The 288,358-nt window shown below is 41.3% G+C and overlaps 5 protein-coding genes across 11 annotated transcripts; 4 read left to right on the plus strand and 1 right to left on the minus strand.

Moving 5' to 3' along the window:
* Positions 1 to 4,913: 4,913 nt before the first annotated feature.
* On the minus strand, positions 4,914 to 205,167 carry DOCK8 (dedicator of cytokinesis 8). 5 transcript variants are annotated; one of them, XM_059656822.1, is made up of 48 exons: positions 204,767 to 205,165; positions 160,388 to 160,493; positions 145,096 to 145,271; positions 142,241 to 142,312; positions 128,781 to 128,904; positions 124,486 to 124,698; positions 119,274 to 119,359; positions 117,335 to 117,401; positions 115,245 to 115,394; positions 111,461 to 111,541; positions 110,064 to 110,223; positions 107,803 to 107,939; positions 106,189 to 106,282; positions 105,298 to 105,460; positions 86,130 to 86,247; positions 84,662 to 84,732; positions 83,498 to 83,636; positions 78,094 to 78,195; positions 73,878 to 73,973; positions 72,949 to 73,183; positions 70,447 to 70,611; positions 68,863 to 69,032; positions 65,476 to 65,571; positions 61,977 to 62,072; positions 57,218 to 57,367; positions 55,014 to 55,127; positions 53,641 to 53,796; positions 51,033 to 51,172; positions 49,933 to 50,102; positions 46,033 to 46,178; positions 44,024 to 44,206; positions 43,519 to 43,648; positions 42,448 to 42,535; positions 38,471 to 38,567; positions 37,069 to 37,203; positions 35,969 to 36,121; positions 34,777 to 34,935; positions 32,128 to 32,228; positions 30,597 to 30,789; positions 26,074 to 26,217; positions 24,196 to 24,327; positions 23,601 to 23,735; positions 22,093 to 22,182; positions 18,452 to 18,688; positions 15,045 to 15,188; positions 13,453 to 13,559; positions 7,218 to 7,388; positions 4,914 to 6,802 (listed from the first exon to the last, which is right to left on the minus strand). In XM_059656822.1, exons 1-48 carry the CDS (start codon positions 204,817 to 204,819, stop codon positions 6,742 to 6,744), a joined length of 6,306 nt encoding a protein of 2,101 aa, XP_059512805.1. In that variant the 5' UTR covers positions 204,820 to 205,165; the 3' UTR covers positions 4,914 to 6,741. The 5 variants fall into 5 exon arrangements, with proteins under 5 accessions (XP_059512805.1, XP_059512806.1, XP_059512808.1 ...); XM_059656823.1 differs by lacking the exon at positions 35,969 to 36,121 and having other exon boundaries at positions 204,767 to 205,167; XM_059656825.1 differs by lacking the exon at positions 160,388 to 160,493.
* LOC132211961 (angiopoietin-related protein 3-like) lies at positions 88,756 to 95,637 on the plus strand. The gene is made up of 3 exons (XM_059656821.1): positions 88,756 to 89,726; positions 91,775 to 91,885; positions 93,700 to 95,637. Exons 1-3 carry the CDS (start codon positions 89,250 to 89,252, stop codon positions 93,763 to 93,765), a joined length of 654 nt encoding a protein of 217 aa, XP_059512804.1. The 5' UTR covers positions 88,756 to 89,249; the 3' UTR covers positions 93,766 to 95,637.
* Positions 205,168 to 212,898: 7,731 nt separating the features above from the next.
* On the plus strand, positions 212,899 to 213,639 carry LOC132212770 (AN1-type zinc finger protein 5-like). Its single transcript, XM_059658759.1, has one exon. The coding sequence runs from the start codon at positions 212,914 to 212,916 to the stop codon at positions 213,553 to 213,555; it is 642 nt and encodes a 213-aa protein (XP_059514742.1). The 5' UTR covers positions 212,899 to 212,913; the 3' UTR covers positions 213,556 to 213,639.
* A 21,244-nt stretch (positions 213,640 to 234,883) lies between these two features.
* LOC132211964 (zinc-regulated GTPase metalloprotein activator 1A) lies at positions 234,884 to 280,892 on the plus strand. 3 transcript variants are annotated; one of them, XM_059656827.1, is made up of 15 exons: positions 234,885 to 235,144; positions 239,966 to 240,052; positions 243,553 to 243,649; positions 244,732 to 244,823; positions 252,244 to 252,303; positions 253,362 to 253,399; positions 260,032 to 260,078; positions 261,792 to 261,878; positions 264,815 to 264,859; positions 271,027 to 271,083; positions 274,718 to 274,769; positions 279,508 to 279,576; positions 279,681 to 279,746; positions 280,063 to 280,192; positions 280,577 to 280,892. In XM_059656827.1, exons 1-15 carry the CDS (start codon positions 234,991 to 234,993, stop codon positions 280,681 to 280,683), a joined length of 1,188 nt encoding a protein of 395 aa, XP_059512810.1. In that variant the 5' UTR covers positions 234,885 to 234,990; the 3' UTR covers positions 280,684 to 280,892. The 3 variants fall into 3 exon arrangements, with proteins under 3 accessions (XP_059512811.1, XP_059512810.1, XP_059512812.1); XM_059656828.1 differs by lacking the exons at positions 243,553 to 243,649; positions 244,732 to 244,823 and having other exon boundaries at positions 234,884 to 235,144; XM_059656829.1 differs by lacking the exons at positions 234,885 to 235,144; positions 243,553 to 243,649.
* Positions 280,893 to 286,137: 5,245 nt separating this feature from the next.
* LOC132212771 (forkhead box protein D4-like 1) lies at positions 286,138 to 287,941 on the plus strand. Its single transcript, XM_059658760.1, has one exon. The coding sequence runs from the start codon at positions 286,442 to 286,444 to the stop codon at positions 287,780 to 287,782; it is 1,341 nt and encodes a 446-aa protein (XP_059514743.1). The 5' UTR covers positions 286,138 to 286,441; the 3' UTR covers positions 287,783 to 287,941.
* Positions 287,942 to 288,358: the final 417 nt, after the last annotated feature.

Consider the following 288,358-nt stretch of genomic DNA (forward strand, 5'->3'; position numbering starts at 1 on the left):
GGCGAAGAACACGTTGGTGGAAAGTCTGTGTGGCCATCCCTCTCACCTCCATTATCATAAAACAACAATCTTGGCATTGTGTAGTTGAAGGAGAATTTTAAATTTTCCATTGTCTAGTTTATGCGACAAGAATCACCACATGAGTTTTGTCAACGACTGTCACCCCAGTACATTCAACAAAATAAATAAAGAAAAAAAGAATCGCCACATTAACTACTAAAGGTTCTGTCTTACCTACCCCGGATGCTGGTGTCTACTGAGATAAATCTCTTTGATAAAAACAGGGACCGTTCCTGGCCTCAAGGAACTTCTAATCAAGTGAAGAGGACAGTTCTATACACAGATAGAACTGAGGAATAACAGGCCACTGAGGGGTGGGTGGAAAAGAGAAGAAATTTTCAACTAAGCGTGGAGTGAGGGATTAGCCTGGGACTGCGTTCCAAGTTGGAGCTCAGGGAGGAGAGGAGTCTTCCACACCTCACAGCCCTGTGCACATATGCGGTCCGCTGCTGCTGTGGGGTGCTCTCTCCGGGCACAGACTGGCGCTTACTTCCTCATCTCTGCAGGAAGGGCACCCCGCTGCCCACTCAACGTGCTGGCTTGTGGGAAAGTGAGCCTTCAGGCGGGCGGAAACCAAGCCTGGGCGCAGGTGCAGGTTCCTCTCAGGGGACTTCACCACACCCCTCTCTCTCCCCGCTGCTGCTTCTCACCTTTTCATTCCAAGTGCACATTTAGCAGCGACCTCCAGGTTCATCCAGTCGGAGGGGCCCAGGAAGGAGATTTTAGGACTACGCCCATTTGCCATGACGTTACTCTACTTGATTCTCACTTCAATTCCTTTTTCTGCAGCTTTGCAACTCCTGAGGGAAAAGGCCCCGCGTCTCCGTGAAACCCTCAGCTGACGCCGCATAGCATCTCCCTTTCCCAATTTCCAGCCAGCCACTCGGGTGTCGCATAGGTGGACGTCTGCGCCCAAGCTGAAAACACCACGTGCACATGCGCATTAAGCCCCACGGCCCGGGTGGGGGTGGGGGTGGGGGTGGGGGTGGAGAGTGGAGAGGCGGGTGGAGGGGTGTGAGGCTTGGTTTCCTAAACTCCATCTAAACCAGTGGTTCTCAACCTTGGCTGCACATTAGAATCACCTGGGAATCTTGTTAAAATCCTGATTTCTGGGCCTCAACATTAGTAACAAAGAAACAGAATTTCCGGAGGATGAGGCCCAGAAATCAGGATTTTAACAAGATTCCCAGGTGATTCTCATGTGCAGCCAAGGTTGAGAACCACTGATCTAAACCGCTGCATTTCCTGGAGCACCCTTCGCTCAATCATCGGTGGATTAGGGCCAATGAGTCTCTTAATGGTTGGGCTCTGCACAATCCTTTTTTAGAAACTTTTTGCTTAATAGGCCCTAGAGACATTCTCGTCCTGGCTGCAAAGTTGGAGCCAATGGAGTGGGGCCTGGGAGGCCCCAGACAAACTCCGGGCTTCCAAAGGAGCAATGTCAGCTTATTGCTGCAAATCCGTCATGGCTGCTAAGTCCTTGCTTCCTTAGTGCTGCAGGAAACTTGCCGCTCAGTGCTTTGTTTCAGGTGGAAGGAAGTCAGTCGGCTCTGATCTCCTCAGAGAGCACCACCAGCACCAACAGCCTGGGGACGCAGCTGGGCTGGTGGAACCAGTGTATTTACTTCCCAGAGGAATGCACTGGGAACGTGGGCCGGTGAGAAGGGAAGCCGGGTGGGATTGGGTTTCCAGGCGCCTTGCGTACCCAGTCAGTTCCACTGATAGCCTTTCTTCCTTCCTGAAGGCCTTGCTGTTGGCCCTTGCCAGGCACACAGTGTATACACTGCCGCTGCAAGGTGAATAGACCAGGCTCTTGTTTTCTGGCGCCTCAGGCCTCTGTCCTGCCTGCACCTTTGGCCTGCTTTTACTTAAACATTGCCCGCGGCCTGGCGAAACTTTCTGGAGGTGTCCGTTGTACACAGTGCTGCCTGACATTTGGGACAGCACTTTTGATTTACAAAACACATTCCCAGGAATTCATCATCTCACGGGATTTCCGCAGCAGGTTGGAAGAAGATGGAGGCACTCTTATCCCTACTCATAGGGAAAAATCCTGAAGCTTAGACAGGTATAGGGGATTGGCCAGAGTCTGTGGTCCAGGGGCTTTTGGAAGTCACCATTTTTTTTCTTTTTTTAATCTAATAACCTGTTGGATGACAGAAAAATTTGTTCACCCATGCCTTGTTCTCTCATTGCATAAAGGAACCGATAAGAGGCAGGGGAGCTGGTTTCTCACCTGTATCCTTTAGGGCTATACCACCTTGAAAATCACGCCCTTATCCTTGCTACCGGTGATTTGCTGTCTTCCAGTGTGTGGGGAGAATAGTGAAGGTGGAAGCCATTCTGCTGTCAAGCTAATGTCACAAACAGGAACTGGGTTGGATTCAGTAACATCATTCCAGGGACAGCCCTGCTCCCCAGGATGTGTTCCAGCATCAAGGCCTTAGGGCTCAGGAATGTGATCCCACCCGAGGCTGTGCTGCATTTCCTCCAGTAATTCCAAAGCTGAAGACCTTAGTGACCGGCAGAGATTTGGCTTTTGAATCAGGCTCTGTGCGGTTGGGTTTAAGGTTATTAAGGATAAGGTCTAGGATGATTCAAAGGAAAGCACCAGAAAAGAGGGGGGAAAATCCTCTTAATTCTTGTTCACACATTGATAACAGGTAAAGTCAACAGGAACTGAACAGCTATTCCTCTGTGGCCAGTTGACCATCCTCCTCCTCTTTAAAGAGCAGTTTTAAACCCAGAACTACAGAAAAGCAACAGCCTTGCTGAAATCATCCCTGAGGGCCACCTCCATTCAATACCTTAATCTTTTGCACGCATCCATTGCGTGTCCACTCTGGACCAGGTACTGGGGATACAATGAAGAGCAAAAGACAATTTTGATATTTGACTCTTCCCACTCAAATCTAATCTTATTCCATTCCCCTAGTCCCCTCATTTGCCTCCCAGTCCCCCCCTTTCCTCCCTCACCTCTATAGTTCTGATTCCTGAACCATTTGCACTGTTTTGGCAAAATACTCCAGAGTATGAATTACTGGTTTGGGAAAACACCCTGCTCCATCTCTCCCAGTCCACACTCTTCTTCAGGATATGATAAGCCCTAGGGTTCTCCTTCATGTACTTCAGATCCCCTTTACACCCCTTCCAGGGGATGGTCCTACCAGGCCGGAGTTTGTGAACATGATATGAAATGACCTGTAATCCTTATGTCCACACAAGCTCCTTCTTCTGGATGTGTTTTCTTTAAAGCAAAATGTCCTTCAGAGAGCTCTCGTGGTTTGTTTTCCATCCTTTAGCCCAGTGGTTCTCAACCTTTCTAATGCCGCGACCCTTTAATACAGTTCCTCATGTTGTGGTGACCCCCAACCATAAAGTTATTTTCGTTGCTACTTCATAACTGTAATTTTGCTACTGTTATGAATCGTAATATAAATATCTGATACGCAGGATGTATTTTCATTGTTACAAATTGAACATAATTAAAGCATAGTGATTAATCACAAAAACAATATGTAATTATATATGTGTTTTCCGATGGTCTTAGGCGACCCCTGTGAAAGGGTCGTTCGACCCCAAAAGGGGTCGCGACCCACAGGTTGAGAACCACTGCTTTAGCCACTCTTCCTCATTCCCTGCGGAACTGCCAGTTCCTTAGCCATGTGGATTGAGTTGTTATTGATCCCACTTCTAGTGCAAGGAGAGAAGCTTGCTTATCATGAACCACTCCAATTAGAGTGAACCCAAGGAATTTTACTGGGAATTCTGGAATACAGAACTTTTCCTCTTTGTGGAAGTTGGTGGTATGAGGTTGTGAGACTCAGGACTGCATTTGGTATGATGAATGAGCCTGGAATTTCCAGGGACCACTGCTGAAAGCCTGGGGATGGAGCCAACTAAGAGGAAGCAGAGATGGAATGGATCAGGAGATGATGTGTGGGTCCCGAATCAAACTGGGCTGGTCATCTCTAGCGGCAAGTCGTTTTGTCTATTTATCCGAGTGAGACAACAAATGCAGAATTTAATGTACACTATTATGGTGATTTTAAAATATGTTAAAGTTATTTAACAGTCCTCTGTTCAAAATTCAGAGCCTAATTCTCCTCCTCTGGGATGTGGACTGATCTTGGTGGTTTGCTTCTGGCAGACATGAGGGACTGTGATTTCTGAGGCGAGGCCCTAAAAGATATTGCCACTCTTGTTTTGCTTCTCTTGAACGACTCACCCTGAGGGAAGTAAGTGGTCATGTCATGAAGGCTCCCTGTCTTTGACTACTGACTTGCAAGCATAAGGACCAATGCCAGCCCTAAAAGGTTTTTGTTAAAATAAATCTGTTGTCATGGATAGGACTGAATAGAATTATAGACTTTAAGACAATGTATGTCAGGAAAGTCCAATCAGGTCTAGGCAGTATATTCATGTTTCATTTTTCCGAGATTCTTAAGAGATAGTGACAATTGCACCCTTTACCTTGCTGAAGGACAGGAGGCATGAAATTAAAGCTTTGAAAACTGGACTGTCCAGTATAGTAGCCACCTGCCTCATGTGGCTCTTAAGCACTTGAAATGTGGCTAGCCTTAATTGATATTAAGTGTTAAATGTAAAATCTGTAAGTGTAAAATATATACATACATATTTCAAAGACTTGGTATGAAAGAATGTAAAATACTTCATCAATAATTTTTATATTGATTGCATTTTGAAATGACAATATTTTGCATATATGAGGTTAAATAGAACATAATACTAAAACTCATTTCACTTATTTCTTTTTATGATTATTTTTAATGTGGCTTGCACTATGTTTCATTGGACAGTGCTGTTATAGAAGCAGGCCTCCTTACACTCACTTATTCACTTAGTCACTCAACCAATATTTATTGAGGATCTTCTGTGTGATGAGCACTGGGCCAGGGAACAGCAATGCAGCAGTGAACACAGTTCCTGCACTTGGGCAGCAAGTGGCACCAACTGTGTAAAAAAAGATACCAACAGGTATCTAAAAGCAGGGGCATTTAGTCAGGAATATCCTAGGTTATTAGGATTATTAGGGCTTGCAGCATTAAAAGCCAGCCCCCTATAACTTAGCACCTAACCCTGTTGTTTGAGAGCAGAATAGAATAGGTGCTGATAATGATGGCCATCCGAGTCCCCCAGGAAACGTAATATTCCATAGGCCTGTTGTTGACTGCTGTGTGTTACGGCCATGCGCATACAGAGCCTCTTCCTCACTAAACGGAGACACTTGGGAGGGTAGTGACCATGGTATTTAACCTTCATCTCACTCAGGAGCTCCCACACAGAAGATACTAAACAATATATGGAATGATATGAAATATACATCAATGTATACTCATTTAAGAAAGCAATTAAGTATATAATATAGTTTAAAAAGAGTTCTGCCTTGAATGCTTAAAAAACAAAGTTTGTCACTTAAACTTAAGCTTTAGTAATTAAAAACAAAAAGTAGTCCCTCTCCGGATATAAATTCATGATGATATAAACAAGAAGTTCTGGCATATCCAAATTAAATTCTGTCTCAGGAGCACCAAGAATAAATATTGCAGAAGTGGTCCGACCCTGGACAGCACTGATTGGCCGAGGCCACAGTCACCCATGTTTCTTCTTCTCTGAAGTGCTGTACAAAGCATTACGAGTTGTCAGTACAAAAAGCACAAGTTGCAATGGGAAACTTTTTGTTTACAACTCTTAGTACATTTTTAGTACCAGTCAAGGTAATCAGTCATATTAAAAATATATAACTTAATTCTCAAATAATAATTTTGTTCATCTTTCTCCTAAAGTACATTGTCACAAGAAGTCAAAGAAGACTCTATGTGATATGCATATGCTAGCGTACAGCACAGTGTGCCGATATGAAAGCAGAGATATTACCCTTTTATAAAGATAAACTTGGCCCCACTGAGGAGGAGAGAAAGAATGAACAAGCTGTAGCATAAGAAAAAATGCAAAGCACCAGGAAAATGGTTTCAATTTAAGGGAACGCCGCTCAGAGTACCATGTATCTCCTAAATCAGTGCAAGTGTGTTCCTCTAGAAACACAGGTTAAATTAACTTACCAGTAACAATAAAGCAAAAACAACTGTATAACAATAGTTCACTGCGACCAAAAAGGGTAACGAGGTCACAAATAATTAATCTGTCCCCAAGTTTCCAACCATCATGGTTCTTAGATCCTTAAGGCCCTCACAGATTTGTAGAACATGGTTTGCACCCCTGAACGCTCACCCTCCTTTCCCATAAAGCGGGGATGAATGAGGTTCACTCTGAATAGGCTGGTGGGCAACCTTTCCATTTTCCCTTGGGAAATTTGATCCTGTAAATCCTAATACCGGCCAGAGGAAGTCACCTTCCAGGTAGACAGTAACTGACCACTCAGCAGGAGACGTGTTTATGTCTTGTTTTGTTCAACACTGTGGAAAACGATTCTTTAATAAATACACAGGAATTCTGATTAACCACCCTCGGCTACCCTCACCCCCCTCCTAAATGGACAAAATACCCCATGGGGTCACTTGGACCCCAAATCTTCTAGAGTGCTGTCTGGCCAGGGAGCATGAGTCTGTCCTGCGTGGCCAACGTCCAGTGGTTTCAGTACCGGTGAGTCCTTCTCTGGGGTCGCAGAGCCTCAGTCTCCGTGGGTGTAGACAGCTTTTCTTAGCTGCCTTGTGACAACTGGGTTTCACATTTCCTGAAACTAGATCTGTGGAAGGAGTCTCTGGAATTAAGGAGACAGAAAACGAAAACAGAGGTAAGAAAGATCAATTCGCTTTTGAAAGAGAGGGAAGGGGAAATCACCCACTAGAAAAGGACATCAATCACGGGGTACTCAGTAACTAATAAGAGAAGGTGTGAGATCCCTTCTCACTGTGCCAGAAAATAGACGGGCGGGCGGTAAGTCAGCCTGGGAAGACGGCTGGCCAACAGCCAGCAGGAGGGGTCCCGGTGAGCTTAGGAGAAGGGACAGGGAGGATGAGGATGGAAGCAGAACAGACTGAGCTCAGGCAGCTCCCCTGACTCTAGCCCACTCGCAGCCCTCCCTCTGAGCCCGTGTGCAGTGGAGCGTGCCCTGTTGCTGGGCCCCAAGCCCTTATCCTTTACCCCAGGAAGAGGCCTTCTCCGCCAGCTCTTACCTCTTTTGACTTTCAACTCTGAATATTGGCTTGTAGAGATCTGGAATTTTCCGCTCGATCATGGGCCTGAGGTTTTCTTTCAGCTTATTGTAGTTCTTTTTGAGTTCCTGCTGATATTCCCTCTGGTCAGCTGTGATGAGACGCTTGTTTTTCTCCACGGCCTCACCACATCTGAGATACACATATCAGGGTGGGGAGAAAATGAGGTTTCATTTCATAGGTGTTTGAAGCATTCAGAAATAAGGGATGACGATATGATTAACTTTTTTGTTGTTGTCGCTGTTAATTCTCACCTGAGGATATTTTTCCACTGATCTTTAGAGAGAGTGGAAGGGAGAGAGACAGAGAGAAACATCGATGTGAGAGAGACACATCGATTGGTTGCCTCCCATACATGTCCTGACCAGGGCCAGGGATCCAGCCTGCAACCAAGGTATGTGCCCTTAACTGGAATCAAACCCAGGACTCTTCAGTCCGCAGGCCGATGCTCTATCCACTGAGCCAAACCTGCTAGGGCTCAATTAACATTTCTTGAGTAACCTTCAGAGTGTTTGCAAATTTGACAGCCTATCAGGATCATCTGGGTAGCTTTTAAAAATGCAGATTTCCGGCCCCACCTCAGACTTGATGAATCAGAATCTCTCAGGGGCAGCACCCAGGAATCTGTATTTTTGGAAAGTTGGCCAGGCGATCCTGATGCTCAGATTCACTATGTGCTAGGCGCTATTCAAGGAACTTCACATCCATTATCTGGTTAATTTTTTTCAGCAAACCTGGGAAGTCTATGTTTATCTCTATGTTGTCCCTGAAGCTCAAAAATGTTAGGTTGCTTGCCGAAGATAACACTGTGAGGAAGCGGTGGATCCAAGATTCAAACTCAGGTCACTGAAGAACGGAACCTCTCACGCTCACAAAAACGTCCCTGATTTATGATGACAGGGCAGACACAGCAGGTGCCATTCAGCCCCCCCCCCGCCCCCCCTGCTACCTACACATGGAAATGCTGAGAAAGCACAGCAAAAATCTGTTGAAAGAGAAAGGGAAACCCCAGGTGCCAGAAAGGAAGAGAAAAAGCAAAATCAAAGTGACAGCAGAAGCTGGTGCCGTGGCAGACGCAAGGAGGACCGCCTGTTAGGATGCTAAGATTGCCTACAGGCCCTGGAGGCTGGAGCAGGAGGTGGGTTTCACTGCCCACACAAGGTAAGTGAGGAAGCCATGGCCAGGGCAAAGTGGGATTCTGCATATGCCGCCTGCATATAGTTCAGAGCCCTGAAAAGCTACCCCATCTGTGAGAAAGGGTCTAGAAAAAGGCTGCAAACTGTCCAGAGAGGTGGAATGGAAGTTTATTATCAGCTTGGGGCCATTAATAGGAAAGAAAGTCATCTAAAGAAACTGAAATTCTAGGCTTGCACCACATGTGGGTATGAGTTACTAATTTACATTCCTCTCTTGTGGGTGCTCCCATTAACTATAAAACCTGACCAAGATTATTAAAATCCATAAGGCTCAGATGGGAATAGATGTAAGGTTGCTTTGGAGGAACAGTTTCTTAATCAGGGCCCATGGGCTACCCTCGATAGAACAACCCTTACCAAAGATGAACTCACAATAAAAAATTACAAACCACCCAAGGAAACCAACTACCATGAGGGAGAACCAATAGATGCAACAAGGAGGAGAATTACCCCAGTAAGAATCAGAGACAACAGAATAATGTAGAAAAACCAAAGTTAATATAGATGTCTAAGAAGAGGTATAAAATCCATGATTTAAAAAGTGGAAGAGTATGAAAAAAGAGACCAGGAAAATTTCAGAAAAGAAAACCAAATAGAACTTCTAGAAATAAAAATGTAGTCACTAAAATAAAGAGAAAAATCTCAATGGACAGGTTAAACAATAAACTAGACACAACTGGAGAACTCATGAACTATGTGACAGATCTAAGGAAATCATCAAAGAGATTTAAAAAAATTTTAAATATGAAAAAAATGGTTGAAAAATCTGGAGATACCATGGAGATGCCCGACCTACATCTAAAAGAATGTTTAAAAGAATGCAAAATAAGAGGCAATATTCCGAGATAACAGCTGATAATTTTCCAGAATTGAAAAGAGACAGAAATTCTCTAATCAACAAAAACAGACTGATACCTAGCCCCACCATGGTGAACCTGCAGAGCATTAAAGAAAAAATATTAAAAACTTGTGTTTATTGCCTGGCCAGTATGGCTCAGTGGATTGAGCATCAATCCCATGCATCAAGAGGTCACCAGTTTGATTCCCAGTGAGGGCACATGCCCGAGTTGTAGGAGGTATGTGCAGGAGGGGGTGTGCAGGAGGCAGCTGATCAATTTTTCTGTCTCATTGATGTTTCTAGCTCTCTCTCCTTCTTCCTCTCTTTCTAAAAAAAATCAATAAAACACAAAAAACCCAAACTTGTGTTTATCAAACTTGTGGACAATCAAGCCTAGTTTTTTCATGGTTTCCCACAGTATGGTATATACCAAGGAAGAAACTCATATTATTTAAACATAATAAATCTTGCCCTTTATACTGTTCTACTCAAGGGAACTTACAAATCAACAAACCTTGAAGGGACAACATAATGGGTGAAATTTAGTCATCCTTCAGATGACTAGGATTCCAGTGATCAACGTGGTTTAAACTGTTTTCCTAACAGTGGTGCTAAACTTCACTTAAGTTATGGGGATACTCAGACCTGATTATCAAATTCTTCCTGTTACCACTGCACACATTTTCAGGATGACAGTGGGGCAGGGGAAAGCTATCTGGCTTAGGCAAAAATAAGTCTATGGCCATAGCTTCATCACAGAATTAGCCTGCTGTGGAACAGAGTTGATTTAACTCAGCCAGAAGCCAAAAGAACTCCCTTAACTGGATTTTTATTCATCTTTTAAGTTTGACATTAATTGAAGCAAATTGTAGGATATCTAAAGTTATAGATCAAAGAGTTCAAGGAAGGGGAAGGAAGGGCATGTAGCCTTAGAATCCCGAGAAATCAACATTGCCCTTGTTATTTTTTATGGCTTCTTAACGGACAGTTATGAACTCCTACATATGTAAAATACAGTCAGTTTCAGGGTGACTCTGAGGCCCAGGTTTGTAGCACAGGAGGACTACAAGAGGCCGGCGGGAGCTGACTGCTAACTTGGGGATGTCTACTCTAACGAAACGGGAGAATTAACTAAATCCTCGGTAGTCTGTGTTATCAAAAGGAACAATAGCTAGCTAACATATACTATGTACTGTCTGCCCTAGCCTGGGCTAAATGCTTTACATGCAGTCAGAGATGGGGTTGAAACCCAGTTGCTACTCCTCAGCCATTGGAATCCTGTTTTCTCATCTTTAAATGCTTAGTTTAAATCCTTAAACTAAGATATTGTATTTCCCAAAGTGCCAAAATCTCCTGTTTGATGAACTTTCTATAAATACATGGACAAAACTTCTCTCAGGCTGTTCACAGATCAAAAAAATTAATTTGCTATGGAAGAGCAAATCAAGGGAGGATTTAATGTGCGGAAAAATTAGCATTCACTTTAGGCTAAAGGCGAAATACAGTAAATGCATCAGAAAGGGTACATTTTGAAACTTAAAATTTAGCTCTTAGTAATTATGGAAGTTTATTTACCATATCCTCTTTTTACTGTAGGTATTGAAGGACAGACTTTTTATTTTTTTATTTTTAAATATATTTTATTGATTTTTTACAGAGAGGAAGGGAGAGGGATAGAGAGTTAGAAACATCAATGAGAGAGAAACATCAATTGGCTGCCTCCTGCACACTCCCTACTGGGGATGTGCCCACAACCAAGGTACATGCCCTTGACCGAAATCGAACCTGGGACCCTTGAGGCCACAGGCTGATGCTCTATCCACTGAGCCAAACCGGTTAGGGCAAGGGACAGACTTTATAAAAAATTCTTCATTGTTTAAAGTATTACATAAATCTCCTTTCCCCCCATTGACCTCTACCCAGCCACTCCCACCCTCCAGCACATGCCCTCACCCCCCTACTGTCTATGCCCATTGATTATGCTCATATGCATGCATACAAGTTCTTTGGTTGATCTCTTACCTCCCTCCCTCCCCCCCCCCCCGCACCCCGCTTCCCTCTTAGATTGGACAGTCTGATGCTTCTATGACTCTGGCTCTATTTTTGTTCATCAGTTTGTGTTGTTCATTATATTCCACAAATGAGTGAGATCATGTGATATTTGTCTTTCTGCAACTGGCTTATTTTGCTTAGCATAATGCTCTCCAGGTCCATCCATACTGTTACAAATGGTAAGAGTTCCTTCTTTTTTGCAGCAGCATAGTATTCCATTGTGTAGATATACCACAGTTTTCTAATGCACTCATGTGCTGATGGGCAGTTAAACTGTTTCCAAATCTTAGCTATTGTAAATTGTGCTGCTATGAACATAGGGGTGCATATATCCTTTCTGGGTCAAATGGGAGTTCCATTTTTAATTTTTTGAGGAAACTCCATACTGTTCTCCACAGTGGCTGCACCAGTCTGCATTCCCACCAGCAGTGCAAGAGGGATCCTTTTTCTTCACACCCTCACATTTTCAGAATTTTTCTTTTGGGTTTGAAAACTGCTAAATCTAGTCAGGATGGTTAAGTAACATTGCCAGTCAATTGTATGCTGTAAATTACAAGCCTTAGGGATGGGATGTTCTTTTTTCTAACTGGAAAAGGAAATGATGTAATACAACATGTTATTCTACTACTGAAAATCTTTAATGATTTTGCTGGTTTCTAAAACAGTGTAAGTTTATATATATCCTAGAGGCCCGGTGCACAAAATTTGTACATGGGGTGGGGGGAGTCCCTTAGCCCAGCCTGCACCCTCTCGCAATCCGGGACTGCTGGCTCCTAACTGCTTGCCTGCCTGCCTGCCTGATTGCCCCTAACCACTCGCTTGCCTGCCTGATCACCCCTAACCACTCTGCCTGCCTGCCTGATCACCCCTAACTGCTCACCTGCCTGCCTGATCACCCCTAACTGCGTCTGCCTTGGCCCTGCCGCCACGGCTTCATCTGGAAGGGCATCCGGAAGGTTGTTTGGCTGTCTGGTCTAATTAGCATATTATGCTTTTATTATTATAGATGAAAGAAGAATAAGCCATGAGGGTGAGATCCACATGATGGATGAATGGCCTTAGGAGAAGAAATGCCAGAGAGCTTTCTCCCTCTTCCTGTCTCCACCATGTGAGGATGCAGGGAGAAGGTGGCCATTTATAAGACGGCAAGAGGGTCCCCACCAGGTACTGAATCTGCCAACACCAGCCTCCCAGCCTCCAGCACTGTGAGAAATCAATGGCTATTGTTCAAGTCACTTGATCTATGGCATTTTGTTAGACCAGCCGGAGCTGACCAAGACAGAAATATAAGAAGAAAATTTAAACACAGATTGGCAGTGTCTAAAAGGGTTTTGGTGCTTTGGGGAGCAGAAGGGGCGGAAACAGAATGTTGTATCTCTCCATCTTGGGTCCTGAAACCCTGAGGTGGTTTTTTCTTATCGTAGGAAAAGGTAGGAGGGGATTGAAGTCCCAACTTGGCAGCCATCTGAAGAGCTGCCCAACGGGCTGCCGCAGTGGGCCTGCCAGCTTCTTTATGGCTGAGTCAGGAAGGCCAGGACCCGCTGCGGTGCGCCTGGCCTGCGTACATTCCCGCTATTAGCAGTCAGTGCTGGAAGGTGCACTTACGTTCACCCTGCCTATCTGGGCTTATCGACCTGCAGCCCAAGGCTGCGGAGAAGCTGGGGCTCACTCGAGGGAAAACCTGAGTGCTGTTCACGCCCCCAGACATTTTCCACTCCCGCTCACCTCTGCTGCCGGAAAGCAGAGCGGGGGAGAAATAACAAGATCCAAACCACTGGACAAAATCGTTACTCTATTCATTAAAAAGCTGTCTCGCGCAGATTGGACCTGAGAAGCAATAAAGCGATGAGGGGAAAGGAAGGCTCCACACCCACCACTAGTATTGAGGTTGCAACTGACAGATCATAACATTTACCAATTGTAAACGCACATGTTGATGAGTTTTACTGAATTGGGTGAGTTTTACTGGAGATTCTGATTCAGTAGGTCTGGCTGGTGCCTGAGAATTTGCCTTTGCAGCAAGTTCTCAGGTGCTGCTGACACTGCTGGCCTGGGGACCACACTTTGGGAACCTCTGCTCTACTGAACTCCTGGCCATTTCCCTTCTTACCGCATGATGAATTCCTTAAAGCATAATCTCAACTTGTTGTGATGTCGATAGAGTTTTGGGTCAGCTGGAATTTCGGCCAAAAACACTTGGGCTACTTCCAGTGGTCCCTGAAGGAGAAAGCAGGAAAATAATACTCACATTGGAAATAAAGCGACATTACTTGGAAGAAAATCTGGGCACGATTTCTTAATTTGAACATTTAATTTTGTAGTTGGTTTGATCAAAACAAATAAAAATATAAAGGGAGGTCTTAAACTCTTCAGGGATCTTTGATTCTCAAGGAGGAGTCTGGAGTTTTCAGAGAATTCTCAGAAGCATAAACGTATTTTCTTAATCAAATGCTACTAATAATAGGTTTCCTTGAATATATAAAGATAATGATGCTACATCGAAGGGTATGTGCTTTGAGTTGCTTTTATAAAAATGGGGATTGTCTTGCTCCTTCCATTCAGATTCATTTGCTCAGTTGCCCTAGAGGGGAATGTAGAGCACATATGTAGTTCACGGTTGTGGGCTGATACAGTCTTCTATTTTCATCAAAGGATTGGGACTTACAAAAGCAAAAGCTTCCTAATGTTTTCTGATCTTGGAAATATAATAGTCATTTCTCCTCTCTGCTATTTTTGTTCCCTTGACGTTATGTGGACACAGAATTTTGTAGGGGAGTCCAATTGTGCTGAGTGAGGAAAGAGTCACAGTGCTCAAGAGTTTCTGAGTGTGGAGGTGTGGACAAGAGCGGATTTAGATCCGAAATTAAAGTGGTCCATTGGACAGAGTACTAAGCTGGCATCTTCCTCTATCTGAGACTGGGTTAATTAATCCATGCTGAATTTGGGAGTCAGGATTCTAACGGGTCTGAGAAGATCCAGTCTGACCTAAAGTGGCCCAAGAAACCTGGTCCCAGGTCACTCCTGGTTAGCAAGGCTCCTGGCATGCTGGCTTCATCTGATGACTGACCCAGAAGTTGCATGTTCCAGACCCTTTCCTCATTCTCCTATAGGTTTCTTAGATTAGCCTCAAGCCCTGCAACAACTCTGGCTAAACTGGTCATGACTAAGCATTCTTCAATAGGACCCCAGGTCTCAATCATATTGCTGAGTCTGGTCCCAAGTCAGAAAGTGCTACTCCTTAGATAAGTGTTTCTCAACCTGTGGGTCGCGACCCCTTTGGGGGTCGAACGACCCTTTCACAGGGGTCACCTAAGACCATCGGAAAACACATATATAATTACATATTGTTTTTGTGATTAATCACTATGCTTAAATTATGTTCAATTTGTAACAATGAAATTGGGGGTCACCACAACATGAGGAACTGTATTAAAGGGTCGTGGCATTAGGAAGGTGAGACCCACTGCTCTAGGCCTTAGATGGTCCACTCAATCTCCAGGATTTCTTTTCTACCTTGGGTTGTTGCATAAGCAGAAGAGGTCACTCAAAGTGTTCTGAACCTCACAAGTCTACAGCCCAAATTGAGGAACATTATTTGTGTGCTGATCAGACTCCCCATGAACCTCAAGGAAGGAAGGTGCAAACATATGAAAATCAAAATAATAAGAACCAGAGGAACTGCCACTAGCTCGTTTTGCTGACCTGATTCACGGTAGCTCCGACGGAGCCCTGCAGCACCATCTGAAGCATCTTGGCGTCAGGGGGCTCTTGGTGAATGGCAACTGCCAGCTGCAGGGTCTTCTTCTTCATATCTTCAATGGCAACTTCGATTGGTGTCAAAACAAACTGAACGTAAGACAGAAATGTAGGAAAGTCACTTTCAGATCTTATAAGCCATGGAAAACCTGGAGCTATGACTGAGGGCACCTGGATTTGAAGAGAAACTAAGAGACTTTCAGAGTAATTTAAAATAATCTGAAAAAAAATAAAATAAAAAATAAAATAATCTGGAAAGGTTAAGAGGAAGGAAGGGCCTAACATTTTTTGAGTGATTATTATGTTCCAAGAACTTTGCATACGCTTATTATTTACTCCTTTAAACAACCTCCTTCTTTTCTCCATTTTATAGTCCAAGAGGGAGTTGTAAGGTGAAGACAGTGCCATAAAAATGACACAGGTAGTAAACGAGAAGGCCAGAATCTGATTGTAATAATGTCTACATTTAAAATCCATGCTATTAAAAATAGAGCACTCAAGATTTTCTTTCCCACTATAACGCAAGATTTTGGCATCAGGTGTGCCTTCTCCAACTACCCTGAAGGTGCATTCCTAGGAAACAGAATTCTCTCAAGGGTCAATCTGCTGGCTGCTAAGTTCCGCTGGTTTAAGATATGATCCTTCCTGAATGTTATGAGTGAATTCATGTCCCCCTAAGTTCGTATATCAAAGTCTTAAGCCCTAGTACTTCAGAATGTGGCCTTATTTGAGATAAGGTCTTTACAGAGGTAACCAAGTTAAAGGTGGTCATTAAGAAGGGCCCTAATCCAGTATGACCTAGGTCCCTATAAGAAGAGGACATCTGGACCCAGAGCCATGCATAGAGGGAAGACAATATGGAGACACAGGGAGAAGGTGGCCATCTACAAGTCAAGGAGAGAGGCCTCAAACAGATCCTTCCCTCACAGCCCTCACAAGGAACCAGCCCTGCCAATACTTTGAATTTTGACTTCTGGTGCCGGGGTCCAACCCCAGCGGGTCCAGGGGTCCCCAAAGGTGTGGACGGAGTCGGCGAAGAAGGAATGACACAGGGACTTCTCCAGCCAAGTTCTGGTCTGGATCTCCAGAGAGGTTCTGCTTCGGATCTCCAGCGAGGTTCTGTAGCCATGTTCCCTCGCTAGGTTCTCCAGCCAGGTTCTGTCCAGGCTCTCCAGTCAGGTTCAGTGTCCAGGTTCCAGTCAGGTTCTCCTGCCAATCTCTGTAGTCAGGTTCAGTCCAGGATCCCTTGCCATGTTCTCCCGCTAGGCTCTGTCTCTAGGCTCCGAGGCCAGTCCCTCTCCAGGATCCTCCGGCATGCTCTCTCCAGCGAAGTTCTTCTGTCTCTAGAGAACGTTCTGTGTAGGTTCTGTGCCTAGGCTCTGTCTCTCTTGGTCCTGTCTTCCAAGCCCTGTGTTCTGAGTTCTGTGTTCTGAGTTCTGAGTTCTTCTGTCTCTAGGCTCCGTGTGGGTTCTGTCTTCTTGATTCTGTTCTAAGTTCTGAGTGTTTCTGTCTTGTTACAACTGTATTTATACCAGTTGATTCAATCCTATCAATCTCTATTACAAAGGTTAGGGCGTTTCTTATCTCCATTCCAGGGAGAAAAGATTATGTAGTTTAAGCATGATTGTTCGTAGTTAAAGGGATTAATTACCCGCCTGGCACTTAGTTGAAGGGTTTTATTCCCTCCCTAACTTCAGGGGAAAATCCCTACCTGGGGATTCAACCTTTCTCGGAGAGGTGACTTTGGTTAAAACACAGCGCCAAGAAGGTGAGCAAACATATTAAGAACCGTATGCCATATATGCCAGGTCCCTTGAAACAGCAAGGATGGACCGGCTCCCGGCATTCTGGCCTTCAGAACTAGGAGGCAATAAACACAGCAGATGCCTTCTGTTATTTGAGCCACGCAATGTGGGACTTTGTTAAAACAGCCCTAACAAATAAATATATTGAAGTTTTCAGAGAACAAGAGATGGCCAAGAAAAATTATAAAGGCTCCTCTTGGGACCATGGGTTTATTTTTGTGCTATGCCTTTATGTTCTAGTGTCCCAAAGTCCAAAACAATAAGAAATACAGCAGATGCCTTCGAAACCATCCTCCTCTTAACGGAGTCACTAGTTCAGGCTTTCCTTGTCCTTGTGAAACCCACTATCTGATGTGCTTGCTGAACACCTGAGCATGTGGCCCACTCTCCAGTGAGCTCAGTCACTTCTGCTTTTGCCCGGAGAGGTGTGTAGTCATCACAATTCACCTGTGTTTATTAACCAACTTGATTATGCCTGTTATACTTGTTATTTGAATGACCTAATCTAATAATGCTCAAACTATGGGTGTGGAAAGGGAAAGAGTTGTTTCTATGAAAACCAAGCTGATTGCTTGGGCAAAGCGCTATGAAAAGTAGTTGCTATAAAGATTCCTGCCATATTAGGTGTGCACAAGACAACTATAAAAGGCTAGGGTTAAAAAAAATCATAAAAATCCAGGAGGATTCTGCCGGCAAGGATCTTTAAATTCTCACTCTGCTTTATATAAATAAAAACTGAAAGTTATAGACAGTGCATTATGGGTGGGGTTTACATAAGACAATGCTGAATTGTGATAGCCCAACCCAAAATCACAGAGAAGGTTTGGCCCTGTATAAAATAAATGACAAATAAGTGTACATGGATGTGTTTTAAAGTAAAACTAAAATGTTTAAAGTACGGTTAATTTTGAACGATCTGTGGCCTGAGATACTTTCGTGATCAGTCCCATGGATGAGACGTCTCCCGTATACAGAACCCCAGAAGAGAGAGGGGTCCTTCCTGTCAGTACAGATGAGGAAACTGAATGAAGACAGGGGCTGAGCAATGTCGCAGGAGGAAGCTGGGCCTGGGAGGCAGTGGCCTCCTTATCCACTTTGCATGGAGCCCTTCCTCCAGCTTCACCCCTTGTCCCTGGGGCTGCTTGCCTGCGTTCCTGTCTCTAATAACTAACCACCCGCCGGCGCCTAACTCACCTGTAAGCCTTTACAGATATAAAGACTTAATACAAAGTGTTTAAAATGTAAATATATACAGGTCATACGAATGTATCACTAAAATACACATCTAAAGTATAATTCTGTAAACATTTATATGAAAGATAGAACTTTAAAATAGAAACTACTTAAATATAAAGTAGTGCTATGAAATACGTAGCTGCCTCAATGGAATTCCCTGGCACCACAAGAATGAGAGAACAGCCACTAAAATGGTATTTCCAGTGTGTCCCTTTTTAGATTTCACTCCAGTCTGCCATGAAGGAGGCTTGTGTTGCCCACTCATTCAGTGGCAGCCTCAGTCCAGAGCCCGTCCCCAGCGGGGCCCATTACCTCCTCCTTCTGGATGACGCTGATGCGGGTCTTGATGTAGGGGAAGGCGTGCATGGTGGTCAGCACGGTATTCCGCCGGTACTGCTCGTGCAGCTCTCCCCGCGGCCGCCCCTCCAGGGTGAAGGGGGTGGTGTACATGAACCTCCGCAGGTTGAAATTCTTCTCAAAGTAGGTTACCCTGTCTTTCATCTCATACTCATCAAAGTAAGGCTCCACAAAAGTGATTTGTATGTAGGCCTGAGGGAGAAAAGGCAGGGGAAGGAGGAGATGAGCGATTCTGCAAACAGCCAGCCAGGACGCACTGGAGAGGCATGCTGGAACCAGCGCCGAGGCACCGCCCTCTGAGTTCCCTACGGCCACAGAAGCTGAGTGCATCGGGGAGGCTTCAGCAGTCAGCCAGGCCTCCTCTCCACCCCAGGGAGAGAGAGCACAGCGAGAAGGAGAGGGCAGTGTGTCTCTGTAAAGTCACATCCACAAGCCACCCCTCCTGACTGAGCCAACTGGAACTTGGCATGAGAGTTTGCAAACTGCTAGTCCAAAGAGACAAACGTTTCTTCCCAGAACAACCATGACTGCTGCACATTTGGTAGCATGGCCAAACGAAATGAAATGGACAACACCAAGTGCTGACAAAGATGGGGAGCAGCTGAAACTTTCATACACTGATGGTGGGACTGCAGAACGGTACAGTCACTTTACGAAACAGTTAGATTACACTGACCACAGGACCCAGCAATCCCACTGCACGTGCATCCCCAAGAGAAATGGAAACGTATGTTCAAGTAAACACCTGTACACAAATATCTGCAGCAGCATTATTCAGAATAGACAAAACTAAAAACATCCCAAATGTTCCTCAAGTGGGGAAAGGATAAACAAATGGTGGTACATCCAGGCAATGGGATACTACTCGGCAATACAAAGAATCAAACTACCACACCATGGATGAGTCTCAAGTGCGCTGTGCTAAGTGAAAGAAACCAGACTCAAAAGGCTATCGTGGGATTCCATGGATTTCCTGTAGAATGTCACTGACATGACGTTCTGGAAAAGGAACAATTGCAGAGACAGAATACAGATCAGTGACTGGCAGGGGCTTAAAGCAAAGGGAGGAAATGGCCACAGAGGTGCACAGGGAAATACTTTGGCGTGATGCAACTCTTACGTATCTTGATCATGGTGGTGGTTACATGTGTTTGTCAAAACTCACAAAACACCAAAAGAGCCAATTTTTATTGCATGTACCCCATTAAAACACACACACACACACACACACACACACACACACGCAGAGTGAATGAGGGCACTTAACTAAGAAAGAAGGTCTCTTTAAAAAACTAAAACAATGACAATGACCATAGCGATTACAACACCCGCCCACTGAAATGGATGGGTGAGGTCACTGATCTCAGAGCATAAATCACTATTTAGTGTGATGAAATCTGGTCATAATTCTGGGTTCAGTTTCTTATTTAAACTCTCACAACCTACTCGGGGTATTTTAAAAAAGGGAAGAAGAGCACCTTGTGTCAGAGATGTCACCAGTGACTCTCCAGAGCATGTGCTGTGCACAGATCATTGTGGGCACACGGCCAATTCCCACTTTCAAAGACCTCAAACATTTCTGTCTGAAGCTTAGCTCAGGTCTGACCAGTTAATCTTCAAACCTAGACTAGGGGATGTGTCTAAAATGAGCAAGTCTTCTGAAATATGCAGAAAAACAAACTATTACATTTGGCCCATTCCTCCCTACTTGCATCATCTTCTTAATATCCTGGAGGGCAGTACTGGGAAAAGAGTATGGACTCTTCATCGTGTAGCCCTGCCAGACTGCAGCTGCTCCTCTGTCCCCAACCCTTAATAATTCCTTGACCTTGCATTATTTCCAACAGTTTAGAACAGCCATGGGCAAACTACGGCCCGCGGGCCAGATCCTGCCTGTTTGATATGAATAAAATGATTGAAAAAAAAGACCGTACCCTTTTATGTAATGATGTTTACTTTGAATTTATATGAGTTCACACAAACACTCCATCCATGCTTTTGTTCTGGCCCTCTGGTCTAGTTTAAGAACCCATTGTGGCCCTCGAGTCAAAAAGTTTGCCCACCCCTGGTTTAGAATGTTCTCTCATGAACATATGTCTATGGGCTGGGAAAGAGGCATCCTTCTGTGGTGTAATCTTATATAATAAAAGCCCAATATGCAAATTGACCAAATGGCAGAACGACCAGTGGATCGACCGGTCGTTGTGATGCTGACTGACCACCAGGGGGAAGATGCTTAATGCAGGAACTGCCCCCAGCCCACAGGCCAGCCAAGGTGAGTGCCAGCGGGGGCCCCCCACCAATTGTCCCACCGGTCGCCCCACAGATCGGCCCTGATTGCCGGCCTGGCCTAGGGACCCTACCTGTGCATGAATTTTGTGCACTGGGCCTCTAGTGAAGAATATATCTGATCTTTGCATTTCTAGGCACAGTGTCGGTATAGTACTTTTCAGAGTTTTGTGCCATTCTAATGAATTATCTAATCCGAGGGGTGAACAGGAATGTCCAGGTTTGTAGCCATCTGGATAGAAGTGTGGGTAGCTCAGGGGCCCTACTTGAGGCTGGTGTCTCAAGTGAGAGCAGTCCTATGGAGGACTGAGCCTGTCACTGGTGGTGTGTGATGTGAACTCCTGTGGTGAGTGTCAGAGTGTACTGCAGTCCACCTAGTTAGGGGTGAGACAGGACACACCCTCATATGAGAAGTGAGGAAACTGAACTCCAAGCCCTTTGCATCATTCCCCAATAGCACATTCGCCTGCACTTGCCTGGAAGGACTACCTGCAGCCTGAAAAAGTTATCAGTGAGAAGGTTGCATCATTTTTTTAAATCCTTACCTGAGGACATGTTTATTGATTTTAAAGACAAGAAGAGAGAGAGAAGGGAGGAGGGGGTGAGGGGGAGGAGAAAAGAAGGGAATAAGGGAGGGAAGGAAGGAGGGAAGATAGAGAGGGGGTGAGGGAGGGAGGGAGGGACAGAGACAGAGAAACATCAATGTGAGAGAGAAATATTGATTGGTTGACTTCCATACATGCCCAGACCAGGAATCAAACCTGCAACCCATGTATGTGACCTGACCAGGAATCCAACCTGCAACCTTTTGGTATCCAGGATGATGCTCTAACCAACTGAGCCACCCAGCCAGAACGGGTGCACCTTTTTAACATGTTTTAAATTGAGGGTTCTATTAATAGTATGGTTTTGAGGATGAAGGGCTCTGAGTGTGAGTACTGGTTTCGGCACTTGAGTGACCACGGAGAGTTGCTTAACCACTTAACACCTCAGTTCTCTCACCTGTACAATAGGAATAACTACACCTACTTCAAAGGGCCATCGGAGAATGCAATGATGTATGTAAAGGGCCTAATGCAGTCCCAGGTACAGAGCTGGTGTTTAATGAGCAGTAGCTTTTATTGTGATTCCTACTTTTGAGTGTGGTTTCTTTAAGATCTAAACAAACAGCAGTTGAACCCTAGACAGAAAGACTTGGCTGCACTGAAATGACTTGGGGAGCCCACCAGAGGAGGTCATTTTATGTTCTTGGGGTAGAGCAAAGGGAATCAGAGCCTGGTGGCTATTTTTTGCAAATATCCCCATACCTTGTTAGGATCCAGCTTGGTTTTGTCTACAGGAGCAGAGTCTTTTATCACTTCCACAGATTCTGCACCAAAGCATTGACTATAAAATCCCTAGGTAAGAGAAACCGACAAATTAGAAAGGTTATTTTAATGTAACGCAAGTCTTCATCTCTCAGAAGTAGAATAAGGTTGGAACAAGTGTAAGGGACAACTTGCTTACTGGTCACTGAAAGTCCCTCTGATCTAATGAGGCAAGTTCAGCCTTTCCTGAGACAAAAGTAAAAACATAAGGAAGTGCAGCACTGCAAACCGATACATGCTTCCGTACAGTATGCATGCTTCACCTCAAATGCAACCAGCGCCGTCATATTTCCTGAAGCGGCTCCAGGGGTATGGCACTATTCACTTCTTGCCTGTTGTACCCTAGGAACTTGGAGGTCACTAGCCTTTCCATAATGTGACAAACCACAGCGCACAAGAAGACCAAATATATGCCTCTAGCCCTAAGTTGGGGGAACATTAAGAAGGCCAGTATCCTGGGGTCAATTGCTAGTTCTCCTCGTGAGCTCAATGACTTTGGGTAAGTCACCTAACTACTCTGGGCCATTGCTTCTTTGAGCCACGTGAGGATTAAAGCCCCTTGTCTTAGTTGGCATGAATAGATAGTATGAGAAGAAACTTGGCAACTAAGGTGTTCTAAGTTTTATAGTCATAGTGGAACCTAAATGCAAAGCAATAGCGAGGAGTGAGTCTCTGGTTAATGGCTGTCAGCATTTCAGGGGACCCCCGTTATTCACCCTGAGAGGGTTTTGTTTTGGGGGCACTCCTTGACTTTCCTCCTAAGTTCTTGGTGCTTGGCTGTTTCAATGTCTGCTGCCTTTTTACCCCTCACTGTTCTTTATGCTGTTTCCCTTTTTCTTCAGCCTTTCCTCCAGGAACATGCTGCTCCCTTCTACTACATGCTGGATCATATGTAGTACCAGCAGGTTGAACTTGGGGCTGCCAGCCCATGGGTTGTGATACTGACTCTTATTTTCCTTGGATCAGCAGGAAGACTTCGTTATGCCACAGTCCATGGTGTGGCTACTGTGAGCATCTGTGTGTCAGAAGTGGGATGTGTTGTCCAGTGACACCAAAAGGATGGCCACAGCATTTTCAAAGGGCAATTCAGTCATTTGGCCAGATTACTTTAAAGTCAAGGTAATAATCTTCAATCTGAAAGTCTCATACTGAAATTTGGCAAGGGTTACAAGAAAGTAGATGACTTTGAATTTTGGATAGTCTGGAAAATAAATATTCACCCTATAAATATACAAACATTGACAAGCATACATAGAACCTTAGGAGAAAACTATCCAAATCTTGCTTTACCTCATGAACTCACCTAATACCTTCATATTATAAATGCAATGTGGAAAAATGTATATAGAGATCAAAGATAAACCCATGACTGTCTTTTTTCATAATGACCAACTCTAACTTTTTTGGTAAAGTATACAAGGCCAAGCACACAGAGTCACTTTCCTTACCTCTAGTCTATGAGAGATCTCAGGAAGCTTGGTAATCGCAGGCTCTTTGTAAACAAATTCTTGCTCATCCAAATCCCCAAATTTGGATCCATAGAAACCAACTCGGAAGTAGGTTCCAAACATTCTCTTATGACCCTGATGAGCAAAATAAGAAAACCTCTCCTAAGTTATGTACTTCAAGAGGATTCATTGCATTGCAAAGGATGGGAGCCTTTCATTGTTGTGTTATAAAGCAGTTTGTTCCTATGGAAAGTATAAACAGAAACCATGCCTTAAAATTTTTAATGTTTATGAAATGAATTTTGGAAATAATAACAAAAGAAATCCCATGAAAAATTTCTAGGACTTCTTTTAAGTGAATCTAAAAGATTCTCACATTGTCGGCTTGTGCAGTAATTCGAGCAGCCTTCTTTCATACTCTGAATTGGGGTCAGTGCTCTTGTTTGTTCCCAGCCCTTTTCTGTTTGGAAGGTGAGAACTAGAGTCATGATGTGCTCAAGGTAGATCACTCCCTAGAGAGGAAGGAGGGCTAAGCAATCTCTAGGTCAGGGTCACCTGCTGCCAGGTAACTGTGTTGGCCAGGATCCCCAGCTACCTTGCTAATGATGCTGTCAAAGGCCTTCTGCAGCTTGTCATGAGTGCAGGTCAGCTTCCGGAAGTCTCGATGCGCTTCCAGGATGGGGATGACCAGTTTGTAGACCTCATTCACTGTCTCATACAATCCTCCCTTGGAAAGAGAAGAAAATCAAAGAGAGTTTAATCCTTGGAAACTTAAGAGAAACCAGAGTTCATTATGTACTGGAGAATTTTTTTCTTTGTTTTTCTTAATCCTCATTTGAGGATATTTTTTCCATTGATTTTTAGAGAAAGTAGAAGGGAGGGAGGGGGGAGAGAGAGAGAAACATTGATGTGAGAGAGACACATTGATTGGTTGCCTCCTGCATGTGCCCCTACTGGGACAGGGTTGGAGCCTGCAACTCAGGTACGTGCCCTTGACCCAGAATTGAACCCATGACCCTTTGGTGCGTGGGCCAATGCTCTAACCACTGAGTGACACCTTCCAGTGCTGGAGAATGGGTTTATTATGGGCACCAGGATATTTTACAGAGCAGAAGTGATGTCTGAGTATCTTTGGGATGGCTATATAGCACTCAAACTGAACTAGACACACGCTAAATAGTTTTTTATGCTGATGTTAAGCAAGGAAAGGGGTTTTCACTGAAAAAAAGAAAAAAGAACAGGAGATTTGGAGCAGAAAATAAGAGCAATTTAGGAAGGCAGATTTAGCATACTTAAATGTCATCAGGGGCCCCCTCATGACCAGATGTTCAATGTATGCCTGAAAGGAGTTAGTAGGATTCTAATAGTTTATTTTCTTAAATTTCAGAAAAAATAGGAGTACATTGGACTTTTTTTCTGAATCCTGAAAAAGAAGTCAGGAAAAAAGAAATAAGAATATAGTTAAAACAATAATTAAAACACATAGAAGTTGTTGGTTGGAAACTTGGGAATTGAAAAGTAGAAAAGAAAAAAACATAAGTATGAAATAAAAATTAATCACCTAGATATAGTGGAGTATTAAATATTTAAGGAAGAGGGAGATTATTACAATGAAAATGCCCTGAATCTCAGTGACTTAATCCCCAGAGACTTTCAACTGGTATGACACAAGAATTTTTAAAACATGCAGTACATGACTATCTGGTCAGGGGCACTGACCTCTTTTTCCTTAGATTGTCAAAAAACAAAAACAAAACAACAACACAAAAAAACAATCAACACAACAATAGCTGTCTGGTGTAAATGAATCAGAATTATATTTTTTGTCAGATCAGCAAAAAGTATACTTTTTGGTGTGCTGCAGAATTTTAGTAATTAGTTGATGTGCCATGAGATGAAAAAGGTTGAAAATCGCTGACTTAATCTACATATATTTTCTTTGTTAGGAGTGTTTAGACGCAGATGAGGTCAATGAGGGGAGCCGCAGTGGTTTCCGCTCCCACATTCTGCGAGCTGGACCTGGCCGTGAAGATCCTGAGGGCGACTCAGTTGTTAGGAAGGAAGATGCTGCCGATTTATTCTTTCCCTCTCCCCCAATATTCTCCTCTCTGAGAGGGAAGATGAGGCAGGGAGAACATGCCTCATCGTTTATTGTGTAGCCCTAGGCAAGCCATTTCACCTCTCTGTGGCTTCGCTTCCACCCCTATTAAAAGGAAATAATGCTGTGAAACTGCTGCCCAGCCAATGAGCACGCGGTGAAAGCAGACTGTGGCGGTGGTGAAAGGCTTTCTCACCTCCCTGGAGAGCTGGTGCAATTTGCAGCCATCAAGGTCGTCCTGGCCATCCCTTGTCCTGCACACCCCTGCATATGTCCTCATGAAGTGGCACTGGCTTGGCCATTAAGGCCACATTCACAGCACCAGGAATTCAGCCCAGTGTGAGGCCAGGCTCCAGGAACACTGTGTGCACTCACCGTGCTGAACAGCTCAGCCGCCTGCTCCAGGAGGCCCACCAGGCCGCTCTCGGTGAAGTAGCGGCCTGAGCACACGCCATCCTCATCAGGCGACAGGGTATCTTCAGAGACTGCAGATTCCTCCAGCACATTGGAAGAAATATTCTGAAAGAAATGAAAGTATAAGCTTGGAGAACAGGGAAACCCTGCTAACAAAAGGCACTACGGGGACCCAAAGTGTCGGGATGAGAGCCACACTCAAAGATCTGCAGCAAGCCTGTGATTGTCAGGTCCAGGCCTGTGATTCCCCTGGGAAGAGGCCCTGGCGATTCATCATTCGGAGAGAACATATGAGCAACAGGCCTTCAAAACTCACAATTTTCTTTTTTTTTTTTTTTTAATAACCATTAGGAGCTTTAGAAAGGATACCTACCTCAATATAACAACAGTTGAACAACATTTAGGGAAATGACCATAAGGGACATCCAGCTGGGGTCATGGTTTTTAAAAGGCAAGGGCCAAATAACAGGTGACCAGACTCCTCGTTTCACCAGCTGAGTGAACCTCTTACTTTTTGGGGGTGTTTTTCTGAACATTGCTCCTCCTGACTTGACTTTCAGATGAAGAACCACAATATTATACGACAGTAGCAAATTAGAATGTCTTCTCCATGGAAAATTTTATGGTAATGTAGCAGTTATCCTTTTTACCCCAAACATTTTGTTACTTTCTACATGCCTTTCCTTTACTTAAACTGTAGAGTTGGAAGTCTCTGGCAAAGAATGCAGTGGCTGAAGCCAGGTCTAGGGTGAACCCCCGAGAAACACAGGGCGGCACTTACTCTTGGGGCTGTGGAAGTGCTAACCCTGAAATTGCTTGACCCTGAGAGTATTACCTTAACCTCTGCCTTACTGCCGCAAATGCCTCTTTCCAGCTCTGGACCTGAGAGGTCAAGAGTCATTTTCTTCAACCTGTCTCCCAGCTGTGGAAGAAATGCATATGGAGCATGGAAGAAATGGGAAACCTTTCTAGCTTAAGGAATTGCAAACATCATACATGTCCCTTCCTATTCCTGCACTCATGGCAGGCATAACTAATCAATCATAGCACTCTTTCCCCTGAAGCTTAGATACAGTCTCAAAAGTCTTCTCAGCATCGTACTCTAGTCAGCCACTACCAATGGACCAGAGTTGGCTTTTGGAGTAATATATGTCTGCCTCCTGGCTTGGCTAGTAGGATCAAGTGAATCTACCTTAGCAATCTAGGAAAAGAGAGTTGTTATGGTCCTATGTCTTCACCTCCAATATTGTAATGCAGTTTTAGGAATATAGGAGGCTTTCAGAATCTTTTGTAACCAATCTTTCTTCCAAACCTGGTCTTTCTATTATGATGATTCTGGATTGGAGATAACAGAAGGTCCAAAAGATTCATTTGAAAGAATCTAATAACCCCCAAAGCAAATACTATTAGAACTGTATGCAATTTCCTACATGCAGAGGAACAGATTTGAAGTTATATAGCTTTATTAGCTGTAGTCATAGGAAAAAGATTCTGGGCAGACTTTCCTGGCTTCAGAATTAGGAGGTAAGAGTAACAGCAGTATCTGAGACTGCATCCATATCCACACTTGTGGAGTAAATATTGTACTCTGGGGCATAGCGTTTCAATGATCTCAGTTCTGTAGAATTCAGTGGTCTCAAAGTTATTTCTCTTTCACAGATTTATTTATCTCTAGTTTACAATTCTTTTCCAAAAATTCATTTTTTTAATCTTTTTTTTTATTGTCTAAAGTTTACATGTGTCCTTTTTTCCCGATCGACCCCCCCCCCCCTCCTTGGCCATTCCCACCCCCAAGGGCAAGCCACCAGGGGCCAGTGTCTGTGTCCATTGGTTATGCTAATATGCATGCATACAAGTCCTTTGGTTGATCTCTAACCGCCCCCACATCCCCCCAAATTCAATTTTATTGGAGCAGAACAAGGTTGAAAACTAAAGCACAAAGCATCTAAGAACTCAACACTGAACATCTGTTGTTAATGCTGCCAGAATTCCTTTATCCTTTGCACAGTAAAGCCTCCTGGAGAACCATCCATAACTTCAGGTGTGGACCTCAACTCTGGCCCAGCCAATTCCACTTCTCATTCCATTCCTCTGGCCATTCTGATTGGTTCAGGCAGGAGAACACGACCCCATCAGAACCAATAAGATGCACTGAGGCTTTCTCAGCAACTGCTAGGAATGAGGCATCTGTCTGTTCTCCTGGACTTGAACCTGGGAAGATGTAAGCCTAAGTGTTTCTCAGTGAGTGTGGGAAGCCTGTGAAGAATGAAGGTGACATAACAGAAAGCAGAGACAGGAAATGGTTTTGACACTGAGTTCTGATGACATTGTTTGGGTCCTTAGGTTCAGTTTGGCGGGTTCACCTCCCTCATGCTAGCTGATAAATTCCATTTTTTTCCTTCTGTCACTGTAGGTTAGGTGTTCCACCCCCTGGAAGTATATATTTCCAAATGGATGTGGTATGTCTCCTTTGAGAGAAAATTGGCTCAAAAGCATCAACATAATTTGGCTTTTCTTCTGTAGCTGAGAACACCTAATTTACCATGTTCTGTGTATCATGAAGACCTCTCACTTCTCAGTTCCTTCTGCCCTCCCCTTTGCCTTCCTTGTTCTTCTGAGTTATTCCTTTACCTCCAGGCTGGGTCATATTATAAACATTCATAGCAACTTTATTATTGCATTAACTATAATTATAAGTAAGGAATGAAATAGTTATATGATGTCATTTTCCCTGTTGAGAATGTAAAGTTCATGGGGACAAAACAGGTGCTTAATAAATATCATCTAAATGAATGAATGAATGGATAAAGAATATTAAAAAATACAGCTATATGCACCCCTCAATGCAGGAACAATGTGAAGTGTTCTGTTGGTTCTAGAATAACTATTCTATCTCACCTTGGCCTGACTTATTATAAGCAAATCAACCAAATTCTTGGTGAAATTAAAATGGTAAGGATTACCAATTATTAAAGTGATAAATATAAAATAGAATAACTGAGAAAAAGTATAAAAGAATAATAGTTCAGCTAATGAAACAAGAAAAGAGGACAATTCAATTCAAAACTAAGTGATAGACCTAAAGATTTCGGGGCACTGAAAGTCTATCACTTGTAATATTTACCCTTGATAAAAACAAGTGGCCAAAATAAATTGGAGGAAAGAAGTAGATACATCTAAAATGATTTTTATAACTTTCTTCACTTTTCTGTGATTCAAAAACCTAATGTGATTTTTTATGGGATGAGAATTAAATGTTTGGCTTTTATAACAAGTATTTCTGAATTGAGAATATAATTTATTTGCAGAGAATGAAAAAATAGAATATTTCTGCTATTGAAGACCATAAAAAAAGAGGAGTTACTAATATGAGGCAATACCCAGCTTAGCAGGTGGACAGTATTCTAGGAAACAGAAACTCCTGGCTCTACCAGCAACAGACTCAGCGACTTATTTTCTCTGCCTGTGTAAGCTACTTTCAATTGCCCCCTCTTTCTGGTTCACATGGCATCACAAAATTACCTTGAAAAACAATAATGAGAACAAAGCCTTTTATAAAACCAGTCATGTAAATTCAAACAAGAATAATGCAAACACTTGTAAATGACTTTGTGAGTCTGGCTTGCAAAGGGCTCAATTACTGTACTTGTTATATTGTTCATGGTTTTAGGGTTGGTCATTCCCACAGATTATGTTTCTTAAAAGAAAAGTACTCATAACACTTTTGTTTCCTCTAACTACTGTGTTAAACCATTTAGCAAAAGCAGTCCCAGTGGCCTCTTAGCATCCTAGCCTGAACCAATTTTCAGCCTGGCAGACAAGTTCCCTTTTCTGCCTATGGGCAATATTCAGCCTATCATGAGAAAATATTAATTCAGCCCCCCTTTTCCCTTAGCATGTCGATTTGGTTCTTCCTTGATTTTTGGGCCATGAGGGAAATCATTTCTACAATGTTTGGAAAATTCTCTCATGGTTGTCAGTATACTGTGCCAACTATGAGTCTTTGAGAAAGCGTTTAAATAACCTTAGAAAAAATGCTCTCTCAGTTTCTTTATCTGTCTGCCTGCTTCACTGGTTGGTGGGGAGGTCAAATGAAGTCACGGATGTGAAAGTGTTTGGTAATGTCTAAAGTGCCTCTGCACTTATTGTAATCAATAATTTAATAAACCAAACAAACCAAGATGGTACAGCAATGAGAAGAGGCAAATAGAATACACTAATGCAGGTTTTTCAGCTTTGGTACTATTGATATTTGGAGCAAGATACTTCTTCGTGGGGGGAGCTATCCTAAGCATTGTAGAGTGTTTAGCAGCATCCCTGCCTTATACCTATTAGATGCTAGTAGCACCTTCCCTCCTCTCCCCAAAGGTAATATCAAAAAATGTCTCTAGACATTGTCAAATGCCCTCTGAACTGGGGAAGGGGGGGGATTGCCCCCAGTTGAGAAGCACTACCCTGCAGGAAAAGCTGAACATGCCCCACACCTGAAAGCTGACGCTGCCCACGGGCAGGTAGCTGTGGTCCTCTAGCATGCTCAGATATTCCGCCACCAAGGCAGCCGCGTGCACCAGGCACATGGCGGCCTCCGTGTAGCACTTCTTCTTGGAGTGTTTCTCTGCCATGTTCTGGAGCCAGGTCAGCCGCAGGTCGGGAGATGTCTGGTAACTCTTGGCAATTCTGAGGACAGAGTGAGAAAGTTTCAAGGACAACTGGTTAATGACACTGTTTTTCTACTGTGTGTGGCCACTTTTTTTCCCCCCAAGAAATTCCCCTCCCAGAGTTTACCTACACATTCAGAATATGAGAGAAAAGGCCAACATTTATCAGTCCAGCTGTTTTCACTCCATGTCTAAGGTGTTTTAAACCCCAAGGAACAGCATTTAATTAAAGCTTTATGGGAAAAAAGAGACCTGATAAAATGGTATTTATGTTAATGGATCTCTAGCAGTTTTCTTCCTTTTCTTTCCTTTCTCTCAAAAAACAGAAGACGAAAGTACTGTCTTTTTTAAAAAAGAAATATTTTACTGATTTTCTACAGAGAGGAAGGGAGAGGGATAGAGAGCCAGAAACATTGATGAGAGAGAAACATTGATCAGCTGTCTCTCGCACACCCCCCACTGGGGATATGCCCGTAACCAAGGTACATGCCCTTGACCGAAATCGAACCCAGGACCCTTCAGTCCCCTGGCCGATGCTCTATCCACTGAGCCAAACCGGTCAGGGCAGTACTACCATTCTTATTTCATCATAGCAGAATGATTTTGTCTTTGTAAGTAGTTTCTCCCGAGGCAGTGCTGCGAAGCAAAATTTTAAGCTACAGAGTAAAATATGATTTTTTAAAATAAAACTGTACCTGTATGTCTGAATATAATAGTAAAAACACATAAGAAATAATTCATATAACAGTTGATAGTTCTTTTCTCTCACTCTATACTAAGTGGAAGATAGTGTTATAAAATGGGCATCTTACTTTAAATTAGGGAGATCTTCCTGATAACTTGTACCTGAATCAACTCTCTCTCTGAATAATTAATTTCTACCAGTTTCTATAAACAGTTTTGTATGTATCATCCAAAAGAGTATGCCCACATGGCCTGTGATAATAACATTAATAAGAACTCCACCGTGACAAACCTTAGAGCAGTGGTTCTCAACTTTCCTAATGCTGCGATCCTTTAATACAGTTCCTCATGTTGTGGTGACCCCCAACCATAAAATTATTATTATTTTTTTTTCATAAAATTATTTTCATTGCTACTTCATAACTGTAATTTTGTTACTGTTATGAATCGTAATGTAAATATCTGATATGCAGATGTATTTTCATTGTTACAAATTGAACATAATTAAAGCATAGTGATTAATCACAAAAACAATATGTAATTATATATTCAATATGTGTTTTCCGATGGTCTTAGGCGACCCCTGTGAAAGGGATGTTCGGCCCCAAAGGGTTGAGAACCACTGCCTTAGACCCTCAAGTGACACCCTTTTGATTTCATCAGAGAAGGTTACCTGTACATGAGATCCATAAGCATCTCAGGATCTTCCTGAAATTCCCTCATTTTCACTGTGTCATATAGGATGCTATTCAGATTGCAGAGAAGTTCCTCGACCTGCAAAAAAGTGTAGAAAAAGTAATCTTCACTTTGTAGCCCAGGGTAATGAGTTAGAATTGCACTGAAGTGCAAGGGCAGCAGGAGCAGGCTTCTCTAGGAGAGGAGAGATTGCGAGTGGAGGGGAGTCTAGACTGGATCCTCTGTGGCCTTCACCTTTGCAGGTGAAAAAGAATTTAGTGTGAACTAGTTCCAGTTATTTGCAACCTGAAGAGTCCTAAAGTATAATCCAGAACATCAGGGCTGTTTATACCAAGTAGGAGACAGCTTAGCACATCAGCTTAGGTTCTACATTATATATCTATATAGCTATATCTATATCATCTATCATCTATCTATCTATCTATAACATACAGAAACACTGCCATTAATCAGCACGCTTTATTCCAGAAACTTCCTTAGCAGAGGAAGACAGACTGGCAACTGTGATCCTTAATGTTCATTACCCACAGTAAATGAGACCGAGGCTACCTGAGCACTTCATATATATATACATACATATCCTATATAATAAAAGGTAAATTGTCCCCTCAACTGGGAGTTTGACCAGGAGTTCAACCTGGAGTTAGACCAGGGTGTTGGGCTAGCCCCCGCCCCCTGATCGGCCCCCCTCAACCCCGATGGGGCCGGCTGGCCGAACCCCACCTGTGCACGAATTTGTGCACTGGGCCTCTAATCCTATCTAATAAAAGAGAAACATGGTAATTAGCGTACGACCACTACCCTTCCCATTGGCTAATCAGGGCAATATGCAAATTAACTGCCAGCCAAGATGGCGGCCGGCAGCCAGGCAGCTTAAAGTGAACATGAGGCTTGCTTGCTTCAGTGATGGAGGACTCCAACGTTCCCCGCCTGCCGCTGCAGGCCTCTGAGCTGCAACTCTAAGCAACTATGTTACAAATATAGAAGCTAAACAAAGCCCCAGAAACCTGCTTTAGTCCGTCGGGCTTCAGCCAGCAGGATCGCAACATTGTTTCAAATACAGACGGTAAACAAAGGCCAGAAACCTGCTTTCAGCAGCGGAGGCCTAAGAGCTAGAGCCAAGCCTCAAAGCTAAAGCTGGCCCAGAGTAAAAAAAAAAGAAAAAAAGGAGCGGTTGGGAGCTTCAGTCACTCGCCCGCCTGAAAACAGCCCTTAGCCCCTCACCCAGACTGGCCAGGCACCCCAGTGGGGACCCCCACCCTGAAGGGTGTGTGACCAGCTGCAAACAGCCAGCATCCCCTCACCCAGGCTGGCCAGGCACCCCGGGGGAGACCCCTACCCTGATCCAGGACACCCTTCAGGGCAAACCAGCCGGCCCGCACCCGTGCACCAGGCCTCCATCCTATATAGTAAAAGGGTAATATGCCTCCCAGCACAGGGATCAGCGGAACCGAGAGGCCTCCCGGCACCGGGATCAGTGTGACAGGGGGCAGCGCCCAAACCTCCTGATCGCCCTGCGGCTCTGTGTGTGACAGGGGACGGGGCCACAACCTCCCTATCTGCCCTGCTCTGTTCGTGACAGGGGAAGGCACCCCAACCCCCTGATCACACACCCCCTGATCCGCCCTGCTCTGTGCCTGATAGGGGGAGCTCCCCAACCCCATGATCGCCCTGTGGCTCTGTGTGTGACAGGGTACAGCGCCCCAACCCCCTGATCGGCCCTGCTCTGTGGGTGATAGAAGGCAGAATCCCAACCCCCACCCCACAGGCCCTGCTCTGTGTGTGATGGGGTAGAGCCATAACCTCCCCATCGGCCCTGCCCTGAGTTTGAGAGTGGCGGTGCCCCAACACCCTGATCAGCCCTGCTCAGTGTGTGACAGGTGGCGGTGCCCCAACTCCCCTATCGGCCCTACTCTGTGAGTGACGGGGGGAGCTCCTCAACCCCCTGATCGGCCTTGCTCTGTGCGTGACGGGGGGAGCTCCCCAACCCCCTGATAGGCCCTGCTCTGTGCGTGATAGGGGGCAGCGCCCCAGCCCCCTGATTGGCCCTGCTCTGTGCGTGACAGGGAGTGGTGCTGCAACCTCCCCATCGACCCTGCCTTGAGTGTGACAGGGGGCGGTGCCCCAACCCCCCACTTGGCCCTACCCTGAGCGTGACTGAGGGTGGCATTGCAACCTCCCAATCCGCCCTGCTCTGTGCATGACAGGGGGCGGCGCCCCAACTCCCCAATCGGCCCTGCTCTGAGCCCGACCAGGGGCTGCACCTAGGGATTGGGCCTGCCCTCTGCCACCTGGGAGCAGGCCTAAGCCAGCAGGTTGTTATCTCCCGAGGGGTCCCAGACTGCGAGAGGGCACAGGCCAGGCTGAGGGACACCCCCCTGCCCCCCGGAGTGCACAAATTTTTGTGCACTGGGCCTCTAGTATATATATAATATGTAAAATAACATTATAGAACATTTATATATTACATATATAAGTATATAATGTATAACTATATACTTTATATATAATATATTGCAGTGTACATATATATGCATATACACACAGACATACACATATATATGAATTTATTATTATTGGCTGATCCCTAATTCATGCATGAGACAAGGCATGCTCTTCAGCCTACCTGGGTGGGAAAAAGGGTGGTCTGCATGGCTTTGTCCTCTTCGGCATAGGCCAAAATTGTCCTCAAGGATTTTCTCAGGTGCTCCTCGTTAAAGTCTTGTGCTTTGCCCACCAAAGATGCCAGAGACATGGTTACCTGCATCTTCACTCTTGCAAAGTTCTGCATCAGTTAAAAGAAAAGATGGAACAGTAAGAGGCACTCAGCTAGTAGATCATTGAAGGCAGTAGAGCCAGATACCAATAACTCTCATCATTGAAACTATCATCTCCTTTTCTCTCAATAAAATGTGAGGTGTCCTCTGCACAAGATTCATATTATTGTTTAAATGGCTTAAAAGGATGTTGCTCTGATATTAAATTTTCATGGAGGCCTGAGCAGCCTCCCTGCTGCCAGGCTGGCAGGTTCCTGTAAAGTGGGTCACAGGACGTCTCCTTTCGTGCCGAGATTCTTCTTCTTGGAACTTTATTTAAACTGCACAGAAGAACATGATCTCCAGCGCCAGGATTTCTGAGATTCTGGACCCTGGGTAGGCCGCCACTTTCTGTTTCTCCTTCCCTTCCAGGCCCATGGGAAAATATGACTATTCTAAGGGCCCCTGAGGAATGTTGTAATGGCTTTTAAATAGTTATGCCTAATGTAGTCTTAGGACCCTGCCTTTCTTCCATGGGCCAATTTATCTTTCAATATCACTTGAGCATGCTCATGAACATGACCACAAATGTAAATTCCAAAAGACCATATCAATATCTAGACCAGCTAAAGCAAAAGTTGACTCTTTTGCAATAAAATAGCACCAAAGGCTGCTAAGCTTCAATGAAAACTCAGGTGTAGTTTCAAATTCTCTTCCACAGGTCATTATGGAACCAGTCAACCAGAATTTATAAATAAAACAAACTCTTCAGAATCTCTATTCTGCCTGTTGTATTGCCCCCCCCCCCAGATGACAGCTTTGAATCTACATCTATTCATTTATTTTTTATTGAAACACCCACGTGGAAAACACTGCATTCATCAGTCTTGATGTTCATTTTTGGATGCAAATTTAAACAAAGGCTGCTCTCCCTCTGCATAGTCAATTGTTTTCTTTGCATAGGAAGAAGTAAATTGCAATCCTGCAAACATTTCCTCAACCAATGTTTTGCACTGACTTTCTCTATTGATTCTGGGTCACCCAGCTGGTCTGAGCTCTTACACTGATGGCTCCAAAACTGAATCTCATGAGGAGGTAGAGGGTGGCACAGGCTTGGCTCCGGGTGACGTCCATGCTGCTGCTGCAGTGATGCAGCACTCGCTGACACAGGTCCGCACACTGCTCCACCTCCTCCTCAAACAGCAAGTCGCCGAACTAGGAGAGACACAGGGGCTATTAGGCACTTTCATATGCTTTCTGGACTGGATGCTTGTTGGAAATATGCAAATATCTGCTTGGGCAAGCAAAAGCCCGGAAGAGTTCATGCATTGCTCCATAAAGATAATGAGCTACTTGAGTCAGAAGATGAAATGAAATGATGGAGTTGAGATTTAATTATGAACCGTACCACAAGGAATAGGGCTGTATAATTAATTGCATTGTTAGCCAGGTTGCATTCACTGGCCAAGTCACAACTCTGAAGGGATGATCCTGACTTACTGGGTTCCCTAAAAATTACTGGTGACTAAGAAAGAAAAATGACCCTGCTGGGGAGAGCAGAGTTCCACTTTCTAAATGGAAAAGATCCCATGTGGAAGGCACCAACTGAGATTCGCAGTAAAGCGGGAGAACGCCAACTGCCTTAGACCACCTTAAGGAACATCTATAGGCTTCAGGCTGCGAGAAAGAGAAATTTATTTCTAAACTTTCCGTTATTTTTTAAAATTCTTTATTGTTTAAAGTATTACATGTGTCTTCTTTTCCCCCTATTGACCTCTCTCCGGCTGAAACTTTCTGTTGTTTCATGGCATGACATTTTGAAAGGCTTACTGCTGGGTGTCATACACAGGACTTAAATCTCAGTCAGAGGCACTATTAAAGAAAAGGGGTGAAAGGCAACGTTGCTTAATGGACTTTTCCTCTGATGTCTCCAGTGAGTGGCCATTCCATATTTCTACAGTTCAGCCCACGTTTCAAATTTGAGAGCCCGTTTTTTTCCTCGCCATGGTGCATCTGCTTCCTTCCTGGGGAGACTTAAGACATTGACCGCGTCACTTAAGATAGGACGCTGTGGGGTTTGTGCACCTGAAGGGAGAAGTCTGACGCTAGACGAGAATCTTAACTCTTAATTAAGAGTAAGAAAACAAGCATTCTGTGTTTACCTTGGCAATGAGAGCACGGAGTGTTGCAAAGCAGTGAGTCAGGTAGGTGGTGCTCTGATCACAGCTCAGAGAATTCACCAGAACCCTTAGAACACCTCCCAGCAGGCTGTCTTTGCAGTCCAGAGCCGAGCTTGCCTGGGGGAACAGAACAGCATCACTGCATCCCTGAGTTGTGAACTGAGGGGTGAAGACACAAGTAGATGCTTCTGACAATCAGCACGGGGACCTGCAGTTCCGTTCCTCTTGATCTAAGAGCTTATGGGTTTGGTAAAGGACCACAAATATCATCTAAATAACTATTCCCAAACTCCCAGTTGATTTGGGGTTTATATCTGGGTTGTTAAACTAAGTTATAATCCCGGGCAATAGCTTTTGTAATGTTCTTTGTATGCAAGGTACAGCCTTCCTTTGAGCTTCAAAACACAGTTGTGGGCTTCCTAGTACAATAGGGGCTGAAGGAGCTTGTTTATCAGCTACAGTAAGATCAAAACCACCAAAGATAATGACAAGTTTCAGCTTTCTTTGAAAATTGCAAATACATTGTGAGGACGGGCATTAAGTATATAGCACTCAAAGTTGTGTTATGTAAGGATACAATCAATGTGATGCCAAGCATTTAAGTTATCAAAGATGCCATATACTTTTTGTTTTTATTTTTGTACAATGATTGCCTTGATTTTAGACAACTGAAGAGTTGGATATTTAAAGTGCCACTGTATTTCAACAAGTTTTCTTCTTCTGGCCTCCAAAAGGCAATACTAGTTCTACTCTAATGACTTCTCAATGGAAACATGTCAGGACTCATTTTTCAGGTTAACTAAAAACCCACTGTCACCTAGATGTCTTGGTAATTTGGGGAAACATTCACTTAGAAGATGAAGTGAGTGTGATGAATTGTATTACTGTTCACAGTGATGCTACACTTTTCTACAGCAGAAACGGCAAGTTTATGGCACAAATAAATTACTTTCCAATTTGTATGCAAAACACACACACTCTTTTTTACACCTAACCCAGTCATAATCTTAGCTCCTCTACCAGATATCAATAACTCAAGTGGACCCATCAAAAAACACCCCTAGCTACCATCCTTATTCTGGATACTGGATGATAAACCCAGCATTCACGTTATAAATTTGATACATTCCGGCAGATTTAACTACAAGGGTCAGCTTATAAAGCATCTAACTCCTCCAGGTGAACAGCAAGTTCAAAGAAGCCTGAAGAATTTTCATTATCTCTGGAATTTGTCAGTCGGACACTATTGTAAACTGCCTAACTTCATTTTTTCAAAAAAGGCATTTAGGGATCATGTTTATTTCTCTTACAAGTTTCTATAAAGAATTCTTTATTAAATTTCAGTATGTTCGCACTGAATAGAGCAGGTGTTTGTTGTCCTCACCTGGATAATGTTTTCCTGCATGTCCAGGATGATTAAATTTGCTTCTGTCGCTAGATTGCCACTGATTAAGGCTTCTTGATCTAACTCTGCCTTTGTTCTAAGAAATAAAAAAGAGGTCAAATTTGAGCACATGTCAAACCTGGCTGTATCGCAGCGATAGCAATCTATGCAACAAGGCATAAAGACATCTTCTGAAGAGTCGGATTGGAGTGAATACAGAGCAACGGCAACACGGGTAACGAAGGAGTGCCTTTTGTGGTTGGTGTCTGGTTAAAAAGGTTTTCTAGGTGGAGTTTCCAGGCCATCCTCATCCCCATTATTATAAGTAATGATGGCAATTACAGAAATAACAAGATGGGTAGAAAGGCAATTATTGGTTGCTACTAGCAATGAGGCTAACCAATCAGACTGCTGCATAAGGCCTTGGGGGCCATTCCTACATTTCATGCAGAAAAACCATCTCCAGATCTGAGCCAAGGGCAGCCTCTGCAAGGAACTGGAGGGAGTGAGGAGACTGGGTGTGATGTGAATTTGGCAATGCTGCTGCTGGATTAGGAAAGGGGTTCAGGGAAGAGGCTGTCTCTTGACCTCCCCTGAGGCTGCCTTGGGGTTGCATAGTCAAGTGCGGGCCTTTTATCCTTTTCCAATGGGAAGCAGGATTGCGTTCCTGTGGGGCGGGCCATCTAACATCCTCCCAGATGTTCGTTACTGGTTATTATCCATGAGGGCAGTGGTTCTCAACCTTGGCTGCACATTAGAATCACCTGGGAATCTTTTTAAAGTCCTGATTTCTGGGCCTCATCTCGGAGGATTTTAAAAAGATTCCCAGGTGATTCTAATGTGCAGCCAAGGTTGAGAACCACTGCACTAGGGAATGGGAAATTGCCTGGTGCTCCTTCTCTACTAGGTTTCATTTCAAGGACTCTGAGCATTGTACGCATTAGTTCATCCATTTTCATAAAATCCAAGTGAAGTTGGGAAAGGAGATTTTGCCTCATCTAAATTTAGTTGCTGGGAAAGGGAAGTGTAAAGAATGGATTTTCCCAAGGTGTCCCAGGGGGCCAAAATGTTGGCACAGGGGTGGGGTTGGGGGGAGGCAGGTCATGATGTGAGCCCAAAAGTCTTGCCCTGGATCCCCAGCTGCTCATCACTCAATAGGGGCAGTGCCGTTGTTCACATGCCATCAGGCCTCAGAATAAATATTTTCCTTGTTTTTTCACATTTAGGAGAGGCTCTTTGGTCCCAAGCTGCCCTACGTTGTTTTGTTTTTCTCATTCTCTGAGTGATAATATTTGTGTAAAATAAGTGAAATAGAAACACCACTTTTTACAAATTTACTCATAGGTTTAGATTTAGAGCAGCGCTATCCAACAGAAACATAACGGGGACCACATATGTCATTTTCTACTTTGCAGTAGCCACACACACAAAAAAGCAAGGTGAAATTAATTATAATATATTTTGTTTAACTCAGTATATCAAATAATATTGACACTGTATAATCACTAGAAATATTACTGATGAGATAGTTTACATCTTTTTGTACTGTCTTCAAAATCTAATATCAAGTTTACTAATGAGATATTTTACATTATTTTACTTGTACCAAATCTTCAAAATCTGGTACTTTTCCCTTACATTACTACTGTGGCTACTATATTGGACCTGCAGGTTTAGAGTATCCTAGTCCCTCTTCCCCAATTTTTTATTGTGGTAAAATACACATAACATAAAATTTATCATCTTAACCATTTTTAAGTGTACTGTTTGGTAGTATTAAATACATTCATATTGCTATGCAACCATCACCACCACAAATCTGTGGTTTTTTTTTTAAAGCCTATTAACTATTCCTTTAAAATGGTGTTTCTCAAATTTGACTGCACAATAGAATCACCTGGGAGTTTTACCAAATACTTATTTCTGGGCCCCACCACTGTAGATTCCGAATTAATTGGCCGTGGGTACATCTGGGCACTGGAAGCTTCAAAAGCTCCCTGGTGGTTCCAACATACAGCCCTGGCTGAAAATTACTGCTCTAAAAGGAACAGAGCCAAATAACTGAAAAGTGATCTGAAAGAAAATGGTGCAAGACACCACTATTCATAACTACAAAAAGTTTTCCAAAAAAGTTTTCTAAATCGGGCTGCTCAATTTTACTATGGTTTCTTAAAAGAAAAGAAAAAAAGATACCACCCCAATCTGCAGAGGTGAATCATTAGCTCTGACAATGAGCAAGCAGCCCACCAGGTAGCTCAGGGCTGAGAACTGACCTAGAGAAAATTGGAGGGCCCTGCACGGGAAGGCTCCATATGGTGTTGTTTCTGAAAGCAAGAGGGAAAGTTTCCCAAAACATCGATTTACACAGCCCAAGCAAAACATGCCTCATTAAGCTCTTCTTTTAATTGCATACAGTAGATGTCTTAACCACCTGTGCAGTCTGTATTGCATGCATGTTTAAAAAAACTATTTTTTGGTTTGTTCATTGCCTGAGCTAGAACTTAGGAACTCTCAGAACCAAATATCTTATAAACCAGTTCAGGGGACACAGAGCAAGAATAAAAATCCTAGAACAAATAGATGTTATTAATAAGACCAAATAAGTGGGCTTTCCAAGTAACATCTATAATAAAAATGTGTTCAATGTTTTAAAATAAATTAGGTCCCCAAACGTCCTATAAGTGGGCCAGAATGATACATTCTTGTGGCAACAATAAAGCTAGTAACTTATATTTGCTTTCAAAATAACCTTGCTACTCAAGTCTGCCCCACCCTCCTCTCCCTTATGTTGGGGGCTTCACACATCATGGGGTTACCCTTCCTAGGCCTTGTCAAGTGAGGGGTGTCTTTAGCTGTGCAATGTTTTGCTGAGTGAACCCTGGGATTCATTGGGCTACCTGCTGCTAAGAGGAATAGAAGACATGTGCTATATATTCAACATATTTAGTTTAATGTCCTCATATATCCAGATTATTGTGTGTGTGTGTGTGTGTGTGTGTGTTGCAATCTAAGCAGGATTTTTCTTCTTTCATTACTTTGTATTTTTTTCAATAATATATACTATAATACATCCATTGTAGGAAATACAGCAAAGCATAAAGAAGAAAACATCAATTATTTCTAAAAGAAAATCACCCAAAGAAAACCACTGTTAATAATTTGATAAATTCCCCCCCCTCAGATGTGTCTCATGTGGTTGAATATTGACTCATGAACCAAGAGGTCACTGGTTTGATTCCGGGTCAGAGCACTTGCCCAGGTTGTGGGCTCGATCCCCAGAAGGGGGCATGCAGAGGCAGCCAATTGATGATGTTTCTCTCTCATCAATGTTTCTATCTCTCTATCCCTATCCCTTCCTCTCTCTCTAAAAATCAATAAAAACATATTTAAAAATATTTTGATAAATTTCTTTCCAATATTTCAAAAATGTATTTACATGTAATTAAAGATTTAAGATTCTACTCTAATATCAAGTGTCTATCCTTCTTCTGTTTACTGAACTATATCATAAGCATTTCCTGTGTCATTAAAATGATTTCAAAACATTTTAATGCCAACCTAATATTTCCCTATTCTTGAGCATTTAGAGCGTTTCTCATTAAAAAATAAATTTATGTAATGCAGATATAAATATCCCTGAGTAGACATTTTTGTGCACATTTCTGGAGAGGAAATATAAATTGAAATTATGTGGTCTTGGGTACCCTGTGCTGTCCCCATCAGCAGCTTTTGTTAAGCTATCTGAGATTGCTAAATAATTGTTTTCTTTAAATGCTCATCAATGTGATAAATGTTTAAGAGCTGGAAATCATAACTCCTTATACCTTTGATTATACCGAGTCCCTGGATGAACTGAATTTACACCGATCATAATGATTTACTTTCTTACCCTTGGAAGGATGTAGTAATACAAGTAGCCTGGGAAAAATAGTTTGGAACTTTAGGTAAAAGTAGCACAAAGTTGCTGAGTGACTCACTTATCTAGCTTCTCATTAGCTTGCCGCCAATGTGTCTGCTCCTTCTTCCATCTCAAATTTTCATTTAGGCATGAAAATCGGTCATTCCCTAGGAGTTAAGAAATGCATGATAGGAATGTGATTAGCACGAAACCCTCCAAGATAACCAGAAGTTCTGTAACAAGGTCAACTAAGAGGACTCAGCGCCGCTTCTCGGTTAGAGTCCATGCTGAATGCTGGTAGGAGACAAAGGCCATGTTCATGTCTGGGCTGGCTTGCTCGTTGATTGACAAGCTAGAGCTACAGTAGAACCCCTGCCTTTCTGGAGTGTCGGTGAGCATGTTTCCAGGAACACAGGTGACCAGTGAAACTCCAGGGGTTCTCGCTAAGTTATTGAAAGGACAGGATGGGTGTCAAATGAAGGTAACCAACCACACATGTAAACGCTGAGCTTCCTTCAAGTTCCTGACCACTGTGTCCCGTTGCATCGTTGCATCGGATGAGCTGTTGCTCTGTTTTACTTTGAGCTCAGTAGAGCAGACGGAGGCTACCGGAGCACTTCACTCTATTCCACAGCGATGAGCTCAGCCTCTCTGAGACCATTCCTGGTATGGTGGGGTCTCTGGAGGACGAGGACACTCAGAGGCCCCTGAGAGGATTTGTTCCATTCTAACAGTGGCCTGAGTGACCTGGGAGATGATCTTGAAACCAGAACTACCCCGTGTACTGACCACGCTCCGAGGAGACAAGTCAAATATCCATCCCGTGGAGAGGCTTCAGCCTTGAGAGACACCATTTGTCTCAGACGATGACTCACATTCTTGAAGGTGATCTCTTACCACAGACAAGTTTTAGGCTGAAGATGCCATTTGGGGACATTTCTGGGGTTCCTGTGATCGCAGGAAAGCAACGTTCCCTCGAGAGACGCAGGGCTGACATGACACATCAGGCACAGAATCCCAGAACCTGCTTGTCTTTACTACCATAGTGTCTTACTAAAGTGATGGTGTCTACTCATGTTGGGAGGGCATTCCTCCCATAAAGGGTGCAGAAGTCTCTGACAGAAAACAGGGAAGGGCGGATCCAACACACCTGGGACCCGGCGCCGCATCATCTCCCCTCTGGCCCCTTCTCCGCGGAGCAAAGCCTCTTCCAGCCTGGCCTTGACATCCCTCGACTTCTGCAGGACTTGGGTACTGACTTTGTCAGAACTCGGCTTTCCCTGGACAGGACAGAGGAAGAAGGATGTTTCGTTTGGTGAGATCTCTGTCTACGGGGACACTCTTCACAACAAAACACTCCAAGGTGAGATCGGCCAGTATGGACATGAGCTCTACAGAGACACTGTTCTGGGGGATCCCATGGCTGAAAGCCTGTTAACAGGAATGGAGTTCTCTCTGCAGAAGGCAAGGACCCTTTCCCTGAGGAATTATCATATCCAGATAGGTGTTGCATATGCAAATAGGTTATGGATTTTAATACAGAAATAAGAAAAAGTACTGATGCTTCCATTGCCCAAACAAAGGGGAACAGTGACAAGACAGGATGGACCTTGAGAGATGAGAACTAGTTTAACACAGAGCCACCCCACACCTACCTTGTACTCAAAACACGAGACACAGATGAAAAGGAGATCTAAAATCCTGTTGAGCTGCATGGAGGGCAGGTCAGCAATCCACTTCCTAATGAGGCTCTGGTCTGCATTTTTCATGATCCAGAGAAAGCAGATCATGAGGTTTCGGGTTGTATCGGCATTCAGCACGTTGTACTGCTTGTAGGGCTGGAAGCAGGCAGATGGGGAGACAAATGCAGAGGAAGAAGTTAAGCAGCAGAAACACTGAAAGTCTTAAGGGACATTAATCTCTTAGAACACAGTAACTGTACTTCTAACTTGGGTGGGGTCTGTCTCCAGGAACTTGGCCTTTCACTGCCAGGTTCATCAGCCAACAGGCTCACCTGGGGCTGTATCTGAGCCAGGCTTTTAGCCACATAACTCTGGGCACTCTCTGTCTCAGGAGCATTGTGGTCTGGTGGTCTGCCCTGGACCTTGACCACCCCTCCCCCAATCTCAGTGATAACAGGGACTCCCATGCTAAGATATCCAAGTATTTCTCCTTCAATCTGGACACTAGGCAACTTAAAGCAGTCTTATAGCAGAGAACTAAAGCATAATATGCTCAACCAATTAATCAAATCCATAATTTAGTGGAGTCCTCTGCAATGTGACTTTAACCACAATTTATGTTTTTCTGGGTGTATGGGTGTGGGAACTCAGGCTACTTGCTTGAGTATATGGGCCATAAGAGTTCATTTTAGAGTGCTGAGCATACTTTCTGTCACTCATCAGATCAACAGAGAGAACAATATGTGGCTGCACCCTTGGTTCATGTGATGTAGCGAATATCCAATGGACTGTAGTGGTGAATTTGCAATGAGCTATTTGTAAGTATGGGAGGGAAATGTTGGTTTTGGATGGGAATGATAGGGCTCATGAAGTTACTTTAACTTTAGTTTTTCTGAGTACAGTGAAAAGAAGACATGAAGTCTTTAGATATAACCTCACAGGGAATATCTTCTAATAGATGAGCTTTGGGCATTTGAACTTTTGCCCTTAGATCAAATAACAATGTAAAAGGCATACACCACCTCAAGCACCTCACTTTGCTAAGATGGCTATTAGAAAGGTGGAGGAGGTCATAAAACACAATATTTATCAAACTGTAGGATGAGTAATGTCAACTCTCAAATGTCTATTTTCTTTCTTATCTCCCTGTCCTCCAAACCTCATGGAGGTTTACTGCAGATGGGGGTGGGGGGTGGGGAGGGGAAATGTGAGATTAAAAATGCTGGAGGGACGAGAAGAAAGTCATCGAGCATGGATGAGTTAGGTCTCAATACTGCCTTTCCAGGAGAGAACCTAGTTGAGTCCTTTACAGATGCACTCTACTCTGAAATGCTCAGTTCCATTAGCAGGATGATAGAGAGTCAACTTGACATAGGGGCATTCAGAGCTCATCAAGAAACAGAGAGGGATCACACCTCCATGAGTCAGAGGTTTTATTCCAGGGAGAGCCCCTCTTTAAACCCAAGTTTGTGCATAGGGACTGAGCCAGATAACTCTGCTGAGGCTCTCCGGGGACCTAGAAAAGCTGAAGTCTTTTGCTTAATAAGCACTCTATCAAGCGACCTTCAATCTTTTTTCGGAGGCAGACACAGTATGAATAATAAATATACAGAATAAACATAGCTCAAGCCTCCCACTGAGAGAGCCTTGGTTTGATCCTCTGCAATAATCTTAGGTTTCCCGTTTCACCTCTTTCCTGGTTTTCTGAGCCTTGAACTTGGCACCACTGAGATGGTCTGAACTGGACTTGTGATTCTCTTGCTGTTGCCAGCACCCCATCTGACTGTGTGTGTAGCCTCATCTGCACCATTTCCCTCCACAGCTGCCAGCCTCACAGTGACTCGTTCCAGCATCGAGCAGAGAGGCAGAAATCTCACTGCCTACTCTAGGGAGGGTTCTGGTAGGTGAATATAAGAATGAACCCATCAGAAGATGGGAAAAGACTCAAAACGAAAAACAAACTAGAGAAACGTGCAACATACCAAGGAAGACAGCATGGGTCCATTTGTCTTCAAATTAAAGTGATTCCCAGCTATGGCCAGTGCCACATTCTGGTTAATTCCACTGGTCCCATCTTGTTCTTCATCCGAACCACTGGCGCGGTTTTTTCCACTGCGGGCATCTGCAGCTGCAAGTCAAACATTATTGGTCTTATCAATGCAATTGTGCTCCTGGGTATTTACCCAAAGGAGTTGAAAACATGTCCACATCAAAACCTGCATGTAGGTGTTTTAGCAGCTTCATTAATAATTACCCAAACCTGAAAGCAGCCAAGATGCCCTTCAGTAGGTGAATGGATGAAAAAACTGGTACATCCATACAATGGAAAATTATTCAGTGCTAAAAAGAAATGAGCTAGCAAGCCATGAAAATATATGAAGGAACCTTAAATGCATATTGTTAAGGGAATGAAGCTGATTTATAAAGGCTACATACTATATGATTCTAACTATATGACATTGTGAAAAAGGCAAAACTATAGAGACAGTAAAACGTTCAATGGTGGTCAGGGATCAGGGAAAGGGAGGGATGAATAGGCAGAGTACAGAGGAGTTTCAGGGCAGAGAAACTACTTATAATACTACAGTGATGAATATATATTACACATTTATCCAAACCCTTAGAATGTGCAACACCAAGAGGGAACCCCAATGTGAACTATGAACTTTAGGTGATAATGATGTGTTGATGTAGTTCACCAACTGTAAGATGTGTACCATTCTAGTGGGGGATGCTGCTAATGGGGAGGCTATGTATGTGTTGGGGCAGAAGGTATATGGGAAATCTCTATACCCATCTCTCAATTGTGCTGTAAACTGAAAACTGCTCTAATAATTCGTCTTAAAAAAATCTTTGGTACAATAGCTAAGATTTGGAAACAGCCTAAGTGCCCATCAGCAGGTAAGTGGATTAAAAACTATGGTACATCTACACAATGGAATACTACGCTGCTATAAAAAAGAAAGAACTTTTACCATTCGCAACAGCATAGATGGAACTGGAGAGCATTATACTAAGAGAAATAAGCCAGTTGGAGAAAGATAAATATCACATGATCTCACTCATTTGTAGAATACAATGAACAACAGAAACTGATGAACAAAAATAGATCCAGAGACACAGAAGCATGAACAGACTGTCAAACCTCAGAGGGAAGGCAGGGGAGGATGGAAGGGGTATTAAGAGATCAACCAAAGGACTTGTATGCATCCATATAAGCATAACCAATGGACACAGATAGTGGGGGGGGGGGGTGAGGGCATGTGCTGGGGGGTGGGAGTGGCCGGGGAGAGGTCAACGGGGGAAAAAGGAGGCATATGTAATATTTTAAACAATAAAGAATTTAAATTTAAAAAAAGAAACCCAAAACACTAATTAAGAAAATATCTTTGGCAATGTCAAGTCAAAGATGGTGATTTCTTATGTCCTAAACCCAATATCCAATGTGTACCTGATCCTTATCAGTCACTAAAGTCATCACAGTAATTTTAAACCTGATGTTTACATTATTTATCTGCTACTGTCTATAGGGGAAAGGGGAGGGAGGCTTATAATAAAAAAGACAGAACGCCCAGTTCAAGATTATGCTAGAAATTAATTTTTCTAGTTGTTAAAATAAAAATTTTCAGAACTTTCGTAACACTTTTCTATAACATTTAAAAATGTATTCATATATTTTAAATAATAACTAAATAGAAAGGAGCCTATAATTACAGAATTAATACCTTATAGAATAACAAGCTATTATCACAAATTCAGTAATACTTTATTTTTAAATGTTTTGAAATGAATGTTAATTTATTGTATCTATGTAATATAGACATATCTATATTTATACATAGGTCTAGATATAGGCAAGTAAAAAAAGGTTGGTTTTTAAAAACACTACCAATCACACATATATAAAGTATTTAGAAAATTCTTAGAAAAGTGTATTAAAACACTTGCACCTAATTGATCCATCACAAACTCATTTTATTAGACCAGTCAATATTATCAGTATTGTACCTTCAATTTTTTTAAAGTACAGTGAGAACAGTATTTTCATCTGCTAACATTTTGAAAAAAGGATACAGTTTAAGAACTCAATTTTTAAAAATAATAATTCACTATTGTATTTTAAGGCAATTGGGTCTTTAAACAAATGGTAAAATGAATAGCACATGGAAATAATACAAGATCTGGTAATATAGGGATATTTGAGGATACATTCTTTCTCCCTCTAAATATGCACAGGGTCATAGTTATAAGACAAGGAAGGAAGGATCTAAATATTTGCTATACAAAATGTTCTCTCACTTCATCTATGATGTGGGCACCATTATAGTTTTTACATCTGAGAAAAGGTTGAGGATCTCATCAAAGATCACATATAGTAATAAATGGGCTGCAGTTTGAATTCAGTTGTATCTCTTTCTAAAGACTATATTCTTATTAGTTTATCAATTTAAAGATTACATATACAATAGATACTATACCATATTAATAATAGAATACTTGTTATTGTTTTCCCACTTGTCAGCTCATTATGACCATAAAGTTCAATGCATATGTAAAGAAATAGTCAAGACTTAAAAGGTTCAAAAGCGAATTGCTAAAAAGTTTTGATCCCAAATAACTAATTTGGAAAATTCTAATCAACAAGGAATCTCTGGAGAATGTGTGATAAAGTGGTTCCCTGCTCTGGAAACAAACCAATCATGGGTCTTCAAATGAAACTTTCTAGAAACTTTCACACAAAATTCTAGAAATGGTCTGCAAGACACCTGCCCTGCTCTGAGCCACATCTTCAAATTTTGAAGATGACTCTGTTTTCTATTTGCCCTCCAGTCAGGCACACCCAGAGGAAGCTCTACGTCCTCCTGCCGCCCACTCACCTGTGTGCCAAGCTTGCTTCTGTAATTTCCTTGCCCGTTATTTTTTTGCTCATTTTCTGAGCTAAATAATTATCACCACAATAATCTTAGAAATAATGAAATTACACACGATACTTTGCATTTAGAGGAAGCAAGAACTTTGGTGGTTCTAAGATTCCAAGGATGACTGCCCACAAGAATGCTGGGCTGATGTAAGAATTCCTCAGACCCCAGGATCCTTCATCAGTCAAGAGAGCAGCATGGTCATTTCTAAGAACTTCCTTTGAGTTGGGTGAAAAGCAAGCATCACTCTGAAGTGATCAGAAATGTGTGTGTGTGTGTGTGTGTGTGTGTGTGTGTGTGTGTGTGTGTGTGTTGTGGGGAGGGTAGGCAATGGGATTGCTTTTCTCAGGTACAGGGTAGTTTTGTTCACCTACATTCCGAATCCACACTGTAATATGCTCCAACCCCTTTGAGATAATTTATCCTTTCCCCCCTTCCTATATGAGAGATACTGACTTCTGACCTCAGAATCAACTTCTTAGTGCCAAAGGCAAAATTCCTCCCCCATGGCAGACTTTCCTAATCCTGAAAGACACCAGGATATTTTTTTTGCATGTAACAATTGTTTAGGTTCATTTGAGGCTGCTTCTTTGCTCAGAAGGTAAGGAACACCTTTATTTCAAGGCATTAAAGCAGGAATCTCCAAAGTTGGGTGATCTTGTTATTATCTCGTCCTTTGTGGTGTATGGTCTATAAAGGTTATTATACACCATCAGACCAATGAACGAATGAATGAATGAATGAATGAAGAAATAAATAATCTTTAAATAAAACCATAGACAGGGTTATGTACCTTAAGAAAATAAAACTTATTGGGGCCTTAAAAAGGTCTGGGGAGCACGGTGTGGAGACCTTGTTCCCTTAAGCATATCCGCCCTGGAGCCAATGACAGAAACCTCATTCTAGTGGAGCACTGGGCAGGGTCCCCGTCAATCCAGAGGAGGAAACAGAAGGAATTATTACCTGTAAAGTCATAGAGCTGCGGCAAAGCATCCAAGATGATGCCAACCAAAGGCAAGTAAAGGGCAGCGACTTTGACCTTCACTTCTGGTTTGACACAGCGTGGGTCAAGGTCGTGAGAACTTAACAGGCTGTGAATGGCGCTGACAGCTTTCCTTTGCACTTTGCTGATCCTGTTGGCACAACACAGAAGGCTAGAGGTTATGATGAAGGGAGATGGACTGAAATGCTCTTAAACAATAAGGAGTGACCAGCATGTTCCTAAACAATGGGGTGACAATGTGAAAATCAAGAAAAATTGGGTAGAAGTATTTACGGCTCAGACACAGACTACCTGTGTCCTAGTCCTGGGTCACTGTTAGCATGATATTTTAAAATTCATCATGGTGTAGCATCAAGTCTTTCATTCCTTTTTATTGTTGGATAATATTGTATGAATATATCACACTTTATTTTATTTATTTTAAAATGTATTTTTATTGATTTCAGAGAGGAAGGGAGAAGGAGAGAGAGATAAAAACACCAATGATGAGAGAGAATTATTGATTGGCTGCCTCTTGCATGGCCCACACTGGGGATCGAGCCCACAACTTGGGCATGTGCCCTGACCAAGAATTGAACTATGACCTACTGGTTCATAGATCGATGCTTACCTACTGAGCCACGATGGCCAGGATGAATATATTACATTTTATTCATCCACTCATCAACTGGTGGACATTTGGACTCTTTCCACTTTTTGACTATTATGAATTGTGAATGCTGCTATGAATATTTCTGTTTATGTTTTTGTGTGGTATAAGTTTTACTTCTCTTGAGTATATACCACAGAGTAGAATTACTGGGTCATATGGTAACTCTATGTTTAATGTTTAGGGGAACTGCCAAACTGTTTTCGACAGTGGCTACACCACTTTACATTCCTAGCAGGAGAGCATGAAGTTTCCATATTCCATTTGCCAACACTTGCTATTATCAGTCTTTTTTATTATAGTCATCCTAGTGGGTATAAAGGTGCTATGGACTGAATGTTGAACTGCAAACAGTAGCAGGTAGCATTTTTGTGTGTGCCTCGTATCCCATTATTAATGTCAGAAACATACCCTTCCCCTTCGGCATCCAGCGCAGCAGCCAGTTCTGTGAAGAGAAGGCCTGTGAGGAAGTGCTGCTGGCGGAACTCAGGAGTCAGGTCGAACATGTTGGCGATCTTCTGGTCCTGGAAACTGGAGCAGGAGCTCGAGTTCTACAGAAATGCAAGGAGCAGCTGTATGAGTAACAAGAACTTGGACTAAGACCACAAGAGCTGGTATTTATTGAGCATGAGTACGGCCAAGCGTGGTAAGCACGACCCGGTGAGGCAGATCATCACTACTCTCCTTATGGGACAGATGAGGAAACCGAGACTAGAGTGGTCACTTAGCTTTCCCATCCCCACAGGTGGAAAACTGCCCATTGGGAAAGATGAAAATAAAGCACTCAGGTTCTGTCACACGACACGGAACACTCCCTTCCTCACAAGCAATCAAAAGTTGAAGATGAAAATCCCAGGACAACACTTGGACAGGGAAATGGGAACGGGATCCAACACTGCAGGGGTGAGCAGGCAATTCCTCTCTAACAAACTGCCCCCCCCTTTATAGTGAACAGGGCTTGTACACTGCGCTGCGCTTCTACACATGGTTTACACACAGCGTCTGAATGTTGCTGGCCTGGAAACTAAAAGCAGTGTCAAGGCAGGGAAGTGTCAGATGGACCAGTCCCAGGTAATTCCTGTGCTCTTATCCTGCGGCACACTTTATATCTCACCAAGAGAATCTAAAATGTCTCTGGAATCCTTGATGTTAGGTGGGGCTGGGCCTGGCCCCTGGGTTTGCTGACTCCCCGGGGTAGTCACAGGGAATGTGGGGAAAGTGAGCACATGTGGAATTGCAGCTTGTAAGACCCCGTTCCCAGTTCTCACTCAGATGGTCGCATCGCCAATATCTAGATCATGTCTTTGGGCATGAATGGCCAAGATTATTATTTTTTAGTTAATAAGACAGACCTTCACCTTTGTGCTAGTATCCAGAAATATGCAACAAAAATAGAACCTAATGTTGAGAAATCTTACCTGCTTCTCTGAGCTACTGATTTTTTCCCTATAAATGAAATGTGACTATAAAAATAGCATTTCCTTAACGTTTTTCTAGAGGACACTAGCCCCTTGAGAAATCTATGGAGGAAAAACAAAAAGTTTCTGGAGTCAGATCATTTTGGGAATCACTGCTCATCATACACCTCCTTCCGATTGCCTCCTCCGCCCCTGGGGCATTTACAATTTACACCAAGTCAGAGACTCTTAGTTGGCCTTCTGCAAAGAAACCTGCTAACACAGGGGTTCCAAACTGATTAGACTTTGGAATCTTGTATTTGCATAATACCTCTCAACATCCTATAGAATCCGGGGCCCACTGAGCCTAACTTGAAAAATACTGTTCTACAAAAAATGATTGGTGGAACTCCCATGTATAAATATTAATACAAGTGTTCCTCTTTCTGACTGATCATGAACAAAACTTGTTAGAAATATATTCCCTATACAACAGGCCATTTGCTTAGTTTATGGTGTAATCTTTTCAGTGTTTCATGAGCCAAATGATCTGGAGTGTGATTCAAGGTGGACTCATCTTGTGCTGAATTCCATTTTATAATAGTACCAGCAAAAAGTTCTGAGAGAGATCAAGGATATAATATCCACATTAAAAACCACTACTATAGGCAGCTGATTGATGATTCTCTCTCATCATTGATGTTTCTCTCTCTCTCTCTCTCTCTCTCTCTCTTTCTCTCTCACCCCCCCTTCCTCTCTGAAATCAATAAAAATATATTTTAAAAAACACTATTTGGTCATTTTGGAATCAATAAAAAGGAACCTGAAACCATAAATTTCATGGTGCTGGGATTTCAGAAAAGTGAAGTGAGTAGAGGAGACTGTCAAGCTGGAGTAGAAAGATGATTAATGTGAGACAAAAGAAGACATGTGACTTTTCTACAAATTTCTGATTTTTCATAGTATATATGGATTTCTTATTCTAGACTCTAGAGCAGGGGTGGGCAAACTTTTTGACTCAAGGGCCACAATGGGTTCTTAAACTGGACCGGAGGGCCAGAACAAAAGCATGGATGGAGTGTTTGTGTGAACTAATATAAATTCAAAGTAAACATCATTACATAAAAGGGTACGGTCTTTTTTTTCAATAGTTTTATTCATTTCAAACGGGCCAGATTTGGCCCGCGGGCCGTAGTTTGCCCACGGCTGCTCTAGAGCCTAGAGAGAAATCAACCACTTAGTATGTAAATGATTAGTTAGATGGTACAACTTTGGGAAGTATATTTATACGTATCTGAATCAATTTATCTGTTTCCATAGCTTTATTTTTCTTTTTTAAAATAATTTTTATTGATTTCAGAGAGGAAGGGAGAAGAGAGAGATAGAAACATCAATAATGAGAGAGAATCATTGATCAGCTGCCTCCCACATACCCGCTACTGGGGATCCAGCTCAAAACCCAGGTATATACCCTGACCAGGAATTGAACTGTGACCTCCTGGTTCAACTACTGAGCCACTTGGTTCTTTAAAAATTAATAACGCCAACCTTTAGAGAACAAATTACTAAATTAAGCTAATTAAGTGAAATCGTGTATACAACTCTTTCAGGTAACGGGTTACCTGGGAAGATATGGAGGGGCAGGGAGATGCTGGAGCAGTGTCCGCGCTCATAAAGAAGAGGTTCAGGTTGAGGTAATGTTCATGGCTGCAGAGGATTCTCAGGAACTCTAGCCTCATGGAGATGAGCGTCGCGAGGTTGTTCAGCTTGGCTGAGAGCTGGGGAGAACAATGAAGACAGGAAAGAAGCATTTATTATAAGGTGAATGGAGTTGAGGTTGACAGACACAAAAATATCCTTTCACCCCACATTAATAAAAACGAATGGGGCAGTACCACAGATGGCAAACTCTGTATTACAGGGAGGCCCAAAAGGTTTTCATCCACTACCTGTGTCCTCTCATGATTCCTAGCCTAAAAACTGCCCAAAATGAGGACTCTTGCCCCAAACCCCAGTCTTGTCAAATCTGTAATACCAAGGCAAGCCTCTGTTCATAACCTGGAAGTATGTCTTCAGTGTAACAGAATATAATTAATTCTACAAAAACCGTACTGTGTCCAAGAAACTAAATGAAAGGAGTTGCCCCCACATGGGGCCACACAAAACTAATGGAATATGACTGGGTGGCTTTAATGCCACAAGTGTTCTTTTGTAGTTTCTAATTAAAGACCCCAACGGGAAGTTCTCAAGCCAGTTCCCTGGATGAGAGCATCAAATTACTTTGGAAAAAAAAAAAAGCCAAAGAGTTTGCTTCAAAGAGGGAGAAGAGAAAGAAACAGAAAACTGGAAGAGTTTTCAGAAAAAAAAATCTTCCCTTGAACAAACCAACCATGAAATTAGCAACGAAAAGCTGACACAGGTGACAGTCTGGAAGAGATCTCGCGCTTCTCTTGGGGAAAGTGACAACTGAAGGATCCAGACTCAGTAGGCTGCCAATGAGAGGCAGCTTCTCTTAAGGCAAAGCACAGAAAGAAGGGTTTGATGGACCTTGAACCTCTCAATATATCATCATTAACACCTCTCGCGTTGGCACAGGAAACCAATGTCTCATCCTTGCCAATGGACATGCCTCCTCCTCATGCACTTTAATTAATTATCCTATATGTGAAAAGAGACCTCATATTTTGAATTCTATGCCTGGTCAAAGATCGAATGCTATGGTCATGCAATTTCTGTTAAATGTAAATTGAAGAAAGCTGACCATATCAGTAACAAATTTGTTTCCTTAGATTAACCCTTCTGTATTGGGTTGGTAAATGCTTTAGGAATCCATGCAAACCAGTGTGTCTAGGGATGTCTATGGCATAAGACTCAGAATGTACAAGAGCCAAGCTGTCTAACTTGGCAGTGAATAAGACAGCTCAGCATGACAACGAGCATCACACAGACCAGAAGGAACCAGGGGCAACACGGCTGTGTCCGAGGGAACACTCACCTGGTTGCAATAGTGTTTGATGAGGTTAAACACAAAGCTACGATCCATAAGTGAGAGAAGGTCATACAAGAAGAAAGCCAGGCTGATGTTAATCTTCTCTGCCTGTTCAGTTTCCTTAAAAACAAATATATAAACACTCAAGTCACTTTGTGGTAAACCCTGGTCATGAACCCCCTGGTCCTTGGTGGGAAAGCTGGGAGAGGCAGGTCCTATTTTTATAATCAGTCTTCCTTCCTCTAGAAGACAATGGGCTAAGCAGGTAACCCTGCACAATTAGAGCAAATATACTTTAAAACTTAACTGATGCCATGAGGTTGAATCAAGTAATTCTTTATCTACTGCTAATATTAAGGTACATTTCCTTCTCATTTTTCCCCCTACATGTATATTTATATGTATATAAGTGAGCTCATTCTCTATATACAATGCTGGGTCCTGAATTTTTTCATTCAACATCCTATATAATAAAAGCATAATATGCAAATTGACCAAACAGAGGAACAACCAGTTGCTATGATGCACACTGACCACCAGGGGACAGATGCTCAATGCAGGAGCTGCCCCCTGGTGGTCAGTGTGCTCCCACAGGGGGAGCGCTGCTCAGCCAGAAGCTGGGCTCAAGGCTGGAGAGCATAGTAGCGGTGGTAGGAGCCTCTCCTGCCTCCACTGCAGGCGGGCGGTAAGGAGCAAGGGGTCCCAGACTGTGAGAGGGCTGTCTGACTGCCGGCTTAGCTGGCAAGCAGACATCCCCTGAGGGGTCCTGGACTATGAGAAGGCACAGGCTGGGTTGAGGGACCCACCTTGCCCCCTTCCCTCCCCCCTCCAGTGCACGAATCTTGTGCACCGGGCCTCTAGTTACATGATAAACATTTTCCTACATTCTAGTCTCTCATATTTCTTCAGGTGGCTTTATTATAATTTATTTGATTCTGGTAAGTACTGTTTTGGCAAAAGTAACTTGAAATGTATTCACTAACTTCAATGAGACAGACTCTTATAAGTATTGCTGCAGAAAATCAAATCAGGATAAAAGAATCCATTTTTACCTAAGGATTTTTTTCTCTCCAATTAGGCAGCAGGCCCAGCCTAAAAGAATTCATAGTCACTCATGGTAGGGTGAACTACTGCATAAAGTCAGACCGGGGTTTTTTATTACTTCACAGGGCTCATGTGCGTGAGGGGTTTTATAGGACTTCAGAGCAATCGAGAGGCACTTGTGCATGGTCATGCTTTCTAGTCCCAGAATGTTGAATCAGTTTTCTCTGACACTACTGAAAATATATCTTGAAAATATTTTCCTCTTGTTATGTTATGTTCCTCTTGTTATTCAGGCCAAGCTGACCAGCCACTGGGATGGATGTAGACCTGATAAAGAAGTTTCCACAATATCATGGAGCACCAAGTCCTCACACTCTCAGCATCCTCACGGGCCACCCCTTGGTAGTATACATAATTGCCTGAATATTCTGGCATGGAATTGTCAGTCCTGGTTTTACTGGTAGTTGTGTGACTTTTAAAAATCTCAACCTCACTGTGCCTCATTTTTCATGCCTGCCAAAATGGAGATATCATTGCCATTCTCAGAAAGTTTGCCATGAGAAAAAGTGGTTATTTCTCCTGAGCACTTGGTGCTATACATGTTCTTTATAATGATAAATGTATTAATAAAGATCACTGCTGCTTCAAATTTTATAGCTGCCTTTAAAATTTTTGTTTTATTGCATTTTATATTTAACTTTCTATTTTAAAGTAATTTTAAGCTTACTGAAAAGGTGCAAACATAGTACAAAAATTCCTGTATACCCTTCAACTAGGTTCATAAATATTTGACATTTTGCTACATTAATCATTCCCTTTATACAATTCTTTTTCTGAACCATTAAAAAAGGAGGTCACAAATATCATGCCCATTTACCCCATAATACTTCAGGGTATATTTCCTAAGGACAAGAATATTCTCTCTCATTTCTACATTGATATAATAATTCTAACTATTGTAATTAGATGTTGCAATTTCTTTAGAGCAAACCTCCTGTCCCACTCTAAGGTCCCATTCAGTTTTAAAAAACAGCATTTGCGTGTCAGGTATAGTTAGTTACATTCAAATTATTGCTTTAAGATGATGCTTGTTTTTCTCTGATTATGAAAATAACATGTTCAAGTTAAAAAAATTTAGAACATAAAGAGTCACACGACACAGTTACCTTCTGAGGCTTTACTAAAAGGGCTGCAATCTCCGAGGTGACCACATTAACAATGGTAGTTATGTCATCTTTGAAACGGTCGGAAAAACGAGTCCTCCGAAAATTGTCCTGTTTGTCCATGTTGTGTACATACTGGGCCATGCTTTTCACCTATAGAGGGATGGGGGAAATGTCAACATGGAAATTGGTGACCTGCTTGTACACTGTGGAAAAGGGGAAAAGGCTGGAAGAAAAGCTCATTAACAATAGACTTTCTAACACTTTATCTGTGCTGGTAGCTGCCGAAGCAGGCTGGGGACTAAAAATGCTCCTGATACACAGATGGTTACCATGGTGGCAGGAGGTGGGAGGGTGTCCTCTTTTTGACCCCTAGTCAGGGGGCTTCCTCCTTGCTGCTGACAAAGCCAGGGAGCTTAATTTTTAGCCACCGTGTCATGAGACTCCCCTTCACTCAACTGCCTATGTCCGGGAAGGCAGACCCGTGAGGCTCCCAGAGCCACTTAGCCACCAGTCTGCCATAGCACACAGCACACCGCCGGAAGGGGGACTGTTTATGAAACTGCTTGTGATGTGAACTGAAGTCCCTGCTATCCCTGAAACTACAGCAAGGAGAAATGGAAAGAAATGTTCCTCCTATTGGGATCTCAAGTTGAAATGAAGAGCAGTTTTCCCCAGAAGCAGTTCTACAGCATGCTAGGTGGAAACTTGACCACTACTTTGAACATTGCTTCTAAGAGAAATTATGTTTTGCGTTCTATAAGACTGACTTGTTTTTATCTATATTTTAAATATTTAAATATATACTTAAATTAAATATATGTACATACATATATATATCCTAAATAAAAAAGGCTAATATGCAAATCGACCGAATGGTGGAACGACAGTTCGCTATGACGCACACTGACCACCAGGGATAGATGCTCAATGCAGAAGCCGCCCCTGGTGGTCAGTGCACTCCCACAGGGGGAGCACCGCTCAGCCAGAAGCCAGGCTCATGGCCGGTGAGTGCAGTGGAGATGGCAGGAGCCTCTGTTACCTCTGTGGCAGGGAAGCTGGCCTAAGCTGGCAATTGGACATCCCCCTCGGGGTCCCACACTGCGAGAGGGTGTAGGCTGGGCTGAGGGACCACCCCCACCCCAGTGCACAAATGTCATGCACCGGGCCTCTAGTATAAAAATAAAAACCTTTGTGTCAATTGGTGATTGTATTGTGACTATCCACTACCAGCTCAATGCCTACTACAATTTTAAATCTAGATCATTGCTTATCTGCAGGACTTTTTCTTGGGACCAGGAGATTTGTGGATCCATATGTCTCCCTTTGATACAGTCTGAGGTTGCACCTTGTCTTTATTGGAAGTTGCTTGGAGCAATTAGGAACAGTCTGATGGGAAAGACTGGAAGTTCTGGTGGTTGGGTATCTATCCTCTGAGGTCATTTTCATGAATGTGTCCAGGCTAGTCAGAGAATTGTGGCAAAAATAAATGGCCCTGGAAGTTAGACTGCCCACATTTGCCTGAAGATAACCACATAGGTCAGGGTTGGAAGAAGAGAAAAGACAGTTGTATAGGAAAAATGACCCCTCCCCCCAGGAGCTATATGGGAGAACTGCTTTGCACTAAGGGCAGATTTCTGTGTCTAAGAATGCAGGATTGGCAATTTTCATCAGCACTGAGACAAACAGATAAAACAATAAGGAGAAGGTGAATTAAGAAGAGACACACAGCAGACAGGCTTTCTGTGTTTCATGTTTTACGATAATGCAATGGCCCTAGCCTGTTTGGCTCAGTGGGTAGAGCATTGGCCTGCAGACTGAAGGGCCCTGGGTTTGATTCCAGTCAAGGCCATGTACCTCAGTTGCAGGCTCGATCCCCGGCCCCCATTGGGGCTTGTGCAGAAGGCAACCACTCTCTCATATCTGTTTCTTTCTGTCTCTCCTAAAAAAAAAAAAAAAGAAAGAAAGAAATCGCCCTAACCAGTTTGGCTCAATGGATAGAGTATTGACCTGCGGAGTGAAGGGTCCCAGGTTCAATTCCGGTCAAGGGCATGTACCTTGGTTACAGGCACATCCCCAGTAGGAGGTGTGCAGGAGGCAGCTGATCGATGTTTCTAACTCTATATCCATCTCCCTTCCTCTCTGTAAAAAATCAATAAAATATATATTTTTTTAAAAAAATCAATGGAAAAATATCCTCAGTTGAGGATGTACAAAAAAAAAAAAAAAAAAGATAATGCCACGACCAGCTTGGGGAAGACCTAAGAACACAGAATCCCAAAGCCCAGTGTAAGAACCATAGTTTTTCTCCAGTGTCAAGTCCTTTGTGGTTCAGGACCCACGGACATGTCTGCACCCCACAGTCTCACACTCTTGGTGAGAGGGCCTGGAGGAGGGGTGGGAACCGGACCCCATTTTTGTCTGGCAGAGTGTCTCTCACTGTGCTAACCAAGGACCTGGGAACACAAGGCCTCTTTGTTCTGGGCTACCCTAGTCCTGACTCTCTCCTGGCTCCCTACCCCGCACCCGGCTTTTGGAGCTCACTGCGGTGTTCGGCTCCTGCCTGCTGCGTCTGGACATCCTACAACCAAATAAATAATTCTCACAATACCACACTTCCAGCTGATGGCCTCTTTCCAGGCGGTCAGCAACTTGCCAGCTACTGTGTCCTCTGTATGGCTAGAGAGGAGCACCCCGTAGAAATATTAGTGGGTGCTCGGCCCATTATTTGTGGGTGGGGTAAGGCAGGAAAATATTTTTCCTCATATTGGCCTTTGTGACCCATTCAGAACAAGTGTACCTCTAAAGAACACCTTGGTGCAGACGTTCCTGTCCTGAGCAAACTAGGTCACCCATTTACCTCTGGGTCCCCAAAGTCTGGCTCAGCGGCTTACAGAAGCACGGGGATCTATTCATTAGCAAGTGTGCAATTCACAAAAGGAGGGTGTTTGGCAGCTCTCATGCCAAAGTGGTTGTTCATTACTGCTTGGGCATTAACACAACTGAAAGGTGTTAAATCTCCCAGGTTGTTGGCTAAGTTCAAGAAGGCTGAGCTTTCTTTCTCATCAAGCTTCTTGGGCAAAAAACTGTCTTGGCTTTGAAATAGCTTCCTGGGCATCTGAAAAGCAAATGCACAAACAATGCCCGGAGGACTGGGCACCCTGTCTGAGTCTGAGGCCAGTTTCCTTGCCAAGTTCTGGCTGGGGCTGATAGTTTCCATTTGCTTCCACCCAGCCCTTCCTGAGATCCATCCCTTCCCCCTTTCTGTCTATCTCCGAGCCTTGGGAAGCTGATCTCCGTGGACTACACCTCTCCTTGGCTTCTGGTTGGAAGTGGCCAAGGGAGGCACCAGCAAGGGATCAGTGTGCGGGAGAATGGAGAGGTCCTGGTATTTATCCTCTCCATGCCCTCATTCCTGCCACAGCATGGTTCTGGCAGTGGCAACATTTCCCTAAGACTCCAGCTGCTGTCTGGGGACCTTCTCCTCTGCCTTAGCGTTCTCTAGGCCGTTATAGTGCTCCCCACCCTGGCTTCTTTAGAGCTAGAATAACAACCTCCAGCACTGGCAGCTCCCTGGATGCCTCACCAACCGTTATCTGCTTCTGTAACTTGTGTACACCCTGCGCAGAGTCCCTCCGATAAATGCTTTTCAGTTGACCCCTTTGAGTAAAGCCAACGCTGTCCTGCTAGGACCTTGACAGACTTAGGTTAGAACATGTAGAGCCCCGGGTAACCGTGTCTTAGGTGACCTGCATGTCGACCAACCTCCTCCATGTGCTGGGATCACCAAGAGCTTTCTTTCCAGCATCTGTTTAGCATAAGGGATAGTCGTCCTTCCCTCCCTCCCAGCGCTTTAGCTTTTGCTTTCTCTCCTAGGCCCACCAAGTCCCAGTAAATAAATGTGCAAGATCAAAAGCAACTTGTACCTTTTCCATGGTTCTTAGCTCCCTGCAGTGAGGGACAGCAAAGCGGGACTGAGGAAGCCTTGGTGGGCCTGGAGACTCCTCCTTGTGACCGCCACCCTTCCCCGGACCCCATAGAAAACTCCCGTCTCAAGGCTGTTTGAGGATTAAATGAGATAGTACTTAAAACTGTGCCCGGCACAAACATAGTAAGATGTACAACCCATTTTCAATGCTATTATTTTTCCTTTCTCAGGGATACCAGCCGTTAGTAGAATTACATGAAGGACAGAGCCACTGTTATATGCAGAGAAGTCAACACGCCTGCAAAGAGAGCTCCAGGATGCCATGTGGAGCCACTCAGGAGATGAGTCGGTTAGAGATGGAGGCAAATAGAATTACGAGGGCTTTGGGGGGCATGACAAAGATGTGTGCTTTATTTCTGATACTCCGAAAATCATTGAAGGTTTTTAAAGAGGAGAATGATGTTATCTGTTTAATATTGGGGGCCCTGTGCAGAATGGATGGGCTCAGGCAAAAATGAATGCAGGCAGCCAAAGAGGAAGTTATTGCAAGAGGCACCAGAGAGATGATGGTGGCTTGGCCTGGTGGTGGGTGGTGAAGATGGTGAGAACCAAAGTGTTGGAGGTAGATTTTCAAAACAGAAAAAAAAACAAGATTTGATGGAGGTTGGGTGGGGGGGTGAAGGACAGTAGGATTTTAAGGAATGATATCAGGTTTTCAGTGGGAGCAACTTGGTGCATATAATGTTAGTTCCTGTTATGGGACACATCACTGCCTTTCTGCAATGTGCTTTTCATGCCCTACTGAGCACAGACAGAAACATGCAAGAATCTCACCAGGAGCTCGAAGAAGAACCAGGCGTACTTGAAGACTGTTTCTCTCACCATTCCAGTGCTGACCACCATCTGCAGGGCAAGCTCCTCATGGAAATGCTAGACGATAAACACCCAAAGAAACATTACATTCATGTAATGACCGTCTGTGAGGACAAATGCTTCATATTCCAACACCTCTTTTCTTTCTTACCAATTGCAATAGCTTGTTAGTTACTGACACATGTGTCCTACATGTCCTAGGCCAGTGGTCGCCAACCTTTCAGACCTCACGGACTAACCGTGTTCCGCGGACCACTGGTTGACAACCGCTGCTCCAAAGGTTTCCTTAAACCAGTGGTCGCCAACCTTTCGGACCTCATGGACCACCACGGACCACCGGCTGGCGACGGCTGTCCTGGACCACAGGTGGATGGCAAAGCCAATGCTGCAATAACCTGAGCTTGGTGAACATTTAGGCCGATAGGAGAAGGTTGGTGGTGGCATCACACAGGAGAGCTGGGTTTGAAGGAATGGCCTCAGCTTGGGTGGGGGTCTGTTTCCTGGGGTAGCCATCAGAACTGGGGGTGCCTGTGGTTTTCCTTTCAGATCTTGCAGCAAACCCTCTGTGTGCAAGCCATTGCTCTATCCTCAGTTTTCTCACCCATGAAATCCGTTGTTGGGTTCTCAAACATGACTGTGCAGCAGGATCCCCTGGAGGGCTTGTGAGGACCCAGACTGCTGGGTCCACCCCCAGAGTTTTGGATTCAGACTCAGTGAGCCTGGGGCAGGACCTGGGAATTTGCATTTCTAACAAGTTCCTGCTGGCACTGCTGGCCTGGGGACCTCTATTAGAGAACCAATGCCTAGATGGTATTTAAACTCCCTTCCAGATTGGACAGTTGTTGTTGTTTTTTAATACTCCCACTATGGCTTTGTGGGAAACATGATGGGCTGGGTTTATGAGCAGATCCTCTGCAGTAAAAGGCATAGTGGCATCAGCCTGAACTCACAACTTCTAAATTCTGACGTTCCAGGGTCAGATGCTTGAAAAGTCCTCAGCTCCACTTTATGTCCACACTTCCCTTCAAGTCACCTGACTGCTCTATGGTAATTTTTATACCTTTTGTGCCTTTCCCATTCCCTCGTTTATCTGGCTACTTGTTAATGCTTTTGACAAGTTTTGATGGAATGAAGTTCAAGACTCAAGGTAGGTGGCCAATTCACCTCAGTTTGCCTGAGCCTGTCATGGTCTTAAAATGAAATTCCTGTATCCCAGGGACCCCCTCAGTCCTGGGCAAACTGGGATGGTTGGTCAACCTAACTAATGACAAAAATAGGCATTTTCTATGGGTTTCATTTATATAATGACCACAAAACCTAGAAGAAAGGCAAATGAAGTTACTGTTTATCATTTTGTGGGTAAGAAAGATAAAATTTGAATACCCTAATATCACACCTTAGAGCACTGGCTTATGTAGAAGGTAAGTTTTAAGTCCAACACCTAAAGCAAAAAGCTGATTATAGCAAAGATTGCCCTTGACTAAGCCTTAAATTACCCACAATGTACAGAATGCATGTAACCCAATTTATTAATTTTCATGGACATTAAAATCTGAGAGTTACTCAGCTATACTAAAAGGAGGCAAATGGAAAATCCATGTGCAGATGTCTGGGGATTCTAACTATTTACATCCCTGGCCGGTTCTGGTGATGAATGGAGAATGCTGAATGAAGCTAGTCAGTGGGTTCCACTCATTCTGCCAGGTGAGTCAAACCTTTATAATTTTAATACACGTTAATACATTTGCTTGCTGTTGGGAGTCTTAAGGGAAGCTTTCCCACCTGGAGAGGCATGAGGTGAGTGTTTGTCTGGCAGGTGGTCTAAGTGCACACATGATGTAATGTGGTTACACACGATCTTCCCACTGTAGGAGAGAGAACATTCTTCCGGCTTTAAAGGGAACCTCCAGAAAGTAGGCCAGCTCGACTGGCTGAGTCTTATGGCAAGAACAGATTAGAGAGGGATTACTGCTTCTTAAAGAATTGATGCCGCTCACCGGGCAACAGTATTACAGGAACACCTTGCTCCCGAGGTTACAGGAAGTAGCCAAGCAGCTGGACCCTGTTTGCTCAGCTCCTAAGGAAACACACCGGCTAAACTTCCCTCGGAAATGAAATTATCTCATTGACCAGAAGCCAAGTTAAAATGAAGCAAGTACAAAACCAGATAATGACTGCGCCTGGGAGAAATCAGCCTTGCCTTGAGGTTGTCAGGCTGTAGGAAAATCATGGTTTCTAGAAGGAAAATGGTCCCTGTCACCAGTCACTGCAAAGCTCAAAGCTAAGCTTTAGAGTAAGTGAAAAGTTTATTTTCAGCACCTACCCATATCTCCTTTCACTTCTTTTACCATGAACTCCTAGTACCTCTCCCCAGATTTCTGGGGCCTGGGTTAGTGTCGCATGAGCCCTGCAGGGCTCCCGCTCACTGGATATTTCCCTCACCTAGTCCCAAGTGAGTTACGCTGAGTTCATTTCCTCCTTGCCTGTTTAATACACATTTTCCTGAGTTGTCAGCTGTTGCGAATGGCTTCCCTTTTACTAGAGGTCTTAACAAACACGCAAGACCTTAACGCAACGGTTCGCAATCTGTGGGTCGCGACCCCTTTGGGGGTCGAACGACCCTTTCATAGGAGTCGCCTAAATGCATCCTGCATATCAGATATTTACATTATGATTCATAACAGTAGCAAAATTACAGTTATGAAGTAGCAACGAAATAATTTTATGGTTGGGGGTCACCACAACATGGGGAACTGTATTAAAGGGTCGGGGCATTAGGAAGGTGGAGAACCACTGCCTTAACGTAAGTAGCTACTATAAACATGAGAATCCTGGGTGCATGGCAGAGGAGGAAACCTGGGACAGACAGTTTTCCCCCTCCACCTCTGGGCCACAGTCAGGGACTACGATCAGAGAAGTTTGTTAATATAAGGAGTTCTGGTGAGCAGTTTAACCGCTTGTAAAGTCTCTGAACTCACAGGAAAGGGTGATTAGAAAGAATTATGAGAAAGCATTTCATAGTTCCTTAATATATGTACTGTTAAAATAATTGATGCCACATTATTGCTATGTACTTTGGTGGAGGATGAACTGTCCCCATCTCTCCTTCTCTTAAAAAAAAAAAAAAAAAAAAGCTAATGCAGTGGTTCTCAAAGTGTGGTCCCTGGACCAGCATCAGCAAGGGGCTTATTAGAAATGCAAATTCTTGGGCCTCACTTCAGATCTACCGAATCAGAAGCTCTGGGGAGAGGGCCCAGCAATCAGTTTTAACAGGCCTCCCAGGCATATCTGATGCATGGTAAGTTGGAAAACCATTGAGTTAGTAGGTAATTACCTGGTCAAAAAATGGGAGATAGGGACAGGGCCCCAAACATCTGTGTGTGTGTGTGTGTGTGTGTGTGTGTGTGTGTGTGTGTGTGTAGGGTGGGAAATATTGTCCTCACACCGCCCTGCTCAGTACCTTTTTGCTGGTTGGCCTTGGGGCTCCGGTTGCACTCGGAACATCATTATTGCCAGAGCTATAGTAAGACATCCGGTTGCAGTTGCGATCAGCAATCTGAAATACACAAACCACCACTCAACAGGCAACCAACAGTGGTTCACTGGCAAGATGAGCCAGGGACCGGGAAGTCACCACCTCCAAATTCCTTTTTAATGTATTTTCTACTTTTACCCTGGTTACAAAGGTAAAACGATTATTTACATAAATAGAAAACAAAGCAAAAGAAGGTAAAGTTACACCTAGTTCTACTTGCGCCTGAGACAACCAATGACCACAGTTTGGTGTGTAGTTACTTACAGTGAAACCTAGTTAAGTACCAGGGGTGCTTACTAGTAATAGTCCCTTCAACAGTCTCAGTCTGTGACTTTATTGGGAGAGCAGGAAAAAAATGTACGGGAACAGTGCCTCTCTGTGGGTTAGGATGGTACTGTAACTAGCCTCCTCAGCACTGTAAGAAATTGTCAAAAACCACTTCGGACAAACTTTTCTCCCCTTACTACAAAAAATTAGAAAAGTCTTAACCTACCTTACATAGAATTTAATATTTTCACTTTTATTACAGAAAACCGTTATGAGTAAGGCTGTCAGTGATAACTATAGATCACATCTCCAGTGGGCAATCAGAGGGATCTTAAATATAAGGTTGAACCATGGTGTGCTGGCAAATGTTTAGCCACCAGCTCTCAGGGGTGGAGAAGTGGGGCCTGAGTTGTAGCATTTGCCAATTTCTGTGCTGTACTTCTTCCATTGTAGCTGATTTCAAGTTAACACAATGGCTTTGAGCATAACATTGAGAAGAGATGTGCAGTAGCAAACCATTATATAGTATTTCCACCAAACAGATACAATAGACATAACCTCAAGAACACAGATAATAGTAAAATGCAGTAGAATAATTAGGAAGGGATAAGGTTTGAGTACTGCATTTGTGAAGTGGAATAATTTTAGATTTATGGACAAGTTGCAAGGGTCGTACAGAGTTCTAGTACACCCTTCACCAGGTTCCATTAATGTTATATCTTACATAACTATGGTACATTTGTCAAAACTAAGAAATTAACCTTGGCACATTACTATTAACTAGCCCACAGATTTTATTTGGATTTCTTCAGCTTTTCCACTAATGTCCTGTTTCTGTTCCAAGATACAACCCAGGATACCACCCTGCATTTAGATTACCTCTGTTTTTACTATAACTTATTTAGTTGTTATTTTATATAATTTAATTTTTTAAAAAATATATTTTATTGATTTTTTACAGAGAGGAAGGGAGAGGGATAGAGAGTTAGAAACATCGATGAGAGAGAAACATCGATCAGCTGCCTCCTGCATACCCCCCACTGGGGATGTGCCCGCAACTAAGGTACATGCCTTCGACTGGAATCGAACCTGGGACCCTTTAGTCCCTAGGCCCACGCTCTATCCACTGAGCCAAACCGGTCAGGGCAAATTTTTAAGATTTTTTAAAACGTGTTATTAAACACAGACATTATTAAAAATTAAATTATAGCCCTGACCGGTTTGGCTCAGTGGATAGAGCATCGGCCTGCAGACTTAAGGGTCCCTGGTTCAATTCCAGTCAAGGACATGTACCTTGGTTGCAGGCACATCCACAGTGGAGGGTATGCAGGAGGCAGCTGATCGATGTTTCTCTCTCATCGATGTTTCTAACTCTCCATCCCTCTCCTTTCCTCTCTGTAAAAAAATCAATAAAATATATTTTTTAAAAATCCTAAAAATTTAACAATCAGCTCTTAAAAACTGGTATGAGCCAGCTTCAACACCTCCCTGGGTTTTTTTGGTAAGTAAAAATGGGTAGAATATCACCTATGATACACTTATATCCTACCAGAATCTCTGGGGGTGGATCCAGTGTTTTTTATTTTATTTTAAGATTTTTTTGAGAGAGAGGAAGGAAGAGGGACAGAGATGAACATCTATGAGAGAGCTGAACATCAATCAGCTGGGGTTACCGCCAGCACACCTCTACCAAGGATCAAGCCCGAAACCTGGGCATGTGCCCTGACCAGTAATCGTACCAGCAAACTTTTGGTGCATGGACGACGCCCAACCAACTGAGCCACACCAACCAGGGTGGATCCAGTGTTTTTAAAAGATGCGTAGAGGATTCTTAAGTTCAGCCAGGGTTCAAAACCTCCACAGAGATGAGGACAATAAGGCCAGGGCAGGAACTGACTTGCCTCTCACCACAAGGCTAGCTGGTGTCAGAGTCGACCCAACCCTGGCGTCCAGATTCCCTTTATCAAAACATACTGTCTCAAATGGGTGGATTTTGTAAGGAAAATTGTGCCGAAACCTAGAGCGTTTGATTTATCGTCCTTAGGGGAAGGGGAAATGATCCTACTCTAAAAGCTTAGCCACTTTGAGGCCACAGATAACTGGAAATAAAATTCAGACTAAGAATTCATGGTTGCTTTGTGAAAACAAACAAACAAATTTTAAAAATACCCACTGACTTATATACTTTAAAAGGGTGAATTTTATGGTATGTAAATTATATCACAACTTTTAAAAGTTTCAAATGAGTGACATTCTACAAAATACCTCAAGGAAAGCCTAAGAAACTGTCACAGCTAGCGGGAGCCTAAAGAGACATGAGTACAAAATATAATGAATGTGGTGCCCTGAACGGGGCCCTGAACAGAGAAAGGACATTAGGGAAAATCTGAGAAAATATGAACTTTAGTTACTAATAATAACATATCAATGTTGGTTCAGTAAGTGTGACAAATGTACCATTATAATGTGCAGGGAAACTGGGTATGTGTATACAAAAACTTTCTGTACTGTACTCACTCACAATAATTCTATAAATCTAAATCTGTTCTAAAATAATAAAAAACGTTATCAAGAAAAGGCAACAGGGCAAGTCACCAAACCTCTCAGTTTTTACTTCTCTATAAAATGTGGCTTTGCTCTTTGGGATTAGTATATGGGATAATGAAGCTATATATGTTAATGAATGCAAAAGGTAAATATAAAAGAACAAAACAAAATAAAAAACAACCTTTCTAGGTATCAAAAATAGTTAGAGCTAATTTTTTTCCCCTTGAAAATAAGATTCATGATATTCTTGACTCCTTGTGGCTAAACCAGCAATGCCCTAAAAACATCCCGCCAGAGTGAACTGAGCAGATCCTCAAATGCCCCTGCACCTTTCTGAATGGCCGCAATCACTTCAAAAGAAAAGACAATTACTACTCTGAGCAGGAAAGCATTTGACCAACACCGTGGGCAGCCGTCGTGGCTGATGTGTTGTTTCTCCAAGTGTTAGTTAAAAACAGAAAGCCCGCATCACTCTCCAGGGTTTGGCCTCTCCCCTACCTTTGAGGACATGATGTTCTTCACTTCCTCGTCAGCGGCAGAGTGTGTCCCGGTGAGGTCCGGGTTACTGCTGCTCATCACCCGGGCCTGCAGCAGCTTCGAGCTCACGGCAGCCGCAGAAGTGCGTCCATACGTGTGGTAGCGAGGGTCTGGGAGAGCAGTGGGGCCACCTGCATCCCATCAGGTACAGACATGTCAATAGAAAGTGGGTCAGAGTCACTTCCTGGACTTGAGAAGGAACTGAAGAGGGGTGGGGTAGATAGTGGAATGAAAACCTTCTAGATTGGGCCTTAGAATTAGGGTCTTATTATCAAATGCCTTTGGGAGGACAATGATTTGGGGGTAAGTAGATAGGATATAAGGCAGTAGGGAGTGGTGAGAACTGTGGTAGACTGGAAACACGGGCCTCATCCCAAGGCAGGGGCTGCTACTCAGTTCCTGACTGTTATGGCCACAGAGAGCCTGCCCTCTGGGTTGATGGAGCTTCTGATTTCTCAAGATAAGCTGGAAACATGGATGTATGTATTTGTTTATTAATATTTAAACGATGACAACTTTGTAAGTAAAGTTTTCTGAGATTTCAGGATCCCAGGAATCATCTGAACCTTAGGAGGATAAGTGTATACTATATTTCAATGTTTTTCACCTGTCAGTATTTACTCGTCTTCAAAAGTGATTATGTGAGTCTATGACAGTGATGGCGAAACTATGACACGCGTGTCAGAGGTGACACGCGAACTCATTTTTTTTTGGTTGATTTTTCTTTGTTAAATGGCATTTAAATATATAAAATAAATATCAAAAATGTAAGTATTTGTTTTACTATGGTTGCAAATATCAAAAAATTTCTATATGTGACACGGCACCAGAGTTAAGTTAGGGTTTTTCAAAATGCTGACATGCCGAGCTCAAAAGGTTCGCCATCACTGGTCTATGACATAGACCAGTATTTAAAAAAACTCAATTGAAATGGCAGGTTTACTTGAAATAAGGCTGGGTGGACTAATGAGAAGGCCCAGTTTCTTTGCTGGGGCCAAGGACTTTGTGAACTTGTTGGTTATCAAGCTGACTAGTAGGTCTGTTTGAGTATTACCTATGTAAATAACAAAGAATGGAGAAATGAAATATTATTATTTCAAAAGGCTAGTTAGAGAGACATGAGAAACGGGATTTAATTTTTCATAATGATAAATCTAGGAAACACTGCTTATCATCACTCTCAAATATATATTATTCTCCTTACCATTAATTTCCTAGACTCCTAGGAGTCTGTTGTCATTTCTCCATATTTTACAAAAGAGATCCTAACTGAATCCAAAGTTTCCTACTAGGTAAAGACCAGTGAGGGATTATCAAACAGGCAGAGAAAATAAGTGCTTAGAGTATATAAAGAAGGATGGAGGCAGGAAGAAAGCAAGAGGAAAGTCTAGAAATAAACTCTTAATTTTAGTATTCATGTCATATTTGTGTCATTCTGAAAAATAAAATGTAACATTCACGCTTTTTATTTTATTTGAATGACGTGGCAGTGGAGTGGGGGCGAGGGTCCCCGGCCGCCAGACTCCACCCTCGAGGCCACGCTACCTGACTTGGGCAGGTCCTTCTGCAGCTCGGGCAGGCGGAAGACGTAGTGCACGTAGGAGGCCAGCAGGCAGTTCCTCCCGTGTTGGTCTTTGCTCAGGTCCTTGCTGTTGTGCAGACTGTTGGCGATGGCCACCACGGACTCAAAGGCAAACTGGGAGAAGTTGGCTGAGGAACCAAGATAAAAATGGGCAGCCTCACAGTCGGTCCTTAATGAACCCAAAGTAAAGTGTTCTCCAGGGCAGTGACAGGGAGCATGACCACCAGCCTAGAGAGCTAGGCGGTCAGGATGATGGCCTGCTGGCTCCGCATGCTGCCAACGGCGTCAGGCTTCCTCCCCCATTCTCGCCCTCCCACCAGCACTGCACTTTTTCATGACAAAGCCATGAGACTATCCAGACAACCTCCCTTTCTAAACCATGATGTGAACTGGGGCTACTCAGCAGGGTCTGCACTGACATGGTCAGCGTCATCCAGGAGCCTGCTAGAAATGCAGAATCTCAGGCCCCGCTAAGTCAGAATCTGCATTTTCACAGGATGCCCGGGGATTCTCACGCACCCTGTGGTCTGAGATGCACTGTTGCACCTTGGTGTACAGATTGCTCTAAAAGTGTGTGTATTGAGGTGAATCCCTACGATGGACCTTTACAGAGGATTGATTTGGCACATCCACTGTCTTGTTCTGGAGCTCCCGCCTCCACAGTTCGGCTCCACCTTACTTACCCAACTTTGGACCCTTTTCTGCTTAACTTCCACTTCCCTTAAAATGAGGCACTGGTTGTATTATCCCCATCACATGTCTGCTCTTTCTAATCTCTGTGACTTTGCTGATACCGTTGTCCTCACCTAGAAAGCCCTCCTCCCACTCACAAAATCACACCAACCTTTCAATGCTCAACACAATCCTATCGCCCCCACAAAGCCTTTGGTACCACTCAGTACAGGGCTTAAGTGACACCAAGTCCTAACATGCGTTGGCTATTTCTGGTGGTAAGTCCTATCTCTCTGAGCAGGCTGGAAGCCCTTCCAGGGCAAAGTGCATTTCTCATACTTTCTTGTCTCTCAAGTGCCTTTCATTGTGTCTGACAACAACAGGTCTGAATAAAGGCTTGTTGTCTAAACACCTCTACTTATTCTGCCTGTCCCAACACCCTGCTGTCCCCATGACAAGGCAGCAACTTGCTAAGGAGAAGACGTGTGAATGAATATTTTTGTCTAACACACAAGTCTATATTAAATAGCTGAAACATGCAAAGCAGTGTGCCACATAGGTGGGGGCATAGAAAGAAATCCAGGGAGGCGAGAGGTCACTGCTCTGCAGGAATCTTGCTGGAGAGGTGTCAGCTGCACGTCTGAAATGTAGCCTACAACATAGGATGTCTTATCTGTGGAACCACAAAAGACACACCCCAGGATACAGTGCAAACAAGGGGTTAAGAAGACATGCTCTTCCCTGGTCTACGAGTTCAGCAAGTACCCCCGCTCCCCCCAATCAATTTACTCAGATTCCATAGCCCAACTGGGCTATTTCCTTCTTTCCTCACACTCCCGTGCTTTTCTGAGTCTCTGCTTTTGCGCTCTCTTTCACTGTCTCCATTTGGGCTGCTTTCTCTCTACACCTCCTTCAAGGTCATCGCAAACACCTTCCTAGAGCCTCCAACATCCTCCCAGATGGATGTTCTAGCGTCTCCTCTCCCCCCAGTATTTTTAGCCGTGTCCTTTCGAGGATTCTTGTCCTATGCTGCTGCTCTTCACTGTATTTATTGTAAGTCCTCTCAGGTCAGCTATGCTCTCGATTACTGCGAAGCCTACAACTGCTAGCACAGTACTGGGAACACTGATGATGCCTAAAAGACATCCCCTGGACTCGCTAGCATGGGATAACATAAGTCCAGCCAAAAACAGTGTCAGACAAAAATGCCCTACACCAGCCAATCTGCCCCAGCAGGAGTCAGGAGAACCACGGGACCCACGTCTTACATGACATTATTTCCAACGGAAGTTTTACACATTGTATTTAATGTTCACTTGTTAAAAGCAAGCATTTAAAATACACTATCAGTCAGCCAATAGATGAGTGGTTGCCAGGGGCTAAGGGGATCAATATAAAACATGATCACATTGCATTTCAATTTAGAATTCCTTTCCTTCTACTTAATATGAATTGTCTTATTCTTTTGAGATATTTTATTTCCCTGTTGGTCAAGAAAACAAAAATATCTTAGAAGTACAAGAATTCTATCCACTACAAGGAATGGAATTTGAAAGACTGCTCCTAATAGTTTTAAAAATTTATTTTAAAAACTATGATTTTAAGCATCCAATCTTCATTTCTTTTTTAACATCCAGGGAGAGTAAGAAATAGCCCTGGACCTGGCCTGCCTTGGACTCAGATCATCAACAGAAAAGAAGATCACACTTTCCCTGCTCCCAGGATTTCTGGAAAATCATGTCTCCTAACACAAGGCACTGCCTGCCTCTTCCCGCCTCCTCCCAGCCTCCTACCGGTCTGGCCGGCGATGACCATGGGCTGCACGGACAGCTGGAAGAGCTTGTCCAGCACCAGGTGCAGGAAGAGCACGAGGGGCTCCAGGCGGGAGGAGTTGAGCCAGATGATGCTGAGCTTCAGCTCATGCTCCAGCGTCGTCTCACTGATCTTCTGGTCCAGCACGCGGATGGGGAAGGTCACCTGGCTCTCCAAGGAGTGGCAGAGAGTGAAGAACTTCTCCAGGTGGTTGTCCTGGGAAGGCAGACAGCAGGCCTCAGGGTCTTATCCCATCCAGGCTCACCAGTGAATTCATAAACAGAATCAAATGGCTCCTCATAGACAGAGCCCTTTATCCCAGGTCTTAGACCACAAGTTCTAAGACATGGATGTTTCAGACCAAGGTTATGAACCGCTTTGTAGAGTGGTGTGCACAAAATAAGACCCTCTCCATTAACTATTAACTGAAGAAGAAAATAATGTGGACTCTGACATATTCTGTAAGCAGAAGCAAGCACACCAGGTGAGCATACACAGCCCAAAATGGGTCTACACGGGTGCAAAACTCTAACAGTGGCACGAAAAGGAGGGAATGTAGAAGTGGGAGAAAGGCTGGTGAAGTGGCAGAATCGCAGAGGGGAATGAGATAGAGACTTCAAATGAAGTCTCTCCACATAATTTCTCAGCCAACTGTGCAGGGACTGGGTTCCTTCATTTAGGTGCTCAACCTTTTGATAAGGTCTTTCTATTCAAATGAAAATTAAACCTGAACAGGCTTGGAAAGTCCCCATAAAGAACTAAAGGTTATTTTTGTTTTATTTGTGCACAATGATTTTCATTGGTCGGTTACTGGGCTGTCCTTAGAAGGTTCTCTGCTGCGCCCCCATCGTCACTATTGGCCTCCTGGCTCTGAGGTGAAGTGGACCTCACCTGGTGAAGTGTTCCTTACCTGGGTGTGAACGGAGGAAACAGCTTGCACTTCAATATTAAATACTCCCTTATGTCCTTCAGCCCACTTAATAGGAGGATTCTGTAAAGGGACTTTCTGTGTTAAAGAAAAAAAAAAAAAGATTAGCAATTCAATCCCTTTTTCTGAATACTAGCAAGCAGCACGAAGCAACTTGACTGTAAATGTCAGGTTATCTATAATAATAAAAGCGTAATTGCTAATTAGACCAGACAGCTGAATGACCTTCCAGATGTCATTCTGGACATCCTTCTGGACAAAGCTGTGGTAGTGGGGGCCGAGGCAGAGGCAGTTAGGGGTGATCAGGCAGGCAGGCAGGTGAATGGTTAGGGGTGATCAGGCAGGCAGGCAGGCAAGTGGTTAGGTGCCAGCAGTCCCAGATTGCAGTGTTGGGCCTAAACTGGCAGTCGGATATCCCCTGAGGGGTCCCAGATTGCAAGAGAGTGCAGGCTGGGCTAAGGGGACCCCCTCATGCACAAATTTTGTACACCGGCCTCTAGTTCAAATATAAAATTCCCCAGAAAACTAATAGAATTGGCTTTGGAGTTAGAAGCTCTGGGTTCAAGTTCTGTCCTGTCCTGAACTAGTTACTTTTACTTTGCCAACTCAATTAAACTCTTTGGGCCTTTGTTTTCTTTGCTGAAATGATGGGTTTGAACTGAGTGATCTGTCTTTAAGCTCCTACCCAGCATTGATAAATCCTTGATTCTAGGAATTGAAATAGAGTAATATGTTGGTGATTTCCCCATTAGTCAGGAATATCAAGAGAAAGCCTAGAGTATCTTTACACGACATAAAATTGTAATGCTTTTGAGCACCTACAATTACTTTCCCTTTTAACAAAACATTTCCAAGTAGTAGTCCTGCTAGGCTCCTGCTTTAATTACTTTAAGTGACTCTCTTATGTAATTTATGTATTAATAGCTCTGTAACCCTAAGAGGCAATTTTTTGCCTTAAATTCCCATGGAATTATCTTCCTCAGGAGACATCATACAGCATTGGGTGAGGAGAGCCTAGTCTGACACAGCCATATGAGTGTGGATTTTGCATCTCTTGCATTATTTTTTTTTCATTAATTCTCACCTGAGGATATTTTTTCCATTGATTTTTAGAGAGAATGGAAGGGAGGGAGGGAGGTAGAGAGACAGACAGAGAGACACAGAGAAAGAGAGAGACAGAGAGAGAGAGACACAGAGAAAGAGAGAGAGACATACATAGATTGGTTGCCTCCTGCAACCCAGGTATGTTCCCTTGACCAGGAATCAAACCTTTGACCCTTAGGTGAGCAGGCTGACACTCTAACCACTGAGCAGTGTGGCCAGGGCATCTCTTGCATTTTAATGGCAGGAATGCTGTATTTACAAGGGTACAATGTGTGGACCGGGTGAGTACTTTTGGAAATATCTAAGATAGAGTCACAAACGGGTCAAAGCTGAACCCAGCCCACGGACAAATTCCGTTTGGCTCAGTGCTGGAAACTTTTTCGAATTTGTTGCCAACATTTAAAAGTCAGAAAATTTCACATGAAAGCCTATTTTTCTAACTTCTTTTGAGAACCAGAAGATATGAAGACATTGGGAGTGCGTCCCAGAATGCCACTGATCTGTGGGGCGGAGGAGCAGCTGTGACCTTCAGTGGGCAATCTCCAGCGGGAACAAAGTCCACCAGGACCCGGCACTCACTGTCAGTGAGTCCAACTCCTGGGGACACTGGAGTCTGCCTCCTATGACCTTAAGCAGCACTGGCCACTAAAAAATATAGTGTGAGCCACATGTCACTTAAAATATTCTAGTAGCCATATTTAAAAAATTTAAAGGAACATATGATAGTAATTTTAATACAGATAGCTTAAATATGTAGCCTAAATATAGCCTAAAGAGTATTGATTATTATATCTAATCATGTATTACTAAATATATAGCCTAAATATTGTTTCAATATGTAATCACTATAAAAATTATGAATGATATATTTTACATACTTTTTTTTCTACTAAGCCTTTGAAACTGGGTTTGTATTTTATACTTACATTACATTCCAGTTTAGACAAGCCCTATTTTTAAAAATGTATACATATTTATTGATTTCAAAGAGGAAGGGAGAGGGAGAGAGAGGTAAAAACATCAATGATGAGAGAGAATCATTCATCGGCTGCCTCCTACATGCCCCCCGACTGGGGATCAAGCCCGCAACCTGGGCCTGTGGCCTGACTAGGAATAGGACTGTCACATCCTGATTCACAGGTTGATTCTGAACCACTGAGCCACACCAGCTGAGCTGGACAAGCCACATTTTAATAGCCACACATGACTAGTGGCAACTGTATTGGACAATATTAAGTCTTCAGGCTGAGGGTATATCTATAAAGATAGTTTGGGGCAAGAAGAAAAATAATAATATTTACTTCAGCATAGAGTTTGTTTCTTGACATGCATTATTTCATTTAATGTTCACAGCAACCTAATGGACAGGTATGGGTGAGGTTTCATCGCTAAGACACAGAGAGGGTAAGCAATTCACCCATGTATGTTCACACGGCTAGGGAGTGGCAGAGTCTGGATTTTGGATCCAAATTTGTTTGTTCCTAAAACCCAGGTTTGCTCTGCAGCATTAAGAAGATAATTAAGGGTTCCAAGAAATTAGAATGTGCATGATGAAAAGGCGGCGGTGAGGGCATCAGAAGGGCCTGTGTATCCAAATCATAAGAGTAATCAGGGCATGTCTGTGAACACACTCAGGGTGATCTCAGGTGGTTCTGAGGAGAGCAGTTTTGGTCTAAAGCCAGACACAAGACTGTGGCCCAGGGCAAAGAAAGATTCTCTCTCCAGAGAAAAAGAGAAATAAGAGAAAAATGGAATAGCCTGAGAATGATAGATGGGTAGTCAGAGTAGGAAAGAAAGTTGACTATTAAGGTTGGAACTAAATTAAAATTCCTGGGAAATTCTTCAACCTGAAAATTACTATAATAAATAACCCAAAAGAGATGAAGGGGGATCCATAGATTAAAAGAGTCTTAAAGACAAGTCAACCAATAGCAATGTATGGACCTTATTTGGATCCTGATTCAAACAAACAACTGTAAATAAAAATATGGCATTAATGAGATCATTGAAAATTTGATTACTAACTGGATATTTGAAGATATTAAGGCATTTTTAATTTTAAGATACAATGGTTAAAAAAAGAGCCCTTATCTTTGAAGATACATACTAGAATATGTATAAACTAGAGGCCTGGTGCACAACATTCGTGCACTGTGGGGGTGGGGAGGGGTGTCCCTCAGCCCAGCCTGCACCTTCTTGCAGTCTGGGACCCCTTGGGGGATGTCCAACTGCTGGCTTAGGCCTGCTCCCGTGGACATCCCCCGAGGGGTCCTTAGCACTGCTGCCGCTGCACTCACCAGTCATGATCCCAGCTTCTGGCTGAGCAGTGCTCCCCCTGTGGGAGCGCACTGACCACCAGGGGGCAGCTCCTGCATTGCGTGTCTGCCCCCTGGGGGTCAGTGCATGTCATAGCGACCAGTCATTCTGCTGTTTGGTCGATTTGTATATTAGGGTTTTATTATATAGGATGAAATGCTATGATGTCTGGGATTTTCTTTAAAATACTACTATTGAAATAAACCTCCACCAACCAGACTGAGAATATGAGAGCAGTGCTGGTGTGGTCAGAATGGCGAGTCCACTGGGCTCCCTTCTAATGGGGCAAGAGGCAGTGCAGGAAACAGGAGGAGGGGAAGGCTAATGGCATTGGCAAAGGAATAAAAACCCCACTATCCATCTGGGAACAGTGACAATTGACCCATAGGAGAAACTGATGGAATCTCGCCCAGGAACCTTTTGTAAGGATCCGTGCTGAGAGCAGCTGTTATCTGAAGTGGGCTCCACTAGCCCCACCTTTCACATTACATTATTTGTGAATCCCTTTTTGCAAGGCAATACTGCGTCTGGCGCAGGCTGCATTTACTAAACGTTCTGAATTGGTGATGTCTAAATGAATGTTTTTTCATGGCTACTTGTTTTTCCCATCCTATCAGACCCATGTGTTCCCAGAAAACACTGTATGCTGACAGATGACTGTTCCCCAACACATGCTGAGCATCCTCAGTCCTGTTGAAGGCACTGGGAAGTGGATCTGGGAAGGTGGTCTAAGATCACGGCTGGACAAGAAACAGCTGACGGCCAGCTTGCTGGTTACCTCTGCAGAATGCATGGAGTAGTTGGGTGGCAGCTTTTCCAAGGCAACTGGGAGACAGTAGGATCCAGTTTGAAGACGTTCATTTAAGAGAATTGGCAGCCACTGAAATAGATGATGTAGAGAATAAAGTGGAATTTATTACTACATATAACTCTGGCAATTTATCTAGCTCACAATAATCAAATGCAACTAAACGATGATTAGATATTGACCAGGACTCTTTTTGGCAGTAATTTCTGTCAAGTTCTTTGCATTTTAAATTCTGTGAGAGCTCCTGAGGTGGTAATATCAATGATTTACTGCTTTCAGAGCCAAAGTAGTAGCATTTTTCTTTAAAGCAAATGTTTGTGTGTCTCTGAGCAACATCAATGCTTATGTTAACTTTTATATTTTTTAAAGAAACAACTTTTTTCTCCTTGGAGAAAAAGCTAGTTTTATACCAGGTGGAGCAAAAGTAGGTTTATAGTCGTGAGTGTGCAAACCAGAGTTTATTTTTGTATTATTACTTATTAATTATTGTATAATTTTCCAAATGAATAACTGTAAACCTATTTTTGCCCACTCTCCATGTAAAGCATATATATAAAATTTAGAAATAATATATATTGCAATGCTTTAAAATGTTTTTACTTACTATTGTTTATTCTAAACACATGGTAAACAAGTATACATTCATAATATATATATATTATATATATACGTATATATATTTCCCAATGATACAATTTTGTATTAAAATACCCTCTGTAATTTAAAAAATAATAATATCTTCAAATAATATATTTAGAGACATACAAAACTTGCAAATGGATACTAAAACTATAAATACAACAATACAACATACCCAGTACTTCAATGGCCAATTTTAACAGATTTTGAAATATCACTGAATTAATAGGTTTTATTTCTTTAACTTAAAAATTTTTTAATATAAATCATTTTTTATTTTGCAATTAGTTTGTATACAATATTATCTTAGATTCAGTGTACACCCCAGTGATTAGATATTATATAACTTACTAAATGATCATCCTGGTAAATATCATACCCATCTGACATGCATAGTTATTAGAATACTAGAGGCCCGGTGCACAAAAATTTGTGCACTCGGGGAGGGAGGGGGGGGTCCCTCAGCCCGGCCTGTGCCCTCTCCCAGTCTGGGACCCCTCGGGAGATAACGACCTGCTGGCTTAGACCTGCTGCCGGGTGGCAGAGGGCAGGCCCAATCCCTAGGTGCAGCCCCTGGTCGGGCTCAGAGCAGGGCCATTTGGGGAGTTGGGGCACCGCCCCATGTCATGCACAGAGCAGGGAGGATCAGGAGGTTGCGATGCCACCCTCAGTCACGCTCAGGGTAGGGCCGATTGGGGGGTTGGGGCACCGCCCCCTGTCACACTCAAGGCAGGGTCGATGGGGAGGTTGCGGCGCAACCCCCTGTCACGCACAGAGCAGGGCCAATCAGGGGGTTGGGGCGCTGGCCCCTGTCACTCACAGAGCAGAGCCCATCAGAGGGGTTGGGGCGCCGCCACTCTCACACTCAGGGCAGGGCCGAAGGGGAGGTTATGGCTCTACCCCGTCACACACAGAGCAGGACCCATTGAGGGGGGCGGGGGGGGGGAGGGGGTTGGGGCACCACACCCTGTCACACACAGAGCAGGGCCGATCAGGGGGTTGGGGCACTGCACCCTGTCACACACAGAGCCGCAGAGCGATCAGGGGGTTGGGGAGCTCCCCCCTATCAGGCACAGAGCAGGGCTGATCAGGGGGTTGGGGCGCCTTCCCCTGTCCCGAACAGAGCAGGGCGGATAGGGAGGTTGTGGCCCCGCCCCCTGTCGCACACAGAGCCGCAGGGCGATCAGGGGGTTCAGGGGGTTTGGGCACTGCCCCCTGTCACACTGATGCCGGTGCTGGGAGGCCTCGCGGCTCCACTGATCCCCGTGCACTGGGTGTGTGTGTGGGGGGGAGTGTCCCTCAGCCCAGCCTGCCCCCTCTCACATACTGGGAGCCCTCAGGCGTTGACCCCCATCACCCTCCAATCGCAGGATCTGCCCCTTGCCCAGGCCTGATGCCTCTAGCCTAGGCGTTCGGCCCGGGCAGCGGGGACCCGCAGCTGCAGCGGCCCCACGATCGTGGGCTTCGCTTTAGGCCCAGGCAAGGGACCCCTAGCTCCTGGGACTGCCAGCTTCGACCGTGCCCAGCTCCCATCACCGGCTCAACCCCTACTTCCTGCTATCACTGGCCAGGGCGGAAAAGGCACCTGATTCTCTGATCATGGCTGGGGGGCAGGGCAAAGGCGGCCCCAGGGCCGCCTTTGCCCTGCCCCCCAGCTCTTAGCTCCCCCCTGGGTTTCTGATCACTGTCAGTGGCAAGGGGCTTCTTCCTGCTTTCCCTTTGGCCTCCCTGCATTGTGCCTACATATGCAAATTAACCGCCATCTTGTTGGCAGTTAACTGCCATCTCAGTTGGCAGTTAATTTGCATATAGCCCTGATTAGCCAATGAAAAGGGCAGCTCGTACGCCAATTACCATTTTTCTCTTTTATTAGTGTTGATTATTGACTATATTCCATATGCTTTCCTTTACATCTCATGACTATTTCGTAACAACCAATTTGTACTTCTTAATCCCTTCATTTTTTTCACCCATTTCCCTACCTACCTCCCATCTGTCAACTATCAAAATGTTCTCTGTATCTATGAGCCTGTTTCTGTTCTACTACTTCTTTTATTTTGTTTTTAGATTCAATTGTTGATAGATATGTATTTATTGCCATTTTAATATTCATATTTTTATCTTTTTCTTCTTAAAAAATACCCTTTCACATTTCATGTTATACTGGTTTGGTGATGATGAACTCCTTTAGCTTTTTCTTGTCTGAGAAGCTTTATCTATCTGTCTTTTGATTCTAAATGATAGCTTTCCTGGGTACAGTAATCTTGTCTGTAGGTCCTTGCTTTTCATCACTTTGACTATTTCTGGCCTGCAAAGTTTCTATTGAGAAATCAGCAGACAGTTTTACGGGAGCTCCCTTGTAAGTAACTAACTGATTTTCTCTTGCTGCTTTTAAGATTCTTTCTTTGTCTTTAAACTTTTGCATTTTAATTATGCTGTGTCTTGGTGTGGGCCTCTTTGTCATCTTGTTTGGAACTCTCTGTGCTTCCTGGGCTTATATGTCTATTTATTTCACCACGTTAGGGAAGTTTTCTGTCATTTTTTTCAAATAGGTTTTCAATTTCTTACTCTCTCTTCTCCTTCTAGCACTGCCATGATGTGAATGTCAGTACAACTGAAGTTGTCCCAGAGGCTCCTTACACTATCCTCAATTTTTAAAATCATTTTTTCTTTTTGCTGTTCTGATTAGGTGTTATTTTGCTTCCTTATATTTCAAATTTCTGTTTGATTCTCAGCTTCATATACTCTACTGTTGATTCTCTATAAATTATTCTTCATATCAGTTAGTGTATCTTTCATTTCTGACTGGTCCTTTTTTATGCAGTTAAGGTTCTAACTAAGTTCATTATGCATCCTTATAACCAGTGTTTTGAACTCTGCATCTAGTAGATTACTTATTTCATTTTGTTTAGTTCTTTTTCTGGAGTTTTATTCTGTTCTTTCATTTGGGACATGTTTGTCTTTTCATTTTTGCAGTCTCCCTGTTTTTGTTTCTATGTATTAGGTAGAGCTGCTATGGCTCCCAGGCTTGATAGAGTGGCCTTATGTATTAGATGTCTGTTGGATCCAGTGGCACGGCCTCCTTGATCACCCAAGCTGGGCATTTGAGGTACACCCCCAATGTATGGGCTGTGTACACCCTTCTGTTGTATTTGAACCTTGATTGCTATTGGCATGTCATTGAGAGGGATTTATGTCTAGGGCAGCCAGGAGGATCAGCCACCATGGAGGATCAGCCGTGTAAGGGCCCACCCTACAGAGGAGGACTTCCTTCAGCAGGTCTCTGGTGCCTGCTGACTTCTTTAGTGTGTAGCTTGTGGAAGTGGTTAGGGGGTACTTCGATGTGGCCTGAAGCTGTCTACTGAGTTCGCTGGTTCTGGTGCCTCCTGGGAGTTTCAGACCAAGGTCAACTACCACCTGTGTTCTGCCCAGGACCATCTGACATGAGTCACAAAGTGATCTTCAGATGGCTGCTACTTGGACTAGGTTTGGAGGTGCCCCGGTAAGGCCAAGCTGTGAACCAAGGCCAACTGCTGCTAATGCTGGGCCTGGGCCAACTCGCTAGAGATACAAGGCACACTTTGACCAGATGCTGCTTGTTTGAGAGATTTTGGGAAAATATAAAGCATGAGCCAAGACAGGCCATTTGTATGGAAAAGCAATTGGAAACAGCTTGGATGAATCCACAAGTTGGGTGGGTTGGGGTCTTCAATGGAACCACTGGGGTGCCATGAACAGTGATAGCCAGGTTGATATGGAGCCAGCATGCCGGCTCTGTGTGGGGAGGGCTCAGAAAAGGAACAATGGCTTCTTCCAGCATTTCTGTCTTGGAGAGAGCTGCCCCTCCAGCTCTCACCCTGATGCCAGACAATTCAGTTCCTCCCTGGTATTCCTGGTGCCTTTTGAGCTGCTTCCCAATTGCTGGAGCTCAGAGGGACTAAGTCCAAGTAAGACATGCATGGGCCATTTAAGAGGAATGCCTAGGACTCTACGAGCCCTGGTCTTACTCAGCCACAATCCTGTTGGCTTTTACAACCAGAAGTCATGGGAACTTCTCTTGCTGGCACTGGAACCCTGGGCTTGGAGGGACCTACTTTGGGGCTGGGACCCCTCACTCCTCAGGAGGCAACTTTCCCAGCCAAGATATTCCTCCTGATTTATTTATTTATTTATTTATTTTTTTGCTTAAAGTAATACAAAGGGTATTACATATGTGTCCATTTCCTCCCCCACACCCCCGCCCTAGACAGTCCCCTAGCCTCCCCTATCCCCCAGGGTCTTATGTCCATTGGTTATGCTTATTCCTCCTGATTTTTACCTGCCACATGAGGGTGTGGGAACAGCCCATTTTGCATCTCCACCTCCCCTTTTAATCTCAATGTGGCTTCTTCTTTAAATCCCTAGTTGTATTCATTCAGCTAGACTTTAGGCAATTCTGAATGATGAGTGTTCTGTAGTTTAGTTGTAATTTTGATGTCACAATGCTTTTTATTTTATTTTATTTTTTAGATAAATGTGTGTTCTTTCAATATCTATCTCCCACTAGCTTTCCGTTCCTGAAATTTGTCATTTGTTAAGTCGAGTCATCTCTGCTCTTTACTATAATCTGTTTTGGTACATTCTGTTACTTGTGACAGGAAAAAAGCAATTGAATAGAATTTAGTTGTTTATCTCTGCAAGGACCTTGGATGCACCAAGGACTGCAGTGTGAATTGGCAAGTTGAAAACGACTCACTGAATATCCCAGGAGACTTTCTATGGAGGCTCCTTGCTTCTGCTGACAGCTGATATGATAGAAGGTGAACAGGAGGTGGTGATTTACTGTGAGCTTAGCAGGGAGCTTAATTTTCACTTCTTCATAGAAGTCTGGAGACCTGTTTCAAAAGCACATTATACACACATAACTTTTAGCAAGAATGACGACTTCTCTGACTATAAATTATAATGCAACAGACCCTTTACTTCTCAGAATTTGTCTGCTTGGTGATTTGCTTTTCATTTTACAGCATCCTGCTCCTTGGCTGGAAGCCCTTGAGACCAAGCTTATGTCACTAGATACACTTCACTTACATAAGGGCACTTAGAAACTGAAGACTTTGGGGGTGGGGGTGGAGGATTTCCACACACAATGGAAAAATCCAACAACTTATTTTGAAAAGGGGATGAGGTTCAATGCCCTGTTGTGACCTCATTTTCTGTCTCTACCCTAAGAACAGAGACAGGCACATCAAAGGATTTTGGAGAAACAAATGAATGAAGCAGGAGGAAAAGGAACCTGATTTTGCTTAATTACAATGTCCAAGATACTTTACCAAGAGCTTCATGTACGTTACTCACTTTCTCCTCATCCCAACCCAGCAATGAGGGTTTAGAGGAAGACTTAAATGGGCCAAGTCCGTTTGACCCTGTACAAATTTCCCTCTCCTACCTGTAAAATGGAATAATTTACACACTATTTTGGAACTCAATTTACCCAGATAATAATGAGTGCTCCATTTCCCCTTTCGTCAACTTAATTTTTCTTAAACTAGGTAGTGGTGTAGGTGTGGAGTAGGGTAGACAAGGAGACAAGAGCTCGATTTTGTTTCTGGCCCCCTCCAGTATTTCAAAGCAAGTTAAGAAATGTATTTATTTAACACCATGAAACTTCTCTGTATCATACTAGATAGAAGGCTCCAGAAAATCAAAACGCTATGAAGTTCTTGAGCATATGTTCTTCTCTCAATCTTAGTTAATGGCAAAAATTGTGTATCTGCAACACAGAATCATGTAACTAGCATGAATTTCCTCTGTCCCTGAATTATAAGAACCATTGGAAGGAATCACCTCGGGGATTCAGAAAAGCCACCAAATAATGAAACAATCTTGACGTATGTTTCGAACTCTGCAATACACTTACTTATTGTGGTATGTGACAGCTGTGTACACTTCCTGCAGAAATTCAGGCCCATTGGATTTTCCAAAGATGACCTATTGACCAATATAAAAAGGACCAAATTAACCGTGATATTTGGGTATATGAAACCAACCATCATCAGCCCAATAGGACGTTCTGTTCTCATATAGCTATACTGTGTAAGTTAAGAGTGCTGAGTTCTACGACCAGCCCAACCACACGGATGCAAAATAACTGGCTATGAAGGGTAAAGTGAGGCCCCAAGGCCACAGGTTTGTGAGACTGGGAAACCGGTGCCCTGTCCACTCTGCTTCACTTCCTAGAGGTCTACATTTTTGGGCAAAGTCACATCAGTTAAAGATCCCTGCCCTTTTCCCTCCAAAGACATGGGCCTGGTCACTGGGGTGATCAGGACCTCCCCTGTCCACATGTTTGGGCTATTTAGAAAGAGACACCTTTTGGGCTTCATTCAGCCTTAACGGTACATGATTTGTCAAGTGGATTCACTTCTGGACAAAGAAAAAAGGGCCCTTTTTATTAGATGCAATAATCCCTTGGTGATTAGAGAACAGGCTGGAGTTTGGCCCCCATTCATCCCTGACTGGGCACTTGGTTCCATTCAGGATTTGCATAATCATATCCGGCAGCTCTGGTGGACTTGCCATGAGCCAGAGCAAAGAGAATCAGGGGAGTCCTCCTCTAGGATTTTTTTCCTACCACCATTGCAAGAGAAGGCCTTGCATTGGGAAGGTAGGTAAGGCATTTGGAGGATGGTTAAAAAATAAAGAAGAAAATATTTGGAGAATGGAATCCCTGAAAAAAATTATTTCAGTAGAAAGGTTTAGTAATTGAATTCTATGACTTGTAGACAATAGAAACAGCTAACAGCATTCACAGCAGATGATTAAAAAAAAAAAATACAAATTCTGGCATTTTAGTTTTCTTAGAGAACACTGCATTATATATTTATTACTGGATTTATATTTTGCCTCAGGATGAAGATCCAGACCCAGAAGGTGCTGAGGTGGCACGTGTTTATTATTCGTAGGCATGCTTCACATCTCTCTCGAGGTGGACTGGATGTGCGCAGCTGCATGCTGCCGTGCACATCTGGAAGTGCAGCAAACACGGCAGACACACTGGGCCTGTCTGTCTACTTCTCATGCTGTGAGGGTAGCATGGACTTTATGATATTTTTCAGTCTTCTAATGTAATCTGCATGTCCAACGTTCATAGCTCCTTAGGGAATAAGTTAGGAAAGAGACTTGCAATGTAGACTGACCTTGTTTCCCCATCAGCATGCTGGGACCAATAATGGACTAGCCACTAAGGCCTCTGCACATGCTGAGTAGCGCTGTCCTGAACAGACAGATACTCAGCATGTTCATGAGCCCTGGGTTCTGTCCGCGTGAATGGACAAGGGAAGTTCAGCACACCCTGGTTTGAGGCAAATGTTTACTTCTGTCTTTACCGGCATAGCGTTGCTCGGATCCTCTCCACACATGAACTGGATCTTGATTGTAATGTTCCGGGCAGATGTTAGCTTGTTAGTGAAGTTCAGCCTCTGTGGGTAGACATAGAGAAGGTTTCTGGAAAAGAGAAGACCGAGAACCAGTGAATAAGATCTAGAGCTTGTTTTAACCAATCAAGAGGAGACGTTTCTGAAGGAGGTTTTCCTTTCTGAAGTGAATTATTTTTGGAGGAGTGAGTGAGATACTGCTGCCTCTTCCTCCTCAGCTACAGTCATCTGATAATAACCAACAGTGTTCTTCTTCTGTCCCCTATAAAGATGTGTCTGCTGCAGCTGAGAGAGTCTTAAGGTCCTGGGTGTATTTCAGGTTTCTTCGGATATATTCCCAGAAGTGGAAACTCTGGGTCATCAATCAGCTCTTTTTTGGGAAAGACCATCTCCATGTGGCAGGGAGAGCTGGTGTGTGGGTTAATCCGCCCTTGAGCTCTGAGTTCTGTGCCACATTCTGGGAGCTCTGTTCACCTGGATGTGCTCAATGACCAGAGAATTGACATCTAAACCCTGAAGTTTAGCACTACTTCTGCATTTTTAAGCACGCGAGGCAAAAATTCAGCACTCTTTCTGGGTCACTGACCCTGTATCCAGCCCCACAGTTTCACCTGGGCACCCCCTCCCCCCCCCCCCCCCGCCCCAACACCAGCTCTACCACTGTAACAATGGAATGGTACACATTGCTTCTGTAAAGTGACAGCCTTCACACACTTGGTGGCTTTTCAGAGATGTGTACCCTTGATGGCCTGGGAAGTTTCATGTGTTCTTAAAGTGAACACAAAGATCTGAATCTCCTGATTTGCATGATTTTGTGGGGTTTTCCAGGTCAAGTGAATAGAGAACCGTTTTCAGAGATCACCTCAGGCCGCTTATGGGAAGAGCAAATATTCTTAATAAACCTGATTTTAATGGATACATGATATACCATATTATGAATGTGCCATAACTTATATTAATCTCCAAAAATAATCATTTAGATGATTTCCTTTTTTTTAATATTATAAAGCGATGCTAACCCCTTTATATATGTATGTATGTATGTATGTATGTACGTACATATGTATACATATATGTATTGCCCTTCTGCAATGCAGTGTACTTTGGGCAGGATCCCTTTCAGTTCTATATAGTTCTTCATCTTTGAATTAATTAGAGAGACACCGATCAACCTTTCTTTATGCTGTGCTTGAAGAAATAATGAGCCCGAGTTTGTAAAATGCTTTGAAGTAGCTAGATGAAAGGGTCTGTGTAAATCACAACAGTAACAACCCTGCCAGACTGGTTAAGCAAGTTAGCTGTCACTACACTCCTCTCCTACATTCCAATATAGGGCCACCACCCACCTGTCTCACACATCCCCCAACACTGGTCAACAATTTTGCACGTTGCTTTCAAAGGGGTTGCTGACCCCTACGTGTAAACAACATCACCATGGGCATTCAGTGTCCTGCCTGGTACTGAATACACTTTCCACAGAATACAGAGCTAAGGGAAACAGAGAATTTAGTCCAACATCCCTTTCTGCAAGGCTCGACTCTCAGGGAGGTTAAATAATTTTGCCTAAACATTTTCTTAAGAAGATGCATTTTCCAACGTTCATCCTATTTCTTAATGGCAAATTACCAAGTGACATGTTCTGTTAAATCTGCATGCTTTTAAAGAAATGAATATTAAAAAATAATGTTTTCTTTTGGGAAGGGAGATCTGCCTGCATGGTCAATAACCCACAGAGCTTAAACCAGATAAGAGTAATTATTAACAAACTGATAAACAGGTGCATATCAACACTAATAAAAGAGAAAAATGGTAATTGGCGTACGATGATACCCTTTTCATTGGCTAATCAGGGCTATATGCAAATTAACTGCCAAGATTGGCAGTTAACTGCCAACTAAGATTGGCAGTTAACTGTCAACAAGATGGCGGTTAATTTGCATATGTAGGCACAATGCAGGGAGGTGAAAGGGAAAGCAGGAAGAAGCCCCCTGCCACTGACAGTGATCGGAAACCCAGCGGGGAGCTAAGAGCTGGGGGGCAGGGCAAAGGCGGCTCTGGGGCTGCCTTTGCCCTGCCCCCCAGCCATGATCGGAGAATCAGGGGCCTTTGCTGCCCTGGCCAGTGATAGCAGGAAGTAGGGGTGGAGCCAGCGATGGGAGCTGGGCATGGTCGAAGCTGGCAGTCCCGGGAGCTAGGGGCCCCTTGCCTGGGCCTAAAGCGGAGCCCACGATCGCGGGGCCGCTGCAGCTGTGGGTCCCCACTGCCCGGGCCGGACGCCTCAGCCAGAGGCATCCTGCAGGGGCAGTGGCGGAGCCCGCGCGATCGCGGCGCCCCCCGCTGCCACTGCAGGTCCCCGCTGCCCGGGCCGGATGCCTAGGCCAGAGGCGTCAGGCCTGGGCAAGGGGCCAATCCTGCAATTGGAGGGTGATGGGGGTCAATGCCTGAGGGCTCCCAGTATGTGAGAGGGGGCAGGCTGGGCTGAGGGACACTCCCCCCCCCCCCCCACACACACACCCAGTGGACGAATTTCGTGCACCGGGCCCCTAGTAATATATATGTGGTAAATTGTCTCATATTACCTAGAGAAAATCCTGAGAATTATATAATGATTTTTGAGAGGCTAGCCCATAACCAAAATAGGAATCACTTCGTATAGCAAAATTATCTTGAAAATTCCTTTAGTACCTACAGGCCCAGTGTATGTGCAAGGCATTTAGTTTAATCTCATCGTTCCCCAAGAAAAATGGTTTTCTTTAGTCATATGCATCACAACAAAGAACAGGACATTTGGTATTCATCAACAACGTTCTTCCAGAGCTCCTTCAGATGGCTTCTCTCGATTACAAACTGTTTTGGAAACTCCAAATTCTTTCCACTGATTCAGCCATAGCCTCTTAACTAATTTATAAACCGCTGTGATTTAGCAGCTCCAGGAAGTTAGAGGATAATGTTGTGGAATTTGCTCATTCTTAGAGCAAACTCTTTCTGCTCTTTACTGTCTTGGGACCGTCTTCTACTTTCTTTGCTGAAAACAGGTTCCCCCAAGGGACCTTGAAATCTTTCAAAGCCACAATGCAAAAAACATCAGTGTGGCTTCTCCTCAGTTTAGCCTATTCTTTATCCAGTGCAAGGAGACAAGGAGAAAGACATGCCCCTGTCCCCTATTTCCATGATGACATCAATGTCCTCTCTCAGGGGCTTCTACAGCTTGGAGTGGAGCTCAAGATGCAAGTGAGCTACAGCAAAAATCACATTGGCCACCTGTTTAAACAACTGGACTCTCTGAATACCTCTTTAGTTAAGCTTCTAACTCAAGTCAGCCAGCAGGAGAGAAAGAAAGAGGACCTGGAGAGGAGAGCTGAGCAGCTCGACAAGAGGAATGAAGACCTCCATCAGCTGGTTGCTGAGCTCCAGCATCAGATGATTGCCGGGATAAAGGACAGAGAGAAATTCAATGAGAGGCTAAACTTGCTGGAGCAGAAGATGGAGGATGCTGTGTTCTTCAAGGCAGGTGGGCTTTCTCTGACAGAAGTGATGGACGACATTATGGTGAGTAGATCATTGTTGGTCATTTTAGTTGACCATTATTTTATTGGAAATAAAATATGATTTTAACACTATTATTATTATTTTAAGTAGAAATACTATTCTATTGGAAAATAGACCCCCAAAGTAAGACTCATAAAGTTGGAATAATTTTGCCATGAGAAACCCTGGGTAAGAAGAGTGATGGTGCAGATTAACCCTATTTATGCAAATGCTAATGTATCTGCCATTGCTGGTAATGGCAGCCTAAACCACATTTAGAATTTAAAAAAAAATATTTGTGTCACTTGCTCCCAAGGAGTGGGTGGAGGAAAACTCAATCATGTAATAAAGCAAAAAGCTAGCTTCCTATCCTCTGAGAACATTTTATGTACACGGCCTTGGGACTCCCAGAGAGCCAAAGGAGTAACAGTAGTTGTTCAAAGTCACACAATCCTTGGTGCTTCTTATATATCTTTTTGAAAGTGAGACTGAAGTGAATCAAATGGCTTGTACTCAGAATGTTGAATGAAAATTCAGGATATAAAATGTTATCTATGACAGGGCTGCAAATATTCAAAAATTAAATATGCATGAAAGGGTTACAGCTAGAAGATGATATGGATAAATGAAAAAAGTAAATATGATTTTTGAATGAACTTGGTGTCAATTTTGGCTTTCTTTCTTTTATTTCAATACAAAAGCTGTAATAGGGTACTAATACCAAATATGTACTTTTTAAAAGACAAAACAAAAAATTGCTGATTCTGCAGCTTAGGGTATCTCTACAGTCTTTTGAATGACAGTGATGCCTGTAATTTAAGCTACTGTTATCCCAGGGAAGATGGGCTTATATGGAGACCTGTGATTAGTGGCCCTTGCCAAATAAGTTAATAAGTGGAACAGTCCTTTAAAAAAAATCACAAAATTCTCTACAAATGTGGTGGAAAAATCAATTTCCTCACCTGTAATAAAAAGATTGGAGTTAAGTTTCAATTCAATGATACCTGATAAGTGCTTTGCTGTAAACTGCAAAAATATGACACCCATGAAGATTATCTACTTATCAGGATTGTGCGAAACAGCTGAGTGAACTTCAAAATACAACTCTAAACAGTCTACAGGACTATGAGATCTTAATATATGTCACTTAGGGAACCCATCAATCTCTCTGGGTTTCTCTCTCCATCTTTCAGGCTCTTTCTGTCTCTGTCTCTCTATGTCTGCCTGCATTTAATCTGTGCGTGTGTCTCTCTCTTTCTGTCTCCCTCCAGGCTCTCTTTTTCTCTGATACACCCTCTCCTCCTCCTCACAGCCCCTCAGAAAAATGACAAAATGCTCTTTTTCACCAATCTTTGTTGACTAGTTCTATCTAATCACTAAAATCCGTTTCCTTACAAGCGTGTGAGTGCTCGATGATTTCCTGCTGTGATCTGGGACTGGGTTGTGAGCAGGGCCTTAGTTCTCTCAGGATGATAAGCACAGAGCCTAATATCTATGAACATTTTAGGGTTCCACAAAAATGTATGTGCCTTGAAAAGTAATCAGCTCCAAAATACAAAAAGTAAAAGCTCAAAACCAAAACTAATGCATTTTACATTAAATGCTTACCAACTGCAACATTTTCTCAATTAGTCAACAACAACTCTACTGAATTTAACCTACAGGTGAAAATTACTTCCTCCTACTTTGCAGACTGCTATAAAGTTATATTAAAGTATACTGTATATAACAAATGAGAAGGTGGGTGCATCCTAATGTTTTAAATGATGTGGTCAGGTGCTTTTGGGGGGGTCTTAAAAAGGTTCTTGGATATAGATATCAGGAAGGGAAAGGATAAAATACCAAGAAATCGGTTTTTCTATTTTATTAGTTTTCTTCTAGCTTGATGGTTTTATAGCGACCACTAGCAATATGCACTGGGGTGAAGTAGACTAGCCAGGCAATTAGCACCTGGCTCTCTGCTGGAACTGCTGAAACAGCTTTATGTAGAAAAAGCTCGCCAACCTCTTCTGGCAATTTCAAAGTAATTTCTTTTCCTTTCCTTGTGCTTTAAAACTCTCCCTCTCTAGCCCTTTTTGCAAAGACAGAGCCAAAGAATTGATGAGCTATTTGCGGAAGTGGAAATGCAGCAAAACCAATTGCACAAACGAGATACCCTCATTAAAAGGCTACGGGAAAAGGTTGGTACCTCTTTTTTCTTTTAAAATATGTTGTATTGATTTTTTACAGAGAGGAAGGGAGAGGGATAGAGAGGTAGAAACATCGATGAGAGAGAAACATCCATCAGCTGCCTCCTGCACACCCCCTACTGGGTATGTGCCTGCAACCAAGGTACATGCCCTTGACCGGAATTGAACCTTCAATCTCTAGGCCGACGCTCTATCCACTGAGCAAAACCGGTTAGGGCAGGTTGGTGCCTCTTACTCCCTTTAGTAATGTGTTAACAGCAGGCTTTGAGTCCAACAGGACAAAATTCAAATGCCTATTAATATCAACAGTATCTTACAGTTATCTGGTGTCTTTTATTCAAGCATTCCAAAGAAAATTGCAGATCTCGATATATTATTTTATGGTACTTATGCAAGGTGAGCAACTGAGGAGGTGTTTTTTACTTATCATTCACACTCACTGCCAGGAAAATTTATTTTATTTCTTAAGGAAAAGTTATTTTAGATGTAATAAAAATGGCTAAGGTTTTTTAACTCTTACTATGTGAAGACACTATTCTAATAGTAGCTAATAGTACCTTTGACAGGTACTACAATGAGCCTCATTAGGTAGATGATAAAACGGAAGCACAGAGAGGATGCATAACTTGCAGGAGGTAACACAGCTAGCACGGTGCAATTCAGATCTGGGTGCTCTGAAGCTAATACTAGATCTGTTGCCCCTAATCATTGCTATTTCTAAGAACAACCATAAACAGTATCTTTGCTCAACAATCAGACTCACCAGAACATTATTATGTGGTCTTCTATTGTATTATTTACAAGGGCTAAAGAATGTTTCCTCAAACAAACATTTTTTTTTTAAAAAAAAAGGTTTAAATAACATAGTTAACTTAGGAGATGAGAATAACTATTGTCCCTCGGTGGTAGATATTTTCAATACATCAAGAGCAAGTGAAGTTAGAAATATTAGAGCTCAATATTTGGTATATTCTGGAATTACCTGGGAAACCTGCAAGCCAAACCTGGCTATACGTATGAGCTGGGAGCAGGCGTTGGAAATGCACACTTCCGCAGAGCTAAGACTTTGGTACGCTAAGAATGGCCCAGGGAGGAGCAGCGGCAGCATCAGAACCACCTGGGCCAGTTAGGACTCACCAGTGACTTGCTGAATCGAATCGGAACCTGCATTTTAACAACACCCCAGGTGATTTCAAATGCACAGTCAAGTTTGAGACCTGGTCTCTTCGATGGACACATGAATCTTGTCATTTATTGTGTTCCCTTTTGTTTGCTTGGCTGCTTGGAAGCTCAAAGGCAAATTTGCAACCGACTTCTTAAAAAATATATTTTTTATTGATTTCAGAGAGGAAGGGAAAGGGAGAGAGAAAGAGAAACATCAATAATGAGAGAGAATCATTGATTGGCTGCCTCTTGCATGCTCCCTACTGATGATCGAGCCTGCAACCTGGACATGTGCCCTTGACCGGAATTGAACCTAGGACCCTTCAGTCTGTAGGCTGATGTGTATCCACGGAGCCAAACCAGCTAGGACACAACCACTTTTTAAGGAACTGTCAAGAACCTTAGGATATATTCTGCGTATTAACCTTATCCAGGTTTAGATTGATTTCCCTCTCCTTATTTTCTTTTCACCCAGAAATCTTATGCCTTGTTTTACAATCTCCATAAGCTGCCTCAGATACTTTTTAGAATGGGAAAGTTTATAAATAAATGCACAAGCATAAAACATTTGCCATATCCTGTCTTGTTATTCCATGGTCTAATGCCATGTCTTGTGTTTATTCCTATTTCTAATACTTTAGGTTAAATCAAAGCACAAACTCACAAAGGAAACAGTGAAAAATGGAAAGAAAACCCCTGATGTGTAGGGTGAAGAGAATGTTCCATCTTCAGGAATCAGCAAGGGAAACGGAGCATGAATCCTGTTCTAGGGCACAAGTCAGAGTCCACACAAGGCTGCCTGCCCTGGGAAATGGCACAAGATTAGAAGGAGGCGCTGGGGTGTTGTCCCCAGCAGCAGCTTGCCCCTTAGTAACCTCTGCTCTGTGGGCCAGGCTGCAATGTTTTGTGTAAATGCTGGCACTGTATTCTGAACATCGGGGACCTCTAACCCCGCCCCCGCAACAAGCAAATGCAGTTAAGTAGCTAGAGACAAAATGTTACCCAAATTGTTTAGAAACACTACAATAAATGACCCAATATTCTCTCTCTCTAGTCATGTTATGTTTTTAAAAATGCACTCTAAAACAGAAATCAAATGAGAGCAAGAGAAACAAATAGAAAGCCAGCAAACTCTTATACTTGTTATTACACCACTTTTTAAAGATTTTGAAGGGACGAATAATCCAGTCTTTCCCAATTAATGAACTATAATTTGAACATCCGATATGGTATCTTGAACAACTATGGATATTGAACAACTATGATTACTAATAATAATTTGTCTTTGAACATGGACTACATGCTCACATATCCTATATTTTCAGAGTACCTCTTCTATTACCTCAATTCCCACCCCTTCTTCTTATGAGAAAGGTAACAATTCCTCTTAAGAAAGGGCTTGGAAAATCAGCATTCCTCCTGTTAAATAAAGCAGGACCTCAAGCTGGGGCAAAGAGAATGTTCCCTTTTAGAAACAGGTAAAAGTACCTGAACTCTCCTTAAAATCCACTCACTTGTTTAAGAAAAGTCCAACTACTTTTCAATAGCAAAAGACCCAACAGGAAAGTTGGAATGTTTTTAGGTCTTATCTGGATCAGATTCACAGTGAAAAGAATCACAAATACATAAACATTTGAAACCTGCTGTGGAAAACTGATGACTTTAAGAAAAAGTAAATCTCTAGGCCCTGCCGGGGTAGCTCAGTTGGTTAGTGCATCGTCCAGATACACCAAGGTTGCAGGTTCAACCCCCAGTCAGGGCACATGCAAGAAACCAGTAAACGTATAAAAAAGTAGAACAACAAGTTGATGTCGATCTGTCTGCCTCTCTCTCTAAAATCAATGAAATGACATTCTTTAAAAATCTAACTTTGCTTGAAATTTTTTAAAAACAATACTTTGTTGACCACTATGCTGTACACCTGAAACTAATACAAAATAATATTGAATGTAAACTGTAATTAAAAAAATTAAACCATACTTTGTGGAGCTGACATTTTATGAATTAAGATATCCATATTACTAAATATTCTTTTGAAACACTGCTTACCAGATTTAATGTATTAAGTGGTTTACATATCATTCACTCCCATCTTTGTATGAATTAGTTTACTCAGTTCCTGTTCTTCTTACAAAGAGGATGGATTATGGACTGACTGCAGGTATGAGTGAAGAAAGGGTGATTATTAATCACGAGGCACTGATCCGGGAAGATCTGGATGCTTAAGGTGACAAGGAGAGTGACAAAGCAAGGGCAGATGGGAAGGTACCAAAATCCAAAGTTTTTATTCCACAATTTTTTTTTCTAAAGCTTTAAAAAACTTGACATTGACAAAATAGTCAAAAGGCTCACTGGATAATTGCCTTTCTTCCAACTCTCAGCTATCCCCATGGAACCCATGGTATGGGTTATCTGGATATTCCTTGTGATTCCCACATGGGGAAGGCTCAGAATTTGTTAAACACGTTGAGCTTGGTTTATTAGAACCCTATTTTCAGTGTCCTTTTTTTAAAAATAAAAAATTATTTTATTTTTTAAAAATATGTTTTTCTTGATTTTTAGAGAAAGAGGAAAGGAGAGAGATAGAGAGATAGAAACATTGATGATAGAGAAACATCATCAATTGGCTGTTCCTACAGGCCCTCTTATCGGGATCGAGCCTGCAACCAAGGCATGTGCCCTGACTGGGAGTGGAATCAGTGATCTCTTGGTTCCTGGGCTGAAGTTCAACCACTGAACCAAGTTAGCTGGGCTAAAACAACAAATTTTTAATGAAAACCTACTCCAAGTACAAACAACACATACGTTTCAATATTTGGTTTTATGAAAAAGCAAAAATTCAAGTTTGAAGGTATCGTTTCAATGCCAAATCTAGATGGGGTTGCATATTTTAAGACCACCAGTCAGAATTGTCACGTGAATGACTAACATGAACCAACCTGCATGTTCTTTTAAGGGACGGAGGGAGCACATTTTTTCCAGGCTTTGCAAACAGTTTCCTAAAACAAATCTGCCAGCTAATGAAAGCACATACACATACCAGAAAATGCCCATTTCTGCTGTTGCTGAAGCTGACCTTTGTTTTTCTTTTGGTTTGGGGCAGAGCCTTTATTGGTCCTCTATCCATTAAAAACAAACAAACAATGAATAAATCAATATTATTCATTAAAATGCTTGCCTGATCATTCCTGATGTTTTTAATATTGTTAGTTTGGGTTGGAGGAAAAAGTATTGGAATTGGAGGAAACAGCTGCATTATTTGAATAAATAAGAATAAATTCTCCAGATGCCCCACTACCTCCATCTAGAAACATATACTTGCTTTGGATACTTGGTGGGAGAGAAGGCTTGTTTGGGTTTTGGAGGTGGTTTCAAACTATTGTAGGGAGGGGGTTTGGGGATAATTGTTATCATTTTGCTTTTTTACAAAGTAAGGACAGACCACTAACTTGATGTTTGTTCTGTCCAAAAGAGGAAGCAGCCATTGATCAATCTCTTCATTCAGGTTGGGTGACCATTAGAGTGAAAGAAAACCTGCCCGAGAAAAATGAATCATCCCCCCTCTCTTCTCCTCTCCCCAGTAAGAATATCTCATTCATGGTATGAAAGAATTACGGTAGCCTCTAAATGCCCTGGGTGGTGTGTTCATTGGTAGCATTTGGCTCGACATCTGTGACATAAAAAGTTCTTCAACCAGGAAACATAAAGGCCAATGATGCAAGAACTGGACAGAACCCTGAGCTTGAGATGAGTCTAGCCTGAGGAGCACAGGGAGCTTTCTGCAAAGATGCACTGAGGGATGCCAAGTTCTCACCTTGACAATCATGGGAGCGAAGGGAAGGACAAGCTAGCTCAGAAGATCTGTATCGGGGGGGGGGGGGGGGGGGGAAGGGATAGAATACAATTAACTGGAGAAGAATTCCCCTGTTCCTGCTCTGGGCGGCAAATTCACCCAATCCTCAGCTGGAAAATGAGTCAGAATTCTAAGGTGTCTAACTGTGACTCCTTTCTTATTTTCTCAAAAGTGAGACATTTGTGTATGTCATCTTTGAGGACATCAACTGGTGCCTTGGCATAACAGAAATGGAAATCTATTAATAAGATAAAGAAACTGGTCTGCTTCCTCTCTGTGGACCCATGGAGGAAATTCTGACAGGAGAGAAAACACCGCCCATGTCACGCACCCCCATCAAGCAAGTGGATCGATACAAAAGCAACCACAGGCTTGGTTTTACTCGTAAAAACTATAAGTCTAGGAAATGCTGAGAAATCATATTCTTGTTGCTAAATGCATAATTTTTAGCTTAGGCATGGAGATTGGGTAAAAAAAAAAATCATTAAAATTAGCCACTAAGTTGAGTTTCTCTACTTTTATCTTTATTAAACCATAATATTTATATTCCCATTCTGTTGCATGGATCTCAGCTTACATTTTGAAGGTTGTCAAACAAAGAAGATAAAACAAATGAGTTGGAACCGCACAGTTTTGGAAGTTTTATTACCTTTCTGGGGTTTAGGCCAGTGGATAAATGAAATTCATTTTTAATGACAAAAAATTCATGACATACAACTGGTTAGTCATGGTTTCTAAATGATGATCTTGTTACATTGTCAAAACTCAGACTTCCCTACTCATAATTCTATTTTGCTTTGTGCTGCGGGGCTAGCCAGCATTGCCTCCACCCAAACCCACTCTTTCCCTGGGAAGCTGGTGGTGGTGACACAGCATGTAATATTTCACCCAGAGCATTCTGACTTCTGCTGAAAGGGGTCAAGGGCAGCTTGTCTGAGGCCTTGAAACCACAGGACATCCATTAACAGAGAGCTGTTAAAATACCTCTGCTTTAGAGATGGCCAAACACTTCTTGGGAGGAGTGGGTGGATGCTGATCTTTGGGCCACCAATAGAGTACACAGGAAAGACAAAACTAAGGATGAAAAAGCTAAAAAGTAGAAAAGATTTTTACCCTCCCCACCCCCAATAACAAAAGAAATAAGAGAGAACAATTCCCCGAAGGCTATCTCGCCAGAAGACAAGCCACTTCAAAGAACTAATTTTAAAATAATAATTAAAAAACTAACAAAACCATAGAAATCAAAGAAAGAAGGCTTTTTTTGGACTTTAGGAGGCTCCTTCTAATCTAGGCAAACTATGCCTCATCACAATCAAATGCAAGCCCAGATTTGCCTTACGTTCATCACCATTTCTATTGCTTCTGCCCCCAACCTCATACTCCAAACACATGAAAAAAAATAAGATGTTTCGTGAACCTTCGTGCTGAATTCTCTGTAAAGGCTCTGTGAAGAACGTATCTGCCATCATTAAATAGACAGAGCAGGATTTTTTGTTTGGACAGTTGTTAATAGGCAGTAACACAAAAGCATGGTCGACTCAAAATGAATGAGTATAATGTGGAGTTGTGACTTGTGGAGTCAGTGACATGGAACCTCCTTAACATGATTTCATTACTGCCTCACCCACATTCTCTTAGTTCTGTATGTGAGTCAGGATCGGTCAATGTGTAAATGTGTACAGTGAACAACACCTCTCACAGATGAGATTTCACTTTCTCTCTAACCACAGGATACAGATCTCAATGTGTCTCCCTACTATATCTTCCAAAAAGCTCCAGATTTCTAAAGTCATGACTTACTAATGAATGAAGGCAGAAGCTGACAGGTCAAAATAAAATGCTTTGCAAAAAATGACAACAGCAATCTCTTGGAACACTGGAACACTTTCCTGTGATTTCGTTTGTTTGTTTGTTTGTTATGTTTTGTTTTTGCTCCTACACTTCAAAGGCAAAAAGTAAAATGTGTGTTTTCCTTTAATAAAATCATAATAATTCCCTTTGTAATAGGAAAGATAGCGAATTGCAGCTGAATCTAGAAAGTGAGCGAATTGTGCCCTCAAGTGGCTGAAAAGATAGCTTTGCAAAACCTGCAATTGTTGCTAAGTAATTTTAGGTAACTGGCTTCTCCCGAATTTTTTCATTTTTTTCAGGAAAAAAAGGAGGTTGGCCAAGTTTTGGAGCAGGACATTAGGTACATGGGGATTGCACTCCTGATTTTTTGGGACAAACTTGCCACAGCAAAGTTAAGTACAGGGACTTGATTATCTGGATAATTCAGGCAACAGGAATCACTTTGCCTTTGTCTCCATTACTTGGCTAATTCAAATGACTGTATTTTGCCTGCGCTGCACTGCTGTTCTTAAATTAAGTGCTTGTTCACAATAAACTTTGTGTTCCACAAGCATTTGCTTGCTAACTTTAGTAAAACCAATGAGTGGGCTTCAGAGCAGTGTTTCCAGCAGCTGATGTCACTGTGGACCTTTGCGTGACTCCATAGACTGAAGAACTCATTGAGAGGAACTCCATAAAAGGGAGGGGGAACTTTGATTCTTAAAGGAGGCCCAAGGCCCCGCCCCAGACCTCCTGAATGGGAGTCTGCAGGCAGGTAAGTGTCCAAGATGGACACCTGTGTTATTATAAAGCTCCAGAATAGACTGAGGCACAACCACCTTCTCCCCACCCCGTCACCCACAGCAGGGAGAAGCTCCACTGGGCTCAGATTGGGAACCCATTTCCTTGGACAAAATAAAATCCCTCTCAAGGACAGCTTCCATTCTCTATGCCCCAAGTCCTTCCTAGCCACCTCATCCAGAATTATTTCTGGTTCATTCCTTTCCTTAGAAGTCCTATTCTCTCAATTACAACTTCCAGGCATTCATGCAAGATGGGCTGGCACAATTACCCCACGCCATTCCTTCTGGCCCTGTGGGGTACAAGGCTGGTAGTATTCCTCAAAACTCCACTGTGACATGGAGACACCTCCCCTTCAGACCAGTTATCAGGCAAGCTTTGGGGATGTAGGCTTCTGGTCGCAGAACATTCGGCTGAATAGGAGGAGGCCTGGAAACAGCTAATAACCCATCAAAGAAATCGTGTTCTAACGGATAGGCTTGTTCTCGGCCAGCACAGTCCTCCGCAGCAGTCTGATAATTGGATAAAATGACCTCAGAGGCTCTCGGGGGCCGGGATGAGAAATGAAAACACACTTTATGTGACTTCCCTAATGTAATCACCAGTTAAAGGGATGGCAAGGAGCTTAACAAGCTCATTACAACTTCAGTGCCTGTGATCTCTGTACATGCCCCCGTGGCCACAGGATAAAATACCCTTCAAGGTCGCCCTAGGCCTTGGCCCCAGCCCGTGCTGTTTTCATTCCGCCCCCGCCAGAAGGCAGCTGGCGTCTCTATTACCAGCTGCTGGGCCACATGCAAAATAAGCCAGGAATTGGTCCAAACGTGTTTCTGGGCTAAGAAGTATTGTTTTCTTATTCTGGGCGTGAAGAAAGGAATGCTAAATTCAGATTTAGGTAATCCTATGTATCAACCTAATTTTTCCAGCTGTTCTCCACTTTCAGAATGGCTGTCCTCTGTGATTTTGCAAAAGATCTTGCCTGGGCCGAAACCGGTTTGGCTCAGTGGATAGAGCGTCGGCCTGCGGACTGAAAGGTCCCAGGTTCGATTCCGGTCAAGGGCATGTACCTAGGTTGCGGGCATATCCCCAGTGGGGAGTGTGCAGGAGGCAGCTGATCGATGTTTCTCTCTCATTGATGTTTCTGACTCTCTATCTCTCTCCCTTCCTCTCTGTAAAAAATCAATAAAATATATTTAAAAAAAAAAAATCTTGCCTGGGTCTGTTTCAGGGAACACTTGTTGGGTTCCATGCCTCTAACCCATAGAGGTGGCACACAGCACTGGTCTAGGAGACGCTGGCTATTCCTGGGATCAGCACTCTGGCTCTAGAAGTTCACCTCTTTCCTTAGAGAAGGTGTTCATTTTATCAGTGACCAACCCTGGCGGGCTCATGGGATGTTTCTGAGTCCAGCATAGTTCTCCTATGACTGCTCCTTTAAGCAAGAAGAATAAGGTGGAGGCACCAGGGTCAGCATCCACAGAGAATACGATGTGAATGGTGCCTGTTGCGGTACAACACAGTGACCCTGACTGAGTGCATCAGAAGGGATAGGGCAATCAGAGGAGGCACCTGAAGAGATAGGAGAATGGGGAGACCGAGGGCCGGAAGGCAACTTCAGGCTATACTAAGCCAGTTTTATATGAAGTTCCATGGCAGCTGCTCCTTTAAGAGAGATACATGAGTTCTACTCCATCGGTGTTCAATGGAAACTTCACCCATATTAGAATCCTGTAATGTGTGACTCTGGCCACCACTCACACTCAAGGCTAGACAACATCCGCCATTAGAGCCATGTAATAGTTCCCTCCACCCAAGGGAGCTCTGCCATTTATGTTAAAAGGACACAAATTTGAAATTTGAATCCTTTGCCCAATATAATATTGTTACTGATTTCAGAGAGGAAGGGAGAGGGAGAGAGAGATAGAAACATAATGATGAGAAAGAATCAGTGACTGGCTCCCTACTGCACGCCCCCTACTGGGGATCAATCTGCAACCTGGACATGTGCCCTGAGAGGAATTGAATGTGAGACCCTTCAGCCTGCAGGCCGACGCTCTATCCACTGAGCCAAAATCTGGCTAGGGCACTAACAGACATATTCTTCATAAGTTCTGGATAGATCAAAATTTTTATAAGTCAAATCATATTTTATATTCATTAGGAGAATCCTCTATAAAGAATTATCCCTGAATTTATCTGCTCTGTAAATCTTAATTTCTATTTGTTTCATTTTCTTAAAGGGACATAGCTGTAACCAGGATTAGTCATGGAAATAGCAATGTCAATGTGGAAAGTTACCCTACTTAGCAAATTCTTAGAAAGATATCCAGGATTCAACTAAGTTGAGGGAAAACTTTTCTAACTGAAACAGGAACTGTTGTCTCTACTGAAATAATACTCTTGGGAGAGATAAGACATTAGACCAGGGGTGGGCAAACTTTTTGACTCGAGGGTCACAATGGGTTCTTAAACTGGACTGGAGGGCCGGAACAAAAGCATGGATGGAGTGTTTGTGTGAACTAATATAAATTCAAAGTAAACATCATTACATAAAAGGGTACGGTCTTTTTTTTTTTTTTTTTTTTTTTAGTTTTATTCATTTCAAACGGGCCGGATCCGGCCCGTGGGCCGTAGTTTGCCCACGGCTGCATTGGACCATACTTCTTACTGATACCATAATGTACATAAATTAGGAGACCTTTGCTTGAATACAGACTTTGATTTTCAGGCAGGAGGGGGTAGAAAAGATATGAGGTTCTACATTTTTTTGAGATACAGGGAGATGACAAGAAACAAAAAGAAAGGATAAAAGACAGAAATGAGAAAATTAGGTCACCAACGGCAAAATTAGTCACCCCACCAATTTGACCTGGCGTTCAGTCCTGACTTGAGTCTTCCATTCCATTTTGTGAAATGGCAGTGGAAGTGAAGGAAAGGGGAGAATTAGTCCAGGACTGGTTACTGTTAAGACCAAACTAAACAAAATCACTATAAAGCATGTGAGGACTGGAGAAGAACTATTAACAATTTAACAGCAGCTCGGGAGATCAGACAAGATAATCTCTAAATTCCTTGATGTTTTCACGTAGTAAAATTCTTAAACAAGTTTATTACATCTCTTGTTTCTTAAACAAGGTATAAACAGTGGTGTGCTGGGAGCCAAGAAAAGGCACTATGAGCAAAATGGAAGGAAGTGTTTTCTTCTATCGTTCCCAAGGGTAGAGACCTGGTTTTAATGGCATGGCCTTGCATTTCCATAGTGTATAGAACAGCTTAAAGAATATTCACTTTGCACTCAGGGTCCATTTCTCATGAAGCCAAGTTGGGTCCATAGTAGTCCTCCAGACTTGTTCTCCTTCGCACGCCTACATTTCTGAGTCATCAGCACACTAATGCATTCTGAGTCCCGCTGTGATGTAATTAAGGGTAATGTTTGCAGCAAGGAGTACTGAGAGTTGTAAGTGCTTCCCATGGGTAATTAAATGCTGAGGGGAAGTTGAATAATTATAGAATTCATTTGGTGCAAGTTTATTTCAATTCCACAATCATTTTTTTCCAATTATAGGATAGGGTTTCTAAAGATACAAACACGGCATCCATAAGCAAACATTTTCATGCCTTCATTTCCCTAAACAGAATGGAGAACTGAAACTACTTCATCTTAGGAATGCTTATTTATCTAGGAGGGGGACTTGGGTTGAGTTTATATGGAAGGAATGAAGTTAGAAAACGAAGAGCTGCTTCAGAAAGGATTAAATGGGGAAAGATGTGTGTACCACACCAACATTAAAAGGAAGAGGTCCATTTCTAATTGTGTGGATGGTTGCTTGATTTTTTTCACTGTAGTTTTTGACTTCAGTGAACGGCTCATTTATCCTGTCTGGGTCTCACTTTTGTATATCTGGAAATGTGGGGTGGGTGTGTTTGGGTTAGGTGAGTTCTGAAGTTCTTGGCATTCAGTCCCACATACACGTCATATTGGACAGTATAGGTGAGGGTCTGGGGGAATCAGAATTCTCTTACTCTATGGAAAGGATTGCAAACTGGTACAATTTTTGGGGAAAAAATTGGCAGTATAGATAAAACTTAAAATGTATATCACTTGTGACCCAGTGATTTCACTTTTAGGCATATTCCTTAGGAAAACATTCACACATGTGCACAGAGAGACCCAGACAAACTTCTCATTGCACAGTAATAAGAACCCCAAATTGAAAAAAAACATAAATGTCTATTAATTAAAAAAAAAGAAATGGAAAAATAATCCCTCTTTATACAAAGGAATACTATACAGCAGTTAAAAATGATGACAAAGTGTTATGTAAATCAATATTAATATTTCTAAAATACAAGCTGTCAAGTAATTCTCATTCATTACATTTGTGAAAATCTAATTAATTAAAATATCCTTTGAGTGTAACACACGGAATCAATAAAATTCACAAGTCAACAGTAATAGTTAAACAAAAAAGAAAAAAATCATACTGTTGGATGAAAAGTACAGTATAATACATAGAGTGTGCAGCCACTTATGGACATTTAAAATGAATGTAAAGCCCTAACCGGTTTGGCTCAGTGGATAGAGCATCGGCCTGTGGACTGAAGGGTCCCAGGTTTGATTCCAGTCAGGGGCATGTACCTTGGTTGTGGGCACATCCCCAGTAGGGGGTGTACAGGAGGCAGCCGATCGGTGTTGCTCTCTCACCGATGTTTCTAACTCTCTATTCCTCTCCCTTCCTCTCTGTAAAAAAATCAATAAAATATATTTTTAAAAAATAAATAAAATAAAATGAATGTAAAAATAATACTACTTGTCCACAGATACATACATGTATATGTATGTACACACGCACAAACATACACATGTGTGTGAAACAGGAGAGAATGGAAGAATAGACACACATAAGTTCATCACTGATGCTTGGGCAGCAAGGTAGAAGTCTGTGACTAGAGGAGACTTCAACTTAATCAGTATGATTTCACACACACACACACACACACACACTTGCAATGTCAATTTCAGATGGTGGAGAAAAGGTGCTTGTTACAGCATTCTTCTCCGCATTAAAAACATCTTCTCAAAATAAAAACTAAAAATGTGAGCAGCAATGGCTTTGGCAGATGTGTGTTGACAAGTTTCCGCCCAGTCCCAAGTCAAGCCTCCAAGAAACCGAGGCAGCCTAACCTTTAGGCCCTTACTGTCTAGCTCCATGCTGTTCAATATGGTGCCCACCAACCACTTACAGCTACAACTTTAAATTCAAATTAATTAAAGTTAAATAAAATGAAAATTTCAGTTCGTCCATTGCCCTAGCCACATTTCAAATGCTGAGTAGCCACATGTGGTTAGTAGCGATTGTATTGGGCAGCACACATGTAGAACATTTCTGTCATTGCTGTAAATTCCATGGGCCAGAGCTGGTTTCAAGGTAAAACCTGTCTAGTAGACACTGAGAACATTTTTTAGTCACATTGCTCTTTCCCTACTACATCCTTCTGCACATAGAAAAACCAAGGTAATGATGCTGAGGAATTTTTCATTTCTGGAAAGAATATGCCCACTACAATTATGACTGAAAAAATTAGATAATAATTTTTAGAACATGATCTAGCAATTATCTATAGCTTTGTAAACATATTTCATTTTTTCCAAAACTTAGTAACTAGGAAGGTAGATCAAAGGACGATGAAGGCATTATTCAAACAAAACTGTAAATGTGGGCTCAATGGTTTACCAAGAGCCTTTGTTTCTCACCTGTACACAGTATGAGGGACATACACTTCCCGGATTGGAAATTCCAAAATCTCTTTGTGTGGACGCGTCCGGTTTTCAGAAAAGGGTTTCACTGGCAGTAGTTCAGGAGTCAGACAACAATTGATTATCTCTGGAGCCAGAGAAATCTCCAGTCTGAGCAAGCCTAAAGAAAGAAAACGAGTGTTTTAAGAAAGATCCTGTCATACTAAGAGGAATCGAGAAAAACTGTTGTAGCATATTTCTTTTATGAAAATAAGGAGAAGTTGTGGGAGTGTGAGAGTTCTGAAATTCCCAGCTAATTTCCTGTAGCTGGAGAAAAAGCAGTTATGATAACTCTTAAGATTCTATTTCTAGAAATTAAAAAGCAAGAAATTGTAGAATGAGTAGAAATAGATCGGAGGATTTTTAAAGTCCCTTCCAGAACTACCACTCTATAATAGTATATATTTAAGTAAACACTGGTGGTTCTCGAACTGGGTTCTCTGGTACTTTAGGATGCTGCAGAAGTGCCTCAGAAGCGATTAAGCTGAGGATAAGGAAGATGTTCTCACCTTCTATCAAAGCATCTTACTTTCATTTTTCTTTGTATACTAAAAGTTCCATATGCTATTGTATATGATGAAAAAGACTCTTCTATTCCAACAATGACCTGATTGTCTAAGAAACCAGATCTAAAAGCATGTTTATTTAAAGAATCAATTATTTAATAGAATAGAAAATACTAATAGAGTTTCAAAAAAAAGTAGACCAATTCAGACTCCACTCCTGGTGTAAAATCCCACATCTCATTTGGTACACATAATTTTATAAATTGCAGCAGTAGACAAATAATGTGTCTAATCACAAATGGCTTTGGCACAGCTTAAGAGGATAAAGACAAGCCATCCACACCTGGAATGGACTTGACTCTTCTCTGTAAGGAAGAAGACCTTTTGTAGTCCGCTAAAAACTTGAATAAGTCTTCATCACTGAGTCGATCTCCCTCCTGCCAAGAGAGAAGTGAGGGTTAGTACAGATGCACCATTGACTCATGGGGTAGGGACCGATGATTTATGGGAAGATTTTTATCTTTAAATTTTATTTAATTCTTAGAAATTAAGATTATAGGCAATGGTGAAGTCATTTAGTTCAGCCCCTTATCAAATACTAGTATTTCTTCTCTACTATTCTTGGACTTATTGCCACGCAGCCTCTCATTAACCCTTCTGGGGATGGGGCTTCTATGCATTCTAAGGAAATCTATTTGACCATTAGAAATCTAGGCCAACAGCATCTTCACCCTATAACTTAAGGCCACTGATGCTTGTTTTACTCCTAGAATAATACAGAATAAGTGTACTTCCTTCTTCAAAGATTTGAAGATGGTGACAGCGTCGTTCCATTTTTTCCCTGTCCTCACTTTTTTCATATTTGTCTTGACTAAGCAGGCTAAGCATAAATACGATTCTCTATGTGCCTACATGGGACACGTACTTTACCAAGGGAGTCACAGGCAAGAGATCTAATCCTTGCAAGGTAAGGTAGCCTGGTAAGGTAGGTAGGTAGCTGTAACTTATTCCCAAGTACAAATGAGAAAACTCAGACTTAATTAAGTACTTTGCCCCCCGAGTTAATACAATTGGAAGTATATCTGGAATAGAAACCCCTTCAGCCCCATGCTATTATGGGTACAGTGCACAGACCCTTCAATATCCCTTCTGCATTTCAGATTATTAACATAACACCTTGAAATGCCCCATGAAGATTGAGCTATGAAAATTTTCTAAAACAAAGTCAAACCAAGCCTAAGGTTTTGTGTGGTAAAAATACACATAATATAACATTTGCCATCTTAGCCATTCTGAGTGTTCCGTTCCCTAGTGTTAAGTACATTTACATTGTTGTGCAACTGATCTCCAGGGCTCTTTCATACTGCAAAACTGAAACCCTGTGCCCTTTAAACAACAACTCTCTTTACCCCTCCCTCCAGCCCCTGGCAACCATCATTCTACTCTAGGAAGTTCTTTGTTTTTTAAAGAAATGTTTACTGAGCCAGCGCAGAGCGCCATGTGCAATGGTCACCTTCTCTGAGCAAGTAGGGCAGCCCTGCAGTGTGCACATGGAACAGTGGTGAGAAGGACAACCGCCCGGTCAGGAAACCCCGAGACCAAGGGGGGACAATGCTTCAGCCAGGCAGCTCTCAGAGCCTACAAACAACCTGACCATGAGTGTTCCAGCAGGACAGTTTGTATTAGGGCAGTTAGCCCTCAGCGGAAAGAGCTAACACTCAATGAGCACCTGCTCTAGCCTAGGCACTCTGAGAAGAGTTTTACCTGCCTCCTGTCATCTAATCTCCCCAAAAGCCACATGAAGCAAGCACCATCATCCTTGTTCTGTGGATAATGAGATTTAGGCTTGGCAAGGTTAACTAACTTGTTCTCTCATTCATTACATAGACTACCACTTTGGGCTCCAAAACCCGTAACGTTAGGAGACAAACCCCAAAACACTAACATGGAGAGATACCTGCTTGAAGAAGCTGTTAATGGTCATGTTGGTGGTCTTGAAGTTGGATCCGACCCCGTTTTCCTCCAAGGAGAGAGCTCTTTCCGAAAGCCTTCTAGTTTGGGATAAGGTTCTCCGCTCACCCACAGAGCTTCTTCCTTTATGGAAAACAACGGTCATTCTAAAGCTTGCCTTTCTGTTTGAAGACACAGCAGTTACTAACTTTACCATACATAAGCTATGTGGAAAGTCACTGAACAGGAACACTGAATGTGGCCATTCTAGTCTTGAATAAAAATGTCCCTCCACTGACCCCTCCCTTTCCTAACCCCCCTCTTGGAGCCCCTAATCCTCCTCTGACCAGAGCTGAGAGGCGGTGAGCAGCTGCCCTCCCACGTGGAGGGTAGGCCAGATGCCACCCTGCAGAGTCCAGAGCTGCAGCCAGAACGGGGTCTGCAGATAAGCTTTATTTAGTCAACAGTGTTTGTTTTTGTTTTATTTTTACATTTTCATTCCATTGGGAGAGGCATGCACTCAAATGCCCTTGAAGGCATTTGGGAATGTGACCCAAATGTGCTAGGGTCAGCCTGAGTATATTCTGAATCCCAGTTTTCTTCTGCTCTCTGCTGACCTGCCTAACGGAGATTAGAACCCAGCCACACCCTGCCCTGGGCTGGGACCCTAATACTCTGCTTTGTTGTTTCTTATCCCCATTTGACATTTAGGTGAGAATTTTATTGCTTTTCTGCTGCAAAACTCAGGGGTTCTGTCGTGAATAGTCAAATTGCTTAGAACTCTAAAATGGCCAACCCTGTCTTTGAAGATTCCCTTATCCTTAACTCTTGCTGTGATGCTGAATTGGAACTTTCTGCTACCACTGCCCATCTACACTTGCCACATTGCCTCTTCTGGTTGCTTCTCAAGAATCAGCCTCTGTGGTCAGGTTAATTTATCCTTGACCTAGAGACTATGAAAGCCTCGGCAAGCCCTATGCCTGAATTTATGGGTTCACCTAATTTAGGGTGTCCTCTAGCTTCTATGCATAACTCTTTCAAATAAGGCTGCCTAGGTCTACATAGAGGTTGGCATTTAAAAAAAGCATTGTGGCCTCCCCAGTGTTGCTAAGTGGTTAGAGGGTCAGCCTGAATACCAAAGGGTCTCAGATTCGATTCCCAGTCAAAGGCATGTACCTGGGTTGCAGGTTTGATCCCTGGCTTAGCATGTGGGAGGCAACCAATAAATGTGTCTCTCTCACATCGATGTTTCTCCCTCCCTCCCTCCCTCTATTCCCTCCCTCCCTCCCTCTCTCTCTAATAATCAATGAAAAAAAAATATCCTCAGGTGAGGATTAAAAAAGAAACAAAAACAAAAACATTGTGGTGTGAAGGTCAAGATGCACTAAAGTGAGGTTTGTTATTGATAAATCAGAAATAATCCAGGAATTCTGACCAGAAATTATGCAACCATAACTCCAGAATAGCAGCAGTAATAACAAAGTACCCTTTCCTCCACTCCTCTGCTAAAGGCAACATTTCAGAAGTGGCAGAGCTAAGGAATGCAAGAGAAAAGTCACGAGAAATGTGACTCCAGACTTAAATATTTGCTGATCCAAAGACATTTAGGAAAACAGAAACTCTGCCACAAGTAGGGGTGGGTCTACTTGAAAATTCTACAGCCTCTTGAACAGTTTCATATCCAACCTGTTTTAAAAATTAATGACTCAGACCAAGGGTGAGGCGATGAAAAAGAAACATGCTAAATAAATTGAACAGTAACTAGATATTCTATTGGCATCCACTTTTTCATTGCTGTTGGCAAAAGAAACTTTCAGGGGCTGGAAATTTTGCTAAGAAACCTGAGTTTGGCTTTTCAAAACCTCCATGACTTTACCCCTTATGTTTTGGAACCAATCATGGTGCCTTTATTTTAACACACTATAGATAGTTATTATATTTTCTTGTTATTTTCAATAATTTTAAGAGGAAGTAGCTTCTTAAAATTAAGTTTTTAATGTGTCAAACTGTCCAGAAAATTCTAACCAAAAATCTTACTATAAGAGTATATTTCAATTCCACAAACATTCATGATAATTTTGGGGAATCGTTCTCTATTATAATCATGCATTTGTAATCAAGCCGTAAGAGTGTCTCAACCTATTAATCTCCTTCTTCTTCCCCATTTCCCACACCTTACTGTACCCCAAGCCCCCACGAATAAGCAGTTGACCGCAGAGTTGGTGCATTGGGGAGCCCACCTCTTCCCCCGGCAGCGGAAAATCTTACCAACCATGGACTCTGCATCGGTTACCTCCCTCTCCAGGGTGGAGACGTTGAAGAAGCTTGCTAAGCTTATAGGAGCCCAGGCAAAGGGCATCCGGTATTTCCCCAAACGCTGGCAGAAAGATTCCGCTTGAAGTTTCAGTTTTTCAATCTTGTCTTTACTCTAGAGGAAAATGGAAAGAGACAAGCAGGGACAAACAATAGGGCACCGGCACCAGTCAGCTGCCCTGCCACGGAGAGGACAGGCGTCTCCAAAATCCCTACCCTACTGATTAGAACAAGTGAGCAGGCAGCAAAGGGCACACTCAACGAAGGCCAGAAGGCCAGGGAAATACAGATTAGAAAAGGAGAAGTTTACAAAAAGGCTACATTCAACTATTAAATATACCAGCTTAAAAAAAAAAAAAAAGGTCCAAGGCTTCCTCTACAAGCTAATCCACAAGTGTCAGTTTTAGGGGCTAGTAACTTGACTTGAATTCGCATGAGAGCACCTTGGGATAAAAAGTTTTATATATCATCTACCAAGCTCTCAAGAGAGCCTGTTTCTTCAAAAGTTGCCTTAGAAAACTCCAGAAAGATCTATAAAGGTTCTTAATAATTTCCTTATTAGGTTGACAATACTTCCAAGGAGTTCTTTCTAAATTCAGAATAAAAGGTAGATTTTTTTAAAAATGTCTTGAAGTGGAAAGATTTTTTTAAAAAGAGAAAAAAAGAGAGAGACGTGGACATGGACAACAGTGTGATGATTGCGGGGGGCAGGGGTAGGTAGAGGTGGAAGAGGGCATATAGGGCATAAATGGCGATGGGAAAAATAAAATAAAATAAAAGTCATGAGTTCAATACATCTTATTTGAAATTTTTAAGTGATGCTGATTAGGCAAGTGTTAGTCCAGAAAGGCCGCGCTTTAAAAATCTTGCTGGGTGCTGAGGAAAGATGTCCTCTCCATGGGTCAGTACCGGGGTTGTGCTAGTGAATCTATGATGTGCAGCAACCTCAGCCAATTTCCAAACATCCACGCCTGAAAGGCTGGCGCCCATGCTGTGGAGATAAGCCTGGGCACTCTGGCACTGCTTGGTTCCATGGGGTCTGTGGCCCTCCCGCCACAGCTGGGTCAGAGCCTCAGAACCAAGGCAACAGGCCGCGGCTTTGCCCTAGTTTCATTTTAGAATTAGACATTCATGTGCATATCATCATCTGTTGAGTTTAATAGCTTATTTCTTTCAAAAGTTATCATCAATGACCAATTTCTCTTCCTTCTTTGGTTTATATATAATTTATTAGGATCTCATATGAAAACATATGAAGGACTAAACCCTATTAATTATATTGTGGAGCACCTCTGTGGAAATATTTCCTTATTCTAAGATGTTACCATTTAGCAGTATTCAAAATATCATACCTTTCCACCATCACTTTCTTTGATAACCATGTAGGGTTCCGCACAGTCTCCAATCTCTCCCTGCTGAAGGACTTTTTCAATCTACCAACAAAAATAACAGGAAAACAATGCACATAAAACACATCCACATAACGGAATCTATGCAACCATCAAAATTAGATTTTGTGACAATATTTAATGATGTGGGAATATGTCTGGGATTATGCTTTTTTGATTTAAAAATGAGTGTAAAAAGTACTCTATAGTTTTTGTAAAAACATCATAAAGGCATATTAAAAAAATGATAGCAGATACACAGCAAATGTTAATAGTTATCTCTGTATGATGGGATTATGTGCTGTGTTGATTTTATTCCTATTGTTTATGTGTATATGCTACTTTTAAACAATAAACATGTATTATGCCTACAATAAAAAAATGCAATAAAAGTTATTTTATAAAACAAAACCCATGAGACATATGTAAGAAGTGAAAAGCTCATTTTCTTTATTATTGCTTACAATGTAAAAAAGAGATATGACCTCTGTAAAAGTCAGGTTGGGGACTCAAACCTTCCACAAAATGAATAAATGAACAGAATAAATTATCTGTAATTGTCTCCCTTGTATTTCCTATTAGGGCTGCTTCTCTGGCTTTAACGGACTTGGACAGGAACCAAAAGCAGTGAGATAGTGCAGCTTTTCACTTTGCTAACTGGCTGGTAATATGGGAATGCCACTGCTGGTAATATGGGAATGCCGCTACTGTCCAATATCTCCTTCGATTTTGCTTCAGGTAAAGGATCTGGCTGACCATAAATTTGAGCAGCATATTTAGGAGACGGAAAAGAAGAAAACTGTAACTCCCTAACCCTCTGTTCAAAGAAAATTTAATTTAACTCAGATGTTAAGGAGAAAAGCAAGTGATTTAGTCTGTATCATTAGGCGAGAGGGTTCTTGAAGATAGACGGGTTAACATATTCCAAAAGGCACACATTCTTAATAGGTATTATCAGTGAGGTGTAGAAATACCCTCGTTTAAACCAGAAAGACTCTAGTGATGGAGGGTGTTTGACGGAGTTTAAGGGAAGTGACATGGGACTGCTCAATGGACATCCATCTCAGGGACACTGCAAGCAAGAAGCCTGTCTTCTCACAAAAGAAGTCTCAATTCCCTCCCCATTGCCAGAGGATGAAGACAGGCTGATCCCCACGATACCCCAGGTTGAGAACACAGACACGTAACACTTGAGCTGGAGGCTGGCATTCCTGTTAGTCAGCCATCATTTGCTTATTCATCAACTCTAAAAGCATTTGTTGGGTACCTTCCCTGTGGTGGCTGCTGGGGAGGTAAGGGGGTGAATACAATACATCTGGTCGCCAGGCTCCTGAAGCTCATGGGAGCTTATAGAGAAAACTGGAAGGAAGCTAGTTTTTCCATGAAGTCAATGGATAAAAACAGACTTTGAACAGAAATAAAGAACTCTTTCATGAGGACTCTGAGGTGAGGAATGGGATCCATGGGTTCATGCATTAGCACCGCGTGGAACCCACGGGAGAGGGAGCTCCAGAATCTGGACGTGGGAACATTCAGATTCAACCAGACCAGCAGATACCATGCCCTTCACCGAGCTGGACAAGGGCAACTCCAGCTACTTGGTGAGAAGGAGCTGCAGGCTGCTATGCGAGCCCACTATATGGTCCTTCGTGATTTATGGGTGAAAGAAATGAGTGAGTCCTCATAACTATGGTAGGTAGGGGAAAGGCACATACCAGCATCACCTGGAACATTTTTGAAGGTAAAAGGCTACCCTCTGCTCTACTCAGGAGGGGCTGGTGCAATGCCTTCCATGTGTATTTTTAAACTTTTATTCACTCATCCTTATTCTCCAACCTCCAGTTGAGAAACAAAACCTTTAAGCCTGAAATAACCCCTTACAACAATATCCTATACAATACTAAACTAGGTAACTCTAAATACAGCTCATATCCTGTTAAAATACAGTTAATATCCTGATGCTCAGCCTGACAATAAAAGTAAGAAAAAAGGTTCTCTTTATTGAATGACAACTGGGTGGATAGATGTGATCAATGTTACAACACCATTCACTATATATGTAGAGAGGAGGAAGCGACAGGATGGCATTCAGAAAAGAAAAACAGGTCAGAAGCAAACCAGGGACTATATGAATAGATTTAAATTCTTTAACTAAATCCAGACATTTAAGAGAAAGTTTGTTATTGTCAAATGAATGCATTAATACATTTGAAGACTTTTGGATATATTCAGTAGTAGTAGTCCATAGGTAACTGCTGATATTTAGCACATGATTATGGATTAACCAAAATAAAGTCATCCTCTGAGAAGTGAAGTTTGAAGTAAAATTTGGCTTTTAGAACTAGTGTTCGTTTCCCAGGCTGGGAGAGAATTCTGAATTTAACTACAGGGCTTCTAGAGTGAGCTGTAAGCTAATTTTTCCTATGTGTCTAAGTATTACTGCAAGATAAAGGACACACACTAAAGTTTGACAACAAAAGATATGTCTTTGTAGTGGCAAAATTTTAATTATAGTTTCCATGAACTTAAATAAGTTCCCTTCAAGCTATAGAAGCCTTTCAGAGTCTGGTGAAATGGAGGAAAGGAAGCTAGAATGGAAAGACATATGCCACTTGTTAAGTGTCTTTCAAGCCACCTAAATTCTTTGAAATCTTTATCCTACTCCCATGGGATCATGGGGAACTCATGAGATTACAAACATCAAACTTGGACATCTGGGTGTACATGAAATCAAATCACCTAATTCTTTTATTTTTTAATACAATTTTTCAGTAAAGAATCAATTAAATGAGTTATTTTACTTAAGGTAGGTAAAATACTCAATGTTTGTTGCTAATTTCCAACCAGTCATTTAGGTGTGTAGAGAAAGTCTCTAGTTTTCTTATACCAGCAAAGAGTACAGCCTAGAATGAAAGGTTCTTTTACATATAATTGCCCCACCAGACATAGTACTTATGCTGTGAGATGGTGATAAAAAGAGAGAATTAAACTTGCAAAATATAGCCCATACCTCAAATTGTCAGAGCCTGCACTTGCGGTCATTTAATTATGGGCCTCTAGAAAAACATGAACATCACTAGGAAACTCTGTCTGAGATAGCAGCAGCCTCCCAGACAGAATAGCTGAGGGTGCTTTCCTTGGTTAGGAGGAAAGGTGTCTTTAATGTGCCAGACTTCATTTTGTAATCACAACTACCCATTGAAAGTGGTGTTATTAGCCCAGCCGTGGGCAAACTACGGCCCGCGGGCCGGATCCGGCCCATTTGAAATGAATAAAACTAAAAAAAAAAAAAAAAGACCGTACCCTTTTATGTAATGATGTTTACTTTGAATTTATATTAGTTCACACAAACACTCCATCCATGCTTTTGCTCCGACCCTCCGGTCCAGTTTAAGAAGCCATTGTGGCCCTCGAGTCAAAAAGTTTGCCCAACCCTGTATTAGCCCCATTTTACAGAGGAGCAAATTAAGTCTCAGAAAGGTTAGGCAATTGCCCCAAGAGTCATGTAATAACTAGGATGCAAAGCCAGGATTCAAAACGCGGACGGTATGACTCTCAAACCCATAGTTGTTCTAGTATCAACACAGAATTTGCTTGTCAAGGAAAAGGGATCAGTTGAGAAGGAAAAAAGGGAATCTCACAGAAGACACAGAGATACGTTCTGACACCTCTCTTACCTGACACATGCACTGAGTCTAATGCAAAAATGGGAACATCAGAATGAGCAAATCAGATTGTGTGTAACTACCTTGACTACTAGGTAGATGTCTGAGGATGGATAGGTGACGGAGAACACCGCAGATCTTGCCTGACTCGATGGGGCAACAGAGGGCGTGTGGGCACGGAGAAATCCTTTGAACTGGTCAGAGTTCAGGTCACAGTGAAAATTTTCTGAGATCTGTAAATGAGTAGAAAAATGGAAAATAAGTTAGACTTGTTGCTCTCATGGTCTAAGCATGTTAAAAAGGAATGAAAAACCACAAAGAAATTTCTCCAGAGGAGTAAATATAATTATAGACATAGTTCATAACTAGTGGCTGTTGGGAAATCTGCTACGTACAGGGTGTCCCCCAAAAATGTATACACACTTTAACAGCTGATAGCTCAATTTTTAAAATGAAATGTATTTTATTTGTTTATGTATTTATTTTTAATCCTCACCCAAGGATATTTTTCCGTTCATTTTTAGAGTGGAAGAGAGGGAAAGACAGAGAGAAATATCAATGTGAGAGAAACACATCGATTGGTTGCCTCTTGCACGAGCCCTGGTCAGGGGCCAGGTCGGGGAGGAGCCTGCAACTGAAGTACGTTCCCTTGACTAGAATCGAACCCAGGACCCTGCAGGCCAATGCTCTAGCCACTGAGCCAAACTGGATAAGGTGAAAATGAAGTGTATTTTAATAAACACTGCCTTCATATTATTCAAAGCGTGTGTATACATTTTTGGGGGAACACCCTATATTTTGTCACAATCTCTAGGTATTTTGGAGTCGTTTGAGAGATGTTCCAGGAGACATTTAAATTTTTCTTAAACCACCAAAAATTTCTGAATAGCAGTGATGTGATGTGCTCTGTACTGCCCTGAATAAGAGCAGGACACTGCCTCTACCCTCAATTAGCTTAAATTAAAAAATGAGGGATAAGTTAAATATGTAACTAATATAGGAAGAGCAAAATATTAAGTGCCCACATTCATACAAAGAGCACTGTTGGAGTTACAAGGGTGAGGGATCCCAGTCACTGGGGTGAACAGGATGCTTCCATTAGATGAGACAGATGGGCCTTGGAAGAAGATCCTGCCAGCAGAGCTGGAGGGTGACCGAGTGCCAGGGGGAGAGTACAGCACAGGAATCACTCAGAGGCCAGAAAACCTGGAGTGAATTCACTTCACAGAGAGTAGTCCAGCTTGACTGCATAGGCAGGCTAAGAGGGAAAGAATAAATGAGAGCCATATGAAGAAAGCCAGGCATGGAAGCTGAAGAGTTTTTATAAATTTTTAAAAATTGTTTATTTATTATTATTTTTTAATCCTCACCTGAAGACATGTTTAGAGAAAGGGAGAGAGTGAGAGAGAGAGAGAGAAACATTGATTGGCTGCCTTCCGTAAGCTCCCTGATCAGGGATCAAACCCACAACTTTTCTGTTCACAGGACAACGCTTTATCAACTATGCCACTCCAGCCAGCCTATAGAATTTGTTTTTCAAAGTTACAGGTAGTGAGGATCCATTAAAGATTTTGAGCAAGAGCATGACTCCTCGGTTCACAGTGTAGTGTTACTTAGAACCACTGTGTGGCTGGGTCTCCCCTTCGGCACTAATAGAGTGATAGCTGAGAACTGGCTGCCCAGGCAAAGCCTACATTTACCCTCTTCCATGGCAGTCAGGAGTGAACTGTGTGCACAAGTGATGCGTCAGACCTCCAGGCCGCTCACCCAGCTTTCCCCTTTTCCGGGAGGTGCAATGGCAGTGCCAAAGGTGACTCTGGGAGGACACATATTGAAGATGGAGGAGCCACGGACAGCTTGGGGTCCTGAATGGCTGAGGGGCTCAGACCACTGCTGACCCAGCACCCGCCACCGAACCAGGCCTCCAGCCATCCTCTGGCCAACCTCCAGCAGGCTTTCCCTTAAAAATTCTTCAAAGACTATAAATGACTAACATTCCCTGATCACCCCTTCACAAACTGCAGAGGCAACAGAACTGGGTGTATCAAAGGTCATTTGCTTTCAAATCTGATGTGTATTTGCTGAATAGAAGTGAGATTTAAACCTGTGAGCCCAAAGACTCATCAACAATATGTGTGCCCTCAGGGATGGGCTATTATTTTCAATTCCTTACCTTTTTCCTTTCTTTAACATCGTAGAGAGCAATGCTGGCAAACAGAGGCTCAATTTCTATCTCAAACCTGTGAGAGCGAGAGAGAAAATCTATATGGATTTAACTTAGATAATTACAAATTTTCTGAAAGTGCCTGAAGCTGAAAATCCAGATTTTTCTGCATAACTTTCTGACTTCTTAAGATTTTTCTCATTTCCTTTTTAAATGCCACACAATTCAAACAAAGCATGTCTGCAGTCTGGATTCATCATGTGGGCATCTATTTGCTGCATCTACTATAAAGCAACTGTCTCCAAGTTACTTCATTGTTTACTTTTATAGTAAAAAAATAAATCACATACCCTCTATATATGTGTATTAATTTTGTACTTGCATATTAAAATATCAAATACATTATAAAACATATATAATCAAGACATTTTAAAGGCTGAACTAAATAATTCAAAATAAATCACGGTATTGGAGCATTTGCTTTCCGCACTCCAGTGGATTGACTTGGGAGCCCCCTGGGGTGCTTGTGCACCTCTCTTTCCTCTTTGCAAGCTGCTACTTGAGAGAATTAGTTCATCAATTTCTTCAAATCACAGTCCCTTTTGAAAATTTTAAGTTGTAAATGCTCTACCTAGGCAAGAGTACATAAGCATATTCTATTATATCCTATTAGGAGGGTCATCCATCTCTTAAAATCAGTTCATGGATCCTTTAAGCAGCACCAAGTTTGCAACTAGGGCATCTGGATACTGGATGCAAGGCTTTGTTTCAGCCTTGAGAACTTCTCTGGGACTTTGAGTCTTTTCTTGAAAATGAAGTTGTTAGACCAGATAGTCTCAAAGTTCCCACCTGTCACAAACTCCTAACTCTAATGCTTAGCCTCCCAGTTCCCCTCCTTGAACCCAGTCCAGCATGACTGCTCACCCTGTTGGGCATGTCTCCTTGATGTTGTAGCCCTCTCCCCACCCTAGCCAATTCCACCAGGGAAGGGATTCAGAAAGGCACACTCTAGCCCTGGCAGGCAGACCAGAGTGGGGAGCCTCCTATCTTTCAGCGGGAGGACCGAGTGGAAGTGGCTGTTCCGTTCCCCTCTGCATCGTTCAGGAAGTCCACCCTATTGTCTGAGGCTCTCGCCCACCCCCACAGGATGCCAGGATGCACTTTAGATGCAGTGACTATGCCATTTAGGACGGAAGGAATTCTCTCCTATGATGCTTATCACCAAGCCGGCTAGAGCTTTCCAATAAATGACAGCTGTTCTCACAGGTGGGAAAACATGGCCACTAAGATAGACGTGCATTATTAACCAACCAAACAAACAAAAAACCAAATTGAGTCACTTGTATTTCTCTTGATGAAAACTGTGAAGTGTAGTTTCTAGTGACTTTTCCCCTCAACTGTCAAAACAGAGATTAAGTTGCATGGAGCTGTTTGTTCAGTGCACTGAAACTGGGTTTTAGTTGCATTTATCATTGTGTTTCAACAGTGGTATGCTGGCAAATGTTTAAAAAACATGTCCTTAAAAAAAAAGGTTTTAATTTGTAGCATTTCTGGTTTTGATGTAAATATTTCCACCAAGGCCAATATCAAGCCACAAATGTGACTTCACTGAGTAAAGAGTTGGGAAGAGGAGAGCATGATCCACTGTCATGAGTCAGAGCTGAGTCCAGCACACCAGTGGCTCTCACTGTTGTTTAACGTAGGCCATCTCACTCCATCTCCCTACGTGCCTAACCCTTGTGTGTGCCTTCCCTGTAGTAGAAGAAAGACTGGCAAAGGCTTGGTAGGAATAGAATTAAAATCCAGCTGACTCCAGACTCTGCTCTTTCCAGAGCTGCCCACTGTTATATATGTTGGAAGATGCTCTCTAATTCAAGCTCTGATGTTAAAGACACAGTTTGCATCTAAGAGGCAATATAAACCTCAGTTACCCATTGCTCATACTTACTTTAGGGTCAGCAACTTGACCCATATTCTGTTGCCCAGATGTTCCTTAGGACATTCTGGCACCGGACGTATTTCCACAGCATCCTCCTGTTATTAATCACATGGTAAAGAAATCATTAGTAAATTTCCACCAGAGGAGTTCCAGCTGGAGTTAACCCAGGGAAGGGAAGGCTGCCATTCACTGCTCAATTCAACTTGCATTTGCTTTATTTCCAATAGCAGAATAACACTGACATTTACAAGAGTTTGTTATCCAACCCCTAAGCTTCAGAGTCAGCATGTATAGCAAATATCTTCTCCTTGCAGAAAGCCAAGCACTGAAGACAAAGAGACTGAGGGAGGAAGGAAGGAAATGTGAACATGGATATGACTTAGTAACATCCACCAGATGGCATTGCAAATATCTTATGCCTATTGTTGGTTTTGTTTTGTTGGGTTTTGTTTTTTGGCTGCTCTAAGTACACATTCAGAATATTTCTCCTGCCAAGGACTTTCCTAGTAAATATGTGTGTTTCGGACTTGAGATCTGAGTCAGAACAGTTCACTGAAGGCTGTAAACCATCAATACTATAATACAGCATCTTTCTCAGTTCATAAACAGATGATAGAGATTTGGGGATGAATTTATAGGTTCTATAAAAATAGGTCCAGTTAAAAGTTGCTAAAGTTCTATGTACAAAAAGGCTTAGTGATGACAAATTAAGATATATAGCTATATTTTACCACATTGGGACTCAAGACTTAAAGAGAAATATCAAATCCCTACTGCAACTTTTAGCATTCAAATCTAAACTATTATAGTATCCTAATTATATTCATGTAGACAACCATAAAGAGTGCAGATCCCTGAAAACTTTAATTCCTGCTTTTGCACTAGGCTATCCAAACCCTGGTCAGTGCTCTGCAGCTCACACGGGTCTAAGAAGAGAGTATATCTAATTGTATTTTGCTGGGCTATAAAGGATTGGTGCTCCCCACCAAATACCCCACAGCAGCCATAGCATTCTTACAAATAGCAGAAAAGTCACCTTCTTGGCAAATCTGTGCCTAGTGGAGCTTCTGAGTTTCTTCCAGAGAAGGCACTGTTCTGATGTCTACACTGAGTGGAACTCCCTCAGAACAAGCTGGAACTTTCAGGGTGCTCAGAACAGACACATCTGAGAGGGATGGTCTCCTTATTGGAAAACAACCTCAACATGAGTTTCTAAGACTACATTTGGCCTGGATTCACTCTTTTTAAAAAAGCTTTTCATTTGGGAAATTATAAACATATACAAGTATAGAGAATAACATAAAGAACCACTTTTACCCATCATCTAGCTTCAACAATTTCAACTCATGGGCAACTTAGTTTCATCTATATAATTCCACTTACTACCTTCCCTTACTCAATATTGGATTACTTAGAAACAAAGCTCCAAACATCATATCATCCCATTTATAAATGTTTCAGTACAACTCTTAAAAGATAAGGGCTTATAAAAGCACATAACTGTAATACCATTATGACTCTTAAAAATTTAACAAAAATTTCTTGTTGTCACTAAATATGTAATCAGTTACAAATTTCCCCAACTGTCTTAATATTTTTATAGTTAGCTTTAAAAATTAGGATCCAAACAGGGTCTACATATTAATGTATTTCCTAAGTTTCTTCTAATCTGTATGAGTTTCTTAAGCCTTTACAGTTTTCTGAAATAGGAATGAATTCCCAAAGAAGCAGAAGAGGAAATATGAAATTTTAGTGGATATGAGAGAGAGAGAGAGAGAGAGAGAGAGAGAGAGAGAGAGAGAAGAGAGAATAGAGAATGAGAGAGATGACATGCTTCCATCAGTTGACCCAATGGATCTTGAGGCCAACTCTACAGCCGCCTACCTGTAATTTCATTATGTGAGCCAATAAATACCATCTTTTTCTTAATTATTTTTTGTTGGGTTCTGTCACTTGCAACCAAAATGCAAATTCTTCACAGATTTGGAGTACAGAGGCAATTTTCTCATGGATCAACACACAGGACACCTTTTATAGACTCAGTGAATCAGGGAAAGAACTCATCTTTGTCTATGTTGGTGGTTGAATTCTACTTTTACCTCTGCTATGGACTCAGTCATAATTTGAATGTAATGGTTCACCTCTCTTCTAACTTTCCTCACCAGGAAATTAATGATAGTATAAAATAATTTAATTAATTTATTATCAAAAAACCAGCATTTATAATCATTTCATGGTAGGCCAAAAATTTACCTTTCTTCCACAGGGATTTATTTAAAGCAACTACAAATTACAAATATAAATGCAATTTCTATGTGTCCACCTACAACACATTAAAGGGCTGGCGTAGGAGCACTCAAGCATTTTAGACATACCGATTTACAAATAACTGGTACCCTAATTACAAAGCATTCCCCTTCTCACTCAATAAAGTGGGTCCCATTAGGACCTCTGCTAGATTATAACTTTCAATCTCAACTGAGTTTCAGCATTGTTCAAAGACCATAAAACAAAGTTCCTTTAAAATAGTCTATGATTCACTCTTTTAATCAGTTCAGACGGGATATTCTCCATTGAGGGAAACTTTAATGAGTTGGTGTCTCACTGGAAGTATTCTCCTCATCCTTTAATTGTTTTGTATCTTCTGGTGCCCACTCTGGGTCTCCCTATTACATACTGGCACCTCCATCATGTAACTGGGAGGAAGAAGAATGCAAGTGAAGGTCAAGTCAGCCAAATTTAATGTTTCTTGGACAAATCTGGTACAAAATTTTAAAGTTGTAGATGGAAATTAAAAAGTTATGAGATAAAATATGGTGCATCATCTTTGAATTTCAACTATGTGTGCCAATTTACCTGGTAGTCATATGTAAATAAATAAACAAGCAAACATAAAATTTAGAATTAATGGTTTAGGATCTCCATCCTATAATTTAATTTACCTGTAGAACCTTGAACAAGTTATTTAACCTCTCTGATTCTTACTTTGCAATGTGAAAGATGGAGAAGATAACATTGTCCACATTATTCATATTTATTTTTAATCTGCCCCATTCAGAAAAGGATTTGAGTCCACTGACAAGTCTACAAATAGATGAGAAAACCAAGGTAGTTGAAGAATAAGAAAAAAAAGAAAGTTGAAGTAAATTCAGACCACCAATACATAAGCTGCTAGGCTTGGTAGAGGTGAACTAAGTAAAAAATGTAGAAGAGTAGATTACAAGATATGCACAGTCTCTAAGTATATAAGTTTTCTCAGTGGAAGCACAATTCTTCTTTGTCTGAGGGTTTGAGGGACAATTTCCCTTTGGATCCCTATTGAAGTGGGTGCTGGGTGAGATGTAGGTCAATGTCCTCTATCATATTTGCATAGAGGACACAATATCACATCTCATGACTGCTGTTTCCCTTATTGTCCTTTATTTGCTGGCCAGTGGTGAACTCATCGAAAGGCCAGTCAGCTAACACAATTCTCAGCGATGGGGGTGCCACAAGGTGCAAGAATCAGGCTCCTTCATGGTCTTTCTTGATCCAAAAATGAAATTGCAGATAGATATGTAGATGGAAGACATATCTTTGATGCAAAATTGCCCCAAATCATATTCCTTGCAACTGAACTTTTAATAAAATATGGACAGCAGAGATATTATGGTAATCTGACCTGACAAGACCCAGAGTGCAGGTATTCTAACATGCAGAAGGGTAGACTGGGAGCCTAATATGAAGAATAAGAAGCTGAAACAGTCTTGAACAATGGTCACCCCTCATCCCATCTGAAGTGCCCTGGGGAGTGACCAAAGCCTAAATTATCAAATTGTTCTTGGCCTGGTCCAATATAGAGAGACGTGAACAAACAAGATCCTAACATTCTATGCCTTGGGAGCATGGCTGTGACATTTCGGGCTTGAATGCTTTCAGAGATTTAAAAAGAAAAATCTGAACCAAGCACTAAGGAACATCAAGGTTTAAGTAATACATCTTGATGGATTAACTGCAAAACATACCCCCATGTAACTGAATGGTTTGACTGGCTGAGTGGCATTACTGCATGTGGATCCTCGAAATGTGTTTTTTTTATCAATATATTTTTATCCATTTTAGAGAGTGAAAGAGAGGGAGAGAGATAGAAACATCAATGATGAGAGAGAAACCGCCCCCCCCCCCATGGGGATTATGCCCACAACCTGGGCATGTGCTCTGACTGGGAATCAAACCATGACCTCCTGGTTCATAGGTGGACACTCAACCACTGAGCCATGCTGATCAGGCTCGAAATGTTTTGAAGATTAAATGAGATAATATCAGTGAAAATATTCTGTAGAGGGCTTATGAAAATCCTAGCTATTACTGGAATCTCATTTGTGTAATTGATCAATAATAGGTTCTGTTATTACATAGGCTTGCCTTAGTAAAACTAACAGCCCCAGCCAAGCTGGTGTGTATATATATTATTATACACACACACACACACACACACACACACACAGAGTGGCCAGATTATTATAACAACCTGACATTTGTAGGCAAATTAGCTATAATTTTGCACTGAAGTTGCTAGAGGGCCAGACCATTATAAACGTCTGAATAGCACAACATACCTAAGTATCGTTGCTGATCAAGTTCATTCTATCATGTTGATCGCGTATCCCAATGGAAATGGCTTCTTCCAACAAGACAATGCACCATGCCACGGTGCTCGTATTGTGCAGGAGTGGTTTCAAGAACATGAGGGAGACTTTACCTTGCTTAGGTGGCCCCCACAATCACCAGATCTCTATCCAATGGAGCATTTGTGGGACGAAGTTAAAAGCCATCAGGCAGCTGGTTCCACAACCATCAAATCTCACAGAACTGGACAGTGCTATTCATCAGGCATGATGTCAGATTCCTCGCATCACCTTTCAACATCTCGTAGAGTCAATGCCAAGAAGAATCGCCGCAGTATTGAAGGCAAAGGGTGGCCCAACAAAGTGCTGATAGGGTGGTCATAATAATCTGGCCACTCAGTATATATACATAAACATTAATTGTTATATGTAACAATTACATATATATATAATTTTTAAACTGGAAAATAAGATTATATCTATATAAAAAGCCCTAGGAATCATATGATTAAACATCCTGATGCTGCTACACAGGAAGAATGAACAATAATATTCTCCCGGAGCCTCTCTGTGTCTTCACTGAAATTCTCCCGCATGGGGATGGTCGCACCCACCTCGTCCACCGATGGGTAAAGGGCAAAGAGCTCGGCCTGCCGGTTGGTCCTCCGGGCCTCCTCGTTCTGCTTCTCAAAGTCCTCGGCACTCACGTGCTGCAGGAGGTTTTCCAGCCGCTGGTCAGGCTGCAGGCTGCGCAGGTTGAAGTCACAAGCAGTGAGGGGGCCTTTCCCAGACACATCACACAGCACCTTTAAGGGGCGGGGGCCTGCCTGTGAGAAAAGACACATCCTTGTGAGAGAGACTGTGGATCTCAAATGAGAAATGAACAATCTGGGAGGTCTCAACACTGTTCCCACGTGCGATGATAGCATTAGGGCTCAAGGAGTTTCTGAGCCAACTGGGCGTTTGACAAGAATCACATCTTCGCTTCCTACCCTGAGCATCCTAAAATGAAATCTCTCCTCCCCACCTGGAAACAGGTAATTACTCATTAGGTTGGTACACCTGAACTTGCGGAAAGGTTTGAAAACGGCACCGTGTTCCTATCGGTTTTTGGTGTCTTCTTTTCTGGAGATTGGAAGCCCACGCCTCTTATGAGCCATGCTCACGTCTCATGTTCAAGCAGAACAGACGGGAACAAGGTGTAACAGAAAGGAGATTGGCCTAGGGAACAGAGAGACCTCATCCTAATCTCAACTCCAGAACCTGGCTTTTGAAACTGGAAAATAAGATGACCTGTGAGGAGCCTTCAACATTAAACCTTATCTAAACTCCAAAGCTGAATCTATGTTTCTGGAGACAGAGCTGTGGGCATGGGAACAGATTTTAGTAACAGTTACAGGAAAAAGCACCAGAAAAAAAGAAAAAGTGTTTGCTATTCAAGTAGTATCCACGTTTAGCTGCAGTGTGTTTGAAAAAACTCTTAAATCAATCATGAAGTGAATGCTTTATTCCATTAGAAATGTCTTGGAAATTTGGAATGCATATCTAACCAAAGACTTGGCAAGGACTATATAACCATAATCAATAATATGTTGTAAGAATATAGATGGATCTGTTATAAACATCTATTAAAATGATGGTAAAATGTTATCCTAAAGTTCTACTAAATGGATTACACCCTTTACAATTTCTCTATAAGGCACACTTTTTGTGACATCTACCTCATAAAAAAATGCTACTTTGCCAGATCATAAATTTCACCTAAAATGAATGTGCTAGCAATAATCAATATTAACACTTTAATTATTAATATTTTTGTTTGTTTTAGAATTTATAAAAGCCTTGGGAAAATGAAGTGGATTTTCAATTTCTTCAAAAGGATATCAAGAGATATACATATATATCTCCAGAATGTATCCTAAGAGTACCACTGGACAAGTAAGCAAAGATACAAAGACAAGAGCATATCTTAAACATTGTTTTTAATAACAAAATGACAGAAATAATCTAAATGCCCCCTAAAAGAGGAAGCATTAAGAAATTTTAGAACTTTTATATAATGAAATGTTGTGCAGCCAATAAAAAAGAAAGGACATATATTCATTATATTGTATTGTTAATATGAAAAAGTTATATAATATTATAAATAATATGACCCAATTTTATGAAATATCTGAGTACCATGAAGTCATATCATATAGGTATTTAACTTACATAAATTCAGCATCTGGCCTCACCGTTCTACTTAATAAGGTAAATAAGAATGAGAATGAAAGGGAAGATGTTGCTGGTCATTTCATGGTGTGAGTATCACTCCATAATGAGTATTAGTCTAATACTTAAAAACATAGTTTTTTAATAACTTGCCTCTGAAACCCAGCCAATGACTTCATTGAACGTTCTGTTAGCCTGCTGGAGGAATGAGTGTGCTTTATGGGGGTGCTGGTCATTCACCTATTATCTCTCAGCTCCAAATTCACCATTTTATACAATCTGTGATGCTAGGTCTGCATTCAGTAAATCACATTTCTGCTTTACCTGCTGCTCCTTTTAAGTTATGCCAATAGGGGGCACTACAAGGGGCTGGGAGAAGAGACTGGCCCCTTCCTCTTTGCTTACAGTTCTTGCCATGGTAGTGGCAATTATTCTAGCCTTGGCTTCTTTGGGCGCTTCCAGAACCATCCTCATCTTACCTCCTTGGAGGTACCAGAACCATCTGAGCAATTCCTAGGAAATCTGAATCCAGACTTCTGGCCTCTATAAGGTCTTTCTTCTGAGATCCTGAGGTACCAGCACTGGCTAGACCACACCCCCTCCTCAGAAATTTGAGTCGTAGCTCTGCGGCCCCTCTTCTGAGCTCCTAGGTTCTGATCTCCAAGCTCTTCCCATTCGATCCATGGTTCCTGAGACCAGCAGCATCAGCATCTCCTGGGAAATGCTAATTAGGAATGGAAATTCTCAAGCCCCACTCCCTTCTAGAATGGGGCCCAGCAACCTGTCTTTGAACAGGCCCTTCAGGCCATTCTGAGGAAGCTAAAGTTTGGGAGGCACTGCCCTAGACCCCAGTCTCAGGGCGGTGTGCTGTGGTTTGCAGTAATGACTCCCACATTAATGTTCCCTTTTGGTCCTCTCAGTCACCCAAAATCTGTTTAACCAATTCCCTACGTTAAATTTCTTCTGTGGAAATACCTAGTGTGGCTGCCGTCTGACTGATACAAGGAACAATTTACTTTGTCATCGTGTATGGTAAAAACTGAATTTAGTCAAAATTACCAATGGAAAAGTCCCTTCAATCTCCCATAGAATACAGCACACAGATATTCTAGGCCTCAGGAAGCCCACCACATTCAGCACTAGAATTGATGGCTGATTCCTCTGTAGAGCTCAGAGTAGGTAGCGGGCAGGACTGGAGAGACTGTGTTGTTAGAAAAATGGGCACTATTTAAAAACCCTCCAGTACTATTCAGCAGGGTGAGATGCTTGGGCTAGGACAGCACCTGAAAGCTAAAAATTATACTGGTTTCAGAAGAAGTCCTATGCAAACTTGGACAAATCCCTTCCTATATGTTTTATTTTTCTTAATTATAAAATGAGCATGTTGGACTAGAGCACTGGTTCAAAATTTATTTTTAATTGTGGTAAAATATACATGACAAAATTTAGTGTTCAGCTCAGTAGTGCTAAGTATAGTCACACTGTTGTGCAACCAATCTCCAGAACTCTTTTCATCTTGCAAAACTGAAGCGCTTTACCCATGAAACAGTAACTGCCCATTACCCCCTCTCCCAGCCCCTGGCAACCATCATTCTACTTTTGTCTCTATGGGTTTGACTACTCCAGGTACCTCGAATAAGTGAAAGTATAGTGTCGGTAGTTTTGTGACTGGCTTATTTCACTTAGCACGATGGCTTCAAGGTTTATACATGTTGTGGTGTTTGTCAGAATTTCCCTCCTTTTTACGACTGAATAATTCAGTGTATGTGTATGCCACATTTGTTCATCCATTTATCTGACCATGGATACATGGCTGTTTCCACCTCTGGGCTAGTGTGAATACTGCTGTTATATAAACATAGATGTACAGAGCTGACTTTTAAACTGTAACTACTCTGTAATAATAATAATTGTAACAACAATAACAGTAGCCAATATTTATTGGGACTGTCAGAAGAGACATGGTTCTAAATGCTTTACACATACTAACTCATTTAAAACTCAAACAACTTCGTGAGTTAGTTACTGCTACCACTCTTGTTTTCCAGGGAAGGAAACGGAAGCCCAGAGAGTTCAGTTATCCTATCCGAGGTTGCAGAGTTAGACGTGGTAGAATCACAGAGGACCCAGGCAGTGAGCTTCAGTGTGGAGCTTTTAATCCAGTGGTTCTCAACCTTCTGGCCCTTTAAATACAGTTCTTCATGTTGTGACCCAACCATAAAATTATTTTCGTCGCTACTTCATAACTGTCATGTTGCTACTGTTATGAATCGTCATGTAAATATCTGATATGCAGGATGGTCTTAGGCAACCCCTGTGAAAAGGTCGTTCGACCGCCAAAGGGGTTGCGACCCACAGGTTGAGAACCGCCGTTTTAATCAGTCTGCAGCCTGCCTTAGGGGCACCTCTGGTCTCCACAGGAATGTTATAGGGACAGGGCCCAGTGGCCTCCCCCAGCAAGGAGAGCCCCCCCACTTTTATCTATTTTAATTACGGAGCGTCTGGTTTTTTCATTTGCACACTGATGTCTGTGGCTACAAACAAGTCTGGAAAAAAGTCACTGACTCAGATGGTAGAGTTCCTCCTATTCTAACACTCCATGAATTTAGCCTTTTTAGTCGTTACTAAAACCCCACAGCCTGCCGTGGGCAGAGCAGCCAGTAACCTGGTAACCGTGTTTGTTGATAGGCAATACCTGAACTCTGGGTACACTGCACTCCAAGATTTCTGACTCGAACGTCTGTTTCTGAAGCGTCTTGTGAAAATCTCTTCGGGATCCAGTCTTTTTAAAACGGCAAATCTCCGAATTTCCTTGATGTCTTTATTGTTGTTATTATGGGGTGCGAGAGGAGAGAGAGAGGCAAAATCATTAGATTAAAAATAAAAGTAATGGCTTAAGCATAGACTTGGTGCTGAAAGGTCTTGCAAAGAGAGGACCAATTGTAATTCCTCACGTCTAATTATGCGCCAGGCCTAACACAAGGCTCTCTTGTAATGAGACACAAACTCGCCTCCTGGCTGGCTCCTTATTAAAGGCAGGGATGGCCTGGGAAAATGCCACTTCGGAGGTGCGGTCATTTCAGCTGTGGGGCATTTGGCTCCAAGTTGAAGCTAAACTATGACTCTAGTGTAAGCAGCTGGAATAAATCTAGCAAAGTGCAGAAGCAGCAAATAAAGGTCATTTGAAGATAAAAATAGAGGAAAACATTTAATCTCCATATCAATGTTCTTAAGAATTAAAAAGGCAGGGCATGATTATGAAAAAAATAGAAATAAATTATTTATATACTGAAAATCTTTGCTAGCATTCTCAATCTCCATTAAAATGGTGTTTTGAAAATGTGTATCTGTGGGCAGGGTTTAAAATATAATGTCTAGGACTACCCCTGGGGAAAGAAATCAGACCATAATTTCATAACAAGAAAATCAACAGGTATAAATTGTCAAATAATAACCATAGAAACCAATGTGTATATTCCCCAGTTTTATGACTCAAAGACTTCCTGGAAAACATGCTGCCAAGTCAACAGCGCGAGCACGCACCCATGTTGTTTGATTTCCCACACTATTAGAAAAACCACCGAGCAAGAGGGCAGAGGAACACGAACTGAGTTAGTGGCAGATCAAATGGCAGGCAGATAAAGCAGGGGGTGTAGGAGGGCTACTAGCAATGACCCAAATGCAGAGCTTATAACTCTCTGGGAGGGCGAAGTGTTGGGTCGTGCGCAGTGGCATACACAGAACAAGTATTCCGTGCATTCTAGTTGAGTTAATTAAAGAAAAATGAGACGTCCCGGTGTCACCTGCAGGGAGAATGGAGAATATGACTCTCATTGGATTGTATTATGCTCTAAAGATGAGCTATTTGTTTTGAATAAAAGGACACAAGAAATAGGCTAAAAGAGAGCCATGATGAGCTTGGTGACTAGTTCAGGTCACGGTTTACTGTAAACGGCCACCCACTGTCAGTGTCTCCCAGCCACTTACATCGCCTTGGCCCAACCTGCACTGACTGGGCTGGGTGAACAGGCCAAAATGGGGAACCGAAGACAAACAAACAAGGAAATGAAAAAGGTGTACTCTGAAAAAGGAAATAAGGCTAAATATTTAGAAAGGATTTTAAGAGAAATAGCCAGCATAACTTCTGGTTTGAGATCCCTAAACACCAACACAATAAAGAAACTTTAAAATGTTAATCATATCGCTCATAATCATCAATTAACAAACAGCTTTTTGGAGATCCTGTGCAAACAAGTCCTCAGAAGTAGTAACTAATTGTAATATTTAAGAAAATGATTTTGATTCCAGTTGCTCTAGGTAGTAGAAGGTAGTAGTAAAAAAGGAGTAGATACAATTGGGAACAAGCTCTATTTTATGCTATAATATTGATCTTCTATTTTCTAACACAGATCCTTTGAAAAGAGAGAGAGTTTCCCAGGGGATTTCATAAACATGCTAGCTTCTCAAAAGTTATTCTCGCCAATATAAATTTCGGCAGCAATATGTACATGGGTGCTGGATGGCTGGGCTTTTCTAGTACAGAAAATGAATTTTTGGGACTTTCCCTAAGGGTGAAAAGAAATAGTGTCATATGATCTAATGTCTTGGGGGCAAAAGCCACCCAACTCAGAGAGTGACAAATACAGGCAAGTTTCAAGTTGTATCCTGCTTATACTAACTACCCCAAGTGACAACATGCTGAATCAGTGGAAAAGCCAATTTTAAGGGAAAACCTTCCCCAAGGAATTAACTAATATTAATTCATTCTAAGATGGAAGCAAACTGAATTAAATTCAAATTTCTCACTTTAGTATCTGCCGTCTGCCTTTCTCAGGACTTGTGCACTGCAAAGGGAACTGATGTCAGAGCTCAGTCACATGCCTCTTCGCAGGGAAACCTGTGTGGGCCACCAAAATGAAAGCCAGGGAGCAGCCTCGTTTAAGACCGTAGGTTAAGCCTTGGTAACCAGAACAATATTTGTTTTAGCTTTGTCTCTTGTCTCCAAGAGTGTTTACTTACATGTGTGCAACACACACACACACACACACACACACACACACACACACACACACACACACAGACACACTCAGATGCAGGCTCACACAATTACAGACTGTGCCTCCAGCCATCATCCTCAAGTCACCTCTCTGTTGCTTCATAAGGTGAGGCATGGGCATAACATGAATTCTAGGATATTTCTCCCAGCTTGAAGATTTTCTGATAGTTCATACACTATCACTAAAAAATTCAAATCAAATTTTCTTCTCAAAATATGCTCAAGCCTGGGGAAAATGAAATTGATTTGCCAATTGTTCTTTTGCTCTTTTATGCAAAGAGATGCTTTCTTTCTTTCTTTTTGTCCTTGGTTTTGTTGGAATGTTTTCTGGAGTTCTTTACATGGACCCCAAAGACACTGACAAACGAGCATTTAAGACAAGTTACAGAATAGTGCTAGACGTTCATTTCACAATATATACACTCTAATCCTATGTACATGCCAGCCCTCAGGATTTGGGTATGGAGAGCATTAAGGCTAGTGTGTTCTGTAGCTGTGTGTGTGGAACCAGAGCAACTTTTTCCCTTCCTCATTCTGGATTTAGCATTTATTTCCCCATTTAAAATTTCAGAAAGTTGCGAAGCTCCCTTGTGGCAATAAGGGTGAGGCCAGCTGGGGAGGAGAGGATTAGGGTTGGCAAGCATATAAAGATGACTCATTTCAGAAGTGCCCACCACAGAAGGCAGACACCACCACTGGGTAGGTAGTGAGACTTCTGGCCGAGCGCCACTGGCGACCAGAGTCCCAGGCTCATGGCTCCACCCAAACAACGAAGCCAAATAAAGCCATGTTCCTGTTGAGCCTAATTGTAGATGAGACAGGGAAGTAAGCCAAGTGGTGGCAAGATTGTCTTCATGCAATGAACACAACCTATTGCTTCTCAAGAGAACTTCATCCCTTTTCTTCAAACACCATGTTACACATTTGGGGACCATCCAAAGACCAACCACATTTTGAGAGCATTCTCTTTAGAGCCAGTGTGGTGGGATAGACAGAACCTGAAGACCTGGTTCAGATGCTGGCTCCTTACATACTACTGGCTCTGAGACCTTGGGAAAGTGGCTTCATCTATCAGAACTACAGTCCCCTCAAGTGTAAACTAGGGGGAAACATTGCTTTTTGGAAGGCTTACTGTGAGGACTGGAAAATAATTATGTGCCTCTTCATCTTTCTCTCTTCCCTTTCCCTTTCTCTTCCCTCCCTTCCTGTACAATGTGGCACTAAAAGCCATCAGAACAAGGTAGCTATCCATGCTGGGGGTGCTGAGGAGGCGCAGAGTGGGAAGCTGAAGACTAAACATTTAAAAGATTTAAAAGGGCTGCCTGGCATGGAGAATCAGAACCCATATGGTGTAGGGAGGGCATCCAAACCTGGGGCAGCCTGGCACAGGATAATAGAGCCTGAGTGGAATGAGGAGGGCATGGACCTGGAGGAGAGGCCTGCCACAGGTGTCAGGGCCAAGGCAAGGTGCCAAGGGTGTCCCTGTAGAGGAATGGCCTGGCGCTCAGTGTCAGGAAAGGCTGAAGAGGGAAAGCCTGGGGCAGGGGTGTCAGATTATGAGGAAGAGGGCAACTGTATGGGGATGGAGGGGTGTTGGCAATGGTTACAGATTGGGAAATTAATCAAGTAAGTAAACATATAAGGACAATAGGAGTCAGACTGTTCACTGTCTGAGAAGCAAGTTAAAACTATAGAGAAAAAGAAAACCAGCATGAATATTGTGATGTTGGACTGGGGTAGCACATATTGACATGAACTCATAGCTTTCAGCTCACACAGCTCTATCCGCTAAGAAGACATAGGAAGAGCAACGCCTTAATAGCAATGAGCACAGTCAACATCTACATCTTGGCTTCTAAGTACCCTTTCCCACTAAAAGGAATAAGAGCTTTTGGAGAAATGATCAGGGGTAAGGAAAAGGAAAGCGTGAGATCAGCCTGGAATATCTTGTGGCAGAAAGCAAGAATGTGATCAGCGACTGCGGGGACATGGAAAAAGGACCTAAGAACCAGCTGAAGAGATTCACACAGGTCACTTTGAGGACAATTTGAGCATGAAAGGAAATGATAGAAATTGATTAAAACGTAGGAAACTATAACTCCATTTTGATACAAATAAAATGAAAGCTTGTTGAGGAATGGGGCATTTATAATAAACCCCCAAATGGAAGGACTTTCTAAAAAGTAACTGGCATGTCATGTCAAGATCATGGAAAGTCAAGGAACTACTGAGAAACTATCTGTTCCTGAGTAAACAGGACTAAAGACGTGTAAAACCTAATGCAATTCATGACTTTAAACTGGATCCTTTCGCTCTAATGGGCCTTCGACTGTAATAACGAATCAATACTAATTTCTTGAATGTGATGGTTTTATAGTAATTATGAAGGAAAATGTCCTTGTTTGTAAGAATTACACACTGAAGTATTCAGGGGTAATGAATGGAGAATTAGGTCAGCAATTCACTCTCAAGTGTTTTGGGGGAAGAGAGGTGAAGGTCTTTGTACTGTACTTGCAAGTTTTCTGTAAATTTGAGATCATCTCAAAATAAAAGGAAAATAATATACGTTAGGTGTCAGGCATTGAAATGAAAACTGGTAGTCGGTCCTATTTACCAACCATGCATTGATTGTGCAGCTTCTATGAGTGTAGGAGAGACCTCTGAACAATCCATTCTACCTCCCAGTCCCCTAATCTCATCTTTGGCTTGGTTGGTGGCTACCAATGCCCAACTGGTTTAGGGTACAACAGCCCCACCCCTTGACTCAGAGTGGGACAGTTGGGCAACTCTGGTGTGTGATCCTGCCAGAGCAGCCTGTGGATCAGGCCAAGAATTTATTGTACTATCATCTTAGTTAGTACTTCTCTATCTTGCTTCCCCCACTCCCTTACAGGCTTCTTCTAAGGAGCATGCTCTTGAAAATCACACGTGCCCGAAACCCTGTCTCTGGCTTAGCTTCTCAGAAATCTCACCAGCTCAATAAATGAGATTATTTTTAAAATAAAAAACAATACAATCAATCACATGCAATACCAATGCATGTATTATAGGTCTAAAGACTCATATTTTATGGATACCCTGAATTTAAAGCCTTCTAACACCTTACTGCTGCTGGACTGTATTACTTTTATACTAGAGGCCCAGTACACGATATTCGTGCATTGGTAGAGTCCCTAGCGGCTGCCGGCCTTCCCCTGGGTGCTGCCGCTGCTGCTGCCACCAGGGGAAGGGTCCGTGGGCGGTTGGTCGGCCCCACCCCCCTGGTCGAACTCCCAGTCAAGGGGATAATTTGCATACTATGCTTCTATTATATAGGATGGGACTTTAATTTCTTATCAAAAAACAAGTGCTCACTTTAAGACTCCACTTGTAGACTTCTCCACACCCCCCCTCCCCAAACACCACCACCACCACCACCACCAGAATGAGACTATTGTCCTGCTTAAACCTATTCCATTCCACTCCTTCCAGGGAGTCTTTGTGGATTTCCTTTCCCAGATGTGCTACTAAAACCACAGATTCTGGGATTCCAATTATCTGACGTCTTAGTAGCAATGGTTCCCAATGAAGGTAAATAGTATTTCTTTCCCCTTTAGATTGTCGCAATGACTGGGTTGTGCTACTATATTTCATATTCTGCACCCATGGGGCATCATACGTAATGAAGGATTGCTCCAAATTCAGCATCCAACACATCTATCAAACGTCCTGTTGGACATTTATGGAGGTGGGAAGACCAGTCTGTAAATATCTGAGCCAAGGCCCTCTACCATCTTGCAAATAAATGTCAAGTATTTTTGTACTTTGTTTTCCAGGAAAACCACTACCATGTAAATGAAGGGGAGATTAAACTTCATGCTGATTCGATTTCTGCCACGAGGTTTCCCCCGTTTTAGAAAATCACATTTCTGACAGCAGCAATGCTGTTTGTGGTAGTTGAATCACCCATACAACACACTTGCTGCAGTCTGTTTTTGTAGGTGTTATTTTCACAATGATTCTTCCTGCAAGTGCCAACAGCTATGTTATTTGTGTTCTCTGGTGCCGTTGTGCCCAAGCATCTATGTATTTGCATGCATGCTATTTTAGATAATATGTTCCTTTTATCTGCCCTCTATATAACAGTTGGGACATTTTATTGACTTCTGAAAACAAGAAAGCTTGTGGGTTACAAAGGTAGTATTATAAAATACTTGTTACAGAAAGATGGTGTTAGGTCTGATGGATCTGAGAACACTTGCCTTAGAGCACCACAATACGGATACTTGCTTGTTAAAGTTTCATCCATTCTTCCATCTAACAAATGTTTATTGAAGAATCTCCTGAGAATAAGGCACCAAAGAGGATGCAGAGAGGAAGACACAAGAAGACCTGCTCTAACGGAGTCCCTGTGCTCAGTGAAGTGATAGTTTAGTGAGAAGGATCACATATTTAGCAGGGGAGATAAAAACTTTAGTCAAGTAACTAGAATGTAATGCTGAGTATGACAAAAGCTTCTAAGACAGTGGTTCTCAACCTGTGGGTCGCGACCCCTTTGGGGGTCGAATGACCCTTTCACAGGGGTCGCCTAAGACCATCGGAAAACACATATATAATTACATATTGTTTTTGTGATTAATCACTATGCTTTAATTATGTTCAATTTGTAACAATGAAAATACATCCTGCATATCAGATATTTACATTACCATTCATAACAGAAGCAAAATTACAGTTATGAAGTAGCAACAAAAATAATTTTATGGTTGGGGGTCACCACAATATGAGGAACTGTATTAAAGGGTCGCAGCATTAGGAAGGTTGAGAACCGCGTTCTAAGAGAAATACAAACAACATGCTTTGAAATTGCAGAGAAGGGAAGGCTTTGTGAAAGCCGTGGCCTTTGAAGTGGGCTTTAGTGGGTGTAGCTTTGGGGGGACAAGGAGTCTGCACATACTAGTAACAGGTCAAGAGAGTGGTTCAGTGACACCTGCAGCTGGGCTGCTCTTTGTAACTGCATGGGCTGACAAGCCTGGCTTGCTTTCCACACATTTAGAAAGCTAATAGCTAAACACCTTGACAGCCAGCACAACAAATGCATGTCATAATAAGCAACTGTTGATCGGGGAGACATTCTGATGGTGTTTGGGGAGTAACTGAATTATATGCACTGATGTGTTTGAATTTTAATTGTTTACCAGTTCACTGGGAGTAAAATATGGCATAATAAAACAGATGATACCCCATTCCTTGATATCCCAACTCTCCTTGAGTATGACCTTCCTCCCAAACAACCTTAATCACCTAAGATGAAAGGCAAAGTATAAGGACTTTTATGATGCTGCTCATAACACTCATGCAATGTTTCACTGTCGCGATGGATAATACACCAAGAATAGACAGCATGCAAATAAGTTTAATTACTTAAGAGTTTGACTCTCCTCCATCAAACACATTCTTCAGTTAATCACTTTAGCTCATTTAGAGAAAATGACAGAGGATATAATGCTTAAAGTGTTTAATGTCACCCAAAGGATGCCAGCAAACATTAATCCATACAAAATTATCAAAATATCTGAAAGTAAGATGGGATAAACAAGTAACCAGGGCACCGTGCTAATCATTCGATCACTGATCATTTTCAAAAATCCTAAAGAGAAAAACTTCTTTTTTTTGAGCAAGGACACCAAACTTGCTCTATCCATAAAAGATAGAGCGGAATTCATTCAAGGCATCTTCCAGTGTAAGAAACACAAACATTTCAAGTAGAAAAATATATTTACCCCACCCCCCAAGAGATTTTGTACTTGATGTTTCCGTATAGTTTAATCTTTCTCTATTAAGTAAAAAAGAAAATCTGAAATGTCCTCTACCCTTCATGGGCAGTGCTATTTGTCTGATTTAAGGGTCTCAATTATAGAACCTTAGTGGCAAACGCTCTACAGAATTATGAGAGTGGGAGGGAACAGAAGTGGCCATAACTCCACTCCTTTGCCCCCTAAGTGGGATTCAAAGCCATTATCACAGACAGCAAGAACATAAAAGACTAACCCCAGATATCACAGAGAAATGTAATATCAGCAAGGAGATAATTGGGGAATAAAGGAGCTAACTGAATCAGTGTTTGACTGCATGGTTATGGATGACAAAGATATATTGATAGAAGGCAAACAGGCTTCGTTAAGCATGGCCCTCTAGAAGAAGGGAGTTTCTCCCTCTGTGGTGCATTAAAATATATGGGATAGAGTTTTGGGTTCATTCCTTTGAAATGCTAATATAAGTGCTTTTTCTGAAGTCTTCAGAAAATCTTATTTCACTTGAGAGGAACATTTTAGATGAGTTGAATTGGAACTAGATAAGCTCTAAAGTAGAAATCTTATGATATTCCGAATCTTATCTTTATTCCACTTTATTACATCCTATATAATAAAAGGCTAATATGCAAATTGTCCCCTCGACCCAGAGTTTGTCCAGGACTTTGATCAGGGGGCATAGCTGGCCAACCGCCCAAGGCTCCTCCTCCCAGCCAGTTCTGCCCCCAATCACCCCCTCCCCCCGACCCTGATCAGGGGCAGGCTGGCTGGCCAACCTCCTGCATCCCCTCCCTGAGGCCAGCCCGGCTGGCCCTGATCGGGGCAGGCTGGCCAGACCCCACCTGTGCACGAATTCGTGCACCGGACCTCTAGTGAATATTTAAACTATAGTGCCTATGATGTGACATCTACCCTGGATCATTGAGTTAAGCTTTAACAACACAGAGTTGTCCTTTGTTTTTTTCCTTTGCATATACCATCTTACTAATTGGTTTAATATAAATAATTTGTCAATTGGGCAAGAACAAATGAATCTTATTCTGTAAGGCTATTTAGTAAGTATCATAAATAGCAGCTAATTTTTTGGAATAATTGCCATATGTCAAAAATCTTCTAAGTGTTTTACATGTTACTTTATTTTTTGCATACAACAAAAGTTTATGAGGCAGGTACTATTCTATTGTCTATTTCTTAACAAGAAGATTGAGGTACAAAGAAATAATTTGTCTTAGTCACTCAGCTAGCAAGAGGTGGAGCCATGACTTGAGTTCATTTACTCTTGCTCCAGAGAAGTCACCATTCTAACAAATAGTATTATAATTTGATTTAATTTTTATAGATTATCTGTCTATAGTGAAATTGAGTGATTTGTTTTCTCCTTTTATTTCCCTGTGCAGTAATCTCTAAAATTTCTACAATGAGCACTCTAAAGAGTCATTTTTTCTTTTAAGTCTGTACAAGATAGAGAAAATAAATATTCCAATGGGAATTGCCATGAAATTCAACTTCATGAATAAAATGAACAGGAATGAAAAAGTACAATGTCCTAAACAGCAAATAAAAACCAAATGAAGTGAAATGGACTTTTCCATTTATCATTTCTTAGACTTTTTTTCAGAACCTTAATATTGGAAAGTATCTCTAATTATCCTATCTAATAAAAGAGAAACATGGTAATTGGCGTACGACCGCTACCCTTCCCATTGGCTAATCAGCGAGATATGCAAATTAACTGCCAGCCAAGATGGTGGCCGGCAGCCAGGCAGCTTGAAACTAACATGAGGCTTGCTTGCTTCAGTGACGGAGGAAACCAACGTTCCCCGCCTGCCTTGCCTGCCTCTGAGCCTACAGTTTGAAACACTGTAATAAATATAGAAGCTAAACAAAACCCCAGAAACCTGCTTTCAGCAAGCCGGGATCTCAGAGCTGGAGTTATACATTGTTTCGATTATAGAACGCAAACAAACCAGATACCTGTTTTCAGCAGCAGAGGCCTCAGAGCTGGAGCCAGAGAAAAGCTGGCCCAGAATAAAGAAAAAAAGGAGCAGTTGGGAGCTTCAGTCACCCGCCAGTCTGAAAACAGCCCTCAGCCCCTCACCCAGGCTGGCCAGGCACCCCAGTGGGGACCCCCACCCTGGTCCAGGACACCCTACAGGGCAAACCAGCCAGCCCCACCCATGCACCAGGCCTCTATCCTATATAGTAAAAGGGTAATATGCCTCCCAGCACTGGGATCAGCGGATCCAGAGGCCTCCCGGCACCAGATCAGCGTGACAGGGGGCAGCGCCCAAACCCCCTGATCGCCCTGCAGCTCTGTGTGTGACAGGGGGCAGGGCCACAACCTCCCTATCCGCCCTGCTCTGTTCGTGACAGGGGAAGGCGCCCCAACCCCCTGATTGGCCCTGCTCTGTGGGTGATAGAGGGTGGCGCCCCAACCCCCCTCCCCCCACGGGCCCTGCTCTGTACATGACAGGGGGGAGCTCCCCAACCCCCTGATGGACCCTGCTCTGTGAGTGACAGGGGAGAGCTCCCCAACCCCCCTGATGAGCCCTGCTCTGTGTGTGACAGGGGGGAGCTCCCCAACCCCCCTGATGGGCCCTGCTCTGTGCGTGACAGGGGGCAGTGCCCCAACCCCCTGATGGGCCCTGCTCTGTGCATGACAGGGGGCAGTGCCCCAACCCCCCAGTCAGCCCTACCCTGAGCGTGACTGAGGGTGGCATTGCAACCTCCCAATCCACCCTGCTCTGTGAATGACAGGGGGCGGTGCCCCAACTCCCCAATCGGCCCTACTCTGAGCCCGACCAGGGGCTGCACCTAGGGATTGGGCCTGCCCTCTGCCACCCGGGAGCAGGCCTAAGCCAGCAGGGCGTTATCTCCCGAGGGGTCCCAGACTGCGAGAGGGCACAGGCCAGGCTGAGGGACCCCCCATTCCCCCCCCCAAGAGCACAAATTTTTGTGCACCAGGCCTCTAGTAACATATAAAAACTTGAGAACAACTTGTCCTGAAATCTTTTATTTATTACCAGCAAAGTATAATCTTATTTTATTGCCTGGCAATCTTGGTTTTCAATTCCCATTAGAACAGATGATGGATTAACATCTAACTTTCTCTTAATTACTTTATAGAAGTGAAGATTTCTCTTTTTCAGCTATTAAAAATACTATGCATACTGACATGACTTCAAAAAACACCAGCACAAATTCAATGGCACACTTCCAGGAACCAGATAAAACCCAGTCCCCAAAGTCTTTCATCATTTATCCCAGAGAGCAGTAATTCTTACTGAAGTATAGGCAATGGAGGGTATCAGAACTTGAAGTTAGTCATCCCCCCTTATCTGAGGGGCATACTTTCTAAGAATCCCTGTGGATGCCTGAAACCACAGATAGTACCAAACCCTATATATACTATGTATGTTCTTTCCTATACATACATACTTATGATACAGTTTAATTTATAAATTAAATTAAGAAATTAACAATAACGAATAATAAAATAGAACAATTATAACAATATACTACAGTAAAAGTTCTGTGAATGTGCTCCCTCTCTCTCCTAATATTGTACTATTCTCACCCTTCTTGTGATGATGTGAGATGACATAATGCCTGCGGGATGAGATGAAGGGGGGTGAATGATGTAGGCATTGTGACGGAGCATTAGGCTACTCTGAGGGTATCACAAGCATTTCCATGAGCTGATCTGATAACCAAGATGGTGGCTACTAACTGACTAACGTATGGGGAGCGTATACAGCGTGGAGACACTGGACAAAGGATGGTTCACATCCAGGCCTGGAGCAGGGCATTGCGAGATTTCATCATGCTGCGCAAAGTGGTGATCAATTTAAAACTTATGAATTATTTCTGCAATTTGCCACTTAATATTTGTGGACAAATGGTTCACTGCTGGTGACTGAAACTGCAGAAAACACAAGTGCAGAAGGCAAAACTGCAGGTGAAAAAGGACTGTTGCCACAGGTTCTCTGATATTTCTCGAGTAGGGCATGCCGCCCAATCTGCAGAATGCTGTCCAGGTAGGTGGCATGGAGACATAAAGCTCAGGACAATGTCACAAAATACTTGTTTAACCCAGGAGAGAGCGGCTTTTGACTAAAAGGCTAGCAACAGTTTATTTCTTGGTCACAAATTTAAATGTTATCTTTGAATCTCAGGCCCAAGTTTCAGTTCATTTATTCACCACCCTCCCCGCCCCAGGAATTCATCAGAATGGAAACAAAATAGAGAGACTCTATTCCTTGTGTTTGAAATGTAGCTTTCTCCTTCAGTAGGTAAATAGAAAAGCTGTTGTAAATCCATGTAGTGCAATATTAGTCAGCAAAAAAAGAAACTGGCTATCAAGCCACAAAAAAAGATGGAGAAACAAGGCCAGACTATGGAGACAATAAAAAGATAAGTGGTTGCTAGGGAGGGCTGACTAAGTGGAGCACAGGGGATTTTTAGACTATTCTGTATGACTCTATAATGGCAGATACATGTCATTATTCACTTGTCTACACCATAGAATATACAACACACACACAAAAATGAGCCCTTATGTAGACTATGGACTTTAGTTATTATTCATGTATCAATATTGGCTCATCACTTGCACGAAATGTACCACACTTAAGATCCATCCAAGAAAGGATAAATCAGTCAGAGATAGCTACAAAAAGTAAAAGAGATTTTATCTGACCTGTAGTCCTTAGGGAGGACCTAGTAGGCAGGTGAGGGGAGGGAGGGCATGCCCAGAGGGGAAACAAGAGCGAGGGGGTAGAGGTGGACTAGTGCGGAAGAGAGGCAGGCCCAGAGAAAGGAAATGACTCCAGGACTGAAGGAAAGTGAGTTTTAATAGACAGAATGGGACCAGGTTATTAAAGCCCCTGAAAGGCAAGCAGATGAAGTTTATATCTGACTTAGTAGGCAGTAGGGAGCCTTAGCAGGTGTTTGAGCAGGGGAGTAATACAAGATACAGTCAATCCTCATTACTCATGAATTTTGTATTTGCAAATTTGCAGAGTCATTAAAATTTACTGAAACCCCCAAATCAATATTCATGATCATTTTGGGACATGTGCAAAAAATTTTAAAAAATAAAATTTAAACCAAAGATGCTAATAATAGGAGAAACTATTGGGAGATCGGGGCTAGGGGATACATGAGAACTGTCAGTACTTTCTACCCAATTTTTCTGTAAACCTAAAAGTGCCCTTGAAAGAAATCTGAATTAAAAAAATACAATTAAAAAGCTAAAAATAGAAAACAAATAAATATGTAAAGAGAGAGAGAAAAAAAAGAACTTACTTCTGGTTTAAAATTAGCCACTCCCGAATATAGGTCTGAACACAGTCCTTGACATGAGGGTCCAGTTCAACCCTAATGAGATGGGTAATGAAATAAAAACATGTTGTTACTGTGCAAAAACAACAAAGCAAGGCCTTATCATAACTAAGGAGAGAGCAGCACGGTTTCAAATCCATGTCAAATGAGAATGCTTGGGGCAGTCCTTACCCAGTCATTCCAAGTGAATTCCTCAAGCAATAACATTTTTACTTTGATGAAAGATATGTTGGCATTTTATACTTTGTGGGTTTTCTTTGTTACAGAGAATTGTATGTTCAACCATACTTATCCCTAAAGGCATTCTGACACAAGACAGGTAGAACTAGCTGTAATCACATACAAAACAAGGAAAAATAAGTATAAGTACCATTTTTTCAGAGGGGTAACTTGGCCATAGTTTTTGTTCACGTGAAACCTTGTTAGAACATGCATGTCTTTCTTTTTGAAAGCCATGGAGAACAGCGTTCTTATACTTTGAGAAGCTGACAGGAAAAAGGAGACATATGTACTACGTACTATTTGGAATACTTTAAACAATAAAATAAAATTTAAAAAATAAAAAGTAAAAAAAGAAGTTGACAGACACTGGCTTTTGTTGGTGATCATTGATTGGGGTGGGTCTTGCACGTCACGAGAGATACTCTTCAAATGCTCCAGAGTCTTGAAGTCAGAAATAATTAATTTCCCACAGCAACAAAGTTGTTTTGCTATTTCCCCCAATGTTTTGGTATTAGAGATGAGTAAGTCCAAGTACTGCAAGTTTTAATTTTCTTGTTTGTAAAAAGGAGATAGGAACAGTACTTACTGTGTAGGCTTGCTGTTAGTATCAGATGAAGTATTCTAAACATTAGCCACGTGGTCCCTGGGCTCTGCGTGTCTATATCTAAGCCCCACCACTTATCAGCTATGTGACCTTGGGCCAGTCACTCAACCCTTCTGTGCCTCAGTTTCTTCACCTTAAATTGGTGATATTAATAGTGGAGCGTGTCCTTTAGAGAGCTGTGATGAAGTTTAAATAAGTTAGCATGTGAAGTGCTTAGAAGAGTGTCTAGCACATAAGACCTACAGATGATAGTTCATACTTAAGTAGCATTTACTATGCATTAGGCACTGATGTAATCACCTTAAAGGTAGTAATTCAGTTAATTTTCTATCAGCCCCCACAGGACAGGTGCTATCATTATTCTCATTTTGCAGAAAAATGAGGTGAGAAGGATCTGGCTTAAAGTCACCCAGGAGGTGGTAGAGCAGGGGCCAGAACCCAGGCAGCTCACCTTTGGAGTGCAGGCTTATAATGACCACCGATCACTGCTCAACACAAAGTTTCTGGGCTAGGCACAGGGGGCTCAACAGGATCCGCTGTTGACTCTGATGACGACCATGGTACCTTTTTGGGCTTTAATGACACAGAAGACTTTGGGGCAAGGATTTAAATGGTACCGGTTGTATTCAAGTCATCAGATAGTGTTAGCTATAAATTTCAGTAACAAGGTAGTATTACACTAAAAAATAAGGCTAAGAAAAATATTACCTCCTCTATCAAATCTCAAGAAATAAAAATCCTCCTACCTCTAAAGTATTTTAAACAGGCTCTTCCAAGATCCTAACTCACTTGAAGATAATTAACCATAAATTTTACACAAAGAAATCAAATTAAATGATTCTCCTAAGAGTAAAAATAATAGACACTACCTAAGTTAAAGACAAACCTGAATAGATGGACTGATCCTTAGGGAAAAATGTTTCCAAAGGATCGCGGAGTTTTTATTTTGTGGGAAGTGAGTATTTTCAAAACATTAAGAACTGAGCATGTGGTCAGCTCTGTGCGAATGAGAACTAGCTAAACAACAGAGAAAAGGGTAAAAAATACCATGTCACTGTTCACTGTCATCCAACTTCCTTAAACTGTAATAAAACGAAATCCAAACTAGAATCAGAATAGCCCAGAGTAATGAGGGCAGGGGCCATGTTTCATGATCTTCTTTCTGGGACTTTTTGGGGAAGAGGAGGAGGCTGAAAATGTCCAGGAGGATATGAATGTTAACTTTGTTTTGAAAATGAATGCAAATCAAAGTTCATCCAAAATCTCCAAAGAGACACTGCTTTTTACACTACAGAAGTAACGAGTTTCATTTAGATATAATTCCATTGTTCGATAACAAGATCTAACGCCCATACCTATAAACACGTAGACTAACCCACTGTGGAAACTCAAGCCCTAAACAGCTATTCACATATTCACTCAACAGAACTTTCTCCATTGCTTTTCCACTTGACAAAAGTTTCTTCAAGGGAAGGGAAATTTGCCTTATTCATCTTTTTATCCCACTGCCCAACACAGTAGATGCTCAACAAATGTGGGTCCAACTTATGTTTATAACTTGATCCAGTCATTAACCAATTGAGATGCTTCTGAATGGAGGTTTAAAAAAATTTATGAAAAATCTTGACATATTTACAAATGGAGAAACTGAGGCTTCCTGAGGTCACATGACCCGCCCAAGGTCACGGAGCTGACACCCAGGCAGTCTGACTCCAGATCCTGCACTCCTCACCTCTGATGGAGCATTCTGTTTTGTCCCACTGCACCCCTTTCACTGGCTTAGCTCCCACATGACTTCAAAGCCTCTGGTCAAACCAACTCAAAACCTGTCTACATGTAGGTCTTGGGGTTATCGTAGTCATCCTGCACATCTCAACAGAGCTGAGTAATTTAGTTTATTTTTAAAAGAAGTCCAAAATTAGAGCAACTTTCCCCTTACCAAGAACAGGCCAGACAGTCACAATCCCATGTACAGTTTAAGAAAACGATTTACCCTTCCTCCGGCAAAGAGGGCTGCAAAGTCCGACATTCCTTTGGCGTGAACACCACGTCCAAGTTGTCTTCCGTGAAGTCTCCCAACTCCTGGGCCAGCTCCACATCCAGGTTGTTCAGGTGTGTCATCAGAAGTCCTTCGAAGTCCACCGGCTCCACTGGGTCATAAAACTGAGGCTGCAGGGGCAGGGAAAAGGAAAAGGAGGTTCCCTCTCGGTTTTCAGAGAGAAGCACTAAGGCGACAGTAGGTGTTGGTCCCCCTACCCCTTTCCACTCAGTACAAGTGCTTTACTCTTAGCTCAGAGGAGCTGTCACACACAGAGGCAGCAATATGGAAAAGAAACGCAGCTCGGAAAGTCGAGTCAGAACACGGTGAGTAATTAAAATCATACCCCCAGGCAGAATTTTTCTCTGCTTAATTGCACCTTGATGAGAAATCCTGAGGAGATCCAAAATGAGATCATAAGGCTTTGCTGCATTTTTACAATTTCTCCTGCAAACACTCTCTGAGGCCATACAGTGAAGTAGAAAAGAGGCAATTTTCCAGAAATGCAGGCAAACTCAACGACATTCCTTTGACTATTTCAGCATGGTGTTTCCTTTGGCCTGGGTTATCCTCTACATGGGTTCTTGAAACCCTGCACTCGCAATCACAGCCCACAGGGAACCAGACTGGAGGCTGAAACATTCCCGAGGCAGTGACTTCCAGACGCTGCTGGGCTGACTGTGCTGGTCGGCAAGACATTTTCACTGCCTGCTGTTGAATGAGCAAAACTACGGGCAACGGGCTGAGGTTTCATATATCTACTGTACTTGCTTTAAAATGAGGGCGTTTTTGCTCTTCACTCATGTCTTTCCACAGGGGAGAGGATAAAAGAAGTGATAGAAGTGGTGGTAATAAAAAAATAATTTTCTTTAGTTGATAAAATAAAAAGTTGGCAATTCAACAAATATATATTCTTGTCTGTGAAGTCCAAAGACTTAGGAACCACTGCCTTAAGGGAGTAAAAGAATCACTTAGATCAGTAGATTTGTGTAATAATAATAATAATAATAATACAATAGCAGCTCTATGGTGTTCATTTATGGCAGACTATTTGGAGTCATCTGCCCAAGGAAGTACTATTCTCTACCTCTGACCCCCTCTCTGTAGACGAACAAAACAAACACCCCAGATTCTTGACTTGTACTACCTCGATATGAAACAGGGACAGATCAAAGGAAGTGCTAATAAAACCGGTTTTTCGTCGCCCTGAAACTGTCCATCAGACTAGATGTATGGGTTCCAAGCTGGAGAGGAGGAACAGCGTGTTACTGAAGAGGCGAAAAGAAACAAGGTAAGAGAATGTAAATGGGTCTTGCCCTGCCCCTCCCCACCCCTGTTGTCCCTGTTGGTGGGGGAGACATGAATAACATGTTGGGGAGTGAGGACAAAGCTGAGAATTGAGCAGCTTTTTGCCCTCCTTTTTGTCTGAGATGCTTCAAGGTGGAGGACTTACACAATGCCAGAAGGGGCAGAAGGGGCAGCAGAGAAGGCAACAGACATCCTTCAATAGAACAGCAGAGCGAAGACTCTCTCCCTAGCTCCCCCTGGCTCTCATGTGGTGTGAGAGAGGACAAGGAAGTTTCTCCTGCTTCTATTTGGAAGGGACTTTGGAGGTCAGCGAAGGAGACAACCATAGTCCTTATAGGCTGCCTCTCAAAATGAAGCAACAGGGACCAGCAGGGCGCAGGGAGCCAATCATCAGCCTATGCAGGAGCCAGGTGGGGACAGAGTTTGCAGAAAAACATTGTTGACCTCAGCCAGAGGGAACCACAGGCATCATCTATGCACGCAACAAAAAAGCCTACTGCAAACCTACGTAAGACCAACCTCAATAGGGAAAGTGAACTTTCCCACTCCTCACCACAACCAGCACACTTATATTTGAAGTGAAGAAATTAGACTTATATTTGAAGTGAAGAAAACTGCATTTATTGCACAGCCAACCTTATTAGTGTAAAGTTTATACCTATTCAACTAACAATTATTGAGCGCTAACTATGTGTCAAAAAATAGGGCTAGGTCATTATTTACATTATCCCATTTGATTCTCACTAGAACTCTATAAGGTACACACTTTTATTATTCCCATTTTACAGATGAGGACAGTAAAGGCTAGAGATGTAATAATTTGCACATGGTTACACATGGAAGTAGCCCATCTGCAATTCAAACCTAGGCAGGTTCATGTTCTTAACCACTACAATTTTATTTTCTCTTGCGGGCTTCTCAGGAAATGTGTATTTCCAGAAATAATTAAAACACAAGGCAATAGTGTGTTTGGGAATAAAAAATATACATTTACTACTACCCACAAGTCCATTCGGAGTTTCTCATGAGATTGGCTGCTTAAAATAAACAAGAGTAAGTTAATTAATTAAAGAAGTAATAAATGTAAATTTAATATAAAGAATATCAATTACTCAAGCAGAGGCACTGTAAATATATACTTAGAATTATAGTGAAGCACAATTGAAGCAATGTGATTCTAGCACTAATACCTAGTAAGCAGAAGCTTCCACCGAGAATGGCATTTGTGTGCAATCATCAAAGAGAAAAGAATTCAGTGTCATATCCCTGAAATTCAAAGCCACATCTGATGAAAACCTGGCTGAGAGCAGCTCCTATGATCTCTAAGAACCAAGGAGAAAGGGTGGCTGAGTCCCTTATTCAGCAATTATCTGCTGAGCATCTACTGAACACAAGCCACTGGGTTGGGCATCAGGGACACAGAAGAAGAGTACAGGGAGATCCTCTCATGCATGTTTCCGTCGCTCTTTAGTCAACAACCATAAGGTGGTACCGTTTGTCACATTTGCACGTATAAATCACTATCTTTGAAGGGAAAAGCTAATATCTACACTAATAAAAGAGAAAAATGGTAATTGGCGTACGACGATACCCTTTTCATTGGCTAATCAGGGCTATATGCAAATTAACCGCCAACTAAGATTGGCAGTTAACTGCCAACAAGATGGCGGTTAATTTGCATATGTAGGCACAATGCAGGGAGGCGAAAGGGAAAGCAGGAAGAAGCCCCCTGCCACTGACAGTGATCGGAAACCCAGGGGGGAGCTAAGAGCTGGGGGGCAGGGCAAAGGCGGAGAATCAGGTGCCTTTGCCGCCCTGGCCAGTGATAGCAGGAAGTAGGGGTGGAGCCAGAGGCATCCTGCAGAGGCAGGGGTGGAGCCTACGGGATTGCGGCCACCCCGCCCCGGCTGCCACTGCAGGTCCCCGCTTCCCGGGCCGGACGCCTAGGCCAGAGGCATTAGGCCTGGGCAAGGGGCCGATCCTGTGATTGGAGGGTGATGGGGGTCAACGCCTGAGGGCTCCCAGTATGTGAGAGGGGGCAGGCTGGGCTGAGGGACACCCCCCCTCACACACACACACACACACACACACACACACACACCCAGTGCATGAATTTCGTGCACCGGGCCCCTAGTAAAAAATAAAAGTATCACCATTGAGCACTACTTGTGTGGAAATGTGCCCAGTGCTATATGCACAACTGATCATAAAGTCATAACCTCCTGAGGTCTGAATAGGTTTCACGACTAAATAGACTGTAAACACAAACCATAATGATAGTACTATTGAGTATGGTTCCAGTACTGCACACAAGCTGGTATTTAAGTCTCCTCTACCCTTTCCATACTGAAACTAACAAGAGAGGAAGCTGCTCTTTCTAAATGTGATGTAAACTAGTCTTGCCATTGGCAAGTGGGTGGAGAGCCCGATTAAGGTTAACAAGGCCTCCACACAGTTGTTCCTCTTACAAATTCAAATAATAACTGGAAACCAAAATAGATTTTTCTTTCTAAACTATTTGAGGTCTTAATCTCAATAGTAGGATTTATTGTGAGGCAATCAACACATACATACAAATACATACAGTATGCCTATTTAGCGGTAAGCAAAGGGAGAAAATAAATATTGGAGAGTGTTACAATGGTACTGCATTTTATTGGGGGCTGAAGTTTGGGGATGGGGTGGAGAGTTGATCTAAGGTCAATCCCTAGGGCAGGACTTGGGCTCTTGGGGGCTTAAAAGCCAAACATGAAAATTACCGTATTTTTTCATGTATAAGACATGAAAAAGACAAGCTTCCATAGAGAATGGCATTTGCATGCAATCATCAAAGAGAAAAAAATTCAGTGTCATATCCCTGAAATTCAAAGCCACATCTGATGAAAACCTGGCTGAGAGCAGCTCCTATGATCTCTAAGAACCAAGGAGAAAGGGTGAGCACTACTGGTGTGGAAATGTGCCCAGTGCTATATGCACAACTGATCATAAAGTCATAACCTCCTGAGGTCTGAATAGGTTTCACGACTAAATAGACTGTAAACACAAACCATAATGATAGTACTATTGAGTATGGTTCCAGAACTGCACACAGCTGGTATTTAAGTCTCCTCTACCCTTTCCATACTGAAACTAACAAGGGAGGAAGCTGTTCATTCTAAATGTACAAGATGCGCTCCCCCCGCCCCTCACTTTTCCAACCCAAAATTAAGAAATCAATATTCTAAACATTTTGCTGGTTTTCCTCTGAAGGCCTTCTTCTTTTTTGGCATCTTAAGGAGTTGTTCTTCCTGTTTTCTCAACCATCTGATCATACACTCAGTGGGAGGAGGTCCAAACTGTCTCTCTGCAGCTCTATTTCCATGCTTTTTTTCATAGCTGATTACATTCAATTTGAACTTTGCAGAGTAAGACAATCACTTACCAGTATTTATATTTTTAGTTTTTGACATCTTTATGGGCTCAAAATGCCCTGGTCCCTCTCCACTTCTACCTCCAATTGTGGCATCAGCTGACATCAGTAACAACAAGGCTCATGATTAGAGGAAGCCTGATTGACAAGGTATGGGCAGCTACGCACCCATGCAGCTCCCTCCTTGGCTGACTTCTGTGTATAAGATGCCCCTCGATTTCCAGTCTAACGATGTTTGAAAAAAATAGCATCTTATACACGGAAAAATGTGATAACTATTTTGTTTTTTCTGCTTATTGAGCTATGTATGGCCTCCTAAGTCAGTGGACACCCAAGACTAGTTTAAGTGTTAGAATCCAAAGTAATTGCAAAGTCATCTTATACCATGCATGATCATATTGTGTCTATCATTTGTTAAAATGATATAAGAAAAAACCCTAAATAATCATAATAAAAACAAAACACCCTCTAAAAATGAAAATAATTAAGAATACAAATGATCCTAAATCAGGCTTTATCTATAGCGATGGCTTTCTGCTGTGTCAACTTGGCTAGGCTGAACTACATTCCCCGAATTCCCTTCCTAGTATGCTGCCAGACAGGGTGAGCTACAAGAGTTTCCTCTTGCCATGGATGGAGGACAGAAGGGAGGCTGCAGCTATTTGTAGCATACACACACCTTCTACTGATACAATCGACCTGTGCTGCCGTGAAAGAATATTACCAAAGTAATTACAGTCCCTAATCAGTTGACCCTAAGTTAATCAAAATGGAGATTATCCTGGGTGGTCTAAATACATTGGATACTTTTTCAAAGTGGGTGGGGGCCCTCTCAAAGTTCAGCTCATGCCCTGCAGCTTCAGCTTTCTGGTGATCTTGCCTTCCTGACAATCCTGGGAAATTAGCCACCAGTGTAACCAATTCCCCGTAATCAATTCTTTAATATACATACATATGTAGCTCCTACTGGGTCCGCTGCTCTGGCCGAACCTGGATTAATACACCTACTTCCATTCCTTCAACAAATACTCACTGGGATCCTACAGCAGTCCTGCACTAGCCTGAGAGGACAAAGTCACTGCCCTGAAGAAATTTTCAATACTTCTCTTGTGCCAACTTTCTTTCCAGCTATTTTTTTCAGAGGCCTGGTCATCAGAATACAAGATATACACAAAAAATTTTTAAATACCTTACAAGTTTAAATTCACAGCTATTTAAGGAAGTTTGAGCTTTTCCTTGCCCTCTAATGCACATCAAAGGCTAGCTGGCCTTCTTTATGTCCTCTTTTGAAAAGTATCTATTTAGATTCATTGCCCATTTTTTGATTGGGTTGTTTATCTTCCTTTTGTTAAGTTGTATGAGTTCCCTGTAAATGTTGGAGATTAAACCCTTATAGGTGATAACATTGGCAAATATGTTCTCCCATGCAGTGGGCTTTCTTGTTGTTTTGTTGATGGTTTCTTTTGCTGTGCAGAAGCTTTTTATTTTGCTGTAGTCCCATTTGTTTATTTTCTCTTTAATTTCCATTGGCAAACTGCAGCTCGCAAGCCACATGCGGCTCTTCGGCCCCTTGAGTGTGGCTCTTCCTAAGCCTTAGGAGTACCCTAATTAAGTTAATAACAATGTACCTACCTATATAGTTCAAGTTTAAAAAATTTGGCTCTCAAAAGAAATTTCAATCGTTGTACTGTTGATATTTGGCTCTGTTGACTAATGAGTTTGCCAACCACTGCCCTAGGAGCTGTATCAGTGAAGATATTGCTTTAGCATATGTCTGAGATTTTGCTGCCTGCGGATTCCTCTAATATTTTTATGGCTTCCCATCTTATGTTTAAGTCCTTTATCCAATTTGAGTTTATTTTTGTGTATGGTGTAAGTTGGTGCTCTAGTTTCATTGTTTTGCATGTATCTGTCCAATCTTCCCAACACCATTTATTGAAGAGACTGTCTTGACTCCATTGTATGTTCTTGCCTCCTCTGTCAAATATTATTTGAGCACAGTGGTTTGGGTTGATTTCTGGGTTCTCTATTCTATTCCATTGGTCTATATGTCTGTTCTTGTACCAGTACCAGGCAGTTTTGAGAACAGTGGCTTTGATATCTGGTATTGAGATCCCTCTTACTTTGTTCTTCTTTCTCAGGATTGCTGCAGCTATTCGGGGTCTTTTTATTTTTATTTTATCAAAATGACAATGTGGTACCATCTCACACCTATCAGAATGGCTATCATAAACAAATCAACAAATGACAAGTGCTGGCAAGGATGTGGAGAAAAAGGAACCCTCGTGCACTGCTGGTGGGAATGCAGACTGGTGCAGCCACTGTGGAGAACAGTATGGAGTTTCCTCAAAAAACTAAAAATGGAAATCCCATTTGACCCAGTGATCCCACTTCTAGGAATATATCCCAAGAAACTAGAAACATCAATCAGAAAGGATATATGCACCCCTGTGTTCACAGCAGCACAATTCACCATAGCTAAGATTTGGAAACAGCCTAAGTGCTCATCAGCAGATGAGTGGATTAAAAAACAGTGGTACATCTACACAATGGAATACTACACTTGGGTAAACAAGATGGAATTCTTATCATTTGCAACAGCATGGATGGAACTGGAGAGCATCATGCTAAGCAAAATAAGCCAGTCAGAGAAAGACAAATATCACATGATCTCACTCATTTGTGGAATATAATGAACAACATAAACTGATGAACAAAAACAAATCCAGAGACAGAGAAGCATCAATCAGACCGTCAAACCTCAGAGGGAAGGTAGGGGAGGGTGAGGGTAAGAGGGAGAGATGAACTAAAGGATTTGCATGCAAGTATATAAGCCTAACCAATGGACACAGACACCAGGGGGGGTGAGGGCATGAGTTGGGGGGTGGGGGACACTGGGGGGATAAGGACACATATGTAATACCTTAATCAATAAAGAGAGAAACAAAAAAAAAAGAAAAACAGAGGCTAAATGGCTTGACTCAAATCACAGGAGTAATCACAGAGGACTCGGGTCCCTTGTTTTAGCACTGGGGAGGCCTCTGGTGCTCTGTGTGGGCTGGAGGAGAAATGATGTCTTCAGGTACACTGGCTATTTATACCCTCATGAATGTTTATCTTCATGGAGGATGTTCTCAAATCAGGCAAGTTGTGTCAGTTACCTGAGCCCTGGCCGGTTTGACTAAGTGGATAAAGTTTTGGCTCATGTGCTGAAGGGTCACAGGTTTGATTCCGGTCAAGGGCATGTATCTTGGTTGCAGGCTTGATCCCCAACCTTCTCTCTTTCTGTCTCTCCCCATCCCTTCCACTCTCTCTAAAAATCAATGGAAAAATATCTTTGGGTGAGGATTAACAACAACAAAAAGTCACCAGAGACCTCGATATTGCCAAATTTAAAGGTCCTGGTTTCTCTACACTACTGGACACAGTTAATCAGTCCCTCTTTCTTGAAATACTTGTCCTAGTGTGTCTCAGCTTCTAAAAGTTCATGTACCAGGAAACCACTCAGTCCCAAGCAAATTGAGATGATTAGTCACTCTCCCTTTGAGACACTTTTTCTAGGTTCTCCTCCCCATACACAGTGCCCTAAGGTTCAGTTCTAAAAACATCTTCTCTTCTCAATCTGTATTCATGCCCAGATGATCTCATCTACTCCCATGGCTCTAAATACCTTTTTTGGTTTTTATATTACAAATTTATATCTGCAGCTTCAACCTTTGGCTTGAAATCCAGGTTGACTTTTCTGATTATATCTCAACATCACCACTTGGTGATCTAATAGACCTATCAAACATAACAAATTTAAAACAAACTTTTAATTTCCCTGCTAATCTGCTTTCCTATGTCTTCTAAGTCTTCTCATCTCAGCAAGTGGCAACTCCATTCCACGGGCTGTTGATGGCAAAAGCTTTGGAGTCAATGTTGATTTTTCTCTTTCTCTTACACCTTATGTATTATCCATCAGAAAACCCTGTCCACTTTACTTCTGATATATATATCTAAGATCCAACCACTTCTCACCTTCTCTACTCCCACCACCCTATTCCAAAGCACCACCATTACTTTCCTGAGTTACTGTAACAACTTCACCCAGCCCAGTCTATTCTCCCTGTGACAGCCAGAATGATCCTTATATAAAGAACCCTATTAGCAATCTTTATAAAAATTATGATTGTGCCTGGCTGATGCTCAATGCTTTCAGCGACTTCATTCTTTACTGTTGACAGTATTACAGATGTCCTCTTCCCCCCCCCCCCATTGACTCCCTCCACCCCCTCCCCAAGCTTTCCCTTCACTGTTATCTGTCCATGGGCTATGATATATGCATATAAGTTCATTGGTTAATCTCTTCCCACTTGCCCCTTCCCTCTGAAATACATCAGTCTGTTGCATGCTTCATTGTCTCTGGATCTAATTTGTTCATCAGTTTACTTTGTTCATTAGATTTCACATATAAGTGAGATCATGTGATACTTGTCTTTCTTTGATTGTCTTATTTTGCTTAGCTTAATACTCTCCAGGTCCCTCCACGCTGTCTCAAACAGTGACTTCATCTTAACCAAGGGAAGAACCCAAGTTCTTCCATGGTCTTTGAGGCCTATGACCCAGCCCTGCTTTCTTTATGATCTCATCTCCTACTGCCTACTCTGTTTATCTCGCTCTCTGCTTCCTTGCTGTTTCTGGAGTAGGCCACATACTCTTGCCTTGGGGACTTTGCTCCTTCTGACTAGGAGACTTTTCCTTCAGATATCTGTCAAGTTCATTCAGAATCCTTCCCAAGTGTCTCCTTTCTAGACAGAGGCCTTCACAGACCACCAAATAAGCTCTCTTCTGTGTCACTCTCTCTCCCTTTTCGTGTTTCATTCTTCAAATCATTAAAACCCCCTTGATTTGGTCTATATTCACTTTTTTTGTCTATGTCTCCTAGAGTGTAAGTTCCAAGAGGCTAGACCTTTTGCTATATTCACCACTGTATCCCCAGCTCCTAGACCAGCTCCTGCCATGAGCTGAATGAATGGATGAGTGAGTGAATGCTTAAGACAATCCTTTCAACTCTCTACCATATTTAAGTAAAAAGATCTGAAGACATGTTCTTCTGGCTTCAGTAATTTCAAAGTACAACGTCTTAGACTAACTACTTCCCTGCTTCCACCAATGACAATCTTCCCCTGATGCCACCAAGTGGAAGATGCTGACATGCCATCGTAGGCAACCATCTATTTTACCAAGGTGGATTTGATCCCCCTGCTTTAAACAGTGACAGTAATGAAACTCTTGCTCTGCATGCAGGGCCTCACTCTTTCATTCTATCTTCCATGTGAATTTGCATGAACACTATACACCATACTGAGATCTTCATTTTCTATCATGTTCCCTCCATGAAATCAATGAAAACTAAGAACAGCCCAACTGCTTGAAAAATGAAGCACACATGAGCAATGGCACAAGAAAAATAATAAAGGGCCATATTTATCAAGCGTTCAGCCTTAGTAGTAAAAGAAAAAGGTTGCTTTATTGTTCAGAAGTTTAAACACATAATAATAATGAATGCTTTTTCAGGTATGAGACTTTTTTTCCCTATATAAGTGTTATACAGGTGTTGGCAAAAGTAGGTTTATAGTTGTATTAGAAACAGAGTTAATAAAGCTACTGCAATGATAACCTGCATGTCTTTTTTTATTCGAACAACTTTAAGCCAACTTTTGCCCACCCCTGTGTACAAACATGTCATGTAACCATGGTGTTTGGAACATATCCAGGATGTGGCTTTTTACATACTTTTCTTAACCCAAGGACATTATGGTTCAGCTGGTTCATTCCATTTCACTTCAAAATTTTCTATTCTCATTTTTAAAAAATAGGATTTTCTCTCTATAAAAATGTAGGTGAAGATCATTAACACCATGATAATGTCTCTGATCCTTCTTTATACCTTAGGGCATAGGTCCAACCCTTTCCTCTCTTGCATATTTTACTCCCCTTTCTACTTTGAATAACTAAAAAATAATTTTAGTATTTTACAGTTTCATTTTAATAAATACATCAAATATAGAGTTGTTGACATCAGAGAGTGTCTGGCCAACTTGTTCACATGGCTGTGGCAATGCAGAATGCCACAGCCAATGAGCGATGCTACACTAAGGCCACTCCCTCTGGCCCTGGGCACAAAGGACTCTGACAGGAGTGTCAGATAGGCCCAGAACAACTCTATCATCATGTCTAAGAAACCAACTCCAAATGGTGGTTCCTCTTCATATTCAAATATAAATTTTAAAAAATATTTTATTGACTTTGAAATTCTTGTATTCAAAATTATCACAGCTAACATTGACAATTAGAGTTTAAAAACACAAACCTGACTAAACAGAAGAAGAAATCAAACACACCCTTCCTCTCACTTGACTTATCAGATTTATGACAGAAGCCACTATCCTTTTTTTCTTTTTAGATTTTTTTTTTCCATTGATCCTCAGAGAGAGAGCAAGTGAGAGGGAGAGAGAGAAACTTTGATGCTGGAGCAAAACATCGATCAGTTGACTCCTGCCTCCCAACTCCCACCTGGGATAAAGCCAGGCATGTGCTCTGACAGAGAATTGAACAGCAACCCTCGCTGCAAGGGACAACACTCAACCGACTATCTTTATATAAGGATATATCCTAGGAATAGTATGTGGTTCTTGCTGACCATACTCTCTGAAACTCAGAACAAGTAGGACAACAAAAGAAACTTCACTTTATGTTCTTCCTCCTGTTTGGGATACTCCTACTATATAATTTTTAAAACTAGACCACATGTTAAAGTCCCAGGCAACTTTAAAATACCTAGGCCAGTGGTCGGCAAACTGCGGCTCACGAGCCACATGCGGCTCTTCGGCCCCTTGAGTGTGGCTCTTCCTAAGCCTTAGGAGTACCCTAATTAAGTTAATAACAATGTACCTACCTATATAGTTTAAGTTTAAAAAATTTGGCCCTCAAAAGAAATTTCAATCGTTGTACTGTTGATATTTGGCTCTGTGGACTAATGAGTTTGCCAACCACTGACCTAGGCCCATCCCTTGAGATTTTTATTTACTCATTCCATGGAGGGCCTGGCCACAGGTGTTTCTAAAGGTCCCTGGGATTCTGATGGGCAGCCAGGGCTGAGAACCTTCCTCTAAGTCTCCTCACCTTCCCCATCAAGCCTTTACCTCCTATTATGTCATGGATTTTTCTCTCTTCTGAGCACCTACCACACTCAAAGCCAGTAGGGATTTCCTATATTATCTCAAATAGATCATAAAGCCCAGTTTAGAGGCAAAACAATCTCCTATTGATCTTCTTCTTTTAATCTCCTAGTGCCTCCACAGTGCCAAACACATTGGCAGTAATAGCCACTATTTACACAGCATCCATTATGTCATTTATGTTAACCCTAATGGGCAGTATTATTATGCCAATATTGCAAATGAGGAAACTGAAGCCTTCACAGAGGTTAACTTACCCCAAATTATATACCAATTACACGACAGTTATACTTCACCCCAGATCCATGCGACTCCAAGTTATTTCCTCTTGCAAAACAACAAACTTATAATTGATTGAGTTTTAAATAACCTTGTCCAGTTAAATACTTTAAAAAATTAAACAACCATTTGTTTTGGCACATGAAGTTGTTGAAATGTTGGTTTATATAAACAAAGGTAAGAGAAACAAAGGTCAAAATGCACTCATTCCTCCTTTTCAATTGTCTAAAATTATACAATGGACAGTCTATGGCTTCTCGCTTAGGAGCAGCTTGTTAAAGCTACTTCCGGTTGAGAGTCTTTAGATGACGCACTACTTCTCTGCCTCCCCAGATATGAATCTTGCTGAAATGTCCCAGTATCTTCCCATGAAATGAAATCATTCTTGAAGGGAAAGGGAAATCACCATGTATGCTGACTTCTGTTGGAGGAACCTTCATTTGGGAAGATGACTCAAGGGGAAGAACAGTCACTCATTCTGACATTACAACGGGACAAGCAGGTAAACATCAGGGTGATTTCCTAAGCAGGCCATGCTTTTTTTTTTTTTTTTAGTGGATATCAAATTGGGGCCGGTGGCTCCCTCATACCTCCTGCTTTGCTGTCAGTTAATAGGAGGCGCAGGGGTAACAGACTGTGCAGAAGCAGAAGCAGGAGCAGAGATCTGGGAAAAGATCATCAGAAAACTAAACTGGAGTAACCCGGAGTAGTGTATTTTAAAGGCTATTCATTTGCAAATGGAAAAAGGAATAAATTGAGGCACACATGATTCTTGTATAGTTAAAGATGTGTGCTACTTCTTCGGTATCTTCTCTTAGAAAATGGATCGTTAAGCCACGTGTTAACTCGGCTGCCCAGCTAATGAAGTTAATTCATCAACATTTACTTCCATAAAACCAAAAAGCACCTGCAGTCATGAAGCAACTGTTTCCTTTGAGACTTTATATTTATAAACGACTTCTCCTGAAGAAATGTGAGGCTGCAGCATTAGAGTCAAAGCTGGCCTGCAGAGAAGGGGTTAAAGCCTGCTGGCTGAACTTCCTCAAAGCCTCTTCTCAGTGATGTCCACACTTTCTCAAGACAGCCGGCTGCAGAGCGCTGAGGTCTTAATTTACAAAGAAGCAAAGCGCCCAACCCCACCTCCCACCTAGTTTAAGATAGAAAAGTGTATCCTGTCACTTTTTAACGAAATGTTTAATACTTTGGAGTAAGATTTTAAACAGAAATTGCATAATAATTTTCAGGGGTTTTCAATAAAATATATATTAGCACCAAATTAATTTGTCTTGGTTCACAGTTCACCTGATATATCTGAAAGCATGCACATTATGCACCGGATGTGCTTTTATTATAATCCGCGATTTTGAAACAGATAGGAAAAGTACAAATAAAAACAGCAGTCTAGCAAGCCACCCAAGTCCTAAGTAGTTTTTCGGAAGACATGTCCTCACAAATGACCTTTTGCAGTCTATTTTTCAGTAGGACTATTTCATCAGTGACACAACACACAAGTTACCCCTCTGAAATAACCACCAAGCACTCCAGTAAACATACCTTTAAGGACACACAGTGAGTCGCGTGTAAATTGTTACAGGAGACAAGATGGCAGCCACAGGAAACTGTGAGTGGAAGGTTACAAAATTTCTAAGAGCAGAAGTGGTTTTGAAGTAATAAGTGAGCAACAAAAAATAAACCTAACCTCCGCAGGCTAACCGCCAGAACAAGCAAAAAAGTGCACTGCGCTGCCCGCGCCTGAGGAAGTGAGGCCAGGGGAGGCTGCAGCTCTCACAGAGGAAGTGAGGCTCCTTCGGGTTTGACAAACCATCTCACTTAAGTCAGATGCATCCTACTTAGCGCACGTCTGGCATTTAGTCCTCAAATAATAGAACACACAAAGGCACGCTCAACCATTGGTGTGAAACATGCAGGCAACCTTCAACTTAGAAGGGGGAGTGTTTGGGGGTTTTTTTGTTTTGTTTTGTTTTGTTTTTTAAATATATTTTATTGACTTTTTACAGAGAGGAAGGGAGAGAGATAGAGAGTCAGAAACATCGATGAGAGAGAAACATCGATCAGCTGCCTCCTGCACTTCTCCCACTGGGGATGTGCCCACAACCCAGGTACATGCCCTTGACCGGAACCGAACCCGGGACCCTTCAGTCCGCAGGCCGACAGGCCGACTCTCTACCCACTGAGCCAAACCGGTTTCAGCTGGTTTTTAAAAAAATAAATTTTTTAGGTGTTTTGTTTTGTTTTCCAATTACAGTTAACTTTCAATATGATGTTGCATTGGTTTCAGGTGTATAGCATAGTGGTTAGACAATCATACACTTTTTCAAAGTGCCCCCCCTGAGATTTCCAGTACCAACCAGGCACCATATGTAGGGAGAGTGTGTGTGTTTAAAATGGGGGTTTGAATTGATTCCAATTATATGAAGTTCCAGATAAGGCAACATTATGAAGACGGAAGTGGATCAGTGATGGCCTAGGGCTAGAACTGAGGTCTGGGAGAGGAGACAGACCGAAAAGGGGCCATGATGGGGACTCTTGATTGAGTAGAGGTTAAATAACAATAAATTGGCCAAATTCATCAAACTGTACATTAAAAATGAGTGAATGCTATTGTATGTAAATTATACTTCCGAGAAAACTATTTTAAAAAACTAAGGTTTGCAACTTGGCTTTTCAGGTTTTGGAATACATTCTCCCCCAATAAAAGCATGTTATGAACGGTAGCAAGCTCCCAAGGCCAATCCTCTGCCTCCCTACAATATGAATTACAATGTGGGTGAAATCACAGCCTGGAAGTCCACTAAGTCCAGGGACGTCAGAACCACAACCCATTTTGCGCCCTAAGCCCTACTTGAGGGAGGAAGAGAGGGAAATTGTCAGATGTTAAAAACTAGGCACTGGTGGTTGGAAGTGGAAGGTAGCAGTGGGGAGACCTCAGGAGAGGCGAGGCAGAAAGCCTTCGCTGGGCGCTTCTGCGCGTGACCGTCCTCTAAGCAAAGCTGTAGCTCATACTTACTAGTTGAAGAGAGGGGAAGCCAGCGGAGGTGCTTATGCTTTGTCGATGGTACTGGCCAAGGTTTGGTGGGAGAGTAAACTGTTTCCTTATTTCCGCTGAAGAATACCTTGGGTTAAAATAGAAAAATCTAAATGAAGTGATTATTTTTTTAAAATCATCACAGTTATAGATACAATCTTTGATGGCATCCTATAAAATTTCTGCATTGGCTGGGCAACCGGCAGGACTGACTACAATGTCCACAGCGGCCCGTGGGTGGACTTCTGTGTGACAATATATACCAGTGATGGCGAACCTGTGACACTCACTTTTTTGGTTGATTTTTCTTCGTTAAATGGCATTTAAATATATAAAATAAATATCAAAAATACAAGTCTTTGTTTTACTATGGTTGCAAATATCAAAACATTTCTATGTGTGACACGGCACCAGAGTTAAGTTAGGGTTTTTCAAAATGCTGACACGCCGAGCTCAAAAGGTTCGCCATCACTGATATATACCCTTGAGAAGTTCACAGAGGCCAGGACGCCCACCATCGTGGCTTCTGCCCAGGACTGGAAGGATGACAGCAGGAGGAGGAAGATGAGCTTGAAGCCCGAGGAAAGGGTGCAGGGCACGCGGCTCCTTCCCAGGCCATTCAGAGGCGTCGGCTCCCTGTGAGGACATCTGTCTCTGACCAGAGTCCTTCAAACCCCCAGCTGTCGTTTTGATCCGGTCATTCTCCTTTACAGCAGTGAAACCCTTCTGGTCACCTTCTGCTGTAGCAGAAAACGCTAGAGAACTGTGATATGAACATTCCTACCTCCCGAGGCACCTGAGGTGGTGTCTGAAATCCAGAGGACTGCCTATTTTCCACACTGCTCCTAGTGCTAGATCCTTCCAGTCACCCATCCTGACATTGCCGAGCACTCAGTCAGCATCCCTGGTGGCCGGATGGAGCACATGAGAGTTGTTCTCTATTCTCCACGCAACCTGCTGGCATGAGCCTGCCGAGCAGTGAGATGCTGGCTTAGGGGCAGGTTGACATTTGGGCATTTGTTCGTCCTTTGTTTGGAGCTCAGAACACATGTTCTCAGGAAATCAGTTGGTGGTTGGATTCTGAGGCTCGCTCACAAGCATGTACTTAAACCACGAGGCCACCACAGACTATAACGAGAAACTAACAGACTATTGAGGATCGATGAGATCATGTATTTGAAAATGCTGTGTTTCAAATGGGAATATGTACATTTAAAATTGTATCATTTTGAAATATTATGAATAAAGCTTAATATGTGTTCTTCACTATAATATGTGGTAGGGCATAGCACAGGTTTCTGACATCATTAGTGAGGTTTCTGACAAGGTCTCTGTGGCTTCCAACCTTGGCGATGCAGTTCACCCAGAGAAGCAGGAAACGTGTTCTGGTCCCACCCGTGGCACCCAGTCTCCCACCTCAAAAGTACTTCAATTTCCTTTCAGGACTTGTACACTCCTGGTGTACATTGTCTAGTCCTACTCATAACTACAAACCCAAGGGGTGGGCACATTACCCAACACAGGACATTACCCAACAGAGGACAATGGTCTCTGCTTCCCCATGCTCTGAATGATCAACGGATACAAGAAGGAAGAAAATGGCTGGAGCACACTCATGGCAGTGGAGGTCCCTTCCATTCTGATGGGATGATGTGTGAAACCCAAGAGGAAGTTATAGCCGCTCATATTCCTTGCCCTTTTTAATTTCTTGAAACATATTTATTTTTATAAAAGTATAAGAAGAATACTAACATAAGGAGTAAGTATTCTATTAGCCATCAGGGACGTGCAAGTCAAAACCACAAGGAGATGTCACTTCACAACCACTAGGATGGCTATGACAAAAGAGATGGGCAAGAACAAATGTTGGTGAGGATATGGAGAAACTGAAGCCCTCGTACATTGTGGGTGAGGATGTAAAATGGGGAAGCTGCTTTGGAAACCAGTTGGGCAGTTGCTCAAAAAGTTAAACAGTTCTCCTACATCTCAGCACTCCTAGGCATATATCCAAGAAACCTGAAAACATTCTTCCACATGGAAACATATACATGTTTTATTAGTCATTCATAGTAGCCCAAAGTGGAAACAACCCATCATCTTAAATGACCAAACAAAATGTGGTCTATCAGACAATGAAGCATTATTCAGCAATAAAAAAGGGGGGGAAACCTAATATATACGACAACACGGATGAACCCTGAAAAAAATATGCAAAGTGAAAGAAGCTAAACCAAAAGATCACATATTATATGATTCTTTATATGAAATGTCCAGAATAAGCCCTAGTTGCCTAGGACTGGGAGGGTTGGAGGCAAATAGAGAGTGACTTCTAATGGAACTGAGGTTTCTTTGTGGGGGGGATACAGAATGTTCTAAAATTGACTGTGGTTATGGATGCCAACTCTGTGAATATAATAAAATCCACTGAATTATACATGTTAAATGGGTAAATTGTGTGGTGTGTGAATTATTTCCAAATAAAGCAGATAGATAGGTAGGCACAGATTGATAAAGATAGAGACATAAATGTGTCTGTGTGTGTAAGCATTCTATGGAAACAAGAGTGAAAGCAAGAAATGTCCAATTTAGCATGACAGCCGGGAATAAAGGAAAAGTACATATTTTGATCCCAAGTGCTCAAGAGGTTGATTTTCATTACAAGTTGGACAGTCACCAATTTCTAAAAAGATCAACAGATTAGACCACTGTCCAAAACAAAAGGCCTGTCTTACATAAATAACATTCTATCTTGTGTTTGGCACCACAGAAACCCACACCAGCATGGCAAGCATTTATTTGCTTACACAGAAGATGACCACAGTCACAGAATGCTGAGACAATGAGCAAAGGCACTATTTTATATCCGAGTCGACTTTCCACAGACGGGACTGACTGCTCCTGCGACTTGTCTCCAGGTCCTCCCCGCAAGACCTCTCAAATAGCCCAGGTGAGTGTCTTGGCCATTCTAAAGTCCTTCCTGTCGTAGACCAGGGGTCTCCTTGAAATGGGGATATCTGAAAATGTTCAGGAAAGGAAGTGGCATTGTGTGAGGATATCATGGAATAGCAGGAGGGACAGGTTTTTGCATTCATTTTGAGGTGAAATCTGTTATCCTAAGCCAAAGCCTCAGTGCTTTTCTTCATCGTGAAATTATAATGTTCCTGCTCTCCAATCTTCCTGAAACAGAGTGAGCTGGCACTTCTGCGGCAGCCCTTCACCTACGTTTTCTAATTCAGATCTATACAACTGCTCCTCCCTAACAGGTGGAGCCTGGCCAGTACCTAAGGGTCCTAGTTCTACAGAATCAATTCTACAAAAGGTTGTTATGCCGGTCCCTCCGAAACAGTCAATAGGAGGTGAATTGTTTGTCCTTAAAATGAAAACAGTTAATTATCCCACATGGAAAAGAATTGCCTTGCATCACTTAAAGAACTTCAAAATAAAATATTTCTGGAGAGGCCCTATGCTCACATTAAACTAGCAAAAATAGGCTGGAATGATGAAATTACATATTGGTCAGGCTGTGGGAAAAGCAGCATGGCCCACACCCCTGTGGGTTGTATATGGGTTCAGTGTCTCCAGAAAGCAATACTATAATATGCAATAAGAACTATAAAACTGTCATTACTCTTCCTTCTAATTCTTTCACTTTGGAGAATATGCACAATGGAATTCATACAACCAAAAACATAATTTGAGCAGAAATGAGCATAAGAACTCTGTATATGGTAGCAAATCTTTGAAAATAACTAAAACAGCCAACCCTGGCAGAACACTAAGTAAATAATAGAATAAAATAGATGAAATATGATTTTACCATTTAAAATAACAAAAAATATGAATTAGGTTGACCCGTGGACATGTGCATACAAAATAAATTACAAGTAAAAAGTAATATGTGGAACTGAATAGATATACTTTTTAATATATGTGTAAATATTCCACAAGGATGAGAAATCCTTTTGGATAGTTATATAAAGGCAGTTTAATAACTACCCATTCAGTTCTTTTTCCTGCAAAGTTGCTTAAGTTCATAATTTTAAAAAATGCATACATATAGTTAGGTGCAGGCACACATGTACCAGTTGAGATTTTTTAAAACATGTAAACATCAGCCATTAGGTTTACTAATATGGAGCTTCATTCTCAAAAGAGCACCTAGCACCTCAGTGTCTAAAGCAACTCTCTTCTCTAGGCCAGCCCCAGTGAAAGGGAAAGCCTGCCTACACAAACAAGAGAACTCAGCCAGGGCGAGAGCTCATGCAGGCTGTCCACACAGGCATTGCGTGTGCGTTTTATTTCCTTTGCATTTAAGTCTCAAACCGAATCCAACATATCTAATGTAATTCTCATGATGCTAGATTATATTATGATAATATTTCCCTGATGAACTAAGATACTCTTCTTCTAATTACTCAAAATGCTGTACACATATTATCTTTATTTTTACTAATTTAATTGGGAAGATGCTTGGAGTTTGTTTAAAATGTTGACACAGTAAAACCTCGATATAATGGACTAATTCAGGTGAGGGGGTGTCTGTTAAAGCCGAAAATCCGTTATATAATAAAGTAGGTTTTCCAAATGCATTTGTTAAAAATTGACAAATTAGTTTACCTGTTTTTACTTATGTAGACACATCTGTGTGATTAAAATTGAGTATGTATGAAAAGTTTAATTTCACAGAAAAGTCTTCTATATGTATTACTGTGACTTGAAATTCATACTGAATAGGACTGGTAAATGCGTGCATTCACCAGTCACTTAGAGTAAACAAATACACATGGCTGGGGCATGGCTGAGGTCACCTGGGAACATCCCAGGCAGGCATTACAATGGCTGCAGAAACCAATTACCACACAATGCGGTGTGATCAGCATTCCCCGAACACTGTTTTGTGACTCTTGGCTTTAAATATGTAGACTATATTTGTAGACATGTGATATTTATTTATATCAGTGAAATTACTACAGTGTTTTTTCCCCAACATATGGCCCATTCACTAAAATTTATTAAAAATAACAGTGAGTGCAAAACAAAACAACAAAAAAACCTGTTAATTTAATTATAAGCAAATCTTGGTTAAAAGCATTTTAAAATTAACAGAGTGTTATTGTTCACATATGAAATATGGACTGGAAATTTTGTCTGCTAAATCAGAAGTTCGTTCAATCGACGTCCGCAAAATTGAGGGTTTACTGTACCTCTATTCAGGAGTCAAAATGGTGGAAGGGGGTGGATAGTGAAGCTCTATGGGTTTATTTAGATGACAGATAATCGGGATATATAAGTACCAGCGGAACTAATGAGAGAGCAGAGCTTGTCAAGTGTGGCCTACGGACCATTTGCATCAAAGTCATCAGCTTCTTAATAAAAATGCAGATTCCTCAACATTACCCCAATCCTGAATCAGCATCTCTGTGGTGTGGTCTGGAAACTCCGGGTGACTTATATGTCCAATAAAGTATAACATTCACTGATAGTGCAAGACTATGAGAGTATAGTTGGTTCATTCATTCATTCATAAAACATGGAGGGCACACAAAACGCCCAGCTCTTTGCCAAGTGCTAGGGACTGAAGTTCAAGAAGATACTATTGCTGCTCCCGGAAGCTCAGTCCAGTGGGTGGGAAGGAGGAAGACAGATGGTGAATTGAACACAGTTATAACACAATATACTAAGTATTATAATGTAGGAATGTGCAGTGCCTTTTAAGTTATGAGGAGGAAGTTACTAATTCAGCCCAGGAATGATCAGGAGGCTTCTGGGATAAGAAGACTTTTGAACCATATTTTAAAGGAAAAAAAATGAGAAGGAGCCAACGTGATGGAAAAGAAGACAATGCATTTCAAGCATTAAAAAAACAAAAAACATTTCTTGACATCTAGACATTAGGTTTCCATACTCCTTCTTTAAGTATTTTAACCACCTGGCTGCCCCAATTCTTTACAACAGAGATAGGGAAAAGAGCAAAGAAAAAGAAGGAGAATTAGTCCAGAGCTCTGACAGTTGCCAGCTATTTGAGTTCAGTACATTCGTTAACCAGGCTGCATCTTAGGTTCATTACATGTAACTGGGCTACATGACCTCCTGGATGGGCAGCCTTCCAGCTCTAACTGGCAAAGATGCTCAAGAATCTCCCGGCGGAACAATCAGCAGCATGATCTACACCAGCAGCTGTGCTAGGAAACCAAGCACCGGAAGGCTTCGCTCTGGCTTTCATCTCTGAGAGAAAATTCTCTCACTATGCTGGTACGGTCAGCAGCCAATGTGGCTGGAAGGATTATAAAGCTGATTGAAGAGAAAACCTTTGTCTATAAGTATTTAAAGAAGTTAGGGTTTTCCTGAATCTGACATGTATTAAATAACAGTGAAAGGGGTAGAATAAAGAAAAGCAAACATATAATTTACTCTTAGTAACTAATACCTGACTGTAAAACACTCAACAAATACAAAGTATAAAGTACATAGCTAGTAATAAATAATAATTATGGACATTTGTGGGTGGCATATGTAGCCACAAACACATGGTATAATTGAACTTTACAAAATAGCCATTGTTCAAGACTAGAAATGATTCAGACCAAGTAAGCAGTGAAAGAATATTACCCCCAAACTTCCTGAATTATAGTTAGGGCAGTGTAGTATTAAAAAAAAAATAATGATTTTAAAATTTGTTGTATGTAGCTCTGAATGATGTCAATAGCACTGGGTTGGATCACAGTGTATGGCATGTATAAGGTCCAGAAACACAGGTGAGTAGTTCCTGGAGTTGACCACATAGAAATGATCTAAGGCTTTGTCTGAGGTGTATCCTCAGATACTTGTAGTAAAGTACACCTGTACATTTAAAAGGCTATGAAATGAATTTCTGAAGCAAATTTTATATATGTATTATATATCTATATAAAACTCTAATATGCAAATTGACTGAACAGTGGAATGACCGGAGGAATGACCAGTCGCTAGGATGCGCACTGACCACCAGGGGCAGACGCTCAATGCAGGAGCTGCCCCCAGCCCACAGGCCCCGAACAGCGGCGGGGGGGGGGGGGGTTGGCCAGCAGGTGGCACCAGGCCAGCCAAGGCGGGTGTGAGTGGGGGCCCCCGATCACCCCGCTGGTAGCCCTACAGATCAGCCCTGATCGCCCACCAGGCCTAGGGACCCTATCTGTGCACGAATTTCGTGCACCGGGCCCCTAGTATATAATATTATATGATGCATATTATATCTATTCACATATATATCTCTATCCTTGCATATAAATACATGCATACATGTTTTGAGCAATGAAGTCTCTTTTAAATCCTCACCTGAAGACATGCTGAGAGAGAGAGAGAGAGAGAGAGAGAGAGAGAGAGAGAGAGAGAGAGAAAAACATTGATGTGAGAGAAACATCAATCAATTGCCTTCAATGCCCCAACCGGGCACTGAACCTGAAATCCAGGTACATGCCCTGATCGGGAATCCAACCTGCAGCCTTTCCGTGCACGGGAAGACACTCCAACCAACTGAGCCACTCCAACAAGGGGAGCAATGAAGTTTTGAATGAATTCCTCAGAAGTTTACCAGCCTGAGGCTTTGTAATAGATATTTCAGCTTGAGATTGTCTTATATTTTCCATCCCTTCTCGTAAAGAGACATGCCATACATGTACAACTTCCATAAAGATGATTTGACAGGTGGAAACATGATTACAAAGAGACATGTGCTCCTGATAAACAAGCTGGAGAATTTACGTTTCTTCCTCACGTGGGAGGAATCCCAAATCTCTTTCACTTGGAAAATTCCTCTGAACACAGAAGTGTTTTTATTAGATGACTTAAGTGTTGGCAGGGTCCCACAGCAAGCCTAGAGGAGGATTACTCAATGTCTTCATGCCTCTGTAAGGCACCCACTCTTCCCGGTCCTTACTTATCATGATGTAAGTTAGTTTCTCTCCGGACATCATCACCATCCACTGATGTGGCAGCATAATCACCTGAAACAGTGGTTCTCAACCTTGGCTGCACATTAGAATCACCTGGGAATCTTTTTGAAGTCCTTATTTCTGGGTCTCATCCTCTGGAAATTCTGTTTCTTTGTTACTAATGTTGTGGCCTCACCCCATAACGAAGAAACAGAATTTCCGGAGGATGAGGCCCAGAAATCAGGATTTAAAAAAGATTCCCAGGTGATTCTAATGTGCAGCCAAGGTTGAGAACCACTGACCTAAAAGAGCACCTGTAAATGTCGAGTGCTTTTTGTTTTAACTGTTTAAAGAAAAAAGGGTTTCTTCAGAAAAATGTGTTGAGAATAAAGAAACGGCACTAACATATGTAAACTGAAGTCCAAAACGAGGAGAGACAAAACAGGAACAGAAGGAATACTTAAAGAAATATTGTTGACAAAAAAATACCAAAGATGCAGATTCATAAAGCTCTACAAATGCCCTTCAGAATCAATATAGAAAATCAACCTAGACACATCACAGTAAAACGGAAAGAGAAAATTTAAATGTTCTTAAAAAAATCTGTGGGAAAGACACATTACCTTCAAAGACATATTAGAGACATATTACTTCAAAGTGTAATAATAAGACTAATAAGTGATTTCACATTTAAAAAGGTGAAATCCAAAAACCAATACAATGACATCTTTAAACTGCTGAAAGAAAACTACCAATCTAGACTTTTCCACCCAGTGCAAATACCCTTCATTAGTAAAGGATAAACGCTTCATCAGATAAACAAAGGTGAGAGAATTTATTACAAGCAGAGCCATACTAAAAGAAGAGTAAAGAGACTTTTCAGGCAGGAGACAATGATCCTAGAAGGAAGCACAGAGTGCTGAAAACAATGAAATATGCCAACAGGGTAAGTACATAAGTAAATCTCAGTGACAGTGACTATACAAATAATAATAATAATAATAATGCAGAGTTTAAAATATACATCAACAACACAAAAGGTGAGAGGGGTAAACGGAGTTCAGATGTTCTAAAGTTCTTACACTGTTTTGGAAATGGTAAAAGTACCAATTAATATTACAACTCTAATAAGTTGATTATGTGTTGTTGTAATCTTTATAGAAACAATAGACAGATTGGAAAAAAAAACATGGTAAGATTATATGTTTAAATTGAAATTTAGCAGTGATCATATTAAAATGCACTAGGCCCCTAGTATTAAATGTAAACACATAAATTCTCCAATAAGGGAAAAATCACCAAATTACATTAAAAAACTTTGCTATTTACAGGAGACATACTTTACTTAATAACAGATTGTCCATGTTTTTGGCTATTACAAATAAAGCTGCTATAAAACAGTCCTGTGCAAGTCTTTATACGGACATATTCTCTCATTTCTCTTGGGTAAATGCCTAGATAAACTGTTTACAAAGTGGTGAAAAAAGTTATGCAAAAACGACCAAAAGAAAGATGGTGAGCTCTAGTAACACCAGGCAAAAAGGACTTTGTGAGAGATCTCTACCTCTCCAGCTGTGGTTTCTCACCCATCTCCCTAGCACCCCACCATGTAGATGGCTGCACGATGGTGCGGTTAGAACCTGTGGTCTTGGAGCAAAACCACACAACCTAGCTAAAGAGCAAATAAACCAACCTCTCAAAACAAATGATCATCCACACATTTTGGCTTTGACTCCTCTCTGACGAGTTCAATCTCTGAGGAAAACGCGGGTCATAAGAGCTCTCAACAAGCTGACCAATGATCTTGAAAGCAGCATCTTGAACCACAGAAGAATCTGTGGAATGAAATTTACCAAACTCATGAAATGAAAATAGGTGTGCTTCCGGATGTCGAGGAAAACCTTCCCAATGATTAGGATTGCGGAAGATTCGAATAGCGTTTCAGTGGGAACAGGAAACCATGCTAGTATTCACTGAGTGCTTACACTGCTCTGGCCCCGTGCTGAGCATCTGATGTGCACTATTTCACTGAATCCTCACAGCAACACTATGGACCAAGTTTATCTTCCCCATTCGACAAAGGCAAAACTCAGGGCTGGAAGTGTCCGGAGTCAGGATTTGAACCCAAGCTATCTGACTTCAAAGACCATGTTCTTAGTCACTATGATTATATAAACTTAAAAAATTGTATTTAAATCTAAGCACACTATTAAAAATCTATAGAAGGGAAACCACTAGAACAGTGGTTCTCAACATTCCTAATGCCGCGACCCTTTAATATAGTTCCTCATGTTGTGGTGACCCCCAATTTCATTGTTATAAATTGAACATAATTAAAGCATAGTAATTAATCACAAAAACAATATGGAATTATATATGTGTTTTCTGATGGTCTTAGGCGACCCCTGTGAAAGAGTCGTTCGACCCCCAAAGGGGTTGCAACTCACAGGTTGAGAACCGCTGCACTAGAAGAAAATACTATTCACAGTTCTGTTAGAGAGGCAGGGTAAGTGTGTGTGTGTGTGTGTGTGTATGTGTGTGTGTGGTTTTTTTTTCCCTATTCTCTTTTCTTTCTTCAAATGGTGCTGTGGTTGCCATAATTTTATGACAGAAATCATGTACACACACACACACACACACACACACACACACACACACATACACACATTTTAACCTACAATGCTGTCTGCTTTCTGAGTAATGTAAATTCTTCTGTTGAGACACAGGAATGAGCTTGAACATCCTAAGAGTCACTTGAGGGCTCCTTTCAACATTACTATTTTGTTTCCAGGTCTCTTCCTGGGATTTCTAAATAAAACTGTGTTCTCAGCATACTTTGAGCTCTTATACCCACTTCCTGATCTACCTGGGCTCAATTAAACTCAACAAACATTGCTGGGTGCTACTGATGAAGAGCACCTTGTTTCTCTACTCTGGTTTGTGATTTATCTAAGTTATTTGTCCTGGGCTGGCCAGCTCCTTGGCCACTTAGAGGCCACAAGCTGTATTTTCATTGAGGGCCATACAATGGGGCTATTTGTTTTCAGATGCGCTGACCATAGCAGCGAGTTAGCAGCATTTATGTGTCTTGGTGAGGTGGCTTCAGTAAGACTCCGACAGCCTTCTGCTACCCAAGGTGACTGCAGCTCTGGATTAAAAATGCCTTTTACTCTTAGGTAAAATGGGGAGACTATAACTCCCTCCCTTTTTGTGAGTGTCCTCTGTCAAATTGTGGAACTTATTGAGGCGACTGAGAAAGGTTTTTTGACCTTGAACATAGCATCAACCTGTGTCGGACAACTGAAACTATGTTGAGGACTGTAAAATGGGGAGTTATATTCTCCCCATTTTACCTAAGAGTAAAAGGCATTTTTAATCCAGAGCTGCAGTCACCTTGGGTAGCAGAAGGCTGTCGGAGTCTTACTGAAGCCACCTCACCAAGACACATAAATGCTGCTAACTCGCTGCTATGGTCAGCGCATCTGAAAACAAATAGCCCCATTGTATGGCCCTCGATGAAAATACAGCTTGTGGCCTCTAAGTGGCCAAGGACTGTAAGGTTGGCTGTATCTTTGTGAGCACCCTTTACAGCCATGGTTCTCAAAGTGTGGTCCCCAACCAACGTCAGCGTCCCTGTTAGAAATGCAATTTCTTGGGCCTCACCCCAGACCTATTGAATCTTACACTTTGGGGGTGGGGCCCAGCAATTTGTGTTTTAACAAGCCCTTCAGGGAGTTCTGACACATTCTCCTCTGAGAGCTACTGCTCTATTTTGACCAAACAAATTCCAGCTCTACTGGCCAGCCTTCCCTTTTTCTCATCCTTGCTCACAGACTTCGGACCCTTCCTCAGCCTAGCTAACACTGCCCAGCTCGTTAATTTGAAAAAGTAAGATTCTAACAGACATTCTTTCAATGACGCTTACATTTACTACTTAGTATGCCACTTTATACAAATAGTTATTTCACCTAGAAGTAACCACTTCCCCCATTCCCTTCTTCCCCAGTCCCAAACCATTTCCATCTTTTAACATTTATTTTAGATTAAAGAGTGAAAACAATGCTTCTTAAACCAGAGAAACGGCACTGTTCCTACATTATTAAGCGATAAATGGTTAACTATTATTTCCTTTCAAAAAAGCTCTAAAGTGAGGGGGAATAGAGACTAGAAGGGGGAATGTTTTGGGAAAAAGAGCAAGGTTAGGAATGCTGGAGAATGAAGAGAATCTCTTAGTTAAGGAGAATAGGAAGGAAAGATGAGACATAAACCTAGAAGTCTGACATTGATTTATTCTTTCAACAAATATGTATTGAGCATCACCCATTCGATTTACAGTGAGGAAAGCAAACAAAGTCCTGCCCTTAAGAAGCTTATAGTTGAACTAGAGGCCTGATGCACAAAATTCATGCAAGGGGCTTGGCCCTAGACAGCCCTGGCTTCGTCCAGAAGGTCATCCGGACAGTCATCCAGATGGTCATTCTGCTGTTCAGTCTAATTAGCATGTTAGCTCTTTATTATATAGGGCATGCTTTGATGCCTGAGCTTCTGCCATCATTATTTTGTATCAAGCATTGCCCTGTCCACTGATCTTCCAGTTCACGGCACTTCTGTGTTTCATGACAGTGGTTATCTGAGGCAAGAGAATCTTTTGGTGCATTTATGGGAGGGATGGAGATGGTTGAAATGAGGGAAAATTATTCAAAAAGGAAAAGTAACCAGATCCCATCTCAACAAACCAAAGTTAGCCACTCACAGAGCAAAGGAAATCTCCCCGAAGCTTCTAAAGTTTATATCTTTATAGGTTCCAAGTGTTATGCACATTCTATAGAGCCAAAACATTTTCATAACAGCGCTTCCATGATATGTCATATCTCCATTTTACAGAAAAGGAAACTGAAGCTGGGAAGAGTTGGGTGACCGAGTCGGGTTCTGAAGCAGAGCCTGTGTGTTCTGACCTAAGGAACCAAGTCTTCCTCTCCGAAGTGTCCCTGTCCCCTGACCCCCTTGCCCGGACAGGCATATTTACGCTCATTTAACTTTAACACTCATCCTTTTCCGGAAGTAAGGCCCAGCCTTCTGACAACATTTTCTGGGAAGCCACCATATCTTTGATCATTTCTGCAAATAACTTTTCCTGCTGACATCAGATAGAAAGAGGCTTATTTTGTGTTCTACCTACCACTTGCCATAAAAATTCTAATGCTGCGTCCTTAATAAAATTTCTATCTAGTTACAATAATAAGATCCTTTACTCATCATGTACTGTTGGTCATATTAGTATGATATACGCAGAAGTAAAAAAAAATATCTTAAATCACTTCCTAATATAAATGGGAGTACACTCCAGTTACTAAACAGTTAGTCAAGTTGACAGCTTTTAGCGTAGTATTTGCTTTGGTGAAATTGTGAGGCCTGAGTTATGAACCAAGGAGGTATTTTTTGTCAAGAATACTGGCTAAAAACATCAGCTCATCTAATTGGAGGGAAAGAGATTTTTTTATGCAGTACTTTTTTCATAACATTACAATGACAGAGTATTAGATAACACTATATTTATTGTATAAAAATATTATAACACTATACTTATTGCAAAATATATACTAGTGGGTATAAATTATTCTTTTTTAAAAAATAATTTTATTGACTTCAGAGAGGAAGGTAGAGGGAGGGAGAGAAAGCTAGAAACATCAATGATGAAAGAGAATCACTGAGCAGTTGCCTCCTGCACACCCCCCACTAGAGATCGGGCCACAACCTGGGCATGTGCCCTGACCAGGAATCAAACCATGACCTCCGTGTTCATAGGTCGATGCTCAACCACTGAGCCATGATGGCTGGGTGGTATAAATTATTCTTAATACTGAGAAATTATAAGAGACTAGAGGGCATGAATGGTAAAGTTATAGGAACTTTTTGAAAGATATATGGCAAGTGTGAAGATTGTATATAAAGAAATTAATTTTTCTCTATTAATTGATGATTTCTCCCTTATTATACATCTTAAAATCAAAACTGTCAAGAGCCTCAAAATAATTATAAGGATGACCTAAAGACATTGTCTTTAGCCTCCTAGAAAATCATGCAAAATACTTGTAATTGGGAACATATATGACAATCTTTCCTTTTATGTACTGAGGCTGTTTCTTTTTAAAAATATTTCTTTTAAAGAAAACTTTAATATGAAACGTCTAGATTTTCAAGTTAATACATAATAACAAGGCTAGCTAACTCAGCCAAACTTTGAACACCATCTTTGCCATCCTTGTCCTGGAATCCTTTTCCTTCTGGCCGTGAGCCTCAGACTTTAGCATCCATAAGATTAGCTAGGGAACTGGTCAGTGATGCAGATTCTGGGCCCCATCTCCAGAAATTCTGATTCATGAGACTTTAAATTCATAAAGCACAGCCAGCATCTGTATTTTTAACAACCCCAGGGGGTTCAGGTGTAGCCCACCTAAGCACATCTTGAGAACAGGCAACAACTGCCTCATGAACTCAAAGCCATTGAAAAATCTGACTAAGAAACCTAGGTCACTGCTAAACCAACCTGGAAATCTCAGGTAATAATACATACTTGGGGCTCACTCCGGTGGAACCTGGAAAAACTGTGTCTGTGTGGCTCTGTCTGTGATTTCCCACTTCCTCAGCGGAGGGATGACTTATTCATAAGGCAGTATGGTCAAGGTTCCCAGGATAACCTCAGTAAACATTTTCCTCCTCACCACCATGTAAACAAGATAAAGGCACTTTAGATTACAAAAGTTAAGAAAGAAGAAAGAGAAAGGAGGAGAGAAGGAAGAGAAGGAATTTTTTCAGGGAAAAAATAAAAGAAAGGTAGTATTTGCTCACGTAAGTAGGGTGAACTGCACAGTAAATTTGGAATAACTACCGGGTCTGCTTCAGAAGGCATGTCCTCAGCTAAGCCAGCAAACTGGCCAGTAACCAAATAGTAAGAGTTGGGAATTATTCCTTTTCTGGCCTCATATTTTCTGCAGAGTCCATGAAGGTTTAGTAGGATGGTCTCATTCACAAACCTTAATCTGTAACAAACTGTGGAATGGAATGGCAACCCTCAGTGAGATCTTGCCAACCAAATTCTTCTTTAGTAGCCACCCACACACCACAGAGGATACGCAAATTCTGCCATAAGTCTGGCTATTACATTAAGAATGTGTCTGGCCCTGACCGGTTTGGCTCAGTGGAGAGAGCGTCGGCCTGCGGACTGAAGGGTCCCAGGTTCGATTCCGGTCAACAGCATGTACCTTGGCTGCAGGCACATCCCCAGTATGCAGGAGGCAGCTGATCGATGTTTCTCACTCATCGATGTTTCTAACTCTCTATCCCTCTCCCTTCCTCTCTGTAAAAAATCAATAAAAATATATTAAAATAAATAAATAAATTCTAAAAAAAAAAAAAAAAAGAATGTGTCTGACTGTTGATATCATGGTTCCTATTGAAATGCTCTCCTATGCAGTTTCCAGTATTAAACTCAAAAGGAAAAACACTTTCCTAAAATATAGCTTTCTTTTGACCTTCAACAGGAGAGAATAACAACTTTAACTTCCTATAGTTCTAGAATACTTTGTGCTTTAAAAGCCTCTTGCATTTGAACACAATTCAAAATATTGGCCTCACCTTCTTCCCTCAATACATGAATGTATAGTTATAATCCTGAGGGTGATCAAGTGCCTGTGAATCAAATGATTGCACTAAACACTCTAAGGCAGCAGTTCTCAACCTGTGGGACGTGACCCCTCTGGGGGTTGAACGGACCCTTTCACAGGGGTGGACTAAGACCATCGGAAAACACATATATAGTTACATATTGTTTTTGTGATTAATCACTATGCTTTAATTATGTTCAATTTGTAACAATGAAATCGGGGGTGACCACAACATGAGGAACTGTATTAAAGGGTCGCAGCATTAGGAAGGTTGAGAACCACTGCTCTAAGGTGAAGTTAATACATGAGAATCAACATGAATGAGATTGTAGAAATGAAAGGCCTAAAACTGGTTTCTGAAATAAAATGGTGGAGAGGATATGTGGTGGGCACAATGCCAACATCCACACAGCTCTTCCGGTGGCATCCCTTTTGGTCAAGAACAAGGTGTGCCCCACAAGAAGGCAGCTGAACATAACTCCAGCTTTGCTAGTCTCTTATTTTAGCATAACTTCCAGAGCCTTACAAAGGCTCCCCTCCCCCACCCAGAGCCTCACTGCTATGAAGTAGGCAAGCCAACTATTACTTGCCATGCTTGTAATTCCCACCACTCTAAAGCTTATAGGAAGTGTTTCATTGGGTTGAATGACTAGTGACTTTAGAGAATCCTACGTAATAAAAGCCTAATATGCTAAGTGTCCAGTCGTCTGTTCATCTGTTCAACCAACCAAAGCATAATATGCTAATGATATGCTAAGGCTGCTCAACCAATCACTGTGATATTCACTGACCACAAGGGACAGATGCTCCGACTGGTAGGTTAGCTTGCTGCTGGGGTCCGGCCGAGATCTGGACCGAGCAAGAAAAGCCAGACACACCCTGGAGCCCTCCTGTGGTTCCTCTCCGGCTGACCAACCTCCTGCATCCCTCCCCAGCCCTGCTTGTGCACCGGTGGGGTCCCTTGGCCTGGCTTGCACCCTCTCACAATCCAGGACCCCTTGAGGGATGTCAGAGAGGTGGTTTCGGCCCACTCCCACAGGCCAGGCCAAGGGACCCCACTGGTGCACAAATTCATGCACTGGGCCTCTAATAATATATAAACTAAACCTACTATGGTGTCAGACCATTATATCAGCTTAATCTACTATTATTTCCACTAATCTTATGCAGGAACATTAAGGAAATGAAGTCCAGACCATCACATGGTGGTATAGGGGGCTGAAGAAGATAATGAGTCCCCAAAGCAATTGTGGGAATGGGGATCCAGTCTTTTTTCAGGAGGAATGGAGAGTAAATAAGGTAAAATCAGGCTTTCAAGGCTAATCTCTGACAAATGCATTTTGAATCAAACCCTTGTTCCAAGGACAGAACAATGCACTCTGTGCCTTAGGACATCCTAGGGCCAACTTTGCTCATTTCCCAGTTTTCCTTAGATTAGAAAATTAGTTTAAATGCATGTTGGCTATAAATAAAAGTTAACAATAAAAGCCTGCCCTAACAGATGCAAGGAAGTCTGCACAGGAAATTTTTTACAAGAAGCAAATCTATTAAGATATACAAATTCCAGTTATAAAACAGTCATAGGGATATAAAGTACAGCATAAGGAATATAGTCAGTAATCTATACTAATAAAAGGGTAATATGCAAATTGGTCAGGATACCCTCACAGTAACGACTGAACAGCAGGCTGCATGGGGTGACCAGGCCAGCAGGGGGGTTAGTGAGGGATGACCAAACGACTAAACAGCAGGCTGTGTGGGGCAACCAGGCCAGCAGGGGGTTAGTGAGGGGTGACCAGACCAGCAGGGGGGACAGTTGGGGGCGACCAGGCCAGTGGGGGGGGAGGCTTGTGAGGGGCAACCAGGCCAGCGGGGAGGGGGCAGTTGGGGGCAACCAGGCCAGCAAGGGGTAGGGGTAGTTAGGGGCGACCAGGATGGCAGGCAGAGGTGGTTAAGGGTGATCAGGCTGGCAGGGGCGGGTAGTTAGGGGCAATAAGGCAGGCAGGCAGGTGAGTAGTTAGGAGCCAGTGGTCCCGGATTGTGAGAGGGAAGTCCAACTGCCGGTTTAGGCCCGATCCCGAGGGTTCCGGATTGGAGAGGGTGCAGGCTGGGCTGAGGGGACCCCCCCCCCATGCACAAATTTCATGCACTAGGCCTCTAGTATTGCAATAATTATGCATGATGTCAAATGGGTACTAGATTTATCTGGGTGATCACTTTATAAGTTATATAAATGTCTAACCACTATGCTAATATAATATTGTATATCAACTGTAATTAAAAGTAAAATTTTTTTTAAAATAAACAAATCTAACAAGAAATTATCTTTAATATCCTCCTGCTAACTTATATAATCATTTTCCAAGAATGATAACCTTAGTTCAAATCCTGCTTCATCGCATACTAACTGTCTGATCTTAGGAAAATTAGTTGACCCTGTTAAACATGATGGGGTGGGCCCAAGCCTGGAGACACACAGAGAGGAGGCTATAAGCAGATGTTGTAAAGCAATAGAAGTCACGAGTGAGCAGGAGCCATAAGGGGAAGATGTCAACAGGACTAGCAGAGGAGGCAGAGGAGCAGGTAGAGAAAAGAGGGGAAAAGGGAGACCTGGAGTCTCAGGCCTGTCAGGCTATGTAAGAGTTGCCTTTGCCAGACTGTAGGAATTCAGCCCCCATTTGACCTCATAGCTAGGTGTCTTATGCAGTGAGCAACCTACACAGCCTTACATGGAAGGCTTGGGCCCATGCCTAGCAGCAGAGATTGGCACTAACATAGGCAAAGCTAAGATCACAGACCCATTTGAAAATGTGAGGGACTACTCAACTCCAGATCATCATGCCATGTAGGAGTACACGCCTCATGTTACTGGAAATCTGGATTTGCATGTGAAATCAGCAGTTTGCAAATGTTGGCAGGGGAGAAAGAAAAAAAGGAAGAAAGAATGACTCTTGGATCTGCAGACCCAATTCTGGCTAAGTAGCTTCTTGTTCTCCTTACTTTGTGTTGTCTCCTTAAAATAATTAACCATTAATTGAGTTAACCTAAGAGTATCTATAATCATTATAGCCTAGAAAAGCTTACTACCATGTATAGCTACTGTTACTACAATTAACAATGCTAGGTCACACAATGAATGCTTCCTCTCTGACAGGAACTGTCTTAATTAGCCCATTTAATCCTCGCAACAATCCTTTGAGGTAGGCATTATTATCTCCACTTTACAAATTAGGAAACGTAGGCCAGGAAAGGCCAAGTAACTTGCAAAAAAATGTTCCAATAGGAGTTAAACTTTTGACATGTTCCTTTTCCAGCAGCTTAGCAACGGAAAGCTTACTGTGTAAAAGCTTTCCCAAGAAGGCATATTAAACTTTACCCTGACTACTGAGAACAGGTTTTGGCTTGTTGCTGAGACTCTAAACCCAGCTCCAATATCATTAATCCTTCCATGGGTGAGTAGTCTTAGAATATGTTCCAAGTGAAATTCAAATACCCACATTAGCAGTGGGAAAAAGATTTAAGAACAATTATTGAAGGTTGCTTTTTCATCAACCACGACTCTCTTTTTCTGTGTGTATCACCAAAACCCAAATCTCAAGCTCAATAAAAGCAAAGTCCTTTGAAGTCCCAAATCTGTTAATGCACCAAGTATTTTTCCGGGATATGGGATGGAGAAGGCAGAGGAAATACCTGGAACAGTGCACGAGGGTTCCCTTTTCTCCACATCCTCGCCAACACTTGTTGTTTGTTGATTTACTGATGATAGCCATTTCTGACAGGTGTGAGGTGATATCTCATTGTGTTTTTAATTTGCATTTCTCTGATGATTAGTGACATTGAACACATTTTCATATGTCTATTGGCCATCTATCTGTATGTCCTCTTTGGAGAAGTGTCTATTCAGGTCCTTTGCCCATTTTTAAATTAGATTGTTTGTCTTCCTGGTGTTGAGTTGTATAAGTTCTTTATATATTTTGAAAATTAACCCCTTAGCAGATGTATCATTGACTAATATATTCTCCCATACAGTGAGCTCTCTTTTCATTTTGTTGATGGTTTCCTCTGCTGTGCAAAAGCTGTTTAGTGTGATGTAGTTCCGTTTGTTTTTTTTATCATTTGCTTCCCTCACCCTACGAGAGATATGGACAAGAATATTGCTTTGAGAGATGACTGAGATTTTACTGCCCATGTTTTCCATAAAAATCCTAGAATAAAAGGGGTAAAAGGAGGGAAAATGGGAGATATCTGTAATACTATCCTATCTAATAAAAGAGAAAAATGGTAATTGGCGTACGACGATACCCTTTTCATTGGCTAATCAGGGCTATATGCAAATTAACTGCCAACTATGATTGGCAGTTAACTGCCAACTAAGATTGGCAGTTAACTGCCAACAAGATGGCGGTTAATTTGCATATGTAGGCACAATGCAGGGAGGTGAAAGGGAAAGCAGGAAGAAGCCCCCTGCCACTGACAGTGATCGGAAACCCAGGGGGGAGCTAAGAGCTGGGGGGCAGCCATGATCGGAGAATCAGGCGCCTTTTCCGCCCTGGCCAGTGATAGCAGGAAGTAGGGGTGGAGCCGGTGATGGGAGCTGGGCACGGTCGAAGCTGGCAGTCCCAGGAGCTAGGGGTCCCTTGCCTGGGCCTAAAGCGGAACCCATGGTCGCGGGGCCGCTGCAGCTGCGGGTCCCCGCTGCCCGAGCCGGACGCCTCAGCCAGAGGCGTTAGGCCTGGGCAGGGGTGGAGCCTGCAACCGCGGGGAGCTGGGGGTCCCCTGCCCAGGCCTGACACCTCTGCCAGAGGCCTCAGGCCTGGTCAAGGGGCCGATCCGGTGATTGGTGATCGGAGGGTGATGAGGGTCAACTCCTCTGGCCGAGGCATCAGGCCTGGGTGGGGGGCGGAGCCGGGGATTGGGGGGATATGATGGTCCCCTTGCCCAGGCCTGAAGCCTGGGTCAGAGGCATCAGGCTTGGGCGGGGGGTGGAGCAAGCGATCAGAGGAGATGGGGGTCCCCTGCCCAGGCATGATTCCTGGGCCAGAGGCCTCAGGCCTGGGCGGGGGCCAGAGCCAGTGATCGGGGGGAGATGGGGGTCCCCTGTCCAAGCCTGACACCTCTGGTGGAGGCGTCAGGCCTGGGCAAGGGGCCGATCAGGCGATCGGAGGGTGATGGGGGTCTACGCCTCTGGCCGAGGCATCAGGCCTGGGCAAGGGGCAGATCCTGCGATTGGAGGGTGATGGGGGTCAACGCCTGAGGGTTCCCAGTATGTGAGAGGGGGCAGGCTGGGCTGAGGGACACTCCCCTCCCCACACACACCCAGTGCACGAATTTCGTGCACCGGGCCCCTAGTCAATAATAAAAATATATTAAAAACAGAAGCATTAAAATAAAACATAAGCAGTAAAACCATATACTATCTTGAATAGCTCTCTCCATCCCCAGACTCCTCGCTTCTTCCTAGAAACTGGGTCAACTCAGTTTCATCAGCAAAGAAAACCTTCACCCTCCAGCTTCCTATCTCTCCCCTTTCCCTGCCAGCCGGCCTCCACTTCCTCCACTCCCTCGCACTCCCTAATCCAGTGTTTTCGGCTTCCATCCTCCACAAAAACTGTCCTTCACACAGCCAAGGATGACCTCTTTCCAGTCCTGTTTTCAATGCACCTTTCTGTTGCATCAGACACTGATACAACTCCATCCTTCATACAACCCCACTCTGGGATTATACACATACTATCAACTCTACTAGTCAACTGTCCTTAGTTTCTTGAATTGTTCTTCCTCCCCATTATGCCCCTTAGATGTTGTTCATTGCTAAATGATAGCACTTGGATGCATTTGGGATTGCACCAGCAGCTGCACCAGATAAGTAAATTTTGTTCCTAAAACATGGGAAGCATTGAAGAAAAAAATGGGGGACTCTCAGCAATGAAAAACCCAGTATATTACATCAGTGTTTTTAGAAGTCTACTGTGAGCATTTTCTGTAGAGTAGATAGGTTATTATAAATAGCCTTTTCTCACAGGAAATCAGTTGCTTTAATGGTTTCCTTCCTTCAGGGGACAATGTCAAAGCTATTGAGCCCCAAACTGCCCATTTTGATCATTTAGCTCATATGGAAAAATTCTCCCTCAAGAATGCAGAAAGGAATTTCTACAAAGCAATTAATTTATCCTCTTTTGCCCAACTGAAAGCAGTAGTGCCTGAGCCTTGGCTGTTTCCTGTCAGTTTAATAACAAACAACCCAACCCTTCTTGCCCTCACATCTTGAACCCCATGTGCTCTGAGAGATCTGGTAAATGCTTGTGCCAGGACCTAATGACAACCTAAAGGATCCTTAGTTGGGGGGATACAGTTAACAAGTTCAGAGGGTCACAAGACATGTCTCCTCCTTACAAAGTCTGTCTTCTAAAATAAGAGAGAGGGCCTTTGGGCCAATAGCAACTTTATAGAGTTTTCTGGATGTTATGAATTTTCTTGATGCTATAATTAAAAGTAATAGGATAATCTTTGAAAGGCCAAAAGTGGCATGGCAGATGAGATACACTCTAACCAACCAGGAATAGAGAAAAAAGGTTTGATATATTCTATTTCAAAGGCAAATTTATGAGGCTGTCAGATTGGTACTGGGAGTAAATGGAATGTCACTGCCCTTTTTCATTTACCTTCGTGGAGGAACAGGCTGCAGTCTGAGCTGACTGAGCCTTGGATGGTGACTTGTCTTTCACTGTTTACAGAGTCTGCTCTCAGAGATGACTCTGGGGCGATGCGAATACTAGGGTGAAGGCAGTTCTCCCCCCAGAAGTCATGCCATAGGACCATCTCTGGTCTTGAAAGCTTGCCATTGGCCCAAGATCCGGAACAACTTCACAGCAGTCCTTTGCCTCTATCTTCACCCCATCCTGTGAAGCGCCAAGTAAGGGAAGGATTTACAGCAACGATGATGGTTACAAAGACAAGTGGGGTCAAGGAGACAAATGAGAAGGTGCATTGGGTTCAACTTGGGAGAGTGTGTTCTCCCTGCTCTAGTACAATCCTTCCATTCAATTTTGCACTCACCTCACTCAGTCTCCTAGAATGAAGTAACAATAGCAGGCCACAAGTGCCCATCCATGAGATTATTATGGTTCTGGGAAGTCCCCCTTTTCCAGAGTCAGGTTTGTTTCCTTACGCAGCAATCCTACATTTGGTAACAGCATTGTCTCAGTAAAAATGCAAGTAACTGTGTGAGCAATAATCCACTAAATGCTTAACAGCCACAAACCAATTCATGCCGAAAGGTGGATCAGCTGAAGGCTGGGTTTGAAGGTGGCTTGGGGAAAAAGAAGACAGACAGGTTCAGGTAGAGCCCTTGGAGACCATGTGTGGATGAGAACCTCGGAACATGCTGAAGTGGGTGGAGCTATGCAGGCAAGGGACTAGGAAGGTGGAGAGTCTACAGGTAACATCACTTATGTCCCAATTTTAATCAGGCTCTGATAGTGGAATTGGGGAGGGGGGAAGAAAAGAGCACTTGACATAGATAAATGGTGTTGTTGTTTTTTTTGAAAAGAAAAAAAAACATAAAATTGACCAAATAAATCTAGTCATGAATCAGGCCATATGATGATAGATAATTCAGAGCTGGAGGCTAAGAACAGGCCAGTGTTAATCTGTTTTATCAAAAAGGCACAGGCCAAGAAGAGTATAGTAGAAAATAGCCAAAGCAAGAGAACTGAGGGGGCCTTCTGGGGTTTGAGGGACACACCCAGGGTGAAGAGTGAGTGAGGCAGTATGTAATACCTCCGTGTTGCTGCTCCACAGAAAAGCCACCTCAAATGAGGCCCTCCACCCCACCAGCTTACTGGAATCTGTATTGTACAAAATATAAGATTCTTTTTCTTGAAGGTATTAAAGTGTCAACACAAAGTTTGCATAGCTTGTTCAGTCTTCTTTTTCTTCTTCTTTTCCTTTAATTTCCAGAGGATCATAAAAGAACTTTTAAACACAACTTACATGGAGACAATGGAATTTGAAATATTTTAGCTTATTTATAAATGATAATATTATCAACAGAACTTAAACTGGAAATATTCATTTTTCCAGAGGCTGTCAAGCTTTTGAAACAAAGATTTCTTTGCCATAAAACTAGCCCTTCCATCGTCTCCCTTGGAGGGAGGCACCTGTCCCCAAGAACTTGGTCAACAGCAACCAGCCTTTTTCAAAATGCACTGGCCCACCTGTCATGATCGACCAACAGGTGGATGAGGAAGAAAACATCAGTGGGGCTAAACTTCAGGGGCTATGATGGGGGAGCACCTCCAGTAATTTTGAGCTTCAAATCTCCACAGCTGCGGAGCACACATTAGACTTAAGAAGTGTGGCGGAATTCCAGGAAGGGACCATGCAGACCTGGGGAAGTCTGTCCACATTAATTAATTTATCAAGTATCTAATCAATATTTATTAAACATCTCCTATATGCGAGGTGTATGCTAGGCTCTAAAGATTTGAAGCTTCCGGTCTACGAGGGGTAGGTGGGGAGACATTAACTAAACAATCACATAAATTTAGTTTTTCAAAATGTGATAAGTGCAAATAAGGAGGAATAGAGAGTGCTCTGTGTGTATAAAAGGGGAGCGTAACTTATTAAAGTTTGATCTAAGACCAATTTAGTGGGTTGTGACCAGCATTTATAAAAATACAATGGAACAGAAAAGAATAAAAAACGTCAATGTGCATTGGAAACAGTACAAGTGGAATATCGTTTCTTGAAATTTTCATTTCTGTGTGTGCGCGCCCATATGCACTAGAAAGAGAGAGAGAGGGAGAGAGAGGGAGAACTAAATTACAACATAAAGTGTATTGCCTTCGTAGATTCTGGCAAAGAAACTTTGAAAGCTAATATTGAAGACCCAGTTAAGATTGTGAGTAGCAGGTACCACAGACTGTCTTTAAGGATGTCTTTAAGGATGGATGACAGAGCTGCGGAGAGAAAGGGCGATTGTGGGCCTAAGGGTCCCTTTCATTGACATATTCTTCTCGAGGGTGGGGTGGGAAACACATTTGATGTCAGAGTCATCAGGATTTGGGCAATGAGATATACAGAACAACCCCACCCCACCCCCACCCACTCCATTCATCTGGAGCCACCTGAGGCCTCAGGGGAAAGTGTAGGGAAGAAGGACACAGCGCTTGTCCAAATTGGGGAACCCTGGGAATCTTAACATTAAAAAAAAGTGCCAACCAATAAATATTAAACTGTCAGGGGGCCAATCAGATCTTTCTTGTTTGTTTCTGAAACTCTAATTTCATTGGTAGTAGAGACTAGAACCCAAGTCTAATCACCAGGCGGAGCCTCTTTCTTTACACTGTGATGTCTTCCCTCAGTGACTTTCCATCGTGGGTTTGCAGTGTGGTTCATAACGTCAGTAGCACTCAGGGGTGGAAAGGTACAGTGGTTTGAAGGGGCCAGATGTGAATGGAAATGTATGTTACACTGAAGCATAGAGAGATCACCTCTCAACATCCCAAACATTCTCTCCTCCATCGGAAAATCAAGTTTCATGCATTATACCATCGAGTTACTTAAGCCCCTGAAAGCTGGACAGTGTTTTTAGTGGATTGTTTCTAGTTTTGACAGTGTGGTGGGGGAATAAAAGTTACAATTGTTAGTTTGAAAATGCATCTTTGTTCCTAGCTAATTTCAGAGAAAAATTAAGTCCGTTTTGGCCCACTCCCATGAAAAGATAGAAAAAAACACACCCATAAAATCATATTTGAGCTGTGAAGAGATACTACCATAGGATTTTTAGGTGCTGTAAGGCTACCTCTGGTTGTGTTTAAAATGGACACGGGCCATCTCTCTTGAAAATGAATCCTCTGACTTGTCTGAGGCAAAACTAAACATATTACGGCATATGGAAAAAACAAGCTCAACAAATTCCATGGCAAGGCCATGATAAAAACTTATTTCAGCAAGAGAGTTGGCATACAGGCAGCTATAGTTGGCAATAACAGGTGGTTAAGAGCTTGAGCTGGTCTCAGCTAGACCTGGTTTCCACCACAGCTCTACCATTCACACATCTTTGGGTAAACTGCATAGCCTTGGTCAGTGTCGGTTTCCAAATCCACACCCTTGGGATAATAAGACCACCCTCAATCTTTTAGGCTGTTATGAGACTTATACAAAATAATGCATCTGAAGGACATAGTAAGTGCTCAATAAATGCAAGAATTAATTATTGAAAATAATTATTAGTGATCACATTGTGGTCACTTTTCTCCTGCCATGACAAGAAATATACCACTGGTTTTTCAGTTTCTCCTTATTTGTATTAGTCTTCCCCTGTCAATGAAGACAAATTATACAGTTGATCTTTCCACTTCTTCTCAATAAAACAGAATTTTGAAAAAGGTCACAGTCAACTTGCTGTCATTTTGATAGGCTGAGGTCCCAAATTGCTTGTCAAGGATAGTCTGGCGCCTGGCAGTCATCCCTTTGAGTGGCTCTAGTAGGCGAAGGATTTAGAAAAGGACAGACCAAGTGATGTTAGCAAATAAGCCTGTCTCAAAGAAACTGAGACCCAGAGAGATGAAATGTATGATTCTTCTAAGGTTCTTCAGGTTGTATGGCAACCCAAGATAGCTGTGTTTGAGAAGAGGTGAAGGAAAACCTGAATCATCACAACTACTTGATGGGAAGGCTCAAGCTGTGCTTCTCTGAGAGCAGCAGCTGCTATTCAACAAAATAAAACACTTTTTAAAAAAATTTACCTACACCTTCCCTTACTGCAGAATAAAAATTTACTAATTTCTTAATCTCAAATGTAAATTAAATGAGTTGCCGTAACCGGTTTGGCTCAGTGGATAGAGCGTTGGCCTGCGGACTGAAAGGTCCCGGGTTCGATTCCGGTCAAGGACATGTACCTTGGTTGCAGGCACATCTCCAGTAGGGAGTGTGCAGGAGGCAGCTGATCGATGTTTCTCTCTCATCGATGTTTCTAACTCTCTATCTCTCTCCCTTCCTCTCTGTAAAAAATCAATAAAATATATTTTAAAAAAAAAAAGAAAAAGAAAATTAAGTGAGTTATCAGCTGTTAAAGTGTGTGTACTTTTGGGGGGAACATCCTGATTAACTTTAGGTCAAAGAACCAAAAATAATTTTTATTTAAAAATTTTTTGCTATGTGCACTTCTGACTTTCTGTAATTCCCTATATAGCTTTTGTAATAAGAAGTCATTTTTCATTTTAGGAAAAGATAGGAAACACGTCTGTAGGTCTTCAATCTATAACTCTAGTTGCTATTCTTTAGGATGAATTGCTTATTTTCCTCAACGGCTCCACTTCTTCAACATTTCATTTCTTTCCCATCTCTCATATAAACATTCCTGAGATCACCTGGCATGCATTACCTAAGTGGCTTTACCAAGTTTCCTCTGTAGTCTTTCAGAACTGCCAGAAGTTTCCATAAAAGTTATTTTTTGGAAAAGGTAATGGTGTGTCTGTCATCTCTTTCAGTAACAGAAAATGTGAGGTCATGGGGAAATTTAAAGTCCAAATATCCCTTTTGCCTTTACATCTCCTTCCTTACAAGTTTACCATTAAGTGTGTGCAGTGTGCATGTGTGTGTGTGTGGGTGCATGTATGTGTGTGCTGTATGGAGACTGGCTTTGCAAATGAGTTACAACCTTATTTTATGTTGTTGTGGTGGCTGTTTTTTTTTTTAATTGTTAAAATATTTTTATTGATTTCGGAGAGGAAGGGAGAGGGAGAGAGAGACACTGAAACATCAATGATGAGAGAATATTATTGATTGGCTGCCCCCTGCACAACCCTTACTGGATCGAGTCTGCGGCCTGTGCATGTGCCCTTGACCAGAACCAAACCCAGGACCCTTCAGTCTGCAGGCAGATGCTCTGTCCACTGAGCCAAACCGGCTAGGGCTGTTTGTTGTTATTGTTTTAACATTTCTTCATCTCTAATTTCAGGTGGATTCATCTTGCCCTTTTTTAGTTTTACTTTTCTGAGCATCTACCAAGAGTGAGACCATGTGCCAGGTGTATGACATGTCACCGCATTGACTAATCGCACATTAAATATGGCACTTATTTCCATTTCATAGTCGTTTCCTTAATATGTGTGTGATGCTCTTTGGTTTATGTAGCATTTTCAGAGATAATATTTCATTTGACCCTGTGATGTTGGTATTGTTATTATTTCTGGTTTACAGATGAGAAAGGAAATTAAATAATTTGCATAAGATGTTCCCATTGAGAATCAGTGAGCGGAGTTGGGACAGGAGTCCGACTTGTTTGCCTCCTCAAACTCCAACTTGAATGTCTACACGGTTTTCTCTCTGCAGTGAGGGCTTTGTGAGTTGTTACTATCACAACTGTTAACATGAATAAGGCTGACTGATTTCACAGATTATTAAAATGATTAAAAGGCAAATTAAACAGGAGGATTCAACAGACCCAAAGTGAAGCAGTCACAAAAGGGAAGTGACTCAACTGCTCAGCAAAACTGTCCTGACATGGAGAGGAGGGCTGTACACCATTACTCCGCAAGTGGGAGTTTTAGAATGCTTCTTTCTCTTACACCAGAAATACCTTGTTTCCTGCCAAATAAAATATTAATTCTAAGTTAATCATTCAAACTCAGTTTAAGATATCTTAATCTTGTGGTTTTTCCTGAAATATTTTAAAGCTGATTGATCTAAAAAAAAAAATAAAAAAATAAATAGCTAAGCACTCTGGCTCGTATCCATCTGTGGGATTTCTAGAAAGTGTTCAGTTGCACACGACACTTCTGGTGTCCTTGACTATGATTTTAAATTGTTTTTCTACTATATTATTCTCACTGTCTCCTCAAATCTCAGGTGCTTCAGCCATATGATTTGGGTTTTGCTTCCTTTGTAGCCTCCACACCCATCTCCCTGTGACTTAGACCACATGGTTGCTATCTGTCTGCCAACAGCACAGCAGACCAGGCCGACACATATGTTGATTGGCTCTTCCTTTGGGACTGGGATCCTGTGGCACTGATGGCTAGCTGACTCCCAAAGGTTCATGCTCCCCTTTCACAGTGAGGAGTTGTCAATGTAAAGTGACTGCCAGACTAGAACTATATTCCCCAGCCCTCCTTGTGTGTTAGACCTTGTAAGTGATCCTCGTCGATGGAATGTGACTGGAAGTGATGTGTACCAATTTTGAGTTGAATCGGTTACTGCACCCAACAGAGAAAGGTGATCCTTCTAAGACAGCCCAGAGTACATATCTTCCTGATGGGTTGGTGTTTCTGCCTCTCGCCTCCTCTCTCTTCTACTCACTCTACTGCCAGAATAACCTGAAACTCACAAGATGACACAGCCATAAGGTGGAAGCAACCTGGGTCCCTTAGTCACTGCTTGAGGGAGAGCTACCTGACATGCATCAGACTGTAACATGACTATGAAATAAGTTTTATTGGGGGGGGGGGGGTTGTTAATCCACTGAGATTTGAGTATTGCTTGTTACAGTAGATAGTTTACTTGATGAATATTGGACCTATAAGCCCAGATATCCATCCTCATTAGGCCAGGGTCCTGGAATTAGATGAGCTTGAATCTGCTATAATTATTAATGGGGTGGAGGTACCATGATGCCACAATGGAAGTTCTGTCACTAATTCACATCCACAGTAATTGTTGGGAATCACAGCAGTTATAATTAGTTGCCTATCAATAACCATTATCTCCTTCCTTCTAACTTAACCCTTGTTTTGTTGGGGATGGCAATGTGCTGGTCTAATAAAACTGCACTTGCCAACCTCCCTTGTAAGTAGCATTAACACAGATATGACCAATGAGATCTCTCTATCAAATGCCATGTGTGAGTTTCTAGAAAATTTCCTAAAGGGGAGCCAAGTTGGTTGCCATACCTCTTTTGCCTTCCCTCTTCCTCCTGTCTTCAATGTTCTTGCAATGCATAGGGTTTCAGTAGCCCTCCTGTGACTATGAGGATGAGAGCCACATGCTAAGGATAGCAGAATACAAAGACACAAGGTATCTGGGTCTCCAGTGGTAACTTGGGCTATCATACCAAGCCTGGATGGCCAACCACTAGAATTCTTGTTATCTAAGAAAATAAATAAGCCCCTACTTTGTTTACGCCACTGTTTACAAAGAGGTCTGTTCCTCGCAGCAGCTAAAAGCCATCCTGACAGATCCAAAGGTGATCCTTCTAAGACAGCCCAGAGTACATATCTTCCTGATGGGTTGGTGTTTCTGCCTCTCGCCTCCTCTCTCTTCTACTCGCTCTAATTCTTCCCAGCCCAAACTTACACTGGACCACAGCAGTCACTGAATTTCTAAGCCTGTTTGGTAACTCTTGAGGATAAAAAGCTCACTGGCTTTTTTCCTAGTCATTGAATTTAGCCTCAAATCCTGCTCCTGTGAGTGACAGGCACAGCAATTTTCAAGCACTTTCTCTCCTTGATCTTCTCAAACTGCTGCTTCGCCTCTGGACTAGACGGCTCTGCAATCTGGGCTCCATCAATGTAATTATGGGATTTAAGAGAAACCCAAGGAGTTATTAAGATCATTCCTGCCTCCAGGCAGGACTGTGTTTAGCTCTTCCAGACAGATAGCTGTCTTCCATGGGCCAAAAAAAGAGTCTCTCACAGAGTATGACTCACAGGTAACTTTGAAGATGTCAATTTAATCTGTTCTCAGTTTCTCTGCCAGTAAAATGGGTATTTTGACTTTAGCTAGGAATGACAAGACCATTTGCTTAAATATGTGAAGTTTGAAATGGGATATGATTACTTTCTCTGTTGGGTGCAGTAACCGACTCAAATGGCCCAATGTTTTTAGCTCCTCCCATTAACAGTCTGAGACTATCTCCCTACCCTGTGAAGATAGGCTGCCTTGTGACTTGCTTTGACTAATGAATGTGGCAGCAGTTATGTTGTATGAGTTCTAGACTAGGCCTCATGCAGCCTTGCAGCATCCACCTTCATTCTCTTAGAATGTTGCCTCCATCATGTAAGGAATACCAAGCTACACTACTGAGGGACAAGAGACCACATGAAGAGGGACAGCCATACCAAGGCTGGGACATGTGAGTGAGGCCATCTGAGCCTCTCCAGCTTTAGTCAAGCCACCAGGTAATTGCAGCTACATGAATGACCACACACAGCAAGGCCAGCAGAACTACCTCAGTGAGCCCAACCCTAATTGCCACAGAATCAGGAGGAATAATGTTACTGTTGTTTTAAGTCACTAAACTGTGGCAGCAGGGCCTTGCTTCCTCTGAAGGCCCCATCAAAGAATCCTTCCTTGCCTCTTCCACCTTCTGGTGGTTCTTGGTAGGGTGTGCTACTCCCTGGCTTGTGGTGGTACATCAACCATGGCCTCCGTCTTCACGGGCCTCTTCTCTGAGTGTCTCTGTGCCTCTTCTTATATGGATATCAGAGATTGCCTTAAGGGCCCACCCTCATCCAGTATGATCTCATTTTACTGTAATTACATCAGCAAAACCCTATCTCCAAGATAAGATGACATTCACAGGTACCAGGGCTTAGGAGCCTTTTGGAGGGACACAAATCAACCCACAATAGGTAGCTTAAGAGCAAAATGTTGGTACCCTTTCCTATAATTTTTTGTACTTCAAACTTAAGGCGATAGATGTACAGATACTAAAATAGAAAGGGTTATCATGTTCTTAAAGATAATGCAAGAGAGAGTCCAAATATCCTAGGAAGAAAAGTTCTAAATAGGATATTTTACTTATTGTTAGGAGTCTTAATGCTAATGCAAAGTAAAAGGTGTTATACATTAAACAGTATCAGTCATTCTGATGATCCACATGTAAGACATTTTATGAGAATAATAAACAGAGCATACTGTGTCCAGCATCGCATATTCTATCTGTGTAAAACGTCAAAGTCTGGCAGAACCTCCTTGTTACCGCTGTCCCACTTCTTTTCTGCCTCATCCAAACTTTTTAAAGGAGTGGCCTCTACCAGCTTCCTCCATTTCCTCCAAATTGACTCCCTCTGTAACCCTGTGAAATCTGACTTCCTTCCCCACAACTTCACAAAACTGCTGTTTCAGAGGTTCACACTGACCACCGTCAAGGCAAATCCAATGGCTCTTTATTTGTCCTCATAATTTGGCATCTGACCTTTTTAACTGCCTTGTTAGCTTCCTTTTCTAATACTACCTCAGTCAGCCATCTCTTGGCCAAATTCTCCTTGTTTTTGTAGCTCTTTCTTCTTGTACCCACTGGCGATGACTCTTCACCTACGCTCATTTCTTTTCTCTTCCACTATACTTTCCCACTTAGGAAATGTGTCCATTCTTCATTCCCACTCCCAACTTCCTGATGCCTCCCTAATTAATATATATTTTCCATTTTGATTTATCATTCAACCCCTAAACCTATAGCTCAAGCTGCCCAATGAAAATGTTGCATATTTTATGCTCATCTATATTAGTTAGGGTAGACTAGACTCAGTGACGCTGTGTTAACAAATAGTCCCAAAGTCTTAGTGGCTTGTGAAAACGAGCCGCTCCAGAAGGCAGGCTGACAGGTTAGCCTCTGTCTGGAGTACTGCTGGTTGTGTAGAATAGGGAAAAGGTGACATGACAAAGGTCAGGCTAGATCTTAAAGCAGTGATGGTGAACCTATGACACGCGTGTCAGAGGTGACACGCGAACTCATTTTTTTGGTTGATTTTTCTTTGTTAAATGGCATTTAAATATATAAAATAAATATCAAGTCTTTGTTTTACTATGGTTGCAAATATCAAAAAATTTCTATATGTGACATGGCACCAGAGTTAAGTTAGGGTTTTTCAAAATGCTGACACGCCGAGCTCAAAAGGTTCTCCATCACTGTCTTAAAGCTTCACCTTGAAGTGACCACATCACTTTCAACAAGGTGAAAGAAATATCCACTCTCAAAGAGGGACAACAAATATACGTAAATGTGCAGTCTACTATATTCTCTTAAAATAAAAACTCTATAAGAGAAATACAAAATTATCCTCCCAAAACTAACTCTAATTCCTAATTTTTCACAATTTCTCGTTGGCACCATTTTTATCCAATTTCCTCACAATGGCAATTTTGGTGTTATCTCTTTTATAAATATTAGTTTGTTACAAAAACAGTCTTTGAAGAAAATTTGGAAAACTACACACATACTAGTACATATACTTCACATATACCTAGAAACAGAAATCTAAATCAATACTATTATCCAGGTATAACGCTTATAAACATGTGGGCATATGTCCTTATGGTTCCCTCCCTATTATATGTATTATCTCTATAGTGAGATGTGCACATATTCATTTTTTAATTAAAATATCATACTATACATATAGCTGTGGCTGTTTAAAAAATCAAGATGTTTTTCAATATTTTCTTTACCTTCCTTATTTAAAAGCATCAGATGATAATGACTTGCAAATTTAAATAGTCAGCTATGACCTCTCCCCTGAGTCTCAAATTCCTAAACAAAACTACATAGTAGATAATCCCATTTGAATTTCTAACATGCATCTTAGACTTAACCCCTAGAGTGCTGGGGAGCGCGATCACGCTCCTCCTGTCTTTCGCCAAAAGTGCCGGGAGCACTATCAAAGCTTCGAAATGGCGTCCAGTTCTAAGTCTGCTTTTATTAGTGATGATGATATTGCTAAATATGTCAATGTAGCAAAGGTTTCCTTAAGTTTTTGAATATGTAACTTCATTTACTTGCAATTCATAATTTTTTTCCTAAACTGCTGTAAAATCAGCAAAAATGCCTTGGCAATTTTAGCATAGCTCCTAGAATATTGGTTGGCACTCAAAGGGTTAATATGCCCCCAGTTATATTCTTGGTTCACCCAAAAAGCCTGCTCATCCTCCAGTCTTTCCCATCTCTGTTAGAAGCATCAGATCCACCCATCACTCGATCATTGAAGACATCTTGATTTCTCTTTTTCTCTCACTGTCCCTTACCCCATACCCAATCCATCAGTCCAATCTCTAAAATACACTTAGAGTTGACTGCTTCTCTGTTCTCAGCTGGTGTCCTGCCACCATAACCTTTCCCCAGGACACTGCGCCACCTCCCAACTTTACTTCTACTCTTTATTTCTCTACATAGTAACCAGAGAGATCTTTTCAGCACAAAAGTCAATTACAACATGCCTCTGCTCCAAAACCTTCCCAGGGCACTTAGGCGAACATTTCAACTTTCCCCATGATTTACACAGCCTTTCCATGGTTTGGTTTCTGCCTATTTTTCTCTTCATCTCTACCGCTCTCTCCCTCATTCACTATACTTCAGACATATTCATTGGCTCTTTCTTTTCTCCCAACACACCAGACTTTTCCCAGCAGCCCCAGCACTTACTAATTTCCCTGCCTGTCTTGGCCAGAGTTCTCTCCTCAGGAATGCGTTCCTTGGCCATTCTCTCTAAGGTATCCACACAGCCCCTTGAGGCCCTTTTACATTCTCTGCATAGCACTTATTGTATCTGATATTTCCTTGTTTATTTCTTTATTGTGTTCCCACTGGAAAATTACTTCCTTTAGAAAAATAACCTGGTCTGTCTTACAGCTCTATCCTCTGCACTTAGAACACTGCCCTCAATATTCACGAAATGAGCACATGAATAAATATTTAGTTGCTTTTCCGGTCCAGTAGATTCCCTTGGAAGCACTTGTAGACGCAGTCTCCTTTCTTTCCATTCTCCTTACCCCAGCCTAATCTCAGACCTCATCATCTCATATTGGAATGACTGAAGCTCCCTCCTTATCCTTCTTATTCAACCCCCTCCAATCCATCTGCATACTAATAGTTATTCTCCCCATTAGTTCAGTTTATGTCACTCACCTCCTTGCCCTTCAGGACCTGGCTGAAGTCTCACCTCCTCACCCTCCAGGGCTGCTGCAATGTCTTCCCCTCTGAGTTCTGTCAACATTCCTGTTATTAACCCTTACCCAGCCAGAAAACACCATCTCCTGTGTTCTACATCTTTTGCATTTATGTTAACTTGCTTACTCCAGGGCATATACTGGTTTGTTTATGGTTTTGTTTGCCTCTCATAATGCCTAGAGAAAGCCATAGGCAATCAAAAAAGCTACTGCTGAGTTGAATGAAATTATTGAATAGGCAACAAAATACAATAGGTAAACTGGCTACTCCTTCTAAAGGGATACCATCAAAATAGATGGTGAGTCGGAATGAAAGAGTAAAATACTAGGGAGGTGAAGCAAACCAGCCAGACTGTCCTCAGGGAGGTGAAATCTTTTTTGGGAGGTGGGGGGGGGGGAGTTAATCCTCCCTAGAGGATATTTGTTCCCACTGATTTTAGTGGAGGGGAGGAGGGAAGAGGAGAGAGGAGACAGGAAGAGAAACATCAATGTGAGAAAACCACCTCAACTGGTTGATTCCTCCACGTGCCCCAACTGGCGTGGGGAACATGCAACCTAGGTATATGCCCTTGACAGGAATGGAACCCGCTACATGCCGTCCAGGATGGGAGGTGACAATCTTGTTCCCATAGAGAAAAGGTGTTCACTGTTGCCTTGAAACAACATTTAGTTTAAATAGTAGAATAAAGTGCATTTTAGTGGACTTTGAACCTGACTTTTTCTACTAACATAAAGGAGAGTGGACTGTCATTGTAGTGTAAATTACTGCATGAGGACTAGCACCCCTTAAGCAACTCTAGTTTGCCTCCCTAATGAACTCTGAGCCCCAGGTATGCCCTGCCCCCCAGCCATGATCGGAGAATCAGGTGCCTTTGCCGCCCTGGCCAGTGATAGCAGGAAGTAGGGGAGGAGCCAGCGATGGGAGCTGGGCACGGTCGAAGCTGGCAGTCCCAGGAGCTAGGGGTCCCTTGCCTGGGCCTAAAGTGAAGCCCACGATCGCGGCCCGCTGCAGCTGCGGGTCCCCGCTGCCCGGGCTGGACGCCTAGGCCAGAGGCGTTAGGCCTGGGCAGGGGTGGAGCCTGCAACCGCGGGGATCTGGGGGTCCCCTGCCCAGGCCTGACACCTCTGCCGGAGGCCTCAGGCCTGGTCAAGGGGCTGGTCCGGTGATTGGTGATCGGAGGGTGATGAGGGTCAACTCCTCTGGCCGAGGCATCAGGCCTGGGTGGGGGGCGGAGCCAGGGATTGGGGGGATATGATGGTCCCCTTGCCCAGGCCTGAAGCCTGGGTCAGAGGCGTCAGGCTTGGGCGGGGGGTGGAGCAAGTGATCAGAGGGAGATGGGGGTCCCCTGCCCAGGCATGATTCCTGGGCCAGAGGCCTCAGGCCTGGGCGGGGGCCAGAGCCAGTGATGGGGGGAAATGGGGGTCCCCTGTCCAAGCCTGACACCTCTGGTGGAGGCGTCAGGCCTGGGCAAGGGGCCGATCCTGCGATTGGAGGGTGATGGGGGTCAACGCCTGAGGGCTCCCAGTATGTGACAGGGGGCAGGCTGGGCTGAGGGACACTCCCCCCCCCCCCACACACACACACCCAGTGCACGAATTTCGTGCACCGGGCCCCTAGTATGACTATAATGCAAAGAGTGATTGAAAAACATTCCCAGAATGTACACATCTAAATAACTGTTGTTCTCTAGAATTCCACACAAGAAGTGCCAGTTTATTCTGAAAGAGCTGCCTTCCTGAAGTCACTTTTGGAACTCTTCTTTCCAATTGATTTCAGAGCTACTTAAAGAGACATGTAAAATACAGCTTCATTATTTTATAGTCCCATCTTATCTTTAACTCAAACTGATATTACCTAACTTAACTGGCTTGCTTGAATACTAGTCACTATGGCTTATTCCAGAAATCATACAATATTATTTATAGATAGGTACACACACACACACACACACACACACTAAAAGTGCAACTTGGAGATAGCGCTGGCCTCTGAAGATGAGAAGAGAGAATAGGAGTAGTGGGAAGAACAAAGGGTGAATTCAAATTTATCTGTGTTAAAACAAACAAAAACAAACAAACAAAAACAGCCAAAATGGAGTCACTTTTGCTAAGCCATATCACCAAACCAAAAGTTAATGACTAACCTAACTGCAGTTTTAGCCTCTTCCAGGACTGAAATTTTAAACCAATCAGCCTGAAATCTGCTGAGCAATAATAGTGAGGTATTTCGCTGATAAGACTCTGTGCCTTCCCCTAAGAAAAAATGTCCTTGCCTGAAATAATACACTCTTTTAACATCTTAGTCCCACCCTTTCTCTGCCTATAAAAACCTTCCATTTTGTTTATTTTTTAAAATATATATTTATTGATTTCAGAGAGGAAGGGAGAGGGAGAAAGAGATAGAAACATCAATGATGAGACAGAATCATCAATCAGCTGCCTCCTGCACGCCCAGGGACCCAGCCTGCAACCCAGGCATGTGCCCTTGACCAGAATCGAACTGGGACCCTACAGTCCACAGGCTGACGTTCTATCCACTGAACCAAACCAGCCAGGACAAACCTTCCATTTTGTACAGCCCCCCAGAGTGCCCTTCTGTTGCTAGATGGAATGCTGCCTGACTCATAAATCACATAAGAAAGCCAATTATGTCTTCAAATTCACTCGCTTGAATTTTGGTTTTGAACATCCGTAGTGTTCTCTTTTTAAATAAGAATATCTAAATCAAAAGTGACCAAATGTTAACATTTGTTAACTCTGGTCACTGGGCCATCAGCTACTTGCCACATAATTCTCTATATTTTTTACACTTTTCAAGACAAAAAAATTCTCCCCCAAATATTTTATACCATAAAATTTATTTTTAAAGTAACTGTACTCTAGTGGAAGGAGACTTGACCTGAGGTGGTGAATACATAATACAATATACAGATGATGCATTATAGAACTGTACACCTGAAACCTATATAATTTTATTAACCAATGTCACCCTAATAAACTCAATAAAAAGGAATAAAATACAATAATTATACTCCAGTCTCTGAGAGAAATTCTAAATAGGTTTCCAAAAATGTAGTTTTTTTTGGATAATGCCTTAGAATAAGTGGTAGGACCCCTCAAGATGAGCATTTTGAAGGTACAACATCCAGTATGGAGGGCTAGGAGGCAAGGGAAGGCTCCCTCCTTTTTCAGTTGGGTTTGCAGACAAGGCTATGACTTTTTAAAATTTATTTCCTGGGCCTACCACAGTACTTAGAATATAGTAACCCTCACTAGCTGGAGTGAATGAATGAATGAATGAATGAACGAACGAACTATCAAACTAACCAGCCTAGGATTTACAAGCCTACTAACTCATCCATGTGCCAGAAAGTCAAGAGATGGGAGAAAGTAGAAGGGTCAGTTATTTTACAGTTCTGCATTTCTTAATCTATTTCAGTTTAGCCTGAATATCATTAGATAATCTGTCTGCTATTTTCATGTTGGACTTTCAAAGGGAAGAACAATGAATTTTATCCATTGTATGATGGAAATGATAGGAAAACTTCATGAAGTCTTTGAGATTTCTGAGCAGAGTGATACTAATATGTTGTATTAACCCCAAAGCCAATCCCAGAGGAAGATGAATCCAAAGAAATGTGAAAAAAGTCCATCTCTCTATACTCTGATTCAAGGGAAAACACAACAGTGAGTATGCCATCTGGAACCTTATTTTGTAATAGATAGGTATTCTGATTTTCTATTTGCCATTTCATTTAAAAGAGCTAAAGTGTATGCAAAGAAGGGTAGACTGGGCTATACTGTAAAGTAAAATGCAAGAGAAAGTGTGACAACTAGAGTCTAAGACAGAATTTAAAAAGAACTAAGTTGCTAGAACAATCTACCATTATCATTAACCCACCTATTCTATGAACAGACAGAAAGTGAGAGGCAGGGGTTACCACCATCTTTAGCTGTATATAAGGCAAAGGAAAAGGGAGGAATGCATGACTATTTTAATCCCCAAAGAATGACTTCAGAAGTCATACAGGGACCTAGAAGAGAAGTTCAACAGGAAGAGGTCAGACACATTTAAGAGAGGGGGGTCAGAATAAAGATTTAAAAGAATGATAAAACCCAGCAGGGTGTGAATGTAAGGAAATTATCACACTGAAGGCTACTGATGGGCACGTAAATAGAGATAATTTCTGGGAGACACTTTGGCCATGTGTAGCGAAAGCTTGAAAAATGTTTCTCTCTTTTGATCAAGCAATTCCACCCCTAAACTTTTTAAGGAAGTATTTTCACTAACACATAAAGATGTATGCATAAGACTGTTCCATTAAGCGCCATACATTATTATGAAAAATTGGAAACTATCTTAAGGCCCAATAATAGAGAGTTAATTCAATAAGTCATTGCATATCCAATAAAGGCCATTTTATACAACCTCGGTAAATTATAATGTAGATCTACATGGATTGGCACGGCGAGTTATTCATATTTTAAAATAAAAAACAAATCCTAGGGCAACATAAACAATACAATCTTGTAAAAATGGAAGGAGACACATCCAAATGTCAACAGCTGTGGTGGAAATGTTTGCTTACTGTACTCTTCTATTTCTAATGATGAACATGAATGAAAAGAATAAAGGACAGGAGAAGCTCTGGTTCTGCCACAACCATTTCTGTTTTTCTGATCCTGCATTTGGGCTGAACGCAGTGGGACACAATGTAACGGTCTTATACCATATGCTAACTTTACCATTTGTTTGATTTCACCAACCCCCTGCATACAGATGCCTTCATATATACTTGCAGAGATTTCAACCTGTTTTTATTCTGTGTGCCCGCAAACTGTCAATACAGAAAACTGTACCACTACTGTGCAAACTCCAGAAGCACAGGGACCACACTTACCCACACTATAAAAACTCTGTTGTGTTTTCCTGGAGCCTAGAGAACCTTAATGGCTGCTGACTGGTAATAAATTAGATGGAAATTTTGGGGATAGAGATAGCACATTCCTCTTGCTTTAGCCCTTTATTATTGACCAAGATGTGAAGAAGCCGCCAGTTGTTCGCCACCACAATGAACTAAGAGCTCCTGTCTCTTAGCCTTCTCCAGCAAGAAGTCTGAGTATTGTCACATGCCTGCCTTCTCAAGGCCCCTAATAAAAACGATGGAAACATCACCCCATTCCATCACTAGCTCTGTGTGGGGATTGACACAGGAGACCTAGTCCCCTGAGCACTATCACATTATGTCATTTTATCTTCTTTTCCATGTAGAAGTAAACATTAGCGTCACACATACATGTGAATTGTCAGAGCTCAAAATTTCACCCTGGGAAGTTTTGGTTTTTTTTCAATTGCACAAGATGCCTAGAGTTCGAGTGGCTTTCCCAAGAATCTGAGAGAAAATGACTCTGAATGTGTAAGGCCAAATTCTGAGTTCAGTTGCCTGAAGCCTCTACTATTGGTCTTTGGTCTAGAGTAGATCAGACAAATGAAGTAATTCCTGAAAGCACCAACACCCCCCTCTGCCACCACTACTAAAGAACAGCACTGTGCCCAGCCAGCGTGGCTCAGTGGTTGAGCATCGACCTATGAACCAGGAGGTCACGGTTCAATTCCTGGTCAGTCAGGGCACATGCCCAAGTTGTGGGCTCGATCCCCAGTGTGGGGAATGCAGGAGGCAGCTAATCAATAATTCTCTCACATCATTGATGCTTCTATCTCTCTCTCTCCCTTTTCTTTTCTCTCTGAAATCAATAAAATATTTTTTTAAAAAAAGAATAGCACTGTTACACTGCAGACATACATTTATACATATAAGTACATATATATTGCTATGCTTGCATCATCTTTGCAGACAAAAGTAGCAAATACTTCTCGGGAAGATCTCTAGACCTTCAACTTGTTCTGGTTCTTATGTTCAAAATTACTGAGGCTATTTTTTAATGCAATCTGTCTTCTTAGCTCCTTGTATTGATCTTCCATAAATCACTCACTAATATTATGCTTAATATTTTGTTCCTTTTTCACACTGATGAAATAAAGATATATAAAGTTCTTGGCACATAGTAAATACTCAATAAGTGTCAATTTTTTTAATTTTTTTAGATAAAATGAGATGGCAGCATGGTATAGTGGTTAAGGGGGAGGATTCTGGAGCAAGGCTGCCTGCAGTTGAATCGCAGCTCTGCTTGTAATTAGCTATTTGTGACTTTGGGAAAACTTTCATAACTTCTCTGTGCTCAGTTTCTTCACCTGTAAGGTGGAAATAGTACTGTTCCTACTTTATAAGGGGCAAATGAGTTATAATATGTTAAGACTTAGACCAGTACCTGCCATAAAGTAACCATTATATAAGCATAAGCCATTATCATTTATTCTTTCAATCCTGAATGTCCAAAGGGTCATTAATGTTTTTTCTGCATTTTGCACTTTTGTCCTCTTTATCCAAGTTCCTTATTTTATTTTTAATATTTGATCAAGTTCTACATCTATTCTGTGCTTGAAAGAAACAAAAGACTTTGTTTAATGAATTTTCAGAATATTAGTAATATTTTTTATAATCTATGAAACTACTAAATGCCAGTAATAAATAAAGGTATTGATAAGTCTTGGTGCTCACACAAAAACTGTATTATGACATCTAATGCAGCAGTGCCTGAAATCCCAAATGCAAACATTATTATGAATGGCCTACTTCAGATCTAGTTATTGGGCACAGGAAGTCAGTATCAATTAAACTGAAATAAGGACAAGTATATACCATTTATAAGAAATTAAATGTTGTTCTTCCAGCTCAGAAAAAAGTCAATGGTGGGTTTTTTTCTCTCTTATATCTCCCTAAGCTGTGGGTTCTAGAGAAATGGTTAAATGTAACAAGTCATACAATTACTTAGTGCTTAAAACAAAACAAAAGTCTTATATGATGATTTTCAACACATGAAAATTTAGGCTTCATAAGAGCATGAGAGAGCCAGGGCAATCGTGGGGGAATGGGCACTGATGGGCATTCCCAGGTTCCTCCTTCACTTTGGCCCTGCCCCTATACTGGGCAATGCTGCTTGCAAGAAGCCACAGAATTTGAGAACTGTGGGGACATTCTTTTCCTACTGTGAGGTAAGTCTGCTCACTCTTTCTTGAGGTTCTTTACAAATAAAAATTTTAATACATGAGATTTCAACATTTCCTCAATAGGAAGCATATTAATTTTACTCCATAAACATTTTTAGGGGATAGTTTGTATTATTCTGAGTAGAAAGGTGAGAAAACATGAACCCATGTTGAGTGTACTGATGGCCATATTTCAACACTGTCTTACTTTTGTAAGTTGATCTGTTTAAAAAATAATATGTGGGCATGCAAGGGAAAACATTTTCTTTTTCAGCTGTAAAATTGCAAAATATCAGTTAGTTTGTTTAGATATTAAACACTGACCAGAATACAGAACAATTTGCCAATGCTGCTACTGAAATGATTTTTTTTTTAAATTAACTCCCTCTTGCTTTTAAAGGAAATTCTTAAGATACATGGATCAAAATAGCTCATGGCCAATTAAGAGCACAGTTTTGGGAGCAGTTTGTAATCCTAGCTCTACCACTTCTGCTTGTGTGGCCTTGCAAAAACTGCATGGCCTTATGCAACTACATCTCCAAGGTTCATTTTCCTATTCTACCTGAGGCTTCATGTGAATCTTGTAAGATTTTTGTAAGGGTTTAGTGATATAACCCATTAAAAATGTAATGCAGTGTCTGGGGCATGGTGAGTGATCAATAAATAGTGAATTTTAATATTATTTAAATACTAGGTATATCCTTATTAATCCACTCCTTTAAACAATAAGTTATGCCAACCTCCTTAGCACAGCTCTTCGACCCCATACACAAAATGTTTCAAAAGGGAAAAAGAACCCCCAAAATTGGATCACTCAGTCTTTATTGTTGCCTGAGAATTAGGGAAACTTTTATATTTTATTTAACTTGAGCGGGGCTCTTCTTGGTCAGATGGCATCACTCATTCTGTGCCACTGGGTGTGTTTGATATTCTCAGCACAGAGATAGACAGTATATGAGGGAGAACATCCACCCCAAGGCAGATCCAACCAGACACTGGCATCACCATACCCAACCCAAACTGGTCTCTGTATGGAAAGTTCTCCAAGGTCAGCTTTTCTTCCTACCTTTCTTTCTTAGGATCTCAAAAAAGTGATAATAGAGATGATGGTGGCAATGATGAAGTTGATGTAATGCTGATGAGGCTAACTAACATTTATTCTGAACCAGGCACTACAAACACATACTATTTCACTTAATCTTCCGGACAGTAATAAAAGATAGGTACTATGATCATTTGAAATTTAAAGAAACCCAAGTTCAGAGAGGTTAAATAACATATCCATTGTCACGTAGTTAGCTTGTAAGAGAGAGCTCATCTGCAGGTTTGATTCCAGCCAGGCCACACCAATCTCACTGCTATTTCCAAGAATGCCTACAGGATTAGTTCAGGTCCTGCTGCTCTCTCTAGATTAACTTCATCCAGCCCACAGTCTTTTTCTGCCTGAGTCACACTTCCTGACCTCAAATTGACAAGGATGGAGGAACAGCAGCTATGACAAGTGGTACATACATCAGTAACTTCATTTGACCCCCATAATCGCCAAATGAATCGCCCCTCCTGTGAAACATAATGCAGAAAAAAATCCCCATAGGGAGATCGCTGATGTACCTTATACCTTTTGACCTCCAACATCAATATACAGTACGCATTAATAATTAAAATCATTTTAAAGATGAAGAAATAGGTAAGAGAAATGGTTTGCTCACAGCTACACTGCAGGTAGAAATAAAATTGCCTATAAAGCTCAATATGCCCTCTGGAAGTCCTTACTGCCTCTTTTATTCTGGACTTCTAGTTCCTTCTTTCAAACCTCTTCACACACTAGCAGACCATGAATTTCCTATGAAACCAGCCTTTCAAAGGCTCAGCTAAAAGACTAACAAATCCTAGCGCAGTGAGGGCAGTAGAATAATAAGTTGATCCTTCAGGACGAGTTTTATATTATCTTTTAACCAGACAGTCTAGATTTCTCAAGACAAGACAAAAATGTCTCCAAACACTTGTCAGCAGTTTTCAGTGGTGGAAAAACTGCAGTTAAAGCACCTCTGGTGAGAACTTGGAGCCGCAAATGTGCTCGAATTTAGTTGGTACAACAGTGACTATGAATGGGATGGCGAGTATTGGATCCATGTGCTTCGCTGGAGCGCTATAAATGTAAAAATGCCAACCACAGGCCATTCCTTTTGTTTATTTAAATGGAGAATTTTAAAAATTACTTTTTCCACTTCATAGCTCCTTGGGGCCAGGGAATAAAAATAGCCATGTCAGCAGGAGCCAAACTTTTTCTGGAAATATAAAACGAGAGGGGCAAGAGTCCTACTCAGGACAAGTGAAGTCTTGAAACCACTGCCTCAGAGCAAACCTCTCATTTCAGCTACTTCTTCACTCGCCCCTTCACAGAGCAGCGCCTATGTAAGGCGCATTTGGTGAGAAAAGCCGGGACCTGCTACCCCTGCGCCCTTCACACTCCCAGGCCCGCCACCTGTCAGAACCCTGTGAGGGCGGCGCAGGCGGGCGGGGTGGGAGGCGGCCCTGGGCTGCTCTGAGCAGGGACACAGGTGGCCGAGGACCAGCGCGAGGGGTGGGATTCTCGGAGAGGAGCTGGCTGAGCCCGCCGCGCGGGCCAGTGCGCGCTCAGGTGCCCACCACTGCGGCCAAGGGGACCGGCGCTCCGCCGTCTCCGGCGCGCCCCGCCGCGGACGCCCAGGGACTCGGGGGCTGCGGCCCCGGCGCCACCGCGCTCCGCCGGCGGGGCGGGTGCGGCCGCGAGTCGCAGGGCGCATCTTACCTGTTGATCTTGAGCACGAACGCGCGGCGCTCTGCGCTTGGCAGCGTGGCCATGGCGCGCCCGCGGGTCGGCCTCTAGGGTCGAGGGGTGCAGACGGCGGGGACGCGGGGCGCCGCACAGCCCTCGCCGCGCATGCCGAGCGAGTCGCCAGCCTCATCTGTCAGTGGAGGCTGGAAACTTCCGCATTTCCACCTTCGGCGCTGAAATAACCCGTGGGAGGGCCCAACTCCGAGCGGCGGCGGCGGCGGCGGCGAGCCCAGCCACCGGTGCGCAGCCAGGCGGGCGGCGGGCGCGGAGGGTGTGGACACGCCGCGGACGGCCCTCCGGATGCGGCGACCGACGGCGCGCTCTTCCCGATCCCTGACCTCAGGCCGGAGGGAGCGCGGGCGGATGACCCGGCGACCACGGAGCGAGGCCGGAAACTCCATGCGCCCGAACCTGCGAAGCTGCCCGGGCGCGTGGGCACGAGCGGGAACCCGCACCTTCCGCCCGCCCCCCGGAGTTGGCGAATTCGGGAATTCTTTAAGCGAGGCTTTAATAATGGGTCACCCTGTGCCCGGGAGAAGGCAGATTATAAATAAACAAAAAACAACAACACAATGAGTCAGTGGACACTTCCGAACACAAAACAGCTTTTGTAATGATATGCCCATCATGCTTCCTGGGGCTCTTTAAATAAATATGAATAACCCATCCAAGGAATATACATTATAGATTACACACACCGTGGGTGGGTTTCCATGCTTTTCTCGGGGAAACACTGCACGCAGTTTTCCTGTGATTCAAGAAGATGCTGCAGCCCAGTTTACTTAAGTTTCCGACTGAGAAGTCTAGGAGGAAGCCCAGCCCCAAACTCAAGCAAAGTCAGAAAGTCCCAATGCTTAGTGGAGAGGAAAGTCCGTGTTTATTTCAAGTTGCTGGGTGGTGTAAGGTTTGCTGAACTAGAGCTCTCTCTAAGTAATGCCTCTTGTCAACTTGCCCTTAAATAAAACACTCTAGGCAGTGGTTCTCAACCTTCCTAATGCCGCGACCCTTTAATACAGTTCCTCATGTTGTGGTGACCCCCAATTTCATTGTTACACATTGAACATAATTAAAGCATAGTGATTAATCACAAAAACAATATGTAATTATATATGTGTTTTCCGATGGTCTTAAGCGACCCCTGTGAAAGGGTCGTTCAACCCCCAAAGGGGTCGCGACCCACAGGTTGAGAACCGCTGCACTAGAGCAAGCTATTTTGAGTTTGAAGCTGCACTACTGTTCAGCCGTAGGAGCTACTAGCCACATGTGGTTATTGACGGAAGTGGTGGTTAGTCTGAATTGAGATGTGTTGAATGTGAAAATATACACCGAGTTTTGAAGACAGTATTGAAAAATTAATGCAAAATATCCTTGTTAATGATTTTCATGTTGGTCACATGTTAAAATGGCACTTTTCATATATTAGGTAAATAAAATATATTACTAAAATTAATTTCACCTGTTTGTTTTCCCCTCTTTAAAATGTGGCTTGCATTAAAGAAAATTTAAAATTACATCTGTAGCTCACATATGGGGTCACATTATATTCCTATTGGACAGGGCTGGTTTGCAGTTTACAACCTAATGCTAAAATGCCTGAGCACTGAATTCCCTCTGTCATCACCCCTCCTCCCCCCATTCCTGTCTCTGGTTTTGGCTGCCTCAGGTAGTTTAGCCACACTACAGAGCTGGTTAGGTAACTTTTGCTCCCGAATATCAATGCCTTTAAGAATATAAGACAAAGTTTAGTCTAACATTACATGGACATGAAAAGAGGTCCAAAGAAAAGAAAGCCTTTTTTCTTTCAGTTCACCGTGCAGTAAGTCAGCCTTTCAGATGGGCTTCTTTGAATTTCTGAGTGTTTGTGATATACACTTCGATACACAGTGAAAATATACAGATTTCCATACAAACACACAAAGATTTAGAGCTTTCTAAATTCCCCTAAGTATTTTTTACTGCACTGAGATTTATAGGTGTAGGGGAGGAAAAATAATTTTCCTTCTCCCCTTTTACGTTCTTCTGGCTGGACCAATAATCAAATCAATGTGAGACAGATTAATAGGAGAAAAAAATAACCAAATTTATTATATATGCACATATGGGGTTTCCACAAGAATATGGGGCTGGAGGAGAGATGGGGCAGTTGAGGCTCATATGACATATTCCATCTTGAGCTAAGGAGAAAGGGGTTGTGGTTTGGAATTTCAAAGGTCAGAAAGGCAATTTATATGGAGCTGGAAAAGCAAATGTTTGGTAAATAAATGTTTGCTGGGCCATCTTTAACAATGGGACCCAGAGAGGACTTTGGTCAAGGACTTGCTAGGTTCCTCCCTGTCTGTCACATGAGTTCATATTAAACTGTAGTTACCTATGATGATATCTCCCTTTGGGGGGCAGTTCTCCATCTAAATTCTTTTAAGCAGTTGGGGGAAGGTCAAAGGTTTTTCCTGAGTCTTTTCTTTCCAAAAAAATAACCAGCTTAAAATAATCAATATCCCAAAAAGGCATATTTTGGGGTGGCAAATTCTGCCCCCTTCCCCATAAGCAAACATTTAGGTAGAAAAACACTAATACGTCAATTCTATGAGTACTTCTTCAAACTGGGAACAAATAGATGATTCAGAGAAAAAAATTTAAACCAGAGTTTTTAGTTCACTGTATAGTAAGTCAGCCTTTCAGATGGGCTTCTCTGAGTTTCTGAGTGTTTGTGATATACACTTCCATACACAGTGAAAATATACAGGTTTCCATACAAACACACAAAAATATAACGAAAGTACCACAAATTTTGAGAATTTTCAATCAAGAAAATGAGAGAGAGAGAGAGAGAGAGAGAGAGAGAGAGAGAGAGGAGAGAAGGGAGGAATCATAAAATCTCCCATTTTATATCAGTTCATGCTTTATTCTACTTAGTATTTGGTATTCAACTATGAAGTTTAGGCCAGGATTACTATCCTCCATGCCATCATTTCTCTGGTGGTTAAAAATGACTCCACTCTCTCCTCATTGCCCCTCTGTCCAAAGCATATTTCAAAGGCCTCCTTCTTTCCACTTGTGACCTCTCTTGGCCTCCTCTTTGTGTATCTTTGTGTCATTTGATTTTGTCTTCACCTTCACAAGATTCCTCCCTCGATGTCTATGACAGACATTCTATCAATCATCTCAAATTTTCCTCTAGTTTCCCCCGCATCTTCTTTTTCTTACCTCTCTGGAAAGCCAACCTTCTTTACATTGTATCTTACCTATTTTGTTTAACAAATAATTAAATAACACTTACCTTGCCCAAGAGTCAAGGGTTTGATTCTGGTCAAGGGCACATATCTGGGTTGGAGGTTCCATCCCTGGTGTCTCTCTCACCATGGATGTTTCTCTCTTCTCTCTCTCTCTCTCTCTCTCTCTCTCTCTCCCCCCCCCCTCTCCTCTTTCTCCTCCCTTCCACTCTCTCTAAAAATCAATGGAAAGAAGAATATCCTTGAGTGAGGATTAGCAAAAACAAACAAACAAACAAACAAATACAAACACCTTGTACCAGAGCCTGTTCCAAGCTCTTTACCAGCATTAATTAATTAATTAATTAATTAATTACAGCCATTAAGTAACGACATTATCCCTACTTTGCAACTGGGAAAACTGAGGCTCAGAGAGGTTGGCTTGCCCAAGGTCACAACCTGGTAAGAGATAGATTCATTTCCAATCCTGAAGTTTTGCCTATCTCCCAGGTATTTCCACTTGAATATATTTAAATTCCACAGATACAAAACTAAAACTCTCCACCTCTTCTACCCAATTGTAAGCTTGCTATCCCTTCATACTCACCCATTTCTGTTGGCAGGACTATTTCCCTGTTTGTCAGGTTTAAGACTTTGGAGTCATCTCGTGGGGGGAAAGCAGGAAATCTGGTTCTGGCTTCAGCTTTTCACTCCTGGGTGATCCTAGCGAGTCACACCCTGTTTGGATCACAGAGTGCTTGGTCTTAAAATGACACCATCCGTTCACCTCTCTGAACTTTATGATTGTGTCAGCTCTAGCTTCTTCCTCTTCTTTACCCTTCAAATCTAATCACCTACCAAGGCCAGTCATGTATTCTTTATTTTTACAAACATCACTCCTTTATAAATATCACTGTTCTTACCCCTTCCATTCTAGTCAGGCCCTTGTAAATTAATATCTAAATAACAGAAATAAGATTGAAAATGGCCTCCTCGCCTGTACTTTCTCCTTATTTCAATTGAACCTGACTCTACCACTGTATTAATTTTACTAAAATATTTGTTTTATCATGTTTCTTCTCTACTCAGCTAACTTTAGTGGCTTTCCATAGTCTCTACGACCAAGTGTGACCTTCTCCCACTGGCTTATAGTGGCTTCTCCACTGCACGGAACTAGCTCTATCCTGTACCTCCCAGAGGGAAGATCTCCCACTTGTCCCTGGAGGAGGAGTGTTTTTCTTTACTTGGGGCCTCCTCTGCTTATGTCATTCTTTCTGTCATCTTTACCCGACATCCTTCAAGGAATATTTGTCCCCATCCTTCAGAGTTTGACTCAAGTTGGTAAATTCCACCTCTACCTAAAAGGGTATCTCTTTCAGTCTGACAGCACCCTTTAATTATGAAAAAGTGTAGGTGGTCACCAATAAACACAACCTAATGGAATGCAAGGTCTATGGGACTATAGATAAAACTATATCCATGTGTACATCTTGCTTATTCCCCAAACCATTCAAGATCTCCATCAGATTTTATTTAAATTTCACCTTCTGTGACCATCAATTAATATTGCAATGCCCCCTTCCCAAGTCCAGATACTTCCAAACTCCCTTTTCAACTTTGTTTTTTTAAGCAATTATCACTCTCTGACATACTGTATGTTGTTGTTTTTTTAATATATTTTATTGATTTTTTACAGAGAGGAAGGAAGAGGGATAAAGAGTTAGAAACATTGATGAGAGAGAAACATCGATCAGCTGCCTCCTGCACACCTCCCACTGGGGATGTGCCCGCAACCAAGGTACATGCCTTGACTGGAATCGAACCTGGGACCTTTCAGTCCGCAGGCCGACGCTCTATCCACTGGGCAAACCGGTTAGGGCTGTATGTTTTATTTGTTTGTGTGTTTGGTGTCTTTCATGTTTCTAGAATGTAAGTTCCATGGGTGCAGGGATTTTTTTTTTTTTGTATTACTTATTCATTGCTCTATCTCTATTGCCTCAAAAAATACCCATCCCATAGTAGGTTGAGTAAATGAATAACTGCCCCAGTATTGGACACAACAGAAACTCAATAAATTCTTATTAAAGTGAACTTGAATGAGTGGCCAAGTTTCATGTGTCTTTCAGGAGGAAGTAAGAATCTGTTTTATCTTCTCGAGTATTTCAATTGTGCTTTTCTATGAATGCCTTCCAGCTTTTTGTTTGTATTTATCTCTTGCATTGAGAAATGAAACCAGCTCTAGCAAACAGATATCTTTATTGTTGTCTTATAACTGAGGAAAGATACAGAAAGTTCCGTGTGCTGGTATTTAAAGCCAGTCATAGCTCAGACATTAGAATTTGGAGTTCTTCATTTTCTCCACTTCATTTTTTTGTATTATCAGAAGAAGTCTATAAATATGAAAAGAATAAAGATTAAGAAACTTTCCCTTATCAGGTTCAAACAAGGAACTGCAGCATATATAAACCGGAGACAAAGGGACACAGGCAGTACTTTTTTGTTTTATTTTTCCCATTAGTGAGGGAGAGAGCAAACTTTTCCCATTTGGGGACCCCTCCCCAGGGGGTCCCCTTTGGGGACACCTCTGCCCAGATGGAGTTTGTATCTGCTGCCAATAAACTTCTACATTTTTATGAAAGAAAAAAAAAGAAACTTTCCCTTAAAATTATCACGGTGATATATACATATACATGCACATATTATATGGTTTTATATGTACACTTTACTATATATATTAGTATTTTAAATTTAGAATTTAGATTGTATTCTAATGTACAACATTATTTCATATTCAATAGGAATATTTATACCATAGAATTTTATAACTAGAAAGACCTTAAAGTAAGTCACAAATAAATTAATTCTCTCATCATGTTTGTGCCTTTTATTTATTCCCCAAACATTTACTAGGGGTTTACCTTATGTCAAGCTTCTGAACTAAATGACACTAGTGGCAAACAATTAACAATATTTCCTCCGACTTCCTAGAACTCATGGTTTAGGAATGAGCCACACATTATGAAGGATGAAAGAGGCTTGAGTTCTGTGTGTCCATGCAGGAGGTCATTGCCACACAAATTCTGTGAGTGTGAGGAAGCACAGAGAGGAAATGATTTATTCTTGTGGAAGAGGGTGTTGGCAGAAAGACTGACGCTGAGGAAAGAATGACTTGCCAACGAAGTGACATGGGAACTGGGTGTTAAGTAGGCATTGGAGTGTGTTCAAGATGTTTCAGGCAGAAGGAACACTAGATGCAAAGGCAGAGAGCCTGGAGACACCACTGCCTATCGCAGGAATTAAAAGGGAGATGGGAGCTCAGGGGCACAGAGTGAAGTGGCAAGAAATGAAGCTTTGAAAGTGGGCAGGCCTGAGTGTAAGGGTCCTATCAAAGAATTTGGACTTTATCCCACAGGCTATGAAAACGACCGAACGGTGATAGCTGATTCTGTATCTTGGTCATTGTCTCTTGAAATCTACTTCTCGCCACCGGGCAGTCCACAGTAAGGACTGTCCAGTAGGGTACGGGCACAGGGTGGAAAGAGTTATGCCTCCCAAATCTGGCACTACCATCCTTCTCTTCCTCAGCCAACACACTGGATACAAATGAAGAAATAAAAAGTTCTTTACAGGAGGATTTAGGCAATTTCCCCAAAGTCATGTCTCATAGAGAGAGGGGAGGTTTATGAAGGAGACAGTCAGGTGCTGGCCGTCTAGTCTGGTTCCCTCTGCCCTGGCTGAGATGCCCCACGTGGACATGGTCATTGCCTCATTCCTGCCTCCCAACTCCCTTCCTAACTTACCTCAGGCCTGTCTATTTGCCCACTTCCCCATCAGTCTACTTCCCTCTTCATAAAGAAAGAATCAGTTCCCCATGTCTCAGTTTGTTCTTATGTCTGGGCAATTTTCCAGGCATCTGCTAAATGTTGTACTTTCTCCTCTCCCCAGCTTCTGCTGTCTCTGCAGAGGGAAAAGTTGGGCTCTGATCCATGCTTGCTGGGATTTGGTGGTGGGCTTCTATTCCGGGCTACAGTTGACATTCATCATATAGAAAGTGTGGTTAATAGTGGTACCTCTTTCCAGGATTGTTGTAAAGATTAAGTAATGTAACACTCTTATAGTGACATGTAATTTATTCCTGTTGTTATCATTATCTGTGATATCTATTGCAGCGCATTTCTAAAACTCCAAATAAAAATGGCTTTATCTATTAGTTTATTAGCCAAGAAAACCAGAGGAAGGCAGTCCAGGACTAGGTTAGCAACTCAACAATGCTGTCAAGCATCCCGGTTCTTTCCATCTCTCCACTCTGCCATCCTTAGCACGTAGGCCTTTGGTTTTCACTCTTATAACTTCATGGCTATAAGATGGTCCCCATGATCCCAAGCAGGCACAGCACACACCAATACCCCAAGTAGGAAAAAAGAAGTACGTCTAGGCTTTCTCCAGGTGAGGACTGCCTTGCCCAGCAGTCTTCCAGGAAAACATGCCTTTAGAACTCACTGACCAGAAAGAGTGCCATGCCTCCCCTCAGCTGCAAGGGAGGCTGGGAAAGAGCATCTGGAGACAGGAGTGGGTAATCATGTTTGGCTTAGAACTACTGATTCATTCTCTGGAGCTGCCAAAACACAAGAGGGAGAAAGGGGAGAATAGCTGTTGGGTGAGCAGTGAACAGAGGTTGCCATACCACTTTCATTGAGAAGATTCAGTAAGATAGTGTACATAAAGGACAGAGCACACTATTGGATATCAAGTATGATCTTAGAACATGTAGGCTTTGATTATATTATTACTCGACACTGTGTTGCTTTAAAGCTGTATAAATTGATAGAAAGGAGGAGAGACGCAGAGAAACATCCAACTATCTCACACCGATAGTATCCCACGTGCACCGAGATGCAACCGCAGAAAAATATGGCTCAGGAGACTAACCAGACCCCAGGGCCCATGCTGTGTAGTACAGGATGTGGCTTTTATGGGAATCCTAGGACAAACGGAATGTGTTCTGTTTGCTACAAAGAGCATCTCCAGAGGCAGCAGAATAGTGGCAGAATGAGCCCAATGGGGACAGCTAGTGGTTCCAACAGTCCTACCTCAGATTCTGCATCTGTGCAAAGAGCAGACACTAGTTTAAACTACTGTGAGGGTGCTGCTGGCAGCACATCTGAAAAATCAAGAAATGTGCCTGTGGCTGCCTTGCCTGTAACTCAGCAAATGACAGCAACGAGCATTTCAAGAGAGGACAAAATAACTACCCCGAAAACAGAGGTGTCAGAGCCAGCTGTTACTCAGCCCAGTTCATCAGTTTCTCAACCCAGTGCTTCTCAAAGTGAAGAAAAAGCTCCTGAGTTACCCAAACCAAAGAAGAATAGATGTTTCATGTGCAGAAAGAAAGTTGGCCTTACAGGGTTTGACTGCCGATGTGGAAATTTGTTTTGTGGACTTCACCGTTATTCTGACAAGCACAACTGTCCGTATGATTACAAAGCAGAAGCTGCAGCAAAAATCAGAAAAGAGAATCCAGTTGTTGTGGCTGAAAAAATCCAGAAAATATAAATTACTACTTGTGAAGAGACTGAAACTTTGTTTTTATTTTAATATATCGTAGGAAAACATTAAAGAGCAGATGCATGGCCATTTTCCTTTAAAAAAAATAAAGCTGTATAAATTGCTGTGTGTTTTTTACATGTTTACTATTATTGCCTTATAATGGATTCCCCAAAATGGAATTTATTAGGTCAAAAGTTATAAACTCCTGCCAAAAAAAATAAGCCTGATTCTAATCATAAGGAAATAACAGACTAATTTAAATTGAGGAACATTCTACTTAACAACTGTTAATCTTTAAAAACTGTCATTACCCAAAAAGAAAAAGAAAGGCTGAAGAACTGGTATAGATTAAAAGAGAGTAAAAGAGACAGGGCAAGTAAAAGCAATGAAGGATGCTGGAGTGGATTTTGATCAGGAAAAAAATATATTTCAAAGAATATTATTGAGGCAACTGGGAAAAATCTGCATCTTGACTGTGTATTTAATAACAGTATTACATCAAAGTTACACCTCCCAATTTTAATATTTACATCATGGTTACATAAGAGAATATCCTTATTATTAGGAAACACACACTGAAGAATTTAAGCAAAAGAACAGAATGATATAATGTCTGAAACTTACTCTCAGAGAATCACCAATGGTGCTGATAATTATAATAATGATAATATTAATAACATCAAAATAAAATTGTAAATAATAATACATTAATAAAATAATTGGTAAATCTAGATGAACAGTTGCAGAAATTCCTGCTCTGTAACTAAAAAATATTTAAAAGTTAAAGATAAAAAAATTAAAATTACACACATAATTGTAGCTTTTGTTAGTTCATGCAAATTTATAAACCAGGTAGAAGACACTTTTTTGTTGCATCCCTTGTTAGCAAGGAGCATTTTTTTCATTTTTGCAAGTTTGCTAGGCTAAAATTAAAATTTTTAAGTTTATTCGTTAGATGAGTTGAATATTTTCCCATGACAACTCACTATATAGTTGCATTTTTCTTTTGTGTCTATTTATATCTCGTGCTACTGTCTGTTAAAGCCTTGGAGTTTTTCTTATTGATTTGTATTCACCCTTCAAGTAATTTGTTGCCAGTTTGGGGTATCTCTCTTTAAATAAGGAATATACCTAAATACCTTGAGCCATTTGGAGAAGGACAGAAGCTAAACAGGTTTGTAGAGTCTTTTGAAATTTTGTGCACAATCCATGGGGATAATTCTTGCCAGTCCTGTATGGAACCATGCACAGGTGCCACTGCTTTTCTCTTAGTCTTCGATAACACCCCTTAGTTGCAGACATAGTTTTAAGTCTGTGACCAGAATGTCTAACCCAAAAATATTAATTACCTTATCTTTATTGTTTTATTTATTAAATTTATTGGGTGACATTTGTCAACGTGAACATATAGGTTTCAGGTGTGGGTTTCTATGTCACCAGATCTGTATATTGCACCGTGTGCCCACCACCCAAAGTCAAATCTTCTCCTGTCGCCATATATTAGGACCCCCTTCTCCCCTATCCCCTTCCATCTGGCAGTCACCACATTGCTACTTGTGTTCACAAGTTTCAGTTTTATATCCCACATATGAGTGAAATCATTTGTTCTTAGCTTTTTCTGAACACCTTCCTTATCTTTAAAGGCAGATCTTCCCATAGCTGGGGTGTGCTTCAGACTGGTAGCCTGCAATGGCCAAAAAAAGAAAGGAGGCATGGTTGTTTCCCCCTCTCCACTGTGTGCCACTTCTCTTTTCTTTTCCCACCCAGCTGGTTAGCCAGTTTCTGCCTCTTGGGTTGGAGGAATGGTAAGAGATGAGGAAGTTCTCACAGAACTGGCACTGCTGTAAGCTGGCTTTGTACTTTCTGGGTCCTTTGGAAGGTTGTTTCCTGGAGACTTCCTATCGGTCATTTCACCTGGTTCATACATCTCTATTCCTATTGTTCACTTGTGTTCGTTTGCAGCCCCTCTCCAGTGTCCCGCTGTGAGGGTTCTCCACCCTCTAAGGGACCCGACTGGACAGGATTTCTCCCATGTGGTGCACATATGATCCATTAAAAATATCCAGAAATGCCTTGGCCTGACAACCCTGGCGGATCCCAACACAACCTCTGCCTTGGTGCCCTAGGCTGCTTTAACATCCTTGGTCAAGAGTCATCCTTGTGTTTTCCAGCTGCAGGAAAATTGTCTGTGAAGGTGTCTTAGGAGCCTTGGAAGGAAGTGGCAGCCCTCCCTCATTTACTCCCACCGCCGCCACAACCACAGGCAGAAATGGGAACTCTCTTTGGCAAAATCCTTTCCAACAACATCTCTTAAAAAATTGTGTGGGATCCAAGAATTATGGAAGTGGTTCTCCGTGTTTCCTTGGTAAATTTTGCATATGGTGATCTGGTTTTAGAATATATTTGTTGCATTTGGTGATCCCAGTGAAACATATTTCAATATACTGTTTCCCTAGTTTTCATACCTGCCATTTTAGCCACATTTTGGGAGGCCATAGTTCAGGGCATTCGTTTCCCTAGATTAGAAGCTCTGGAGACAGGAGTAAATTACTGGATGCTTATTTTATTAGTAATTTTTCCAATGTATAACATACATAGAGATAAGTACACAATGGTAAATGTAGCTTGATGAACTTACCAAAGTAAATACACCAAAGTACAAATGCCCAGATGAAGAAAGAGAACATTACCAGCTTCCAGAAGCCCCCATCACATTCTTTCCCAGTTGAGTTCTTTCCAGGGCAACTAATATCCTGACTATTAACACCATAGATCAGTTTTATCTGCCTTTAAAGTCTATATAAGTAGAATCATTTCTGTCTGGCCAACATGATGTTTGTGAAATTCATCCATATTGTTGCCTTAAATTGGAGACCATTCATTCTCACTACAGTGTGGCCATGGTGTCAACATATCTGGACAGTTAATGTTTGACCAATGAATCGCTTTCCTCAAAGGTAGTTCAAAGTTTGACTGTGGCTTCCCCAGACCTTGTTTGATTCCAACTTGAATTCCAAGAGGAGGACTCTTAAGTCCCTCTGATGACCTGCATTGGGTATCAGGACAAAGCAGTTGAATTATTTGTGATTTAAAAACCCACAACTATGTAGAAAGTTAGGCTCTTTCAGGGAAAGTTTGTTATACCTCCCCATTCTTTACATTTTATCCCATCAATTTGCTCTTTTAATTTGGCTGACTTATAGTCATAAAATGTAAACACACACACACACACACACACACACGCATCTTCTGAGAAACATTTTGCATAAATTCTGGCAACAGATTGCATCTCGACCATCGACATACCATCCAGACTGAAGAAGATCTGAAAACTTCGGAACCACGTGAGCCATGGCCACGGCTGCGTCAGTAAGCACTTAAAGCACCTGGGGCTGAGGTAATGCTGGTGGCCTGCATCATCACAGGATCAACTTTGACAAACATCACCCAGGTTATTTTGGGAAAGTTGGTGTGAGGCATCGCCTCTTAAAGAGAAACCAGAGCTTCTGCCCAACTGTCAACCTTGATAAACAGTGTATGTACCTTGGTCAGTGAGCAGACGTAAATGCTGCCAAAAACAAGACTGGAGCTGCTCCTTCCATTGATGTGATGTAATCGAACTACTACAAAGTTCTGGGGAAGGGAAAGCAGCCTGCCATTGTGAAAGCCAAGTTCTTCAGCAGAAGAGTTGAGGAGAAGATTAAGGGTGTTGTCGGGACCTGTATCCTAGTAGCTTGAAGCTACATGGAGGGAAGTTCATTAAAATGTCCACAAGTAAAAAATTCTGGTAACAGTTGTACGATTTTCTATCTCCTCAGAAATTATAATAAATTTTATCACATAAGCCGCAAGAAAAATTGCAACAGACCCATTTACAGTAACAACTGAAGATCAAAAATACTTTTCAGAATACATCTTGCATTGTAGTTTATAATTATACTAGAGGCCCGGTGCACAAAAATTTGTGCACTCGGGAGGGAGGGGGGTCCCTCAGCCTGGCCTGTGCCCTCTCGCCTGGGACCCTTCGGGAGATAATGCCCTGCTGGCTTAGGCCTGCTCCTGGGTGGCAGAGGGCAGGCCCAATCCCTAGGTGCAGCCCCTGGTCGGGCTCAGAGCAGGGCCGATTGGGGAGTTGGGGGGCCGCCCCCTGTCATGCACAGGGCAGGGCCGATTGGGGGGTTGGGGCACCGCCCCTTGTCACACTCAAGGCAGGGTCAATGGGGAGGTTGTGGCGCCACCCCCTGTCATACACAGAGCAGGGCCAATCCAGGGGTTGAGGAGCTCCCCCCTGTCACTCAGAGAGTAGGGCCTATAGGGGAGTTGGGGCATCGCCCCCTGTCACACACAGAGCAGGGCGGATCAGGGGGTTGGGACGCCACCACTCTCACACTCAGGGCAGGGCCGATGGGGAGGTTATGGTTCTACCCCATCACACACAGAGCAGGGCCCATGGTGGGGGGGGCGGGGGAGGGTTGGGGCACCACACCCTGTCACACACAGAGCCGCAGGGCGATCAGAGGTTGGGGAGCTCCCCCGTATCAGGCACAGAGCAGGGCGGATAGGGAGGTTGTGGCCCCACCCTCTGTCACACACAGAGCCGCAGGGCGATCAGGGGGTTGGGGCGCTGCCCCCTGTCACGCTGATCCCGGTGCCGGGAGGCCTCTCGGCTCCGCTGATCCCGGTGTTGGGAGGCATATTACCCTTTTACTATATAGGATAGAGGCCTGGTGCATGGGTGGGGCTGGCTGGTTTGCCCTGAAGGGTGTCCTGGATCAGGGTGGGGGTCCCCACTGGGGTGCCTGGCCAGTCTGGGTGAGGGGCTGAGGGCTGTTTTCAGGCTGGCGGGTGACGGAAGCTCCCAACCCCTCCTTTTTTTCTTTTCTTTTTTTTTAATTCTGGGCCAGCTTTACCTCTGAGGCTCCAGCTCTTAGGCCTCCGCTGCTGAAAGTAGGTAATCGAAACAATGTATAACTCCAGCTCTGACTCCAGCTCTGAGATCCCAGCTCGCTGAAAGCTGGTTTCTGGGGTTTTTTTTTTAGCTTCTATATTTGTTAAAATGTTTCAAACTGCCAGCTCAGAGGCCTGCAAGGCAGGTGGGGAACGTTGGTGTCATCCGTCACTGAAGCAAGCAAGCCTCATGTTAGTTTCAAGCTGCCTGGCTGCTGGCCGCCATCTTGGCTGACAGTTAATTTGCATATCTCCCTGATTAGCCAATGGGAAGGGTAGCAGTCGTACGCCAATTACCATGTTTCTCTTTTATTAGATTAGATTAGATTAGATAATTAAAATGAAAGACTTCTGAGCATGAAAGATTTTTATCTGAGGCTTTAGATGACCTTTTAACTTATATTTACATAAAAATTCACATTTTAAAATTCCACAGTGAAATTAATAAGTATTTTGAAAACTTGTCAGAGTTTACTTCATAGATTGAAATCCACGCTACAGTTTAAAGTGTTGGAGTTAAAATATTATCTATGTTCCTAATAATAAATGAAAAGCACCAAAGACTTGTCTTTTATGAAATCCTGCTTGAAAATACATTAAAATATCAATAGAACATTATTTTAAATGATAAAATCTTTTCATTCAGATTGAGGTATATGTATAATTTTATTCACTTATTCATTCATTCAAAAAATATTTATTGAGCCCCTGCTATGTGCCAGGCTATAGATATGTCACATGAATAAGTTGAACATTGCTGCTGCCTCAGGAGCTTACAGTTTACTGTAGTTGAGAGATGGATGAATAAAAAGATAATTTCTAGAAGGCTAATCCCTGCCTCTGCATGTGCTATAGGATTCTGTATCTGCTATAGAATTCTCTATGTGCTCTAAGAGCACATAAAAGGCACCAAATCAACTTTTGGGAGGTTGTGAAATCCTTTCCCCAAGGAAGTTATGCCTAAGGTGGATGAGAAGGTAGCCAGGTAGAGGGCAGAAGGGAGGGTGGTTTAGACATTTGCAAAGGCTAAAGCAACTGGATGCCATTCACTGACATAGGGCATATAGTACTGGAATTGGATTGGAAGGGAACTAGTTACTAGTACCTGAGCTGGACACATGAAAATGAACACTCAAGAAGCCCAGAGAGAAATAGTCATTAAGACAGCATAGTGGAGTGGAAAGGGCTTGAGAGTCAGGTCTACTTGAATGCAAACCCTAGCTTCACCATTTAATTGATATGCAAAGTTGAACAAATTCTTTAACTTTTCAGAGCCTCAGTTTCCCATTTTACAAAATAAGGATAATAACATGAACATTATAGGGTGTAGGGAGGGCTAAATGGGATAATGCATGTAATGGTGCCTAGTCCAATGCCTAGCACATACTGAGCACTCAAAAATAGGGACTTTGTTATTTCAGAAGGAAATAAAAGATGGGGAAGGATTAGTGTTCAAAGACGAATGCCAGTTACAAGATCCCTACGGCTGTAGTTAAAGCTACCAGCAATAGAGTTTCCTTTTCAATTGACAAGTGAACCATAAAAGTGAATGAACTTGTAGTTGTTCAGATAAAAGAAGAGTCAGAGTTGTAATTTCTGTTCCATGGATAGAACTGTTGAGCAGATACACTGAGTGGGGGAATGGCCAGTAGGAAAATTGTAAAGCAGGCCTGTTTGTCTTCAAACACTCCTGAACCAGCTTTTATTTACCTTGTAAAAATGCAAAATTGACTTCTGAGGAGGGGTAATCAACTGAACATACAGGGTAGGGCAAAAGCAGATCTATAGTCATGAGTACTCGAAACAGTTTATTCTTGTATTATTAATTATTACTCATTGTATTACTCTCCATAGACACAACTGTAAATATACCTTTGCCCTACTCTGTATGCATTTACTTTGGCTTTCTCCTGAGACCTAATAAAATGACAGTAAATGAATTGTTCTTTAAGGTAGAAGTACACAATAAAAATGAGATTAGGAGGAAAGACAAGAACATGTTGGAATTTAGAAGCCATATAGACAAGAGGTATCTTACTTAGCAAACCTGAGAAAGGTGATCCCTGATGCATCACAGGCCTCCCAAAAGCTTGGATTAAAAATGAGAGGACTGATTTGTAAGTCTGTTTAAGGAGTGGTTAGGATCCTAGCTCCCTATCCAACCCTGTATGGCCAGATAGCTGTCCTTCTCCCAGCTTGGCAGAGGGTAGATTAGGAAAAATATAGAAAAATCACTTTGGGGGGAACACTTGACATATTTGGGGATGGGATTCAGTAACAGAAAGGGGTGGTTTCAGTGAACATTTATGGAACCACTTATACCCCAATAAAACCCAAGTCTTTTACCTCCATTATAATTCCATTGCCCTGAAGATTAGAATGTTCTGACCTCCTGGGGAGGAAAGACATAAAAGCTACTGACATCAAGAGAGTCCCAGCTAAATTACCCAGCTAGGTGTCTGACCCAAGACCACAGCCAGCAGTCAACAAGGCTCACCGTGGGATCAGAACTTCCAATAGGCTTTTTCTGTACCTCACTCCTAAACGTGAGTAGATGACCAAAGATGAACAGACGTCCATGGAAAACCACCAATATGAAAGGAAGAGACCAAAACAAACCAACAAAGCAACTTGGAAGAAACCAAGACTACGGTAGAATCAGAAGACTATTGATATCCACAGAGGGATAAGAAATGATGTTTCACCCATGAAACTAGAGTGGGGGAGGGAAACAAAGCACTGGACAGGAGGGTAAAAATGAGACACAGCGACCTTAGCGGTGGCTGCCTGCAGGGTCTTCCGTCATGTTATGCAGAGAAGAATGCCTTTGCCAGGCTCTGTTCCAGGCTGCGCACCCAGGCCAATCCGATGGGGCAGGAGAGGCCAGTTCAGGGGCTGCTCCTGCCAGTGGTGGGATTGTAGGGTGAGAGGTCTCCATTGCAGGCACACCAGGAGCGCCCGAGGGCCTGACCCTGCTTTGTCTGGAATGCTGTGGTAGGTCATCTGAAGCCATATCGCCTTTTAAAATGTGTTTTACCACCCTATGGACTTCAGTTTTTTAAAAAAATTGTATCTTTATTGTTGAAAGTATTACATATGTCCCCTCCCCCGCCCCCCCCCCCCCATTGACTCCCTCCAGCCTCCCCCTGTCCACTGTCCCAGGCCTTCACCACCCCATTGTCTGTGTCCATGAGTTATGCATATATGCATACAAGTTCTTTGGCTGATCTCTTCCCACCCACCCACCCACCTACCCACCCCTGCCTTCTCTCTGATTCGACAATCTGTTCCATGCTTCTATGTCTCTGGATCTATTTTGTTCATCAGTTTATTTTGTTCATTTGGTTCCACATATGAGTGAGGTCATATGATACTTGTCTTTTTCTAAATGGCTTATTCCACTTAGCATAATGCTCTCCAGGTCCCTCCATGCACCCTGTGGATTTTAGATATCTTCCCTGATAAGTGTATTATCTCCTGTCCTGATAACCCTGATGTCATCTGAATGTTAGCATGGCAGCCCCAGGCCTGGAGAGCCAGTTGCACAATGCACCGAAGAACCAGTTGTTCCTGCAGCAAGAGCTGCCAGCACGCTCAAAGGCCTACCCCTGTGCTCAGGTGACTGCAGCAATACTGGACAGATATAAGCTGACACTCAACAGCTCGGAACAGACAGGAGACGGATCTTCTACAGGCAGGAGAACCTTTTTACTGCTAAGGGCCATTTGGGTATTTATAACATCATTCTCGGGCCATACAAAATTATCAACTTAAAAATTAGCCTGCTGTATTTGATCAAACAAATGGGCCAGACCAACTTATACGCCGCCCCCATCCCCCCCCTCCCCCGAAGCAGCAAACTAAAAAGTTGTAAAGAACTGGAAGCTCAACGGAAAGTCCAGGAGAAGGAAAACAATGATCTGTTGAAAGAGCTGGAGCAGAAGAACACGTTGGTTGTGGTGCTGGAGAACACCAGCAAGAGTGAGAGAAGTACCTGGAGGTGAAGAGCAGTGAGCTGAGCATTCTTTCCAGTGAGCTTGAGCAGCACCCTGGCACCATCGCCTACCTGACCCCCCAGCTGCATGCCACCAACAGGAAGCTCATCGGAAGTGTGCAGAGATAGAAATAGTGGTGTGTGTTGGGTGAGAGGTGACAAACTGTTAAGTTTTCCTATGTTCAAATCTATGGTTATGTAAAAAAAAAAAAAATCAATCTGTACACATAAGATTAGTGAGCTTGTTTCTGTTTGCTATGGCTCAATTAAAAAAACACACAAACCAACAGTTGTTGATCAAGTTTCAACTTAAATAAGCAAACTCAAATGCCTAGGGAGCCAGGCAAGGAGCTTAAATGAGTGAGTGGCAAACTGAACAACATATACTCTGTTCTTCAACTGGGCTGCCACGACTTAGCTCCAACTATGGAAACATGGGCCCTGTATCACTAGATTTAAGGTTTTTAAGAAAAGCCAGATATATACATTTTTACAGATTAAAATGTCTTGATTTTTAAGATAGTGACAAAACTATACCTGTGGGCTGCCTTTGACCTATATGCTGCCAGTTGCAGCTCTAAAATGATGACGCTTTTTCATGCTCACTTGAAGGATAGAGGATAGACATAATATACTCAAAATTATATTGCCTTGGGTGAGTAGAATTGGCTCTGAATGAAAATAATTTTAAACAACAAATCTAGGAGTGCAGATCTATAAAACTAACATGCCAAAGCAATGCAAGACAAAGAAACAAAACCTCTGGACCTTAACACTTTTCCAAGGCAGGTTGACATGACAAATCAGAATTACTTGGTGCATAAAAGACATCAAAGATTATGCCTTTGACTTTACATATCCAGAGAGAGAATTTAATAGGGATGACTGTTACAAATTTATTGAAGATCTAAAGCACATGCATTGTGCAGGCCCTGCTAATATTTAGAATATCGAAAGTTTATTTTTAATTGATATCTATGAATTACTTACCATTTCTGCTGAGTTCCAGGATGGTCAGTGTCCTGTGTCAAATACCAAGCAATGTTCTATATTTAAGTCTTCTCATTACTAAACTATCTATGCCTGCTCATGTACAGATGAGCAAGGGTAAAAAGTCAATCAAATAAGTAATGAGAGAAAAAAAAATCAGTGTACTGTATAAACAAAGACACAGACTCGTTCAGTGATTGCCCGGGCTGGAGGTAGAGAGGAAAATGACTGTACACAGACACAAAGGACCTTTTGGGATGATGGCAGTGCTCCAAAACTAGATTGTGGCGACTGTTTCATGACCGTACAGATATATTACAACTCTTCAATTGTTCACTTAGCAGCGGTGAACTTTATGCTAGGTAAATAATACCTTAATAAAGCCAGATTTTTAAAAGGAATAACAGACGATCATTTTAGTGGGCTAAGTATGATGAGGAACAAAATATTTACGCAGTCTCAAAGTATCTCCCCTCTAGCTACTTGTTAACTACAATGGGAAAATAGTAACGTTATGGTGGGGAAAACTGGCAGACACCACTTTAACCAAGGGATCAAAATTAACATCACCAGTAAAGGGACTTGTGGGTATCATGTACTCTCTGAAATGATGCAGAGAGAAGGGTAATAACATCAATTTGTGGTATTCCTGCCTAAAACGTCTAATCTGAAAATAATCCCGAGGAAGCATAAGACAAACCCAAGTTGAGGGACATTCTACAAAGTAATTGACCAGTAGTACCCTTCAAAAGTGTCCAAGCCATGACGGACAGATGGGGCAATGGCCCTGATTAAAGTAGATTAAAGAGATGTGACAACTAAGTGCAGTGAGAGGCCCTATACTGGGTCCTGGTCCAGAAAACGACACTAATGGGGCAAGTAGCAAAATTTGAATAAGGTCTATTAACTATACATTAGTTAATAGTATTGTATCCATGTTAATTTCCTGCTTTTGATAATTGTGCTGTGATTGTGTGAGATATTAAAATTAGGGGAAACAGGATGAAGGGTATGTGGGAATTTCTGTACTATTTTTGTAACTTTTGTAAGTTATTTTGAAATAGTTTCAAAATGAAAAGCTAAAAGGAAGTTTTATCTTTCAGTTGGGAAAATGGCAATGGATTGATAAGAAATTAATGGTGAAGTGATGACCAAAATTCTATCCATTGTTCAGAAAGCAATAGGTAAGAAAGTTGATAAACATTTTAAATGAAGAACTAACAATAAATATTATTATATTAACCATTCTCTTTTCCTTTTTTCCCCTCCCAAATGGAATCACACTACATATATCATTCTGCACTTTTCTTTTTCTGTCTAACATTGTCTTTTTAGTGACTCTTGCTTTAGTGAAATAAAACCTAAAATTTTTGATTCTGCTTTGCTTAATATTAAGAGAGACTTATGGGTCACAACATTTGATGCAAACCTTATAAAGATAATCTCATTGACCCAAGAGCTTTCAGAATTCAAAGTACTGTTCTTGTTATTTTTCTGCTCAGTAAAGATAATAAAGTGAATGTTTATATTCTGGTACTACAGAATATTAACCCAAATGGAAATCCAGGTAGGGCAAAAGTCTATGTATGCTCTGTCTTTGTATAATATATTAAATTTTCTCTTCAATGTTTACTGAAAAAGAGCAAGTAGCCATTGTAGCCATTGAGGGGGATCAATGGTTAGCTTTGAAGTTACCCAATCTCCTGGAATGTAACCTTTAACTTATAGCAATGATCAGAAAGCTTATAAACATAAGCTTAAATGTATATGCACACTTTGAATAATTACAAAGGCAATGTTTATTAAAATACATCTCATTTTCAAAATTGAGCTATCAGCTGTTGAAGTGTGTATACATTTTTTGGGACACCCTGTATATAGGATATATTTCTATCAGTAGAATTTCTAGGTTAAAACACATATGCAATTATTATTTTGATAGATATTTTAAAATTTGCCTCCCATAAAAGGTTGCTGATATGTATCAATCTTATTCACTCAAAAGTGTTTATTTCTCATGATTAAAAAATTTTGATGCTTTTGTAACCAATAATATATGAAGATTTTTGAAATTAATATATATTGATTTCAGAGAGGAAAGGAGAGGGAGAGAGAGAAATAGAAATATCATTGTTGAAAGAGAATCATTCATTGGCTGCCTCCTGCACGCCTCCTACTGGGGATCAAGACTGAAACCCAGGTCTCTGCTCTGACTAGGAACTGTGGCCTCCTGGTTCATGGGTCGATGCTCTATCATTGAGCCACACCGGCCAGGCAATACAAAGATTTAAAAAAAAAATAAAAGACAACTATTTCTCCTCTTCCCCCATTGTCCTTCTCATCTATCCTACCTCCCTGCTGTAGCCCATGCTATTACAATGAGGTGTGTCCTTCCAAACATATTGCTCCCACATACATATACTACCATTATACACATACACATATATACATAGTCATACATACGTATATATAATTAGGCAATCTTTTTGTTTAAATTTTTACTGAAATGGAATAATACTACATGTATTACACACAAATTATGTTTTCACCTCATATTTATGTTAAATAAGTACTCATATACATTACTGTTTCTATTATAATTTTCTGCACACATATATATGCATATATATATATTCCAATAGATACAATTTTATTGAAACAAGATTATATCATAAACACATTTTTTGCTATTTCATACATGCTATTTTTAAAGGCTTTTTTTTGTGTGGGAAGGCTTGTTTCTCCCACCTCTTTCCATCTGCCACCCATGTCACCTGTTCTATTTCCTCTCCCTAAAAGGCAAACCTTGTTAACAACTGATTATGCTCTTAAAATTATACATATTTATATAAATACCATTGCTACACATACTTTGTATTTATTAGTGCATAAAAAAGTGTGCTTAACTTTCTGTTGCCATCATCATAACTAGCTTCTGTGATTCACAGCATTTCAGAAACAAAAATGTATGAAGTAAAAAGAACAGTTATGATGTAAAAGTATATAGATAAATATTCTGTCTACTAATAGTTTCTAATAGTGTTACTCAGCGCTTGGAAGTGCTAAGCTATAACTTAAAACTATGATCAAAATGTAATATGTAAGCTCATTTTTCTTCAAGCAGCAACTCAGAAATGAATTTTAATCTGTGCATTGTACACTGCTGTTAAAAACTTGTTAACTGCAATTGAATTGTAAAAGTCCATATGTAAATTTATGCATAGTCAACCCACAATCAAAAACACAACCTTGTAATACAATATAGTACATGCATAGAATTACATTTATTATAAGTAACTCAGAATTGTTGACAACAAATTAATATGACAATTAACTAAATTTTAAACTTAATATTTCACAACGTAGCTAAGCTAATATAGGAGAAGCTAACAACTCTAAAATACCAAGCTGAAATAGGAATAAATTTTATTATCAAAGACTCAAGCTTTAACTTATCATCAGACTATTTTCTTAGGTTTCTTGAGAACCTGTTGAATTTACCCTTTGAACATGTTCAATCTACATGTCTTTTACACAGATATGATGAAACAGCTGTAATATATCTCTATCAAGGAATACCAGGAAGTGATGAAAAGTGGATGATTAGTTCTAAATCTGGTGAGAAGCAAATATGAGCAGCACATGATGGAAGGGAAGAAAGCAAGTTCCAGAACAAAGTGTGCTCCTCCAGAACAAAAGCTACATATGTACACAAATGCATAGAAAAATGTCTGACTCCCATGATGGTGGCAGAGGTTGGTTGGGCAAAAAAACCTTCCGATTAATGTCAATAAATTATTCACAGTCATTATATAATATCAGTGAAGGGGAGTAGATTGAGGGGAATGAAAAAGATCTTTACTTTTTACCCTAGATAGTTTTGTACTGTTCGAATTTTTTCTGATTAGAATACATTCAGGTGTTAGTTATATTATTTTAAAGATGATTAAAGAAATAAAACTATTGATTAGGTTTAGTTTTAGTGGCATAAATAGAAACTTAAGCAATGTAAACTTTTCTTTTCCTCTCCTACAGCTCTACTCCACCTAGCCCCCAGCATGCAGGCTGCTCCAAGGTTCCTTACTCCCCCACCTCTGCATGTGTTTCCCATTCTCAGTAACCAAGAAGCGCCCCAGCCATCACCTCTCCATCTCAGGCAGCAAGATGAAGGAAGAAACAAAGGAAGCAACGTTCCAGGAACTGCCACACAACACTTCTGCATGCATTCCACTAGCCATATCATCCTATATAATAAAAGAGAAACATGCAAATTAACTGTCTCTCTGCTACGCTCAAGCCACGCCCACCAGCCACACCCACCAGACAATCAGGAGCGAGTATGCAAATTAACCCAACTAAGATGGCGGCAGCCACAGAGTTGGAGCGAGCAGGAGGCTTGGGTTCCCCCTGGTGATGGAGGAAGCCTGCCCTGGCTGGCCCTCAGCTCTGCTCAAGGCTACAAAATTTCAATTATAGAAGATAAATAAATCCCAGGAAAAAAAAAAGAAAGAAAGAAAAGAGAGGCTGGGACCTTGGGTTGCCGGGGGGTGTGGCCAGCCTGAAAACGGCCATCAGCCCCTCACCCAGGCTGACCTGGCACCCCAGTGGGGACCCCTACCCTGAAGGCGGTGTGGGCAGCCTGAAAACAGCCCTCAGCCCCTCACCCAGGCTGGCCACACCCCCATGGGGTAAGGGACTCCACTGGGGGGCTTGGCCAGCCTGCAAACAGCCATCAGCCCCTCACCCAGGCTGGCCAGGCACCCCAGTGGAGACCCCCACCCTGAAGGTGGTATGGGCAACCTGAAAACGGCCATCAGCCCCTCACCCAGGCTGGACAGGCACCCCAGCGGGACCCCCACCTGATCTGGGACACCCTTCGGGGCAAACCAGCCAGCCCCCACCCGTGCACCAGGCCTCTATCCTATATAATAAAAGGGTAATATGCAAATTGACCCTAACAGCAGAATGACTGGGAATGACTGGTCACTATAACACACACTGACCACCAGGGGGCAGACGCTCAATGCAGGAGCTGCCCTCTGGTGGTCAGTGCACTCCCACAGAGGGAGCTCTGCTCAGCCACAAGCCAGGCTGATGGCTGCCAGCACAGTGGTGGTGGTGGGAGCCTCTCCCGCCTCCTCAGCAGCGCTAAGGATGTCCAACTGCAGCTTTAGCCTGCTCCCTGCTGGCAAGTGGACATCCCCCGAGGGTTCCTGGGCTCCTGGGCTGCCAGAGGGATGTCTGACTGCCAGCTTAGGACAGATCCCCCGGGGAGCGGGCCTAAGCCAGCAGGTGGACATCCCCCAAGGGGTCCCAGACTGTGAGAGGGCACAGGCCAGGCTGAGGGACCCCCTCCCTGCCCCGAGTTTATATATATACTAGTTTATATATATACTATAGGGCCTCTAGTTTATATATATACTAATATATATATATATATATATATATATATATATATATATATATATACACACTAGAGGCTCAGTGCATGAAATTCATGCAGGGGGGGAGGTCCCTCCTGTGCATGAATTTCATGCATCGGGCTTCTAGTCTACACTAATAAAAGAGAAAAATGGTAATTGGCGTACGACGATACCCTTTTCATTGGCTAATCAGGGCTATATGCAAATTAACTGCCAACTATGATTGGCAGTTAACTGCCAACTAAGATTGGCAGTTAACTGCCAACAAGATGGCGGTTAATTTGCATATGTAGGCACAATGCAGGGAGGCGAAAGGGAAAGCAGGAAGAAGCCCCCTGCCACTGACAGTGATCGGAAACCCAGGGGGGAGCTAAGAGCTGGGGGGCAGGGCAAAGGCGGCCCCAGGGCCGCCTTTGCCCTGCCCCCCAGCCATGATCGGAGAATTAGGCGCCTTTTCCGCCCTGGCCAGTGATAGCAGGAAGTAGGGGTGGAGCCGCGATGGGAGCTTGGCACGGTCGAAGCTGGCAGTCCCAGGAGCTAGGGGTCCCTTGCCTGGGCCTAAAGCGAAGCCCAGGATCGCGGGGCCGCTGCAGCTGCGGGTCCCCACTGCCCGGGCCGACGCCTCAGCCAGAGGCATCCTGCAGAGGCAGGGGCGGAGCCCACGCGATCGCGGCGCCCCCGCTGCCACTGCAGGTCCCCGCTGCCCGGGCCGGACGCCTAGGCCAGAGGCGTCAGGCCTGGGCAAGGGGCCAATCCTGCGATTGGAGGGTGATGGGGGTCAATGCCTGAGGGCTCCCAGTATGTGAGAGGGGGCAGGCTGGGCTGAGGGACACTCCCCGCCACACACACACCCAGTGCACGAATTTCGTGCACCGGGCCCCTAGTTGTTATATAAAAAGGGGGGAAGATAGGTAACATAGTACCTGATTCAGGAAATTTCAAGTTACTATACACAGAAGTTGGAAAGGATTGTTAAAATAAAGTAAAGGTAGTTTGTAGAAGGAGTGGGTGTGCTGAAGGATATTGATGTGAAGGAAGTTCCCTAAGAAAAGATTGTGTCATTGAGGTGGAGATCCGGAAGAGGCTGGGTGGCTTCCACGTATCTGCTGGAACAGCCTACACTGAGATGCCAGGGCAGAAAGGACACTTTAAAATAATGAGAGGAAAGAAAGCAAATCAATCTAAAGAAAGTTCATGAATCTTTCTCCATAAGTGAAACTGTGGTGTCTAATTGAGAGACAGAGCTACGGGCCTCAAAGACACGAGTCTTGAAACCAGGAAGACCTGGCTTTGTTGATAGCACATTTCAGTTAAATGCAACTAAACACTCTTTGAGGGGATGTGGAGGAATAGTAAGAGGAAGGAAAAATGAAAATATTTCATTTTTGTTTCTGTGTCTTTTATTTATACTGAAGAAATCATCAGCAGATGCCTGTGGACTTGAGTTTACACTTCTCAAAAACTATAAAAATTAGAAAGTGAAACTTAAATAAAGCCACAAATGTCACTTTTAAATTTCTATTGACAATAGAAGAGGATATTATTTAAATTGTCTCCTAAACTATTACAACATAAATCATTACACAACTGTTTTTTTAGTTTTGCTCAATGCCCACTCCTTTAGAGTGAATAGTACGCTACTCATTTTGTTTGTTCATTCATTGTGAGATGGACAATTTGGGTGCCTTTAATTTTTGACCATTGGGTAACACTTTTTAAAAAATTATTTATAAGCGACTGGACTGTGAGCTAAGCCTTATTAATAGCTTAAAGTGATGAACTGAAATAATATTACTGGCAACCTTTGAAATGAAAAGCACTGAAATGTATGTATCACACCTGTCAACCTCCTTCACTATTCTGGGGAAAAATATTATTTCATGTCTTTACACTGGCTTTATGTCTTAGCAGAGGACTCTATGATACTTGAATATTGATATATTAGCATAAGTAAAGCAGTCACAAAAAGCCATTGGCTTCTGGCCTTTCATAGATGTTCCCACTAAGTTCGTGTAATGAAAAACAGCAAATTGATCTATTAGTGTTAAGCGTTTGATAAATATTTTATTTGTTTATTTATTTATCACGTATAGCTACAGAAGAGGAACTGAGTTAATTTTGAAACCCTCAGTTTCCTTTTCTCTAAAGCAATAGCTGTTGCTGGCCACTAGTGCGTTCTTTCGTTTGCAGAAAGTTGCAAAATTGAGAGAGAAAAAACAAAACCAAGTTGGCATTATTTTTAGCTCTCCTCTGATTTACATATAGCGACAGTCCTCACTTTTTCTCATGGCAACTGTCATAACTAATCAAAGGAAGAAAACGAGGCAAAGGGGAGGAACGGGGAATTGTGCCAAAGGCAATGGCAGTGTTACTGGCAGGAAGCTGAGCTGAAGGAATCCAGATAGCTTGAGCGTTTCTTGGCCCTGCTCTGCTCCAGTGCAGGAGGGGCTCCTACCGCAGCACAAAAACTCCAGTGCTGCCTAAATCAGGTCTCTCCAAGGCCAGGCATCAGTGCCCTGGGAGAAATAGTATACTAGTAAGCTTTCAGCTTCAAACCTTCCTCCAAATTACTAATATGATGGTGACTCTGGTACCTAACCCTTTAAGGGCAGGGGGTTGCTGCAATGGTGAATGATTTAACCAGTTAAGTTTAAAATAGCAAGGATGACTTATTTTGCAAAATTTCATTTTACTCAGCTTCACGAGGCAGTGTCTATTAGCTTAGATCAGTAGTTGGCATACTACTGCCTCTTTTCGCACACTCTGCAAGCTAACAATGATTTTTACCTTTTTTATTTTTACGTTTTTAATAGGTTGGAAGAAAATTAAAAGAATGATCTTTCATTACAAATGAAAATTATAGTCAATTCAAATTTCAAAGTCTGTGGAAATTTCTTCTCTCTCTTATTGTATAAGTGCCTACATAATACCCTCGAATTTATCTATTGATGTGTAAAGCCTAAAATATTTACTACTTGACCCTTTACAGAAAAAGTTTGCAGATCCCTGGTTTAGAAGAGCATGGAATTTAGTGTCTGGAAGGCCTGGCTTGATTTCCAAAGCTGCCATTTACTGATTATATGACCTTGAGCAAAGTCGTTGTTGCAGTGGTAAGGATTTAGGCCTCAGTTTCCTTGTCTTTAAAATGGGCATACAAACAATGTTCAAGTTGCAGAGTTAAATAAGATAATGCATTTCATTTGCTTAATACAATGCCTATCAGATGGTAAGCGATCCACACCTTATTATTATTGTTGTTGTTTTATCATAAAGCAACTGAGAGTAAGCAAAACTAAGGGAATTTTAAAGTTATATCAGAAACTGTAATAGATTCTACACTATTATACTTAGAAAATTTTAAAACTTATTTTAAAAGGCATTTTGGATTAAATAACAACAACAAAGGCTCACGCAAAATAAAATGGATAAAACTAGTAAGTCCCGTGTTAACAAAGAAGTCAAAACAGTCATACCCAGGGTGAAGAGAAAGCTGAGATTGCAAGCCATGTATCTGAATAAATCCTAACCCTCGCTTCCTCAGTCACATGCTTGCTAAATTCTGTCCAATTACTAGAGTCAGCAAAGAAAATGACAGAATTCCACAAAATTCATAAATAACTTGATGAGGAGTATTATGGAACAGATGAAAGGAAAGATTGTATTAAGCTGTAATCTTTATACTCGTACTTAGGTATGGTTCAACTGGGCAATCATTGTTCAACTGGGCAGTCACCACAAATAGATTCTAAATCAACTCTGCTCAGAAGGCCAGGACTTACAACTTCTGAGGGCAGGACCTGAGGCAGTGCTTCTCTGCAAATTTACACAGGCACCACCACAATTTGATGCACAGACAGACCTTTAACTTTTTTTTAAATAGCAGATTTATTCGGATAAAATTCATAGACCATCTTATACACCTACTTAAGGTAGACAATCCACTGGTTTTTAGTATATTCAGAGTTGTGTTACCATCATCACAATCAATTTTAGAGCATATTCAGTACCCCCAAAATGTACCCATTAGCAGTCACCTTCCTCAGTCCCCCAGTCCCTAGTAATAATGAATCTATTTTTTATTTCTATAGATTTGCCTATTCTGGACATTTCATATAAATGGAATCATACAATAGGTGGTGTGTAAATGCTTTCTTTCACTCAACATAATGCTTTTGAGTTTTACTCACCTTGTAGCAGATATTAGTACTTTATGAATGTTTATTGTGAGATGATTTTCCATTGTATGTATGTATCACATTTTGTTTATCCATTCATTGTGGGTTGGACAATTGGGGTGCCTTTAATGTGTGACCACTGGGTAAAACTTTTTGCTCTGCCTGAGGCTATATACTGTTACAGCAATATTTGCCTGTCACCTTGACTGAGCCAGCCTTTTGGGGCACGGGTTCCTCTTGTTGAGAGAGAAGAGATGTTAATAGGACATTCAGCTGGAGCCATGAAAGGGAATCTGCAAGAATGTGCGTGAGAAATATCTAAGAGAAGGTGGTCAGGGCTGTAACAGCTTCTGTTCATGGAGTCACACAGTGCTGCAGGATCACTAAATGCTGTTCATGGAGCAAAACCTGGAAACAGTTGACAGGAAATGGATAAATTGTTCACTCTGCACAAGAGGTCACAGGGAAAGCTTGGGGTCCACTTCAACCAGCTGTGTCTTGACAGCAGTACTCTTAGAGCCAACCCCACGTCCCTCTGCCATGCCTGGAATGACTTTAATAACCGAGACTTTTTCTTTTGAATTTGTAGCTGCTTATCACTTTCCTTTCCACCCACCCATTTAACAGACCTTACAAAGTTAACAAAAAATAAAAATAAATTGCTGTATAGTTACATAATATTATAGAATATAATATGATGTTGAAGTTGAAAAATATAGCTAACCCCAGGAGTTTATATTTTGTATGACACTCGTTTTACAAAGTGCAAAGACAGAATTAAACAACATATATATATATATATATATATATATATATATATATATACTTAGAAAATATGTTAATTTTGTCTTAACACAAAATACATGTTTTAAATATATATTATAAAATGAAATACATATGATAAATACATGTGATAAAACTAAATATATTTGACATACATGATAAAACTAAAAAGAAAAGAGGGAATAATGAATCACCCATAATCAATTCATGATTGTGTTTACTACCTTAAGGGAGAGGCCAAGGGTTGGAATAGGAGAGGGGCATATAGGTCAGTGTAACTTATTGGTAATGTTCTTGGGTTAGGGGTGAGGGCAAAGGAGTTCATTATAAATATAGGTTGTCCCCAAAAATGTACACACACACTTTAAATAATTATACAGGCCGTGTTTATTAAAATACATTTCATTCTCAAAATTGAGCTATCAGCTGTTAAAATGTGAATACATTTTTGGGAGACATGCTGTATATATCAATGCAAAGGAGGGCTATCCATGGATTAATGATGAGTGTCATGAACCAAAGAATATAGAGAATGAACTCAGGTTACCTAAGATTCAAACAAATAGTGACAAAGAACAACAAATGAAAGTAATTTGTGTACGTTGTAAAAATTTGGATATACATAGAATATATGTAATTATAATAAAGGAAAAGGTTTCACTGGTATTTCGTCAGATATAAATATTATAATTAACATTGTATTGTTATAACCTTCCATTCTTTTCCTTATGAATCAAAAAATTTTTTTAATTGTACTAAGAAAATCATTTAACGTCAAGTTGGTAAAGTCCCTGTGGGAGCTGTTTAGGTCAGGCTACCCACTCCCGGTTCCGACCAGCCTGGCCTCAGCCCCCGTCAGCCATTAGCTATTGAAGCGCAGGCGAACCTGACAGCCCTGCCCGCCGCGCTCAGCTTCCGGGAACACCCTGGGGGCGTGTCTAAGGCGCTGGGCGGTCCTCAGCTCGAGCCCAGGTAAAAGGGGCGGGACTCGGAGGAGCCTGGCGTCGCGGTGCGATGACGTCAACACCGCGCCTGGCGTGGCGTGCCCGGCGTGAGCAGTCGCCGTTCGCCGGGTTGCTCCCGGCTCCCAGAGCTGAGGGAGAGGGGTGCGTGCTGTCGGCCGGCCGAGATGTCACAGGCCTTCGGCGCTGTGGACGAGGACGAGGAGCTGGCGGAGGAGGACTGTCCGGAATTGGTCCCCATTGAGGCGAAGCAAAGCGAGCAGGAGGAAAAGTCTGGCCCCGGCGCTAAGATCCCAGTCACAATTATCACCGGGTATTTAGGTAACTAACCATCCCAGTCAGAGAACCCGTGTATCTTGGGACTCGGGGGGCTCACAGATTTTAGGCATTCCGGCCACCGGCCAGCAGCAGATGCCTCTGGAGGTACGGGCTGGGCCTCTGGCTCCCCGATTCACACTTACCGCGTGAGAGTCAACAGTAACCTCGCATTTTGAAACTAGTTCTGGTTTTGCAGTCTGAAGCCCGGACCCGCCCCCAAACCACGCCCGTGACCTTTAACAGTTACCTTTCTGAAGCTTATCTACCTCATTTGAAAATGCAAACCATACCGGTCACCTGTCGAGTTTCTCTGCAAACTGGGGGCGGAAAGACGTACCTTGTAAGTCTATTGCCATGAAAGGATGTCCTGCCGGTAAAATGCTCCACACTAGGGGCGGGCCTAGTCAGTTCCCCTTCCCCTCAGCCATTCCCGCCATTCCTGGACAGACCACCTCTCTCAAACATTTATTTTTTCCTTTGTGTGAGATCTGTTTTCAATGCACTGTAGGAGAAAGAGTAAGAATAAAAGCTCTGCCCTCCAAGACTTTTTTTTTTGCGCTTTTTAATCGTTTATTTTTATTTTTCAATTAACAGCTGACACACAGTATTATGTTTCAGGTGTGCACCCCAGTGATTAGACATTGGAGACCTTACTAAGTGGTCCTCCCAGCTGACACCATACCCGGTTATCAGGATATGGCTGACTGTAGCCCCTGTTACATCCCCATGACTGTTCTGTAACCACCGATCTCTACTTCTAACTCCCTTCACCCTTTCCACCCATCCTCCCAGCACCCATCTCTATCTATGAGGCTGTTTTTGTCCTGTTTGTTCGTTAGTTTTGTTTGTTTTTTAGGTTCAGTTGTTGATAGGTATTATGTATGTATTGCCATTTTATTGTTCAGATTGTTTGTTTTTTTCCTTCTTCTTAAAAAAGACCCTTTAACATTTCATGTAACATTGGGTTGGCAGTGATGTACTTCTTTGGCTTTTTTCTTGATCGGGAAGCTCATTGTATGTCCCTTGATTCTGAACGATAGCTTTGCTCGGTAGAGTAATCTTTGTTAGAGGTTCTTGCTTTTCGGCACTTTAAATATTTCTTGTCGATCCCTTCTGGCCTGCAGAGTTTCTGATGAGAAATCAGCAGTCGTGTGGGGCCTCCTTTGTAGGTAACCGCTTGTTTCTTGTTGCTCTTAAGAGCCTCTCTTTGTCTTTAACGTTTTGCCTTTTAATTGTGATGTGCCTTGGTGTGGGCCTTGCCTCTTGTTTGGGACTCTCTGGGCTTCCTGAACTTGTGTGTCTGTTTCCTTCACCATATTGGGGAAGTTTTAGGACTTCCATTCAGCGCCGTTTCAGGAGGCGCTGACTGCTGGTTGTTGTGTAGTGTAGTGGTAACTTCCATGTGGCTGTGGGAGGATGTGAGTGCCACATTTACCGACGCTGTTATCTTGACCGGAAGCAGACTGTATTTCTTTAAACCAGCGGTTCTCAGCCTGTGGGTCGCGACCCCTTTGGGGGTCGAACGACCCTTTCACAGGGGTCGCCTAAGACCATCGGAAAACACATATATAATTACATATTGTTTTTGTGATTAATCACTATGCTTTAATTATGTTCCATTTGTAACAATGAAAATACACCCTGCATATCAGATATTTGCATTACGATTCATAACAGTAGCAACATTACAGTTATGAAGTAGCAACGAAAATACATTTATGGTTGGGGGTCACCACAACATGAGGAACTGTATTAAAGGGTCGCGGCATTAGGAAGGTTGAGCACCACTGCTTTAAACTGAGGTCGTTCAAGAATGCACTGGGACACTTGAATTCATAGGTTTGTAAACATGCTACAGTTCCCTGAAGGACAGTTTATTACACTAGAGGTACTTAATTGGAAAAGTTTGAGAAGTATTATTTGAAAGCCTTACAGTTAAATAGAAGGGCTAGAATAAATACATGACCCTATGAAAAGTGTGGGGAAATGTAAAAAAAAGTGAAATGATTTGGGGAAATAATACCATTACCAGATGCTACTAGAGACAAGCACAAACTTGGTGCACCTGAGGACCTTTTATATAAAAATAAGAATTAAATCACTGGTGTTTCTTTTTTTGGTTTTGACTATAAGTTTAGTTCTGTTTTTATTCAGGACTAATTTTATAATGGAGTTTATTTTTGGTATTTTTCCACTGTTATTCAGAGATTGCTCTTCTGTGAAATGGAACAAATTCCTTGTCCGAAACAATACAGTTCGACTTGCCCCTCTGGCCTTCATTTTGCATACTGCTAGGTCAGCAGAGCACTGGAGATGATGGTCTGAAACTTAGGAGTGAGGCTCATGCCAGCAACCTGTTGTTGAATCTAGGGCATAGTTTTCCAATATTTCCACCTACTTCTCTGGTTTCTCCTTTAAAAATTTCCCCTCCTCTGTCCATTCTTTGAGCTTCACACCCAGATCCAAGACTTCATGTTATCATCCACCTCAAATCCTCCTGCTCCTGTGATCCCAAATGCCTAAAAGCTTCCTAACTAGTCTTGAGTCCTGATGCCCTTTTAATATATTCCATGTATTTTAGCCTTAATGGTCTTTATTAACGTCAATCTGATTGTGTCACACCCTTCTGTGGTTTCCATTTGGGTTACAGTTCAAATTCCTTAACGTGAATTACAAGGTCCTGTATGGTCTGGCTCTTGACAAGCTCTCCAGCCTGCAAAACTGTGACCCAACATTGACCTACATCTAAATGGTACCAGGAACTTCAACCCTTGTATATTCTTCTTTTTTTCTTTTTAATATATTTTTATTGATTTCAGAGAGGAAGGGAGAGGGGGAGAAAGAGAGAAACAGCAATGATGAGAGAGAATCATTGATCAGCTGCCTCCTGCCTGCTCCACACTGGGAATCGAGCCTGCAACTGGGCATGTGCCCTGACCAGGAATCGAACGGTGACCTCCAGGTTCATAGGTCAATGCTCAACCACTGAGCCACACCAGTTAGGCCCTTGTATATTCTTCTTACTCTTATTCTTCTGGCTAGATGTCCTCTTGGGTCAGTGATGGCGAACCTTTTGAGCTCCGTGTGTCAGCATTTTGAAAAACCCTAACTTAACTCTGGTGCCGTGTCACATATAGAAATTTTTTGATATTTGCAACCATAGTAAAACAAAGACATATTTTTGATATTTATTTTATATATTTAAATGCCGTTTAACAAAGAAAAATCAACCAAAAAAATGAGTTCACGTGTCACCTCTGACACACGCGTCATAGGTTCGCCGTCACTGTCTTAGGTGCTCCATAACATCTTATACATCTATTAAATGTAGCATCCTGTGACATACTTGCCTCTTTATTGATCTAAATTGCCCTTCTTATCCCAGTCAATGCCTTTAAGTGGCATGAAGGTAGAGGCAGTTTATCTCTGTCTTGTGCTTTTTTTCACCAGGGTCCAGCATAAAATCTGGTCCATAGTAGCTTTTGAATGAACTACATGTTATAGTCTTTTGCTTCATAATATAGTTAATTATTAAGCCGTAGTAATTTTATAAGATCTCTTACAACCTCCCCTTCCTTTCCATTTTCACTGCCACTACCTAGTGCAGCACTCATGTCCAGGGCCTCTTTCTTACACTTGGACTGGCTTTAAGAATTTCCTCATGTCCCTGCCTCCTCAAGGTACCTTCTAAATGGTACCAGGAACTTCAACCCTTGTATATTCTTCTTTTTAATATATTTTTATTGATTTCAGAGAGGAAGGGAGAGGAGGAGAGAGAGAGAAACAGCAGTGATGAGAGAGAATCATTGATCCATTCTATACTTCACACTTCAGTGACACTGAGCTTCCTACATAGAGCACTCTAAACACAAGCCTTCCATCCCTCAACAGTTCTTAAAGGAATACGACCTAGAAATGTTGAAGATATTAATACCCTAATACTCAGTAAATTCCTAGAACTCTTGTAAATCCACTTCAGAAGATATGTACAAGTGCTTGTAATAACAAAACACTGGAAACAACTGAATGCCCACCAACAGAAAAATAGATAAATAAATGATATATTTATACAATTAAAATACAGTACTGTGCAGTTGGGATTTTTTTTTTCCTCTCTATGAACTTTGCTGTCTATGGCTCACGAGACAAATGTTTTTCTTCTACTTCAGCTGAATATATTAGGTTTAATATGCCACCTACTGGATAAAGTTAGTGTAGCTTTATGAGTTTATCTTTCTAAAGACTGAATATTCTGTCTTTTGTTATTTTCTACATCCAGTCTTTATTTTGTGTGTGTGATGCATATATATAAAATCACTTTTATAGGTTGCTTTAAGCATACTAAAATTAGACATATAGTCAGTTTGAATTGGTGTCTGGTTAATGATGGATGTTGAAATAAAAGGTGTATATATGTAAGTTTTAGGGAATAAAATCATATATTCTTGGCTAAGAAACATTATCATCATGCAAAAGGATTTAAGTAATGTATAAACTACATGAGTACTTTATTCTTTGGAAGCCATTACTTCAATATTTTTTTATTTAATAGAAAATTTTAAAGCTCTTGTATTAATTGTATTATAAATTATGTAGAAGGCATTATTTTTGTCATAATGAGATTGAAGAAAGCTGTGTGATCCAACTTACAGCAGTATTTATAAAATGTTATGTCAACAAAACATTTTAATACTTTTCACAGGGTACTTTAATCTTCCTCTGGAATAAATTTGATTAAATAATATTTTTAAAACCATTGTGACTCTATCTTTTTGTATCTTTAAATTTTGTTATTTTATAAGATCTATAAAATGTATTTTATAGGTGCTGGGAAGACAACACTTCTGAACTATATTTTGACAGAGCAACACAGTAAAAGAGTTGCAGTTATTTTAAACGAATTTGGGGAAGGTAAGTCAAGTTCAACAAATGCTATGCTGCAAGAATTTATAAGATAGTTCATTCCACTTGTGACTTGATATTCCATATTTAAAAATGAAAATGCAACGCATTATAATGTGAATACATTGAAGTGGATAGTTTTGGAGGAATGAGATTAATTTCTGTCAGGTTTTATTTTGGACAGATTTTGAATACTGAAATTAGATAGTTTCTATAAAATTTTATTTTGTATAACTTTTACATTCATATCAATGGAATTAAATTTTTACATGAAATAAATTACTCCAGAAGTAAAAATCTATGATATATGATATGAAAGTTCTTTCAGGAACTAGAAAGGTACTTTTGTATTGATTATATTGTTTACTATCAACTTTTGAAAAATTTAGAAATGCTTCATTTATTATAAGGTTTCCTAGTTGAATGTTTATCTGCAAAGCAATTAAAACTGAAGATTTAAAAAATATGTTGAACATATGGTCTTCATCTTCAAAAAACTTCAATTATCAGTGAAAATACATGCGTTAAACATTCTATTTTTTGTCTTTAATGTTGAACTGTAGTTTTAAAAATATCTATACAGCAGTATAAAACACAGTTCTTTATTTTATATGTTTTTCTTCTTAAGTGTGAATTTTAATAAAGGCTCAGTTTAAGCCAAAAAATGTAACTTCTGTGGGATATTTCATAAGGCATACTATTTTTTTTTTTTCTGTTGTAAATTAGTAAAAGAGCTAGTTTTTATGAACAGGATGGGAGGCCTGTCGGTTATCTGTGGCTTCTGGTTCCAGTAAACTAAAGAGAAAAGTCCTGTCAGACAAAATTAAAATTCCAAGATTTTTAATCACTGTCTTATATTCTGGCTTCTTATTAACTGATCTTTTGAATATTGATAACATTATTTCTTACTACTTCATTCTTTCTGGGTCATTTTCACAATTTGTTCTTTACAGCATTCATAATACTTTCCTTCACATTTTATTGATGTTCTCTACACCCTGAATTCTGTGGCAACCCCTTTCAAAGCTCTTTATCAGCTCCTAACTGAAATATAAACAAAAAATATATGAATGAAAAAAATTTTTTTGGCTGTTTGTGTTACTGGATATTTATAACTCTTTCCTGGCTTTGGTATATTTCTTTATTGGGGAAAAATAAGACTTTTAAAAAGCATTCTTATATGACTCTTATGTGTATAAAAATCTCAAATATATTTTTTCTCAAGTAAGCATTGCTAGGAAACTAAATTTAATATTTAAGTGAGCACATTGATTCCCTGGTTAAGCAAACTTCCTCAAATGAACCAAGGTTTTTACTCACATTGGGAATACTGAGTAGACTGTCTAATAGAAACAAAAACAATTTAGAGGAAGAATGAATAGAAAAATATAGATAAAGACCTTAAGAGGTTGAAGGGCATATGAAAACTAATATTTAAAACACACTATCTAGAAAGTTGACCACAAACAAGAAAGAGTGCCATGGTATGATTCATTAATTTTGGACTTGTCTCCTTAGGGACTTAAATCCTTTGTAAGAAATGAAAGCTAAAATAAGCTGGAGTTAGTATAGATTAAGATAAGGAGACTGAAGGGGAGAAAAAAAAAGGAGACATATATAATACTCTTTGTAATACTTTAAGCAATAAAACAAAACAAAAAAAAAGATGAGGCTGCATGAATAGAATAGAATAAAAGTTACAAAATGTATTTTTTGCTTTGAATTCTTCATTATTGAGTATCAACTATATATACATACACACATACTAGTGGCCTGGTGCACAGATTTGTGCATATTTAAAGGAAATTAATTAGAAGAAATATTTTAATATCACTATTCACCCTTTCTCTATAATAGAAGTGTCAGAGATGAAAGAAAATTAGTAAAATGTATATGAAAATAATGTATAAATTGTTTAATAAATAGCAACATGATATAATAACAAAGATATATAAAAACAACAAAAACATGATATAAAAACAATATTGATAAAAGCAGTGACTAATAAATTGATTAAACTTATTCTAATATCTTCCTGTATACCACATTAAGGGTAAAAACACTTTCAGAGTACCTGACTAATTTCCCTTGTGATGAAGTATTTACAACTTTAACTTTAACATCACATGCTCTTCAAACTCACGCGAAAGTAACATATAACTGACCATGTCCCAAAATGGGTTCAGGTAGGAATATTCCTATTCTGTCTAGATTGCTGCCAGCGAGAGCTTTTTATTTATCGCACTGCACGAGTCGACTAGAGGCCCAGTGCACGAAAATTCGTGCACTCAGGGAGTCCTTCAGCCCAGCTTGTACCCTCTCGCAGTCCGGAAACCCTCAGGGAATGTCTGACTGATGGCTTAGGCCCGCTCCCCAGGGGGAGCGGGCCTAAGCCAACAGGCGGACATCCTTAGCGCCGCTGTGGAGGCAGGAGAAGCTCCCGCCAATGCCGCTGTGCTCGCCAACTGTGAGCCCGGCTTCTGGCTGAGCATAGCTCCCCCTGTGGGAGCACACTGACCACCAGGGGGCAGCTCCTGCATTGAGTGTCTGCCCCCCTGGTGGTCAGTGCACATCATAGCGACCAGTCATTCTGCCATTCAGTCAGTTTGCATATTAGCTTCTTATTATATAGGACTAGGGGCCTGGTGCACGAAATTCGTGCACTGGGTGTATGTGTGGGGGAGTGTCCCTCAGCCCAGCCTGCCCCCTCTCACATACTGGGAGCCCTCAGGCGTTGACCCCCATCACCCTCCAATCGCAGGATCGGCCCCTTGCCCAGGCCTGACGCCTCTGGCCTAGGCGTCCGGCCCGGGCAGCGGGGACCTGCAGTGGCAGCGGGGCGGGGGGGGGGGGTGCCACGATCGCGCGGGCTCCGCCCCTGCCCCTGCAGGATGCCTCTGGCCTAGGCGTCCGGCCCGGGCAGCGGGGACCTGCAGCTGCAGCGGCCCCACGATCGTGGGCTTCGCTTTAGGCCCAGGCAAGGGGCCCCTAGCTCCTGGGACTGCCAGCTTCGACCATGCCCAGCTCCCATCGCTGGCTCCACCCCTACTTCCTGCTATCACTGGCCAGGGCGGAAAAGGCACCTGATTCTCCGATCGTGGCTGGGGGCCAGGGCAAAGGTGGCCCCAGGGCCGCCTTTGCCCTGCCCCCCAGCTCTTAGCTCCCCCCTGGGTTTCCGATCACTGTCAGTGGCAGGGGGCTTCTTCCTGCTTTCCCTTTCGCCTCCCTGCATTGTGCCTACATATGCAAATTAACTGCCATCTTGTTGGCAGTTAACTGCCAATCTTAGTTGGCAGTTAATTTGCATATAGCCCTGATTAGCCAATGAAAAGGGTAGCTCGTACGCCAATTACCATTTTTCTCTTTTATTAGTGTTGATTGCCAGTGTGCATCATATGTACCAGCTAGTCAGTCGGACAGTCGGTCACTTAGCCTTTTATATATATAGGTATTTTTTTGGGTTTGCTAGTGAACATAATCTAAAGAGTACTTTTTATTAATTATTTCAGGAAGTGCAGTGGAGAAATCCTTAGCTGTAAGCCAAGGTGGAGAGCTCTACGAAGAATGGCTGGAACTTAGAAATGGTTGCCTGTGCTGTTCAGTAAAGTGAGGAATGTGTTTACAGTGTGCTTGTTGGTTTACTATAAATGTTAACTGATTATATTTCCAGCTTTGATTTTCTTGTGTAATTGTACTGAATTTACACAGTCTGCTTCATTGTATTTTCAAATAGAAAATAGACTTAAATAGTTTCTTGCTATCTTATTTCTTTTTCTACATGCTCTAATACTTTGGTCCTTTTATTGAGGTTTTTTTGATGTCAGGGTTTATTTAATCTCTGTGGTGCATGAAAGTCTCATTTTATCTGTGAAAAATGGCCTGAGTTTAATAAGTCATTGGTCTTTGTTCCAAGACTGCATCCTCTAAAAACAAAAATGACTATTCAAAAAAGAGAAAATCCTCACATTATTTTCCACCAGTTATAGTTTTTTCCAAGAGCTATCTATTTTATTCACTAATATACCAACAGATCTTAGAAAAGGACACATAGCAGTAACTCAAGTATTTGTTGAGTGAATTAGGAAAATTAACAACTGCACTGTGAGTTTTGTATATTCTAGTGAATTAAATTTCTTCTACATCATTTACTATCTTAAGTGTTTGACTTTGTGTCAAATGTATTAACAAGGCTAAAGTCATAATAGGTTTTCTTAAACAACCAAAATGCATCTATTATTTTCTTGTACTTTTTATGTTATAAGGAAAAAAACCTGGTACTTTAAAACAGAGATAAATGGTATTTTTAGCTGTTATATTAAACTACTGTAATTCATATATTTTATTATTTTGGATGTTGACTTTTTTCAAAAGATATAATAATAATAGATTCTGACTTATTTTATAGTCAGGTATAGCAAACATTTCCTCTGCTTTTAATTTTAGTAAAATTAAGTATTAACTTATCATGTATTTGATTTTTTTTTTTATTTATCAGTGTATATGCATCTCTTTTTTCCCTTCACTGGTAAATATTGGATGGACATTTTGTTAGAAGTTTGGGAGTGCTTAAATTTTCACATGCCTAAATATATTTTTGTCTCAGATTGCTGAATATATTTTTAATTTTTGTAACGATTGCTTTAAAATATTTAGGCCAATACCTAATAGTATATTTTGGTATTCTCCAGGGACAATGGTCTTAGAGCTATTGAGAATTTGATGCAGAAGAAGGGGAAATTTGATTACATACTGTTAGAGACCACGGGATTAGCAGATCCTGGTAAGAAACAGTATTATTAATAACTATAATATAGTTCTTAAATATTTTAAAATAAATATACTAGAGAAATCTCTAAAATGAGTTTTAAAGCTTTATTCTAGATTTAAAAACATTTCTTTGGTTAAGAGAGGAAAAATATGTGTTGTCATGTTCTTTAGAAGAAGAATCACAATCAAAGTACTTAGTATTTTTAATCTGAAAATAGAATTTGAAGTTTTATTGATTGTTTCAGGGTTTTTAGTAGAAACAAAAATTGTTAAAAATATGGAAATTTAGGAAAAATTGAATCATTTTACTTTTAAGTTTATATTTGATTAGTTATACCCTCCCAAGATCTTACTAGTACTTCTGATTATTTCCAATCCAGTGTTCTTAGAGGGTCATTTATAGCTACTCAAGAGCTTTTGGATTCTAATTTTTACAATACTTATTCCTGTAAATTATTGTTAGCATTTTGTTTTTCTGCTACTAAACTTAAAATAATTTTGGGGGTAAATCCATAATAATAAAAGTATGCTAGTTAGACTGAACATCATTCCAGACGTCCTTCCAGACGAAGCCAGGGCCAGAGGGAAGCTTGGGTCTTGGGTGCCGGCAGGCAGCCAGAGGGAAGCCAGCCTGTGTCCTGGTTGCCAGAGGGAAGCCAGTGCTGGCAGCGGGGGAAGGAAGGCCTACTCTTACACGAATTTCATGCATCGGGCCTCTAATACTATTATAAGGTGTAGAGTTAAACCAAGCCTTTCTCCTGGTATAGATTGGTTATTCATGAAAGTTTTACCTTTGAATGGAATTATATATAAACTTCCCTATTGAAAGCTACACAAAGTCTACCTGTTTCTGTCAATGGGTTTATTTCCTTCTTACCCAAATACCTTTTTAAAAATATATGTTTTATTTTTTTAGAGAGAGAGAAATATCAGTGTGAGAGAAAAATATTGATTTGTTGCCTCCCATACGCACCTGACCTAGGATCGAACCAGCAACCTAGGTATGTGCCCTGCCTGGGAATCTAACCGGCAATCTTTCAGTGTATAAGATGATGCTCCAATCAACTGAGCCACGCCGGCCAGAGTTTCCAAATAACTTTTAGGTAACATTTTTATTCCTAGTTTGCAGAACCTTTTCCAAGTCCAACTCATACCATTTTGTTTTGAAAGTCTGATCTATACCATTATTTCTTTTTGATCTGGATCTATGGCATTGGACCATAAAACTATATTAAAGTAAGGTTTTGGGATAATTTATTAAAAGGGCCATAATTATTTAAAAGAAATATTGTAGTATACTGAAGGTTCAAATGTAATAAATGGTATTATATTTAGAAGTATTACATAATAACATTGCCCTCATGTTTTCAAACTAGTATTGAATGGGCTGTTTTGGTCCTTATGGAAGGCCTGGCTTATTTATACATTTCATACATTTCCAATAGGTTTGACCAATTATACAACTTGAATTATTACATTAGTGTTAAATATTAAATTTACTTAAATCTAGAAAGATAGAAAAATATATGCCTCTTTTTAAAATAGCAAATATCAGTATCTTTCATTGTAACACTGGAAAAACTTGTAACTTTTTTTTTTTGAAAACGAGGTCTATATGACATTCTTTTATTTTTAAAATATACTTTTAAAAACATGTTTTTAAAAAAAATATTTTTATTGATTTCAGAGAGGAAGAGGAAGGGAGCCAGAGACAGAAACATCAATGATGAGAGAGAATCATTGATTGGCTGCCTCCTGCATGCCCCCTACTGGGGATTGAACCCGTAACATGGGCATGTGCCCTTGACTGGAATTGAACCCAGGACCTTCAGTCCATAGGCTGATGCTCTATCCACTGAACCAAACCAGCTAGGGCCTCTTGTAACTTTCCTTTGAGAGTAGGTGAGTTTAATAAAACATCGTTCGGCTTTTCAGAGGAAGAAAGAAAAGTTAAAGATCTCAGATAAAACTTTTGTACAAATTATAGATATAAATGGGTTAATGTTTCTTCTAACTTTTTTTTAGAATAATGATTTTTATTGTTTGGGTAAAAATTAAACATTCATTATTTTTAAAAATTAAAGAATACCTAAGAAAATATGAAGTTTAAAATAAAATCATCCTATGTTTCAGTACATTGAAATTCAAGTAGCTACATTTCATTCCTAGGATTTCTCTGCCAAGCTACTCACTATGGTTGAATGATAGTATTGGCCTCAGTTAGGAGTTTGTGAAAGGAGCAGATTCTTTTTTTATTTAATACTAGGGGCCCAGTGCACGAATTCATACACCTTGAAAGGAACTGTGGGCCGCGAGGCTGCAGTGGGCACAGGGGTAGGTTTCAGCCTATCCTCCGCGCCCCTGCCCGGCCCCTCCCGCTGCAGCCCCTGGTCCCCTGTCTGCTGGCAGCCCCGCTCCCACTGTTGCCCCTCCCACGTACTGATGGTGCCAGCTCTGCTTGCACCTGCTGCCAGCGCTGAGTGATTGGGGTTGGCACCAGCAGCGGGTGTGAGCGGAGCCGTCAGCAGCAGCTGGTGCGAGAGGTGCCTGCCGGCCCCAATCGCCCCTCAGGAGCAGTGGGAGGTGGAGAATCCTTGAGGGGCTCCCACCTGCTGATAGTGCCGATTGGGGCCAGTGTGGGGTGCTGGCAACGAGTGTGAGCAATGGCTCCAGTGCTGACAACAGGTGCAAGCGGGGCAGGCGCTGGCAGCAGGTGCGAGCGCTGGGCAGGACTGCAGCGCGTGGGAGCAAAGAATTTTCAGTAACCACCAGAGGCTCGCCCTGATGACAGTGACTGGTGCTCCATTTTGGTCTGGCGCCCCGGTCTACCTGCTTCACCATCCCACTAAGGCCAATGCCCGCCATGTTCCATGCTCTGCTGCCTGCTGCCAATGCCTGCCATGTTCTACACGCGCCCCCTGGTGGTGAGCACACGTCATAGTGACTGGTTGTTCTGCCATTCGGTCTATTTGCATATTAGAGTTTTCTGTATATATAGATATTTTTATTGATTTCAGAGAGGAAGGAGGAGGGAGAGAGAGATAGAAACATCAGTGATGAGAGAGAATCATTGATTGGCTGCCTCCTGCACACCCCCTACTGGGGATCAAGCCTGCAACCAGGGCATGTGCCCTGGACTAGAATCGAACCTGGGACCCTTCAGTCTGCAGGTTGATGCTCTATCCACTGAGCCAAACCAGTTAGGGCCAAAAAGAGCAGATTCTTGAACCCCATCACAGATCTACTGATTCCGAATCTCTAAGGGCGGGCCTAGCAGCCTCCAGGTGATTCTCATCTATATTTATAAAAGCCAAGCGACCAGAAAAATTGGAATGACCAGAATGCACTGTGGCAGCCAACTGTCCCAATCAGGGCCCCGATTGAACCCCCAAACCTCCCTGGGCCCCTACCCCCAGCTGGACACACCCCTGATTGCCCCCCCCCCCCCAGATCGGGGTGGGGCTTGCCGGCCAACCTCCTGGTTTCTCCCCCTGCCAGCAGGCCCTGATTGCCCAATCGGGGCCAAGGAACCGGGGGTGGGTGGCGACGGATGTGGGTGGTGAGGGAAGGAGGCCCGGGGAAGTGGGGAATTGCACGGTGGCAGCGCATGGGTGGCGAAGGAAGGAGGGGGCGGGGAGGTGGGAAATCTGATCAGCCCTGATTGGCAGCCAGGCCTAGGGACCCCACCCATGCACAATTTCGTGCACTGTGCCTCTAGTAAATTCATAAGTCTGGGAAGCCCTGTTCTATGCACTTCTGAAAACTGTTTAAATATGCAGAAATATTTTATAAAATAGGATCTCATTCCTTGTGCTATTCTGAAATAACTAGAGGCTCAGTGCATGAATTTGTGCACGGATGGAGTCCAGCCGGCTCCGTCCCCGATTGGGGTGAGTGGGGCCATTTGCAGGGGGGGGGGTGGTCTGCAGGTAATTGGAGGGCTACCCCCACCCCCTGGACGAACTCCCGGTCAAACTCCCGGTCGAGGGGACAATTTGCATATTAGCCTTTTATTATGTAGGATTATTTAGTTTTACTTGAATTTAAAAGAAGTGAAGGAATTGCTGAATGTCAGGTAAATGCTTCTTGATTACAAGACATGTGAATTAAGTAAAAAGGAAAAGATTTTAAAGAACACAAACAAATTGGACAAGTTGTTTTTTAAACTACACATTTCAATTTTGAGAGCATTATTTATTGGCTCTCTGGAATAAAAGATGAGGGAATTATACCCTTCAACTTTTTCCCACCTCCTGGTTTAGGTTTACTGTATTCTGTGCTATGTTGTCAAGGTTTCTCATATTTACATTCTGTTCTACTTTGTTTAGTTTTCTGTTTAAGCAGTTTTAGTCCTCATTACCAGTATTGTGGCTTCTCATTCCTTAGTTGATCATTCTCTTGGTTGACTGAATTTCATGGTCAGGTTATGTTTTCAGGCTATAGGTGCTGCATTCCCTGAGTTTTTGCATACTTAATTGCTTGAGAATACTTGTGTTTTGTTTTTCTACTTGAAGGATTACTTGGCTAGGTTCAAGATTTTTAGATCACAATTATTTTTCCTCAGAACTTCTTAGCAAATGTAGTTCCAAAATTTCAGTATTTTTTGATTGGTTGAATCTCCTTGTTCAGAATTTTCTTTTTATTTCATGAGGAAGGATTTGTGAATGCTCTATTTTTTGAGTTTCAATGCTTGTTGTTTCCTTTAATGTTTGAGAATGTCTGCCTGTTTTATTCTCAAAAGACTACTTGGCTAAAGGCAATATTTTTAGGGAAAATTTTCATTAGAACTTTCTGGTCATTATTTTATTATATTGGGGCAATGAATGTTGCTGTAGAAAAGTCTGAGTTTTTTTTTCTGCCTCCTTGAAAGTGACTTGCTTTTTCATCCAAAATGCCTGAAAAATGTAATTTTTGAAGTTCAGTAATATACTCTACCCATTTTAATTACATTTGTATTTTTTTTCTCCTGAGCTCCAGTTTGAAAACTGGGTATTGTTCGGAGTAGGGGGAAAGGGGAGACTGAGAGTGCCAGATAGACAATGTGACTTTTAGGCTCAGCTCTGGAAATCCAAATGCTTTTAAAAAAATTTTTTATTCCTTGCATGGCTGAATTCCAATATATTAGTGAATAATATACCACAATTTGTTTATCCACTCAATTTTTTATTAAATTTATTTGGGTGATTCTGGTTAATAAAATTTTACAGGTTTCAGATGGACAATTCTATAACACTTCATCTGTACACGGTATTCCCAAGTCAAGTCTCTGTCCATCACCATTTATCCATGTGCACCCCCCTCCTGGGTTTGCTCTAATTACTCATGAGTATATATCGCATACCTTGTGTGGGGACAGCCTTGAGCTTAAGACCTTTCACTTCATTTTACTCTGAGCCCTAGAAAGTGACTCCCTCCCCCACAAATGTGCAGATGACAGGAAACTTTTACCTTTGAAATTATTTTTGTTGACTTTTTCCATATTGCTTATTCCTCATTCAGTTTTTCTTGTCATTTTGAAAGCTATTTCTGTTAAGTGTTAGGACTTTGTAAACTAGTTCCCTATAACCTCTTATGGATGTGGGAGTAGAATTAAGAACTATCATAACTCACATAGAACTTTCTGTTTCTTATTTTAACCACCACTCTTCAAAACTTACGGCAGGAGGTTGCGTATTTGGTTGCTGCTGCCAAAATCTGGCTTTTAAATTTTTATCTTATTTTTCATTTTGTTAGGTTTTGAAAAGGGAGATTCTATAATCTAAATCAGGATTTCTTGACCTATGCACAAATGACATTTTGGGCTAGATAATTCTTTGTTGTAGGAGACTGTCTTGTGCATTTTAGGATGTTTAACAGCATTCCTGGTTTCTACCCACTACATGCCAGTAGCAGTACCCTAGATAAGACAACTAAAAATATCTCCAGACATTGCCAAATGTTCCCTGGGGGAGAAAAATCACCCTGGTTTGAGAACCACTGACTAACTTCATTCTCTCACCTCTTCTCCTTCTAAACTCCTGCATCTAAATTTGATATAGTTCTTTCTTGTGGTAAGTATTATACCACAAGTACCCATCCGATTTTGATTAAAATCTCTAATACATTCTTGTAGTTCAATTAACACTAGGGAGATGCTAACTATCGAGGACTTATAAGCTATCTGAATAGAAATTAGTGAATTTTTTAAAAATGAAGATGATTTATGTATAATGTTAGGAATTATACTAAGTTGAAAAATTAATACTTTTTATGATTTATTGTTTGGAGTAGTGATACTCACAATAGACTTACTTTTTTCCCCCTCATTAATTAAAATCATGTTGTTAGCCAAGTAAGTGAAGAAAATTTGTATTGGCAATTCAGTTGTTTCCCATTTAGGAGACTGACATTCTCCAGTTCTAAGCTAAATAATTGTCATGGTAAAGTAATTTCCCTGAAAGGGACAGACATTGATTCAGCCCCTGTTACTCACAAATCCTATTTCAGTCAAATTGGAAAACTATTAAGTTTTGGGGGAAAAAATCAATAGGTATCAGGAAACCATTAGATCTTGGGGCCCTTGCTATATCTTGCATGAGTAATCATTGTAAACAGCTGACAGGTATTTCATTGTTGACACAGAGTGATGCTTGGGGGACCACATCTCGTCAGGGTAGGTGGACAGTTTTAGACATTGGAACAAGTTCGGTTATCCTTGTTTTCCTCCAGTACTCATTCTTTTAGACAGCCCTGTCACTAACTGGACCTGTGATGCTTTGAAAGATCAAATACTTTCTTTGCTGTCAGTTTTCTTTTTCTTGTGTTGTGGCAAACTAATCAGGGTGTGTGGATTGGTACTGAACCAGTTTCTGATAAAAACAAGTTTTAATTTCTTATGTAGAAATTATTTTTCCTCAAACCCAAATTTTATATCAGTATTAAATAAATAGTGTAAGGATTTCTTGTTGTTCTTTTTCTTCTATAGCACTTACAAATATCTTTTTTTTTGACAAGTGATTTAGGAATTATCTATGTTTTCTTTTGCTTTCCTTTAGAGATAATAATTTAGTATTTTTGAACTGTATGATTATTCTTTTCAGGAGAGACAAAATACAAATACGTTCCTTATGCACACAGCCATATTGCTCAAATTATTTGATAATATCTGTTGGTAAATTATTATATCATTGGTAGAAGCTTGGTGTTGGGTTTATTATTTGATAAAAGTTGGCCTATTGTTTTTTAAGATACTATTAAAGGGAGAGGGGAAGAAATGGATATAAATAGTAAAAGGTTCTATCACTGTAATTCCCATAAGAAGATTGGAAACCCATATTTAATTCATGTACGTGTTTGCCTGCTTATTCTCTTGGGGGAAATTAAAACATTACAGATAGAACTGTCTTTCTCAGTGTGGAGAAATATTTTTATTTGATGACTATTTATATTTTCAGGTGCTGTAGCTTCTATGTTTTGGATTGATGATGAATTAGGGGTTGATATTTATCTTGATGGTAAGTTTAAATAAGAATTTTGTTTTGTTTTCAAGTAAAATATATTATGGTTAAGATGATTTTTGTTCTTTCGTGTTGTGATTTTAATTCCTTACATTCTTACTCTTTTTAAACTTGTTTAGTTTGATGATGAAGAAAGTCTTTGTTCATACAAATCCTAATGCCCTAGGCAATGGTAGAATTAGATGTCAGATATTTTGTTTATTTTTTATTTTATTTTATTTTTTTTTTGGATTTCAGATCTTAATCTCAACTCCCAATTTAGTACTTCGACTAAGAGTTTTCTTTCAAAATACTAGGTTGATTTCCTGTATCCTCTGTTGTTTGATTTATGTCTTATTATGTGTTGTCTGCCTCTCCTCTGTTGTGTCCTATCCCTTTCCCCACATCTCTTCACCTTTTTTTAAACCAGGTCTTTCATAGACTATGCGGTGAAATCATTTAAGAATCACTGAAGCTGGACCCTGTTATTTGGCTCTAATATTTGTGGTATACAGCTGGTTGAATTATTTAGGCATCAACAAATTCATTCTACTTTAATTCTATGAAAAAGTTATCTAGCATATAAATTCAGAGATTGTCAAACTAACTGATCATTTGGAGATTTAGGCTCATATTATGTATAACATTTGTGTGAGTTAGATTTAGTGAGAGATTATAGGGGTAAGATATCCTAAGATATCTCGGGTTTATTAAACTATAATTTAAATGTTAAGATTCTCAAATTTGATTATGTGAAAATAAACTAGAAATAACCTGTCTTGGGTAATTTGTCACATTTTACTTTATATGATTAAATTAAAATTTGTCTCATAATATTTTGGATTATAAGCTAAAAAGCTTAAAATTTATTTTATATTCTGTCTAATACCTTAAAATAGTGCTGGAGACTCAGTACACATTTGAAAATGCATGCACTTATTAATGGAATTGAATTAAATTGCAGCCTTGGCAAGAGAAAAATATACTTTATTGAGTCACATTTATATGCTGAAATAGATTAGTTTTAATTTTTATTCTCAAGTATAAAGGTGATTAAATGATTTATTTCTTTGTAGGTATCATAACTGTTGTGGACTCAAAATATGGATTAAAAGTAAGTTGAAAGGTTGCTAGGAGTTGCTAATTATTTGTTAAGAGCTGGGTATATGGGCATTGATTATATTATTTTCTCTGCATTTGTGTCTGTTTGAAAATTTCCTTGACAAAATCTTTTTTTTTTAAGTATCCCGAACAATAGATAAAATTTGTGTGTTTTTAAATTATTGTTTTGTGCTTTTGAATTAAATATTTTCTATTACTTTGGCTTGATGTGATAAAAGTTGGAGGTATAATATTTTGTAAAAAGGATATTACAGGATAAAGTTTGGGTGTGTATAACTCCTCAGTAGGGTTCAACCCCATTGTTGATAAGTTTTTCTGATTGATAGAGGAAATGAGCTTGATAAAGCATATGAGAGCTTATTTTTCTTATTAAACTTCAATGCTGTAGGTAATTGATCTTTAAAAAACAATACTGCTTCACCCTATTTTCAAGAAGCCAGGATTTATACATAGGTTTAGTGAAGAGCAGCTGGCTCTTCATTAAAAGGCATCCTCCTCTGAGTGTTTTTGATACTACCGAGGTCCTCAGATGCACGTTAATGGGCCTCAATTTATAAAACACACTTAGCAAGATTTTAAAAAGTAGGTTGTTACATAAAGTAAAATCGTGTTTCTCAACCTTCCAAGTAAAAGAAGAGAATAAAGTTATTCTCCATCGCACAGTTCCAATCTGGGGCTATGGATAGTGCCCAGGATAATCATTTTTTAAAAGTTTAAATTTAACGTTTAACAATTTATGTCTGTTTTGTATTCTGTCCTACAATATATCTAAACATGTTAATTTGAAAAAATTTGTTTTTCTTCCAAACCTTTATTAAAATGATGCTCTAGAAATCTATGGCATTCTTATCAAATGGTTATCAATACCCTTTCTGTGGCTCTTCAATTCCCTCACGGGTAGAGCACCCTAATTTGAGAAGTTTGGGAGATAATTCCTTTTTAGATTTTTAAGTCCAAATTTATTAATAATAGTCCTACGAATCAAAGTAAGATCCCAGATATTACAGTTTTACTCAGAAAAATTCCGACTGTTCTGAAATCTAACATTTCTCGCAAAACGTTGACGAAGAAAGAAAAAAAAAAAGCCAACCCTCAAATTCTTCATTCTGAATGATTATTTCTGGCATGTTTAAATTCATTTCCTATATAAACTTTTAGCCAAATTTGGGATTTTATGGGATAGATAGCAGTTAAGATTTATTTGTTTTATTGATAGACTTAAAGTGCCATACCTAAAGTCAAACTCTTTATGTATTTATGATTATAAGAATAATTTTATGTGTATATTTGGATATGGAGAGGAGTTAAGTGGAATCTATTATCGGTGTGATAGAGGCCAGAAAATCAAAGCAGCATTCTGAATAATGCAAACACAGTAAACGTTTAACCCCCTGCCACCTTGATAAAACCTCTTAAATTATTAAATCAATATACCTACATAAAACTGACATACTGTCAGGATAATGGAAACTTTAGATTTTCTAAGTCAGATGCCAGATAAATAACTTTTCCTTTATATAAAGAATTTGCCAACTTGTCCAATTCCTCGGGTTGCAAAGCTTGACCTCAGTAGCTGCTTGTGATTCAGAGAATTCTGAAGCAGTACAAGTAATGACACTTGGATAATGGGCAGCAATTTAAGGGTGTCATGCTTCACAGAGCAAGCCCATCACAAGTAAAGCTGAAAAATGGTACCCTGTGGCCAGCCAGCCAAATTGAAACTGAAGTGGTAATTGATATCATGGGCTATCACCCTAATGGGATTGTCACCCATTGATCTGAAATATTCATTTTTTAATCATGGGCAAAGAATTGGACAACTTCAATGACAGCTCTCTATTCTTAGGACTTGACACCGAGGCTACTGACATTGTTCTTTTCAGTTCTACAAATGTGACAGCATTTAATGCAATAAAATCAATGAATGAAGTTACAGAGAAAAGGTCAAGGAAGAGGTTTCTTCTTGGTTCTTTTGTCATATTGCACAAGCTGTTGAAACAATTCAGTCAGAAAACAGTTTGGCTTGGAAAAGACCAGCAAAATAAGTAGACTGACATTATGTAATATCGTTTTTTTAAAGCTAAAATAGTGGTAGATTTATAACCGATCCATTGGAAAGAAATGCCTGCTTTTTTTTTTTTAAATGTCATCTGACATCTTTGACACTAGATTTATTTCCACTTCGGTCAACAACAGTGTTTTCTTTCCTTTTTTTTTTTTTTAATTTAAAAAATGCAGCTTGTTTCTATTTCTGCAGAAAAGGACACCTAAAGCCCTTACTGAAGTTGTGCCTACAATGGTGTTATTTAAAAGGGTTCCTTTCTTATGGTATATTAAGTTATAGGGTTGAACCTTAATCTTTTGGATATGTTGGACTAATTAGCACCAAAATTATTTTTTGTCTTTTTTGAAATATAAACAAAAGCCACAGTCTTTAAGCAGAGATGAGGATTCCTTTGGGGAGGTATATATGTGTATACATATGTATATGTATATGTGTGTGTGTGTATTTGCTAAAAAATTTTTTCTTCCTTGCCTGTACAGGTAGAATAGAATGTCAGAATGTCCATTTTTTTAAACCTTATAAATGGAAGTCATCTGACTTAATGGTGTATAAGCAGATATTAGAGAATGTCCTTTTGAATAGCAGACATTGGTTTTAGTCATTTTGTAGAGTTGTCTTGGGGAGGTGGGAGGTTGCATAAGGGAAATGTTAGGCTGATATACAGAGAAAATAAATGTAATAAATGTTAGTATGCATTTATTATTTCTTTATGTTTGTATAGCCTTCATATGTGCATAGAACAGGGTATTTATCTTTTCGGCTATAATATGATTATTACATGTCATATTCTTAACAGAGTTGTATGTGTTGGCAGATATTTATTTTGGAGAGATGTGGGTTTTTTAATGTTTTTATTGATTTCAAAGAGAGGCAGGGAGAGGGAGGGAGAGAGGTAGAAATATTGATTGGCTGCCTCCTGCATGCCCTCTCACTGGGGAATAAGCCTGCAACCCTGGGCATGTGCCCTGACCAGGAATCCAATGGGTGATCCCTTGATGCATAGGACAACCCACAGTACACGGAGCCCACTGGCTGGGCTGTTTTGGAGAGTTGTAGCATTTTTATATGTGATACTTCTGGACTGCCTAGAGGTAGTAAAATATAGCTTTGAGTGAAGGTTTCTAATTTTCTTGAGAAGTAAATGCATTAAAAACAAAAGTTACTTTGTGAAACTACTGTTAATTCTGTTTAGATCTGAAATTCAAAACTGGTTTCTAATTTTCTTGTCAAATCTTTTTTATACTGCACCAGCTCACAGCCAATAGCCCCATATTTATATGTAAACAAAGCCTCCAAAAGGTCAACAATATGATGTTTGAAAAATAATTTAAAAGAACTTAAGTATTACAGGACCATTCAGGAACAGATGACTTGCTAAAAATACATCTTTACTCAATAGATTTACTACTGAATAGAAAGGGATTTGTTGCTTCATGTTATATAAAATTTTTCAAATAACATTCATGTACCTGTCAACAAATAGAGGGTGTTAATTAGAATTCATTTAACAGATATTTGTTAAGCCTGGATGTGAGGTTCTCTTTCCAGGATGGTAACAGCCTTATTCTCTAGAGGACACAATGGTAGGATTTATTAGAGCCTCAGGGCAAGAATAATTGTCAAAAATAGTAAACTTGGTCTTTTGGCAAGGAACAATTTTTGCTACAATATTCTACAAGTTCTATGACTTCCATGATTTGAATGGGCCAGCACTTAAATTTATAGCATTGTACCTAAAGTGGAAATCAGTACATCATTACTGTAGTTTTAGTTTAGCCTTATTTCCTCCAAAATAGAATTTGGCAAACTTTTAGAAGAAAAACACTTTTCTCTATAGACTTAACCAATACTGTTAAATAAAATTATTAATAGTTTGCTCTTAGGTTTCAAACTATTCAAATATCTTAATGATCTGCCTCTCCATGAATTGTGAAACTGGTTTGATGAAATAATTTTTTTAGAAAATGTGCTGCCAGAGCAAAGATGGTGAAGTAATTTTGAATGTGATTTTTAGGTCATCTTTATATATATATTCTTATGTTATTATTAACATACTAGACGCCTGATGCACAAAATTTGTGCAAGGGGCTCGGCCCTCGTAGCCACAGCAGCTTGCCTTGGCCCTCACATCCCGGGCTTTATCCGGAAGGTCGTCAGGAAGGTCATTCGGCTGTCCAGTATAATTAGCATATTACGCTTTTATTATTATTATAGATAGATGTGTAACACTGTATGCAAGACTGATTTAATAAGACAAAAAGCTTTCACAAAGATTTAAAAATAATGTTCATTTTACTTCTATTATAAATTTTAGTAATGTTTACTTCATTTCCAATTTTAGTAAAATAGACCTATAATAATGTGTTCTGTGATGGTTATGGCATTAGATTTAGTTTCTTCTTTTATAAAATGAGGAGAATAGCCTTTTCCCATAATTGTTATGAAGACTAAATGAGATAATATGTGTAAAAGGATTTAATAATTGTGAAGTTTGATTCAAATATGTAGAATATTAATCTAATTGCCTCTAATCTCAGTAGGCAGCTTTTGAGAGTTAAGATAATGAAGGTGAAACATTTTTTCAGAGGAACCTTATGGCATTGATAACATTGGGGATAGAAATAGGATTATGGAAAAATGATAACTGCCTCCAGAGAGATGAGCACTACCTTGTGGACCTCTAAGTCAATGTCAAAATATTGGAGCTAGTGTGACTCTGGAAAACTCAGCAAAATAAACAGTTGCATGGAGAGGCCAGATCACTCAAGTGTTTCTAAATGATAAACTGTTTTTATGCTAGAATTAGGGCTGGGCCCTTCTCTCAGCACATTTGTTTCTAGGGTATATGAAGGGCCCAGTACTGAGTTAATATAATGTACCATTCTGGGGTGGGGAGTGGGGCTATTTTGTTATTAGTATTCTGTCAACTGGGTTTTTTAACTTGAATTTATATATATCTGTTTTACAGAGAACACATCTAATCTAATAAAATAGAAACATGCAAATTGACTGTACCTTTGCTATGCCCCAAGCCATGCCCACCAGCCAATCAGAGCAACTATATGCAAATTAACCCAACCAAGATGGCGGCTGGCAGCCATGGAGCTGGAGCAAGCATTAGGCTTGGTTGCCCTGGTGATGGAGGAAGCCAAGCTTCCCTCCTGCCCTGGCCGGCTGTGGCCTCTGCTAAAGGCAACAAAGTTTCAATTATAGAAGCTAAATCCCAGATACCTGCTTCCAGCCTCCACTGGGAGCTTGAGTGGCTGGGGGCAGTGGCCAGCCTGCAAACAGCCATCAGCCCCTCACCCAGGCTGGCCATACCCTCAAGGGGTGAGTGTCCCTGCTAGGGGACTTGACCAGACTGCAAACAGCCCTCAGCCCCTCACCCAGGCTGGCCAGGCACTCCAGCAGGGACCCCCACCCTGAAGGGGGTGTGGCCAGTCTGAAAACGGCCCTCAGCCCCTCACCCAGGCTGGCCAGGCACCCCAGGGGGACCCCCCACCCTGATCCGGGACACCCTTCAGAGCAAACCAGCCAGCTCCCACCCATTCACCAGGAATATAATAAAAGGGTAATATGCAAATTGACCCTAACAGCAGAACAACTGGGAATGACTGGTCACTATGACACACACTGACCACCAGGGGGCAGACGCTCAATGCAGGAGCTGTCCTCTGGTGGTCAGAGCGCTCCCACAGAGGGAGCTCTGCTCAGCCACAAGCCAGGCTGACGGTGCCAGCACAGCAGTGATGGTGGGAGCCTTTCCCGCCTCCTCAGCAGCGTTAAGGATGTTTGACTGCAGCTTAGGCCTAGTCCCTGCTGGCAAGTGGACATCCCCTGAGGGCTCCTGGGCTGCCAGAGGGATGTCTGACTGCCAGGTTAGGCCCGCTCCCCTGGGGAGCGGGTCTAAGCCAGCAGGTGGACATCCCCTGAGGGGTCCCAGACTGTGAGAGGGCACAGGCTGGGCTGAGGCCCCCCCCCCCAGTGCACAAATTTTTGTGCACCGGGCCTCTAGTATATTCATAATGATGAAGATATTTGCTAAAGATCCTGATAAATCTTCTGAAGTGTAGTTTTTTAAGGGAAGTATATTAGGCTTTAACAAATTCTATTATTATGTCCTCTAGAGTGGACAGGAATGGAGGGGAAGTATATTAGATGTGCTTAAAGTACAATTTCAATGATTATCTTTTAAAATAAGTAGTAATGAATATTTAGAACAAGAGCAATTTTATAAAAAGGAAAATGCCTAAAACCTGAACTACAATGTTCTATGTTTTTATGACTTTATTTAAATATGGAGTGTTTTCCTTTTAAGAAGAGATGTCAGGGTATACAATTTAATCTCCCCCCCCCCCAAAAAAAACACAAAAACAAAACACCCTACTGATTCACAGTAGGAACAAAAATTACCAATGGAGAAGAACTAATTCGTATATTCAGAGCTTATTAAAGTCTTTGTCAGAGGTGAAAAAGGGGTCTCCAAAGTAAAATCCTTTGTGTTAACATTAGATTTTGTTACACTACCGTAACTTCTTTCAAACTTTGTTTTTGTTCAGCATTTAACAGAAGAAAAACCTGATGGCCTTATCAATGAAGCTTCTAGGTATTCGTATTTAAAGTATATATTGATTACTGGCTAATTGGAAAGAGAAAATTATGAATGTGAAAACCAAAAACAAATATAAAAACATAAGTCAAGGAATTGATTATCTTTTTTTTCCTGTGGTTGAGTTATTGCTATTTATGATAGTCTGATAACTAAACTTTTGTTTAAATCTTTTAATTATAGCATAAAGTTAGTGCTGGGCATAGGAGTTCTTAATGAGGAGTTTGGGAACCGTTAACATTTAGAAAATATTTTCTTTCAAAAATATTTTCTTATTATACCATATCTTTGGGATTGAAAGTGATTATAAAAAAGTTGGCTCACTTCAGAACAACAGAGGAACCAATATGGATATGGTTTAATTTGGCAGTTAGAACATATTTTGTTTAAATATCTTTATGCTTCTAATTGGTTTGTCTTTAGACTTAAAATATTTAAATTAGTTTGCCTACTCTAAGCATATTCTCACTAATAGGAAAAAGGTTTTTGGATAAGTGACAGTCACTAAATATGCTGCTGGGTTTAAGAATGAGCTCCCTTGAGATTTGCTATGGATGATCCAGACATAAAAAAGGAAGACTGCAAGCAACCGATTGATTCCCTTTCGTTTTGGAGTGTGGTACTCTGTTGTTTTGTAATCCTGCCTAAGCATTCATTTGGTATATACTTATAATTCAAATTAGACTGAACTGAAATGTTTTTGTAACTTTTTCCTTTATTAAATTATCTTTATTATAGAAAATGTAAATAAACCATCTAGAAAATAGCAAAATATTATAAAAGCCAAAATAAAATTAAACATAAAAGACCTCCAATTTAAAGATTGCACCTGCTTATATTTTGAAGTGTGCACATTCATGTAAAATTTACTTAGACAGAAAAGTAGGGATTGTGATATGCATGCTATTGAAACCTGCTGTTTTCATGAATTAAAATTAATTTATTTTTGAGAATTTGATTGTGTTATTTATTAGCTATACTTCCAGGTAGCACAACACTAGGATAGGAACAGATAGTCTCATGATTAAAATTTCCTGAGGAGTTGAGGAAAATTTAAAGACTCCTCAGCTTTACTATTCCTATTAGTAGAATATATAACTTCTGTTACAGTAAGCTATTTTCTTACTCGGCTTTCTGTTAACTGGATTCTTTAACTTGAATTTATGTATATCTGTTTTACAAAAAAATATATGTTCATAGTGATGAAATAGATATTTGTTAGAGATCCTGATAAACCTTCTGAAGTGTAGTTTTTTAAAATACTGTTTAATGTTAAAAAAAACTTAATTCACTGTATTTCTTTGGAAATTATGTTAACTATTACATGGAATATTTTAGTAAGTAAACTGTCTTTATTTTTGCCATATTGGAAATCTGAATTTTATGCATTTCTTTACAAAGGAAATCATGAGTTGATAATCAGCCTAATTGTAAATCATCCTTGATTGTAGACTTTTGAGGCTTGTTCTAGAGTAGCAAGTGAAAGTACTTAGTAAATATTTTTAATGAATAATGTGAAATCTGAATTTATATAGTAATGAATGCAATTTATTCTTACTATCTGAAGAATAGGTTAGGAGTAAATTGAATTACTATAGAGAGTACTATATAGTTTTTTAACTGATAATTGATCTGAAGGAGATGTTTCTATTTATTTTTTTAATTTCTTAACATTTTTGTTTTGACATCTGTTCTTATTTGCTAATTTAGGCAAGTTGCCCTGGCAGATATCATCCTCATCAATAAAACAGACTTGGTCTCAGAAGAGGATTTAAACAAATTAAGAACAACTATTAGGTACAAAATTATAAGTGTTAAGTACCTACAAATTCTAAGTGTACTACACAAAATATTTTTACCATGTACCCTTAGAGAATCACATGTATAGTTATTGACTGACTGTTACATAAGTAGTACTATATGAAATTATTCCCCATTGCTTACAGAGCATGGCTCAAAGTTCATAGACTGATATTCAGGGTCTTCTGACGTCATCCTCCTTTTCCTGTCTTTTTGACTTTTTCCTTACATGAAGTTCTCTGTATCCAGGATGATTATTTACTTATTTTCTCATGTGTCTTGTGAAATCCTTTTATTAGTCATATTGTGTTCTCACTCTGCCAGTCCTTGAATTCCTTTATCTTCTCTGTTTTTCTTCTTCATTTCCCCCCCAGCAATTTTATCCATTCTCTAAAACCCCTCCCTTCCCCATCTTTTTCTTCCTTTCTCCTATGTGAAGTTTTCCCTGACTTGCGTGGTCTTACTTTTACCTGTACCTTTATTGACTTTGTCGTCCTTAACTGTCAACTGACCATACCTGTTTTCCAGCTTGTTTTAATGTCTGCAGTATCCATGGCCTACGCCAATCAATATAGGATAATATGAATGATACTCAAATATGTGTTAAATGATCTAACAGTAACTTGGACTTTTCAAGTGAGGTTAGAGTTTAGGGACTTTGAATTGTTTTATAAGAGCTAAACTAATACATCCCACCTATAAAGAGACATTGAATAGCTTTTATTATTAGTCATCTTTAGTTGACACAGTCTGCTGACATCAGATTTTGAATCTGTCAGTGCCAGTTCATGTAGCATATGTTATGAATGGAATCAATGAAGCTAAGACTCATTAGGAGCTGCCTACAATGAAATGATTACAGAAGGAAAAATTCATGTTTTCCTCCATATTTGGTCTTATTTTAATAGTAATAGCTTCTCAGATTTACTATTAAAAACTGTTATAATGTCTTCAAGTGGAGGGCAGATAATATTACATAGTATTTAAGGTTATGGGTTTTGGAATCTGCTTGGGTTTTAATCCTTGGTCTGTTTCTCACTATATTATTTTTAAGTCTCATCTGTAAAACAAGAGTAATACGTACCTCATAAGTTGGTTTGATTGGTATATGCGATAATGTTAGTGAACTTTGCACAGTGCCCAGCACATAAGTGAGTTTGTTGACTCTTACCATTATCAGAGTGTAATTTTTTTCTTCATTTATATAGTAATTTCAAAGTACAGTGAGTAAAAAAATGAAATAGAAAGATGGTTGACAATTTTGAAAAGTCTAGAAAGATGAACCAGTAAATGAAGATTACTTCTTTTACCCCTTTTGACACTCATTTCCTAAATTTTGTTCTCTTCCCAAAATCCCATGCATCATTGTGATTACTAGAAAAAAAGAACACAATCTATGTAGCAAACATTTTTGGATTTGAGATTATTACTGCTGGGTTTTTCTATTTCCCTAATGACTAAGCTGGATCTGCAGGACTGGCTGTTAGCCAGATAGTGCTGGACTGTACAGCTATACCAGAAAGAATTTGGACAAAGCACATTAAGAAGTTAAAGACCCTTTTGGCTGTTTACCCTCCATGGTATATCAGACTTGCAACTGACTCGGAATTAGATTTGGGGAGGTGGAAAGTAATCATTTGAGAGGAAAGAGCCATCATTTTACAGAGTACATTCAAAAGAGAAGATTAAAAACTTGGTGAAATAGTGGAGAGACTTGCCTCAGGATCATTGTATGCGGGAGGCCGTACCCATGAGAACAAGCTTGAACAAATAGCAAATATCATCAGCAAGTAACACTAAAGGCAATAGAATTGATGATATAAAGATAACTAGATCAGGTGTACAGTATGTTGAAAAAGATTTAAGTATTTTTGGTGCCATGTAATGGGAGCTGTATTGTATTATCTTAGTATCAGAAAGGGAAGGGCGGGTAGAGTTTCTACTCTGGGAATTGGAGATGTTATTCACTAAAACAGCGGTTCTCAACCTATGGGTCACGACCCTTTGGTGGTCGAACGACCCTTTCACAGGGGTCGCCTAAGGCCATCCTGTATATCAGATATTTACATTACGATTCATAGCAGTAGCAACATTATAGTTATGAAGTAGCAACGAAAATAATTTTATGCTTGGGTCACAACATGAGGAACTGTATTTAAAGGGCCAGAAGGTTGAGAACCACTGCTCTGAAAGAACCTGGATGTATGACTTAGTGTTACTGTGAGTATTGAGGACAGGCTGGGGTCAAAGCCACTCAGAGCTAGGCTTTAATTCTAGCATGTGTATAGTCATTTCCACAAACTGTGCTTGGGGAATGTTGGGTATCAATAAAATGTTTTACTTATATACTTATTTTAAGAACATTAGAATTACTGGTTATTTATGAATCGCATTTTCTAAAGTGAAGGACTTTTTTTTTTTTAATATATTTTATTGATTTTTTTTTTACAGAGAGGAAGGGAGAGGGATAGAGAGTTAGAAACATTGATGAGCGAGAAACATCGATCAGCTGCCTCCCGCACACCCCCTCCTGGGGATGTGCCGCAACCAAGGTACATGCCCTTGACCAGAATCGAGCCTGGTACCCTTCAGTCCGCAGGCCGACGCTTCATCTACTGAGCCAAACCAGCTAGGGCTTAAAGTGAAGGACTTTTTTATAAATCGCAAAGTAGCCCCTCGTTCTGTGAGTTGTGCAGTAAATTTTTGCATATCATGTTTTAATGTCTCAGTAGAATATACCTGACTTATTATGAGAAGGAAAATAATAATTAAACTATAAAATATGTAAGTTTTGTTTTTCTATATTTTGTTTTTTTCTAGTTCCAGAAAAATTTGTATATGCTTACTTCATATTTTAGAAATAATGTGCCTTGTATGTTTTTTAAAAAACAACATTTTTTACCTTTTCTACCTCATTTTTAAATTTATTTCAGATCAATAAATGGACTGGGGAAAATTTTGGAAACACAAAGATCAAGGTACCTGTAAAAAACTATTAGTGATATTAACAATAAATTTAGTTAATAATAAATATTAAGTAATTGATAAATATACTTGAATCTAATATAAGAAAAAAAATGTACATTTTTAAATTGATTTTTAGAGGGGGATAGAGAAAGAGAATCATTGATCGTTTGCCTCCTGTACACTGCTGACTGGGGATTGAACCCACAATCCGGTTATGTGCCCTGACTGGGAATTGAAGCCTGGACCCTTTGGTACATGGGATGGCAGCAACCAGCTGAGCCACACTGGCCATTTTTAAAACTAGGGTCCAGAAATGTTGATTTGAAAGCTCTTTATAAATTAGTTTGGCATATCTATTTATTTGCTTCTCCTTCTTGTAATTTAAACTGTAGAGCCATGATAACACTGTGCAACTGTGCTTTTGCTAATGAAGAGGAAAACGTAGGATATTCAGCTATTTATAAAAGTAACGTGTAGAAATCTGAAAAAATATATATTATTAAGAATCTTATTTTATTTTGAGAGATCTAAATAGCTTTTTTATTGTTAATCCTCACCTGAGGATATTTTTCCATTGACTTTTAGAGAGAGTGGAAGGGATGGAGAGGTAGGGAGGTAGAGAGAGAAAGAAAGGGAGAGAGGGAGATATCCATTTGAGAGAGACACATCGATTGGTTGCCTCCCACATGCGCCCCTGCCTGGGGTGGGGATCAAATCTGCAACCCACATACCTGCCCTTGACTGGGAATCGAACCCGAGACCCTTTGGTGGGCAGACCAATGCTCTAACCACAGAACAACACCAGCCAGGGCACAATATTTTGAAACCTTCCTAGTGTTTCATGGTTGCAGAAATCATCTGTCATGTAAAAATACATGGAACCTTTAAGTTCCTGATATATTCCTTTTTTAAAAACATTTTAATTTTCATTTCCTATAGGTTCTTCTCTCTTTCCATTGTGTTTATACAGATGTGCATTACTGTATAAAATTATGTGTTCTTAATATATTCCTAAAATGGATTTCTATAGATTGAACTCTTATTTTCCATTGCATGCTTACAGGGGTATTTCGTTAAGCTCATTTTTTTCAGCAAGAATGGCTCAGCAGCTGATAGACCCAGCAACATGCAGCCATAGCTCTGAGACTCACAGTTTGCAGTCTGTGCCACCTAGTTTTTAATTCAAAGATCTGTCCCTGAAAATGCAGCAGACGCCTAAGTTGAGTGGCTCATCTGCTAGGGCAGAGATTAGAGGTGCTGACAGACTACCATAAATGTTAGGCAGTAACAGCAGCAGCTGCTTATATGCGTGTCAGCAGCTGGTGAATTAATTTTGTATGCATTCTCAGGAGCCACTGGTCTGCTGGCAGAGGTGGCAGAAGAATGCCCTGAGTGTAAGTTTTCTACAAGCATACACCAAATGTGCTCCCTGCATTTCAAATTCCAGTGTAGAAAATGTCTGATAGCCTACCTAACTCATATCATGAGCATTCTTCAGTATGTCTTCTTCCTATTGCATTTTACTGTTTCTTTTCTCCTTAATGTTTCTTTCTTTATAAAATGACAGACAACTATATAATGCTTAAGTAAGGTTTTAAAAGTCATGTCCATATAAATAGCTATAGTTCTGTTGTAATAGCATTTATTTGGTTCATATTTACAAACATCTTAAATCAGTTTTTTAAAGGCCTGTGGATTTATCTTGCTTAATTTTTTTAATGTTGGTTTTTATTTAGGATCTTTATTTTCCTGTATAAAGGTTTCATCTTGAATAGTTTATTATATGATTTTGGTGTTTATGTACTTTTCTATCATTGTTCTATATTATAGAATAGCAAACATGTAGTGATTAAATTTTGTTACTTCAAATGGATGAATGAACAGGGAATAAAGTCTCCTTTTTTTCTGTTTCTTCAGTGTCGGGTGTTTGCCAGTATATCTGAGAATCTAGGGACTTTCTGAAGTATCACTTCTTGTGTTGAGCATGATGTTGGGTTAGGATCCTTTTCAGTGAAGATCAGAACTCCATGGAAGAATTCTTACTAGTAGGTCAGGAATCTTATATCAAACTAGAGGCCCAGTGCACGAGATGCATGCACGCAGTGAGGAGGGGGTGTCCCTCAGCCTGGCCTGCGCCCTCTCACAGTCCAGGAGCCCTTGGGGTATGTCCAACTGATGGCTTAGGCCCACTTTCTGGTAGGCCTAAGCCGGCAGGCAGTCAGACATCCTTAGCACTGCTGTGGAGGCAGGAGAGGCTCCCACCACTGCCACTGCACTCGCCAGCTGTAAGCCTGGCTTTTTTGGTTGAGCAGTGCTCCCCCTATGGGAGCGTACTGACCACCAAGAGGCAGCTCCTGCATTGAGTGTCTGCCCCCTGATGACCAGTGTGCGTCATAGCGACCAGTCTTCTGCCATTGAAGCGATTTGCATATTAGCCTTTTATTATATAGGATATTTCCCAAAATTCCTGAGGAATTGCAACTTGAGTTTCCCAGTTTAGAAACTAGAGATTTGGTTTTTAACAAAACAGTTGAAACCACTCTGATGGAAGTTTTGTGTTACTGTGTGTGTATTTTTTTTAATCCCTTAAGCATTTTGTGATAGACAAATGCTGACAGTAGTAAAACTGACCATAGTAAAGCTGCTATAAGCATGTGTAAGAAAAAGCTTACCTAGAGAGTGTATAAGTTAAAGAATGACAATGATGTGTAGCATTGTTTTATTGGTATGTCTTAAGTTGATTTTGAGGCAAATGGGATTCTAATGGACCACACCCGAACTTTAGAAGCTGGAGGGAAAGATTAGGAGTTCCATTCTTAACTTTTTTGACTTTTTTTAAATCTTAGAGATATAAATGGACTGAACAGAGGAAAACCTAAATCCAATTTCTTAATAATAACTTATTCTATTCAACAGACTGTATATTGAGCATGCTACCGGTTGCTAGGCATTTTGCGGCATGTTAAGGGTTTAAGCAATGGGTAAGGCAAAAACTTGGTTTTGAGGGTAATCAGTCATTTGAGGACGACAAAAGCAAACAAAAACCAATATATCATATTATTAATGTAACAGGAATATTAGATGCACAGGTTCCTGTAAGAACAGGAAGATAAAGAACAATTACTCAACTGTTCTTGATGAAGAGTCAGAAAATTTTGACTGAGAAGGTGATCATTGACCTGAGTCTTGAAAAATGAATAGGAATTTTCTAGATGGACAAGAGTAGCAATGGCATTCTAGGCCTAAGGGAGTTTTTATATTTGAGACACCAGTGAATATTTCAAAATGACTAGAACATATGGTATTATGTTGTAAAGAGAAAAAGGGATAAGACTGAGGAGATAGAGAACTTACCACAAAGGTGGTGATACCACTTTTGCCATGATACATAGTTTGGATTTTCTCCTGTAGGCAGCAAGGAGCTAGTGAAGGAGTAAAAGCAGTATGACTCTTGGGAAATGGATTGAATATTGCACAGTTCTTCCAAGTCAGGAAATACAGGAAGGAAGGAGCAATTTTGGGGTAGGGTGATGTTAGCAGTGGGTTTAGTAAGGTGATTTAGTTCTGCAGGCTTTTGAGGTGCCACTGAGGAAAGCATTTGGAAATTTAATTCTAGAGTTCAGGGTATAGCTATCGGATGGTATTGACAATTCACAGATCTGGAATTGGCTGGTGGCCCCTGTTCATGAGACTCACTGAACTTTGAAAAGATGACTATAGGCAATATCCCTGGAGTAGCTTCTGAACTTCCCTTTCCACCTTGGACAGCCAGAGCTCTCTTCCTTGTCATTCTCCTTTCCCTGGTCTTAGGCTACTTAAAGTACTCTAGACATAGGGAAAATTGGAAGTTCTTCATTGATTAGGTACTCCTGGCATAGGTAGTTCACGAATTAGGAGAAAAGATGAGCTTTCAAAGTTCTTTACTTTGCCCTTTGTGTTTGCTTTATTCTCTCATTTAGTTTTTACATGATGGGACTAGTCTTTATTTGTATTTTTTTTACTATTAATATCCTGAAAAATATCTGATGTTTTTATCTTCAAAGGAGGAAATTAAATGCATTTGATGCCAGGGCAGTTTGCTTTCTAGTGAGTGAAATCATTTATTTTTCATGGCGATAATAGATTTGAAAAAAGTCTATGGTCACTTTTATCTGGAAGCTTAGACTTTTTCCTCTTTTCCTCTCCATTGAGAATCTGGTGAGAATACAGTGAGACACTTTGATATTTTATCATTCTCTATAGAATTTAACCTGTACAGATCTAGTGTTGATCCTATCTGTTTTAGAAATGTCAAAAGAATCTGAGTACAAAGCAGAGTTATCTCTAAATCTATGACACGTATTCTCAAGGACACAGACTTAGTGAAACTAGTTTATTTAGAAGCTTGTGTTACAAAATTGACTTTTGGTATTCACACAATTGGCTTGAATTTTGATATTCACACAAATGGCATGTGTAAACTTTTTAAAACTTTAAAGTTATTTCCTAAGGTAAAGATAATAAACTTGGGGGAAACTTCATTCATCACCTGTCAGTATAAATATTTGCTCAGTTGTGATAGTGAAAAAGGGAATATGTTTAATGTTGAGACTTTGATCTCTTATATAAATTGATATTAAAAAATTTCTTTGCCCGGCCAGTGGGGGTTAGTGGTTGAGTGTCAACCTATGAACCAGGAGGTCACGGTTTGATTCCTGGTCAGGGCACATGCCCAGGTTGCAGGCTTGATCCCTTGTGGGGGGCATGCAGAAGGTTGCTGATCAATGAGTCTCTGTCATCATTGATGTTTCTATCTCTCCCTCTCCCTTCCTCTCTAAAATCAATATTTAAAAAATTTCTTCGTGGAACATTTTTTTTGCGCTGGATCATTTTCCTAATTTTGCTCATCTAGAATATCTGGAATTTGAAATATTGTTTGTCTATTAACAGAGAACTTTGGTGTATTCTTCTAATAAAATGGGAATTTGTCTGCCTTGTGCCAGGATAAGCATCCATAATCTAACAGAGAGTATTGTTGGCACAAGTATGACTATATGGCAGACTGTTGAGAATGAGCAAAGCAAACACAGCTGGTCAGTCAGTCCTACTAGTAAGTTAAAAGAGAAGGTTTAGTTTACATGTTTACGCATTTTTTAAAATCTTGACTTGGTTTGGTTTTCCTTGTGAAAAATATAATAGATGTTTGGCAAGTTCCTGGAATCTAATTTTGAAATTTAATTATATGGTTGTCATTTTTTTTACATTGTAGCTTTGATTATAGAGAAATCACCATCCTTAACTGTTTAATAGACTCATGTAAAAATTGGAACTCAATCACCAGTCTTCATAAATTTATGAATTTAAAACAAAGCTAATGCTAATTTTGAAATGATTGTCTCTTCTGATTTGAATACTTGCTTTCATAATAAGGCTTACTTAATTACTACTAAATAATTCTAACATAATGTTTATGCAGATAGAACACTAACTAGGAAGTTTCAGTTTATATGCAACACCATTCTGAAGGAAATGAAATCAAATCACATTATTTGCATATAGATACGGGTCCTAAAGTGAATATTTCTAATACAGTGGTTGTTTGACTCCTCACATTCTTACAATATTACCTGTTATATATCATGGAAGGAGGGAGGTGGAGTAAAAGAAATATGAAAATTCTATTTGTTCCACTACTCTCATTTCATATTTTAAGTAATAAACTGCTGCTTTGAAAAGTTTCAGTTCTTTAACTGAAATTTATATATATGAATGGATTTTTAGGATTAAAAAGGTAACTGAAAATAAATTTAAAAAACTAACTAATGCCTGGGGCTGGTGGTGGGACGGGCTAGAATGGGTTAATGGGGGGGGGGGGCATATGCAATACTTTAAACAATAAAAATCTAAAAAATATTAAATAAATAAACAACAAACTAAAGAAACTATAGTTTATTGAAGCAATAACCAAGTAACCTGGGTCTTAGACCATTCAACCAATTTTTTTAATTTTATGTATTAAATTTATAAAAAGGTTATTTTTAGAAGCTTTTTGTTTCTTGCCTGTCATTTTTGTTTTCCCAAAATACTATGATATACTGATAAATTTTTGGCAAAAGAGTCTCTGAGATTTTTTTTTTCCGGATTAGTTGAATATATTTTATAGAATTTTACACTGTTACATTGGTTTTGTTTCTTTTAGAGTTGACCTCTCTAATGTGTTAGATCTTCATGCCTTTGACAGTCTCTCTGGAATAAGGTATGTTTCCTGTATTTTGGTCATTTTTATTATAATGTACCTGTTATTCCACAGTTATAGTTGTTACAGGAATGATTTACAGAGTTACACACTTGATTTAAGCTTCCTGTCATTCTTTGACATAAAAGACCGCTCTGAATGATTATGTTCTTGAAAATTTTGTTAATTGGATATTTGGAAATCACAGTACATTTTCCTATAGAAGTTATAGTGTAAATGGTAGTTAACTTTAAGACTAATCATTAATATTTTTATACCAAATATATATAACATTTTCTATGACAAAATGCATGAAATACATAGACAATTTTAGCTTAGGATATTACCACAGATACTTTTCTTTCCCCTCAGTGATGGATCAGTTTCCTGTGTCTTTCCCCAAAGGGAATCTTTTTTATAAGAAAGAGCATAATGTAAATTTCTTTTCTGTACATTAGTATCTTTTTTTAAAAGGCATCTTAACCATTTTTAAGTGTACAGTTCAATCAAGTATATTCACATTGTTGTGGATTGGCTCTACAGAACTGCTTTATCTTGCAAAACTAAAACTACACCTATTCAGTGACAACTCTCCATTTTTCCCTCCCCACTGCCCTTGGCAGCCATCATTCTATTATCTGTTTCTATGAATTTGACTACTTTGATACTCATATAAGTAGAATCAAGCAGTATTTGTCTTATCGTGACTGGTTTATTTTACTTTTTCATTTAGTCCTCAAGGTTCATCCATATTTAACAAAGAAGGATTTCCTTCTCTTTTAAAAAAATTCCCACTCAAGGATATTATTTCCCTTGATTTTTTTTAGAATGGAGGGGAGGGAGGAGGAAGAGAGAGATAGAGATAGAAACACGTCAATTGGTTGCCTTTCGCACACGGCTGGGATCGAGCCTGCAACTGAAGTACATGCACTTGACCAGGAATTGAACCCCTCCATCCTTTGGTCCATGGGCTGACATTAACCACAGAGCAAACTGGCCAGGGCAGGATTCCCTTCTTTTAAAAGGCTAAATAAGATTTCCCTGTATGTGTATAATGTTGCTATGAATATGGGTGTGCTGATATCTCTTTAAGATGCTGCTTTCATTTCTTTTGGATATGTACCCAAAAGTGAGATTGTTGTATCCTATGGTATTTCTATTTTTAAGCTTTTGAGGAACCACCACACTGTTGTCCATAGCAGCTGCACCATCTTACATTCCCACCAACAGTGCACAAGGGTTTTAGTTTCTCTACATCTTGTCAGTACTTTCTGTTGTTTTTGGTGGTAGCTGTCCTAATGGGTATGAGGTGATAGCTCATTGTAGCTTTGATTTGCATTTATCTAATGTTAGAGATGTTGAGCACATTTTCATATGTTGGCCATTTGTATATCATCTTTGGAGAAATGTCTGATTAAGTACTTAGCCCATTTTAAATCTGGTTATTTGATTTTGTTGTTGTGGCTGAGTTGTAGGAGTTATTGTATATTTTAGGTGTTAACTCCCATTGTTATATCGCAAATCAGCAAGCTGGACAAGACACCTAATGAGCCAATTAGTTAGGAGTCATCTTTATTGCACACAGGTTCAGAGCAGATTACCTCTGTCAAATTCTGAACACCACATACAGGAAATTTCCGGTATTTATACTTTTCAAGCCTCTTTGTTTGCAGATATTACAAAGGGCTCTGTGTATGTTATTGTTACAGACATTTGTAACCTTGAATACATAATGAGTTTGGCATAAGAATATGGGAATTGTTATCAGTATTAGTCTACAGTGGTCGACAAACTCATTAGTCAACAGAGCCAAATATCAACAGTACAACGATTGAAATTTATTTTGAGAGCCAAATTTTTTAAACTTAAACTATATAGGTAGGTACATTGTTATTAACTTAATTAGGGTACTCCTAAGGCTTAGGAAGAGCCACACTCAAGGGGCCAAAGAGCCGCGAGCTGCAGTTTGCTGACCACGGGTCTAATGCATTGAATGGCTAGCTTACAAGGTTAGACAGTTAAGTTTATCTTTTTCTATTATTTGAACTAAAAACAAAGTCATTTTACAGAGTAACAGGCTATCTTAAAGTGACAGAGTTTATAATGACAGAGTTTACAGAACAAGGGATTATCTAACAATAGCAGAGAATTTTAAACAGTTTTCTATACAAGATGGAAGTTACTATGCTTCAGTATCAGACATGATTTGCAGATGTTTTCTTCCATTTCCTCTGAAGTAGATGAACCCTTCTGTGAGCAGTTTCCTCCCTCCCTATACCTGAGGAAAGGAGCATGCTTATCTCTGAGGACAAATGGACACTCGGAGGAATCTGAAGGAGCAGGCCTTACTGAGTTTCCCCCAACTTAACTACATTTGGCTGACACTCTGTCCTGTCCTGTTTTTCCATGACTTTGCACTCTTTACCACACCTAACATAAACCCACTCAGGCTTAACCATTTATTTGGGTCTTCATTTTCTTATGAAGGCTCCTCTGTCTTGTAAAACTTAAGTAATTGTGTGCTTTCCTCCTGCTACTCTGTCTTTATCAGTCTAATTTTCAGACCCAGCCAGGGACCTTAAGAGGGTAGAAGAAAACTTTTTCCTTCCCTACGGAAGTTTTAGGCCGTCATTGTCTAAAAACATTAAATATTGAAATAGCAGATGACTTACTTAAGAACAGTTATAATGCATTAGTGGCACTTAAAAAAGTAGCTGTTTAATGTGATGCCCCCGCTATAGGTAAGGCCTTTGCGTATTTCTCGTTGTGCTTAGTTAAACAGGAGAATCCATTCCTGAGCAAGCACCTGGGAAGGTTTAATTTGACACTTTCCCTACTAAGACTTCCCCCTCACCCTCAGGGAGACTCATTCCCTCCAACAGTTCCTACAAGCCTTTTCTCTTTCCTAAACTTGCTATTACTAATTTACCCCTTGCTGTTCTTCAAGGCAAAACATCTGCAAGGTTTTAAGTCCTTCCCTCCTCCCAACCTACCCCCATCAGTGTCTAACAATTGTCATGGTTATAATTTGTTATGCTTTTCTTTCAGAATTATGGTTATAATTCTGTTCTGCTTTTTTCATAGCAGAATAATGCATTGTTAAGATTCTGGCTTTTTGTTGTTACCACTAACTGAATATACAGAAGGCTTATATTTATGGATACTGTTTATTTTTTACTAAGTAGTCATGTTCAAAGGAAAATGTTTATAAAAGAAAATTTATTCTTCTAACTTTCTTTAGGTACCAGAAATTTCAAATTAGGAAGCAAGACTTGATGAAGTTTTGAGCAGTAGTAAAAATGCTTATTTATATTTTTCTAGGCTTATTTAGATTTTTGTATCTGGGTTTCGGGCTAATTAGAACTTTTGAAATTAAAAGGAAATCTACTGACATATTTAACCACACAAAATAGTGTTGCTAAAGATGAGTTTTTCTTTATATTGTGTTTATGTATGTGAATGTTTGTACATTTTTAAGAAAAGTTTTAAAATAATCTGCCAGCTTTTCTCTATTAGAATATGTGAGCAACATGTAAACTATATAATAGATTAAACTGTGAATATCTCTTCCTTATGTAACTTTATATCGTTAAGAAATGTACAAGGTTAAATAAAAAATATATTGATCTCTGAATTTATAATTAGTTGTTCTTAGTTTGCAGAAAAAACTTCAACATTTGCCAACAATACAACCTCACCTTGATCAGGTAAAAAAAAAAAAATCTTGAAAATATTTTTACAGTATCTCTTTAACTAAATAGGTTCTGTTTAGGACTATTTTATTAGAACTCTTTCTAAAAATGTATTTTTTAATTGTGTTGATAGTTTTCAGAATGTAAATGCTTTTGAGGCCATCCAATCTCTCTTCTTAAAGCATAATAGGAATTCATTAAACTGGAGTGGCTTAGAATATTTAGAAAATCATGCTTTCTAATTTCTCCATCCTGTAGGTCACTCAGCATATTTTATCAGTTCTTCTGAGGGAGTAACTTAAAAGCAGCATAGTGGTTCTATATGCAGCCTATTTTTAACTATATTGAACTGATTAAGGAAGTTTGGTATAAGCATGTATGGCTTATTTAAATAAAAATTGGCTTTGAGTTTCAATTGAGCACTATAAATTTAAACTTGTTAAGATGTTTTTCATTCTCTAAAACTCCAATTCCTGAGGTAAATACTGAAAATGCTAGGAACAAACAAACAAACAAAAATCTAGGAACAAAAAAAAAGCATAGAACATATTCACTGTACTCATCTCTCTTTTAAGCAAGTCGTAGATAGTAGAGCTTTAGGGTAACTTCTTTGTTTCATGTAAGCACAGTGAAAGGAAGGGAGGTGTGGTGAGCATTGCACCTAGTCTTCCTTCTCTGTCTTGAAGCTCTTACTCATTTTTTGAGTCCTTACTAATTGTAATAGGGCCAAAGTAACAGCAGCCACTTGTTCTTTTGTCTCCATTTTGGCTCATATTTATGGGAAGCTATACTACCATGTTTGTAACACTTTTCTCAGAAACTTAATAGAATATTTATCTTATCTTTAAAACGAGTGAATTGGAAAAATATAAAAGCCAGGTCGAATTTTTTGGAAAACTGTTTATAATCTCAGTATTAGTTATAAAATGGACTTGAATCACATTTTTAATGACTTTCTGGGTAAAGGACATCATAGTAGGAGTCATAAGGTTTAAAAGATATAGTATTCACTTTCAAGAACCTTTAAAATGGCCAGCGTCTGTATCCATAGTGTCTTGAGTATATCATGCCATTTCTCATGCTTTGTAGTTGGGGTTGAAATGCTTTTCCCTTGCAGTAGTCTCTAAATTCCTTAAATGTAAATTTCTCATTGCTAGAAATTTATGGTGGGTGCTTAGTGAATATTAAAAGAATGCAAAGCTGTGATTCTCAAATGGGGGTGTACATCAGAATCAATTGTGGAGCTTTTAAAAATAACTTGGATGCTCAGTTGTTGCCACCTCTCATATCTCCAGGAATGGGTCTTGAGAATGTACATATTAATGTATATGTATATTTTTAACATTTTATCTTGGAAAATGTCAAAGATATATAAAAGTAGAAAGAGTAGTAAAATGAACCCTTCCTATATATGACCCAGTTGAAATGGCCATCAACATTTTGCTGATTTTATTTCATCTATCTTCCCAGCATTTCTTTTGCTGTGGTATTATTTAAACTTTTTTCTTTAAATAGAAAAGTTCAAGCATACATAAAACTAAACAAGTGTAATGAACCTACATGTATCCATCACCCTTGCTGGAGTGTATTAAAGCAAATCCCAGACGTCGTGTCATTTCATCAGTAACTAGGATGTGCCTATTCTTTGTGTAAAGCTCTCCAGGAGACTTTTCTGCTTTAGATGTCTGAACATAGAACAGAATATAATATTGCAGACAAAGGGCTATGGAATCGAGAGCTCCAACTGTCTCATTTGGTTTAGTAGTTTGTAAAAGACTACGTTTCATCTGTAAAGTAAATAAAGTATACAAATTTTTAGTATACAATATCTTCACATGTACTTTTACCTATATATCTGCTCATATGTGTACATGAACACACATCCCTACAATTCCCACTCAGATCAAGATATAGAAAATGTTCAGTCAGCAACTCTCCTCCCAAAGAACTAACTGCTTTTCTGACTTTACACCAAAAAGTAACCCCAAAATGGTAGATTTATTTTTTACCAGAAGAGTAAGGGAAAGTGGGAAAGTGGGAAAGTGAGAATGTTCTAGGAGAGCAGAACTCCAGTACAGAAGTCTTCATGAATGCTTAGTATTGGGATCCTAGGATTGGCTTTGATTTGCTAGGCAAAGAAAACTCATGGCCTGGCCTACGTGGCTCGGTGGTTGAGCGTCTACCTATGAACCCAGGAGGTTACTGTTCAGTTCCCAGTCAGGGCACATGCCAGGGTTGTGGGCTTGATCCCCAATAGGGGGTGTGCAGAAGGCAGCCGATCAGTGATTCTCTCTTATCATTGATCTCTCTCTCTCTCTCTCTCTCTCTCTCTCTCTCTCTCTCTCTCTCTCCCTTCCTCTCTGAAATCAATAAAAATATATTTTAAAAGAAAGAGAGAGAGAGAGAACTCATGCTGTGCTGTCAGGCAGTATTAGGTCAGCCGGATTGGCGTGTGGAGTCAGGAACCAACCAGGAAGATACCACAGAACTTCACATGCCCTTGATGAGGGCCTTCTTACATTGCGAATAGAAATGGGATAGATCGAGCACTATTTCTCAGGTAGACTTGTCTGGATAACTTGACTAACTAGTGATGAAGCAATAAGAAGAGAGAAGTGATGGAAACAAGCCTAGATTACCTAGAGGAACCTAGAAATAGAAAACTCGGGAAGGCAAACTGAATATTCAGCTCTTTACTTGGTGGCAGGATATCGCAGTAGAGATTACACAGGCAAAGAGGAGGAGAGGACTGGAGTGTGGAGATGCCGATTTTGGGTTTAATCCTACCAGACCTGAGGCCCTGAACCTAACTGTCCCCTATACCTGGGCTCCTGAGCATTAAAGAGAAAAAACCAACATGATATAGAAAAATGTTAATTACATGCAAACAAGCAGTTAGAATAAGATGGAACCTGGAGACACTGTAGAAAATAGGCCTACCTTTCATCTGCCTTTCATCTAGCGCCAATATTCCACCTTTGTGTGGAAATTACCGAAAAATCAGTACAGCGGACTAGTAGGGTTAAGCAAGTTAGTGGGCTTAGTTTTCTAGATGAATAAGACATAGAAGTGGTTGCATATTAGGTATTGTTTGCAAAAGAATGGAAAACCGAGGGAAATAACCTGGTAGGTTAAAGAAAAAAACTGAGGCAACTCCTAGAATTTAGGTTATTCCTGGATTTTATTTTAAGTACAGTACCTTATTTTGCTTTCGTTTTCTGAATTATTGATTCAGTTTTCTGATTCTTTCTGTTTGGGAAAGAAGAGTTATTTTTAGATTGAAAACAATAATAAACTAGGGGAAAAGTCTGAAATGGGTAATACCTAGGACATACTGTGTGTTATTAAAGTTTTATCCTTGAATGATGTTTAATGCAATTCTCTATATTTCATGGATTTCTCATTTACTCCCTATAAGGAGGACTTGGGGTTGGAGGGTGGAAAGTAGATGAGAAAACCCAAGGGACAATCTATACATACTTAGTCAGTAGAGCCAATTATGAATTATGAGTTGTGACCCTCATTTTTGCCCTGGGAATTTATGGGTTTCATCTTTAGGGTCTAATGTGAGTAGAGTTTATTGATACAGAAAAACATCTTGTTTTAAAATGTTTATTTCCCCCCGTAAGTCCCATGATGCATTGTCTTAATTTTTAAAACCGTTTTCCTCTCATGCTGGAGTTAATTGTACCTCTTAGACAATTGTCATATCTCTAACCTGCAAAAAGCAAAAATCATTTCTTTTTTTTTTTTTCTTTGCTTTTTCAATTTTTTTTTTATTTTATTTTTTATTTTTTTATTGCTTAAAGTATTACAAAGGGTATTACATATGTGTCCATTTAAAAATCATTTCTGATATAAAATTTTTAGGCTAAGAATAAAGCAATAGAATAGAGCAATATTGAGTGCTACATTAAGACATTCCCAGTATTAAATGCCAAGTTATCTAACTTGAATAAAATACATTGTTAGCATTTTTGAAGATTAAATTACTACTGTCTTTTAAAATTGACAAATTATGTTTCACTTGGCACCCTTTTGCTGTGTATTTTAATAAGATTTTCTGTACGTTTTGATATAGATTTTTAGTGATGGCTTTGAGGAGGAAAGAAGGCTGTCATTTGTTTGAATATATACTATTATTATCATAACTTATAAAAACAGTTTAAAAACAGTGTTTAAGATTTAAAAATAAACACTTTTTTAAAAAATTGTGGTAAAAGACACATAACATGAGAGCCACCCCCTTAAGAAATGTTTAAGTGTATAGTGCAGTATCGTTAAGTATATGCATATTGTTCTGGGTAGTTTGTTTTTTACTAAGCCTCATTTCCCCCCGCTTGTAAAATGGAAATAACTCTCTTTATTCCACAGGATTATTGTCACATGTAAATGAAAGATAAAATGAAGTGACCCAGGCAAAAATATCTGGCTCAGTATACTTATGTTGATAAACTATATATGTGTATTATCTTTCCTCTTAGCACTGAGAATCCTGGAAAGGATGAATTAAATGATGAGTACCCTTTTATGGCAGTTTCTCTGTGTAAATGCTAAACCATTGATCAACTGTTCAGAATTTAAAAAATGGAATTGCTGATACCAAAAATCAAGTAATAGTGGGAAAGTTACACGTAATATAACTTTCTATGAATATGTTCCTTACTTTTCATTCTTAAAACTTAGGATTTTTTTAAAAAACGACTTTTTACTATTAAAAAAATCATTATTGATTCTCTTTCTTGATTTACAGAGTATTATTACAGTCACATTTGAAGTACCAGGAAATGCAAAGGAAGAAAGTCTAAATGAATTTATTCAGGTGAATGCAATAGTTAACTGATTAATGTTTTATCAACTGTATTGTTACATAGTTGTTGCTATTAGCAATGGTTGGTCTTACTGACATAATGTTACTTGATACAGAATCTTCTGTGGGAAAAGAATGTGAGAAACAAGGATGATGACTGCATGGAGGTCATACGACTAAAGGTGCAGTAGACATTTTACAGTTTTGGACAGAGTCCCTTTCTTGACTGTTATATAAAAGCATATTTGGATTTAAATGGAAGTACTGGTTTTATACACATAACCTTTATCTATTTTCATTTTTTCTTATTTCCATTGCTGAAACTCTTTGAAAATCACTGCATAAAGCATGATTTATTCAAACAACTTTACTTAGTGTTACAGCTAAAACAGCCTGTGTGCTTTGAAATGTTACACTATGCTCTCTACTCCCAGGAGTTCTGCGCAGTTATCTGGCTCAATTCATATTGAGGTTGACTGATCATTCTTCTCTGAGCAGGGGCTGGTGTCGATCAAAGACAAACCACAGCAAGTGATTGTCCAAGGTGTCTATGAGCTATATGATCTGGAGGAGACTCCAGTGTGCTGGAGAGATGACACTGAGAGAACAAATCGACTGGTTCTTATTGGTAAGTTACAAGCAGTTAAATCTCTAAAGCAAAGTGGAAAATATATTTGAAAAGATTATAATGCGCTACTTAAGCAGTATTAACCAATCAGAAGCCCTTTTGTAAACCTAAATAAACTTGTGGTTAATATGTTTGTCTTAGTCATGTTATAACATTCATAAGAACTGCTAGACCTTTTACTCTTCAAAGAACTTTAGAAAAGTGATTAATCCAAGTGTTAGTTGGGTACTGAAGTATTTAACTAGAAAGTTAAGGAAGGAATCACTCAATTACTATTTTTAATTTTCTGAAGATCATCAGCATTTAATGGTCAGAAATTGATAGCTAAACTGTGTCATTTTAGTAAGCATAGCATAATCACACCATATTTTGTTCTTTTTGCAGGCAGAAATTTAGATAAGGATATCCTTAAACAACTATTTATAGCTACTGTAACAGAAACAGAAAAACAGTGGACAACATATTTTCAAGAAGATAAAGTTTATCTGTAATATTGGAAGCATTTCTTAGCCAAAGGATTGGATGATAATATTAGGAATAAGTTTCCTACTGGTTATATTTCAAACATCTGTTCTTTGTATTCTGTTATGAATTCCAGTGTATGTTAAAATTATATTTATTTTATAGGATACATAAGATATTGTAAAGCAGAACTGTAAAACATTTGACATTTATACAATAAAATATAATATCCTCTGAAGTGTTGTTTTTTTTTTTTTTTAATAAACAGATGTTTCACGAAATATCTTTAGAAATGGCTTGGGAGTTTACTTATGCCGAGCTTCTCATCTATGGGAGTTATTTATAACTAGAGGCCCAGTGCACGAATTTGTGCATGGATGGGGTCCCTCAGCCTGGCCAGCTATTGGGGCAGTCAGGGCCAGCCAGCCAGTGGGAGGGACTGCGGGAGGTTGGCCGGTGGTGGGGAATTTGGCTGTGGGAGTGCACTGACCACCAGCAGGCAGCTCCTGCGTTGAGCATCTGCCCCCTGGTGGTTAGTGTGCATCATAGTGACTGGTCGTTCTGCTGTTCAGTCAATTTGCATATTAGCCTTTTATTATATAGGATAAATTTTGAAAGGAAATAATGTCATTTTTATTAAATGAAATAAAAAGTTTATTGTGGCTGGAGACTTATAGTTGGAAGAAATCTGAATAAGATAAATTAATTGGGACCATCTCTTATTTTTAGTCAGTTCTAAGCCTTCTTGATAATCAGTGTAATGAAACTTAATCCATTCACTTTGTGATATATTTAGAATATTCTTATTGTAGAGTTTTTAACTTTAAGTACATTTTACTCCTGGTATTAAGTTCATCTTGGGTGTTATTTTTTAACTTCTTTAATTTTTAGTATACGCATTTGAATGCCATAGCATCTATAGACATAAGCAGTGGATCTTTTTAAATTAAATTCAAAATATCATGGCAGTTAACTGGATACACTAAAAAGTGACAAGTACAGCCCTAACTGGTTTGACTCAGTGGATGGAGCATCGGCCTGAAGGGTCCCAAGTTCGATTCTGGTCAAGAGCATGTACCCATGCATATAAGCATAACCAATGGACATAAGACACTGGGGGATAAGGGAGGCTAGGGGACTGTCAAGGGCGGGGGGGCGGGGGGGGGAAAGGACACATATGTAATACCCTTTGTAATACTTTAAGCAATAAAAAAAAAAAAAGAGCATGTACCTTGGTTGCAGGCACATCCCCATTGGGAGGTGTGCAGGAGGCAGCTGATCAATGTTTCTCTCTCATCGATGTTTCTAGCTCTCTATCTCTCTTCCTTCCTCTCTGTAGAAAATTAATAAAATATATATATATTTTTAAAGTGGCAAGTACAAACCTTCAGATATAACTGCAGAAAACTTAATAATTCAATAATCATTACTTTTTTTCCTATTCCTACTAAATGCCAGGTCAGCATTGACAGTATTCAACTTCAGATTGAGTTATGGAAAGGCTCTCTGAGAAGAAGTAGCTTTTAAGTTGAGAATAGACTTAAAAAGAATTGTTCATGCAAAGTGAGGGAGAAGGTTCTACACAGAGGGAGGGAGTTTGCAGAGGCCCTTGAGGTGGCAACCAGCACAACATGTTGGAAGACCAGGAAGAAGACAAGAGTGGAAGGTGCCGAAACCGGTTTGGCTCTATAGAGCGTCGGCCTGCGGACTGAAAGGTCCCAGGTTTGATTCCGGTCAAGGGCATGTAGCTGGGTTACGGGCACATCCCCAGTGGGGGATGTGCAGGAGGCGGCTGATCAATGTTTCTCTCTCATCGATGTTTCTGACTCTCTCTCTCCCTTCCTCTCTGTAAAAAATCAATAAAAATATGGTTTTTTTTAAAAAAAAGAGTGGAAGGTTTCAAAGCCAGGCTTGAAGATGGAATTGGATCATGAGCTGGGGCCAGAGGTTTTGGACTGAGTGACACATTTGGATTATTCTGGAAGCCCTAGGAAGTGCGGTGATGTGGTTGTGATGGATGAACTAGTTGTTTCTGTTTTTTTAATTGCAAATAGTGCTGCAGTGAACATCACTGTGCATGCGTCTTTGTTCTTATGAGATAATGTTTCTCTAGAATAGGTATGGAAGGGTGGAATCATGAGCTTCCAGGATATGCACACTTAAAGTTTTTAATAGATACTGATATAAATTGCTCTTCCAGTGGCTGTACCTCTTTACAGTAGTATAGGAAAGCACCCATTTCTCCAAACCTAGCTAACACAATTTAACATTTGCCAACCTGCATGGGATGACATGTCAGTTTTAATTTAGATTTTATTCTGTATTTTTGTGTTGTTTATATATTATTTTAAATGTCCTGTTCCTCATTCTTATTTTCCCCAAAATGAAGTATTTTTCAGTGACCAGAGCAATAGTATAACCAGCACCTTCAGAGAACTTTGGAACTTGTCATGAATATCCTCCAGAGAAGATTTTATTTTTATAATACAAATTGCTAACTAAAGTAAATAGTGTGGACCATTATTCTGCTAACTATAGAAGATTTTCAGGGTATTGATGATGATAATTAAGGCTTAGGGATAGTTCATCTAAAACTATAGCTTACTGAATGATATAGGATAAATGACAAAACCTCTCTGAGCCTTTGCCTCCTTATTCATAAAATGGATATATCGATGCAGATCTCTCTGGATTGTTCCAGGGATTAAGTTGAAAGCACCCTGGATACCAAATCTCAGTAAAAGTGAATTCCCTATTTCCAGCAAGATCTGATTTAAAAAATATAAATAAAGCTTTTGTGCACTTTGTTCAAACAAATGGTTCTTTCCTAGGCTTCCCCCAGCTTTCAGTGAAAGGGGCAAGAACATTGGTACTGAGATTTAAGATAGCTATAGGAAGGTTCAGCACAGGGCATGAGGGAAGATCGGGCGATTGAAAAGGTCTATAATTTCTAGATCCTGAAGTCTGAGGGGAATTATCAACAAAATAAAGTTAACAGGCTTTTAAACATTTATGGGCTTGGTTGCTTGTACAAATTGAATAAATGTTTCCTTTGGATTACTAGAATAGGTAGGAAAACTATTTTAGATTGCTTTGAAATTACTTTCATAGTTCTAGAAATGCCATAAATTGTGGTAGTATTGTTGAAAGAAATGAATTCTACCTTTGACTGTCTAGTCTGTACGTCCTGGAGGGAAGTCACAATGTGCTTTGTACAATGAAGGAGTGGGGAGTCACACATCCTCAAGAGCTGAGTACCTAAGTTATTTGGAATTCTGCCTCTCCCTCCGTTAATTAACTCAATCCTTTATCAGTATGGATACATAGATATCTATTTTATACTTTAGGTTATAATCCACTCATTTTGTTCAAATTGTCCCAGCTTTGGCCATTGCGAGCTTTTTCAGTTGTCTCCAGTGTACCCTTTGACATACCCACTTCCACCTTTCACCCTCCCCTTCAATGTGGCGGTTTTTGTTTTTTTCTGAGTGTGTTCCTCCTTTTCTCCTTTCATTTTTAAATGACCCTAATCCTAATAGAAGTTGGCTCTAGGAAAACTACCAATACTCCCTTTCTCAGGTAATCCTGATTTCTATGCTGATGGCAGAACTAAACTTTACCTGCAGGGGGTAGAGGGTGAGGCCTCTGGGAGTCTAAGGTTGAATAAGACACCTGTCCTGCCCTCCAGAGTTAATTTAGTAGATCACAAAAGTGATAATTGGTAAATCTGGGATTCAAACACAAATCTATTCAGCTTAAAACCTGTCATTTGCCCTACTTCAAACTATAAATAACTGGGAAGCCTTACAGGATAAATATCTTAGGAGTAAGAAATCTGATTTCAAAATTTTATCCTGAAGGCACCAGCTATTTTTTAATTATATTTTGACCTTTCAGCTGGCTTCTGACTGAAAAGTCATTATTTTACAAACATTAATGAAAGATTTACTATGTGACTATCAATTGCCTGATACAATATTCTTTTATGCTGCATTTTAATTAGATGCCACCCCAAATTCTGTTTATAAGTAGGTGAGTTTTAAATTATGAAAATATACTGTGGCATGTATACATATACCATAATTATGAATATATACCATAAAGTCCCTACTTATATAACACACTACATTATATTCTACTGGACTGCTACTTTACTCTCTGAGTTAATATAAACGTGGCCATCCAATAATCTTGTTACCTTCAAAGATGCTAAGTGAGTTAACGAAGCTTCTTTCTCATATTGATCCTCTCCCATGTGAGTAATGAATGACAACCTTGTGACTGAAACTGCGGCCTCTCCTTGCCTCACTAAGTTTTGTTATTTATTATAATAAAGGTGCTTAATGTGGGTTGTTTTTTCTCTGAAAGGAAGAGGGAGAGGGAGAGAGGAGCCCCTCATATCCTGGGTGCATCCCTTGGCGTTGTGGGGCCAGGTTGTGAAAACAGGGTATTTCAATATAGGTCTGTACTGGTTAGTATGTGGCAAAATCAATTGAATTGGTTGTGGCCATTAAAAAAGAAAAATACCACTGATCACTCTAGTCTGAGCGTATTGCTCTTTGAAACCCATTCTAGTTATGCAAGTCTGTATATGCATGACTGGGTGGTAAAATGCATTTCCCACTGTGGTTAAATGTTCAAGGGAGTCAGTGAATCACTGCTGACGGGGACTTCTCTCTAGCCTTCCCGCTTTCTCTCCACCCTGAACTTCCACAATTTAATGCTAGGATATTTCTTCCTTTTCTGAAAATTTGAGTCTGGAAGAACATTTTGGGGAACTGGAGGTGGGGAGAGTAGGAAAACGCAACAGCTCTTCACAACCCACTGAGCTCAGGGATATAGTTAGAATATCTAAAATATTTCAGCTCATCATTCTGAATAAGGACAGAATCCACCAATGAAAATGGGTGATGAATATGCTATGCAGCATGAAAACAATTTTAATTACACATTTCAATGCCTCTTCTCCTTTTCTCCAGGAGAGAGAGATGCCTGGATATTCGTGGTAGATTGTTGGGTATCATATTTCCTTACCCCTTTTTATTTGCGCAGTTTTATTTTATATTCATATACAATCCTCATCCGAGGATATGTTTTTATTTTTTGAGAGAGAAAGAAAGGAAGGGAGAAAGAGAAACATTGATGTGAGAAACTTTGATGAGAGAGAAATATTGATCCGTTATCTCCCTAACGCGCCCTGAACAACCTAGGTTCTGTGCCCTGACCCAGAATGGAACCCGCAACGTTTGGCGTACAGGCCGGACTACACCAACTAACTGAGCCCCGGGCAAGGGCTATTTGCGCAGTTTTAAAGTGCATGAAGGGAGGAGGTGGGGGGAGGTGGAGGTGGAGAAAATCGCGCGTTAACAGCCTAGGCAACTCCCAGTAGGACTGGCTGGCTAACCCTAACCCGAGGAGCACAGCATCCTCCTCGGTGGTGGGTGGGTGGAGGGAGGAGGAGGCTGGAGGCTCTTCCTGGTCGGCTAATGCGCAGAGGACCCTCCTCATTGGTGTGTGCGGCAGGGAGGAAGTGGGAATGCTGAGGTAGGACAAGAAGTGGTAGAAAGGGCAGGAGACTTCACAACATAGGGACTCGAAGAAGCTTTAATAAAAGGCAAAGCGCACCTTTGCTGGACTCGCGTATTGTATAGGAGGAGAAACCAGAAGTCAAGAACACCTAAAGCGTTCCTACTTTCTTAGAACACCCTTAAACCTGGCACCCGGCCCAGCCCACTGCAAGACAGGTGAACTGGCGTCCGTCCCGGGGGCTGCGGGACCTGCTCCTCCATGAACCTGCCGGGAGCTGAGCGCCTTCGCCCCACGCCGCCGCGCAGCCTCCGGGGCTCCGAAGGGGAAGACGGCGAAATCGATATTATGGGAGAGGAAGAAGATGAAGACGACGACGAGGAGGAAGAGGACCACGTGGAGATCAAAGTGAGCCCAAAGTTCCTAGAGCCGCTGCACCTGCCGGAGCCCCCGGGGGCGCGGCAGGGCGCGGGCGCGAAGCCGGGAGAGGGCACCGAGAGCAGCAGTTGCCCAAGCGACTCCCCGGAGTTTGGCACCAAGTTCAGGGCCTCGACCGGGTCTGCGGCGGCCTCTGGAGACGCCCCTCAGCCCGCGAAGCCCCCCTACTCCTACATCGCGCTCATCACCATGGCCATCCTGCAGAGCCCACACAAGCGCCTCACGCTGAGCGGCATTTGCGCCTTCATCAGCGGCCGCTTCCCCTACTACCGCCGCAAGTTCCCCGCCTGGCAGAACAGCATCCGCCACAACCTCTCGCTCAACGACTGCTTCGTCAAGATCCCCCGGGAGCCCGGCCACCCGGGCAAGGGCAACTACTGGAGCCTGGACCCCGCCTCCCAGGACATGTTCGACAACGGCAGCTTCCTTCGGCGCAGGAAGCGCTTCAAGCGCCACCACCAGCCCCCGGGAGCCCACCTGCATCACCCCTTCCCCCTCCCCGTAGTGCCCGCTACCCTGCACGGTCCCTACCCCGGCCTGCTGCCTGGGTCCCCGGCCCCACCGCAGCCCGTCCCCGGGGCCTGCCTTGCCGCCACCCCCCGGAGCCGCCCGTGTGCTCTGCTGCACCCCCATCCCCTTCGCTACCTGCTGCTGTCCGCCCCTGTCTACTCTGAGGCGCCAAGGAAAGTGCAAGGCGGGGACCTGGTGACCCCCGGCGCCGCCCTTCCAGCACTGCAGCCCCCACTGGGCTTCCAGCCTTGGGAGGGGGGCAAGGGGCTGGCATCGAGGCAGGTCGGCGGATGTCCCTCCTTCAGCATCGAGAGTATCATGCAAGGGGGCCGAGGAGGGGGTACAGCGACCGCGCAGAATCTGTCCCGGACCCCGTGGGGCTACTGTCACCTGCTGCAGCGCCCGCCCTGCCTGTTGCACACCCACGCTGCCGCCCCCTGGCTCCCCGTGTCCGCCGCCGCCGCATCCACTGCCCGGAGGATGTTGCAGCCGCAGCAGCAGCAGCAGCAGCAGCACCAGGACTGTGCCAGCAAAGGCGCCCTGCTGGGCCTGGGCCGGCACCTGTCCGCCGCCATGGCGCTGCTGGGGCGTCAGCCAGGAGCGGAGGGCTCCAGGCACATGTCCTGCGGAGTGGGGACCTCGCCCGCATTTTGAGTAGCACCCGCCTCCTGCCCTGGCGCCAACTCCGAGGGGCGAACCGGGAGCCAAACTAGAGGGTAGAGAGACCCAGGTCTCGCTCTCCCCGCTGCCTGTCCTCGCGCACTCCACTTGCAAAGCCAGGACCAGGTGTATGCATTAGCATCCCGCAGCAAAGGGGCCACCAATTTCCGTTCCCAACAGTTTCCGTTTCGCTGTGAAATACTCACGAAGGAAAGGTCGCCTACTGTTCCCTTAGACAACCTGAACGCAAACTTCCTACGGCGTGGATTTTCGCCTGTTCTTTCCCAGCCTCCCCTGGTGGCTTCCAGGACTTTTCTGGTTTGCACATTTCCAGAGGAACTGTGAATGTGAGTGGGGTATTTTGTTCTGATATGAAAAGAAAAACAAAGATACAATGTCCAATGCACCCATGTTTTCCCCTTCTTCACCCCCTAGGAACTGCAAGTGTTATTCCCAAGCCCAGTACAATGTGCTCATGTCCTTTATGTCTTTCTGAAACCCATGTGTAATATAAGTAGAATTTTAATTTCAGAGCATTTATTTCTGATCTGTGTGTCGGATGTGCCAACT

The sequence above is a fragment of the Myotis daubentonii genome, chromosome 11 (assembly GCF_963259705.1).
Source record: "Myotis daubentonii chromosome 11, mMyoDau2.1, whole genome shotgun sequence".
Lineage (NCBI taxonomy): Eukaryota > Metazoa > Chordata > Mammalia > Chiroptera > Vespertilionidae > Myotis > Myotis daubentonii.

What these genes read in the sequence shown, in the direction of transcription:
- LOC132211961 (XM_059656821.1), top strand. Translation starts at nt 89,250, where the DNA reads ATGCAAAAAACATCAGTGTGGCTTCTCCTCAGTTTAGCCTATTCTTTA. An exon ending in AAGTGATGGACGACATTATG is followed by an intron (nt 89,727 to 91,774) that starts GTGAGTAGATCA and finishes CTCCCTCTCTAG; the next exon opens with CCCTTTTTGCAAAGACAGAG. An exon ending in TTAAAAGGCTACGGGAAAAG is followed by an intron (nt 91,886 to 93,699) that starts GTTGGTACCTCT and finishes CTAATACTTTAG; the next exon opens with GTTAAATCAAAGCACAAACT.
- DOCK8 (XM_059656822.1), bottom strand. Translation starts at nt 204,819, where the DNA reads ATGGCCACGCTGCCAAGCGCAGAGCGCCGCGCGTTCGTGCTCAAGATC. An exon ending in TTTAAGGAATTCATCATGCG is followed by an intron (nt 7,389 to 13,452) that starts GTAAGAAGGGAA and finishes TGTGTATCTCAG; the next exon opens with ATGTGGTGAGGCCGTGGAGA. An exon ending in AGAGTTGAAAGTCAAAAGAG is followed by an intron (nt 6,803 to 7,217) that starts GTAAGAGCTGGC and finishes CCTTAATTCCAG; the next exon opens with AGACTCCTTCCACAGATCTA.
- LOC132212770 (XM_059658759.1), top strand. Translation starts at nt 212,914, where the DNA reads ATGGCTCAGGAGACTAACCAGACCCCAGGGCCCATGCTGTGTAGTACA.
- LOC132211964 (XM_059656827.1), top strand. Translation starts at nt 234,991, where the DNA reads ATGTCACAGGCCTTCGGCGCTGTGGACGAGGACGAGGAGCTGGCGGAG. An exon ending in CACGGGATTAGCAGATCCTG is followed by an intron (nt 244,824 to 252,243) that starts GTAAGAAACAGT and finishes TTATATTTTCAG; the next exon opens with GTGCTGTAGCTTCTATGTTT. An exon ending in GTCTAAATGAATTTATTCAG is followed by an intron (nt 279,577 to 279,680) that starts GTGAATGCAATA and finishes TACTTGATACAG; the next exon opens with AATCTTCTGTGGGAAAAGAA.
- LOC132212771 (XM_059658760.1), top strand. Translation starts at nt 286,442, where the DNA reads ATGAACCTGCCGGGAGCTGAGCGCCTTCGCCCCACGCCGCCGCGCAGC.